This window comes from Homo sapiens, chromosome 19, assembly GCF_000001405.40.
Source record: "Homo sapiens chromosome 19, GRCh38.p14 Primary Assembly".
NCBI classification, from domain to species: Eukaryota; Metazoa; Chordata; class Mammalia; order Primates; family Hominidae; genus Homo; species Homo sapiens.
In genome coordinates, this window is record NC_000019.10 from 43,441,071 (window position 1) to 43,645,401 (window position 204,331).

Here is a 204,331-nt window from a genome sequence, read left to right on the forward strand (position 1 = left end):
GCACCACCATGCCCGGCTAATTTTTTGTATTTTTAGTAGAGACAGGGTTTTGCCATATTGCCCAGGCTGGTCTCGAACTCCTGAACGCAAGTACTCCACCCACCTCAGCCTCCCAAAGTGCTGAGATTACAGGCGTGAGCCACCGTGTCCAGCCATTTTTTTTTTTAAGGCAGGGTCTTGCTCTATCGCCCAGGCTGGAGTATAGTGGCACAATCATGGCTCACTGCAGCCTCAACCTCCTGGGCTCAAGCTATTCTCCTGTCTTAGCCTCCCACGTAGCTGAGACTACAGGCACAGGCCACTCCTAGCTTGGAGTGTGGATTTTATTGTGATTAAATTAGTTGTCAACCTAGATAACAAACAGCGAGAGGCTCTCTAAAAGAAACAAAAATTGGTTGGGCGAGGTGGCTCACGTCTGTAATCCTAGCACTTTGGGAGGCCGAGGCGGGTGGATCACTTGAGGTCAGGAGTTCGAGACGAACCTGACCAACATGGCAAAGCCTCATCTCTACTAAAAATACAAAAATTAGCCAGGCATCATGGCAGGTGCATGTAATCCCAGCTGCTAGGGAGGCCAAGGCAGGAGAATCAGTTGAACCCGGGGGGTGGAGGTTGCAGTGAGCCAAGTTCATGCCACTGCACTCCAGCATGGGCGAAAGAGTGAAACTACATCTCAAAAAAAAAAAAAAAGTTTATTCAAGAACAGAGAATTGCAATGGGAATAGGAGTGTTATACATATTCAAGGAGGTCAAAGAAGACAAAGGTTTTTAAAGAAAAAAAATGAGGAGAATTACATAATGGTTTTGAAATAATCATCTTTGGCTAGAAAAATGAATCACAAAGATGATGCCAGTCTGGGGTTGGACAGGCAGTTGCTGGGCAAACGTCCTTGCAGAAGTATTTTTCTGTGTAAGTTTGCAATGGTCTTTGTGTGAGATTGTGTTTTTTGCAGTTTTTTTGTGATAGTTTTTGTGATCAGTCATACAAGTATGAGAACCCTCTCTCCATGGCTTTCCTTCACTCTGTTGGTCGGAGCTTTTTTTTCTTTTTCTTTTTTTTAACATGAGTGACTCCATTTTGATTCTGATAACCTTCAAAAGTTCATATGTGCCTGGGTCATGGGGACTGCTTAGTAAATGCTAGCTTTCACTTTACTATTGGAATTTTTACCTCCAAAATGCAGCATCTCCCCATTCCAAGGTCCTAAGTAGAATGGAAGAGGAGATGCCAGGGAATCTTGACAAGGGAAACTTTCACGGTTGACTCTACATTTGAATTTCTATAGCAGGATTAAGTCTGTGTATTATTTACGTGATTTAAAAAGGCCGAGTGTGGTGGCTCACGCCTGTAATTCCAGGACTTTGGGAGGCTGAGGCAGGTGGATCACCTGAGGTCAGGAATTTGAGACCAGCCTGGTCAACATATAATGAAACCCCATCTCTACTACGAATATAAAAATTAGCCAGGCATGGTGGCATACACCTGTAATCCCAGCTACTCAGGAGGCTGAGGCAAGAGAATTGTTTGAACCTGGGAGGCAGAGGTTGCAGTGAGCCAAGATGGCACCACTGCACTCCAGCCTGGTGACAGAGCGAGACTCTGTCTCAAAAAAAAAAAAAAAAAATCTAAAAATTAGCTAGGCATGGTGGTGCACACTTGTGGTCCCAGCTACTTGGAAAACTAAGGCAGAAGGATCGCCTAAGCCTAGGAGGTCAAGGCTGCCATGAGCTGCGATCACACCACTGCACCCCAGGCTGGGTGACAGAGCAAGACCCCCTCTCACAAAAAAATTTTTAAAAAGATAATGTTAAATATATGTTAGTAGATAAATGTTCACAAAAATCATTAGTGTTGAAGGAAGTGAGGAAAAGATTAAAGGGTGTATTAGTCCATTCTCACACTGCTATAAAGATACTACCTGCTATAAAGATACTGGCCAGACAAGGTGGCTCATGCCTGTAATCCCTACTCTTTGGGAGGCTGAGGTGGGTAGATCACCCGATGTCAGGAGTTCAAGACCAGCCTGGCTAACATGATGAAAACCCGTCTCTACTAAAAATACAAAAAAAAAAAAAAAGTCAGGCATGGTGGCAGGCACCTGTAATCAGCTACTCAGGAGGCTGAGGCAGGAGAATCACTTGAATCCAGGAGACAGAGGTTGTGAGCCGAGATCGCACTACTGCACTCCAGCCTGGGCAACAAGAGGGAAACTCTGTCTCAAAAAAAAAGATACTACCTGAGACTGGGTAATTTATAAACAAAAGAGGTTTAATTGACCTGCAGTTCCACATTGCTGAGGAAGCCTCAGGAAACTTACACTCATGGCGGAAGGGGAAGGGGAAGCAAGCACCTTCTTCACAAGGTGGCAGGAGAGACAGTGCAGGGGAAACGGCCACTTATAAACCATCAGATCTCATGAGAACTGCATGGGGGAACCACCCCCAAGATCGAATCACCTCCCACCAGGTCCCTCCCTCCACATGTGGGGATTACAATTTGAGATGAGGTTTTGGGGGGACACAGAGCCAAACCATATCACCAGGGTTAAGATTTATAAATTGCTCTGTGAACCCCGAAAATCTGAGACAGGTCTCAGTTAATTCAGAAAGTTAATTAGGAGACCAAGGTTGAGAATGCACGCACATGACACAGCCTCAGGAGGTCCTGATGACACGTGCCCAAGGTGGTAGGGGCACAGCTTGGTTTTATACCTTTTAGGAAGACATGAGACATCAATCAGTAGGTGTAAGATGTACATTGGTTCAGTCCAGAAAGGTGGGACAACTCAAGGTGAAGGCAGGAAACTGGAAGAAAGGAGGGGGCTTCCAGATCATAGGTAGATAAGAGAGAAGTGGTTGCATTCATTTTTTTGAAATGGAGTCTCACTCTGTAACCCAGGCTGGAGTACAGTGGTGCTATCTCGGCTCACTGCAACCTCCACCTCCTGGGTTCAAGTGATTCTCCTGCCTCAGTCTCCCAAGTAGCTGGGATTCCAGGTGCCCACGACCACACCCAGCTAATTTTTGTATGTTTTAGTAGAGCAAGGGTTTCGCCATGTCGGCCAGGCTGGTCTTGAACTCCTGACCTCAGGTGATCCGCCAGTCTCGGCCTCCCAAAGTGCTGGGATAACAGGCATGAGCCACTGCGCCCAGCCAGTTGCATTCTTTTTGTTTTTTGTTTTTTGTTTTTTTTTTTTTTGAGACAGAGTCTTGCTCTGTTGCCCTAGGCTGGAGCGTAGTGGCGCAACCTTGTCTCACTGCAGCCTCTGCCTGCTGGGTTCAAGTGATTCTTCTGCCTCAGCCTCCAGAGTAACTGGGATTACAGGCATGTGCCACCATGCCCGGCTAATTTGTTGTTGTTGTTGCTGTTGCTGCTGCTGTTGTTGTTGTTGAGACGGAGTCTCACTCTGTCATCCAGGCTGGAGTGCAATCGTGAGATCTTGGCTCACTGCAACCTCCGCCTCCCGGGTTCAAGCTATTCTCATGTCTCAGCCTCCCGAGTAACTGGGATTACAGGCACCCACCACCACGCCTGGCTAATTTTTGCATTTTTAGTAGAGACGGGGGTGTCGCTATGTTGACCAGGCTGGTCTCGAACCCCTGACCTCAGGTGAACCATCCGCCTCGAACTCCCAAAGTGCTAGGATGACAAGCATAAGCCACCATGCTGGTAGTTGCATTCTTTTCAGTTTCTGATTAGCCTCTCCAAATGGGGCAATGAGATATGCATTTATCTCAGTGAGCAGAGCGGTGACTTTGAATAGAATGGGAGGCAGGTTCACCCTAAGCTGTTCCCAGCTTGACTTTTCCCTTTAGCTTTGGTGATTTTGGGGCCCCAATATTTATTTTCCTCTCACAGCTCAGAACTGTGCTTGGTGCCATGAGTGTTTGTCGCATAGCTGTTGGTAAATGCAGGATGGGCATTGCAGGCAGAAGGAACAGGAAGTGCAAAGGTTCTGAGAAGGGAATGGGTCTCTGTGGCTAAGGCTCATCCAGGAGACCTGCGTGGCTGCAGCGGAGCAGGCAGTGGTTAGTGCAAGAAGTTGCGGCCAGCACAGCGGTCAGGGCCAGACCCTGTGGGCATGCCAAGGGCACAGTGCTTCCGCTAAATGAGAAGAGAAGCCACTGGAGTGTTTCAAAAGTTAACCATTATTGGCCAGGCATGGTGACTCATGCCTGTAATCCCAATGCTTTGGAAGGCCAAGGTGGGAGAATTGCTTGAGCCCAGGAGTTCAAGACCAACCTGGGCAACAAAGTGAGACCCCATCTCTACAAGAAATTAGACAGGTGTGGTGGCACACACCTGTAATCCCAGCTACTCTCCAGGCTGAACTGGGAAGATGGCTTGAGCCTGGGAGGTCAAGACTGCAGTGAGCTATGATCACGCCACTGCACTCCAACCTGGGTGACAGAGTGAGGCCCTCTTTCAAGAAAGAAAAAAACTAATAATAATATTGTTCAATGAAATTTACCAGAGGCCACTAGTTTGGACCAAGCTTCTGTGCAAAGCCCAACAGACCAAACCAAAATGGAGTCACTCGTGCTAACTTCCACATCACCAAGCCAAAACTCAATTGTTTTACCTGACCTTCCAAAAAATCAGGAGAGTGAAAGATAACAGCCAAGTCCCCAAGCAGGCCAGTTTTAGCCTGCATGATAAGGAAACCCCTGTCCTTTAACCTTTACAAGGAAAGTAATTTTGAAATGGCCAATACACTTTTTCTTCTCTGTTTCTGCAGTCTCTGCCCTTTCTGTCTATAAAACCAACCTCTTTTGCTCGACTCATCAGAATACTCATTCTGTCTCTTATAATTCGATGTTGCCCAATTCTAAAATCACAAATAATAACCAGTTAAGATCTTTAAGCAGGCTGGGCACAGTGGCTCATGCCTGTAATCCCAGCACTTTGGGAGGCCAAGGCAGGTGGATCACTTGAGGTCAGTAGTTCGAGACCAGCCTGGCCAACATGTATCTTTTGTAAAGACATAAAAATTAGCCAGGCATGATGGTGCATACTTGTAATCCCAGCTATTTGGGAGGCTGAGGTGGGAGGGAATCTATAAGCAAATTTGTTGTGATTTTGTCTTTTGACAGTTCAAGGACTGAACACTTTCTCTTTTTTTTTTTTTTGAGACAGAGTCTTGCTCTGTCACCAGGCTGGAGTGCAGTGGGGCAATCTTGGCTTACTGCAACCTCCACCTCCCGGGTTCAAGCAATTATCTTGCCTCAGCCTCCCGAGGGGCTGGGATTACAGGCACCTGCCACCACGCCTGGCTAATTTTTGTATTTTTATTAGAGGTGGGGTTTCACCATGTTGGCCATGCTGGTCTCGAAATCCTGACCTCATGATCTGCCTGCCTCAGCCTCCCAAAGTGCTGGGATTACAGTCATGAGCCAACACGCCTGGCCGGACTAAGCACTTTCACCTTTATTCTTTTCTGTCTCCAAACTCATCCACAATCTCACCCAGCTTGGACTCACCCCTGGCAGTTCATCTCCACCCTGACCTTGCTTTAGCAATGATCTTTCATTTCATTCATCCCTTCTTTTGGGGCCTTTCCATGACTCTAGACTCTGAGGGTATACAATAGTGAGCAATGCAGACTCAGATCCTGCCCAGAACATTCCCTAACACACAGTAGGTGTTCATTAAAAGCTTTTAGAATGAATAAGAATAGTTGTTTTTTTAAGACCCTACTAACAAAATAAAAAGTTGACATCCTTAATGCTTGACCCTCCAATTTTGTCTTTGAAGCTTGATGGTTCACAATCTCCAAACTGGTTTACAGCACAAAGTCCCAATGCCAAGGTTCTTTCCCAAATGGGCCTGACCTAATTCCCCAGCCTCATCTCCCTGCTCTCTCCCAGGTTGCTGCACCCAGTTCCGGACACAAGGCATGTTCGCTCAGGCCTCTGCACGTGCTCCTTGTTATTTAAGATCCCGCTCCTGGTCTTATCCATCACGACCTCTGAGAAGATGTCCTGGAAACCCAGACAGAGCTTTGTCCCTGTGTCTGCTGCAGATTTAGGTGAATGTTGGTGCAAGTGCATTCGCCAAATAGCAGTAGTACTTTCCGAGAGTCCAGCCAGGGGCTGGATGCTGATGCTTAGCTGACATTGCTGCTCCAAGCCGCCAGAGGGCGCATGGAAAACACCAATCTGACTTGCAGGGTGAAAACCCTACAGGAGCTCCCAGTTTCTCGTATAATTAACAGTTAAGGTGCCACTGTTCTTGTTTTGTTTGTTTGTTTTGAGGCAGGGTCTTGCTCTGTCACCCAGGCTGGAGTGCGGTGGCGCAATCTCGGCTCTCTGCAGCCTCGTCATCCTGGGCTCAAGTGAACCTCCCACCTTTTGACACAGAAAAGTTGGCTTATCAGTGGTTCATTTTGTTAACCCATGTTCATGAGTTTCTTGTGATGTGCTAATTTACTGCTGATATTTAGGATAGTCCTGTTGATCCTAATAAATTCCTAATTGTTGTTCTTGTTTCATCGGTTCACCGTGAACCAGTGGATGTTGTCTCACTCTTATCCCTGATGCACACTGGCACTTTTATATGAAGTGCCCTTGATGACACTAGTGATGATGGTTGTCACTAGAGTGGTACTTGCATTCTGGATTATCTTACTGCACTTTAGCTTGCTAGGTGAGCACTCAAACTCCCTAGTAGCTGAGACCACAGGTGCGTACCACTCAGCTAATTTTTGTATTTTAGCAGAGATGGGGTCTCGCTATATTGCCCAAGCTGGGCAGACTCATGGGCTCAAGTGATCCTCCCATCTCAGCCTCGCATAGTGCTGGGATTACAGGCATGAGCCACCGCGCCCCACCAAGATGCCACTGTTTTTTGTTTGTTTTTCTGGGGCTTGGGGGGCTTTTTTGTTTTGTTTTTTTGTTGTGGGGGGAGTTCGAGACAGAGTATCACTCTGTTGCCCAGGCAGGAGTGCAGCGGCATGGTCTCGGCTCACTGCAACCTCCGCCTCCTGGGTTCAAGCGATTCTCCTGCCTCAGCCTCTTGAGTAGCTGGGATTAGTCAGGCCCGCCACCAGGCCTGACTAATTTTTTTTGTATTTTTAGTAGAGATGGGTTTTCACCATGTTGGCCAGGCTGGTCTCAAACTCCTGACTTCAAGAGATCTGCCTGCCTTGGCCTCCCAAAGTGCTGGGATTACAGGCGTGAGCCACCGCGCCTGGCCAATGCCACTGTTTTTGAGGTGGGAGGCTGGACTCACCTCCAGAGGTGGGACTTGGGTATGGGACCAAATTGAGGACTAGCTAAGCAGTTTCCCATAATACACGCCCACCAGTATGCCACGTCAGTTTACCGTTGCCATGGCAACACCTGGGAGTTACTGCCCCTTTCCATGCCAATAACCCCACAAGCCAAAAGTCATTACCCCTTCCCTAGAAATTTCTGCATAAACCGCGCCTTAATCTACATGTAATTAAAAGTAAGTATCGGGCTGAGCACACTGGCTCACGCCTGTAATCCCAGCATTTTGGGAGGCCAAAGCTGGCGGATCATCTGAGTGAAGAGTTTGAGACTAGCTTGGCCGACATTGTGAAACCCCATCTCTACTAACAATACAATAATTAGCCAGGCGTGGTGACGCCCGCCTGTAATCCCAGCTACTCAGGAGGCTGAAGTAGGAGAATTACTTGAACCCAGGAGGCGGAGGTTGCAGTGAGCCGAGATGGCGCCACTGACAGCACTCCAGCCTGGGTGATAGAGAGAGACTGTTGTCTAAAAAAAAAAAAAAAAAAAAAAAAAAAAAGGAGTCTATTTACAAGGGTGGAGGCAGTGGGTAGAAAGATACAGGCAGCCCAAGGCAACCGTACATCAAGAAGGGAGTTGGGGAAATAAATACCCACCCTCCAGTTTCTTGCCAGTGTCTCCCCATTGGGCAAACCGATGCAGAAAGCTAGAGGTTCAGAAAGCTCATTGTGGTTCATGCTGATCCCAAGGTATGGTCAGACTCCCAGGAGTATGGCGGGGAGAGGTGGAGAGTGGACCTGAAGAGGCAAACAAAAAATATCCAGCATAGTCCGGGCACAGCAGCTCACACCTGTAATTCCAGCACTTTGGGAAGCTGAGGTGTGAAGATCACTTGAGGCCAAGAGTTCGAGACCAGCCTGGACAACATAATGAGACTCATCTCTACAAAAAAAAAATTTTTTTTTAATTAGCCTGGCATGGTGGCATGCACCTGTAATTCCAGTTATTTCCAAGGCTGAGGAGGGAGGATGGCTTGAGCCTAGGAGTTTGAGGCTGCAGTGAGCTATGATTGTACCACTGCACTACAGCCTGGGCAACAGAGTGAGACCCTGTCTCAAAAAAAAAAGGGAAGAAAAGAAAAAAGAAAAACATCCAGCATAGTGTTCTATTTGTATTGTTATTGTATTTCTTATTGTGGCCTATGAGGCCCTTCAAGGTTTAGGCCTAACCTCTGCCTCCTCTTCCCACCCCACCCACTACATTCCTCTCTGAAACCCAGGGACTGACTGGGAAGGGATGGGAGACAACCTTCTGGAGTGATGGTGATGTTCTGATTCAAGATAAGGATTTTGGCGGCACGGGCCTGCACATTTGTCAGAATTCCTCTAACAATGTGCTTAAGTTTTGTGCATTTCAGCATATGTAAATTTTACCTGAAGAGGAGAAACTAAATAAATATGCTTTTCAACTTACTTTGAAATGCATTGAAAAGGCAAGAAGGAGTGATGGATAGATGGATGGAAAGGTGGGTAAATACTTGATAAAGCAAGTTGAGTAAGATGTTAATTAATTTAGAATCTAGGTGATGGGGCCAGGCACGGTGGCTCATGCCTGTAATCCCAGCACTTTGGGAGGCCAAGGCAGGCAGATGGCTTGAGTACAGGAGTTCGAGACCAGCCTGGGCAACAGGGCGAAATCCTATCTATCTCTACAAAAAAAAAATTAGCCAGGCGTGGTGGCACATGCCCCTAGTCCCAACTACTCAGGAGGCTGAGGTGGGAGGATCACCTGAGCCACAGAAGTCGAGGCTGAAGTGAGCCAAGATTGCACCACTACACTCCAGGCTGGGCTATGGGAGTGAGACCCTGTGTCCAAAGATAAAATAAAAATAGAGCTGGGCACGGTGGCTCACCCCTGTAATCCCAGCATTTTGGGAGGCCAAGGCGGATGAATCACTTGAGGCCAGGAGTTCAAGACCAGCCTGCCCAACATGGTGAAACCCCATCTCTACTAAAAATACAAAAATTAGCCAGGCGTGGTGGTGGGCACCTGTAATCCCAGCTACTCAGGAGGCTGAGGCAGGAGAATCGCTTGAACCTGGGAGGTGAAGGTTGCAGTGAGCCCAGATCACACCACTGCACTCCAGCCTGGGTGACAAAGTGAGACTCTGTCTCAAAAATAATAATAATAATCATACAAATAGAATCTAGGTGATGGGTATATATGAGTGTTCACTGTAAGATTATTTTAACTTCTCTATGTTTTAAATAATTCATTTTAAACATCTGTGCAAAAGTAAAAATAAAAATTTGGGAAAGTGTTGAGTCAGCAAAGGAATTTGGATTGGATTGATTGGTTGGAGGAACCAAGAAGAAATGAATTGCTCTGGGACTTTCCACAGAAACCACAACCGCTTCCCTGCAGCATAGAGCTGGCCTCCAGGAACAAACTGTGCCAGCTCTCAAGTCTCAGTTCTCCAGAAAGCCTGTCAGGAAAAAAGTGCAGAGAAGAGAAAGAGACAGCACCCTTGCTTCTCAGAAATCCTGTGATGAACAGATCTGCCTAACATCTGAAGTCATGCACTATTCATTCGACAAACTATAATTGAAACCCTCCTCTGTGCCCAGCCCTGAGATGTGTGTGTGGCACTGACAACATAGCCCCAGCCCTTCCCTCAGGAGACTCAAAGTCCAGGGGCAGAGACAGACACATCTTCCAGTGTTATGGTTTGGCTCCATGTCCCCACCCAAATCTCATCTCAAATTGTAATCCCCATGTGTGAGGGAATGACCTGGTGGGAGGTGATTGGATCATGGGGACGGTTTCTCACATGCTGTTTTTGTGCTGATGAGGGAGGTTTCACGAGATCTGTTGGTTTAAAAGTGGCAATTTCCGGCCGGGCGCGGTGGCTCACGCCTGTAATCCCAGCACTTTGGGAGGCCGAGGCGGGCGGATCACGAGGTCAGGAGATCGAGACCATCCCGGCTAAAACGGTGAAACCCCGTCTCTACTAAAAATACAAAAAATTAGCCGGGCGTAGTGGCGGGCGCCTGTAGTCCCAGCTACTTGGGAGGCTGAGGCAGGAGAATGGCGTGAATCCGGGAGGCGGAGCTTGCAGTGAGCCGAGATCCCGCCACTGCACTCCAGCCTGGGCGACAGAGCGAGACTCTGTCTCAAAAAAAAAAAAAAAAAAAAAAAAAAGTGGCAATTTCCTTTGCTCTCTCTCTCTCTCTCTCTGTCTCTCTCTCTCTTTCTCTGCTGCCGCCATGTAAGACATGCCTTACTTCCCATTGACCTTCTGCCATAATTGTAAGTTTCCTGAGTCCTCCTCAGCCATGCAGAATTGTGAGTCAATTAAACCTCTTTTCAGTCCAGGCGCAGTGGCTCAAACCTGTACTCCCAGCACTTTGGGAGGCCAAAGCAGGCAGATCATCTGAGGTCAGGAGTTCAAGACCATCCTGGCCAACATGGTGAAACCCCATCTCTCCTGAAAATGCAAAAATTAGCCAGGTATGGTGGCGGACACCTGTAACCTCAGCTACTTGGGAGGCTGAGGCAGGAGAATTGCTTGAACCCGGGAGGTGGAGGTTACACTGAGCCAACTTCTCTCTACTGCACTCTAGCCTGGACAACAGAGTAAGACCTTATATTAAAAAAAATAATAATAAATAAAGGCCAGGCATGATGGCTCATGTCTGTAATCCCAGCATTTTGGGAGGCCGAGCCAGGCAGATCATGAGGTCAGGAGTTCAAGATCAGCCTGACCAACATGGTGAAACCCTGTCTCTACTAAAAAATACAGAAATTAGCTGGGCATGGTGGCACACGCCTGTAATCCCAGCTACTCAGGAGGCTGAGGCAGGAGAATCACTTGAATCCGGGAGGCGGAGGTTTCAATGAGCCGAGATTGTGCCACTGCACTCCAGCCTGGGCAACAGAGCAAGACTGTGTCTCAAAAAAAATAATAAATTAAAAAAATAAAAACCTCTTTTCTTTATCAATTACCCAGCCTCAGGTAGAATCTTTATAGCAATGTGAGACCAGACCAATACATCCAGATAGCAACAATCCCAAGTGATCAAAACAATAATGGGGGAAGCCCCAAATGAGGCATGTGACCCAGACTGGTGGTCAGGAAAGATACCTGATGGAGAGGACATCCAAGCTAAGTCTTAAAGAAAGAGTAGGTGTCACCAGGTAGAGACGGAAGGACAATGGAAAAGCATTCCAGGCAGAAGGAACAGCAACTGCAAAGGTCTGGGAGTGAGCAGAAGAGTTTGATGCTCAAACTTTTCTGAACTGAACTTTTCTGAACTGAAAAGTTCAGTGTCATTGGAATGTGAAAGGAAGCAGAGGGTAGGGAGGGGTTAAAGGCAAGCATGCAGCAGTCACCAGTTCCTGTGTGGGCTTGTAAGCCATGGTAGGGCATTGGAATCTTACCCTGCGAGTGCTGGGGAGTCACAACAGGGTTATAGTCAGTAGGAGGACTTCACCAGTTTGTAAATGATTCCAATTGCAAAACAAGGGAAGGAGATGAGGGAATGTATCGGTCAGGATTGGCTAAGTTATGCTGCAGTGACAAACAGCTCCAGAATTCAGTGACTCAAAACAACAAAGGTTGGCTGGGTGCAGTGGCTTACGTCTGGAATCCCAGAACTTTCAGAGGCCAAGGAGGGAGAAGTGCTTGAGGCCAGGAGTTCAAGACCAGCCTGAGCAACATAGTGAGATTCCATCTCTTCAAAAAAAACTTTTAAAAATTACCTGGGCACGGTGTGCACACCTGTAGTCCCATCTACTCAGAAGCCTGAGACAGGAGGATCTCTTGAGCCCAGGAGTTCAAGGTTACCATGAGCCGTGATCGCACCACTGCACTCCAGCCTGGGTGACAAAGCAAGAACCCATCTCAAAAGAAAAATAAATAAATTTTAAAAATAAATTTTCTGGCCAGGCACGGTGGTGCATGATTGTAATCCCAGCACTTTGAAAGGCCGAGGTGGGAGAATCTTTTGAGCTCGGAAGCTCGAGACCAGCCTGGGTAACATGGCAAAACCCCATCTCTACAAAAAAAAATACAAAAATTAGCCAGGTATGGTGGAACATGCCTGTAGTCCCAGCTACTCAGGAGGCTGGGGTGGGAGGATTGCTTGAGCCCAGGAGGTGGAGGCTGCAGTGAGCTGTGATCGTACCAGTGTACTCCAGCCTGGGTGACAGAACGAGAACATGTCTCAAAAAAAAATTTTTTTTCTAGCAACCACATTTTTTAATTTAGTTATTTTTGAGACGGAGTCTCGCTCTTGTCACCCAGGCTGGAGTGCAATGGTGCAATCTTGACTCATTGCAATCTCTGCCTCCCAGGTTCAAGCAATTCTCCTGCCTCAGCCTTCCAAGTAGCTGGGATTACAGGTGCACACCACCGCGCCTGGCTAATTTTTGTATTTTAGTAGAGACCGGGTTTCACCATGTTGGGCAGGCTGGTCTCGAACTCCTGACCTCAAGTGATCCAACTGCCTCAGCCTCCCAAAGTGCTGGGATTACAGGTGTGAGCCACCACACCCAGCCATTGCCATTTTATAGATGAGAAAACTGAGGCACAGAAAGATGATGGGGCTTGTCCAAAGTCACGAGCTAGAGCAGGAGCAGGGATTTGAACCCCAGCCATCGGGCTCCTTGCAAGGAGAGCAGAGATGGGTTCCTACATGGTCATTCCTTGGGCTGGGTGAGTGTGAGCCCTTGGTGGTCCAATCCTACTCCCCCCAGAGGTCTCAGTAAAGAGAGAATGCTAGTGATTCTTGAGAATACTGAAGGGAAAACCCACAGTTGGTCCCAAGAACGACGGTGTGGGTGGAAGTGAAGAGATGTGGGAAAAGATTTTCCTCTTTCTTGCCCCAGATTGCCAGGGAGTTGGAAAAATCCCCTTGCACTATGGGCTATAGACTAGTGGCTGTCACTGCTACTGGATTCTTCATCACTGGAAAAGCAGAAAGTTGGGGTGAGTTCCCTGTGAAGTCCCAGACCAGGAGAATGGATGTAGGAGGAGGGCCTCTCTTTGTTCTTGTTTTTTGTTTGTTTGGTTTGGTTTGGTTTTTGTGGGGTTTTTTGTTTTGTTTTGTTTCTGAGACAAGGTCTTGCTCTGTCACCCAGGCTGGAGTGCAATGTCATGATCAGAGCTCACTGCAGCCTCAACCTCCCGGGGATCAAGCGATCCTCCCACCCCAGCCTCCTGAGTAGCTGGGATTACAGGCGCGTGCCACCACACGCCTGGCTAACTTTTGTACTTTTTTTAGAGACGAGGTTTCACCATGTTGTCCAGACTGGTCTAGAACTCCTGGGCTCAAGCTATCCTCCCACCTCGGCCTCCCAAAGTGCTAGAATTACAGGTGTGAGCCACCGTGCCCGGCCAGGAGAGCCTCTCTTCAACAAGCATCTCCAGTGTGCCAGGCTCTGGAAGGAGAACTCTAGTCTCTCATTTTATGACCCTCCCTTTCCAAATGGGGAAACTGAGGCTCAGAGGAGACATGTGACTCATCCAACATCACACAGAGGGGAAGGATGGAAAAGTTTCCTCCCACCCCCATCCCATGGCCACCCAATTCCCTTTCCAGAGGCAATGGTATTTATTGCCTTGTGGGTATTTCTTGACATGTTCTAGGCATATACAAGCATTTACACACAGATTTTTTTTTTTACACAATAGTGGTACACTGTTCTGTATCTTATCTTTCATTTTACTTAACATTATTTTCAAGATCTTTCCACATTAATACAAATAGATGTGCCTGGTTTTATTTATTTTATTTAATTAATTTATTTTTGAGACAGAGTCTCACTCTGTCACCTAGGCTAGAGTGCAGTGGCGTGATCTTGGCTCACTGCAACCTCCACCTCCTGGGTTCAAGCAATTCTCCTGCCTTGCCTCCCAAGTAGCTGGGATTACAGGCACCCACCACCACGCCCAGCTACTTTTTGTATTTTTAGTAGAGAGGGGGTTTCGCCATGTTGGCCAGGATGGTCTTGAACTCCTGACCTCAGGTGATCCACCCGCCTCGGCCTCCCAAAGTGCTGGGATTACAAGCGTGAACCACTGCACCTAGCTCATTTTATTTTTATAATGCCCATAAAGCATCAAACTGTGTGAGCACACCATCATAAGCATAACCAGTTCCCTCCTGATAAACATTTAGGTTATTCCTAATGTTTTGTTATTCCAAACACTACTGCAATTAACATCCTGGAGCAGACCTGACATCAGCCTCAGGCGTCCATGTCTACATGTGAGATAAATTCCTGAGAGAAAAACCTGCCAAGTCAGAAGCGATCTGCATTTGTCATTTAGAAAGACGTTTCCAAATTGCACCCCAATTTCCCTCCCCTGCAACTGATTGACCAACCATTTCTCAAAAGGGCTTTTTGAGCACTCTCTCTCTCTCTCTCTCTTGCTGTCTCTGTATTTTTTTAATGTTTGACAGCAAGAAGATAGTCATGTCTTGCTTATGTAATTAAAATTAAACAAGCCCTTCGTTAAAAACACACAAACCCAGGAAGAAGAGAAACCAGCAAGGCCAGTTCAGGCAGATCCACCCTGCCCCTTGTCACACCTGCCTTGTCCCCAGCAAGCCCTGAAAAAGAGGCTGAAATCAATTTCTCACACATGGACCTCAGACATCAAACCTTGGAAAAAATACAGGAAAGAGATTTTGTAACTTTCCCCCTCTGTGGCTTTTCGTACGGCTAAACCCTCTCACTCTCTCTTCCCTTTCTTTCTCCTCGTCCTTTTTCTTCTTTCTCTCACTTCTGTTTTGGTGAGCTGTCATTAAAAACACTTTAAAGCCGTGTCCAGTCTAATAAGTTATACAGAATCTGGCTGTGTGTGTGTGTGTGTGTGTGTGTGTGTGTGTGTGTGTCTGTGTGTGAGAGAGAGAGAAAGAGAGAGAGACAGAGTCTCACTCTGTCGCCCAGGCTGGAGTGCAGTGGTACAATCACAGCTCACTGCAGCCTCCGCCTTCCGGGTTCAAGTGATTCTCCTGCCTCAGCCTCCCAAGTAGCTGGGATTGTAGGCGCGCACCACCAAGCCTGGCTGATTTTTTTTTTTTTTTTTTGAGACAGAGTCTCACTCTGTCACCCAAGTTGGAGTGCAATGGCACAATCTTGGCTCACTGCAAGCTCCGCCTCCCAGGTTCAAACGATTCTTCTGCCTCAGCCTCCTGAGTAGCTGGGACTACAGGAGTCCGCCACCACGTCCAGCTAATTTTTGTATTTTTAGTAGAGACAGGGTTTTACCATATTGGCCAGACTGGTCTTGAACTCCTGACCTAAGGTGATCCGCCCGCCTCGACCTCCCAAAGTGCTGGGATTACAGGCGTGAGCCACCATGCCCAGCCGATTTTGTTGCATTTTTAGTAGAGATGGGGTTTCGCCATATTGGCCAGACTGGTCTCGAACTCCTCACCTAAGGTGATCCGCCCGCCTCGACTTCCCAAAGTGCTGTGATTACAGGCGTGAGCCACCATGCCCAGCCGATTTTGTTGCATTTTTAGTAGAGATGGGGTTTCGCCATATTGGCCAGACTGGTCTCAAACTCCTGACTTCAAGAGATCCACCCGCCTCGGCCTCACAAAATGTTGCGATTATGGGTATGAGCCACCACACCTGGCCAGAATCTGGTATTTTTAACAGAAAGCAGAGCTAGGAGCTTAAAAGTAGAAACTAGATGAGCAAAACAATTGATTATATTTGAAACACATTAAGCTCTTCTTTTCTCTTCTCCTCCTGAACACAAGCAAGTAACTGTCTGGAAGGAGGTTGGAGGGGTTGCGGTGGGGGAGCGGGAGTCTCAGGGCCCATAATGGGTTTCAGAGGCCAAGATGGATAAGGAGGTCATCCTCCCAAGAAGATGGGAAGGCTGGACAGTGACAGCTGCAAAAGATTGGTTACTTTCAGGGGGATGGATCCGCTAAGTAAATATATTGCCAGCCTGGCCAACATAGCGAATTCCCATCTCTACTAAAAATACAAAAATTAGCCGGGCGTGGTGGTGTGCACCTGTAGTCCCAGCTACTCGAGAGGCTGAGGCAGGAGAATTGCTTGAACCTGGGAGGCAGAAGTTGCAGTGAGCCAAGATCACGCCACTGCACTCCAGCCTGGGCAACAGAGTGAGACTCCATCTCAAACAACAACAAAAAAAAGCATTGGAAGCCAGATTTCTTTTTTTTGAGACAGTGTCTTGCTTTGTCACCCAGGCTGGAGTGCAGTGGCACCATCATGGTTCACTGCAACCTCGGCCTCCAGGGTTCAAGCGATCCTCCCACCTCAGCATCCCCAAGTAGCTGGGACTACAGGCACGTGCCACCACACCTGGCTAATTTTTAATGTATTTTTCTTAGAGACGAGGTTGCCCAGGATGGTCTTAAATTCCTGGACTCAAGGGATCCGCCTGCCTCAGCCTCCCAAAATGCTGGGATTACAAGCATGAGCCACCACGCCCAGCTGAGTGGTAGGGATTTTGAGCTGGGGTGAATGGCGATTGTAGGTCATTTGCATTTTTAATCGGCTTTACCCAGAAGAGAAGGCAACTTTCTTCTGTCTTCATGACAGGAGGTATTTTACAACTGAGAGCTGAGTCATGTACCAAAGTTAGGCTCTCACCTTCCTGGGGGGAGATAGGAGTGCTATTTCCTTTTATGTTTACAATTTCAAAAAGATAGTTTCCTGGGTCCTGGTCACTCATCCCTGTAATCCCAGCATTTTGAGAAGCCAAGGCAGGAAGATAGCTTGACCCCAGTTCAAGATCAGCCTGGGCAACATAGTGAGACTCCATTTCCTGGGCTATCAACTGGCAAGATACTTTTTTTTTCTTTTTTTTTTTGTGACAGAGTGTCATTTTGTCGCCCCCAGGCTGAAGTGCAATGGCGTGATCTTGGCTCGCTGCAACCTCCGCCTCCCAGGTTGAAGCGATTCTCATGCCTCAGCCTCCTGAGTAGCTGGGATTACAGGCACTTGCCACCACACCTGGCTAATTTCTGTATTTTTAGTAGAGACGGGGTTTCAACATGTTGGTCAGGCTGGTCTTGAACTCCTGACCTCGTGATCCACCCGCCTTGGCCTCCCAAAGTACTGGGATTACGGGCGTGAGCCACCGCGCCCGGCCAAGACTTTTAAAGAGGTTTATATCCATCTCAAATGGACAAAGAAATAATTTACAATGACAAGTTTTCTCAAGTAAATGCTCTAAGAAAAGGGAGGTAAGGGGCCTCTGTGGTTAGACCCTCTGGATTCTGAGGGCCTAGAGGCAGGAGGAAGCCTGTCTAAAGTTTAGTCAAGCTGAGGGAAACATTATGGCAGTGTTGGTACACTCTGTAAAGCTGACCTGCCCGTGTTCAAATCCGAGCTCCACTGCTTAATAGCTGAGTGACGTGGGGCAAGTTTCTTAACCTCTCTAGCCCTGATTTCCCCATCTTGTAAAATGCAGGTGATTAACACTTACTTCATAGGATGGTTTTGTAGATTAAATATATTAATCCAAGTACAGCACTTAATACAGTACCTGGCACATAATCAATGTATTATTTGCTGTGGGTAATTACTTCATCATTCTGAGCCTCAGTTTCCCCAATCATCCCATCTGAAAATATGTGGAAAAGTCAATGAGATGATGGCTGTAAACTGATAGCATAGACTTGGCATCTAGTAAGACTGTCTTTAATCACTAACACAGCTGGGCACGGTGCCTCACATCTGTAATCCCAGCACTTGAGAGACAGAGGCAGGAGGATCATCTGAGCCCAGGAGTTCGAGACCAGCCTGGGTAACATAGTGAGACGCCAATCTCTACAATACAAATAAAAGTTAAATTAAAATTTAAAAATCTCTGCCGGGCATGGTGACTCACGCCTGTAATCCCAGCACTTTGGGAGGCCAAGGTGGGTGGATCACCTGAGGTCAGGAGTTTGAGACCAGCCTGACCAACATGGAGAAACCCCATCTCTACTAAAAATATAAAATTAGCCAAGCATGGTGGCACATGCCTGTAATCCCAGCTACTCGGGAGGCTGAGGCAGGAGAATCGCTTGAACCTGGGAGGGGAGGTTGTGGCGAGCTGAGATTGTGCCATTGCACTCCAGCCTGGGTAACAAGAGCAAAACTCCATTTCAAAAAAAAAAAAAAAGAAAAATCATTAATACTCCCAACACTACATTTACCATCACTGATGTTTCCCTCTATACATGTATTGCAATATATGTGTTTCAGAATAAGAGCTCATACTCTTATTGATGTTCTATTTTGTTGCTATTCTCCTTATTTGCTATTGTTTTGTTGTTACCTCACACTACTCCCCATTATCAATAGTAATATTGGCTATCAATAGCAATATTGGCAATATACTGTTATGATCTCACTATTCCCCACATCTGATCCTCCTCCCATCAAGCAGTCGCAAAGCCTACCAGGAACTCTCTCATTCCCAAACCAGGCTTTTCCCCTCCAGTGCCTCTAGGGCCAGGCCTTCATCTGATTGGAAGGAGATGGAGGTGGGGCTCAAGCCCCAGGTCCCCAACATCAAGCAAAGACCAACAGCAGCACCCCCGGGTCCTACAGACAAGTGGGACACAGTAGGTAAGCCCAGTTAATGACTTTTTTTTTTGAGACGGAGTTTCACTCTTTGCCCACGCTGGAGTGCAGTGGCGTGATCTCGGCTCACCGCAACCTCCACCTCTTGGGTTCAAGCGATTCTCCCGCCTCAGCCTCCCGAGTAGCTGGGATTACAGGCATGTGCCACCATGCCCAGCTAATTTTGTATTTTTAGTAGAGACAGGGTTTCTCCATGTTGGTCAGGCTGGTCTCGGACTCCAGACCTCAGGTGATCCAGCTGCCTCTGCCTCCCAAAGTGCTGGCATTACAGGCATGAGCCACTGCACCCAGGCTTAATGACTCTTAGTAAACCAGATGAAGCCGGGTGCAGTGGCTCCTGCCTGTAATCCCAACACTTTGGGAGTCCAAGGCAGGAGGACTGGGCATCATAGCAAGACCTCATCTCTACAAAAAATAAAATTAGCCAAGTATGATGGGATAAGCCTGTAGTCCCAGCTACTTGGGAGCCTGAGGCAGGAGTTAGAGGTTGCAGTGAGCTATGATTGGGCCACTGCAGTCCAGTTTGGGTGAACAGAGACCCCGTCTCTAAAACAATGCAGACGGCTGGCTGGATGACAAGGCGGGTGGAGCCTAGGGAGGGTACATAAACTCATTAGACAAAGCTCTCTATTCCCTGGCATTGCTAAAAGCCCCATTCGCCCCTCCATGCTGCTTAATGGTTTCGCCCGGTCTCCCCCTCACCAGTGGGACCACCCACATGCAGGATAGACCCAGGAGATTAAAGTTCAACCGTGACTTCCCCCAGGACTGCGGCTCTAGGTCCCATATCTCTCCCGTTAAAGGCTTTATGATGCCCACCCTAGCTCAGCTAGAGCGGTTATTGCGAGAAACAAGGTGGAAGTGACTCCTTTAAAGCACTATACAAAGTAATTAAATCTTTATTGAGGCATTTATGTGCCAGAAACTGATCACACACAGACATAAGGCACGGTCCCTGCCCTCGAGGAGCTCACAGTCTAGTAAGGAAGACATATGGGGAACCGATTCCCCAAAGATGCGGGGAGTAGGGGAGGCAGTGCTTAGAGTGGGGAGCCATTGTCCCACCCACCCCACGCTCCAAAGTCCAGGCTGGCTAGGAGAAAGTGAGTAGGAAGCTTAGCATCCTCTCTCTCACCTTCCCCGTGACAGCTGACTTCTCTCACTCTGTCCTAACATCACAAGAGGACAAGCGGAGAGACAAGGATGAGAAGGATACAGGAGCTGTCCTCAAAAAGCTAGAACACCCCTGGCAGAATATATACAACGGTATTTTATTTCCCAAAGCCGCAAACCAGCGCAGCAGAAGCTGGGGATACTGGGGAATGTTGGAAAAACAGGGGCTGGGCCAGCCCAGTCCAGTGGTGGGAACAGGAAGTGATGAGAAGAGGGGTACCCAGGGCCAGAGAAGTAGGTGAGAGGGAAATTTCCAGGTGGAGAAGCTCACAGTAGGACACCAGCAGCCACGGCCAACAGAAGGGCTGCCAATCCAGCTGTGGGAGCCACACAGCCTTTATTATGGGGCTGCTGGGGCCCCCCTTTTGCAGGATACTGCCCTGAATTGCTGCGGTCCTGGTGGCCAGCGGCGCCTCCAGTCAACCTGGGCTCCTCATCCCGGGAGGCCTCGTGTTCTACTCCCTGTCTCGGAGTCTGACTGGTTGGCGCTGGCATGGGTTTGGTGGTGGATGTGGGTCTCACTGGGGCCGAGGTAGAAGTGGTGACAGATGTGGTTGAGGCCACAGTCGTGGGCTCTGGAGGGGGCAGCCGGACAAGGGGTGGGATTCGAGGGGAGAAGTAGGTCTTGTTGCGGAGGTCAGAGTTACAGCGGGACCCCTGGCAACAGGAGCCACTGAGCGTGAACCCTGGGCCTGTTACTCCATCCCGAGTGCAGAATTCATCCTGGACACAGCCCCGGACAGGCAAGGACACAGTCACATTAGCTGCAGGAAGGAGACACAGATAGGTCAGTGGCTGGAGGGAGAGAGGTTGACATGGCCAGAACAAAACTTAGAGGCATCAGACAAGAACAGAGAACCTGACCGGGCGTGGTGGCTCACGCCTGTAATCCCAGCACTTTGGGAAGCCGAGGCAGGTGGATCACTGGGCAACAGAGTGAGACTCTGTCTTGCAAAAAAAAAAAAGAACAGAGAACCCCCAAAATGAGACAGAAAGTCTCTGCATCCATTAATCCCAAAATCTCAACTCAGGTCCTACTATGAGAAACAGACAGACTCACTGTCTTTGGCACATGGTGGATTAACATTTTCCATTGTGCTTTGAATGGAAATGTGTGTAGGCTGAACCAAAAGTAGGGTTTAAAACAAAGGCTTAGACTGAGATACAAGACCTCTCACAAGACCACAGTGCAGAACAAACTTCCTCTACAACCCTCTCACCATTATCCCCTTAGCCTTCACCCTGGCTTTTACCTCCCCATCAGAATTTACTCTTAGAGTCAGAGTTACATCTCCACACCAGGCTCAGTGGTTCACGGCTGTAATCCCAGCACTCTGGGAGACCTAGGCAGGGGGATCTCTTAGCCCAAGAGTTCAATACCAGCCTGGGTAACATGGCAAGACCCCACTGTTACCAAAAATAAAAGGAACCAGTCGTGGCGGTGCACCCTGTAGTCCCAGCTACTTGGGAGGCTGAGGCGGGAGGACTGCTTGAGCCCAAGAGGTAGAGGCTGCAGTGAGCTATGATTGCGCCACTACACTCCAGGCTAGGCGATAGAGCAAGATGCTGTCTTTAAAAAAAAATAGTAATAATAAAATAAAAAAGAACTACATCTTCCATAGCATAACTGGCAGGGGATGGGATTTGAAGAACTTCATTTTCCATGGTTACATTTCTCAATAGTCTGGGACAGGCGGGGGACCCCTTGAGTTTTAAGGGCTAAGAACTAGAGATTCCCCGCAGTGCCTGGGCAGAAGCTTAGAGGCTTAAATACCTCTTAAGTACCTGGCAGCCCTCTATGGAAATGCATTTCCCTCCAAAACACTCTGGGACAAAGCATCACTATCCCCACACTATTAATATGTTGGGGGAAGGGACTGCATTTTCCATGATGCCCTACGATACAAGCACCTAGGCCCCACGATTCCCAGAATGCGTCGCAGGTTAAGGAAACGCTTTGGGTAAAGGGCTCCCTACCGCCCAGGGTGCTTCAGAAGGGCTACCACAACTCCCGTAGGTCCCGTGCTCCGGGGCTCCCTCACCTGCCGTCAAGGTGACGTTGCCGTCGAAGCAGCCCTTGTAGACATGATCGCTGGCGTTGTAGCAGCTCACGACCGGCGGCGATGTACCCTGGCACGCCTCCCGGCTCAGGCCCACACAGCTGTAGCACTCCACGCCGTTGGGCGGGTATGCACTCTCATTACCTGCGAGGGGAGCCGAGAGGAAGAAAAGGTGTCGAAAGGGTTCGGGAACCGCAGCTCGTCCTCTAGCCCCGCCCCTAAGGCCTGGCCCCGGCACTATCGATGACCCCGCCTACTAGTAGCCCCGCCCCAGCGCGCAACCTCGCGGCGCCTACAGCCAGAAAGTCCCTCCTGCTGCCTCTTGGCCCCGCCCCAGAGTGTGACCCCACCCCCAGCCCAGGTCGAGTACTCCCGCCTCTGCCACGGCTCCACCTCTATCTTGGCAGGCCCGAATGTGGCTCCGCCCCCGCAGCTACGGCCCGGCCCCCACGGACCTGCCGGGTCGAGCGCCCGCGAGGTGAGGTTGAGCTTGGCGTTGCAGCGATCCTGAGCGCATTGCTGCAGCTGGATGAACGCCAGAAGCCCGTGAAGATCCAGGCCGCGGTCATTCTTGCCGGGGAGTCCCGAACCGCAACCCCGCACTGCCAGCGAGAATTGTCCGTGGACTAGGGAGAGGGACAAGGGCGGGATTAGCTGTGGGCGTGGTCTCAGATGGGGCGTGGCCCAGAGTTGGGTAGGGTCTGGGAGGGGCGGGGCCTCAAATAGGCCAACACCACAGGACCGACAGGCAGGAATTGGCGGATGGACGCCCCCAAAGAGCCGCTCAGAGCGGAAAGAACGACCGAAGCAGGGAGGAGCGGGGTCACGGAACGGGGGCGGAACCTCAAAGAGCTGAGTCGGAGGAGACAGCCTGGTTGACAGGCAGGGATGGGGAGGTCTCATTGGTGGAGCAGAAAAAGTGCATAGGACGTGACCTCGTTCCAAACCCGAGCTCTCCCCGTCCGCCCCACCCAGTTCTCAACTCTCTGCTCCTCGCGCTTGTAATTGTTAATAGAGAAGGCCTGGCCTGCAAGGCTGTGTCGTAGGGTCCCGGCCAGGCTGAAAGGGAGGGGTGGGGCCGCGTTAAAGGGGCGTGGCCAGATCCAGAAAGGACTATAAGGAGGCGGGGCTGGGCCGGAGGAGCCTGCAGTGGTGTGCGTGGCCCGGGGGTCCCCACTCACTGGTCTCCACCGCCCCCACGGCCTCGGTGCAGACGTCCACGCCCGGCGCGCACTTCACTGTCTTCATCTTGTTCGGGGAGCATCCGTCATCTGCTTTCTGCACGCAGCTGTAGCACTCCAGGGCCTGCGCTCCTGGGGGAGCGGAGCCGAATAGACCTGAGCCCTCCTTGCTAAAGCGTCCACCCCCAAGGAGAAATAGTCCTTCCCATGCCCTCTGTCCCGGGATTAGACAGTCTTATTGCACACACTTTTCCAGGGCAGGAGTAGGGAAAAGCTTTCCACAAATCTGGAAGCACGGGAATCACTGGACCCTTTTCCTTCACACCCACTATGCCAACTGTGGGCACATCCTTCCGACAGCCCTGTATGCCCACTGTAGGCGATCCCCGCCATGAAGCCCCTCATCCCGGGGTAGGAAGGATACCTCCTCACGGTTTTCTGCTCAGAATGAGAGAACTTTTCCCACAGTGTGTGGGAGAACTTTTCCCACAGTAGACTGTGCTCAGTGAGGGATCCCTTCCCACAGCCCCCTTCTGCTCAAATGAGAGAACACTACCCACAGCTTCTCTGCCCAGGACAGGGAACACTTTTTTCTTTTTTTCTTTTTTTCTTTTTTTTTTTTTTGAGACGGAGTCTCGCTCTGTCGCCAGGCTGGAGTGCAGTGGCGCAATCTCGGCTCACTGCAACCTCCCCTCCTGGATTCAAACGATTCTCCTGCCTCAGCCTCCCGAGTAGCTGGGACTACAGGCTCGCGCTACCGCGCCCAGCTAATTTTTGTATTTTTAGTAGAGACAGGGTTTCACCATGTTGGCCAGGCTGGTCTCGATCGTTTGACCTCATGATCCGCCTGCCTCGGCCTCCCAAAGTGCTGAGATTACAGGCATGAACCACCGCGCCCGGCCTAGGAACAGGGGACTTCTTTCTGCAGCTTCAGGATAGGAAAATTTTGCCCACAGCTCCCCTTGTCCGTGGTGGGGAACCCTTCCTACGGCCCATGGTGGAGGACCCTTCCCTCTGCCTCCCTTGCTTAGGATGGGGGAACTTTGCCCACAGTGCCCTCTGCTTATGTGGGGATCCTTCCCACAGCCTTCTCTGTACGGGGCCAGAGGAGCCTCCTCCCTAAGAGCCCCCACTCTACCCCCTCCACCTCTCCGGGCAGCAGACCCACCTCCGCGAAGCAGCAGCAGCAGCAGCCAGCCTGCAGTCCAGATCATGGCCTGGGCACCTGCTTTCCTGGCGGGGTCCATGGCTCCGTCCTGCTCCCTTGGCGTCCCCCCTGGATGTGCCGCCTCCGAGCTCGGGCCCTCTTACCTGAGCCCAGGATGAGTAACCTCGCCCCAGGCAACCCCAGCCTTGCCCAACCGGGCCAACTCAGCGTCGGCTGTGGGGCGGGGCCCCGCCCCTAGGCGCGTCATCCAAGGGAGAGCGGTCCCTGCCCTGTGAAGTTGCCAAGGAGGGAAAGGGTGGGAGCTGAGGTTCCCTGACAGCTCGCGGGAGAAAGTCTGTGTGTGTTTGGAGTGGGAGAGTAGTGGGGCTTAAAGACAGGCTGGGGCTACTCGACATTCAGTGTTCGGTAACTGTTAAATGAGCATCTACAGTGTGCCCGGCTTTGGTCTAGGTAATGCTGGAGATGAAGACAGAACCAGTGCCTGTCCTGGCAGAGCTCACAGTCTGATGGGGGAGACAGATGCTAATCAAATAATCGTACAAATTGGTGTTTACCAAAGAGACTAAGACACTGAAGGAAAAAGTGTAGTGATACAAGGAGATGTGCAGTCTAGAAGTGGGGGCTGGTCGGTGAGGGCTTCCTTGAGGTTATCTGAGATGCAACCTCAAGGGCATGCAGGATGTAGCCAGCTAGAGCAGGTCAAGAGAGGGACACAGCCCTTTACAAGCAGAGGGAACAGCACGTGGGAGCACCTGGAGGTAGGAGGTAGGATGGACCATTCAAACATGGAAAGGAGAGCAGTGCTCCTGAGCTCAGAAGTCCATGAGAGAAGGGCAGGAACTGAGATGAAAGAGTCAGGCAGAGGCCGAGACACTCAGGGCATCAGAGGCCCCGACAAGAGATTTGGATTAATTTTGAGAATAGTAGAGAACCTTTAAGAGGGTCTAAATGAGCTGGAGGACATAATAGATTTGCTTCCTAATATGATCAACCTGAGAAATAGTGCAGCTAGCCATCAAGAAGTAAATGGAGGCCGGGCGCGGTGGCTCATGCCTGTAATCCCAGCAATTTGGGAGGCCGAGCTGGGTGGATCACTTGAGATCAGGAGTTTGAGACCAGCCTGGGCAACATGGCGAAACCTCATCTCTATTAAAAAAAAATAATAAATTTAAAAAAATTAGCCAGGTGCAGTGGCGTGCACCTGCTGTCCCAGCTACTCGGAAGGGTAGGGCAGGAGAATCACTTGAGCCCAGGAGGTGGAGGTTGCAGTGAGCTGAGATCACGCCACTGCACTCCAGCCTGGGCAACAGAGTGAGACCCTGTCTCAAAAAAAAAAATTTAAAAATTTAAAAATTAAAAAAAAGTAAATGGATCTGAGAGTAGGATATATGATTTTAAAAAAGGAAAAAGAAAAAGAAGTGAATGGCAAAAGAGAGTGGTTGGTTCGGCCAATGGAATACTACACAGCAATAGAAAAGATCCAACACCTGATATATGCAGCAACATATCTCAAAAACTTTGTGTTGGGGCCAGGCACAGTGGCTCACACCTGTAATCCCAGCACTTTGAGACACCAAGGTGGGAGGATCACTTGAACCCAGGGGTTTTGAGACCAGGCTGTGCAACATAGTGAGATCCCATCTCATTTTATTTTAAAAAAAGAAAAAACTTGGTGTTGAGTTTAGAAAGCCTTAAACAAACAAACAAAACATACTGTGTAACTGAATATATATGAAGTTTCAGAACAGACAAAACTAACCAGTGGTGATAGAAATCAGAACACATGTTACCTTTGGGAGGGCATGGCCCCAGAAGGAGCAACAGGGAGGAGCCCCCACGATCTTCATCTAGGTGACAGCTGCATGTGTGTACAGATACGTTGAGAATCACTGACTCAGGCCTGTCACTGGACGTATGTTATTCTTCAATAAAAACAAGGTAAAGAATGTCACTGTGGACTCTGTGTAAAAAAGGAAAATGACTCTAGAAGGGGTGAGAGAGAAGGCCAGGAAACCAACAGGGGGCCGTGTAGTTTTCCATGGAAGAAAGAGAAAAACAGCCCCTAACAGCTGGGAGTTGGCCTGACACACATAGTGAGGCCATGGAGTTCAACTGCGCCTAGATAATTTCACAGAGCACCAACCTGGACAAGGCCACACTGCGACAGTAAAGGATCAAGAAACAAATCAATAGCCTGGGCAACACAGCGAAACCTCGTCTCTACTGAAAATACAAAAAATTAGCTGGGCGTGGGGGTGTGCACCTATAATCCCAGCTACTTGAGAGGCTGAGCTGGGAGAATCACCCGAGCCTGGGAGGTTGAGGCTGCAGTGAGCTGAGATTGCGACACTGCACTCCAGCTTGGGCAACCAGAGTGAGACCCTGTCTCAAAAAAACAAAAAACAAAGAAAAACAAAATCAAGACCAATCCATAGCCATGTCTGAACACAGAAACAAACAAGGTCATTGTGCAAACCGCAGAATGACTAAGCATCCCCATATCCTGGCTAATATAAATGACTGCTTATATTATATTAAAGTTACAACTTTAACCTCACTTTATTTCTCCTGCCTCATAAATGAGATTTATGCAAATGCCCAACCACAGCATTACTCCTCCTCTGTTTAACAGTATCCAAACTAGAACGAGGTCCCACTTCCTTGCACCATTCCCAAGACCACCACACACAAGCCCAAATCTTAAAATCAATCCTTTCTGGCCAGGTGCTCACACCTGTAATCCCAGCACTTTGGGAGGCCAAGGGGGTGGATCACCTGAGCTCAAGAGTTCGAGACCAGACTGGCCAATGTGGTGAAACTCCGTCTCTACTAAAAATACAAAAAATTAGCTGGGTGTGGTGGCACACACCTGTAATCCCAGTTCCTGGGGAGTAGGGGCTGAGGCAGGAGAATCGCTGAACCTAGGAGGCAGAGGTTGCAGTGAGCCGAGATTTGCGCCACTGCCCTCCAACCTGGGTGACAGAGCAAGACTTTGACTCAAAAAAAAAAAAAATCAATCCTTTCTAACACCCTTTTACTTAGACACCTCACAGTTACCTCATGGTGTGTTTTCTCCCTCATTGCAAGAAGCAATAAACCCAACTTGTTCAACCACAGGTGTGTCCCTGGTGGAGAACATTGACACAGGCCAGAGCAGATGTACTTAGCCAAGGGTGTCCCAAAGGAAAGGTGAAGAGTGGAAAGATCTAAAATATTTTAGGAGGAAGAACAGGTAGGGATTACTGATGGATCCAATGTGAGGGAAGAGGAAGTGGGAGGTTTCCAAGCTAATTCCAGACAGTTCTTGCCATAAACCACATCATGACATTAATAACAATGGTAACAAAAGTCATAATAACAACAGTGACTGAGTATCAAGTGTTTGTTTCCCAGAAACTGTTTTGAACAGGGGGCATGCATTATCTCATTTAATCCTCACCTGTAAGTATGGTTATTAGCATTTATTAACCACTTACTCTGTGCTTAGCACTTTCTGTGAATCCTCTCTGAATGTCACGACAGCTCTGCAAAGAGAGAACTAAGTCTCATTTCACAGATGGGAAAACTGAGACTGGGAGAGGCTTGGAAGTGGCAGAACTGGGATTTGAATCCAGGGCTGTCTCCAAAGGCCCCCATGCCATTTGCCAAAGTCAGAGCCTGGCTTTAGGCCTGAGATTATATTTTGCAATGACCCTTAGTTTTACAGCCAGACAGGCATGCATTTGAATACCAACTCTGCCCCTAATCTGCTGTGTGACTTGATCAAGTGACTCCAATTCTTTGATGTTCAGAGGCTTCCTGTCTAAACAAAGACTATGACAAAAGCACATGCATTCAGTGCTTCCTCTGTGCCAGGCAACTTTCCACACCCTTTACACACAATCCTATGAGAGATTTCTATGATGGTCAATTTACAAATGGGGAAATCGAGGCAGGCATGGGGGGCTTAACAACTTGCTCAGGGTCACAAAGCTAGGAAGTCACAATGCTAGGAGACAGTATTTGAACTCAGGCAGTCTGGCTTAACTAACAGTACCTATAATTAGGTACATGGGTCCATTGGATATCAGCTGTGAAACTTTGACAATTACTTGGCCCCTGTGTGCCTCAGTGCCCTCATCCTCATCCATAAAATGAGGGTCTTAGTAGTACCCACATCATACTAGGTGCTATACTGCTAGGGCATCAATGTTATATATATGTGAAATACTATACTGCTAGGGCATCAATGTTAAATATATGTGAAATGATTAAAATAGGGTCAAATTCTAGGAGTTATGAAAGCATTAGTTTTTATTACTAATAATAGGTTAAGGGCCAAGCACAGTGGCTGGTGCCTGTAATCCCAGCATTTTGTGGGGGCTGAGGCGGGCAGATCACTTGAGCCCAGGAGTTTGAGACCAGCCTGGGCAACATAGTGAAACCCTATCTCTACAAAAAATACAAAAAGTAGCCAGGTGTGGTGGTGCACACCTGTAGATCCAACTACTCGGGAGGCCGAGGTGGAAGGATCGCATTGAGCCTGGGAGGTCAAGGCTGCAGTAAGTTGTGATCACGTCACTGTACTCCAGCCTGAGTCACAGAGTGAGACCCTGTCTCAATAATAATAATAATAAATAGATTGTTAGTATAACTATTATTATTAACAGCCCTCACTTCTTGAGCTCCAACCGTGTGCCACACAGGGTGGTCAGCTCTTATACAAGCAATCTTGCCTTGAATTCCTAACGAGGGGGTAGAGAGGAAGATCTCCTTCACAGAGGAAGACTCTGAGACCCAGAGAGAGGAAGGTATCTGTTCAAGTTCACACAGCAAGGGAAGCGGCAGAGTCAGATGTCAGACCCGGCTGCAGGGGGCTGGCTCACTGTCTGATGACGAGACAAGCAGCGGTCGTGTTTATAAAGATATTATCTGTTCTCCAGACCCTGTGAGGCACCCCCGTTCCCAACAATGACGAGCACTTCAGTCACCTGGGTGAGGTCACTTGGCATCATGCTGAAGCTGAGAGAGAGAAAGTGAATGACTTCTTGTGAAGTCATTCATTCAGCACTGTCCCCTTCCCCCTCCCTCCGCCCGCCTCCCAGCCTTGGAATCTCAGCCCTGATTCTTGCTTTGCTGTGTGATGCTGCATAAATGCTTTCATCTCTCTGAGCCTCCAAGGTGTCTTTTTTTTTTTTTTTTTTTTTGAGACGGAGTTTCACTCGTTTCCCAGGCTGGAGTGCAAATGGCGCAATCTCAGCTCACTGCAACCTCTGTCTCCCAGGTTCAAGCGATTCTTCTACCTCAGCCTCCCGAGTAGCTGGGATTACAGGCATCCACCACCACACTCAGCAAATTTTTTGTATTTTTAGTAGAGATGGAGTTTCGCCATGTTGGTCAGGCTGGTCTCAAACTCCCAACCTCAGGTGATCTGCCTGCCTCGGCCTCTCAAAGTGCTGGGATTACAGGCGTGAGCCACCATGCCGGGCCCAAAGTGTCTTTTTTATAATAAAAGAAGGACTATCTTTCATTGGTAGGGTAAGGCAGTGGGCAAAATATCAAGTCTGGAAGTGGACAGACACATTTTAATCCTATCTCTGCCACCCTCTTGCTGTGTAACCTCAAGCAACTCCATCTCCCTCTCTGAACTTCCCCTGAAAACCCCTACCTCCTGAAGGATAGAGCGGGGACCCAGTGAGTGACAGGCAGGGTGAGACTAGCATTATTATTGTGTGCTGCTCTGAAGCAGGAGGCCCTGCAGGTCCCAGCTGTGTGGGAGAGTTTCAGGGAGGAACCCCAACTGGCCAGACCAGAAGAACTAGCATCTCGGGAGGGAGTGGGACCCAGGGTGGAGAGGTACCTCTTGCTCAGGCCTGCCCAGATTCTAGGCGCTGACCCCCGCCTGGCCCATGACCAGAGAACAGAAGGAGGTTTGAATGCAGGGCACCACTTAAGCCTGCTGCGTGGTAGGTGGCTGGCTCTTCTGGGTCCTTTGCAGATTTTATGGCAGAGAATCTAGAATCTGGCTCAGGGGTCAGTGCGGAGGCAGCTGCCAGCAATACAGATCACTCCCAGGCCTCAGACAAGCCCAGGACCATATTCACTCTGGATTTCTCGTCTCCCTGTGGCAGACCAGGCTCTGACGCCAGTGAGGTTCCCAGCCTGACTCAGGCCCACTCCCTCTGGGACACACTGTTTGTGACAAGTTAGGGAAGGAGTGGAGTCAGGGATGGGGCTGACTGTATAATTTTCGGGCCCCAGTGCAAAATGAAATTTAGAGACCTGGTTCAAAACGCAGGAAAAGAGGCCGGGCACGGTGGCTCACGCCTGTAATCCCAGCACTTTGGGAGGCCGAGGTGGGAGGATCACCAGAAATTAGGAGTTCGAGACCAGACTGACCAACATGGTGAAACCCCATTTCTACTAAAAATACAAAAAATTAGCCAGGTGTGGTGGCGTGTGCCTGTAATCCTAGCTACTCCAGAGGCTGAGACAGGAGAATCGCTTGAACCCAGGAGGCGGAGGGTGCAGTGAGCTGAGATCGCACCATTGCACTCCAGCCTGGGCAACAAGAGCAAAACTCCATTCTCACCAAAAAAAAAAAAAAAAAAAAAAAAAAACAGGAAAGAGTGCTGTTAAAGGTACTAAAATAGAAACACTTTTTTTTCCTTTCTTCTGCCTCAATCTTTTTTTTTTTTTTTTTTTTGAGACAGTCTCACTCTGCCACCCAGGCTGGCATGCAGCTCACAGCTCACTGCAGCCTCTCTATCTCCCGGACTCAAGCAATCCTCCCACCTCAGCCTCCCAAGTAGCTGCCACTACAGGTGTGTGCCACCATGTCCAGCTAATTTTTAAATTTTTTTTTGTAGAAAAAGGGTCTTGTTATGTTGCCCAGGCTGGTCTCAAACTCCTGGGCTCAAGTGATCTTCCTGTCTCAGCCTCCCAAAATGCTAGGATTACGGGCATGAGGCACTGCACCTGGCCCTCAGCCTTTCTCTTGACCCCTCATGGTGTTTAATGTTATGTTCCCTTGGGCACAGAGATACTTGTGGGACCAGCACAGATCTTCAAAGGTGGCTAGGGACCCTGCCCCACAACGTGGGCAGCCTGGCTGGGTTCCCCATCCCACCAGATGCCCACCGCCATGTTCCACCCCAAGATACCATGAGGCACAGGTACCCAACCCTGATCTTCTTGTGGCGTGCCTGCAGCAGGAGTGGAGAGTGCCAGTGATCACGGGGCAGAGTTAAGAAGGGAACAGGCCAGGCACGGTGGCTCAAACCTGTATTCCCAGCATTTTGGGAGGCCCAGGCAGGCGGACCACTTGAGGTCAGGAGTTCCAGACCAGCCTGGCCAACATGGTGAAACCCTGTCTCTACTAAAAATTCAAAAATTAGCCGGGTGTGGTGGCCAGCGCCTAAAATCCCAGCTACTCAGGAGGCTGAGGCAGGAGAATCGCTTGAACCTGGGAGGCAGAGGTTGCAGTGAGCCGAGATCGCGCCACTGCACTCCAGCCTAGGTGACAGAGTAAGACTCCGTCTCAAGAAAAAAAAGAGGTGGGGACAGGAGTGGAAACTTGTCCCAGAGAGGTGAGGCTGCCTCATCATGCTTTCATTATCTCATTAGTCTTAGCTTACAAAACAGAAATTCAAAGATACATTTACGAATTTCTACACAGTGACCACAGAGCATTAAACCCAAGAGCAGGGCTCTTCTGAACACGGGGAGCTGTCGTCTACATTGGTCAGATGCCCATGAAGCGGGATTCAGTAAGGGACCCAGTTTGCAGAGGGGCTGGGGGATGAACTGATCCAAGAATCCAGATGTCACATACCTGAAGGTAGAGGCCAAGGGACACCTACAGTCCCAGAGGACCTAGGAATTTGGGTGTCTGCACTCCCGGGACTCAGAGCACTATATCTGGGTCCTCAAGGGAACTTTTTGAGGCAGGAAAGAGCTGTCTCCAGAATGACAGCCTAGAGTGCTCAAGTGGGGGACCCTGGAGGACTGTAGAGGCCCAGAACAGGCACCTGACCCAGCCTAGGGGTCAGGGAGAGCTTCTTGAAGGAACGGGCGCCGTAGATGAGACCTGAAGGATGAAGTCAGCCAAAGAGCTCTGCCTGCCTTGTTCATGACAGTCCCCAGCCCTTAGCATCACTTTCCCATCAGTTTATTCAACCACCAGATGTTCCCTCCGTACGCAGTATGCACCAGGCCCTCTGCTGTACCAAGGGTTCAGTGGTGACCAAGACAGCACTCACTCCCAGGCCAGAGCGGGAGACAGACTCAACAGCAGTGATGATCCCAGGTAGTGAAGGCCATGATGAGAGATGCACAGGATAGAATGATCAGGGCTGGGAATGGGGAGGCACAGGTGGAGCTGTCAGGGCTATAATGAAAAGCCCAGGGCCAGGAGCAGTGGCTCACGCCTGTAATTCCAACACTTTGGGAGGCCGAGACAGGCAGGTCGCTTGAGCCTGGGAGTTGGAGGCTAGCCTGGACTACATGGTGAAACCCCATCTCTACTAAAAATACAAAAAAAAGAAAGCCAGGCGTGGTGTGGTGGTGGGTGCCTGTAATCCCAGCTACTCGGGAGGCTGAGGCAGAAGAATCGTTTGAACCTGAGAGGTGGAGGTTGCAGTGAGCCGAGATTGCACCACTGCACTCCAGCCTGGGCGACAGACTGAGACTCAGTCTCAAAAAAAAAGAAAAGCCCAGAGGAAGCATCTGACCTGCCAGGACAATCAGGGAGGGCTTCCTGGAGAAAGAGACTTAATATAGGAACTAAAAGCTAAATGATGAGCAGGGCTTTTGTGGAATGGGGAGAGGTGCCTAAGCAAAGGGAACAGAACGTACAAAGGCCCAGAGGTGAAAGGGAAGCGAGTTTTATTTTTTGTTTTTTTCCACTTTCATGGAATGAGACATGCTCTATGGTGCTGGGAACAGCAGTGACCAGGACAATGCTGGCTCTGCCTCATGGAGCTCCCAGTGCATAAAGGACACAGATCCATCGCCCATGATGACCCAGGGTCCTCAGGGATGGGATGACAGAGCTCAAAAGGGGGTGCCTGACCCAGCCAGGAAAGTCAGTGAGGGCTTCCTGAAGGAGGTGCCAACTGAACTAAGGCTGGAAGAATGAGGTGCAGCTGATTAAGGGAAGGAGGGGGGCCAGGCGTGGTGGCTCACACCTGTAATCTCAGCACCTTGGGAGGCTAAGGTGAGTGGATCGCTTAAGTCCAGGAGTTGGAGACCAGCCTGGGCAACACAGTGAGACCCCATCTCTATAAAAATAAATAGATAAAAGAAAAAAAGGGAAGAAAAGGGCAGAGGGAACAACGTAGGCAAAGGCCTAAAGGGGGGAAGCCTAGGAGTTCCTAGAAATTTCCAGCAGCCGGTCAGGCCAGAAAGGGTGGAAACAGAAGGGCCTACAAACTAAAAAAGCAAAACTGCCAAACACTAAGGGGGACATGCCTCTCACCCTCTTCTCCCAGCTATGACCTTAAGAGTTGAAGGCCTCCATTCCTAGAGAGCCGGCTGTGGGACGCGTGGCTCCCAGAGGTACCGATAACTCAGATGTCCTGCCTAGGGGTCAAGGGGCCCCGGATGCCTGGGCTGGAAACCACAGCAGCAATTCCTGTTTTTCCTCCGTATTTAATTCGGTATCACAGGAGCACCAATAAATAGTTTCTTCCCGCCCCTGCAATCTTCCTCCTGCCCCGGGCAGGGCCTTAGGGGCCGGCGATCCCGTCGGGGGCAAGGCACCTGCAACCCAGAACGCAGCAGCTCAGGCCAGCTGAACTGCCGCGCCTGCGGAATTCCCGGGAGAGTTCCAAAGCGGTGCGTCCAAGTTTTCCGGCAGTGGGCGGGGCCTAGGAACGCCCCCGCGCCCCGCGCCGGCGGAGCCTCGAAGGGACTTCCCCCCAAGAGGGCGGGGCCACTCAGGGGGCGTGGTTTTCGTCAGCGGCGGTCACGATGACGTCCATCCAAATGCGCATGGCTTCGGGGCTCGGAGCCACCATGTAGAAAAGGCGTTCGTAGGTTTTGACGCAGAAGGTCAGGCGGGGGTTGGGGCTCTGGAATAAGCAGAAAGTGAGGGTAATTCAGACAAAAGACACCGGCCACAGTCTGGGTGCGAACCCAGCCTTGCTACTTATAGTCTGTGTGGCACTGGACAAGGTACTTAAGTATCTGAATGTCAGTTTCCCTGTCTTCCCAAATGATGCCACCTACCTCACTGGGTTATAAGGATTAAATGAATTAACACAAGGAAGTGCTTAAAATTATCATATGTAGAGCGCTATTGATAAATTAGGGGCAAGATAAATTTTTTTTCTTTTTTTTTTGAAACTGAGTCTGGCTCTGTCGCCAGGCTGGAGTGCAGTGGCGCAATCTTGGCTCACTGCAACCTCCACCTCTCGAGTTCAAGCGATTCTCCTGCCTCAGCCTCCCGAGTAGCTGGGACTACAGGCGTGTGCCACCACGCCCAGCTAATTTTTGTATTTTTAGTACAGACCAGGGTTTCACAGTGTTTGTCAGGATGGTCTCGATCTCTTGACCTCGTGATCCGCCTGCTTCGGCCTCCCAGAGTGCTGGGCTTACAGGCGTGAGCCACTGTGCCAGGCCGAGAAATTTAAAAGTAGGACTTATGACGCCTTCTCTCAGCCTAACTTCTCCTATATTAGAAATACAGGCATTCAAATTCCACCTCCCCAAAATCTAGGTCCCCTTGTACCTGGGAAAAGTTAGTGTCTAGAATCCGTTATTTGAGTACCCACTTGCCAATCCCAAATTGAGTAAATCCCTTATGTCCATAATCTGTTTTTAGCCCTCTCAATAACCCTGATGGAATGGGTTGATGCGTACCCATTCTACACGTGAGAAAACTCAGGCCGGCCGGGCTGGGTGGCTCACGCCTGCAATCCCAGCACTTTGGGAGGTTGAAGCGGATTGATTGCTTGAACTCAGGAGTTCAAGACCAGCCTGGGCAACAGAGGGAGACCCCATCTCTACAAAAAAATACCAGAAAAACAAAACAAAACAAATTAGCTGGGTGTGGTGGCACACACATATAGTCCTAGCTACTCAGGAGGCTGAGGCAGGAGGATTGCTTGAGCCCGAGAGATAGAGGCTGCAGTGAGCTATGATTGTACCACTGCACTCCAGCCTGGTCTATGGAGCAAGAAAAAAAAAAAGAAAAAGAAACAAAGAAAACTAAGGCTAAAGGCTAAAGAAAGGAAGTCACTTTCCTGATGTCACATAGCTGAGATTCCAACCTAATTGCTAAAAAGCCACAGTTTGGTTATTCTCCACAGAGCTTTCTAAATATTGTATCAGTTGCCAACATTTAAATTTTTGGCACTGTGCTTTATACAAGTTCCAATTCCTGAGTTCTCTGGGAAAAAATAAATATAAGACAACACCATGGGACCCACTCCCACTTGGCAACTGTTGGCAGGAGCCAACTAACAACCATCTCCTTTATTTATTTTTCATTTAAAAAATAAAAAAAAAAAAACAGAGATGGGATCTTGCTATGTTGACCATGCTGGTCTCAAACTCCTGGCCTCCTGCAGTCCTCCCATCTTGGTCTCCCAAAATGTTGGGATTATAGGCATGAGCCACGACGCCTGGCAGATCATCTCCTTTAGATGCTCCCAGGCTGCCCGACCCTTGCTGTGACCTCTCCATTCATTTATTCCCAGTTGGACATCAGAGTCTGCCATATTTTGGCTCTAAAACTTTTGCTCCAAGAAAATTAACAGTGACAGGCCAGGTGCGGTGGCTCACGCCTGTAATCCGAGCACTTTGGGGGGCCAAGGTGGGCAGATCATGAGGTCAGGAGTTCGAGACCAGCCTGGCCAACACAGTGACACCCCATCTCAACTAAAAATACAAAAGTTAGCCAGCTGTGGTGGCACGCCTGTAATCCCAACTACTTGGGAGGCTGAGGCAGGAGAATCGCTTGAACCCGGGAGGCAGAGGTTGCAGTGAGCCAAGATGGCGCCACCGCACTCCAGCCTGGGCAACAGAGCCAGACTCCATCTAAAAAAAAAAAAAGAGCCACGTGTGGTGCGGTGGTTCACGCCTGTAATCCCAGAACTTTGAGAGGCTGAGGTGGGCAGATCATGAGGTCAGGAGTTTGAGACCAACCTGGCCAACACAGTGAAACCCCGTCTCTACTAAAAATACAAAAATTAGCCGGGCACGGTGCCTGTAATCCCAGCTACTCAGGAGGCTGAGGCAGGAGAATTGCTTGAACCAGGGAGGCGGAGGTTGCAGTGAGCCGAGATGGCGCCACTGTACTCAGGCCTGGGCGACAGAATGAGACTCTGTCTTAAAAAAAAAAAAAAAGAAGAAAATTAACAGTGGCTGAAGGCCAGAGTCTGGGCTCTTAATTTTTAGTCCCTGCAGTCAGGTGACCTGTTTGTTTTCTCTGCGACAAACACGTACTCCTATGAGTACCCTGACAGGAGAAGCTGCGGGTGGCTTTCCCCAGGATGAGCCAGGGATGAGATAAGGCCTGACTCCAACTGAGTCTCCAACTGGGAGGTCAGGGTGACATTGAGGGGCTTCACCTTGAAGGCACAGCGTAAGTGGTCATAATAGACTTCCTCAATGGCCTGGAAGTAGATGACACCTTTGAGCTTGGTCTCTTCCTTGTCTGGTAGGGGAGGTAAGAGAAAAAGAGAGCCAGTGAGAAAGGTGTGTCTGTGTGTGTCGAGGTGAGGGTCATTGGCCCTAAGTCCTGAGACTGGATTTGGGTAAGAAACATGGTGACAAGAGTCTGAAGGTCTCTAAAGGTTGGGAGGTGAGTGAATGTTAACGCTGGATGGGAGACTGGGCACAGAAACTGGACATGATTGGGGAGTGGGGTCTGTGGAGCTGGAATCCTAGGCCCTGAATGCTCGGCCTCTGAGAAGGGAAGGAACTCAGGGAGTGCTCAAGTGCTTTCTAGGTATAATCTCTAACCCTCTCAAACTCTCCTGGAGGGGTAAGTACATTTATCTCCATCTGACAGATGTGGAAACCAAGACTCAGAGAAGTTAAGGCACCCAGCACAAGTCACACAGCCAGAGCTGACAGAGCCAGGACTCACCAAGTAGAGTCAAATGGTCATACAGGTTAGGGAAGAAGGATTTGAGACAATACAAGCGTCCAAGGAGGCTGGGTGCAGTGGCTCAAGCCTGTAATCCCAGCACTTTAGGAGGCTGAGGCAGGCAGATCACAAGGTCAGGAGATCGAGACCATCCTGGCTAACACAGTGAAACCCTGTCTCTACTAAAAATACAAAAAATTAGCCAGGTGTGGTGGCATGAGCCTGTAGTCCCGCCTATTCAGGAGGCTGAGGCAGGAGAATCGCTTGAGCCGGGGAGGTGGAGGTTGCAGTGGGCTGAGATCGCACCACTGCACTCCAGCCTGGGCGACAGAGCAAGACTCTGTCTCCAAAAAACAAAAACAAAAACAAAAACAAAAAAAAGTGTCCAAGGAGAGGTTTGGAATAATTGATTCTCCTAGAGAAGAAGGACAAGGGCCCCAGACTCCTGGCCATTGGGGGGCTGGGGGCAGCTGACAGTGCAGGTTCAGACTCATGGGTGTCTTAGGAACATGGGCCCTGGGAAGCTTGAATTGTACTAAACTGTTATCTATGTCCCTGAGGAGGACTGGGGGTTTGAATTCTGGGTGGCTTAAAGAGGGGCTGGGGATCTGGATTCCAGGGTCTGGAGGAGAGAGAGAGCTGGGAGCCTGGACTCCTGGGTTGTAGGGAAGTTAGGAGCTAGGGAACCAAACTTCTGGATCCTGGGGAACATGGAAAGTGGGGGCCAGGACTTCTGGTGCCTGTAGAGGAAAGGCCTCCGGAGTGGAATTCCAGCGTCCTGGGGCCCATGGTGGCCAGGCTGGGCTTACCCGCATAGTAGGCCAAGCGGCGGGCTTGGCGGTCAAAGCAGAACCATCGCTTCCTCCAGGTCTTGATGCGGCCGCCCATCTTCACCAGGGGTCCACGGCAGCAGCACCCAGACACCTGCACATGTGGGCAGTTTTCCGGGTTGTGGCCCCATCCCTCCAGATGCTGCCGGAGATCCAAGATTCGCGGGCCTGGAGGGTGGGGTGGGGTGGGTGGGGCCTGGGGAGCAAAGAGACGGGGCAGCTGATGTAAGGGGCGGGGGATTCTACAGCCTGGAGCCCCTCGAGGGGAGCAAGTCATAGCAGCTTGCATGTAAGGCCCGCTACAGCCTTTAGAGGGTAATATTAACTAGGACCATCTGACAAATGCAACGGCTACGTGGATTGACTGTGATGCTCTGCCCAGGACTTTATGGACATCAGCTCCTTGGCACTTCATGGCAACTGTGAGCCCCATTTTACAAATGAGCAAAATGAGGTACAGAGAGATGACATAATGCACCCGAGGTCACACAGAGCTTCTAGGCAGCAGAACTGGGACACGAACCCAGGTATTTCTGACCCTAGAGCTCACCCTGAAACATCAGAGGCCTATCAAAAGAAATAAAGATCGGGCCGGGTGTGGTGGCTTATGCCTGTAATCTCAGAACTTTGGGAGGCTGAGGTAGGAGGATCCCTTAGGCCTAAGAATTCAAGGGCAGCCTGGGCAACATAGTGAGATCCTGTCTCTGAAAAAAAAAAATTTTTTTTGGAAAAAAGAAATGAAGATTGGAGCCTGTGTGGTGGCTTAAGCCTGTAATTCCAGCTACTCAGGAGGCTGCGGTGGGAGGATCCCTTGATCCCAGAAGTTGGAAACCAGCCTGGGCAACACAGAAGACCCCTTCTCTATTTAAAAAAAAAAAAAAAAAAAAAAAAAAAAGGAGAGAGAGAAGAGAAGCTATGTGCAGTGGCTCATGCCTGTAATCTCAGCACTTTGGGAAGCTGAAGTGGGAGGATCACTTGAGGCTATGAGTTGGAGACCAGCCTGGGCAATATAGTGAGACCCCATCTCTACTAAAAATCCAAAAAATTAGCTGGGCCTAGTGCTGCACACCTGTAGTTCCAGCTACTAAGGAGGCTGAGCCCAGGAGGATCACTTGAGCCCAGGAGATCGAAATTGCATTGAGCTATGATTGCACCACTGCACTCCAGCCTGGGTGATTGAGTGAGACCCTGTCTCAAAAATAAAAAAGAAAGAGAGAGCTTGTTTACATTATTATTGTTGTGATGAAATTAATGAATATAATCCTCTGCTAAGTACTTTCTAGGTATAATCTCTGCCCCCTCAAACTCTCCTGAAGGGGTAAGTACATTTATCTCCGTTTCACAGATGTGGAAACCAAGACTCAGAGAGGTTAAGTCACTCGGCACAAGTCACACAGCCAGAGCTGACAGAGCCAGGACTCACCAGGTAGAGTGGTCACCTCAGATGGTCATACAGGTTGGGGAGGAGGATTTAAGGCAATACAAGTGTCCACTATTTATGAGAGCCTGACCATGAGCTGGTCTGATCCAACCTATTCTTCCCAAATAATCCCTGCAAACAGTGGTATGATTCCGGAGGTCAAACTGAGGTTCAGGGTAGTACATCTCAGATTTCTTCATGCAAGCAGATCCGCTGGGGATTTTGTTAAAATGTTAAAATGCAGACTCTGATTCAGTCATTTCAGGGTGGAGTCTGGAGTAGGGGGAGAGGTTCTGCATGTCTGACAAGCTCCCAGGTGGGCCCTGATGCTGCTGTTCCACCAGCCACACTTTGAGTGTCAAGGAGTTAGAAAACTGAAGCAGGATGGGTGCGGTGGCTCACACGTGTAATCCCAGCACTTTGGGAGGCCAAGAGGGGAGGATCACTTAAACCCAGGAGTTTGAGACCAGCCTGGGGCAACATGGCGAAACCCCGTCTCTACAAAAAATACAAAAATTAGGCTGGGCGTGGTGGCTCACGCCTACAATCCCAGCACTTTGGGAAGCCAAGGTGGGGGGATCACCTGAGGTTGGGAGTTTGAGACCAGCCTGACCAACATGGAGAAACCCTGTCTCTGCTGAAAATACAAAATTAGCCAGGCGTGGTGGCGCATGCCTGTAATCCCAGCTACTCAGGAGGCTGAGGCAGGAGAATCGCTTGAACTCGGGAGGTGGAGGTTGCGGTGAATCAAGATGGCACCATTGCACTCCAGCCTTGGCAACAAGAGCGAAACTCCATCTCAAAAAAAAAATACAAAAATACAAACATTAGCCAGGCATGGTGGTGTGTGCCTAGGATCCCGGCTAATTAGGAGGCTGAGGTGGGAGGATCGCTTGAGCCCAGGAGGTGGGGGTTGCAGTGAGCCGAGATCACACCACGGCACTCCAGGCTGGGTGACAAAGGGAGACCATGTCTCAAAAAAAAAAAAAGAAAGAAAAGAAAGAAAACTGAAGCAAGGCCAGAGCAAGAAGGGATGAGAAACAGAGATGAGATCTGCTGGTTGGAGACAGGAGAGTGAGGTGGGGAAATGAGAAGGATTAGGGAGGAGGGAAAGGAAGGGAGGGAAAGGCCAGGTTTAAAGAGTACCCGCTGGGCCTGCAATCTCCCCAAATCCACACAGAAAGACCAAGGATCACCACTGTGTGTGGAAGCTCCCGCTCTGTGTCAGGCACTATGCCAAGTGGTCACTGTGATTACCTCGTTTCTTCTCCAAAAGAACCCATTAATGTTCCTGCTAGACAGATCAAGAAACTGAGGCTTTAAGAAGAGGTGACTCTCCAAGGTCACCAAACTAGGATGTAGGGGAGCTGGGCCCCAATCTAGGAGGAGACCAGGGATGGGCTTGGGACTCCACCACTGCCCGGCTGTGTCACCTCCACAGAACTCCTGCCCCTCTGGGAGCCTCAGTTCCCTATGCTAAAACACCAGGGTTATCACAGCACTCTCCTCTGGGGCTGTTTCAAGGATGAGCTGGCTGCCCTCAGGGTCTCTCACCTAGAGGTTCCTCTTCTAGGTGTGAAGCCCAGGGACACACTTGCTCACGTGCACAAAAGATAGCAGGGGTGTACGGCAGGGGACAAAGCACACAGCAGGGGACTGTTTAATAAATGATGATGCTAGAAGCCAGGCAGAACACCAGAGCAGGAGCAATTCTGTTTGTTTGTTTGTTTGTTTGTTTTGAGACAGAGTCTCGCTCTGTCACCCAGGCTGGAGAGCAGTGGTGTGATCTTGGCTCATTGCAACCTCTGCTTCCCAGTTCAAGCGATTCTCCTGCCTCAGCCTCTCGGGTAGCTGTGACTATAGGCACATGCCACCACGCCCAGATGATTTTTGTATTTTCAGTAGAGACGGGGTTTCTCCATGTTGGTCAGGCTGGTCTCGAACTCCTGACCTCAGGTGATCTGCCCACCTCAGCCTCCCAAAATGCTGGGATTACAGGCGTGAGCCACCACGCCTGGCCTGTGCTTCGTTTTTAATGAGCACAAGCTTATGCCTAACAATGCAGAAGACCCCACTGCCGTTCCTGCCTTATTTTGCTCCCTGGCTCTTATCAGCCTCTGACATGCTATTTATTTTACATATTGATGTTGCTTTGTGTCCATCTTCCCCCTTAAAACATCAGCTTCCCCCAAAGGTGGGGATTGTTATCTTGGTCACTGCTATGACCCAGGGTCTAGCACACAGTAGGCACTCAATAAATATGGGCTGAAATGAATAAGGGAAGGACAAATGGTGGTAAAAACAAAAAGGTTGGGAAGGATGTGCTTATTTATGAGACAAATTCACAAAATATGGCTTGACTGGTGCATGTGGAAAAGTATAAACACAGATTTGAAGGCTTCTCAGCAGTAGAAGTGAGATCAGGAAGAAAGTGACCACTTTCTTAATACTTTATCTATCATTCTTTTTTTTTTTTGAGGCAGGGTCTCACTCTGTCACTGAAGCTGGAGTGCAGTGGGGCGATTATAGCTCACTGCAGCCTCCACCCACTGGGCTCAAGCAATCCTCCCACCTTAGCCTTTTCCCGAGTAGCTGGGACCAAAGGCATGCACCACCACACCTGCTAATTTTTTAAATTTCTGTAGAGATGAGGGTCTGACTATGTTGCCCAGGCTGTTCTCCAGCTCCGGGACTCAAGTGATCCTCCCACCTCGGCCTCTCAAAGTGCTGAGATTATAGGCGTGAGCTATGGTGCCTAGCTTTATCATTCTTTATAACAAAACGCATTGATTCTATGAATGTTATTAGTATAGGCAAAAATGTAATTTATGTAAGGGAGTTGTCAGCTAAATCAAGAATGTGAAAAAGTCAACAGGATAAATTATTTGATTATTTCCACAAATAAATAGCATTTTCTTTAATGGGGAGGCAGAACTGTTAGAGATTAAAAGATTTAAGAGACATTAAACCAAATGCATAGCGTGTGCTTTGCATATAGATTCAAATAAATCAACTGTGAAAAGATATTTTAGGTCAGGCATGATGGTTCAGGCCTATAATCTCAGCACTTTGGCCAGAAGGGAGGCTCGAGGCCAGGAATTCAATACCAGCCTGGCCAACATAGTGTCTCTACTGTTAAAAATGGAAAACAAGGCCAGGCACGGTAGCTCATGCCTGTAATGCCAGCACTTTGGGAGGCCAAAGCGGGTGGATCACCTGAGGTCAGGAGTTCAAAACCAGCCTGGCCAACATGGTGAAACCCCGTCTCTACTATAAATACAAAATTAGCCAGGCATGGTGGTGGGCGCCTGTAATCCTAGCTACTCCAGAGGCTGAGGCGGGAGAATCGCTTGAACCCTGGAGGCGGAGATTGCAGTGAGCCGAGATTGTAATACTGCACTCCAGCTTGGGCAACAAAGTGAGACTCCATCTTGGAAAAAAAAAAAAAAAAGGAAAAGAAAAATAATAAATAAATTTTTAAAAACATATTTTGGAGACAATGAGAGAAATGTGAATATGGACTATATATTACAATATAATGAAATTAATAATCTCATAAGATGTGACAATGGAATTTTTGTTATGTTAAAAAAAAAAAAAAACTTATTGGCCAGGCACAGTGGCTTACACTTTTAATCCCAGCACTTTTTGAGGCCAAGGCACACAGATCACCTGAGGTCAGGAGTTCAAGACCAGCCCGGACAGCATGGCAAAACCCCATCGCTACTAAAAACAAACAAAAAAAATAAATGGGTGTGGTGGTGGGCACCTGTACTCCCAGCTACTCGGGAGGCTGAGGTAGAAGAATCGCTTGAACCAGGGAGGCAGAGGTTCCAGTGAGCTGAGATCACATCACTGCACTCTAGCCTGGGCGACAAGAGTAAAACTCTGTCCCCCAAAAAACAAGCCTATCTATTGGAGATACACAGTGATGTTTGAGTGAAAGGATACAATATTTTGCTTTAAAATATTTCAGTGCAGAGTGGGATGTAGGTATGGGATTAGTAAAATAAAATTGGTGGCTGGGCACCAATGCCCTAGAATTATTCTTATAATTCTAGCAGCTTGGAGGCTGACATGGGAGGATTGTTTGAGGCCAGGAGTTTGAGATCAGCCTGGACAACATAGCAAGACTCTATCTCTACAAAAATAAAATACATTAAAAATATAGGAGTGCAGAAGACTTATGAGAAAAAAAGAAAAATATTAAAAATAAAAATAAAATATATATACCTAGTACATACACAAATTAAAATGTTAAATAAAATAAATAAAAAGTTGGCAAGTACAAGATTCAATATTGAAAATGATTAAAGCTGCGCAGTGGGCACCTGGGGGTCTATTAATCTACTCCTTCTCTCATGCATATGCTTGAATATTTCTATCGTAAAAAGGTTTTTTGTTTTTTTTTTTGAGACAGAATCTTGGTCTGTCACCAAGACTGGAGTGCAGTGGTGTGATCTTGGCTCACTGCAACCTGCACCTCCCAGGTTCAAGCAATTCTCTGCCTCAGCCTCCTGAGTAGCTGGGATTACAGGTGCCCGCCACCATGCCCGGCTAATTTTTTGTATTTTTAGTAGAGACGGGGTTTCACCATCTTGGCCAGGCTGGTCTTGAACTCCTGACCTCATGATCCACCCACCTCAGCCTCCCAAAGTGCTGGGATTACAGGCGTGAGCCACTGCGCCCGGCCTAAAAAGTTTTTTAAATAAATAAAAATAAAAACAGTTTTTTGGTTTTGATTTTTTTTTTTTTTTGAGACAGATTTTCGCTCTTATTGCCAAGGCTGGAGTGTAGTGGTACAATCTCGGCTCACTGCAACCTCCACCTGCGGGTTCAAGTGATTCTCATGCCTCAGTCTCCCGAGTAGCTGGGATTACAGGCATGTGCCACCATGCCCGGCTAATTTTTGTATTTTTAGTAGAGATGGGGTTTCACCATGCTGGCCAGGCTGGTCGCAAACTCAGGTGATCCACCCGCCTTGGCCTCCCAAAGTGCTGGGATTACAGGCATGAGCCACTGCACCCAGCCAAAAACAAAATTTTAAATGATTTTTAAAAGTTCCAGCATGGACTGGGCATGGTGGTTCACGCTATAATCCCAGTACTCTGGGAGGCTGAGGCAGGAGGATTGCTTGAGGCCAGGAATAAGTCCCAGCATGGACTTGTCCTCCTTCTGTACTGACTGCTGACATTGTCACCAATGTACAGAAGAGGAAAATGAGGCAGAGTAGAGCAAGTTACCCGAGGACCTGCCACACATGGAGATGACCATCATCCGGTCATGGGAACAGGAACTGGTCCTCTGCAGTTCCCTTTCCCTTGCCAAGCCCAGGACAATTTTCTGTTCAATTGGAGGAGAGGAAAGGGTCAGATGTAAGAAAGGGCATAGGTCAGGGGGAGAAACAGAGCAGGGAGAGGTGGGCGTGAGGGCGGGGGTGGGACTGACCGTGATGGCAGGAACAGCAGGGCCTGAGGAACCTTCCGTGCCCCTTCTTGTTCCTTCCTGTGGATTCAGGATGAAGCACTCAATGAGGATCCCAGCCCATAAGATGGTAGGGTGGCTGGAGAATGTCCTAGCTTCTCTGTTCTGAGGGTACAGGGACTGGGGGCCTGGACTCCTGGGTATGAGGGAGGATGGGCTGGGGGCCTGGACTCCTGGGTCTGAGGGTGGAGGGGCTGGGGGCCTGGACCCCTGGGTCTGAGGGAGGTGGAGTTGGGGGTCTCCCAGGTCTGAGGGAGGAGAGGCTGGGGCAGTCTTCTGTTCCGAAGAGGATGGCCTGGGCTCTCACCCGGGCCTTGAGCAGCCGCTCCCTCTCCGCCATGGCCTGCTGCAGGAGCCGCTCCATGTGGGCAATGTCTGGATGGATGGCCCCACAGCTAGGAGGAGGGAACACAGACGGGGTGGGTTACAGTGGCTGGGCCTCTTCTTCCATCTCCCCACCTTCTCTCTGATGTCTCACCTATTCCCACGGCCACAGTTCAGCAGCTGGTAGAGGGGGTATCTGCCGGAGTCCCCCACTGCTGGCGGGAGAGCTGAGGCCTCCAGGGATTCTAGGGTAGAGGGGACCAGGTTACAGGGCTGGATACACCCTGGCCTGAGCCTATCCACTTCTCCCCTGCAGGCATAGGTGCGGGTTTCCTCCATCCTCTGCTGCAGGATGAGTGCTGATGTGGGAAGGAAGTGGGGAACAGGGGGATCCTCACCAGTACAATGGAAGGACAGAGGTCGGGGGGATCCTCTCTGGCTCCCCCTCTCCCCCCTTTTCCGGGGCAGGCTCCCAGTCCTCTGGAGGCCAATGGAGCCCTGAAAACACAAAAGGCTCATGAGCATAGGAAAAAGGCTTGATCTCCAACCTAAGTCAGAGCACTGCCCAGTGAAGCCACCACCCAGTCAGCACAAATCAAAACACTACTGTCCATGTGCTGAGTGAAAGGACCTCACAGGGGTATGATCCCGTTTATAAGAAATATCAAGCTGAGCACAGTGGCTTATGCCTGTAATCCCAGCACTTTGGGAGTCCAAGGCAGGTGGATCACCTGAGGCCGGGAGCTCGACACCAGCCTGGCCAATATGGTGAAACCCCATCTCTACTAAAAATACAGAAATTAGCCGGGCATGGTGGCACGCGCCTGTAGTCCCAGCTACTCGGGAGGCTGAGGCAGAAGAATCGCTTGAACCCGGGAGGTGGAGATTGCAATGAGCTGAGATCGCGCCACTGTACTCCAGCCTGGGCGACAGAGCAAGACTCTGTCTCAAAAAAAAAAAAAAAAAACACAGAAAAGAAAAAAAGAAATGTCCGGAACAGGCAAATTAACATAGAAATGGGAAGTAGAATTGTGGTTGCCCGGACTGGGGTAGATCGGGGAACCGAGAGGCTAAGGGATGCAGGGTTTCTTTTGGGGGATAATGAAAATGTTCTAAAATTGATTGTGGTAATGTTTGCGCAACGTTGAATATACTAAAAGACACAGAACTGTACATTTTAAATGAATGAATTGTATAGGGACGTGAATTATGCCTCAATAAAACTCTTTCTAAAAATCCCACTGTGGGCCAGGTGTGGTGGCTCACACCTGTAATCCCAGCACTTTGGGAGGCCGAGGCGGGTGAATAACTTGAGGTCAGGCGTTTGAGACCAGCCAGGCCAACATGGTGAAACCCCGTCTCTACTAAAAATACAAAAATTAGCCAGGTGTGGTGGCACATGCCTGTAATCCCAGCTTTTCAGGAGGCTGAGGCAGGAGAATTGCTTGAACCTGGGAGGCAAAGGTTCCAGTGAGCCGAGATCTCGCCACTGAAATCCAGGCTGGACGACAGAGCGAGACTCTGTCGCAAAAAAAAAAAAGTCCCACTGCAGCCAGGCGCAGTGGCTCACACCTATAATGCCAGCACTTTGAGGCTGAGGCAGGCAAATTGCTTGAGCCCAGGAGTTGGAGATGAGCCTGGGCAACATGGTGAAACTCTGTCTCTACAAAAAAATAGAAAAATTAGCTGGGCATAGTGGCACGTGCCTGCAGTCCCAGCTACTGTGGAGGCTGACGTGGAAGGATCGCTTGAACCCCGGAGGTCAAGGTTGCAGGGAGCTGAGATTGTGCCACTGCGCTCCAGTCTGGGCGACAGAGTGACAGCCTGTCTCAAAAAAAATAAGTAAAACAAAAAAACAAAAAACCCACCGTGCTGGTGGCTATGTAGGAAACCCAGATGCCCTCACATGATACTGGGGGTGTTCTACTGGAACAAGCTTTATGGAGGGCAACTTGGCTTTTTTAAAAAAAATCTGAATGACAAATGCATAAACCATGGAGCCCCAATTCCAATTCTAGAAATTCAGCGGATGGATACACTCATACACATGCAAAGTGATCTGAGTTCAAGGTGATTCCCTGCAGTGCCATCTGTGCTAGCAAAAGCCTGGAGACCACCTAAATGCCCATCAGAAGGGGACAAGGTAAATGAACCATGGCTTATGCACTCCATAGACCATTTTTTTTTTTTTTGAGTTGGAGTCTCACTCTGTTGCCCAGGCTGGAGTGCAGTAGCACAATCTCGGCTCATTGCAACCTCCGCCTCCTGGGTTCAAGCGATTCTTCTGCCTCAGCCTCACGAGTAGCTGGGATTACAGGCATGTGCCACCACGCCAGGCTAATTTTTGTATTTTTAGTAGAGATGGGGTTTCACCATATTGGCCAGGCTGGTCTCGAACTCCTGACTTCAAGTGATCCACCTGCCTCGGCCTCCCAAAGTGCTGGGATTACAGGCGTGAGCCACCGCACCCAAGTGACTCTAAGGACAATTCTGCAGTGTAGAACAAGAGGAAGATGCATCCTACATCCAGGTAGAACATAATATCCAAAAAAGAAAAGAAAAAAAACAGAACATAATATCCAAGAGAAAACCAAGGCCAGGTGTGGTAGCGTGCACCTGTAGTCCCAGCTACTCAGGAGGCTGAGGTGGGAGGATCACTTGAGCCCAGGAGGTTGACCCTGCAGTGAGCCATGATCATGCCACTGCACTCCAGCCTGGGCGACAGTGAGATCTATCTCTTAAAGTTTTTTTTTTTTTTTTTTTAAGCGAGTACAGAACAGCATAGAATAAACTAGGTATGCATAAAAGAGGGAGAAAGTACATACATGACTAGCTGTGTCAACACAGAATATCTCTGGGGAACACATGGGAAATTGGTAACCCTGGTGGCCCTCAGGAAGTGAACAGCGTAGGAGGGGGAACAAGAGCCGCAGAGTCTTCTCTGAATATCCTCCCACACCATGTGAATTTTGAACGAGGAGAATGTTAACTTTTTAAAAGCAAATAAACATGACAACTAAATGCAACCTGTGTTCCTGAGCCAAGAAAAAAAAAGTTTGTTTTTTTTTGTGAATTTTTTGCTAGAAAAAACACTGGTGGGGCCAGGAACAGTGGCTCATGCCTGTAATCCCAGCACTCTGGAAGGCCGAGGCAGGCAGATCACCTGAGGTCAGGAGTTCGAGACCAGCCTGGCCAACATGGTGAAACCCCGTCTCTACTAAAAATACAAAAATAAGCTGGGCGTGGTGGTGGGCACCTGTAATTCCAGCTACTCGGGAGTCTGAGGCAGGAGAATCACTTGAACCAGGGAGGCAGTGGTTGCAGTGAGCCGAGATCACACCACTGCACTCCAGCCTGAGCGGCAGAGCAAGACTCTGCCAAAAAGGAAAAAAAAAAAGAAAGAGCAAGAGAGAGAAAAAGGAAGGAAGGAAGGAAGGAAGGGAAGGAGGAAGGGAGGGAGGGAGGGAAAAACATTGGTGGAACAACTGACAAAATACAAATAAGGTCTGTGGATTCTAATAGTGTTGTCTCAGTGGTAGTTTCCTGAAATCGATCATTGAACTGTGGTTGTGTAAGAGAATGGGCTTGACATTAGGTAGTAAATTTAGGAATATTTAGGGGTTAAGGGGAATCATGGGTAAGAAAATAATGGGCCAGGCATGAAGGCTCACACCTGTAATCCTAGCACTTTGGGAGGTCCAGGGAAGGCAGATCACTTTAGCTCAGGAATTTGAGACCAGACTGGGGCAATATAGTGAGACCCCATGTCTACAAAGAATACAAAAATTAGCCTGGCGCATGTCTGTAATCCCAGCTACTTGGGGGGCTGAGGCAGGAGAATCGCTTGAGTCTGGGAGGTAGAGGCTGCAGTGAGCCAAGATCGCACCATTACACTCCACTCCAGCCTGGGCGACAGAGCGAGACTGTCTCAAAAATTGAAAACTAAAAAAAATAAAAACTCTGGGAGTTGAGAAATGTTAGCTCCACTTCACAGAGAAGAAACTGAGGCTCAAATCCCCGTGCTTTACTTGACTTTTTCCTTCCTTCCAGCCACATTCCCAGCACTTCCTAGCTGGGAGATATTAGATACTTGGCACTGAGGAACCAAGTGGGCAGGTCAGACCCCAGCTTTGTCTGCAGGGCACTTATGTTGTAGGAACTGCATAAGCCATCAGCAGGCCATAGAAACAGGCCGGTTCGGGTTCAAATCCCAGCTCTGCCACTTCCTGGGTGCATGACGTAGGCAAGTCATTTCTCTTCTCAAGCGAGGTGTCCTCTCTGTAAAGTGGGTAACATCTCACTGCCCTTCCTGGGTTGTTGCAAGGATTAAATGAGTGACCTCCTGCAATGCATGTAGAAGCATGCATGGCCCCCAGGTGAGATCCAGGAGCTAAGCAATGATCCACATTGGTGGGTACAGGGTGCACCTGGGCTTAGAGGCCTTCTGTGCACAGGGGCCAACAAGTCAGGTGACAACTCCATAGGACTGGACATGGCGTCCCACCAAATATTTTCATATATGCAATTTACTAATAAGGGTAATTGCTATCCTAAGTCACGTTGCCTGGCAACACAGCTGACACCTACCTTCATCAGGTTTCCAGGGGAAGCAGCCAGAAAGTTAATTTCCCATACAGAAGAACATCTGCTAACCCTTCACCCAAATAATAACGGAACCTGCTTGTGAGGGTTCTTCCCAAGAAAAAATGAAATTTTATATATTAGGTTGAGCCAGGGGAATTGCCAGTATACGACTGTTTCTTGCCTCCAAATATTAGCAATTCCATAAGATTCAAAGTGATAAAATGGTTTAGAACAGACCCTGACCTATATTAAGTGCTTTAAAATTAGTGTTATTAATATTGATTAATAAATAACAAGATTTTTTTTTTTTAAGATGGAGTCTCGCTCTGTTGCCCAGGCTGTCATGCAGTGGTGCGACCTTAGCTCACCGAAACCTCCATCTCCTGGGTTCAAACTATTCTCCTGCCTCAGCCTCCCGAGTAACTGGGATTATAGGCACGCACCAGCACACCCAGCTAATTTTTTTTTTTTTTTTGAGACAAGGTCTCGCTCTGTTGCCCAGGCTGGAGTGCAGTGGCATGATCTCAGCTCACTGCAACCTCCGCCTCCCAGGTTCAAGCAATTCTCCTGCCAAAGCCTCCTGAGTAGCTGGGACTAGGCTAATTTGTTGTATTTTTAGTAGAGACAGGGTTTCACCATGTTAGCCAGGCTGGTCTCGATCTCCTGACCTTATGACCTGCCTGCCTCTGCCTCCCAAAGTGCTAGGATTACCAGCGTGAGCCACTGCACCTGGCCGTTTTTTTTTTTTTGTTTTTTTTTTTTTTGAGACAGAGTCTCGCTCTGTCACCCAGGCTGGAGAGCAGTGGCATGATCTCGGCTCACTGCAACCTCCGCCTTCCGGGTTCAAGCGATTCTTCTGTCTCAGCCTCCCAAGTAGCTGTGACTACAGGCATGCACCACACCCGGCTAATTTTTGTATTTTTAGTAGAGACGGGGTTTCACCATGTTGGCCAGGCTGGTCTCGAACTCCTGACCTCGTGCTCCGCCTGTCTCCGCCTCCCAAAGTGCTGGGATTACAGGTGTGAGCCACCGCGCCCAGCCAATTTTTTGTATTTTTAGTAGAGATGGGGTTTCACCAAGTTGGCCAGGCTGGTCTTGAACTCCTGTCCTCAAGGGATCCACCCACCTCGGCCTCTCAAAGTGCTGGATTACAGGCATGAGCTGACGCACACTGTTATTATTTATTTATTTTTAAGACAAAGTCTCACTCTGTCGCCCAGGTCTGGAACTCCTGACCTCAGGTGATCCATCTGCCTCAGCCTCCCAAAATGCTGGGGTTACAGGCATGAGCCACCAAGCCCAGCCCACACACTGGTATTCTTAACAGTATTGCTTAAACTGCAGGATGGCTTGAGCCTGGGAGGCAGATCGTGTCACTGCACTCTGGCCTGGGTGACAGAGCCAGACCCTATCTCAAAAAAAAAAAAAAAAAAAGGAAAAAAGAACCTAAGTTCTGAAAACAGAGTACCTGGGTTCAAATCCCAGCTCTGCCACATACTAGCTGGTTAAACAACTTAACCTCTCTTGGTGTTTTTGCCTATAACATGGAAACAAGAACCTAGCTCACAGATTTGTTGCAAAGACAAATCAGTAAGCCAATCAGCATGAAGCATTTGTAACCATGCCTTGCACACTATAATGACTCAATAAAACCATTGTTATTATTATTGCTATTGTTAATGTTATTATTATTATTATTGTAAAGTCATTAAAAATGAGGCAACTGTAAATGTATCAATGTAAAACAATCTCCAAGATAGAGTTAAGTTAAAAAATAAAAACCAGTGGGCCAGGCACAGTGGCTCACACCTGTAATCCCAGCACTTTGGGAGGCCAAGGTGGGCAGATCACCTGAGGTCAGGAGTTCGAGACCAGCCTGGCCAACATGGCAAAACCCCATCTCTACTAAAAATACAAAAATTAGCCAGGCTTGGTGGCGCATGCCTGTAATCCCAGCTACTCAGGAGGCTGAGGCTGGAGAATCGCTTGAACCCAGGAGGCGGAGGTTGCAGTGAGTTGAGATCGCACCATTGCACTCCAGCCTGGCAATAAGAGTGAAACTCTGTCTCAGAATAAATAAATAAATAAATAAATAAATAAATAAATAAAATAAAAGCCAGTGAGACCCTATCTCTACAAATTGGACCCATGCGCGGTGGCTCATGCCTGTAATCCCAGCAATTTGGGAGGCTAAAACAAGAGGACCATTTGAGCCTAAGGGTTCAAGACCAGCTTGGGCAAAAGGAAGACCCCAACTCTACAAAAATAACTTCAAAAATCAGCTGTGTATGGTGGTGTGTGGTGCATGCCTGTGGTCCCAGCTACTCAAGGAGGATCACCTGAGCCTGGGAGGTTGAGGCTGCAGTGAGCTGTGATCCCACCATTGCACTCTAGCCTGGGCAACAGAGTGAGACTCTGTCAAAAAAAAAAAGCTAGAAGAGGACTTGAAATGTTCTCAACACACAGAAATGATAAATACTTGAGGTGATAGATACCCCAATACCCTGACTTATTACACATTCTATGCATGTAATAGCATATGTACCCCATAAATATGTCCCAAATATATCATTTTTAAAAAGAAAAGCCAACTAGTAGCTAATATACACATTTTTCAGAAGGACAGGTTGAATATCCCTTCTCCAAAATACTTGGGACCAGAAGGGTTTCAGATTTGGGATTTTTTTTCAGATTTTGGAATATTTGGGTTGAGCATCCCTAACCTAAAACTCTGAAACCCAAACTGCTCCAATGTGCATTTCCTTGGAGTATCATGTAGGCACTCAAAGAGTTTCAGATTTTTGAGCATTTTGGATTAGGGATTTTTTTTGTTTGTTTTTTGAGACAAAGTCTCACTCTGTCGCCTAGGCTGGAGTACAGTGGCATAATCTCGGCTCACTGCAACCTCTGCCTTCTCAGGTTCAAGTAATTCTCGTGCCTCAGCCCTGCATCACCATGCCTGGCTAATTTTTGTATTTTTAGTAGAGATGGGGTTTCACCATATTGGCCAGGCTGGTCTCGAACTCCTGACCTCAGGTCATCCGCTTGCCTTGGCCTCCCAAAGTGCTGGGATTACAGGCATGAGCCACCATGCTGGGCGCCTGTTTTAACTATAAATGAGCTGCCCCCCCACCACCCCCGCAGTTTTAAGGAAGTCTAGAAGGATTCTCAAAACACAAGTAGCTGCGTTACTTCTGAGAAGGGGAGACCTTATTAAAATATGCTGTTTGGTTGCTTTTAAAATCTACTCCTGGGTGCACATGTTCCCATTTCGCCAGGGCAGGGGTGGGTGTTACACAGAAAAAAAATAACAATAATAAAGCTGGAGTCATAGGAATAACCCTTGGCCAACCTTCCCTATCCCCCACCGGCCCCATACAGAAAATCAGAGTGGAAGTTCTGGAGACCCCAGTTCGGGGACTCTGCTGTTAGCCCCTCCCTCCTCACTGACCAATAAGATATATGGGGAAACAGAGGCCGTGGGGGAGGCACCTGCAGGGAGCTGTGGACAGAAAAGAGGCAGGAAGAAGTAGGGGTGGCAGCGGAGTGGGCCACGGCATCCTGGAGCACCAGCAGCTGGCGGTCTGTCTTCTGGGTGAACAGCAGCTGCAAGAGATGGGGTGAAGTTTCGTGGGAGCAGGAGAGACCCCAGAGCAACTGCCAGTTTCCACGTGCTCTGGCCCATGCCTCTAGTGCCACCCATTTCTCAGAAAGAAAAACTAAGGAGAGATGGAATGTGGTCCTTCGTGTCCAGTCTCCCAATGTAGGGCTGTGGGCAGAGACTCCTGGCTCCCTGAGGAGGGGCTGGGGGCTGGACTCCTGGGTCTGAGGGAGGTGGGGCTGGGGCCTGGACTCCTGGGTCTGAGAGAGGAGGGGCTGGGGCCTGGACTCCTGAGTCTGAGGGAGGAGGGGCTGGGGCCTGGACTCCTGGGTCTGAGGGAGGAGGGGCTAGGGCCTGGACTCCTGCGTCTGAGGGAGGAGGGGCTGGGGACTGGACTTTCAAGTCTGAGGGAGGAGGGACTGAGAGGCATACAAAATCCCCATACCTTAGTGAGGGCCGGGTTGGGCTCAGAGAAGTCCCCGCCAGGTGTTCCCTGAAGGCAATTGAGCTCGAGCAGCCGGCTCCGTTCCTACCAGAAGATATGGACAGCTACGTGTCAAAGTCAGAATGGGCTGTCCCAGCTGCTTTCCCTAATGTCAGGAGACATCTGGGGTGCAGGGAGGTGGTGGGATGCCCCAGGGGGAAGTGAGGACGGTAGGGTAGGGCAGGTGACAGGTAGCTCACCTGTGACAGGGCCTGAAGGGCCTCCTCCTTCTTCCGGCTCAACCCCCGGCTCTCGGCTGCCATCTGCTCCCCCAGTGACTTGAGCTGCTCTTCCAGGACCCGGATCCGGTGCTGCAGAGCACCCCTCTGTCCCGGTTACTCATCTGTCACGGCCCCAGCCAGCTCTCCAGGCCACCCTCCCACAGAACCACATCTGCCTGGAGGGCTGGGGTTTACTCCAGCCACTCCCAGAGACCATGGGATCGGAGTGTCCAGGGCTGGGGACCCAGCGTTCAGCTCCCTGGACCCTCTTCCCTTTTGAGGGTCCAGAAGAGATCTGGGGAAGATGAAGAGAAAGGGATGGACAGAGAGAACAGTAACCAAGACAGGCCCCAAAAGACAGAGATGTAGACAAAGATTCAGGCAAAAGAAAAGATAGAAATAGAACAGAGACAAGTAGAGACAACCCGAGACGAAGGAAAAGCCAGCGGGAGAGGAAAAAGATCCAGAAGCAGGTGGGGAAAGGAGACCCAAGAAAAGCTCTTTTTTTTTTTTTTTTTGAGATGGAGTTTTGCTGTTGTTGCCCAGGCTGGAGTGCAATGGCTCAATCTCGGCTCACCGCCACCTCCGCCTCCCGGATTCAAGCAATTCTCTGCCTCAGCCTCCCGAGTAGCTGGGATTACAGGCATGCGTCACCACCCTCAGCTAATTTTGTATTTTTAGTAGAGATGGGCTTTCTCCATGTTGGTCAGGCTGGTCTCAAACTCCCAAACTCAGGTCATCTGCCTGCCTCGGCCTCCCAAAGTGCTGGGATTACAGGAGTGAGCCACCGAGCCCGGCCGAGCTTTCTAATCCAAAACTTTGGGAAACTCTGTGTTAAATATGGTCAAACATGCCCATTTTTTCCCAAGGGTCTCACAAGTCAGACCCTTGAATGTGAGGCTCCCAGGAAGGATCTGATGAAGCATCTTTTTGGAATAGAGGCAAAGAATGTGGTGGTGAATACCAAGTTTGTTCAAATCCTGGCTGTGGCGAGGCACGGTGGCTCATGTCTGTAATCCCAGCATCTTGAAAGGCCAAGGTGGGAGGATCGCTTGAATCCAAGAGTTTAAGACCAGGTGAAACCCTGTCTCTACTAAAAATACAAAAATTATCCAGGTGTAGGGGCTCGCACCTGTGGTCCCAGCTACTCGAGAGGCTGAGGTGGGAGGATCGCTTAAGCACAGGACGTGGAGGCTGCAGTGAGCTGTGAACGTGTCACTGCACTCCAGCCTGGGTGACAGAGTGAGACGCTATCTCAAAAAATAAAAATAAAAAAATCCTGGCTCTGTCCCTTACTAAGGAAACTTGGAAAAGATTACTTAAGCACCTTGACCTTCAGCTTCTTTATTTATAACGTGAAAAAAAAAAAACGTAATAGAACTTGCCTCATAAGTTTGTTGTAAGGATTCAGTGAGGAAATGCTCATGAAATATTCAGGACCATATCTGGCACATAGTAAATGTTTCATTAGTATCAGCTCTTGTTGTTACTATTCAGAAGAACATGACAGGCAGGAAACAAGGACAGAGAAAAAGGCAGGCACAGAGCAGGGGAGACAGAGAGGAGCAGCAAGGGGGGCAGCGCTGGTCAGGCATGACTCACTCTGTGCTGCGCCATGCTGGCCTGGAGTTCCTGGACCTTGGGGTCTGGCACCTGGGGCCCAGGGCTGTCCCGATCCTCCTCCTCCTGCCGGCTCTCCCGCTCCAGTTGCTGGAACTCCAGGTCCTCATAGGCACGTTGGGCCACATCCAGTTGTTCCCTCATCTATAGGTCGGAACACAAAAAGGGTGGAGGCCTGAATCCCTAAGACCCCAGGGAGTAGTGGGCTGGGGCTGGGACTCCTGGTCAGAGGAAGAAGGTGACTGAGGACTTGGATTCCTGGGTCCTGGGGAGGAGGGGGCTAAGAATCAGAGGGCCAGCTGGGCACAGTGGCTCACGCCTGTAATCCCAGCACTTTGGGAGGCCGAGGCAGGTGGATCACCTGTCAGGAGTTCGAAACCAGCCTAGCCAAAATAGTGAAACCCCGTCTCTACTAAAATGCCAAAAATTAGCTGGGTGTGGTGGTGCGCACCTGTAGTCCCAGCTACACGGGAGGCTGAGATGGGAGAATCGCTTGAACCTGGGAGGCGGAGGTTGCAGTGAGCCGAGATCGCACCACTGCACTCCAGCCTGGGCAACGAGGCGAGACTCTGTCTCAAAAAAAACAAAAAAGAAAGAACCAGATGCCATTACCTCCTGCACACCCTGCAGAAGCCGCTCGCGTTGGTCCTCTGGCTGTGAGTCGAGCTGTCCCTGGGCCTTGCGGAGTCTCTGGCGAAGACCCTCTAGGCGATCCCGTTCCTGGCTCAGCCGCCTCTGTTCCTGAAAGAACAACAAGGTTCTCACCCTCAGCTTAAGCATAGCGGGAGAAGCAGCAGCCAGCCATATCTCAGAGCCTGCCTGGGGTGTCGGCTGTACAAAGGCAGGGACTTCATCTATGTGATTCACTCCTGTGCAGGCCTGCCTCACAGTCAGCACCAAGATTTTAAAGAAATGAATGAGGCCAGGTGTGGTGGCCCACACCTGTAATCCTAGCACTGTGGGAGGCCAAAGTGGGAAGATCTCTTGAGCCCAGGTGTTTGAGACTAGCCTGGGCAACATAGGGGGAGCCCATCTCTACAAAAAAACAAAAAAATTAGTGGAGTGTGTTAGTGCACGCCTGTAGTTCCAGCTACTCGGGAGGCTGAGGTGGGAGGATTGCTTGAGCCAGGGAGATTGAGGCTGCACTGAGCTGTGTTTGCATCACTGTTCCAGTCTGGGTGACAGAGGGAGACACTGTCTCGAAAGGGAAGGAAAGGAGAAAAGACAGAAAAGAAAGAAAGAGAGAAAGAGGGAAGGAACGAAGGAAGGAGAGAGAGAAAGAAAAGAGGGAGGGAGGGAAGAGAAAGAAAAAGAAAGAAAAGGAAAGGAGGAGAAAGAGAAACAAAAAGGAAGGAAGGAAGGAATGATGGAAGGAAGGAAAGAAGAAAGAAAATTAATGAATGCAAAACATATTCATGTTATGTGATACGGTGGATGCAGAAGTGGATTGTGTCTGGGCCCTGTCCTCCAAGTGGGAACACAGCCAGTTGGAAAGATCAGGGCAGTAAAATCCAGAGACTGTGGGAACCCAGAATGAAGAACAATGTCAGCCAGAGGTTGAGGCTGCAGTGATTGCACTACTGCACTCCAGCCTGGGCGACAGTGAGACCCTGTCTCAAAATCAAAACAAAACAAAACAATCAGGGAGCATTTGGATCTGGGAAAATAAAAGGAGCTAGAAGAGCATTTTGGGCAGAGGAAGCGGCTTGGCACAAATGCATGAAAGTTGAAAAGTACAAGAAGTCTGGGGGACAAACTCCAGCCAGGGTGGAAGAGGATGTGGTGGTGGGAAGAACGTGGTGGGAGAGGACAGTGGGAAGGCCAGCTCGTCCAGCTCACGGGGGGTTTGGTCAACCTGGGGATATGGGGAGCCTCAGAAGGACTGAAAGGATGGGGTAGGAGCTAGGAATCATCCCTCTGGGAGATGGGTTACAGGGGTGGAGAGCAGCTGCCTCGGGAGTCCTCCAAGCAATGAGGGTGAGACCTAAGCTGGGGCCTGGGCGGTGGGGCTGAAAAATAGATGGACTAGACAGAGAGGATCAGGAAGCAGAAAGGATAGGACATGGTGGTTGACGGGCTTGGAGGTGAGAGACAGGGAAGTGTACAGGGCAAAGTCCAGGACTCTGGCCTGGTGACCAAAGGGACAGCAAGACAAACAGTGTGGAGAAGGGAGTTGCTGAGGTCAGCCAGACTCCTGGGTCAGAGGGAGGAGGGGCTGGGGCCTGGATTCCTGGATCTAAGGAAGGAGGATCTGGGGGTCTGGACTTCTGGGTTTGAGGGAGGAGGAGCTGGGGGTCTGGACTCCTGGGACAGAGGGAGAAGGGGCTGCGACCGAGATTTCTGGATCTGGGTGAGAAGGGAGTATGAAGTAGCCAGTACCCTAGGAAGAAGAGCACATTTCTGTCTCAGGAGAGAGGGCCTGGGAGAAATATGTGATCTTTGAGGATAAATGAGGGCCTAGGACCCAGCCTCATAAAATTCCAACATACACGACACTTGCAAAGAAAAAAACTGACAAAATCACAAGTCACCATTTTCCAACCTATAATGGTAACTGACCCAAGCAATGACCACTGATGGATGTTACAATCTTCAGATAAAAGATTCTTTTTTTTGAGATGGAGTTCTGCTCCCGTTGCCCAGGCTGGAGTGCAGTGGTGTGATCTTGGCTCCTGGGAGCTGCAACCTCCACCTCCCGGATTCAAGCAATTCTCCTGCCTCAGCCTCCCGAATAGCTGGGATTACTGGTGCCTGCCACCACGCCCAGCTAATTTTTTGTATTTTTAGTAGAGATGGGGTTTCATCATGTTGGCCAGGCTGGCCTCGAACTGCGGTGGCTCATACCTGTAATCCCAGCACTTTGGGAGGCCAAGGCGGGCAGATCACCTGAGGTCAGGAGTTCGAGACCAGCCTGACCAGCATGGAGAAACCCCATCTCTACTGAAAATACAAAATTACCCGGGCATGGTGGTGCATGCCTGTAATCCCAGCTACTGGGGAGGCTAAGACAGGAGAATCGCTTGAACCTGGGAGGCAGAGGTTACGGTGAGCCAAGATCACGCCATTGCACTCCAGCCTGGGCAACAAGAGCGAAACTGTGTCTCGCAAAAAAAAAGAGACTAGGGTGATCTTATTAGGTCGGGACAACCAGAGATGAGGTTCCCAACACTGGCTCAGGAAGCACTAAAGCACTTCTGAATACGATCAAACCTCTCCCTCTAACCAACACCCACTTGCAGAAACAGAGGCATGTTCAAGGGCACCACAGGCATGCGATCAGCCATGCTCTGCCTATAGGACAGAAGACTGGATTTTTCCAATAAACAGTATGGGGAAGACACAGCGGGTAGGAACCACCAGAGATAAAACAATGGGCAAGACGTATCAGCCAATCACACTGAACTTTGGGGACTTCATTCAAACAAGCCACCTGTTAACTGGCATTTTGAGACTGTCTGGGAAACACAAAAACTAACCAGAAATAAGACAATACTAAGAACTTATTAATTTTTTATTTTTGAGACAGGGTCTTGCTCTATCGCCCAGGTTGGAGTGCAATGTTATAATCACAGCTCACTGCAGCCTCTACCTTCTGGGCTCAATTGATCCTCCCACCTCACTCTTCTGAGTCTGAGGCCACAGGCACATGCCACCATGCCTGGTTAATTTTTGTATTTTTATTTTTCACAGAAACGGTGTCTTATTATAATATTGCCAGGCTGGTCTCATAGTCTTGGCCTCAAGCGATCCTCCCACTTTGCCCCGCCCCCCGTACCCCCCCCCCACCCCGCAAGTACTGGGATTACAGGTGTGAGCCACTTGGCCCAGCCTAAAAGGATTTCTTATCTGTCAATGATACACTCTAAACATATGTACAGACCATATGATGTCTGGGATTGGCTTTTAAAACTGGGGACGAGAACAAATTGGAGATAATGAAACAAGAATGTAAGAATATTAATCATTGATGAAGCTGGTGGGCACAGGACATGGGAGCTGCCTGACTATTGTGGGGTGGGTTTGGAAGTTTTCTTTTTCTCTTTTTTTTTTTTTTTTTTTTTTGAGACGGAGTCTCCTTCTTGTCACGCAGGCTGCTGGAGTGCAATGGTGCGATCTTGGCTCACTGCAACCTCCATCTCCCGGATTCAAGCGATTCTCCTGCCTCAGCCTCCCAAGTAGCTGGGACTACAGGCGCCCGCCACCACGCCCTGCTAATTTTTGTATTTTTAAGCAGAGACGGGGTTTCGCCATGTTGCCCAGGCTGGTCTCAAACTCCTGAGCTCAGGCAATCCGCCCGCCTCGGCCTCCCAAAGTGCTATGATTACAGGCGTGAGCCACTGCTTCCGGCCAGTTTGGAAGTTTTTACACACCCACATTTAAATAGCAAACGGACAGGGGACAAAGGAAGAGCCCCAAAAATCTCGCCCAGGGAGGGAGAAGGAAAACCAGGAGGGGCATCTGCCCCTCACTCTCTCAGGAGCCCAAATGTCTTCCTTTGGGGAATGGGGACAACCCCGGGGCGCAGGTGGCTAGGAGCACACCAACATCCATGGACCAGGAAGGACACTGCTGATGAAGACCCGGTGAGCCAAACAGACCTGTTCCCGCTGCTGGCGGCCGCGCTGCTCCGAGGCCGCCTGCTGCTCCAGCAGCTCCCGCAGCTGCTCCTCCTCCCGGCGAGCGGCCACTCGCTCCCCAGCCAGCTCACCCCGCAGCAAGGCCACCTCCACCTCCATCTGCGGAGAGAATGCCAGGGCTGGGGGCTCGGACGCCTAGGTCCAAGGAAGAGGCCCAGGGCCTGAACTACCGGATTCGAAGGGAGGATGGACTCCAGGGACCTGAATTTGGAGGGAGGAAGAGCGGAGGGCCTAAAATCTGATCCCACCCGAGGAAAAAGCTGGGAGTCCGGCTTTGCGGGTTCCGCTTGAGTTGGGGCCAGGCTTCCCAAGGGGTCCGCAGCCTCACCTCGATCCTCAGCTCCTTCCTCTGGCGCTGTAGCTCCTTCACTCGCTGCTCCATCAGGGCCACACGAGTCAATGCCTCCAGCTGCTGTCCTTGCAGGCGCCGCGCCGCCCCTCGCACCCCTTCCCGCGAAGAGGTGGATGCGGGAGGTGTGGCCGCCATAGCTATCGGAGGCGTAGCCTCGGGCTGAAGTTGAGGGGGGCGTGGTTAAGTGGAGATGCCTCGCCCCCTGCAATCACTAAGTAGGTCTGGTCCCCACCCAACATCACCCTCTGCGGGTCTCAGTCCATCAGTCCACTTACCTAACACAACCACCACTCCCATAATCTGTCGCAGGCTCTTTTCTTTTTCTTTCTTATCTTTTTTTTTTTTTTGTCCTGAGATAGGGTCTCACTGGCTGGAGTGCAGTGGCGCGATTACGGCTCACTGCAGCATCGACCTCCCTCGCTCAAGCGATTCTTCTGCCTCATCCTCCTAGGTAGCTGTGACTACAGGCGCGCACCGCCACGCCAAGCTCTTTTTTTTTTTTTTTTTTTTTGGCAGAGAGGGGGCGATGCTATGTTGCCCAGGCTGGTCTCAAACTCCTAGGCTCAAGGGATTCTCCCACCTCGGCCTCCCAAAGTGCTACGATTACAGGCATAAGCCACCGCGCCCGGCCTCAGACCCCTGTATTTAAGGTCGGAGTGGGGGAGGGTGCAAGTCCCGTGACCACCCAACCACACGGACCACAGAGGCTTGCAGTACCGTATGGAGGGTGAGCAGGTGTAAAGCCGACTTATGAAAGGTGTTTCTTTTTCTCTATCAGGTCCTATTCTCTTGGCGTCACTTTCTTGTAGTGCCTGGATCTGTCTCTGTCTCTCCACCTGACCCCAGTCTCTCAGATTCGGTATCTGTCCACTAGATCTGTCCACTAGAATCACTAGATCTTTCTTCCTCGGAGTATGTCCCTCTCTCGAGGTTTTTGTCTATTTGTTTCTCTGAGCATCTCTGCCATTTATTTCTGGGTTTCCCTCTGTCTCGATTCCCCTCTCTCTGACTCTAGTCTCACTGTGTCTCTGTCTTTTTGGGGTCTTTGTCTCTCAGTCTCCATGTCTCTGGGTCTCTGTCTGGCTTCTTGATCTCTCTGCATCTCTTACTCGTTTGGTTCTCTCTGTTCTGTAGTCTCTCCTGTCTGTCTATCTGGTCTCTCTCTCTCTCTCTCTCTCTCTCTCTCTCTCTCATTTTTAGAGATAGGTTCTGCTTTGTCCCAGGCTGGGGTGCAGTGGCGCAGTCATAGTTCACCGCAGCCTACAACTCCTGGGCTCAAGCGATCCTCCTGCCTCAGCCTCCCGAGTAGCTGGGATTACAGGCACGCGGCACTGCGCTTGGACAATTTTTGTATTTTTTTTTTCTCTAGAGACAGGGATTTGCTATGTTGCCCAGACTTGTCTCGAACTCCTGGGCTTAAGCAATCCTCCCCTCGGCCTCCCCAAGTGCTGGGATTACAGGCGTGAGCCACCTATCTGGTTCCTCTATACTAGTCTCTCTGTCTCTGTCGCCCGTTTGGGTCTATCTCCGTTCTTGGGGCCTCCCCGTGGCTCTATCTGGTTTCTGTCTCTGTATCTGGTTTCTGTCTGTCTGTGCCTCTGCCTCTCTGGCTCCGTGTCCTGGTGTATCTCTCTCTCAGTAGTCTCTGCTATCACTCGGTCTCTCTCCCTGTCTCCGGGTCTCTGTCTTTCTGGTTTCCCTCTACCTGTCTACCTGTCTGGCCACCTGTTTGGGTCCCCGTCGGTCCAAGCCCCCCGCGCTGTCGCCCTCGGGCCCCTCACCGCGTCGCGGCTGCTCTCAGTGCTGCTGCCTTCTCCCACTTCTTCTTCCTCTGCCTGCTGCTCAGCTCCCCCGCGGCTCGAAGGTTCCGCCAGGACTTCGGATGCCTCCTGTTCCCGGGACTCCTCGGGATGGCCCTGGGGCTGGACCTCCACGTCGCATTCCGGGACCAGCGGCGGCGGGGTCCCCTCCTCGGGGCTGCTTCGCGTCCCCATGGCCGCTGGGACTCCTGCGGGGTGGGCGGGACCAGAAGCTCCGGGGGCGGGGCCTAGGACGGCTGAGCGCCGCTCGCGTCTGCTCCGGGGCGCGGAGACCCCCCCCCAAGGAGGCGGGGCCTAAGAGTTCAAAGGATGGAACTGAGCGTTACGGAGGCGTGTCCTGAAGTTTCCAGAGGCGGGGCTTGATGGCTCCAAGGCGACACGCCACCGGAGACGGGACCGGAATTTGAGTCCGGGTCGTAGCACGCCCCCTACTGACCTCTTCGACCCCGCCTCCCCTCCCTCATCTCTAGGTGTCAGGCCTTGTACCCTCCCAGCAGCCCCCTACAATCTCTTGGATTCGCTTAGAGCGACCCATCTTCTCCCTCCGAGACTCAGCAGTTCGGCTCCCGCCCCATCCTTCCCGGAGCCCCGTAGTCTTAGTCCCGACCCCACTGTGCAGGGCAACCGTGCCCACGCCGCCTCACCCAGGGATCCAGGAGTCGGGGCTCTCCTTCTCTGAACAAGCCAGGAGTCGGAGTCCTTGAGATTCCGAAGTCCAACTGCCACCTCCCCACAGCCTCGGCCCCCTCACGAGCTCAGGCTTCGGCGCGCTCCGCTCTGCGCGCTGGGCACGGCCGCTTCTGCCTATGAGACAGGTGGCAGGGGAAGAGGGAGGAGAGAGGCCGCCCGGTCCCCCTCCCCAGCAGCCCGGAAGTGGAGGGGGGACAACAGGTCCAACAGCTCCCGAGGGAGGAGGGAGCCACGGGCTTGCCCCACCCGTGGCCTCGGCATCCGGCCATCCCGGCCCCACCGGCCCCGGCCCGGCCCCACCCTCGTGGAACTCAGCATCGCGACCTCCCAGTCTCCCTCGAGCCCCTCATTCCTGCCCCCCTGGAGGAGTCTTGGCCACCTCTGTATGGGAGCCTCTCTAATGTCCAGACCTTGGGAGTTCAGAAAGGAAGGCAGGAATGGAGATGGGGACGTCTCCCCTCTAATGAGCCCTTCAGAAGGGCCCTGACCGGTTTGGGGAGCTGGACAAGGGGAAGGGGTGCCCTGAACTGAGTCAGACACCTGCCCAGAGACTGAGGGAAGTGTACCGCCACCCCCCCACAACTTTGCTATGGGGTGGAGGGCAGAGGTTAAAGGTCTCAGCCAGACCCTTTCCTCTCTGGGCGAAAACAGGAAAATGAAAACAGGAAAATAACTGGTATATGAAAAGGGATGATTAGAAGTCAAGAGCTGTGTGAAACACTTTATACCCAGTCATTTAATTTCACCCTCAAAGCTGTCCAGCGAGAAAGTGATTACTACCTCCATTTCTTTTTTTTTAGTAGAGACTGGGTTTCTCCAGGTTGCCCAGGCTGATCTTGAACTCCTGGGCTCAAACAACCTGCCTGCCTCAGCCTCCCAAAGTGTTGAGATTACAGGCGTGAGCCACCGCTCCTGGCCTACTATCTCCATTTTACACTTGGGGATACAAGCTGAGGAGGACAAATGCACCCAAGGTTGGCTGGGCACAGAGGCTCAGGCCTGTAATCCCAGCACTTTGGGAAGCCGAGGCAGGTGGATTGCTTGAGATCAGGAGTTCAAGGCCAGCCTGGGCAACATGGAGAAACCCCATCTCTACTAAAAATACAAAAATTATGCCAGGCGTGGTGGCACACACCTGTCATCTCAGCTACTCCAGAGGCTGAGGCAGGAGGATATCTCGAGCCCAGGAGGTCGAGGCTGCAGTGAGTCTTGAATGTGCCACTGCACTCCAGCCTGGGCGACAGAGTAAGACCCCATCTCAGAAAAAAAAAAAAAAATGTAGCCAACATCTACACATGTTGTAAGTGGTAAAATGCAGGCTTCATTCTCTCAAAAGTCCATGTTCTTAACCATTGCGTATACTGTCACTACAAGCCAGGAAGTACCCAAAAGATCATTCTAAATGATAGTAACTTTAATGGTGAACACTGATAGGCCATGTGCCAGGCACTCACACACATTGACTCATCAGAGCATCACAACACCCCATTATTATTCCTTCCATTTTAGAGATAAGAAAACTGAGGCCTAGAGAAGTGAAGTAACTTACCCCAGGGCTAAGTGGGAAGTGGCTCAAAAGCAAGCCGGTGTTCTAATCCAAGGTGATGAGAAGACCTGCCCCAGATAGCTGTGTTTGTTTTTGATCTTGTGAGTTAGAAATCTTGTGGGCTCCCGGGCTGGGCGCGGTGGCTCACACCTGTAATCCCAGCACTTTGGGAGGCCGAGGCTGGTGGATCACGAGGTCAGGAGATCAAGATCATATTGGCTAACATGGTCAAACCCTGTCTCTACTAAAAATATGAAAAAATTAGCCGGGCATGGTGGCACGCGCCTGTAGTCCCAGCTACTTGGGAAGCTGATGCAGGAGAATCGCTTGAACCCGGGAGGCAGAGGTTGCAGTGAGCCGAGATCGTGCCACTGCACTCCAGCCTGGGCAATGGAGGGAGACTCCATCTCAAAAAAAAAAAGAAAAGAAAAAGAAAACAAATCTTGCAGGCTCCCTGGCCTCTCCATAGGACCAGAACCCCACCCCTTTCGGCCCAGAAACCCAATTGGTTCCCCCAGAAAATAGGTAGAAGTCAGACTCACGTTAAAAAAAGTTTTATTTAGGGAGCTCCAGGGAATGCGGTGGGAAAGGAGAGGTGCAGTGTCATTGCCGCCCTCTCCTCCCACCTAGTGCATTAATAGTGGATGGGAGCATCTGACAGAAGTGAGATCAGGCAGTGGGTGTCTGCACCCCACAGCGCATGTTGGCTGGAACAGCAAAGTCTGAAAGGAAGAAATCAAGGTTAAAACTAAGGGGCCTAGGTAGAGTTCCAGGCCCCACTGGAGACCCAGAAATCCTAGGAACCTTTCCTCTTCAGGAAACTAGAGTTTTGGTCCTGAGCCCACTCCTTCCCTCAGACCCAGGAGTCCAGTACCCCAGCCCCTCCTCCCTCAGACCCAGGAGTCCAGACCCCCAGCCCCTCTTCCCTCAGACCCAGGAGCCCAGACCCCCAGCCCCTCCTCCCTCAGACCCAGGAGTCCAGTCCCCCAGCCCTTCCTTCCTCAGACCCAGGAGTCCAGTCCCCCAGCCCCTCCTCCCTCAGACCCAGGAGTCCAGTCCCCCAGCCCCTCCTCCCTCAGACTCAGGAGTTCAGACCCCCAGCCCCTCCTCCCTCAGACCCAGGAGTCCAGGCCCCCAGCCCCTCCTCCCTCAGACCCAGGAGCCCAGGTCCCCAGTCCCTCCTCCCTCAGACCCAGGAGTCCAGGCCCCCAGCTCCTCCTCCCCCAGTCCCTCCTCCCTCAGACCCAGGAGCCCAGGTCCCCAGTCCCTCCTCCCTCAGATCCAGGAGTCCAGGCCCCCAGTTCCTCCTCCCTCAGACCCAGGAGTCCAGGCCCCCAGTTCTTCCTCCCTCAGACCCAGGAGCCCAGGCCCCCAGCCCAGCCCCTCCTCCTTCAGACCCAGGAGTCCAGGCCCCCAGCTCCTCCTCCCTCAGACCCAGGACCCCAGGCCCCCAGCCCCTCCTCCCTCAGACTCAGGAGCCCAGGCCCCCAGCCCAGCCCCTACTCCCTCAGAGCCAGGAGTCCAGGCCCCCAGCCCCTACTGCCTCAGACCCAGGAGTCCAGTCCCCCAGCCCCTCCTCCCTTAGACCCAGGAGTCCAGGCCCCCAGCCTCTCCTCCCTCAGACCCAGGAGTCCAGGCCCCCAGCCCCTCCTCCCTCAGACCCAGGAGTCCAGGCCCCCAGCCCCTCCTCTCTCAGACCCAGGAGTCCAAGACCCCAGCCCCTCCTCTCTCAGACCCAGAAGTCCAGGTCCCCAGCTGCTCACCTATCTGCTGAGGTTTAGGCAAGTTCAGGTTGCCCATGATTTTGACAAACTCCTCACAGCTGAGGGTGAGCCGAGGGTTCAGAGTCCTCTCCTCCTCCACGGTGGACACTGTGAACCCTAGGGGCCAAGGGAGGGGAAGGAAAGTCAAGGAGTCTAGTGCCTCAGGCCTCTCAGAACTACATTCCCCAGGAGGCCTTGGGTGCCTCTCTGGCAGGGGCTCTTCCCAGAATATTCCTAAAATTGCTTTCCCTCCTCCATGGACACTATGGGAAATTTAGTTTTCCCCCAGTTCCCTAAGCTCCACAAGTAAGGCCCAGGAAAACCCATGCCCTGCAGAATTCTAGGCATCTGGCAGTCACATAGTTTCTACATCCACACACAGCAGGCTCAAGCACTTTATCTCTTTTTTTTTTTTTTTTTTTGAGACAGGGGCTTGCTGTGTCACCCAGGCTGGAATATAGTGGTACAATCATAGCTCACTGCAGCCTCAACCTCCCAGGCTCAAGCAATCCTTCTACCACAGCCTCCCAAGTAGCTGGCAGCATGCCACCATGCCTGGCTAATTTCTTGTATTTTGTAGAGGCAGGGTTTTGCCATGTTACTCCAGCTGGTCTCGAACTCACTCCTGGGCTCAAATGAGCCTCCTGCCTTGGCCTCCCAAAGTGCTAGGATTACAAGTGTGAGCCCCCTTGCCCAGCCTCAAACACTTAATTTTTTTTGGCCAGAGAAATTTCTGAGACTGGTCGTCTTCATGCCCTACAAGGATTACAGAGATTTACACTCCACTTTCAAAGTTATGTACGCCCCACACCTCTTCCAGGAAGCCCTCACCATGGTAATCGTGAGCAGGGTAGATCAGACAGTCTCCTGGAAGTGTGAAGATCTTTTCATGGACCGAGTGGTACAAGGTCTTGGCACAGCCTGGGGAAGGAAAGATCAGAGGTCAGTGGATCAACAGGACAGAAGACTCTAACCCCTTCCTTCAAGAAAAGGGTAGGAGGATAAAATCACTATAGCTAAACCCTCTCCTTCGTGTCCTGCCAATATCCCTTTGTCTAAGTAGAGAACAGGGAAAGGCATTCTAGGCAGATGGAACAGCATATACAAAGAATTGAGGAATGTCAAGAAATTCAGCATGGCTGTAAATAGGGTTGGAATGACACCGTGAAGCACCAAAGAGTGTCATTTGTGACCTTGGCTGTCACCCAGGGGATGTCAAGTAAGGGTTCTGAACAAGGAAGGTGGACTAGAAGGTAAGAAACTGAAGACAAAGCCAGGTGCAGTGGCTCATGCCTGTAATCCTAGCACTTTGGGAGGCTGAGGTGGGTGGACTACCTGAGGTCAGGAGTTCGAGACCAGCCTGGCCAACATGACAAAACCCTGTCTCTACTAAAAATACAAAAATTAGCCAGGCATGGTGACCCATGCCTGTAATCCCAGCTATTTGGGAGGCTGAGGCAGGAGAATTGCTTGAACCCAGGAGGCGGAGGTTGCAGTGAGCCAAGATCACACCACTGCCCTCCAGCCTGGGAGATAGAGCGCGGCTCTGTCTCAAGAAAAAAAAAAAAAAGGCTGGGCGCGGTGGCTCACGCCTGTAATCCCAGCACTTTGGGAGGCCGAGGTGGGTGAATCACAAAGTCAGGAGATCGAGACCATCCTGGCTAACATGGTAAAACCCTGTCTCTACTAAAAATACAAAAAAATTAGCCTGGCGTGATGGCGGGCGCCTGTAGTCCCAGCTACTCGGGAGGCTGAGGCAGGAGAATGGCGTGAACCCAGGAGGCAGAGCTTGCAGTGAGCCAAGATTGCACCACTGCACTCCAGCCTGGGCGACAGAGCGAGACTCCGTCTCAAAAAAAAGAAGAAGAAGAAGAAAGAAACTGCAGACATGAGGACATGAGGCCCAGGAGGAGAGTGTGAAGCCATGGTCCCCACAAGCAGCTCTGAGTCCTAAGTAGGGGGCAAACCTCTATTCCACCTTGCATTTCGGCCTAAATCCTTCAGCTTCCTGACTGTACTGTGAATGGATAAATGGGAGATTGGGAGCCTTGGAGAGAAAAAGACAGAGACTGAGATGCAGAGATAAGGAGAGAGGGAAGAGGGAGGAAGAGGCCTGGGGATGTGGCTTCCACGGCCATCTCATCATGGCTTCTGTCTTTCCCTCTCATCCAGCCTCACCTCTCCCCACAAGACAGCTAAATTCCAGGCCTAGTGTTAACCCCACATTCACACACATGCTCAAAGGATGGCCCAACCCTGAGATTCTGAAACTATACTCGCTTTCTACAGGGAAGCTCCTAAATCTAACTGCCCCTAGCAGCTAGACTCCAAATGGATCATTCATTGCTCCCTGGCAATTAAACCGCTGGCTTTAACAACTTCTTTTTTTATCTTTTTTTTTTTTTTTTTTGAGATGAAGTCTCACTCTGTCACCCAGGCTGGAGTGCAGTGGCGCAATCTTGGCTCACTGCAACCTCCGCCTCCTGGGTTCAAGTAAATCTCTGCCTCAGCCTCCCGAGTAGCTGGGACTACAGGCACCCACCACCATGGCCAGCTAATTTTTGTATTTTTAGTAGAGACGGGGTTTCACCATCTTGGCCAGGCTGGTCTTGAACTCCTGACCTCATGATCCACCTGCCTCGGCCTCCCAAAGTGCTGGGATTATAGGCGTGAGCCACCATGCCCAGCCCTTTGTTTTTTTTTTTTTTTTAGCTATATTTGTTTCTTAGAGAGGGAGTCTCACTATGTTGCCCAAGCTGGGCTCAAATAGGTAACTAACACACCCCTGAATCTAACTGTCCCCCAACAGCTAAGCCCCTGAATCTAACTCTTCCCATACTCTAGCATGGGGGTCCTTAACCCTGGGTACCGGTCCGTGGTCTGTTAGGAACTGGGCTGTGCAGAAGGTGGTGAGCGGTGGGTGAGTGAGCAAAGCTTCATCTGTAGTTACAGCCACTCCCCATCACTCCCGTTACCACCTGAGCTCTGCCTCCTGTCAGATCCGCAGCAGCATTAGATTCTCATAGGAGCACAAACTCTATTGCGAACTGCACATGCGAGGGATCTAGGTTGCGTTCTCCTTATGAGAATCTAATGCCTGATGATCTGTCACTATCTTCCGTCTCTCCCAGATGTGACCATCTAGTTGCAGGAAAACAAGTTCAGGGCTCCCACTGATTCTACATGATGGTGAGTTACATAATTATTTCATTATCTATTGCAATGTAATAATAAAGTGCACAATAAATGTAATGCATTTGAATCCCCGAAACTATGCCCTGCCATGGTCCATGGAAAAATTGTCTTCCACGAAACCGGTCCCTGGTGCCAAAAAGGTTGGGGACCACTGTTCTAGCAGGTAAACTCCTTGAATTTAATACTGAAGCCCCCTAAAAGTCTAATGTCCATCCATTCATTCTTGTAACAGATACTTCAACACTTGACACACACGTAACTATATGAAGATCTTGGGCTGGATAAAGGAGCTGGTCACCTTGCTGGAAGTCTGTCCGCCCACACCCACGGATCAACAGGGCATCTCCAGTGAAGGCCATGCTGTGGTCATTCAGGACGAAGGTGACACAGCCTGGGGTGTGGCCAGGGCTGGCCCTGGTCTCCAACGCCTGGCAGGGGTGGAAGAGTACAGAGATAGTCACCAAGAAGCCTTCTAGATGAAACTGGCCCCCAAAGCCCCACCCTACCCCAGGGTCTTATCTAGATAAACATTTTGGTAAAAAATGTAGATTCCCAGGCTGTAATCTTATATTATCAGAGTAAACTCCAAGTGGATTAAAGATTTAAATGCATGAAAAATAAAACCGCAAAGCTGTGACACACAACAACAAAAATACAAATAATATCTGACCTCTGGTTAGGAAGGTGATATGGTTTGGCTGTGTCCCCACCCAAATCTCATCTTGAATTGTAGCTCCCATAATCCTCATATGTCATGGGAGGGACCAGGCAGGAGGTAATTGAATAATGGGGGCAGGTTTTTCCCATGCTGTCTCGTGATGATGAATAAGTCTCACGAGATCTGATGGTTTTATAAAGGGCAGTTCCCCTGCACACTCTCTCTTGCCTGCTGCCATGTAAGACAGGTCTTTGCTCCTCCTTCGCCTTCCACCATGATTGTGAGGCCTCCCCAGCCATGTGGAACTATGAGTCCATTAAACCTCTTTTTCTTTATAAATGACCCAGTCTTAGGGATGTCTTTATTAGCAGCATGAGAAAAGACTAATACAGTAAATTGGTACCAGTAAAGTGGGGTGCTGCTATAAGGAGATGTGAAAATGTGACTTTGGAACTGGGTAACAAGCAGAGGTTTGAACAGTTTGGAAGGCTCAGAAGAAGACAGAAAAATGTGGGAAAGTTTGGAACTTCCTAGAGACTTGTTGAGTGGCTTTGACCAATATGCCGAGAGTGATATGAACAATGAAGTCCAGGCTGACATGGTCTTACATGGAGATGAGGAACTTTTTGGGAACTGGGGTAAAGGTCACTTTTGTTATGTGTTAGCAAAGAGACTGGCAGCATTTTGCCCCTGCCCTAGAGATCTGTGGAACTTTGAACTTGAGAGAGATGACTTAGGGTACCTAGTAGAAGAAATTTCTCAGCAGGAAAGCATTCAAGAGGTGACTTGAGTGCTGTTAAAAGCATTCAAGAGGTGACTTGAGTGCTGTTAAAAGCATTCACTTCAGTTTTATGTATTCACAATGATATGGTTTGGAATTGGAACCTATGTTTAAAAGGGAAATAGAGCATAAATGTTTGGAAAATTTGCAGCCTGACAATGTGATAGAAAAAAAAACCCATTTTCTGAGGAAAAATTCAAGCCTGCTGCAGAAATTTGTATAAGTAACGAGGAGCCAAATGTTAATCACCAAGACAATGGGAAAAATGTCTCCAGGGCATGTCAGAGGTTTTCACAGCAGCCTCTCCCAACACAGGTCCAAAGGACTAGGAGAAAAAATGGTTTCATGGGCAGGGCCCATGGCCTTGCTGTTTTGTGCAGTCTCAGGACTTGGTGCCCTGCATCCCAGTCGGGGCTAAAAGGGGCCAAGTACAGCTCAGGCCATTGCTTCAGAGGGTGCAAGCCCCAAGCCTTGGTGGCTTACACGTGGTGCTGGGCCTGCTGGTGAACAGAAGTCAAGAACAGAGGTTTGGGAGCCTCCAGCTAGATTTGAGAGGCTGTATGGAAATGCCTGGATGTCCAGGCAGAGGTGTGCTGCAGGGGTGAAGCCTTCATAGGGAACCTCTGCTAGGACAGTGCAGAAGGGAAATGTGGAGTGGGAGCCCCCACAGAGAGTTCCCACTGGGGCACTGCCCCTAGTGGAGCTGTGAGAAGAGGGCCATCGCCCTCCAGAACCCAGAGTGTTAGATCCACCGAGAGCTTGCACCATGTGCCTGGAAAAGCCACAGATACTCCACACCAGCCCGTGAAAGCAGCCAGGAGTGGGGCTGTACCCTGCAAAGCCAGAGGGGCAGAGCTGCCCAAGACCATGGGAACCCACCTCTTGCATCAGCATGACCTGGATTTGAGACATGGAGTAAAAGATCTTTTTGGAGCTTTAAGATTTGACTGCCCCACTGGATTTAGGACTTGCACGGAGCCTGCAGCCCCTTCATTTTGGCCAATTTCTTCCATTTAGAATGGATGTATTTACCCAATCCCTGGATCCCACTGTATCTATGAAATAACTAAACTTGCTTTTGATTTTACAGGCCCATAGGTGGGAGGGACTTGCCTTGTCTCAGATGAGACTTTATTTTGTTGTTGATTTTTTTTTTTTTTTGGAGACAGAATCTCACTCTGTCACCCAGGCTGGGATGGAGTGGTGCAATCTTGGCTCACTGCAACCTCTGCTTCCCAGGTTCAACCAATTCTTGTGCCTCAGCCTCCCGAGTAGTTGAGACTACAGGCATGTGCCACCATGCCTGCCTAATTTTTGTATTTTTAGTATAGACAGGGTTTTATTATTTTGGGAAAGCTGGTCTTGAACTCCTGACCTCAGCTGATCTGCCTGCCTTGGCCTCCCAAAGTGCTGAGATAACAGGTGTGAGCCACCATGCCCGGCCTCAGATGAGACTTTGGACTGTGGACTTTTGAGTTAATAGTGAAATGAGTTGAGACTTTGGGGGACTGTTGGGAAGGTATGATTGGTTTTGAAATGTGAGGACATGAGATTTGGGAGCGACCAAAGTGGAATGATATGGTTTGGCTGTGTCCCCACCCAAATCTCATCTTGAATTATAGCTCCCATAATCCCCATGGGTTGTGGGAGGGAGCCGGTGGGAGGTAATTGAATCATGGGGGTGGGTTTTTCCCATGCTATTCTCATGATAGTGAATAAGTCTCACAAGATCTGATGATCTTACAAACGGCAGTTCCCCTGCACACACTTTCTTGCCTGTCGCCATGTAAGCCATGCCTTCACTCCTGTTTTGCCTTCCACCATGATTGGGAGGCCTCCCAAGCCAGGTGGAACTGTGAGCCCACTAAACCCCTTTTTCTTTATAAATGACCCAGTCTTGGGTATGTCTTTTTTTTTTTTTTTTTTTTGAGACAGTCTTGCTCTGTCACCCAGGCTGCAGTGCAGTGGTGCAATCTTGGCTCACTGCAACCTCTGCCTCCCCAGTTCAAGCAATTCTCCTGCCTCAGCCTCCTGAGTAGCTGGGATTACAGGCATGTACCACCACACCTGGCTAATTTTTATATTTTTAGTAGAGATGGGGATTCACCATGTTGGTCAGGCTGGTCTCAAACTCCTGACCACGTGATCCACCTGCCTTGGCCTCCCAAAGTGCTGGGATTACAGGCGTGAGCCACCACACCCAGCCTTCAGGTATGTCTTTATTAGCAGCATGAGAACAGACTAATACAGAAGGGATATTCAAATGTGATACCTAAAGTGATAAATCATTAAGGAAAAGATCAGTCAGAAGGTTCTGAATGGCAGCAACACCATAAACAAAATCTAAAGAGAACCAATATGCTGGGAAAATATATTTGTAACATATACATACCACACAGTGGTCAATATACTTAATATACAAACAGATCTTGCAAACCAATTTTAAAAAGGTAAGCACACTAATATAAAAATGGAATACCCAACAGTCATTAAAAGCAATACCGTTGAAATAAAATTCAATGTTTTACACTTTTAAAAATAAAAAATAGGCAGTGGTGGCTGGGCGCTGTGGCTCATACCTGTAATCCCAGCACTTTGGGAGGCCGAGGCGGGCAAATCACCTGAGGTCAGGAGTTCGAGACCACCCCGGCCAATGTGGTGAAACCCCATCTCTACTAAAAATACAAAAATTAGCCAGGCATGGTGGCACATGCTTGTAATCCCAGCTACTTGGGAGGATGAGGCAGGAGAATTGCTTTAACCCGGGAGGCGGAGGTTGCAGTGAGCCAAGATTGCACCATCACACTCCAGCCTGGATGACAAGAGCAAAACTCCGCCTTAAAAAAAAAAAAAAAAAAAGACAGTGAAAAGGTAGCCCTCAGAGTGGAAAATGATATTTACAAACATAAACAGTAGTCCTTCCTTATCCGCAGGGGATACCTCCAAGAACCCAGTGGATATCTGAAACCTCAGATAGTACAAACCCTATAAATACTGTTTTGTTTTGTTTTGTTTTGGACGGAGTCTGGCTCTGTCACCCAGACTGGAGTGCAATGGCATGATCCTGGCTCACTGCAACCTCCCCCTCCTGGGTTCAAGTGATTCTCCTGCCTCAGCCTCTCAAGTAGCTAGGGTTACAGGTGCCCACCACCATGCCCAGATAATTTTTGTATTTTTTAGTAGAGACAGGGTTTCACCATGTTGGTCAGGCTGGTCTCAAGCTCCTGACCTCAGGTGATTCACCCGCCTCAGGCTCCCAAAGTGCTGGGATTACAGGCGTGAGCCACCGTGACCGGCCAATCTATGTTTTTTTTTCATCTGATAATCAAGAAGGCTACTAAGTGATTAACGAATGGGTAACATACTCCTATACAGCACAGATACACTGGACGTAGGGATAATTCATGTCCTGAGTGGGATGGTGTGAGATTTTATCATGCTACTCAGAACGATGTACAATTTAAAACTTACTAATTGTTTATCTCTGGAATTTTCCATTGAATATCTTCACGCTATGGTTGACCACAGATAACTAAAACCACAGAAAGTGAAACCACAGGTAAAGGAGTTGTACTGGATCCAACAAAGTTCTTGGATCCGGAATATATAAAGATCATCTACAAATCAAAATTACTGGGCAGTTTCTACTAAAGCTAAATCTACACATACCCTGTGGCTCAACCCTTGGTATACATGTGGTCCTTGACTTAAGATGGTCTGACTTATGATTTTTTTTTTTTTAACCAGAGTCTCACTCTGTCACCCAGGCTGGAGTGCAGTGGTGCGATCTCGGCTCACTGCAACCTCCGCCTCCCGGGTTCAAGCGATTCTCCTGCCTCAGCCTCCTGAGTAGCTGGGATTACAGGCACTCACCATCACACCTGGCTAATTTTTGTCTTTTTAGTAGAGATGGGGTTTCACCACATTGGCCAGGCTGGTCTCAAACTCCTGACCTCAAATGATCCGCCTGCCTCATCCTCCCAAAATGCTGGGATTACAGGTGTGAGTCAGCCACCATGCCTGGCTTTTTTTTCTTTCTTTTTTTCTTTTTTTTTTTTTTTTTTGAGATAGAGTCTCTCTCTGTCGCCCAGGCTGCGGAGTGCAGTGGCATGATCTCGGCTCACTGCAACCTCGGCCTCCTGGGTTGAAGTGATTCTTGTGTCTCAGCCTTCTGAGTAGCTGGGATAACAGGCACGCATCACTGTGTCTAGCTAATTTTTGTACTGTTATTTAGTAGAGACGAGGTTTCATCATGTTGACCAGGCTGGTCTTGAACTCCTGGCATCAAGCAATCTGCCCACACTAGCCTCCCAAAGTGTTGGGATTACAGGTGTGATGTGCCCGATGACTAACAATTTATTGACTTTACAATAATGTGAAAGTGATACATTTTATTTCTTTTTTTCATTTGTCTTTTTTTTTCTTCAGTAAAGATGGGCTCTCACTATGTTGACCAGCCTGGTCTTGAACTCCTGGCCTCAAGCAATCCTCCCATCTCAGCCTCTCAATGTGCTGGGATTACAGGCATGAGCCACTGCACCAAGCCAAAAGTGATACACTTTCAATAGAAATCATATTCCATGCACCCATACAGCCATTCTGTTTTTCACTTTCAATTCAGTATTCAATAAATTACATGAGATATTCAACACTCTTGTATAAAATACAAGGCTTTGTGTTAGATGAGTTTGCCCAACTGTAGGCTAATGTAAATGTTCTGACCACTTTAAGGTAAAGTAGGCTAACCTATAATGTTCAGTAGGTTAAATGTATTAAATGCGGCCAGGCACGGTGGCTCACGCCTGTAATCCCAGCACTTTGGGAGGCCGAGGCAGGTAGATTACTTGAGGTCAGGAATTTGAGACCAGACTGGTGAACATGGTGAAACCCCATCCATACTAAAAATACAAAAATTAGCCGAAGCCAGGCACGGTGGCTCGCCTAATCGCGACACTTTGGGAGGCCAAGGCAGGTGGATGACCTGAGGTCAGGAGTTCAAGATCAGCCTCGCCAACATGGTGAAACCCCATCTCCACAAAACATACAAATATTAGTCAGGCGTGGTGGTGATGTCTGTAATCCCAGCTACTCGGGAGGCTGAGGCAGGAGAATTGCTTGAACCCAGGAAGCGGAGGCTGCAGTGAGCTGAGATCACGCCACTGCACTCCACCCTGGGTGACAGAGTGAGACTCCGCCTCAAAAAAAAAAAAAAAATTAGCCAAGCATGCCAAGCGTGGTGGCACATGCCTATAGTCCCAGCTACTGGGGAGGCTGAGGCAGTAGAATTGCTTGAACTTGGGAGGCAGAGGTTACAGTGAGCAGAGATCATGCCACTGCATTCCAGCCTGAGTGACAGAGCAACACTCCGTCTCAAAAAAAAAAAACAAAAAACAAAAGTCAATATCCTCAGCTTGGGTGACAGAGCGAGACTGTCTCAAAAAAAAAAGTCAATATCCTGGGGCAAAAGGATATGAAACTGTTCTAGATCCAAAAAGATTTTTGATAAATAAAAAATAATAAATAAATAATAAAAAAGAAAACAAAACAAAAAGAAAAGAAGGAAAAAGAAAACACAAACACACACACAAAAGAGACTAAATAGACATAATGGCCAAACACTAAGCTCAATTGTATCCTGGTTCCTAAAAACAGCCGTAGGCTGGGCACCGTGGCTCACACCTATAATTACAGCACTTTGAGTCACCGAGAGGGGAAGATCATTTGAGCCCAGGAGATTGAGACCAGCCTGGGCAACATGGTGAGATCCTATCTCTACCAAAAAAAGAAAGAAAAAAGAAAAAAAAAGCTGTAAAAATTATTCCTCGGGTAATTGGAGACATCTGAACACAGCTGAATATTTAATAATGATATAAAGTTACTGCATATTGGCCGGGCGTGGTGTCTCACGCCTGTAATCCCAGTACTTTGGGAGGCCGAGACGGGCGGATCACGAGGTCAGGAGATCGAGACCATCCTGGCTAACATGGTGAAACCCCGTCTCTACTAAAAATACAAAAAAAAAAATTAGCTGGGCGTGGTGGTGGGCGTCTGTAGTCCCAGCTACTCGGGAGGCTGAGGCAGGAGAATGGCATGAACCCGGGAGGCGGAGCTTGCAGTGAGCCGAGATCGCACCACTGCACTCCAGCCTGGGCGACAGAGCGAGACTCTTGTCTCAAAAAAAAAAAAAAAAAAAAAAAGTTACTGCATATTTTGTTAGACGTGACAAAGGTTTTGTAAAAGAGGAAGTCTCAAAGTATAGCCTAGAGAACCCTGACATTCTGCAAAATCAAAACGATTTTTGGACTTTTTGCCCATTTTCACTCGCATTCCCCAAAAACATTTGGGGGAGAGGGGCGCGGTTCTAAAAGTTTCATGACCTATAGTGACATAATTGCTCTGATGGCTGATGAAATTTGTGCTTGTTTTTTTTTTTTTTTTTTTTTTTTTTTTTTGAGACAGTCTTGCTCTGTGGCCCAGGCTGGAGTGCAGTGGTGCGATCTCGTCTCACTGCAACCTCTACCTCCTGGGTGTTCAAGTGATTCTCATGCTTCAGCCTCCTGAGTAGCTGGGATTACAGGAGCGTGCCACCATGCCCGGTTAATTTTTGTATTTTTAGTAGGGACGGGGTTTCATCATGTTGGCCAGGCTGATCTCAAACTCCTGACCTCGGGTGATCCGCACACCTCGGCTTCCCAAAGTGCCAGGATTACAGGCGTGAGCCACCGCGCCCGGCCTGTGCTTGTGTATTGTTATATTTTGTACTATTATTTCAATGTAGATTTTAAAAAATTCAAAATAAGAAATTGTGGGTGGGGAACATATAACATCTTGACCTAAAGCAGCCTTCATTGTCCCTGAAACTTGTCGAGTGATTTCCGCAACAGCCCAGCCTGCCTAACCCCAAATTCTTTCAACAAATTCATTCTTCCCTTCCATGATGCATCATGTCTGTGACACATCCCCAGAGCTTTTCTTTCATCTGTTGCCTGCAGCAGCTAAACCTGAAACTACCCCCATCAAAGAAACATAACCCAGAAGGAATCCTGTAAAGCATTCAGCTTGCTGGCCTTGGAGTTCCCACGGCCTACACTGCCCCCTGGTGGCAAGTAAGCTCTCAGCTTCTTTTCCATTTGGTTCCCAAGTTCTTTCCCTTCATTACTCAAAACTATAGTAAACACCTCTTATCTGCCTGGGATACATTTCAAGACCCGGAGTGGATGCCTAAAACCGCAGATAGTACAGAACCCTACACACTATGCTTTTTCCTATACATACGCACCTATGATAGAGTTTAATTTATAAATTAGGCACATTAATAAATCAATAATAACTAATAATAAAATAGAACAATTACAGCAAGGCATGATGGTGCACGTCTGTAGGCCCAGCTACTTGGGAGGCTGAGGCGGGAGGATCACCTTAGCCAGGGTTCAATACCAGCCTGGACAACATAGCGAGACCCCCACCCAAAAAAAAAAAAAAAAGAATAGGTCGGACACAGCAGCTCAAACCTGTAATCTTAGCACTTTGGGAGGTCAAGGCAGGTGGATCACTTGAGGTCAGGAGTTCGAGACCAGCCTGGCCAACATGGTGAAACCCCATCGCTACTAAAAATCTTTTAAAAATCAATTAGCTGGGTGTGGTGGCACTCGCCTGTAAATCCAGCTACTGCTACTCGGGAGGCTGAGGCAAGAGAATCGCTTGAACCCAGGAGGCAGAGGTTGCAGTAAACCAAGATTGTGCCACTGTACGCCAGCCTGGGCAACAGAGTGAGACTCCATCTCAAAAGAAAAAAAGATGAAGTGATGGATGGTTAGAGATGTACACTGTAAAAAAAAATTTTAAGCCTGGTGCAGTGGCTCACTCTAATCCCAGCACTTTGGGAGGCCAAGGAGGGAGGATTGCCTGAGCCCAGGAGGTCGAGGCCAGCCTGGGCAATGTGGCAAAACTCTGTCTTTACAAAAAACACAAAAACTAGCCAGGAGTGGTGGTGCACACCTGTAGTTCCAGCTATTTGGAAGCCTGAGGCAGGAGGATCGCTTGAGCCAGGAGGTTGAGGCTGCAGTGAGCTATGATTGCACCACTGCACTCCAGCCTGGATGACAAAGTGAGACCCTGTCTCAAAAAAAAAAAAAAATTTTTTTTCAGCTTTTCTCTATGCTTGAAATTTTTCATAATAAAATGTTGGAAGAAAAATTACTCGTTTCACAATGTTAAAAGGAGGAAGTATTGAAACCCACACTTGAGCCACATAAGAATCAATGGTGGAGCTTTTAAAACATGCCAATTCCTTGTGTCCACCCAGAACAATTAAATCAGACTCTCTGATTCTAAGGGACCTGGGGGATCAGTGTTTTCAGCAGTACTTCTCTAAGCCAGCATATTTAACAGCAAACCTAACTTTCTGATTCGGCCACCCTGTGGCAGCTAAGATGTTCACTTCTCAATCAGTTTATTAAAAAAAGAAAACTTGGGCCAGGTGCGGTGGCTCACTCCTGTAATCCCTGCATTTTGGGAGGCTGAGGCACGCAGATCACTTGAGGCCAGGTGCTCACGACCAGCCTGGCAGTATGGCGAAACCCCATCTCTAATAAAAACATAAAATTTAGCCAGATGTGGTGGTGCGCACCTGTAATCCCAGCTACTGGAGAGGCTGAGGCAGAAGGATCACCGAAAGGCGGAGGTTGCAGTGAGCCGAGACTGCGCCACTGCACTCTAGCCTGGGTGACAGAGTGAGGCTCTGTCTCAGAAAAAAAAGAATTACTCCTGTTTTGGCGATCCACTGCCTTGTAGCGTCATCATGTATTAAACAGTCCCCTGCTGTGTACTTTGTCCCCTGCCCTACACCCCTGCTGTCTTTTGTGCACATGAGCAAGGGTGTCTCTGGGCTTCACACCTAGAAGGGGAACCTCTGGGTTGGAGATCCTGAAGGCAGCCAGCTAATCCTTGAAACAGCCTCAAGAGGAAGGTGCTGTGATAAACCCTGTGTTTTAGCGCAGGGAACTGAGGCTCCCAGAGGGAGGCAGAGATTGCAGTGAGCCAAGATTGTGCCACTGCACTCCAACCTGGGGGACAGAGTGAGACTCTGTCTCTAAAAAAAAAAAAAAGAAAGAAAGAAAACTCATTCTACAATGAAACCACTTAAATTTGTCCCATCTTTTATGTAAGATGAACAACCAGTTCAAGAAACTGGGAGTTTCTATGAAAATTAAACATTTGTCGACTCAGTGACCCAGAAAATCCAGTCCTTAGAATTCATGACAATGTTCCCTAAGATATTAGCAGAAGAATCTTCATAGCAGCATTATTCGTGGTAGCCAAAAACTGAATAATCAGAAGGAAAATAGGGTGTAGTGGCTCATGCCTGTAATTCACTTTGTACTTTGGGAGGCTGAGGCAAGGAGGATCGCTTGAGCCTAGGAGCCACCACAACCTGCCCATTTTGTAGGGCAAAAATTATGGCCAGTGGACCAAATTTGGCCTGCCATCAGTTTTTGTAAGGCCTGTAAGCTAAGAATCATTTTAACTTTTTTTCACATTGAAAACTATCAAAGTAACATGTAAAAACTAGATGGGGCTCACACCTGTAATCCCAACACTTTGGGAGGCCGAGGCAGGAGGGTTGCTTGAGGCCTGGAGTTTGAGACCAATCTGAGCAACACAGCAAGACTCAGTCTCTACAAAAAATTGTTTAAAAATTAGCTGGGCATGGTGGCACATGCCCATAGTCCCAGCTACTCAGGAGGCTGCGGTAGGAGGATCACTTGAGCCCAGGAGTTGGAGGCTGCAATGAGCTATGCTCACGCCAGTGCATACCAGCTTGGGCAATAGAACAAGAGCCTGTCTCAAACAAATTTAAAAAAAAACCTATATGAAATCCAAATTTTATTTTTTATTTTATTTATTTATTTTTTTTGAAATGGAGTTTTGCTCTTGTCACTCATGCTGGAGTGCAATGGCACCATCTGGGCTCACTGCAACCTCCACCTCCCGGGGGAGGTTCAAGCGATTCCCCTGCCTCAGCCTCCTGAGTAGCTGGGAATACAGGCACACCCCACCACGCCCAGCTTATTTTGTATTTTTAGTAGAGATGGGGTTTCACCATGTTGGTCAGGCTGGTCTCGAACTCCTGACCTCAGGTGATCTACCCACCTCAGCTTCCCAAAGTGCTGGGATTACAGGCATGAGCCTGACCTAAAATCCAAATGTAGAGGCCACAAATAAAGTCTTATTAGAACACAGCCATGCCTATTCATTTATGCAGTGTCTGTGGCTGCTTTCATGCCACAATAAGAGAGCTGAGTAGCTGTCACAGAGACCCTACTACCTGTAAAAACTGAAAATATTTACTATCTGGTCCTTCACAGAAAAAGGTGGCCAACTGCTGCTCTATAGCAATAAGAAGGAAAGAACTCCAAGTATAAACCAACATCATGTAGAGTGGAAAAAAGGCCAGACACAAAAGAGTACACTGTATAAGTCCTGTTTATAATGTCAGAACAGGCAAAACCGGCCTGTGGTTAAATGCATCAGAAGAATGGTGCCTTAGGAGGGCGGTCATTGGCCAGAAAGGGAGGCAAGGAAGACTTCTGGGGTGATGGGCAAGTTCTGTATCGGGATCTGGGTAAGTACTCATACACATGTATAATATGTGGACTCCTTTCATTCCATGAATGTTAACAACTCGGTTTTGTTTGTTTGTTTGTTTGTTGAGATGGAATCTCGCTTTGTCACCCAGGCTGGAGTGCAGTGGTGCGATCTTGGCTCACTGCAACCTCTGCCTCCCGGATTCAAGCAATTCTCCTCCTGCCTCCTCAGCCTCCTGAGTAGCTGGGATTACAGGTGCCTCACCACCATACCGCTTAATTTTTGTATTTTTAGTAGAGACAGGGTTTCACCATGTTGGCCAGGCTGATCTCGAACTTCTGACCTCAAGTGATCCGCCCACCTCAGCCTCTCAACGTACTGGAATTACAGGCATGAGCCACCACACCCAGGCTAACAATTCATTTTTTTAAAGTAGAAGGAAAAATAAAGGAGAGAAAAATGGACCCCCATCTCCAAAATCTCAGACAAGCCAGCCATGGTGGCTCACGCCTATAATCCCAGCACTTTGGGGAGGTCAAGGTGTGCAGATCACCTGAGGTCAGGAGTTTGAGACCAGCCTGGCCAACATGGTGAAACCCTATCTCTACTAAAAATACAAAAATTAGCCAGACATGGTGGCACATGCCTGGAATCCCAGCTATTTGGGAGGCTGAGACAGCAGAATCGCTTGCGCTCAGGAGGCAGAGGCTGCAGTGAACTGAGAGCTTGCCATTGCACTCCAGCCTGGGTGACAGAGCAAGACTGTCTCAAAAAAATAAATAAAAATGTGCCTGGGCGCAGTGGCTCATGCCTGTAATCCCAACACTTTGGGAGGCCAGGGCGCGCGGATCACCTGAGATAGGGAGTTGGAGACCAGCCTGACCAATACGGAGAAACCCCGTCTCTACTAAAAATACAAAATTAGCTAGGCATGGTGGCGCATGCCTGTAATCCCAGCTACTCGGGAGGCTGAGGTTGCGCTAAGCTGAGATAGCGCCATTGCACTCCAGCCTGCGCAACAAGAGCAAAACTCCATCTCAAATAAATAAATAAATAAATAAAACAAAAAAATTTGCTGGGCTTGGTGGCGCACGCCTGTAATCCCTGCTATTTGGGAGGCTGAAACAAGAGAATCACTTGAACCCGGGAGGTGGAGGTTGCAGTAAACCAAGATCGCACCACTGCACTCTAGCTTGGGCAACAAAGTGAGACCCTGTCTCAAATTAAAAAAAAAAAAAAAAAAAAGTTGCCTAAGGCTGAGGGGGGAAAAGGGAAGGATAGGGGTGATGGCTAAGGGGTGTGGGGTCTTTTTGGAGTAATGGAAACATTTTCCAATTAATGGTAGTAATGGATGTACAACTCTGAATATACTAAAAGTCATTGAATTGTGCACTCGAAATAGATAAATTATATGGTATGTGGGTTATATCAATAAAGCTATTAAGCCTGGGCAACATAGTGAGATTACAGCTCAACAAAAAATTAAAAAATTAGCCAGGTATGGTGGCAGGTGCTTGTAGTCCCAGCTACTTAGGAGGCTGAGGCATGAGGATCACCTGAGCCCAGAAGGTCAAGGCTGCAGTAAGCTATGATCCCACCATTGCACTCCAGCCTGGGTGACAGAGCAAGACCTTTTCTCAAAAACAAACAAACAAACAACAACAACAAAAAAGGGTGGGTGCAGTGGCTCATGCCTGTAATCCCAGCACTTTCAGAAGCCCTGTAATCCTAGCACTTTAGGAGGCCAAGGTAGGAGGATCACTTGTGCCCAGTAGTTCAAGACCAGCCTGGGCAACATAACAAAACCCTGTCTCTACAAGAACATACACAAATCAGCCAGGCGTGCTGGTGCATGCCTGTGGTCCCAGCTACCAGGGAGGCTAAGGTGGGAGGATCACCTGAGCCTGGGAGGTCAAGGCTGACTGCACTCCAGCCTAGGTGACAGAGACCCAGTCTCAAATAAAAAAAAAAAAGAAAGAAAGAAAGAAAGAAAAAAAAAAAACACTGAAGCTAAATCTACCATAGCTAAACCCTTCGTTCATTTCAAGACATGTTTGTTAGCACCTATTATGTACAATGTACATACATGTACAATGCATTTTTGCCTGCTTCCAGAGAAAGGCTTGAAATAAAGCTTCTGTAACCATTGTAGCTGAACTCTCTTCCCACACACAGCCCTCATTTCCTCTAAACACTCTGACTCAAATGAACTGTCCCTATTTGGCAAAACTCTCTAACCTGGAGGCTGTCTTCTGTCACCTGACATTCTGTCCCCAAAGTCAGCCAAACTTTATTATACATCTTTAGCAATTGATCAGAAGAATGCCCTGCCAGCTGTTTCCCTCTCTCTGAGGGCAACTCCCCTGGCCCTCCCTCCTTCGGCCTGGTTGCAATTCTGGCCGGAAACCCGCTGGTGCCTGTGGCAAATAAAGTGAGGAAGGCAGGAACCTTTAGACTTCCCAGTGTGAGGCAACGGCAGGGCTAGGACTAGGGTGAGGCTGTTGGTGCAAGATTTAAGGAGGCGCTCACTCACAGGTGCGGACCCTGCACTTACAGGACCCTGAGAGCGAGTGCCTCCTTAAATGTTGCACTCCAGGGTCCTCACCGTCCTTTTCCTAGTCCTGGGCTCCGGGTTCTAAGCACCCAGATGCTCCTTCCTCAAACGGAGGTTTCCGCAAGACAGGACTGGGTCTCTTTCCTTCTCAGCCCTGCCCTCAGAATTCCAGCCCCTAATCAACTTTTATGGAGATGCATGCCAGGCCAAAGGGCTGCCCCTAAGCTTTAGGAAGGAAACTCCTTAAATGCTGTTGACTTAGGAGTTCCGCCAGTGCCCCACCTGCCCAGAGCCTCTTGCCCCAGTGCCCCACCTGGGTTTATGGTGCCCCCCTCCCAGAAATATGAGCTCAGGGGTCAGAAACCCAGGTCCTGAGGTCCCTCCTCCCCAAGGACTCAGGATCCCAGGCCCCCAGTCCCCTCTTCCCTTAAGTTTAAGAAGTCCAGGCCACCACCCTCTTGGGGACCCAGCACCCAACTCACGAAGCGCCCGAAGCGGATGGAGTCTCCATCCTCAATGTGTAAGTCAGCCTGGGCCCCACTAAGGCGGGAGATGACAGACTGGCAGCCAGGGAGGAGGGAACGGAGCAGCCCCGAGCCTGTAATGTGGTCCGCGTGGCAGTGGGTATTCACTGGGAGAGAGAGGAGGGACAGGTCCGGAGGGTACAGAAAGGACCTGGGAGTCCCAGCCCAGATCCTTCTCCCTCAGACTCAGGAGTTCTGGGCCCCAGCTTCCCATTCCACTGACGCTGCAGCCCAGCCCCGCTGGGATCCATGAGTTTGGTCCCCGGACTGACCAGCATAGAGCAGCCGCAGCCCCAGCTCCTTGATCAGCTGGGCATCCCGAGGCGCTGTTTCCAGGACTGGGTCGATCAGAACGGCCTCCCGGGACTCTCTGTCACCCAGCAGGTACGTGAAGGTGCAGCTCACAGGCTCGAACATCTGGGAACGGGGGACCCAGGTGAGGGCGCAGAACCGGACTTCCACCCACTGGAGGCCAAGTAGTCCAGACTGACCCTATCCTCTTCCTAAGATCCAGAAGCAGAAACCCCAGCCCACTCTTTCCCCGGGAGTCGGGAGTCCGGAGCCCCACTACCTTCCCCTATCAGAACAAAAGAGTTCCAACTTCCTAACATCCCAAAATCAGGGTCCCCAGCACGTTCTTTCATAGAGGACCCAGGGGTCTGGCCCCAAGCCCAGAGGCCCCCAGACCACTCACCTTTAAAGGACCCAAGAGTCCAGCCCTAAACCTCCACCCCGCTTTCCGCAAGATGCAGGCGTGGGTCCCCCCGGATCTCTCCCTATTAAGAGACCCCGGAGTTCCGTCCTTGCTGCCGCCTAGTGCCCAGCAGTCCCCTCCTAGGTCCAGCCACCCGCACCTGCCGCAGGAGGATGGGGGCTCCAGACCCGCCGCGCTGGCTCAGCTGCCGCCGGGCGACCCTCAGTACAGCCTCCGCCATCGCGCCCACTGCGGGGTCAGGAATGAGCGGAGGCCGAGCGCCTGCAGGAGCCGGGCGCTACGGCACTGACCCCGGGAAGGGCGGGGCGGGGGCGGAGCACGCCTTAAAGGGGCCACGGACGCCTGGGGCAGAGGGCGGGGGACCGCCGAGCGGGACTGGGGCGAGGGCGAGACCGAGGAAAGCCAGAGTGCAATGCCTGGACGCTTTGAGACCCAGAAAAAACAGAGAACAGGGAGACACTCAAAGTGCGAGGGACAGACGCTCAGAGACACACAGACATACTCATGTAGGAACAGAGATAGGGAGAGAAGTAGAAACCCAGGGAGAGGCCCCAGTACACTCATAGCCTCGGGGCCGTTTTTTTTCCTTTTTCTTTTGTTTTATTTTGAGACAGAGTCTCGCTCTGTCACGCAGGCTTGAGTGCAGTGACTCGATCTCAGCTTACTACAGCCTTAAACTCCCGGGTTCAAGCGATCCTCCAACCTCAGCCTCCCGAGTAGCTGGGACTATGGCACGTTGCCACCACACCCGACATTTTATATATATATATTTATATCTATATATATATTTATATACATATATATATATACACACACACACACACATACATGTATATAAAATTTGTTTTTTGCAGAGACGGAGTTCTCACTATGTTGCCCAGGCTGATCTCGAACTCCTGAGCTCAAGCGTTCCTCCCACCTTGTCCTCCCAAAGTGCTGGGATTACAGACGTGAGCCACCGCGTCCCGTGGGGCCGTTTTCTAGCAGGTGGTAGGATAGTCATGGTTAGAAAAAGATGTTCGGTTCCGGGAGGCAGAGGTTGCAGTGAGTAGAGATGACGCCACTGCACTCCAGCCTGGGCGACAGAGGGAGACTCTGTCTCAAAAAAAAAAGATATTCGTTCGGTTCCAGGTCATTAATATCTTGAGGGACTTTTGAGTGGGTGCCTGGTTACCAGAACAACACTTGATCCCATTAAAGTTCATCCAGAAATTGCATAAGCATTTTATCAGGAATGTTTCTCTCTTTCCAGGAAGAAATCTTAAAAAAAAAAAAAAAGATAATTTTGCATTATCTCTTGAATAATCAGATTGGGGATTATTCATCTTCTGTTGGGGTGTGAACCTCTGAAAAGAGCTTGTGTTCATTTACACCAAGGACCTGGGGCTGAAAAACTGTAGTCTCAAGTCATGAGCTGTCAGAAAGTCTGCTCTTTGTAATCGTAGCAGTAGTGAGAATAGGACATCCCACTCTCATCTGGAGGATCTATGTCACTTTGTGACATCAGAGCAGCCTTGATTTCCAGCCTAGGGGCAGAGCTTTTTTTTTTTTTTTTAATTGTTAGAATTTTTTTTGTAGAAACAGGGGTCTTGCTATGTTGCCTAGGCTGGTCTCCAGCTCCTGGCCTCAAATGGTCCTCCCACCTGGGCCTCCCAAAATGCTGGGATTACAGGTATGAACCACTGAGTTATCCTGTCCCACAGCTTCTGAGGAGGGGTTTCCTGCAACAACATTTATCTTAATTCTGGAGTTTCCAGGGAATGGTCCCTGGAGCTATTTTCAGAGCAGCCCCTGTGTGAATGCCTTTACACAGAGAAGGCCTGCTTTTCCTTAAGCCTATCAAATTGCTTCATTAAAATTTTATGTGGCCGGCTGGGCGCGGTGGCTCATGCCTGTAATCCCAGCACTTTGGGAGGCTGAGGCGGGCGGATCACGAGGTCAGGAGTTCAAGACCAGCCTGACCAACATGGTGAAACACCATCTCTACTAAAAATATAAAAATTAGCTGGGTGTGGTGGTGCACACCTGTTATCCCAGCTACTCAGGAGGCTGAGGCAGGAGAATTGCCTGAACTCGGGAGGTGGAGGTTGCAGTGAGCTGAGATCGTGCCACTGCATTCCAGCCTGGGTGATGGAGACTCCATCTCAAAAAAAAAAAAAAAAAAAAAAAAAAAGCATATGGCTGAGCTCATGCACAGGCACTTTGAGCACTTTGGGAGGCCTAGGTGGGCAGATCACTTGAGGTCAAGAGTTTGAGACAGCCTGGCCAACATGGTAAAACCCCATCTCTACTGAAAAAAATAAAATAAAATACAAAAAAATTATCTGGGCGTGGTGGGGCACGCCTGTAGACCCAGCTACTTGGGAAGCTGAGGCATGAGAATCATTTGAACCCAAGAGGCAGAGGTTGCAGAGTTTGCAGTGATCCAAGATTGCACCTCTGCAACATAGCAAAACCCTGTCTGGGCAACAGAGCGAGAGTGTCTAAAAAAAAAAGGCCAGGTGCGGTGGCTCACGCCTGTAATCCCAGCACTTTGGGAGGCCAAGGCGGGTGGATCACGAGGTCAGGAGATTGAGACCATCCTGGCTAACACGGTGAAACCCCGTCTCTACTCAAAAAAAATACAAAAAATTAGCCGGGCATGGTGGCGGATGCCTGTAGTCCCAGCTACTCTCGAGGCTGAGGCAGAAGAATGGCGTGAACCCGGGAGGCGGAGCTTGCAGTGAGCCGGGATCGTGCCACTGCACTCCAGCCTGGACGACAGAGCGAGACTCCGTCTCAAAAAAAAAAAAAATTCCAGGCATGAGGTCTCATGCATGCCTGACTCAAGCTAGACAAAGCTGAGGACCCAGAGGTGACTCAGTCTGGCTGGTAGGCGAGAGAGGTAGGGAAAGCAGGTCTGAGACACAGGGAGGTGTAGGGATTTGGGGAACTCAGGGGAGGGAGGAGCCAGGGAAAGGAAGACCCTCAGGCACTCCTTACTGAGAGGGTCCCCCAAATAAGAACTTCTCGCCCCTGGCACCCTTTCCCGTTGTTTTTGCAGAATTTCTAGACCATTTATGTGTCCTTTGAAGACACACCCTAGGCAGGGTTTATAGGCTCAGCTGTGAGATGTTCTAAGAGTTAGACTTGGCTTCACCCTTCTCAGGTGTAGGACCTTGGGCTGAAAACTTATCTTCTTCTGGGTTCCAGTTTTCTTATCTACAAAATGAGGTTGAAAATAGTTCAATAGCCTGACATAGCACAGGCTCTCAATGGGAACTGCCCATCATTATTTTGTCACTATCCTTGACTCCTTCCTACCCTTGCCACCTCCACCCACTTCCAGGCCCTGCTGAGTTAAACTCTCTCTCTTTTTTTTTTTTTTTTTTTTTGAGATGGAGTCTTGCTCTGTTGCCCAGGCTAGAGTGCGGTGGTGCAATCTCAGCTCACTGCAACCTCCGCCTCCTGGGTTCCAGAGATTCTTCTGCCCCAGCCTCCCAAGTAGCTGGGATTACAGGTGCACACCACCACACCCAGCTAATTTTTGTAGTTTTAGTAAAGATGGGGTTTCACCATGTTGGCCAGGCTGGTCTGGAACTCCTGACCCCAAGTAATCCACCTGCCTCAGCCTCCCAAAGTGCTGGGATTACAGGGCCGAGCCACCGTGCCCAGCCAGATTTAACCTATCTTAACCAGGCCACTTTTCTGTTATCACACCCTCTGCCCCATTCAAGGGGCAGCAAAGCATAAATGCAAATTGCCTGGACTGCAGGGCCAGGCTGAGGGATTCAAATCCTGGCTCTGATACTTCCTGGCTGGGATGACCTTCCCCTCCACACTTCATTTTCCTCCTCTGTACAAGGATGATAGTAGCACCTCCTCTTAAAACATTGCTATGGGGATTAAATAAATTAATGCACATAAGGACAGTTTCCAGTGTATAATAAGTGCTAGCAATTAATACTGTAATTAATATATAACAATACCCTCACTGGTCTTCTGGCTTCTACTCTGCCTTCTTAAAATCATGGTTCTTGAAAATAGCTGTGGCCCTAGAGGTTGGGCGCGGTGGCTCACACCTGAAATCCCAGCACCATGGGAGGCCGAAGTGGGCGGATCACCTGAGGTCAGGAGTTTGAGACCAGCCTGGCCAACATGGTGAAACTCCATCTTTACCAAAAATACAAAAAAAAAAAAAAAAATTAGCCAGGCGTGGTGACGGGCACCTGTAATCCCAGCTACTCAGGACGTTGAAGCAGGAGAATCACTTGAACCTGGGAGGTGGAGGTTACAGTGGGCTGATATCTCGCCACTGCACACCAGCTTGGGTGACAGAGCAAGACTCCGTGCAAAAAAAGAAAGAGGTGGGCACAGTGGCTCACCCCTGTAATCCCAGCACTTTGGGAGGCCAAGACGGGTGGATCACGAGGTCAGGAGATCGAGACCAGCCTGGCCAACATGGTGAAACCCTGTCTCTACTAAAAATACAAAAATTAGCTGGGTGTTGTGGTGAACACCTGTAATCCCAGCTACTTGGGAGGCTGAAGCAGGAGAATCGCTTGAACTCGGGAGGCAGAGGTTGCAGTGAGCCAAGATTGCGCCACTGCACTCCAGCCTGGGGGACACAGCGAGATTCCATCTCAAAAAAAAGAGAGAGAGAGAGACCGAAGTGTCACTTCAAACTAATACAATGTGTGGAGCTCATTTAGATCTTAAGTCAAGCAAATCAAGTGTAATAAAAAGATATTTATGAGATATGATGTTTGACATTTAGCTTCAGAATCATTTGGGAAGAGTGGATGGGGGGTAAATCAAACAATACTGGTCATGAGTGAATAATTATTTTAAAAACTTTTTTTTTAAAGATACGGGGTATCACTCTGTTGCGCAGGCTGGAATGCAGTAACACAATCATAGCTCATTGCAGACATGAACTCCTGGGTGAGTCCCCACTCCCTACCCCCGTGAAATAGCTGGGACTACAGGCTGCCATTAAGCCAGACTTTTTTTTTTTTTTTTTTTTTTTTTTTAAGATGGGGAGGTGTCTCACTATGTTGCCTAGGCTGGGATTTTTGTTTGTTTGGGTTTTTGGTTTTTTTGTTTTTTTGAGACGGAGTCTCACTCTGTTGCCCAGGCTGGAGTGCAGTGGCTTGATCTTGGCTCACTGCAACCTCTGCCTCCCAGGTTCAAGCCATCCTCCCACCTCAGCCTCCGGAGTAGCTGAGATTACAAGCGTGTGCCACCATGCCTGACTAATTTTTGTATTTTTAGTAGAGACGGGTTTTCACCATGTTGGCCAGGCTGGTCTCGAACTCCTGACGTCAGGTGATCCGTCCACCTCCGCCTCCCAAAGTGCTGGGATTACAGGCGTGAGCCACCGTGCCTAGCCCCCGTCTAGTTTGGAAATCCTGGGCTCAAGTGATTCGCCCGCCTCTGCCTCCCAGAGTGCTGGGATTACAGGCATGAGACAGGGAGCCCGGCCTAGGCACTTTCTAGTCTAAACACTTTCCATTGATTATCATATTTAATCCTAAAAACGCTCCATTTTATAGATGAGGAAACAGGCCTAGAAAGAGAGCTAGAAAGGGTCACACGGCTAGAAAGTGGCACAGCCGTATTCCAAACCAGTTACCCAGGCAATCTGGCTCCAGAGTCCAAATAACCCCGCCAAACTCCCAGGGATCGCCAGACCTTGCGGGTTATCGGACTGAGACCCACCCATGCAGAGGACTTTTATGGGCATTTCCTGGTCCTTTCTGCACCAGGCAGGAAGGTGCACCGCCACTGCTCGGGAAGAATGCTAAGCTGCATGCCACCCCAGGCCTGGCACCAAGAGCATGGGCCAGGGCACCTCGGGACCACCCAGGCTTCCGAGGGGGAAGGTAGATGGGTGCGTGGCTGAGAATCTTGAATCACCCAATAGCGAGGTGTGCCAAGGCGCTGTGCAAATAACGTGCCTTTTATTGGGCACTGGCTCTCTTTGAGCCCGGAGTCCCGCCCCCGCCCTCTCTCGAAGAACTGGCCAGACTTTTTGCAAACGCCTTGAAGGGTAGAATTAGCAGCGAGCTCTTGAAACTGCCTCTGGAGATGGAACTCAGCGGAATTCTCGAAAAGAAGAGGGACATTAAAAAGACGGGTGCATGCACTGATTTCCAAGCGCAGTTTGTCCATGTTAGTCTTGTACATGCTTGACTCCAGTCAGCCACCGTAGGCCCCGCCACCGGCGGTGCACTTTCTGTCGATACGGTAGCTTCGCGCTTGCTCACGAACTTGCCTGCCTGGCTGGCGCACCCAGCCCCTCCTTCCATTCCTTCTTCCCCCTCTCTGCAGCCTCTGCCAGCCCGCACTGCGCATGCTTTCTGACGCCCCCTTTGGTCCAGCGTGGGAGGAGGGGATGGAAATGAGGTTGGGCTAAGCAGCTTGCGCGCGCTCCCTTGCCTGCCCTCCCCCGACGCCGGACGCGCGCCGGGCGGGGCAGCTCCGCTGGTCCGAGGGCAGTGCAGCAGCGGCGACAGCGGCTGCGGCCGTGGCCGTGGCGGGAGGAGCCGGAAGCCCCGCCCCCGGGGAGGGGCCGTCCTGCAGGTGAGGGCGCAGGGGTTCGGGCGCGGATATTGGCTTGCAGGCTGAATGCCAGAATCACCCCGAGGGAGATCGGTTGTGGTCCGGACGCCTAGATTCTGGAGATGCTGGAGGGACTGTGCATTGGTGCCAGAGCCTCGGGAGGGTGCATCGGTGCCTGAATGTCTGATTCCGAGGGGTGCATTGAATCCTTTACGCTTGGGACTCTGAGGGAAAAGTCCATTAGGGGTCTCTGGACCGCGACGCATGCCAGGTTCCTTCCGTATCTTCCTCCAGGTCCCCCCTCTATCCTCCACGGCCCCATCCAAGCCAGGGATGAAATTTAACGGCAAGAAGGGCGCAGTTGACGCGGCGTCAATGAACTGAGACTAAGTCAAAAGCCGGGTAAAGCTAGGTCTTCGACGTGAAGCCCCGCCCACTGTGCCCATAGGCCCCTCCCCTGGGACGGTGATGAAAGACCTGCCCACTCCGCTCGAAGGCCCCCGCCCCCTGGGTCTAGTTTCAGAACAAGACTTTTTTTGTACAGCCCCGCCCATTCCAGGACTGCAGGGTCTGGTGGGGAAGGTCCCGCCCACTCTGCGCATAGGCCCCGCCGGCTCCGCGCTTAAGACGGCCGCTGAGTTAGTTGTGGAGACTCCGCCCACTCTGCTGAAAGACTCCAACCCTGGGTTTAGATAGCGAAGGGACTGCCTCTGGCTTGAATTTGCATAGCCCCGCTCACTGTGCTCTTAGGCTCCGCCTCCCCGCTAAGCCTGCCCCCGCCTTAGCATCCCATACTTGCAGACCTTGCTCCTAAACAGTGTGATCCCTCATTTTAGGCCCTCCAACCCTATCCCCATCAGCCTGGTCATCACCGGCGTCACCCCCGCCCCGCGCCCTGCCCCTAGGTTCCTGTGCCAGCAAGATGCTGGAGCGAGGCGCGGAGTCCGCGGCCGGGGCTACCGATCCTAGTCCCACTGGCAAGGAACCAGTGACCAAAGAAGGTGAGAGTGCCCCGCCTGTGAGTAGGGAGCATTCTCCAGGAACGGGGGCCAAAATAATCACATTCTGGGGGAATCTCAGGGTGAAAATTTGAGGGCCCTAGGGTGATGACTATTTGGGATCCCCAAAACTGCCACATTCTGGGAAATCCTCCCATTTGGCTCAGAGAGAGCCTCAGTGACCATTTGCTAAGGCTCAGGAAATGAGCCTTACAGAAGGGACGGGTCAGGGATGACATGCGGGATGTCAGGGTGATCACTGGGAAGATACTAGAAACGGATACCTTGGTAGCTTTGAGGAAGCCTTAGTAGCTTTGGGGATCCAGGAAAGTAACCCTTTGGAGTCCCTCAGAATGACGCCTGGGGGGAGGGGGGAGCAGAAACATGCAATTTGGGGAGTCTCAATGTGATGCTTGAGGTGCCCAGGTACACTTGGAGGAGCCCCACGAATATCAAAGTCGTGGCGGAGCCTGGCCTAGGCCCAGGGCGTTGGCTGCTTCCTGGAGCCCACCAGCCCTCCTGTCCCCCAGCTCCCCACCAGGGCCCACCGCAGAAGCCCAGCCAGTCAGCTCCAGGGCCCACCGCGTCCGCGGGCTCGCCTCCCCGGCCTCGCCGGCGGCCCCCGCCCCAGCGCCCGCACCGCTGCCCCGACTGTGACAAGGCCTTCTCGTACCCGTCCAAGCTGGCCACGCACCGCTTAGCACACGGAGGCGCCCGACCCCACCCATGCCCAGACTGCCCCAAGGCCTTCTCCTACCCCTCCAAGCTGGCAGCCCACCGCCTCACGCACAGCGGCGCCCGCCCGCACCCGTGCCCACACTGCCCGAAGTCCTTTGGCCACCGCTCCAAGCTGGCGGCTCACCTCTGGACCCACGCACCCACCCGCCCCTACCCGTGCCCCGACTGCCCCAAGTCCTTCTGCTACCCTTCCAAGCTGGCGGCCCACCGCCACACGCACCACGCCACCGACGCCCGCCCCTATCCTTGCCCGCATTGCCCCAAGGCTTTCTCATTTCCCTCCAAGCTGGCCGCCCATCGCCTATGTCACGACCCCCCAACCGCGCCCGGCAGCCAGGCGACTGCCTGGCACCGATGCTCCAGCTGCGGCCAGGCCTTTGGCCAGAGACGCTTACTGCTCCTTCATCAACGCAGCCACCACCAGGTGGAGCACAAGGGGGAGAGAGACTGAGCCCTCCCTTGGCTCACTGTCCCCTTCTGCCGCCAGCCCTAGCCAGTAAGAGGTGGGATTTCTAAGACCGACTGTATGAGCTCGCCTCTTCCAGATAGCTGGCAGAGGGCAGGGCAAGGGATTGGCCATTTATACTGGGCTCGAGCTCAGAAGCCCGAGGAACTCTTTGCTCCCCTGCTTTGGGGAGATCTCAAACCATGGACGTGGAGCTGTGGTTTGACAGCGCTGGCTCTGCTTCTCCCCACACACTTACATGGCAAAGGTAAAAAGTCTGCTACTATCGTGGGTTGATGAGGATTGTGGGCAAACAGGCTCTCTTGTTAAAAGTTTAAACTGGTGTCTCCACTTTGGCCATATGACGGTATCTAAGAAATTGAAAATACATACATGCTTGTCTCAACTCTTCCACTTGTAGGAATTTATTCTATAAACTCATGAATGTGAAAAAAAAGCATAGTGTTAAGGGTGTTCACTGCAGTGCGACTGTTGTGGCCAAAGACTGGAAGCAACTCAAGTGCCCAAGAACAGGGGACCGACTATTGAATTACAGCCATGGAATGGAATAGGTAGCCATAGGAAAAAAGGAAGCGCTATATGTACTGATGTGGAAAAATCTCCGATACACTAGGTGATAAGAGCAAGAACAAAGGGTATATACCACTGACCATTTAAAGACATTCAAAAGCCCAAGCTTCAGGCTGGGTGTGGTGGTTCACGCCTATAATGCCAGCACTTTGGTTAGCTTGAGGCCAGTTCAAGAGCAGTCTGGGCAACATAGCGAGACACCATCTCTACCAAAAAAAAAAAAAAAGCTGGCTGTGGTGGCATGTACCTTAGTCCCAGCTACTTGGGAGACTGAGGAAGGTGGATCACTTGAGCTGGCAGGTCAAGGCTGCCATGAGCTGTGATGGTGCCACTGCCTTCCAGTCTGGGTGACAGAGCGAGACCCCATCTCAAAAAGAAAAACAAAAAAAGCCCAAGATTCAGACCCATCCCTGACCCACTTCTTACAAGTTGCCAGGCCTTGGACAAGCTTTGTCACTCCTCTGGATTCAGATGCCTTTGTTGTAAAATGGGTGGGTTATAAGGCATTTGTAAGGGGCAAGCAACACCTCAGGCAAAGTCAGTTCCCCTTATGGAGCCTGTTTCTCTCATTATAAAATAAGGATGAACAAGCTAACATTGGAATGTTCTTCATTCCACAAATACTAAGCACCTCCTGTGTGCTGGTCCCTGCATGGGGTGTTGGGGACACAGCATTGAAGACAGACCTTGTCTAGTGAGGAAAGTGAACACTAATTTTAAAAAGCAGCAGCAGACCAGGCAGAGTGGCTCAGGCCTGTAATCCCAGCACTTTGGGAGGCTGAGGCAGGCGGATAACTTGAGGTCAGGAGTTCAAAACCAGCCTGGTCAGCATGGCGAAACTCCATCTCTACTAAAAATACAAAAACTAGCTGGACATGGTGGCATGCACCTGTAATCCCAGCTACTTGGGAGGCTGAGGTATGAGAATCGCTTGGACGCGGGAGACGAGGTTGCAGTGAGCCAAGGTTGCACCACTGCACTCCAGCCTGGGCGACAGAGAGCCTGCCTCAAAAAAAAAAAAAAAAGCAGCAGCAGCCAAGTCATTCATTCATCCATGTGTGTATGTATGTAGAGACAGGGTCTATGTTGCCCAGGCTAGTCTGAACTTCTGGACTCCCACTTTGGCCTCCCAAAGTGCTAGGATTACAGGCATGAGCCACCATGCCCGGCCCCAAGTCCATTTAGAAGAACAAGTAGGAGAGCCTTGGCTCCCCACCCCCTCAACCCAGATACAAGATTACAAAGCTGTGCAGTAATGAAATTGGTGGTGGTGGCTTGAAAACGGGCCAGTGGAAGACAATTGAGAGCTCAGAAACAGACCTGTGCTTATGCTGACATATGACAAACTGGACCTGTAGACCTGGGAGTGGCAACCTTTTTCTATAAAGGGCCAAAGAGTACAGATGTCCCCTGACTTAACAATGGTTTGATTTCAGGATTCTCCAACTTTATGATGGGTTCATCCGGATGTAGCATCATTGTAAGTCAAAGGGCATTGGGTTTTTTTTGTTTTGTTTTGTTTTGTTTTGTTTTTTAGACAGGGTCTTGCTCTGTTGTCCAGGCTGGAGTGCAGTGGCACAATCGCAGCTCATTGCCCTGAATTCCTGGGCGCAAGCGATCCTCCTACCTCAGCCTCCCAAGTAGCTGGGACTACAGGCAAGCACCACCACACCCGGCTTATTTATTTTTGAGATGGAGTCTTGCTTTGTTGTCCAGGCTGGAATGCAGTGGCATGATCGCCGCTCACTGCAACCTACCTCTGCCTCCTGGGCTCAAGCTTCTCCTACCTCAGCCTCCTGAGTAGCTGGGATTTCAGGTGTGCACCACCATGCCCAGCTAATTTTTGTATTTTTAGTAGAGATGGGGTTTCACCATGTTGACCAGGCTGGTCTAACTCCTGACCTCAAGTGGTCCACCTGCCTTGGCCTCCCAAAGTGCTGGAATTACAGACGTGAGTCACTGCGCCCAGCCCCCAGCTAAATTTTTTTTGTAAATTTTTTTGTAGAGATGGGGTCTCACTATGTTGCCCAGGCTGGTCTCAATCTCCTAGCCTCAAGTGATCTTCCTGTCTTGGCCTCCCAATGTCCTGGGATTCCAGGCGTGGGCCGCCAAGCCCAGCTGCATCTGTTATATGTTTAAGTTTTGCAGGCCATACAGTGTCTTCCACAACTATTCCACTCTGCCACTGTAGCAGGAAAGCAGCCACACACATTACAATACATAAATGAATGAGCATGGCTGTGTTCCAATAAACATTTACCAAAACACTAGGTAGGCTGGATTTTGCCTATGGGCTATAGTTTGTTGAGCCTTGACATGGATGAGTGGAGGATGGACAGACTAATCATAAATAAGGCTAAGAGACATGGGGAAAAATTAAGTTGAATCCCCTGGTATGTAGAAGAATGATCCCCCAAAGATATCCACATTTGAATCCCCAGAACCTGTATGTTAGCTTGCATGTAGCAAAAGGGACATTGCAGATGTGATTGAGATGGGTAAGTTATCCTGATTATTCAGATAGGCCCAATATAATCACAAAGGTCCTTATATGGGAAAGAAGGACGCAGAAGACAGAGAGAGGTGATCATGAAAGCAAACATTCGAGTGATGAAAGGCCCCAAGTCAAGGAATTTTGCCTACAAAGGGCAAGGAAATAAATTCCTCCTTAGAGCCTCCAGAAGGATTGCAGCCCTGCTGACACTTGATTTTAGCCCAATAAGGCTGATTTTGGACTACTGACCTCCAGAACTATAATAAAATTAACTTGTGTAGTTTAAAACCACTAAGCTTATGGCAATTTGTTACAGCAACAATGGGAAACTACTGCAGATCCCTACCTCACACCATATGCAAAAACAAGTTTCTGGGAGTTTAAGATCTAAATCTGAAGAGAAGAACTCAAAAATATTTACATGGAAATAAGAAGAATTATCTTAGTAACTCCAGAAGTAGAGACAGTATCCTTAAGAGACAAAAGAATGTAAATCATAGATGAAAACATGGGTAAATGTGACCATAAATGAATGTAAAGTTATGACTAGGATGGATGAGATATAGTATTTTAAGAGTGTGTACCTGGCATATCCTATTATACAGTGGAGGTTAGGAAAGGCCTTGTTGAGGATGTAATGTCTGAACTGAGATCTGAAAGTTGTGGTGGAAGGAGTGAGAGAGTAGAAAGTGTCCATAGATTGGATAAAGAAAATTTGGTACATATACACCACGGAATACTATGCAGCCATAAAATGGAATGAGATCACATCTTTTGCAGGGACATGGATGGAGCTGGAAGCCATTATCCTCAGCAAACTAACGCAGGAACAGAAAATCAAACACTGCATGTTCTCACTTATAAGTTGGAGCTGAATGATGAGAACACATGGACATGGCCGGGCATGGTGCCTCACGCCTGTAATCCCAGCACTTTGGGAGGTGGAGGCGGGCATATCACCTGAGGTCAGTTCAAAACCAGCCTGGCCAACGTGGCAAAACCCCCCTCTACTAAAAAACAAAAATTAGCTGGGCGTGGTGGCAAACGCCTGTAATCCCAGCTACTCGGGAGGCTGAGGCACAAGAATCCCTTGAACCCAGGAGGCAGAGGTTGCAGTGAGCCAAGATCATGCCACTGCACTCCAGCCTGGGCGACAGAGTGAGACTCTGCCTCAGAAAAAAAAAAAAGAACACATCAGGGGAACAACACACACTGGGGCCTGTCAGGGGGTGGGGGTGGGGGGCTAGGAAGAGCATCAGGAAGTATACCTAATGCACGCTGGGGTTAATACTCAGGTGATGGGATGATCTGTGCAGCAAACCACCATGGCATGTATTTACCTATGAAACAAAACTGCACATCCTGCACATGTACCCCCGAACTTAAAATAAAAGTAGGAGAAAAGAAAGTGTCCAGCCTAAGGGCTAGGACTGAGCAGGCTGCTGAACTGCACTCTACTCAGTAAGGCATTTCGGGGAAGGTTTTGGGAGGGGTAAGGGTTCTACTCTGTCCTCCCAACCCAGCAGTGCTGCTTGTATCCACGTTTATGCAGAGAACTGTCCGGAAGAATTTCTCCAAAGCAACCACACCAGCAGCAAAATTTCAAAGACACATACTCATGTGAGAGGGCGTTGATCTGGTCCAACCTTACTTTTACAGATTGGGGAAATGAGGCCAGGAAAGATGAGATTTATTGGCAACCAAACCACAGGGCAGTACCTGAGTCTAGGTGGATCCTAGGTCTCTTGATAGCCTGACACCCACCCAGCTGTTCCTTGAACACATAATGCTCGCTCCTGCCTCGGGGCCTTTGCACTTGCTTTTCCTCTACCTGGAAGGGCTCTCTCAGATACTCCTTACTTCTCCCAGGTCCCTGCAGAGGGGTAAGTCCTCCAAGAGGCCATCCCCAATCATCCTATCTATAAACTACCAGGACCCTGCCATTGCTCTGTCACTCACAATGCTCTATTTTCCTTGCTCTCACAGCATTTCCCACTGTCCAAGGTTGCATTGCACGTGCACCATCTCTCTCCCCCTGTACAATGTCAGGCCAATGAGATCGGGGACTACTGTTTTTTTCATACTGTCTTCCCAGTGTCCCCCACATGGTGGCTTTGGTAGGCAGAGTAATGGCCTCCCAAAGATGTTCACATCCCAGCTGGGCACAGTGGCTCACGCCTGTAATCCAGCACTTTGAATGGCTGAGGCGAGTGGGTCACCTGAAGTCAGGAGTTCGAGACCTGCCTGGCCAACATGGCGAAACCCCGTCTCTACTAAAAATACAAAAATTAGCTGGGCATGATGGCAGGCGCCTGGAATCCCAGGTACTCGGGTGGCTAAGGCAGAGAATTGCTTGAACCTGGGAGGCAGAGGTTGCAGTGAGCCAAGAACACACCACTGCACTCCAGCCTGCGTGATAGAGCAAGACTCCGTCTCAAAAACAAAAAAACAGGGAGATTATCCCAAATGATCTAGGTAGGCTTAATGTAATCACAAAGATCTCTTGTTGCCCAGGCTGAAGTGCAATGGCATGATCTCAGCTCACTGCAACCTCCGCCGCCCGGGTTCAAGCGATTCTCCTGCCTCAGCCTCCCACGTAGCTGGGATTACAGGCATATGCCACCACATCCGGCTCATTTTGTATTTTTAGTAGAGATGGAGTTTCTCCATGTTGGTCAGGCTGGTCTCAAACTCCCAACCTCAGGTGATCCACCCCCCTCGGCCTCCCAAAGTGCTGGGATTACAGGCGTGAGCCCCTGCGCCTGGCCTACAATAACAAAGATCTTTACATGTGGAAGTATGGAACAGAAGAGTCAAGGTCAGGGTGATGGGATGTGAGAAGGACTCAACAGGCCATTGCAGGCCTGGAATATAGAAGGTGAATGGAATGTGGGTGGCTTCTAGAAGCTGGAAAAGACAAGAAAACAGATTCTCCCCTCAAGCCTCCAGAAGGAACGCAGCCCTGCCTACCTTGATTTTTAGCCCAAGGATACCCATTTTGGACTTCAGACCTCCAAACCTGTAAGATCATAAATTTCTATTATTTTAAGCCACTGAGCTTGTGATAATTTGTTATAGCAGTAGTACAAAACTAACATGGTGAGTTATCGGTGGGAGTGTGAATGAGCAAACGAATGAGTGAACATGAAGTCTAAAGCCACCCTTAGCTGGGCAGTGTGGCTCAACACCTGTAATCCCAGCACTTTAGGAGGCCAAGGCGGGAAGACTGCTTGAGGCCAGAAGTTCGAGGCCAGCCTGGGCAACATAGTGAGAGCCCATCTCTACAAAAAATAGAAAATTTATCAGGTGTGGTGGTACATGCCTATAGTCCCAGCTGCTCAGGAGGCTGAAGCAGGAGGATCGCTTGGGCCCAGGAGTTCGAGGCTGGAGTGAACAATGATTGCACCACTGCACTTCAGCCTGGGCAACAGAGCAAGACCCTGTCTCTAATAATAATAATAATAATAATAATAATAATAATAATAATAAACCACCCTCATCTTAAAGATGCAAAAACAAAGGTCCAGAAAGAGACAGGAGTGAGACTGGTAGCCCTTGGTTGATGAGGCAAAAGTTGGGAAAGGGCTTGGAATGTCCAATAAAAGGTTACCCAAAGGTCAGATCTCAAACCTACCTCTGACCCTGGCCTCTGTCCTGCTCAAACCCCCTCCCAACCTTCCCACCCTCAGATTAAAGTCCAGGCTTCTCAGCCTGGAGTTCGCAGACCTTCAGGCCAGCCCTGTCCAAAAGACCTTTCTAGACTGATGCAAATGTTCTCTGTACTGCCTAATACAATAGCCACTGAGCAATTGAAATGCATGGCCAGTGTGACTATGGAAGTGAAGTTTACATTTCATTTCATTTCATTTTAATTAATTTAAATAGCCACCTGTACCCAGTGGTGATCACACTGGACAGCAGAGCTGCAAGGACTGTGCCTGGCTTTCTAAATCTGCCCCCAAAGCCTCTTTGCCAAAGGCAGCAATGCTCTTCTGCCTGCCTCAGGCTGCTTCCCACCTCCTGGCCCATGCTATGGCCTCTGCCTAGAGCACCATCCCATCCTCTGCCCTGATTCCCTCACAATCACCTCAATTCCCACTTAAATGTGGTGGAGCCTTGAAGGGGGTGCAGGGTTTGGGTAGGTTGCTTAAAATGTCCCTTCCTCCCATTCTACCTCCTAAATTAGGTGATGTAAAACCACAGTGGTGACATTCATTATACAGCTACTTCTGAAAACCCTGGAGGAAAGGCACTATCCCTGGCCTGGGGACGCTGAGGCTTCAGGAGAGAGACAAGCCTCATGGGTACCCAGGCCTCCAGCCACAAAGGGACAGCCAAGATACAGGTGTGGCTCAGAGGGCCAGAAAAAGTTGAGGGGCAGTGCTGAGGGTCAGATTCCCAGTTCCCTGCCTCTTGCCAACACAGGGATAAGGGGCCAAGCAGAAGAGACAAAGAGTTCCTTCTCTACCAGATCTCTGACGGAGGTGCCCAGCATTCTTCCCCAGGTCCCAGGGAGCCTCTTAGAGTTTTGGGAGACTCTTGGATGAGAACCAACTCATCTTTATTAAATGCATCGTGTGTGTGTGTGTGTGTGTGTGTGTGTGTGTGTGTGTATAGCACATACTTCAGGCTTGCGGCACCACCCCATAGAGCTGGTGAGGAAGTAACTTCTGCTTCTCATTGCAACTGTAGATCCATCGGGGACGAACGAATGCCAGGGAGGGGTTGTCCATCAGGGCCTGCAGGGTGGGGTGGAGTCCATACGGGAATGTGTCATCGAGGGGAGGACGGAGGAGATGCAAAGGTGTGCCCGGGTCTCCCATTCTCTGCCTCTTTGGTACTCACCTCCTCAAAGCTGGGATCCCATTCCTGTGCTGTGATCACAAACTGAACCCGGTCACTCATATAGTCCTCGAGCTCCCTGGCGGGAGAGAAGAAAAGAGGTAGAAGGCACATCAGGGAATCAGCACTGACGTCCTACTCCCCAGCCACTCTCAATGGCTGTCCCCACACTGTCCCCACCTATGCGCCTCTAGGTTGCCTCTAGGCTCCATTCTTTCATGTATCCATCTTGCCACAGCCACAATGACCAGAGCTCCCACAGTGGCTAATCCTCAGGCTGTCCCTTTCAGAAGCAGGGGTAGGGGTAGGGATCCTCGCCATACAGAAGAGGAAACTGAGGCAAGCAATGCACCCTGGGCTGCCGGTGGTGGGCAAGCTAGCATTCGGATTCCATGACCTGTGCCCACCTGCTGGGCATGGCCCTTCTCCATCCTCCTGATGGTCTTCTTTCCCACACCCCCACCCCTCCCAGCAGGTCCCTGAGCGTTCCCTTGGATCCATCACCCCTTCCCCACCCCAGTCCCTGGAGACTCACCCATTGAAGGCTGTGACGTATCGGATGAGTTTCCGCCGCTCGTCCCCAGGGAACTCCCCGTAAAGAAAGAAGTGCTTGCCCTGGAAGAAATCTGCAGGAGAGAAGGGGGCTAAGGTAAGCATGAGGCCCCAGGAGTTCCCAGGCACCAAACAGGAGTGACGAGGCTGACCCAGCAGCTGAGGAGAGGGCTGTCCACATGTGGGCAGGGATTGATGGCAGGCAGTGGACCCTGCCCAGCGGCCCATCAGAGCCTCCTGGGGAGGTAGGTTGGTTGGTTGGTTGGTTTGCTTTAATGGTAGAAGATACAATGCCTATTATTGTGATTTGTTTCTGACCGACAGGCTGGAGCCACTTACCTCTCTCTCTCTCTTTTTTTTTTTTAAGACAAGGACTCACTCTGTCGCCCAGGCTGGAGTGCAGTGGCGTGATCTTGCCTCACTGCAACCTCTGCCTCCTGGGCTCAAGTGATTCTCCCATCTCAGCCTCCCCAGTAGCTGGGACTACAGGTGCATGCCACCAAGCCAGACTAATTTTTAAACTTTTTGTAGAGAGACGGGGTATTGACATGTTGCTCAGGCTGGTCTCAAACTCTTGGGCTCAAGCAATCCTCCCACCTCAGCCTCCTGAGTAGCCAGGACTACTGAGTAGCACACCACCACGCTCGGCTAATTTTTAAAATGTTTTGTAAAGGCGGGGGTCGGGGGGGGTCTCACTATGTTGCCCAGGCTGGTCTTGAACTCTTGGACTCAAGCAGTCCTCCCACCTCGGCCTCTCAAAGTACGGGGTGAGCCACCACGCCTGGCCTGCCTGGAGCCACTTAATGAGCTTAGTCCAGGCTGAAAACGTCAGTATCTGCCACTTCTTCACCTTTGCTCTCCTTTCCAACCAGTGCCTTTCTTGTTCTGACCTTTGGGGTGGCTCCTTCTTTCCATTTTAAGGTGACTCTCTAGGCCATCAATTTGCTGATGCCACTTTAGGGGCTTGGGAGAATCAAAGCATCTTCCTGCCCATCACCCACGAGGAACTGGGTGGAAACGGCTCTTCTGGAAGCCCCAGAACCACACCTCTGCACAGCCCGTGACTGTCTTTCCTCTGCTCCCTTCATTCTCGAAGAAGCTCTGCCTCCCTGCCCCTCATCCCACAACTCCCTGCAGAGTTTCCCCATTTCCTTTTGTTCTTATTCTTTTACACTGGAAATGCAAACACACAATGTGTGCAGACAGCATCCACGTCCAGAGTGATGGCTGATGTTAAAGCAGACACTGGTGTGCACCCACCCAGGGCCTGACAGAGAGCAGTGCCCCTGTCACCTGGTGTGCCCGGCTTCACCCCAGACCAACAGAACGGCACCTGAGCAAGTGAAGCACTAGCATGAGGGTGGGGCCCTCACCCCTGACGTGAAAAAAAGGAGGTCACACCTGGCACATGGCTGCGAGGGGAGTGGTCAGAACAAGAAATCTGGAGGGGAGAAAAAGGCAAGTCACAGAGAGGATGCTGAAAGGAAAGGAACAAGCCTGGCAGAACCTGAAGGTGCTGAGGCAGGGAGTGGGTTGAGGAAGGAGAGGGGAGGCAAGACACGGGGGCAGCAGTGACCCCAGGGCTGGCCAGGGCAAGTCCCAGCTGAGAACTGAGAAGAGAAAATGCCACTTCAGGAGGGATGGGGGGATTTCCCACCTGGGAGCTCAGGGACTGGCAGATCAGGAGGCTCCTGGTGTTCCTCACTGTCCGTGTTCTCATCCGTGGAGCCTGCATACGGGTCTTCCCCATTCTCCTCCTGGCCAGGGGGCAGTCTGTGTTCCTTCTGCTCTGCCACCCTGGGGGTGCCAAGAGGAGTAGAGAGTGAGCATGCAGAGCAGCCTCCCCTACACCCAAGGCCAGGGACACCCCAACCCCCAGCCCCAGCCCTACCTCCTCAGCTCATCCTCTGTGTCCCCAGAATCTTCCGCCCCATTGTCCTGTCCTTCTGCAAGTAGAAGCTCAGTCAATGCAAGGCTGCCTTGTCTCCTGGGAAGACTGGCAGCTCTCCCAGTATGGCACAGACCCAGGCATCTCATGCCCCCAGCCTCAACTGCCCTCCAGATCCAGTCGTCTGGGCCCCCAGCCCCTCCTCCCTCTGATCCAGGAGTCCAGGCCCCAGCCCCTCCTCCCTCAGACCCAGGAGTCCAGGACTCAGCCCTTCCTCCCTCAGACACAGGAGTCCAGCCCCCAGCCCCTCCTCCCTCAGACCCAGAAGCCCAGGCCCCCAGCCCCTCCTCCCTCAGACCCAGGAGTCCAGGCCCCCAGCCCCTCATCCCTCAGACCCAGGAGTCCAGGTCCCCAGGCTCTCTTCCCTCAGACTCAGGAGTCCAGGCCCCAGCCCCTCCTCCCTCAGACTCAGGAGCCCAGGCCGCAGGCCCTCCTCCCTCAGACTCAGGAGCCCAGGCCCCAGCCCCTCCTCCCTCAGAGTCTGACCTGACTGTACCCCCTCAATGTCTATATCTTCCTGGAGCACTGGTGAGGCTGCTTTGGTCTCTTCAGGGGTTGGGGGCTTCTGGGGTGAGCTGGGTCCAGCTGCCTGAGTGGGCTTGGTTTTGGTCTGGGGTTGCTAAGGAGGGAGAGTGGGTGGGTGAGGAGGGCAGGAACAGTGTGGGTGTGTTGGGGGGGTACCTGCAAGAGGCAAGAGTGGGAAGTTTGGGGTGCCACAGCGGACTCATGTCATCCTCCCACTACACCCTCCCCCACTGGACAGGGGGCATCAGACCTTCTGAGGAAGCTTGGGGGCTTCATCTCCGCTGCCACCGCTGTGAGAGGCCTCATCCTCCTCACTGCTGGAACCTGGCCCTGCCATGAGGTACCTAGGGGACAAATCGGGCCTCAGACAAACAGGCCCAAGGGAAGTGGGGAGGGCGTTCAGGAGGCAACAGCCATTGGCATTTACTAAAATACTCACTCTAGTGGGCCTCATGGTCTTGTTCCCAGCCCATTCTCTCCCAGCTCAGGAAGGCCCCAGTGAACCCAGTCAGTCTGGCCACCTGCCCTGCAGACCTGGGTACCCCCTTTCTTCCCCTCCCTCTTTTTTTTTTTGAGACAGAGTCCATTCCATCGCCAGGCTGGAGTGCAGTGGCCTCATCTCGGCTCACTGCAATCTCTGCCTCCAGGTTCGAGCGACTCCCCTGCCTCAGCCTCCCTAGTAGCTGGGATTACAGGTGCACACCACCATGCCCCGCCAACTTTTTGTATTTTAGTAGAGACACGGTTTCACCATGTTGGCCAGGATGGTCTCGATCTCCTGACCTCATGCTCTGCCCCCGTCAGCCTCTGAAAGTGCTGGAATTACAGGCGTTAGCCACCACTCCTGGCCGCTTTTTTTTTTTTTTAGACAAGATCTCACTCTGTCACCCAGGATAGAGTGCAGTGGCGTGATCTTGGCTCACTGCAACCTCCACCTCCCAGGGTTCGAGCGAGTCTCCTGCCTCAGCCTCCCCAGTAACTGCGATTACAGGCATGTGCCACCACGCCTGGCTAATTTTGTGTTTTTTGTGTTGTTTTGTTTTTTAAGTACATACGAGGTTTCATCACGTTGGCCAGGATGGTCTCGAACTCCTGACCTCGAGTGATCCACCCACCTCAGCCTCCCAAAGTGCTGGGATTACAGGCATGAACCACAGTACCCAGAATTCCCCTCCCTCTTGGGGAAGAAATGTCTCAATTCAGAAAGGAATGAAAAATCAGAACTTTCTCCTTTAAGAATCAAAGGCAGTTTCTCATTAGGAAAATACCCACCATTTAAGGGGAAAATCTCAAAGCAAACACATTTTAAAGACTACAACACTATAATCATGGTTCCTTAAGCCACTAACATTCCAGGAAAAGGATTTTCCTAGCTCTAACAACAGTAGCAGGTTCCCGTCCGGGAGGGAGGTGGGGGGCCAGCCGCCCCGTCGGGGGGGAGGTGGGGGGCCAGCCGCCCCATCCGGGAGGGAGGTGGGGGGGTCAGCCCCCGCCCGGCCAGCCGCCCCTCCAGGAGGGAGGTGGGGGGCGCCTCCGCCCGGCCGCCGCCCCGTCCGGGAGGTGGGGGGCGCCTCTGCCCGGCCGCCCCTTCTGGGAAGTGAGGAGCCCCTCTGCCTGGCCACCACCCCGTCTGGGAGGTGTACCCAACAGCTCATTGAGAACGGGCCATGATGACGATGGCGGTTTTGTGGAATAGAAAAGGGGGAAAGGTGGGGAAAAGATAGAGAAATCAGATTGTTGCTGTGTCTGTGTAGAAAGAAGTAGACATGGGAGACTTCATTTTGTTCTGTACTAAGAAAAATTCTTCTGCCTTGGGATGCTGTTAATCTATGACCTTACCCTCAACCCTGTGCTCTCTGAAACATGTGTTGTGTCCACTCAGGGTTAAATGGATTAAGGGCGGTGCAAGATGTGCTTTGTTAAACAGATGCTTGAAGGCAGCATGCTCATTAAGAGTCATCACCACTCCCTAATCTCAAGTACCCAGGGACACAAACACTGCGGAAGGCCGCAGGGTCCTCTGCCTAGGAAAGCCAGAGACCTTTGTTCACTTGTTTATCTGCTGACCTTCCCTTCACTATTGTCCTATGACCCTGCCAAATCCCCCTCTGTGAGAAACACCCAAGAATGATCAAAAAAAAAAAAAAAAAAAACACAACAGTAGCAGGTTGACACTTACATGGGACTTCCTACATGCCAGGTAGCACGTGACAAATACTGAGTCACTGAATCCTGGGGTAGGTCCTATTTTTGGCCCCATTTTACAGGTGAGGAGACTAAGGCACAGAGAGATTATTTAATCTGCCCTAAGCCACAGGGAAGGTATGCAGACACAAATGAATGTATTAGCTCCATTTTTCTGAGACATACATGTTAAGACCCTTCTGCATTTAATTTGGTTGTTTTCAAGCTGGTGAAATGCTGTTTAGGTAAGTCACACTCATAAAACGGTGCCTACAGGAGATTCAGAGGATTTAAAATGTAGTAGTTCATTAACAGTCAATAGCAGGTTTACTTAACTTTTTCTTCAAAGTGCTCTATTCAAAGATTAAAAAAAAAACTAAATTTGTGCTTATTAGGTATGGAGAGTCATCCTCTTGGGGTCTTCCTTCTATAGTTGAATTTTTATTTTATTTTTATTTTTTGAGACAGAGTCTCGCTCTGTCCCCAGGCTGGAGTGCAGTGGCATGATCTCGACTCACTTCAACCCCTTCCTCCCAGGTTCAAGGGATTCTCCTGCCTCAGCCTCTAGAGTAGCTGGGGCTACAGGTGTGCGCCACCATGCCCAGCTAATTTTTGTATTTTTTGGTACAGATGGGGTTTTACCATGTTGGCCAGGCTGGTCTCAAACTCCTGATGTCACGTGATCTGCCCACCTTGGCCTCCCAAAGTGCTGGGATTACAGGCGTGAGCCACTGCACTCAGCCAAATTTTTATTTTTGAGATAAGGTCTTGATTTGCCACCTAGACTGGAGTGCAGCGGTGCAATCATGGCTCATTGCAGCCTGAACCTCCTGGGCTCAAGTGATCCTACCACCTCAGCCTCCCAAGTATCTACGACTACAGGTATGTGCCACCACACCTGGATAATTTTTTTCATGTTTTGTAGGGATGGGGTCTCACCACGTTGCCTGCATCATATAGTTATTTTTTTTTAGTTTATAAATGAGTACAAGCCAGAATTTTTAAAAATATAAAATGCTTTGTGAATTCTTTTTGTTAAGACCAGTTGCAAATCCAACACTGTTTGTCTTTTTCCCTTTCTTTCATGCCCTCCTTAAGCTCTCCCAGGCAGATAATAACCCAAATCTGGTTCCTTCTGCCCCAGATATAGCACCAGCCCATCCCCTCTTCTGTTCCTGAGGCCCCAGCCTACTCAGGAGTCCCCACCTGCAGCCTCCCCTTGACACTTCATCCCTCCCAACAGAGCCTGCCCCTGCCCCCATCAAACCTTCTGTGACTCCCCTCTGCTCACAAGAGGAGGCCTCTGGAGCTGGATGGGCTTCAGAATTTTGAATCTTTCAGGTTTTAGAGAGGCAAATGGCTGGCATACAGATTGTTACATAAACTCCCAGGAGGGCCTGGGGGAGCACCCCATGATCAAACCCACTAATATTTCTGCAGTTAAGACCATGACACACTTAAGGGGATAAAAAAAAAAAAGTCCGCAAATAGCCTCACATTAGTTCAGGATGACTGCAGCGAAATGAGTTTGTGCTGAACCTAGAAAAGAACTTTCAGCTTCTAGAGATGTTTGGATTCCTGAATAACAGATGAGGGTTCTGTGAAGCTGCATGGAGCCCAGTGTGTAGCCTGGGCTCCGGAAGCCCCTTCTGACCTGAGCCCACCCACCTCACAGCCTCGCTATCCCCCAAGGCAAATAATTTCTCAAATACACCAGGTACAACTAACTTCTGAACACACTCAGGCCATGGAGTACAATCCAGTCTCCCCTCCAATTCATGGACCTCAGATATGAGCTAGCCTTTGCTCAGTCCAAAGCCTTCTGTGGTTCCTAATGCCCCAGTCCCATTTTTCCTGCCACTTCTTGCCCCTGTGTAAGCTCAGCCTCACCTACAACTCCAGGCAGACAACAGGCTGACCTGACCTTGTCTCCTCTGCCCAGCATGTTCTCTGCCTCTGTTCAGCCTGAAAAACCTCTCTTGGACCTTGAAGACCCCTCGCTCTCTGCGGGCCACCCTGTGGGGCTTCCACTGCACTGTTACAACAATTCTGATCCCTCATCAAAGTGAGAAGCCTTCAAGGGCAGGGCTCAATGACTGGATCCTCAGCCTTGCACATTCCAGCCTGGCACCAAGCAGGGGCTTCTGGGACTCATTTTGGTTTTTGGGTTTTTTTTTTCTTGTTGAGATGGGAGTCTCGCTCTGTCACCCAGGCCAGAGTGCAGTGGCACGATTTTGGCTTCCAGGTTCAAGCGATTCTCCTGCCTCAGCCTTCCGAGTAACTGGGATTACAGGCGTGCGCCACCAAGCCCAGCTAATTTTTGTGTTTTTAGTAGAGATGGGGTTTCACCATGTTGGCCAGGCTGGTCTCGAACTTCTGACCTCAAGTGATCCACCTGCCTCAGCCTCCCAGAGTGCTGGGATTACAGGCGTGAGCCACTGCACCGGGACTCACTTTGAATGAATGAATATGGACCCTAACACTTGTTCTCCCACCCCTGAGTTTTTGCACAAACTGCTCCTCCAGCCTTTTCTGATAAGCAGGCTTCACAGAGCCCTCTGTGACCTCCCAGGCAGGTCCTCCTTCCCTCATCTGGAGTACCCCAGCCCCTGCCCCGCTCCTCTCAGTAGTCTGCTGGCTCTGGGCTGGGACCACCTGTGTTCTCCGCTGGCAGGCCCCAGTCTGACTCCCCTCCAGATTCCTGGCATTGCCCAGCACAGGATAAGGAGCAGGGTTGGCGTGTGAGGCCTTACCTCTGGGAGGGCAGCCGCCGACGCATGCGGTGACAGTCCAGCACCCACTCCTTACGCACGATGCGGCCTCCCAGGCCTAGGACCTGGCTGTACTTGGGGGTGTTGGCAAAGGCACAGCTGGTGGGGGGCAGAAGTGAAGATGCCAGTTAGGTGTGATCTGAGGGGCAAAGGGGAACGAGACAGGGGAGACAGACAGAGAGAGAGAGAGACAGACAGACAGACAGATCATGAGATTGAGGTGGGAGAAACAAAAAGAGGTTGGAGACCAAGGGAGAGATGCAAAAATCAGAGAGAAGACAAAGGCTACAGAATGCAGTGAGAAAGAAAGCAAGTGAGAGAGAGAGAAAGCATGCAGCATAGTGGACACAGAGAAAGCACAAGGTGGAGGAGACACAGGGAGCTGGGGGAGAAACTGCAGCGGCGCAGGGAGGGGGGCGCAAGCCTACATGAGGTGCGTGCTGTCCCGGGTCCAGTCTGGCCGATACTTGGCCCCAAGCTCTAGGGCCTTATCTCGCAGCTCGGAGCGGAAGGGGTTCTGGAAGCCACTCAGCACCACTACCACACCCTGAAGGATCTTCCCCAGCTCCTCTGGGCCAGCTCGGGGTCGTCTGGGCTCGGTGCCTTCTCCTCGGGGTTTGCCTGTCACTGCCCCCTGTGCTCGGGCAGGGACTGGGGCTGTGGCTGGGGTACGAGTTGGAGCTGGCACTGGAGAAGACAAAGAGTAGATTAGGTTAGCACCACTGGGGGTCAACCCCCAGCCCCTCCTCCCTCAGACCCAGCAGTCCAGGCCCCAGACCCTCCTCCCTCAGACCCAGCAATCCAGGCCCCAGCCCCTCCCCCCTCAGACCCAGGGGTCCAGGCCCCCAGCCCCTCCTCCCTCAGACCCAGGAGTCCAGGCCCCCAGCCCCTCCTCCCTCAGGCCCAGGAGTCCAGGCCCCCAGCCCCTCCTCCCTCAGACCCAGGGATCCAGGCCCCCAACCCCTCCTCTCTCAGACCCAGGGGTCCAGGCTCCCAGCCCCTCCTCCCTCAGACCCAGGGGTTTAGGCCCTCAGCCCCTCCTCCCTCGGATTCAGGAATCCAGGCCCCCAGCCCCTCCTCCCTCAGACCCAGGGGTCCAGGCCCCCAGCCCTTCCTCCCTCAGATTCAGGACAGCAGGCTCCAGCCCCGCTTCCCCTAGGACACAGGAGCACAGGCCCCTGTGGAAACAAGGGATCTAGTTAGCTCACATTTAGGTCTCTTGGGAACAGATGGCGACAGCTGGGCTGGTGGTTTGCTGGGGGTCTTCTTTTCTTCTTGGTTCAAATCCAACTTCCTCTTCCCTTTGGGAGACTCCTGGGGCTGAGGGGATGGGGATGGATTGAGGCCTCCAGCTTCTCTCCTCCTCCACCCCACCAAAGTCTGATGATTTCACCTTGGAGGTGCTGCCTATGGCCCTGGAGACTGGAGAGGCTGAGGAGGCAGCACTAGAAGCCTGGAGGGTAGCAGCTGCATAGCTAGGTCCTGCTGGGTCGCTGGCTGTGACTATGAAGGGAGAAAGTGGATCCAGGATGAGAGGGCTGAGCCCCAAGACCCTTTCACTCCTATCTATGGGACACAGAATATTGTTGCCAAAACCCACCAGTGATCCAGGAGTCCCAGCCTCCAGACCTCTCAACCCTCAGGACACAAGAGGCCAGGCCCACCTTCCTCCACCCTGAGACCCAGGAGTCCAGGACTCCACTACCCTCCTCCCTCAGACCCAGGAATCTGAGCCCCAGCCCCCTCTACCCTCAGACCCACGAGTCTAGGTCTCAACCCTACTCACTCAGGACCCACGTTGTCCGAGCTCACCTGGGGATGTCTTGTTGATCCGGCTGAAGAAGAGAGCCCCCGGCCTCAGAGAGTTGGCGCTCTCATCCTCCTCCTTCACACGGAACTGGCCAAGCTTGGTCACTGTCACCTTCTAAGGTCCCGCAAGGTCAGTATTATAGGTGGGCTGCTGGCAGGTGGGGGTGGAGAGGCAGGGAGAAGGCCATGGGGAGTGACAGGTACAGCTTACCTGGGACGGGGCCTCTGCCTCATCTTTGTCTGGGGGGCTATGAAACCGTACAAAACTCAAGCCAAAGGGGGAGTCCTGGGAAAGGAGGGGTGGGAGTCAGGGAGTCTGGCCCAAGGACAGAGGCCAGGGCCCAAGACCCTTTTCACTCAGGGAAACCTCTTCCTGGCTCCTTCCCTCTCATGAACACCCATGTTGAAGGAGGGGCCCTGGCGATGGTGATGACAATTATAGGATTAAGCTGTTATGACTGAGCCCTAACTCTGAGTCTGGCTCCAAGCCCTTTTCACGCATTAGCTCTTTGGGCAATTGGCAGAGTCTACTAGGTGTCCCAGCGAATTCACTGCCCTATGCACAAACTCCTGCCTGTGGAATGGGAGGGAGTGCTGCGTGCCACTTCCAGAACACAGAAGTGTTCCAGGCTCTCTCCTCTGCCAGCTGGATGCAGAGCCAGAAAATAGGAGAAGTCTGGGTCCCTGCACGACCTCATAAGGAGAAGCCAGCTGACAGGCTAAACACTCCCCAGGACAGTTACCTGGGCAAGAAGCACACCTTTAGTGTGTGGCATCATCACATACTCCAGTCTCACTGTTACCACAGCTTTTAGCATCCCTTAACCTACAGCAACCCTGTAAGGATCAGGCAATGGAGGCCCAGAGAGCGTAAGTCACTTGCCCAAGATCACACAGCTAAAAAGTGGTATAGCCAGGACGTGAACTCAGTAATCAGACGCCAGATCTCCTGATGTTAACTACTAGGCCCACTCTACTAGGCCACCTCTCTAACAAGTCAGTTCCCCTCCTCCGATTCCCCTCTGAGATGCTGCAGTTCACCCTTCCTAGATTCCTCCGGGAGATGAAACTTCTCATTACAGGAAAGATCCCAAACCCATTTCAGGGAACGCAGGGACCCAGCCTCCCCATAATCCCATGGGACACCAGCTGTCTACTCCTCCCAGCCCTATGGGACTCAATATTGGCCCTTATTTCCCTCCTTGCCCAGGACCAAGGACTCTGCACCCTGGCTCCCACCCTAGGTACCTTGCTGTAGGGCTGGCTGCAAACAATTTTGACCCGGTCCCAGCGCTTCTCGGCGGCTGCCCGGACCAGCTTGTCAGGCCCAAACATGCGAACGCGGTTGGGGTTTGAGCCACTGCGGCTCTCGGAAGGGGACATGAAAGATGAGGTGACCAGAAGGACCTGGGTGGGAGAAGCCACAGTGCATGAGAACCAGGGCAGGTTGGCTTAGATGAGAGCTTCTAGGGGCTGGGGAAGAGGGCACAGGGCCCACACAGGGGACTGGGAGTCACTAGAATGTAGCTTGGGCCTAGATGTCTCCAGACCCTTTGTTTCTAGGCCTTGAGTCAGTCCTGCCCTGACACAGGCCCCAGAGGGATCTCTTTATCCTCCAGATGTGAGCGACCCTTATCTAAATTCTCCCATGGAGTCTTCCATATCTGGCAATACAGCGGGCTACATGTCCTAAGGAACTTTCCCGGCAGAGAATATTCAGTAAACTGGCACAATATTCAAACACCTTTTGGAAATGCACAGGTGAGTCAGCGGAAAGGCAAGGGGAATTACTAGAGGCTGGAAATGAGAAAACAGAATCCAGAGAGTCAGGCGAGCTGCACTAAGTATTAAGTGATTGTTTCTCAGCTCAAACCTACCCTCTACAACTCATCTCTGTGATCTGGGCCCGCACTTGGCAAACCACCTTTCTGCTTCCCTAGCTGATCGTGACCAGGCTCTGCCAATAGGGGGGGCAAGAGAGAGAGTTTGCAAGGCTGCAGGAGGGAGGAAGGACCAGCTTCTCGTGCATTGCAGATCCTGTGAGCATCACCCCCAGTTAAGCTTCTGCTGCTGCAGTGGTTCCTGCCTGCAGCAGCAGATGAATCCAGTTTGCAGTGTCCCAATACCTCCAGAAACAGCCTCATTCAGCCCCTCTCAGCAGCCGGTGGGGGAGGAAGCCCTCCTCAAACGATCTGAATTTCAGCTCCTGGAGCCCCACCTCCCAGTTTCCAAACATCTACGTTTCAATAATTCCTGCTCCTTTCTTTTGTTCCCCCAACCCTGGGAGTGGTAGCTACTCCCTGCGGTTGCTTCTCCCTCATATCTTAGTCTTCTAGTAACACCTAGTTACTGGTTCTTTCTATCAAATTATCTGTTAAAATAACTGGTGTGGTTTTAATCTCCGGGCAAGGACCCTGACTGACCCGGCAGCACTCATGTTGGTAGTTTGTCATGGTGCTGATCCCAGATAGCAAATAACTTGATTTTATTTATTATTATTATTTTTTTAAGAGACAGGGTCTTTCTCTGTCACCCAGGCTGGAGCACAGTGGTGCGATCATAGCTCACTGCAGCCTCGACCTCTGGGTCTCAAGTGATTCTCCCACCTTGGCCTCTGAGTAGCTGGGTCTAGAGATGCACGACACCACACCTGGCTAATTTTTTATTTTTTGTAGAGGCATGGTCTTGCTATGTTGCCCAGGCTGGTCCTGAACTCCTGGCCTCAAATGATCCTCTCACCTCAGCCTCCCAAAGCTATAGAAGTACAAGTGTAAGCCACCACACCCAGCTAGAACTTGATCTTTAAGGGTTATGCACGTGGTGGTGAAAGAGAACAAGAGAGAAAACCTAGGCTCCAAGCAAGGGAGAGTGGCATCTCAGAGATCCTCACCACACTGCATAGAACTGAGGACTCCCCAAAGGCAACGCCCACACTAGTTACATGAAGGGGAAATAAGCCTGTGGAAAGAGTCCCTGGGAGGCCTGTCTGTCTTGGCCTTAGCTTGGGGGGACACCAAAGAAGAGGTGAAAATTCTTCTCGGGAGAACTCCTCACAAGTCTGTTCTCTCAAGGAATTGAGAGTAGCAATTCATGTTAGCAATCTGCATTGAAAAACCCAAGCTGAGGCCAGGCGCGGTGGCTCACGCCTGTAATCCCAGCACTTTGGGAGGCCAAGGCAGGCGGATCATTTGAGGTTAGGAGTTCAATACCAGCCTGGCCAACATGGTAAAACCCCATCTCTACTAAAAATACAAAATTTAAGCCAGGCATGGTGGCAGACGCCTGTTGTCCCAGCTACTCGGGAGGCTGAGGCACGAGAATTGCTTGAACCCAGGAGGCGGAGGTTGCAGTGAGCTGAGATCGCACCATTGCACTTAAGCCTGGTGGACAAGAGGCCAGGAGTTCAAGACCAGCCTAGCCAACATGGTGAAACACCGTCTTTACTAAAAATACAAAAATTAGCTGGACATGGTGGTAGGCACCTATAATCCCAGCTACTCGAGAGGCTGAGGCACAAGAATCGCTTGAACCCAGGAGTTGGAGGTGATGGTGAGCCGAGATTGTGCCACTGCATTCCAGCCTGGGTGACGGAGCAAGACTCTGCCAAAAAACAAAAAACGAAACAAAAAGACTGGGCACAGTGGCTCACACCTGTAATCCCAGCACTTTGGGAGGCCAAAGCAGGCAAATCACGAGGTCAGGAGATCGAGACCATCCTGGCCAACATAGTGAAACCCCATCTCTACTAAAAATACAAAAAAATTAGCTGGGCATGGTGGCGCGTGCCTGTAGTCCCAGCTACTCGGGAGGCTGAGGCAGGAGAATCACTTGAACCCAGGAGGCGGAGGTTGCAGTGAGCCAAGATTGCGCCACTGCACTCCAGCCTGGCAATAGAGCGAGACTCCGTCTCAAAAAAAAAAAAAAAAAAAAAAAAGATGAATGCAGCCACTTTTGGTTGGGTATATTTTGTTACTGACTTAGTCTCTTTTCTAACTGACATGCTGTGAAATTATAAAATTGGACAATAAAGCCTTTTGCTGAGAAAAACAGAACATAACTATAGCTCTCTTTGTGCACAGCTGATTATGCAAAGGAAACAAGAAAGACAATTATACAGAAGGGAAGTTTTCTTCCTGACCTTGACTATACTTGTTTATAAAAGGCCTGATTTGGAGCTGACAGGGAAGCTGCATTTATCATCTGGTGACTAACATGGGAAAACCCTGTCCTACTAAATACAAAAAAAATAGCCATGCATGGTGGCACAGGCCTGTAATCCGAGCTACTTGGGAGGCTAAGATGGAGAATCGTTTGTACCTGGGAGGCGGAGGTTGCAGTGAACCGAGATTGCACCACTGCACTCCAGCCTGGGCAACAGGAGCAAAATTCCATCTCAAAAAAAAAAAAAAAAAAAAAAAAAAAGGAAGGAGGGAGGGAAGGAGGGGAGGGAGAATGGAAGGAAGGAAGGCTCCTGTGACTTTGGGTTTGTGCCTTTGATGTTTTTGAAGAGTAGAGGTCAGTGATTTTTGTCAGATATCACTTATTGTACAAAGTATCTGATGTTTCCTTGTGATTAATTTAGGTTGCACACTTTGGCCAGAATACCACAGAAGTGATGTGTAATATACAGTTTATTTTGTATATTGACTTCTCATCTTGTGACCTTCACTTACTAAACCTTGTAGTTTGTCTAGATCTCTTGGGATTTTCTGCATAGACAATCATGCCATCTGTGAAAAAAGATAGTTTTCTTTTTTCTTTTTCTCACCTTGTCACACTGACTAGTGCAAAGTTGGGCATGGTGGTGCAAGCCTGTAGTCCCAGCTACTTGAGGGGCTGTGGAAGGAGGATCACTTGAACCCGGGAGGACAAGGCTGCAGTGAGCTGAGATCGTGCCACTGCACTCCAGCCTGGGTGACAAAGTGAGACCTCGTTTCAAAAAAAAAAGAGTAGGCCAGGTACACACAGCAGCTCACATGTGTAATCCTAGCACTTTGGGAGGCCGCAGCAGGTGGATCACCTGACCTCAGGAGTTCAAGACCAGCCTGGGCAACACAGTGAAACCCTATTTCTACAAAAAATATTTAAAAATTAGCCGGGCATGATGGCTCCCACTAGCTACTTGGGGGGCTGAGGCGGGAGGATCACTTGAGCCCAGGAGGCAGAGGTTGCAGTGAGCTGAGATCATGCCACTGTACTCCAACCTGAGCAACAGAGTGAGACCCCCATCTCAAATAAATAAATAAATAAATAAATAAATACATATATACATAAATAAATAATATGGTTAAAAAAAGAGACAGTTTGGTATTGGCATAAAGAAAACTATACATATCAATGGAACAGAGAAGAGAGTACAGAAATAAACCCATACATATGGTTAATTAATTCTCAACAAGGAGTCAAAATGATTCAATGAGAAAAGGCAAGTCTTTTTTTTTTTTTCAAAGTATTTTCAGCCAGGTGCAGTGGCTCAGGTCTGTAATCCCAATACTTTGGGAGGCCAAGGTGGGAGGATCACTTTAAGCTCAGGAGTTCAAGACCAGCCAGGCAATGTAGTGAAACCCCATTTCTACAAAAAATTTTTTAAAAAATTAGCCGGGTATGGCGGCTCACACCTATAGTCCCAGCTACTCAGGAGGCTGAGGCTGGAGAATCCCTTGAGTCTGGGAAGCGGAGGTTGCAGTGAGCCAAGATCATGCCACTGCACTCCAGCCTGGCCAACAGAGTGAGACTCTGTCTTAAAATAAATAAAATAAATAAATAAGCATTGTCAACAAACATATAAAAAAGATACAGAAAAGGGCCGGGTGCGGTGGCTCACACCTGTAATCCCAGCACTTTGGGAGGCTAAGGTGGGCAGATCACAAGGTCAGGAGATCGAGACCATCCTGGCTAACACAGTGAAACCCTGTCTCTACTAAAAATACAAAAAATTAGCCGGGCATGGTGGCACGTGCCTGTAGTCCCAGCTACTCCGGAGGCTGAGGCAGAATGGCGTGAACCCGGGAGGTGGAGCTTGCAGTGAGCCGAGATCGCGCCACTGCACTCCAGCCTGGGCAACAGAGTGAGACTCCATCTCAAAAAAAAAAAAAAAAAAAAAAAAGATACAGAAAAAATAAACCTTATCCCCTGCTTCACACAATACACAAAAATTCACTTGAGATGAAACAGAGATCTAAATGTAAAATCTAAAAATAGAAAGCTTCTAGAAGAAAACATAGGAGACAGGCAGAATAACAGCTCCTCAAAGATGTTTACATCCTAATCCCTGAACCTGGAAATGTGGCAGAAGGCACTTTGCAGATGTGATGAACTTGAAGATGTTGAAATGGGGGAGATGCCCCTGGATTATCCGGGTAGGCCAAGTGTCATCATAAGGGTCTTTATAAGAAAGGAGGGCTGGGTGTGGTGGCTCATGCCTGTAATCCTAGCACTTTGGGAGGCTGGGGTGGGTGGATCACTTGAGCCCAGGAGTTTGAGACCAGCCTGGGCAACACAGTGAAACCCTCTCTCTATAAAAAATAACAAAAGCTAGCCAGGAGTGGTGGTGTGCACCTGTAGCCCTGGCTACTTGGGAGGCTGAGGTGGGAGAATCACTTGAACCTCAGAGGCAGAAGTTGCAGTGAGCTGAGAACACGCCACTGTACTCCAGCCTGGGCAACGGAAATGAAACCCTGTCTCAAAAAAAAATGAACAAAAGAAAAAGAAGGCCAGGCGCAGTGGCTCACGCCTGTAATCCCAGCACTTTGGGAGGCTGAGGCGGGCAGATGACGAGGTCAGGAGTTCGAGACCAGCCTGGCCAATATGGTGAAACCCCGTCTCTACTAAAAATACAAAAAAAAAAAGTTAGCCGGGCGTGGTGGTGGGCACCTGTAGTCCCAGCAACTCGGGAGGCTGAGGCAGAAGAATAGCTTGAACCCGGGAGGCAGAGGTTGCAAGGAGCTGAGATCGCGCCAGTGCACTCACTCCAGCCTGGGCGACAGAGCGAGACTCCGTCTCAAAAAAAAAAAAAGAAAAAGAAAAAAAGAAGGCAAGAGAGTCAGAGTTGGAGAAGTAACAATGGAAGTGGAAGCAGGCGTTAGAGTGACAGGAGTGCTGGCTTTGATGAAGGAAGGGTCACAAGCTGAGGAGGGCAGATGGACTCTAGAAGCTGAAATAGGCAAGGAAATGGATTCTCCCCTAGAGCCTCCAGAAGGAACAGGGCTCTGCCTACACCTAGATTTTAGCCCAGTGAGAGTGATTTCAGACTTCTGACCTCCAGAACAGTCGAATAATACATTTGTGTCATTTTAAGCCATGATCCAAACTTGCTCTCTTCCCTGATGTGCAGTTTACCGCCCTGTGTCTGCCTTCTGTCTCCTCCGTACACTGGGTGATCCTCCAGAGGGCAGCAATCAGGTGTGACTCACATCTGCCCCATGTCTTCCCAGCCCCAGCCCCTGGGGGAGACGGTGATGCGAGCATGAGGGGCAGAGGTCAGTATGGGATCCATCTCATAGCCCTGCTTACCTCATAGTCTTGCTCCCCAGCGCCTCCAGCTGAACTGCCCACCAGCACCTCCACGAAAGCTGAGCCATCATTCCCAATGTCCACACTGTGTATCTGCTCCTCCTTCTCCAACTGTGGGCAGAGAGAGAGGCCACTGTCAGTGCCTGCTCTGCCTCTGGGCTCACTGTGGGACCTCAGGATGAATCTCCTTTGGATCACCATGTCCCTGTAATGTCAATTCTGTGAGGGGGCACACCAGGGTTGAATGGTGCCATGTGTCCCCTCCATGCAGCACAGGGTATGGCATGGAGCAGAAACTCACAAAATAGTCACTGAATGAATGCATACGCGCCCACCTCACACATACCTGCTTCCCTGACCTCTCCAGACTCCACCAGGTCAGCTTATCACACACTGCCATAGAGCTCTCCTTGATAAGCACTTGCCAGAGTTATAACTTTATTCAAATCATCATGCAGACAAACAGCACATGTCACCCCTCACCCACAATCGCAGAGGACTCCAGGAAACCTCCCTGAGGGCAGGGGCTTTGTCCGATCTTGCTCACCGCTGGTTCCTGGGTTTGAATCCCAGCTGTGCTGCACACTAGCTGTATGACCATACCAGTTAACCTTTTGGAGCCTCAGTTTTCTCATCTGTAAAATGGGAATGACCACCATATCTAGGATCATGCACATAAATAATGGCCACAGGGCATGGCGAAGAGTAGGCAATTATCTGCTGTCAGTCAGGAGGTATTATTAGTCAGTGCTAGACAACTATTTGTTGAAAGAAGAAAAGAGCTACCTATAGGAGGGCTCATCTCAAAGGATCTGCCATTCCTGTCTGACAGATGAAGATGCAGAAAGCCGTGCGGGCCATGCGGGCACGGGAGGCAGTTAGGTTGAGGCAAGTGTCCTGCCTTCCAGTTTGGGGCTCTTTTATTAGGATCCTAGAATGACGCATTATTACAACTCTCAAAGGTACCTGGGCCAGGTGCAGTGGCTCAAGCCTGTAAATCCAGCACTCTGCGAGGCCAAGGCAGTGGACCACTTGAGGCCAGCCTGGCCAACATGGCAAAACCCCTTCTCTACTAAAAATATAAAATATAGCCGGGCATGGTGACACATGCCTGTAGTCCCAGCTCTTCAAGAGGCTGAGGCACAAGAATCTCTTGAACCTAGGAGGCAGAGGTTTCAGTAAGCAGAGATCATGCCACTGCACTCCAGCCTGGGTGACAGAGCGAGACTCTGTCACAAAAAAAAAAAAAAAAAAAACCAAGGTACCTAGTCCACCCTACACTGCCCTCTCCCACCCCTGGTGATGACAGATGCTCCAATCTGCTCTGTTGCCTCCCTGTCAGATCATCTAGACATCACCTGCACACTGCTATCAACAGGAACACCACTGTATGGAAGGAGGGAGCCTGGACTTGGGGTGAGGTAGGCCTGGGCTCAAATACAGCAATGCCATTTCCAACCTGCACAACCTTGGGTGACGTATTCAACGTCTCTGTGAGGCAGTTTCCTCACATGCAAAAAGGGAAGATGGTCATTAACAACCCTCCCTCCTTGGCCAGGCGCAGTGGCTCACGTCTCTATAACCAGCACTTTGGGAGGCTGGGGTGGGAGGATCACTTGAGGCTGGGAGTTCAAGACCAGCCTGGGCAACATAGCCAGACCTTGTCTCTACAAAAATTACAAAAATTAGCAAGGCATGGTGGCACATACCTGTGGTCCCAGCTACTCAGGAGGCTGAGGAAGGAGGATCGCGTGAGCCTGGGGAGGTCAAGGCTGCAGTGAGTCATGTTCGCATCACTGTACTCTGGGCGACAGAGTGATGAGACCTTGTCTTCAAAAAAAAACTTACCCTCCCTCTGAAGGAAGTTGAGATGACACAGAATTAACAACTATAACCACAACTGCGGCCAACATCCGAGTGCACTGAGCGCTCCTGGTGTGCCAGACTCCTGCTAATAATACATGTATCTACTCTCCTGCAATGGCTCTGCCAGGCAGTTGCTATAATTATCTCCATCTTACACATGAGCAAACGGAGGCAGGAAGTGGTTATGTAACTTCACAGCTGGTGGGTGGCAAAGCCGGACCGGAACCCAGGCAGGCTGGCAACAGTCCACGCGTGCTCCTCCATCACACCACTGACGTGCTAGAGGAGGAAGATGGTGCTGGAGGAAGGGCCTGCCTAAGGCTGAGGCCGGCAGACCTCCTGCTGACTCCCCTGCCTCCACCGCCATTCCCAGCCCTGGGCCCTGGGCAGTGTACAGTGCTGCCTGGGCTCATGAGATGTCCCAGTCTGGGCCAGGTGTGGTGGCTCACACCCGTAATACCAGCACTTTGGGAGGCTGAGACAGGTGAATCGCTTGAGGTCAGGAGTTTGAGACTAGCCTGGCCAACATGGTGAAACCCTGTCTCTACTAAAAATATGAAAATTAAAATTAGCCGGGCATGGTGGTGAGCGCCTGTAATCCCAGATACTGGGGAGGCTGAGGCAGGAGAATCACTTGAACCCGGGAGGCAGAGGTTGCAGTGAGCCGAGATTGTGCCACTGCACTCCAGCTTGGGCGATGGAGTGAGACTCTGTCTCAAAAACAACAACAACAACAAAAACAACAATAACAAGAAGTCCCAGTCTGACTGCTCCCCAGGCCAGGCTTGGTGACTTTCCACCAGCCACAACGGCCTCCCTTCTGTGCCAAGAACAGTCTGGCTCCTTCCCACCTCAGGGCCTCTGCACCTGCCAATCCCCCTGCCTAGACCACTCTTCCCTCAAACATATCCATAGCTGGGTAAAAGTTTGCCTTCTGTGCTTCAGGTGCCCACTCAGATGTCACTTCAGACCATAAGTAACCTACCTCGCCCCCTACCTGGTGCCACTCTCTATCTCCCTACCCGACTTTACTTTTCTTCATGATTACTGCCTGGTGTTACACAGTTACATCTTTTTTGTTTGTATTTGTCTAGCATCTGTCTCTCCCGCCAGACTTTTAAGCTCCACAAGAGCAAGGACAGTATCGTCTGAGTTGTTCCCTACTGTGTCCCCAAGGCCAAGAACAGTGTCTGGTCCTTCCCAGCTCTGCTGATTTCCTGCTGTGTGATCCTGGAGCAAATGGTTTCATTTCACCCCTTGTGCCTCAGTTTTCGAACCTATGAAATGGGGACAATAACAACGTCTATCTCATAAAGTTGTTGAGAACATTCAAATCCATACCAAGAATGAGAAATAACATACCAAGTGCCTGGAATACTGCCTGGCACCGAGCAAACACTACATAAATGTCAGCTGCGAATATCATTAACACAGCAGGCCTCTACTGCATTCCCAATGGATGTACAGACAGACGCAGAACAGGCGCCCAGCAACCGTTTGCAGAAGTTACTACTCAAGAGTTATTAAGCAGTAACTCTGGCTCTGTCCTCCCTTACCAAGTGGCCCTGTTGAGCCCCTTCTCTGCTGCTTGCCTGGGTGTCCCATCTGTCACAAGAGGATCATCATGGCTAACATTTTCGGATTCTCACCATGTGCCAGGTGCTTGGTGTATGAGTTTCCTGTTACTGTTGTACAAATTAGCACAAACTTTGTGGCTAAAAACACAAATTTGGCCAGGCGCAGTGGCTCACGCCTGTAATCCCAGAACTTTGGGAGACTGAGGCAGGCGGATCACCTGAGGTAGGGAGTTCGAGACCAGCCTGACCAAAATGCAGAAACTCCGTCTCTACTAAAAATACAAAATTAGCCAGGCGTGGTGGCGCATGCCTGTAATCCCAGCTACTCAGGAGGCTGAGGCAGGAGAATTGCTTAAACCGGGGGGGCGGAGGTTGCAGTGAGCCGAGATCACACCACTGCACTCCAGCCTGGGCAAGAAGAGCGAAACTCCGTCTCAAAAAAACAAAAAAAAAACACACAAATTTAATATCTTACAGATCTGGAGGTCAAAAGTCTGAAACTCGGCCTTACAGGGCTAAAATCTAGATGCGGCAGGGCTGCATTCCTTCCTTCCGGGAGCACTAGAGGAGAACGTGTCTCCTTGCATCTTCGGCTTCTCGAGGCCACCTGCCTTCCTTGGCTCACAGTCCCTTCCTCGTCTTCAAAGCTGCTGAAAGCGCTGGCATCACTCCAGGCTCTGCTTGCATCTTCACAGCTCTGGTTCCAGCTCTCTTGCCTCCCTCTTTCCCTTATAAGGCCTCTGGGGGTTACGTGAGGCCCACCAGATAATCCAGGGCACTCTCCCCATCTCAAGATCCTTAATTTAATCAAACCCACAGAGCTCCTTTGGCCATTAAAATATTTCCAGGTTCTGGGGATGAGGACATGAACATCTTTTGAGCACCACTGTTCTGTCCACCACACTTGGCTAAGCATGGGCCGGGCATCACTGAAGCCTCAAAACCACTTTAAATAGAAGGGTCTGTTACGACTCCAGTTTCACAGATGGGGAAACTGAGGCTCAGACAGGTTTAATCAATAGCTTACATGGCACACAAGCTAATAACTAGCAGAGTACTTCGGACGCAACTGCCTGACTGCAAAGCACTGTCCAATACCACCACTGTTCTCAACTCCTTTCTTTCCATCCCTGAGTCAAACTCAACATCTTTACCTCTCCCACAATATTCAGCATAGCTCCTAAATGTGGTAGGATGGAGATGCTTGTATTTTAAATGAACAATTCCTACTGCATATATAACTATTTCTACTTTAAACAGGCACTCCCTGACATTTCTTCTTTGTATATAAAAAAAGTCCTGGCTAGGAGCACTGGCTCACGCCTGTAATCCCAGCACCGTGGGAGGTGGAGGCGGGAGAATCACTTGAGGCCAGGAGTTCGAGACCAGCCTGGCCAACATAGCAAAACCCTGTCTCTACCAAAAATAAAAAAAGTTAGCTGGGTGTGGTGACACGCACCTCAATAATCCCAGCTACTCAGGAGGCTAAGGCACAAGAATTACTTGAACCTGGGAGGTGGAGGTTGCAGTGAGTTGAGACGAGCCACTACACCCCAGCCTGGGTGATAAAGTGAGACTCTGTCTCAAGAGAGAAAACAACAGGCTGGGCACAGTGGCTCACACCTGTAATCTCAGCACTTTGGGAGGCCAAGGCAGGCAGATCACTTGAGGCCAGGAGTTCAAGACCAGCATGACCAATATGGTGAAACCCTGTCTCTACTAAAAATATAAAAATTAGCCAGACTTGGTGGCGTGCACCTGTAATCCCAGCTACACAGGAGGCTGAGGCCAGAGAATCACTTGAACCTGGGAGGCAGAAGTTGCAGCGAACCGAAATCATGCCACTGCACTCCAGCCTGGGTGACAGAGTGAGACTCCATCTAAAAAAAAAAAAAAGTGGCCAGGCACGGTGGCTCAGGCCTGTAATCCTAGCACTTCGGGAGGCAGAGGTTGGCAGATCACAAGGTCAGGAGAGTTCAAGACCAGGCTGGCCAAGAGGGTGAAACCCCGTCTCTAGTAAAAATACAAAAATTAACCAGGCATGGTGGCAGGCGCCTGTAATCCCAGCTACTCGGGAGGCTGAGGCAGAGAATTGCTTGAACCCAGGAGGCGGAGGTTGCAGTGAGCCAAGATCATGCCACTGCATTCCAGCCTGGGTGGCAGAGCAAGACTCTGTCTCAAAAAAAAAAAAAAAAAAAGTAAATAAATACTTTTTAAGAATCTGATAAAAATGTTTATACATGGAGGCTGGGGTGGTGGCTCACGCCTGTAATCCCAACACTTTGGGAGGCCAAGGCAGGTGGATTTCTTGAGCCCAGGAGTTCAAGACCAACCTGGGCAACACGGCGAAACCCCGTCTCTACTAAAAACAGAAAAATTAGTTGGGCATGGTGGCATGCGCCTGTAGTCCCAGCTACTCAGGAGACTGAGGCACGAGAATCACTTGAACCTGGGAAGCAGAGGTTGCAGTGAGCCGAGATTGCACCACTGCATTCCAGCCTGGGCAACAGAGCAAGACTCAATCTCAAAAAAAAAAAAAAAAAAAGGTTTATATATACATGGTAACAACCCAATAAATGTCCATCAGTTGATGAATAGATAAACATTGTACAGTATATTTATGGAATATCATCCAGTTATTTAAAAAACTGAAGTTGTGATATATGCTACAACATGGATGAACCTCAGAAACATTATGCAAAGTGTAACAAGGTTAAGTGTAAAAGACCACGTATACATTTATAAGTCCAGAATACGCAAATCCAGAGAAGCAGAAAGTAGATCAGTGGTTGCCAAGGGCAACATTGGGGAGAGAATAAGAAGTGACTGTTTAATGGTTATGTGGTTTCTTTTTGGAGTGATGAAAATATTCTGAATTAGAGAATGGAGATGGTTGAAGAACATTGTCAATATGCTAAAAAAAAAAAAAAAACCCTGAAATGTGCACTTTATTTATTTATTTATTTATGTTTTTTGTTGAGACGGAGTCTCACTCTGTTGCCCAGGCTGGAGTGCAGTGGTGCAATCTCAGCTCACTGCAAACTCTGCCTTCCAGTTCAAGTGATTCTCTTGCCTCAGCCTCCCGAATAGCTGGGACTACAGGCACGCACCACCACCCCCGGCTAATTTTTGTATTTTCAGTAGAGATGGGGTTTCACCATGTTGGCCAGCCTAGTCTCGAATCCCTGACCTCAAGCAATCCACCCGCCTTGGCCTCCCAAAGTGCTGGGATTACAGGTGTGAGCTACCGCATCTGGCTGAAATGTGCACTTTAAATGGTTAAAACAGTAAATTTTATGTGAATTTTTCTCAAAATAAGAGATGAGTGCTCAGTATGTATCAGCTGTGAGGATAAGAGCACAAGATGACTATCACCGATGGCCTGGGTTCGTGTGCATGCAGCTTTCTCAGGGAGACACAGTTCTGATATGAACTGTTCCTGAAACAAACATGGCACAGGAAGGCAAAGTTCCTGAGATATATTGCTAAAAAACTGTTTCACATCCATGAAATGCAATCTTTTCTTTTTTTTTTTTTTTTGAGACAGAGTCTTGCTCTGTCACCCAGGCTAGAGTACAGTGGCACGATCTCGGCTCTCTGCAACCTCCGCCTCCCGGGTTCAAACAATTCTCCTGCCTCAGCCTCCCAGGTAGCTGGGATTACAGGTGCCCACCACTGCACCTGGCTAATTTTTATATTTTTAGTAGAGACAGGGTTCCACCATCTTGGCCAGGCTGGTCTTGAACACCTGACCTCGTGATCCACCTGCCTCAGCCTCCCAAAGTGCTGGGATTACAGGCGTGAGCCACCGCGCCCGGCCATGAAATGCAATTGTATGCATCATTTAAAAGAATAAGGTAGGCTGCGCACGGCGTGGCTGACGCCTGTAATCCCAACACTTTGGGAGGCCAAGGCAGGAGGATCACTTGAGGTCAGGAATTCAAGACCAGCCTGGCTAACATGGGGAAACCCCATCTCTACCAAAAATACAAAAATTAGCCAAGCCTGGTGGCATGTGCCCGTAATCCCAGCTACTAGGGAGATTGAGGCAGGAGAATCACTTGAAGCTGGGAGGGGGAGGTTGCAGTGAGCCACGATCGCACTACTACACTCCAGCCTGAGTGACAGAGCGAGATTCTGTCTCAAAGTAAGTAAGTAAGTAAGTAAGTAAATAAATAAATAAATAAATAAGGTAGAACTTCATGCAGTGTGCATCTCCAAAATACACTGTTACTTGAAAAAAAACACACAAGGGAACAGTGTATATACTATGAATTTTTTAAAAAGGGATGGAGGCGGTAGGTATATATGCTTGTATGTGTACAGAATGACCCAGGAAGACCACCCAAAAAAACTGCTAATGGTGGTTGCATCAGGAGAGAAGAATGAGGGAGCAGGAGTTGGGGAGGGAGCAGGAGTTGGGGAGGGAGCAGGGAGGGATGGAAAGGGTGAGGGGAGATTTTCTTTTTAGTGTATACCCTTTTGCACCTTTTGAATTTTGCACTATATGCATATAATACCCATTCAGAAAGCAAATATAATAAAACCCCAATGGCCAGGTCTTTGTGGCTCTGTCTGTAATCCCTGTAATCCCAGCTACTCAGGAAGCTGCCTCCAAAAAGCTTAAAAAAAAAAAAAAAAATTAGTTGGGTGTGGTGGTGTGCACCTATAGTCCTAGCTACTCAGGAGGCCAAGTTGGGGGATCACCTGAGATCAACAGTTCAAGACCAGCCTTGGCAACATAGTGAGACTCCGTTTAAAAAAGAAAATCAAATATAAATAAATAAAACCATAATAGTTATCTCAATACAACAGAATACTATACAGAAATGACAATAGGCCAGGTGCAGTGGCTCATGTCTGTAATCCCAAGGATTTAAGAAGCTGAGGCAGGAGGAATGCTTGAGTCCAGGAGTTCAAGACCAGCCTAGACAACACAGTGAGACCCCCATCTCTGCAAAAAAAATACAAAAATTAGACTGGTGAACTGGCACATGCCTGTAGTCCCAACTACTGAGGAGGCTGAGGTGGGAGGATCGCTTGAGCCCGGGAGGTCGAGCCTGTAGTGAGCTGAGATGGTGCCACTGCACTCCAGCCTGGGCAACATAGTGAGACCCTGTCTCAAAAAAAAAAAAAAAAGACAATAGGAGTCGAGCACAGTGGCTCATGCCTGTAATCCCAGCACTTTGGGAGGCCAAGGCAGGTGGATCACTAGAGGTCAGGAGTTCGAGACCAGCCTGACCAACATGGTGAAAACCTGTCTCTACTAAATACAAAAAATTAGCCAGGCGTGGTGGTGCATGCCTGTAATCCCAGCTACTTGGGAGGCTGAGGCAAGAGAACCACTTGAACCTGGGAGGCGGAGGTTGCAGTGAGCTGAGATTGTGCCATTGCACTCCAGCCAGAACAACAAGACGAAACTCCGTCTCAGAAAAAAAAAAAATCACAATAAATCATCTACAGCTACACTGAACGACATAGATGAAATGAACAAACATAACAAGGGAAGCCAGATAAGAAAAGTTTATACCACACGATTCCATTTTATATGCAATTCAAAATCAGGCAAAATGAATCTATGCTGTTAACAATCAGGACAGTGGTTACCCTTGCAGGGGTACTGACAGAAAGAACCTGAGGGAACTGCTGGGGGCTAGGCATGTTCTGTGCTGCATCTGGGTGTGGAGTACACAGGGCTGCAGTTTGCAAAGAGTCACTGAGCTGTACTCTTACTTACACCTTCACTTCACTCTATGTATGTTACACATCAAAAAACAGTAAAAACAAATTTAAGACACCACAGTGGCGAACTGAGTGATTAGAAAACCAATAACAATCAAAAATGACCATAGGCCCTATTGCTGATGAACATTTCTTCTAAAAATGACACACCTCCAGTGACACACCAGAGTTATATCTGGGTCTTGTCCAAGCCACCCCTCCAGCCCAGGAGTAGTTAGCAAAGAGGTTGGCATTTCCCTCTGGGAGCAGGTGATGAACAGACAACAGAGCCTGCTGTGGCTACTGCAAACAACCAGGTGTGTGGGGCTGTCATAAGCAGATGGCTAAGCCCCATGTGGTAAGATCGAGATTTTGCATAACAATAATTAGAGGAGAAAATGCAGGGTAGTAGAAGAACCCACAGATGTGGCCAGGTGCAGTGGCTCATGCCTGTAATGCCAGCACTTTGGGAGGCCAAGACAGGAGGACTGCTTGAGCTCAGGAGTCCGAGACCAGGCTGGGCAACATAGTGAGACCCCATCTCTACGAAAAATTTTTAAAATTAGCTGGGCCTGGCGGCACACGCCTGTAGTCCCAGCTATCTGGGAGGCTGAGGTGGGAGGATTGCCTGAGCCCAGGAGGTTGAGGCTACAGTGAGCCATGACTTTGCAACTGCACTCCAACCTGGGCAAGAGAGTGAGACCCTGTCTCAAAACATAACATAACAACCCAGAGATAAGCCTACTGCCTTGGTGGCCAGAAATGTCTGCCTTTATCAGTTACGTCAAAAGAATCAAAATTAGCATTTGATGAATCCAGAGTAACCCCACAAATTAGTCATTGCCAGATGCAATCAGTCATTCCAAAGGGTCTCTGACGTGGAGTAAGTTAACAAAACAACTGCTGCAATGCTGATCTCCCACTCCTGTGTGTGGCCCCTGCAGTTGATTGTCAACATGGAGCCAGCAGGATCCTGTGAAGGCCTAAGGCAGATCCTGTCCCTCCTCTGCTCGGAGCCCTCCGGTGGCTCCTATCTCACACCTGGAGTAAAAGCTCAAGTCCTTTCAATGGCTTTCCAGGCCTTAAGTGGTTTTTTAGGGGTTCCCAGTCCCACCCTGTTACCTCATCTCCTACCTCTCTCCCCCTGGCTGACTCCACCCCAGCCATACTGGCCTCCTTGCTGTCACAAGCCAGCTTCAGAGTCTTTTCCCTAGATACATACATAGCTCATGTTGCTCAAATGTCCCCTTTTCAGGGAGGCCTTCCCGGACCCTACTATTTAAATAAAAATCCTTGCCACTGCTCCAGCTCCAGCTGGGGCACTCTCATTCCCCTTCATTAAGTTCCTCCATAGCACTCATCATCCAACATATGTTTCACTGACTCATTTGTCAGTCTTTCCCTACTAACGTGAAAGCTCCACAAGACTGAATTTCTTTTGTTTTTAAGAGACAGCATCTCATTCTGTTGCCCAGGCTGGAGCGCAATGGTGCGATCATAGCTCACTACAGCCTTGATCTTCCAGGCTCAAGTGATCCTCCCGCCTCAGCCTCTGGAGTAGCTGGGACCACAGGCATAGGCCACCACGCTTGGCAGATTTTTGTATTTTTAGTAGAGATGAAGTTTCCCTGTGTTGCCCAAGCTGGTCTCGAACTGCCAGGCCTTGGCCTCCCAAAGTGCTGGGATTATAGGCGTGAGCTTACTGCACCCCACTGAGAGTGAATATTTTTTGTCTTCTGCTGTGTACTGCTGTATTAAAACAGTGCTTGGCCTACAGAAGGCACTTAATAAATACTTGACTAAATAAATGAGTGAATGAACAAATAAATCCATCATCTACTCCCGAGTCTATAGGTTCTTTCTCTGCACTGACAACTTCCCCACATTCTGTCTTCAGCTCCACATGTGATCCCCAACTGCCTCCTGGATGCCACCCCTAGAATGTCCCAAAGTCACATCAAACCTGGACATCCCAACTGAAACACATCACCTCCCCAAGCTGCTCCCTCTGGGGTTTACCATGTTGGTGACCGCTGCAATACTCCCTCAGTCTCTCCCAGGCCAGAGACAGGTTCTGTCTCTTCTGCCTCCAGTCACTCTGTTTCCACAGCAACTGGGGTAACAGAATGAAATGTGATTTCCCTGGAGTCACTTGATCATAAGAGAGCCCAGTGGAATCATCACCCACTAAGTAATAAAAACACAAATCCCTCCCTCTACACAAACACCTACATGTTGACAGAGCACTTGTGCAGACATTATGTCACCGAATTTTCACAACTCCGGGCTTGGATGTCATTATTCCCAATGGACACATGAGAAAACAGGTTAGAGAAATGAAACAATTTTCTTGAGGTCACCGATTAAGAGGAAGAGCTGGGGGCTTGAATCTAGATCTCAAGACTAAAACTGTCAGCAATCTGTATCTATCACAGTTTAAAAGACTGAGGTCAGGTGCAGTGGCTCATGCCTGTAATCCCAACATTTTGGGAGGCCAAGGTGGGTGGATCACTTAAATTAGCATTTGGTGCTCATTTGCCTTGAACTCCTGAGGTCAGGAGTTCAAGACCAGCCTAGCCAACATGGCAAAACTCGGTCTCTATTATAAATACAAAAATTAGCCAGGCATGTAAATTCCAACTACTCAGAAGGCTGAGGCATGAGAATCATTTGAACCTGGGAAGTGGAGGCCATTAGTTGACAGGCACTAAACACTGACATCAATTGGGGTGGACCAGATGATGTTACAGTAACAAAGGAGTCCCTAATCTCAGTGGTTTAAAACAACCAAGTTGTATTAACTTACACTGTAATAATGCTGTGTAACAAATCATCCTAAAACTGAGATCTTTTCTTTTTTTTTTTTTTTTTTTTTTTGAGATACAGTCTCACTCTGTCTCACAGGCCGGAGTGCAGTGAAACCATCACAGTTCACTGCAGCTTCAACCTTATGGGCTCAATCAATCCTCCCCGCTCAGCCTCCCTGGTAGCTGGGACTACAGGCATACGCCACCAAGCCCAGCTATTTTTTATAATTTTTCGTAGAGATAGGGTTTCCCCATGTTACCCAGGCTGGTCTCAAACTCCTGGGTTCAAGCGATTCACCCACCTCGACCTCCCAACATGAAAACTGAGACTTATACCAACAAGCATTCTTATAAGAATTTGTGGGATGGCTGCTTTGGCTGCAGTTTGGGAGGATTCAGGTCTCTTCCATGAGATTCCACAGTTTTCTGGGATTAGCAGTAACCTGGCAAATGTTCTCATGGCATATTATGGGAGCACAAAAGCCAAGTGCATTTAAGGCCCTTGCTGAAGTTAGATGTGCTGAAATTCCATTAAGTAAATCATATGGTCAAACTCATCAATGGAGCAGGGAAATATACTCCCCCTCCAGTGGGAGGGAGAGGAGTGGATATTTGCTGAATGACTGCCCATTCACAAAAGGTTAATTTTTCCGTCACCCTAGCACTATCCACAGAGTGTTCTGCTCCTTATAGTCATAAAGCAGCCCCCAGGCCAGGAACAATGGTTCATGCCTGTCATCCGAGCACTTTGGGAGGCTGAAGCAGGAGGAACGCTTGAGCCCAGGAGTTTGAGACCAGCCTGGCAACATGGTGGAAACCCCATCTCTAAAAAAATACAAAAAAAACTAGCCAGGCATGGTGGTGCACACCTGCAGTCCCAGCTACTCAGGAGGCTGAGGTGGGAGGATCGCTTGAGCCCAGGAGGTAGAGGCTGCAGTGAGCCAAGCCAAGATCATGCCACTGCACTACAGCCTGGGAACAGAGTGAGACTCTGTCTCAACAGATAAATAAAAGATTGACTGTCAGGCAAATTGTATAACTTCTTTGGGCCTCAGTTTCCTCATCTGTAAAAGTGGGGATAACAGAGCCTGCCTCTTGGGGTTTTTTATGAGGACTCAATGAGCTAATCCATGTGAGTGAGGTGTGTAGAGCAGCGACTGACAGGTAACGTTGAATAATGCCAGCTCTCATTATTATTATTTTATTTTTTATATTTTGGGGGTCTCACTCTGGTGCCCAGGCTGGAGTGCAGTGGCACAATCTCAGCTCACTGCAGCCTCCATCTCCTGGGCTCAAGCAATTCTCTCACCTCAGACTCGCCAGTAGCTGGGATTGCAGGTGCACACCACCATACTCAGCTAATCTATAAAATTTTGGTAGAGATGACATCTTACTGTATTGCCCAGGCTGGTCTCAAACTCCTGGGCTCATGCAATACTCCAGCTTCGGCCTCCCAAAGTGATGGGATTACAGGTGTGAACCACCATACCTGGCTATTATTCTTTAAAAAAAATTATTTATTTTAATAAAAATAGAGACAGGGTCTTGATATGTTGCCCAGGCTGGTCTGGAACTCCTGAGCTCAAGCAATCCTCCCATCTCAGGCTCTGAAAGTGCTGGGTTTACAGGCATGAGCCACGGCATCCGGCCAGTTTCCCCTTCTTTAAAGTGGAGTTGATTGGCTTAGACGACCTTCCTGGACACCTTCCAGCCCTGAGCCCACTGGCTGCAGGAGGCAGAGTACGTGGCAATGATTCATTTTGTTCCAGCTGAGGAAACTGGAACCCAGAAAGTAGATGCCACCTGCCCAGGACCACACACTGATTCCTGTGGTCATCCTGGACTTAATCCTTGGGTCTCCTTTCCTCTCTGCTGAGGGGCACAGGGATTATGCTGCCCATTTTCCGAGTAAGGAAGCTGAGGCCCAGCAAAGAAAGTGACTAAACCCACTGCCAGTTGGCTCAGGAGCAGAATCTGGAACCCCGGACTCCAGACTCCTAGTGAGGAGGAGGTGGGGTGGCAGGATCACCTGTAGGACCACAGAGATGGTCTTCTCGCCTGCCTTGGCTGCCCGCCATTTTCGGTAAGTGTCTGCCTTGAGAAGATTTTCTGCACAGTGAGTCTGGAAACAACAGTGGGAGAGGAGAATTAGGGCACAGAGATGACAGCTAGGCCTCCAGCTCTCAGATGATTCCTTTGAGTCCTCCCAAGGCCTCTACGACCCCCAGATTTAAGCTCTCCCGTTAATCCCCCGACACTCTGCCTGGAGTTTCCCCTACAACACTTTCCCGTGGAAGTTCACCTATGGGCTCTCCAAGAAAGCTTCCCTATTCCTCCTTTTCTCTCCGGAAGTTCCCTAGACGCCGGAACGTCCCTAATTCAACATCTCTCCACAATTCACTTTTAGCCTCCTGGAAATCCCCCCATGACTCTCCTTAGACTTCCAAGAGAACCCCAAAAGCTCTTTTAAGAGCTATCCTCATTAATTCCCTCACGTCTTCCAACCTCCCCCATGCAGGTCCCTCACCGAGTCCTGGCTGCTGCAGGACACGACATGGCGGAGGCGGATCTCCGGCATGTCAACGTCGTGGGCTTCGCCTGGCCAGAAGGATGAGGTAGAGTATGGGGTCCGAGGGGCAGGGAGAGTGGGAGGGGGCGGGGTGCGCCCTGCGCTGGCTAAAGTGCGCAAGCGCGCGAGGCTCGGGCCTTTCAAACCCCGGCGCGCCGGCGCCGGCGTCGACACTGCGCAAGCCCAGTCGCGCCTCTCCAGAGCGGGAAGAGCGCTGCGTTCCTTAGCAACGAGCGTTTCCTCCAGCCCCGCCTCCCTCCGCCACACACAACCCCGCTCTAGCCTCGCCTCCCAATGACGTCCGAACCCTGCTTTCTGGGAGCCTAGCAACAGAAGCGACCTCCGGGATTGGTGTCTGGAAGAAATTCGCCTTTCTCATTGCACGATGGAGTTACCGCCCACACTGAAGCCGAGAAAGCAAATCTTTTTGCTGTATTATTATTTATTTTATTTTTTAAAAATTTTTTGTTGAGACAGGGTCTTGCTCTCTCACCCAGGATGGAGTGCAGTGGCACGATCTCGGCTTTCTGCAACCCCTGTCTCCTGGGGCCAAGGGATCCTCCCACTTCAGCCTCCTAAGTAGCTGGGATTACACGCACGCGCCACCACATTCGGCTAATTTTTGTATTTTTTGTGGAGACATGGGGTGAGAGGGCGGCGGGTCTTGCCATGTTGCCCAGACTGGTCTCGAACTCCTCAGCTCAAGCGATCCACCTGCCTCGGCCTCTCAAAGTGCTGGAACTACAGGCGTGAGCGACTGCGCTGGGCTAGGACAGCAAATCTGAGTGAATTTTCGTAGTTTCGTAGGGAACCTGGATTCTACGCAACAGGATCTCTTCAAATGGCTCAGGCGGCTGCACTCTTCTCTCTGTCCCCTTGCCACACACACACACACGCACATATACATACATACGCGCGCGCGCACGCGCGAAAAAAATTAGCAGATCTCTTTCAGCCTTATGCCTGAGGCCAAAAGAGAAGGGTTCTGCGTCCTAAATATAACACAAAGCATGTGCCCAACCCCCACCACACACACACACACACACCCCTATCCTGGAGTTCTTCCACAAAAGCCTCAGTTTCCCAATATGTGGACTGTGGGCATCTGTCTTTTACTACGCCCGCCTATGACTGCCGACAGACATCCCTCTGTTCATTCGGTGCCTTGGAGACCCAAGGGTGCAGCCCTGGGTGGGGTCGCAGCTGGAGACAGCCCAAACACACAAGGAGTGTGAGCCGAGCACATGAAGAGAGGGGAAGGGAGACAAGGCACCCCGCACCCGCAGGACCAGCCTGGACATGCTGGGTGCTCCAAGGTGGGGCCCTACCCACACTGGGTGCTTCCTTGGGAGGAGAGGGGAAGAGAGAGAAGGAGAGGGAATCCCAGTTCTTGCAGCCACTGGGAATCAAGAGGCCCAACTCCGTCTTGGTCTTCAAGCAAACAAACAAACAACAATGGGCCGTGGGAAGGTGAGAAAACAGGGTGGTGACTTTCTGGGTTCTAATAGAAGAGGGGGATGGAAGCCCAGACTCCTGGGGTCTCCATGGAGGTGGGGGGCTGGGCACAAGATGCCCAGGTCACTTTTGGATTCTGGTTCTGCCTTCCCAACCCGGAGGCCACAGAGGACTGCCCTGGGTTCTGACCTCAGCTATTTCTCCCCGTAGGGTGAATGTGGGTCCAGACCCACCCCTCCTCAGCTTCCTATAAAAGCTGGGGACCAGGTACTGCTGATACACACACCATGAGGCTCTCCAGGAGACCAGAGACCTTTCTGCTGGCCTTTGTGTTGCTCTGCACCCTCCTGGGTCTTGGTAAGTGACAAGGGACCTGAACTGTCTCTGGGACCTCAGGAAGAGAGAGGTCCCAGATTGAGAGAGAGAGAGATATAGAGAGAGAAAGAGCCTTCAGCAAGTCCTCAAGGTGAACGGGGAGGCATTCTGGAAATTCAGATTCATGGAAGAGGCCAAGGGTAAAGGAAGAGAAAGCCTGGGGGTCCCAGAGAAGAAAAGCTCCTGTGATTGGATCCCTGAGAGAGGGGCTTGGTGGGCTCTGAATCCTCCATCCTCCAGGAAGGATCCCAAACACATCTCAATTCTAGGAAATCAGATGAGAGCATGGCTGGAAAGGGAAATCTTTAAAAATATAATTAAAAAAAAAAAAAGAGGGAGAAGGCCAGGTGCGGTGGCTCATGCCTGTAACCCCAGCACTTTAAGAGGCCGAGGCAGGTGGATCACTTGAGGTCAGGAGTTCAAGACCAGCCTGGCCAACATGGTGAAACCCCGTCTTTACTAAAAATACAAAAAAAGTTAGCTGAGCTTGGTGGTGGGCGCCTGTAATCCTAGCTACTTGGGAGGCTGAGGTGAGAGGATTGCTTGAAACTGGGAGGCAAAGGTTGCAGTGAGCCAAGATCGTGCCACTGCACTCCCCAGCCTGGGTGACAGAGCAAAACTCCATCTCAAAAAAAATACATTAATATCATATGATATATTTTTTTAAAAGAGGTAGAGAGATTTCCTTTCTCCTTAGACTAAGAAGTTCAGGCCCCAGCCCCCTCCTCCCCTGCACACAGGAGTCCAAGTAAGCCTCACTTTCCCCAGGACCCAGGTTTCTGGGCCCCTAGCTGTCCCCTCTCTCAGAACCAAGAAGTTCAAGTCCTCTGCCCTCCTGGTCCTCACTCTCCCTCCTTGACCTGGGATGCAGACCCTAGCCTCAGGGCCCCCTGCCTGAGCTCCTGCTGTCTACAAGACCTACATGGCACCTTCAAGGAGGAGAATCCCACATTCAAGAACCAGCTGGACCTGAAGTTTCACAAAAGTCCATGGAAACCTCCATCACGACCCCTCCCTGCCCCTGAGCTTTCTCAGCGGACCCTGGCATCCAAAATCCCCAGCCATGTAATTAGGCAAACAGGCTTCATGGTGGAGTCGCTTCCCGCCCCTGGAAGCAGCTTTGCTGGCATCACCACTGCTTCTTCGTCCAACTCTGGACAGTTCCTTGGGCAGTGGTCAACATCCCGCCCATGAAAAACCAGGGAGCTGCTGGTCCCTCCTCTCTCAGGACACAAAAGTCCTAAGTCAAAGTCGTGGTCCGAAGACCACACCACCCATGACTACAGCCTCGCCCTCTGTCTACACTGCAGGGTGCCCACTACACTGCGAAATATGTACGGCGGCGGGGAGCAGGTGCCATGGCCAAATGAAGACCTGCAGCAGTGACAAGGACACATGTGTGCTCCTGGTCGGGAAGGCTACTTCAAGTAAGAGGATGTGGCCTGGGACCTGGTGGGGAGGTGGGGTGTACCTTCAGGGTGGAAGAGACTACCATGCTGAGGGGGGATCATCATGGTTCTCAAGACGGGAGCGTGGGAAGAAATCAGTGGAGAGCAGGAAAGAGGGAAAGACCATCATGAGATGGAGGGAACAGAAATAAGTGGTGTGATAGAAATCATTATTGTCACAGAATTCTGAAAATGACACTGTCCTAAAGAGAAGGAAAATGTGGGAGGGGTGAGAGTTAATAGACTTTCTTAGGCAGAAGAGGGGTAAGGAAAGACACTGTGGGGGGCAGAGAAATAGTGAGAGGGGAAGAATCTAACTGGCAGGAGGTGGAAATGGTGGGGAGTGGATAGAGAAGGAAGAGGCTGGGCTGGGGTGGGAAAGTGTAAGTGTAATCAGGGAAGAGGTCATTCCTGACCGAGGGAGGAGAGATGATGGTGGAGTGTTGGAGTGGTGGAAGAGACAGAAAAGGGATCACCCCAAACAGGAGATGGATGATAACCTTGAAGTATGGAGCAAATCATTTTTTTTCTTTTTTGAGACAGAGTCTCGCTCTGTCACCCAGGATGGAGTGCAATGGCGCGATCTCTGCTCACTGCAACCTCCACTTCCCAGGTTCAAGCGATTCTCCTGCCTCAGCCTCCCGAGTAGCTGGAATTACAGGTGCGTGCCACCACACCTGGCTAATTTTTGTATTTTTTAGTAGAGACGGGGTTTCGCCATGTTGGCCAGGCTGGTCTCTAACTCCTGACCTCAAGTGATTCTCCCGCCTCGACCTCCCAAAGTGCTGGGATTACAGGCATGAGCTACCGTGCCTGGCTGAGCAAATCATCGTAAAGAGGAGAAGCAGAGACAGGGAGGGGGAGATGTGGATGAGTAAAATGAAAGGGAGGCCGGGCACGGTGGTTCACGCCTGTAATCCCAGCACTTTGGGAGGTTGAGGTGGGAGGATCGTTTGAGCCCAGGAGTTTGAGACCAGCCTGGACAACAAAAAGAGATCCATCTCTACAGAAAAAAAAAAAAAAAAATAGTTGCGCATGGTGGCACATGCCTGTAGTCCCAGCCACTTGGGAGGCTGAGGCAGGAGGATCACTTGAGCTTAGGAGATCGAGGCTGCAGCGAGCTAAGTGCACACCGCTGCACTCCAGCCTGGGCAACAGAGGGAAACCTGTCTCAGAAAATAAAATGGAAGAGAGAAGATGGGCATGAGTTAAATGAAAGAGACCACCCCAGACCTGAAAAATGATGGAGGAGAAAGGGAGCAATGGAAGAGACCAGTGGGGGACAGAGATGTTTATACAAAGCTGAAAGAGACTTTCAATCACAGGAGGAGAGATGATGAGGCCTGGTGAGGGAATAAAGGCGACTTTGGGTGCAGGGAGAAAACACTGGTCGGGAGAGGCTGTGAAAGGAAAGTGAGATCGAAAATCACCCAGCCAGCGTTGGTGGGTTAAGGAAGGACCTGAAAGGCTTGAAGAGAACCCCCATCCCGGCATAGAAGAGGAAACGCACCCTCGGGAAGGGAGGAGAGAGAGCTGGGGGACCCCTCGATGGAGTGAAGGGGGAACCTGTGAATTGGGTAGGAAGAGACCACCACATGGTGGGGAGGGGGAAGGCCGGGGAGACTGGAAGAACCCACCTTAAACAAGACCTGAAAATAGCCAAGAGGGGCAGCAAGAGACCCTCGTTGGGAGGTCTGAGGAGTGACCATGGCAGGATCTGAGAGAGGAGGATGCCTGTTGCTGGGACCGGGGTTCATTGGAAGAGACTACGGGGTGGGCGGGGGTTGGCGGGGAGTTGAGGAGGCTGGAAGAGACCATTTCACGAAGGCATGGGGGTGGCCATAGGCGGCCTGAAATAGAGTAATCCCGGAAGGACAGGGAGAGAGGGGTGGCCGTGGGTGGGGTGGGGTGGGGTGGAAGGGACCACATCCAGCAGGCTGAGGTTGGCAATGGGGAGCTGGAAGAGACCACCAAAGGCCGACTAGGGGCTATGGCAGCGGGAGGGAGGGCTACCTAAGAAAGCACTCCAGGCCATGCACCAGACAGATTTGGCCGCATGGCTCTAGGGGGCTTGAAAGAGACCGCCCCGGCCGGGCTGGCGCAGTGGCTCCCGCCTGTAATCCCAGCACTTTGGGAGGCCGAGGCGGGCGGATCACCTGAGGTCAGGAGTTGGAGACCAGCCTGGCCAACATGGTGAAACCCCGTCTCTATTAAAAATACAAAAAAATAGCCGGGCATGGTGGCGGTCGCCTGTGATCGCAGCTACTCGGGAGGTGGAGGTTGCAGTGAGCCAAGATCGCGCCATTGCACTCCAGCCTGGGCAACTCCGTCTAAAAAAAATAAGAAAAGAAAGAAAAAAAAGAAAGAGACCATCCCAGGAAGTTGTGGGGTTGGGGAGGCCTAGGGTTAGGCAAGACCTTGAGGCAGGGGTTGAAGCCAGGGAGTGGTCAGCCAGCACTGTCCCTGCCTGTCCCCATCCCACAGAGGGCAAGGAGTTGGTGCACACCTACAAGGGCTGCATCAGGTCCCAGGACTGCTACTCCGGCGTTATATCCACCACCATGGGCCCCAAGGACCACATGGTAACCAGCTCCTTCTGCTGCCAGAGCGACGGCTGCAACAGTGCCTTTTTGTCTGGTAAGAAGCCCGTGGTGTGTGGTGTGTGCTCTGGCTCTCCACTGACCCTTGCTGTAGCCACTTGCTGGCTCTGAGCCTGTTTCCTTACCTGTAAAATGCAGTGTCTATTAGCAACCCTGGTGTTTCCCGGGGTTGTTGGGAGGTTGGGGGAACGGCTTAAACATCCCTATTCACCTTACACTTCATCCTCATCCTCAGTTCCCTTGACCAATCTTACTGAGAATGGCCTGATGTGCCCCGCCTGCACTGCGAGCTTCAGGGACAAATGCATGGGGCCCATGACCCACTGTACTGGAAAGGAAAACCACTGCGTCTCCTTATCTGGACACGTGCAGGCTGGTGAGTGGTGCCTGAATCTCTGGAAAAGGAAACAGAACTAGAGGTCCAAACTTCTAGGTTCGATGGGAGGAGAGGGTTCCAGAGAAGTGGGTGAGGATGTGTTCTGGGATTATGAGGAAGAAGGGGCTGAGGTCCCTGATTCCAGTCTGAAATCTCCCTTTCAGGTATTTTCAAACCCAGATTTGCTATGCGGGGCTGTGCTACAGAGAGTATGTGCTTTACCAAGCCTGGTGCTGAAGTACCCACAGGCACCAATGTCCTCTTCCTCCATCATATAGAGTGCACTCACTCCCCCTGAAAAGCTATCTGAACAGAGGAAGATAATGTAGTGTGAAGTCCCCATTTGTCCTCAGCCTGTAACTCCCCGTGTGCCTATAAAGAAGTTAATAGAGCAAGCCTGAGTCCTTGTGGTGTGATGTATCTTGATGAGATAGAATGCAGGAAATAGGGGGTCTCAATCCTCATTTCAAATCCCCTCCTTTTGAGGAAGAGAGGGAAGGCCCTGCCTTCTTTCTTTCTTTCTTTTTCAGACAGGGTCTCACTCTGCCACCCAGGCTGAAGTGCAGTGGTGCATTCAAGGCTCACTGCAGCCTCGACCTCCCGGGCTCAGGTGATTCTCTCACGTCAGCCTCCCTAGTAGCTGGCACTACAGGCATGCACCACCATGCTCGGTGATTCTCCCACCTCGGCCTCCCTAGTAGCTGGGACTACAAGCGTGCACCACCATGACTGGCTAATTTTTTAATTTTTTTGTAGCAACAGGGTTTCACCACATTGCCCAGGCTGGTCTTGAACTCCTGGGCTCAAGCGATCCTTGGCCTCCCAAAGTGCTGGGATGACAGGTGTGAGCTACCATGCCTGGTGGCCCTGCCTTTTATGAAGGGATTAGTCTTTGCCAGGTCCCTGTGCTGTGTTTTCCATGCTATACCTCATTTCATGATCATAACAACTGTGAGGTTGATATTATTATCCCCACTCTACAGATGAACAAACTGAGGCATAGATTGTGGGTGTCAAAATTTGCCTTGGGTCAAACAACCAGGGAGGGTCAGAACCTTGATTTGAACCCGAGTCTGGTATACTTCAGAGTCCATGATCATCTCTCTCAATTAACTGCTTCCTCTTTTTGCCTCAGTGTTCATGTCTGCAAAATGTAGATATTAATAGTTATAACCTCATAAGGTTGTTGTAAGAGTCAAATGAAAGACAACTTAAAAAGCGCTTAGTGCAATGCCTAGCACCACATGTGGATTCTAAAGACAATGTATGCCTGAGTAAACAGTAATCATCATAATAGCTGCCACTTACTGAGTGGCCATTAGTTGACAGGTGCTAAACACTGACATCAATTGGGACAGACTAGATGTTACAGTAACAAAACAAGTCCCTGATCTCAGTGGTTTAAAACAACAAAGTTGTATTAACTAACACTGTAATAATGCTATGTAACAAATCATCCTAAAACTGAGACTTCTTTTTTTTTTTTTTTTTTTTGAGACAGAGTCTTACTCTGTCTCCCAGGCTGGAGTGCAGTGAAACCATCACAGTTCACTGCAGCCTCAACCTCATGGGCTGAATCGATCCTCCCCGCTCAGCCTCCCTGGTAGCTGGGACTACAGGCATGCGCCACCATGCCCAGCTATTTCCTGTAATTTTTTTGTAGAGACAGGGTTTCCCCATGTTACCCAGGCTGGTCTCAAACTCCTGGGTTCAAGTGATCCACCCACCTCGGCCTCCCAACATGAAAACTGAGACTTATACCAACAAGCATTCTTCTAAGGGTTTGTGGGATGGCTGCTTTGGCTCCAGTTCGGGAGGATTCAGGTCTCTTCCATGAGATTCCACAATTTTCTGGGATCAGCAGCTCCCTCGCAAATGTTCTCATGGCACATCACGGGAGCACAAAAGCCAAGTGCACTTAAGGGCCTTGCTAAGGTTAGGTCTGCTAAAATTCCATTAAGTAAATCATATGGTGAAACCCATCAGTGGAGCAGGGAAATATACTCCCCCTCCAGTAGAAGGGAGAGGAGTGGATATTTGCTGAATGACTGCCCATTCACAAAAGGTAAACTTTTCCTTCACCCTAGCACTATCCAGAGGGTGTTTTCCTCGTCATAGTCATAAATCAGCCACCGGCAGGGCACGATGGCTCACGCCTGTCATTCCAGCACTTTGGGAAGCCGAGGCAGGAGGACCACTTGAGCCCAGGAATTTGAGACCAGTCTGGGCAACATGGCAAAACCCTGTCTCTACAAAAATACAAAAAAAAAAAAAAAAAAAAAAATTAGCCAGGCGTGGTGGTGCACGCCTGTAGTCCCAGCCACCTGGGAGGCTGAGGCGGGAGGATTGCTTGAGTCCGGGAGGCGGAGGCCACAGTGAGCCGAGATCTTGCCACTGCACTCCAGCCTGGGTGACAGAGTGAGACCCTGTCTTAAATAAATAAATAAATAAAGCATCCACCAACTTGAATGTGGCCAATTTCTGTGTCACAGGAAGTCTACCATGGGTAATCACATGCTGTGACATAATACAAGTCACTGGATGGAGCTAGTCACATGGCCCACCCAGCCACATGGGCACCAGGAAGTGAGATCCTGCCCCAAGGTCAGAAGGCAGAGAACTGGACATGTTTCATTAATAGCACAAATGACCACCATGACCCCTTAAGAAGCTGTTTTTCATTTTATTTTCACAACTCTATGTCATAGGCACTATTATTCACATCTCTGTTTTCAGGAGACATCAGAGGCTCAGAAGGCTGTCACATTGGCAGTCACACAGCTAAAAAGTGGCAGAATTTAAGATTTTAATCATTGGGTCATGTTGTTGGGGAGAAAGAGACCACATCACACACAGAGAGAACAAGTCTGTATTAGTTGCTTTTGCTACATAACAAACCACTCCAAAATTTAGTGGTTTAGAACAATCACCTATTTAGTTAATGATTCTCTGGGTTGCAACTTGGTCTGGGATCAGCTGGGCAGTTCTTTTGCTGGTCTCAGCTGGGTTCAGCTGCCTATCAGCTAGGGAGCTCTGTTTCAGAGGTTGGTTGGCTATGGGTGGCAGGGATCAAGGATGACGGAGCCATGTGTCTCTTTTCCCTTTATTACCCAGCAGGTTAGCCCAGATCTTTTCCTTTTCTTTCCTTCTTTTTATTTTTTTAGACATTGTCTTGCTCTGTCACCCAGGCTGGAGTGCAGTGGAGCCATCATAGCTCACTTCAGCCTCGACTTCCTGGGCTCAAACAATCCACTTGCCTCAGCCTCCCCCATGTAGTTGGGACCACAGGTGCACACCACCACATCTGGCTAATTCTGTTGTTGTTGCTTTTTTGTAGAGATGGGGGTCTTGCCATGTTGCTCAGGCTAGTCTCGATCTCCTGGGCTCATGAAATTCTTCCACCTTTGCCTCCCTAAGTGCTGGGATTATGGGTTTATACCCATATGCCACCATGCTCAGCCAGCCCGGGGTTTGGATGTGGCAGTGGTGGTAGGGGTCCCAAGGGGAGCAAGAGAGGAAGTCCCAGTGCATAAGCACTTTGGTTTTTTTTTTTTGAGAGAAGTCTCGCTCTGTTGCCCAGGCTGGAGTGCAGCGGCGCAGTCTCAGCTCACTACAACCTCCGCCTCCCAGGTTCAAGCTATTCTCCTGCCTCAGCCTCCCGAGTAGCTGGGACTACAGGTGTGCACCACCACACCCAGCTAATTTTTTGTATTTTTAGTAGAGAGACGGGGTTTCACTGTGTTAGCCAGGATGGTCTCGATCTCCTGACCTTGTGATCTGCCCGCCCTGGCCTCCCAAAGTGCTGGGATTATAGGTGTGAGCCACCACACCCGGCCGCATAAGCACTTTCCAAGCCTCTGCTTGTATCATGTTTGCTATTGTTCTAGTGGCTGAAGCAAACCACATAGTCAAACCTAGAAGGAGAGCAACAATCCAAGGGCATGGCTACAGAAAGGCTGGCCCAGTTGGGGTCATTAATGGGTATACCTGGCTCCAGAACTAAGGCGCTTTACCATCATAAGCTCCCAATGTTTAAACAGTAAGTCTGCCCGCACTCCTTCCAGGGTGGAAAAACTCAGATACTGATAAATTCTCTTGATCACAGCCCAGTTTTTCCCAGCGGATTCCCCACCATCCCTCCTATCCCCAGACGCTGGAGTCTAGGTTTCCAGCCCAGTCAAAATCTCAAGGATCTTTCTTTTCCCTCAAACTCCAAAAGAACAGACACGCAATAGGATTTCTATTCATTTTTATTCATTCCTCCAAAGAGCACCACAGGCCAACCACACCCTTGATGTGTCCTTCATGGTTCCCCACTGCAGTGGACACAAATCCCTCCATCATTATCCAGGCATGGATGGAACTCTGCTGTGGTGAGGAGGTTGTCTCGCCCACTCACCCAAGTTTTCCATGCCTGTTCTGCTTTTGATGGCAATGCCAAAATTCATCATACATTTCCTTGAATTCCTGCCTTCAAGGGTCTTCCAGCCCTGTGGTGCCATGCAGACACACTTCAGTGGCGGCCAGTGATCTGTCTACAAGGGAGTCTTAGTCTTTTCTGCTTGGATGCTCCCAGGGACAGATGCCTGCCAACAACCTTATGTCTTCACAAAGACTAAAATGGAATCCCATTAAAAGTTATGATTTAAAAGGCGACCACCCCCAAAAGAAGTCATAACACTCAAGGGTGTCAATATATACAACTGTGTAAACACAACCAATCTACAACTATATCAACACAACCAGCACTCCTCTATGGGCACAGACACACACACAAAATTGTCTTGCTTTCTCAGATATGATCTCTGGCATGACTCCTGCTGGCATGAGGGCAGAGGAAATTGAGAGGAGCAAAGCATATAGCAGTGATGTCAGACAGGACCAAATCAGAGACAGGGTCAAAGTGGCAGAAAAATGAGGAGCACACTCCGAGCAAAGGCATGGGGGTGAGACAAAGGCACCCAGACTAGAGCCATCTTGGTGCTGCCCAGGGGTGGGTGGCACTCATGTTTGAGCTCCATGTGTCAGGCTTTTCAGGAAAGGGTGTACTATGTTATGTGTCTGTGTGCATATTGTGTGCCTGCATGTACATACATACGCTGAATTCTCACCATAACCATGTGAGGTAGATGCCATTTGTAGAGTGACTTGCCCAAGTCAGTGGAAGGACTATCTGCCCCTAGAGCTAGACTGATAGAATTTTCTATGTTGATGGAAGTATTCTGTACCTTCCCTGTCCAATACCATAGCCACTAATCACATGTGGCTACTCAGTATTAATGTTGCACTACTGCCAATGAAACATAGAATTTTAAGTTGTATTTACTTTTAATTGAACAGCTGAGGCCAGGTGTGGTGGCCCATGCCTGTAATACCAGCACTTTGGGAGGCCGAGGTGGGCGGATCACCTGAGGTCAGCAGTTCAAGACCAGCATGCCCAACATGGTGAAACCCCGTCTCTGAGAAAAATACCAAAATTAGCCAGGCATGGTGGCATACACCTGTAGTCCCAGCTACTCAGGAGGATGATGCAAGAGAATCAGTTGAACCTGGGAGGCAGAGGTTGCAGTGAGCTGAGGTCATGCCACTGCACTCCAGCCTGGGTGACAAAGTGAGACTCTGTCTCAAAACAAAACAAAACAACCCAGCAACTTGGTCAACATAACCAGACCTGCATCTTTACTTAAAAAAAAAATGGACACCCATCTCAGTTTTTGGAAAACTATTATATAATTGGAACAACTTGGATATGTGAATCTACTTCTCCAACTATGAATTTTATGAAATCAAAATAAAGGTCAAGCATTTCAGATAAAAATGTACCATGGTAATTGAGATTTGGTGTAAGTGTAAAATATATAACAGATTTTGAAGACAGCACAAAAGAACGTAACATAATTCATTTAAATAATACCGATGACGCCAGGCACGGTGCCTCACGCCTGTAATCCTAGCACTTTGGGAGGCCGAGGTGGGTGGATCACCTGAGGTCAGGAGTTTGAGACTAGCCTGGCCAACATGGCGAAACCCCATCTCTAACCAAAAATACAAAAATTAGTGGGCATGGTGGCGGGTGCCTGTAATCCCAGCTACTCGGGAGGCTGAGGCAGGAGAATCACTTGAACCTGGAAGGTGGAGGTTGCAGTGAGCCGAGATTGTGCCACTGCACTCCAGCCTGGGCAACAAAGCGAAGCACTATCTCAAAAAAAAAAAAAACTAAAAAACCGATGACATGTTGAAATGCTATTTTGGATACATTGGGTTAAGTAAAACATGTTAAAATGAATTTAACCTGTTTCCTTTTACTTGTCTAATGTGGCTATTAGAAAACTTGGCTTACTCAGCACTTTGGGAGGCTGAGGTGGGCAGATAACTTGAGGCCATGAGTTCCAGACCAGCTTAGCCAACATGGTGAAACCCCATCTCTACTAAAAATACAAAAATTAGGACGGGTGCAGTGGCTCACGCCTATAATCCCAGCACTTTGGGAGGCTGAGGCCGGTGGATCACCTGAGGTCAGGAGTTCAAGACCAGCCTGGCCAACACAGTGAAACCCCATCTCTACTAAAAATACAAAAATTAGCTGGGCATGATGGTGCATGCCTGTAATCCCAGCTACTTGGGAGGCTGAGGTTGCAGTGAGCCAAGATCGCACAACTGCACTCCAGCCTGGGTGACAGAGCAAGACTCCGTCTCCCAAAAAATAAATAAATAAATAAAATAAAAATACAAAAATTAGCTGGGCGCGGTGGCTCATGCCTGTAATCCCAGCACTTTGGGAGGCCAAGGCGGGTGGCCTGAGGTCAGTAGTTCCAGACCAGCCTGATCAACATGGTGAAACCCCATCTCTACTAAAAATACAAAAATTAGCCAGGCATGGTGGCATATGCCTGTAATCCCAGCTACTCAGGAGGCTGAGGCAGGAGAATCACATGAACCTGGGAGGCGGAGGTTGCAGTGAGGCGAGATCGTGCCACTGCACTCCAGCCTGGGTGATGGAGTGAAACTCCATCTCAAAAAAAGAAAACTTAAAATGACATATGTGGCTTGCATTTCGTTTCTACTGGACAGTGCTGCCCTGCAGCCCTCCCATTCCATCACGTGGCTGACATGCCTGATTGCAGGGCTTAGACACTAATATGATGGGGTAAAGATATGGATGAATATTCTTCCCCAAAGCTGAAAGAGCTTTCATGAAAATGCCTGGAGCCATTCAGTATAGAACTAAGTGCTCTTCCCCATGGTAGCTATCTCAACTTTGAAGGGACAAATTTTGTCAGCAGTGGGAGTCCAAGCTGGAGATGATGGTACCATCCCTTGTCTGCCCTTGGATCAGTTACCTTTGTCTTCAGCTTTTAAGGGAGACAGGATCTCAAAACTAAGGTTCTTATCCAGCTCTTTTATTTCACAGATGGGAAAATAAGGCACTGTCCAAGTAACACACAGTGACAGTGGCAAAGTCGTGCTTGCTTCCCAGGTCCCTGACCTCAGACAAGGGTGTTCTCTCCCATTAAATGCTTTTTTCTCCTCATCTTGCTCCATTTTCCTATCTTGTGGCAAGAGATTAACAATCTAAATTCCAATCCTAGTTCTGACACTGACCAATGAAATAAACATTTAGGCTGGGTGTGGTGGCTCACACCTGTAATCCCATCAAGGCAGGAGGATCACTTGAGGCCAGGAGTTCAACACTAGTGTGGGCTACAAAGCAAGACCCCCGTCTCTACAGAAAATTTGGTGCTGTGTACCTATAGTCCCAGCTACTCTGTAGGCGGAGGTGGGAGGATCGTTTGAGCCCAGGAGTTGGAGATGGCAGTGAGCCATGATCATCCCACTGTATTCCAGCCGGGGCAACAGAGCAAGACCCTGTCTCTAAAATAATAATAATAATAATAAATATTTACGAAGCACCTATTGTGTCAGGCACCTATTGTTCTAGATGCTGGGGAAACAACAGAGAACAGGACAGGCAACGGGTCAAAAGCCAATAAACAGGTAAATAAATAAGATCATTTTTGACAGTAATAATTGCTACAAGGAAACTCAACTGGCCGAAATGAATAGTGGGGGAATGTGAGCTACTTCAGATAGGGTGGTCAGGGAGGGGAAGTCCTCTCTGAGGGGATACGTGAGCTGAGATCTGACTGAGCCCGTCACAGGAAGGTTTGAGAGTAGAACAGGAAGTTGTGAGTAGAGCCTTGAAGGAAAGAGAACAGCAGGTGCATGGGTCCCCAGGCAGGACTCAAGGTAGCCACTCAGGCATCAGAAAGAGTCAGGCGGCCATGATGGCTCACACCTGTAATCCCAGCACTTTGGGAGTCTGAGTCGGGTGGATCACCTGAGGTCAGGAGTTCGAGACCAGCCTGACCAACAGGGTGAAATCCCTTCTCTACTAAACTACAAAAATTAGCCAGGTGTGGTGGCACATGCCTGTCATCTCAGCTACAGTCATCACATCCCTGTACTCCAGACTGGGTGACAAGGTGAGACTCCATTTCAAAAAAAAAAAGAAGGAAAGTCTATCAGGCTGGACAGGAGTGGGAAGGGGCAGTGAATGAGAATAGGCAAGGGCCAGACCCACAGGGCCTTACTGTGTGCTGTTGGGCCTCAAGCCTGCCCTCTCTGGACTTTGCTCTTTCTGTCTACGACAAAAGGGATTCTATCGCTTGGATTCTCAGATCCTCCTTTTCTGTTTTTGACACTGAAGAATTCTGTAACCTGCAACTTTTCCCCCACATGTGGCTAGCAGCCTAGAACATTCCAGGCACTGTGGTTTCTGCCTTTGCTTCATTCACTCCTGGCATATTCCCATGGTCTCAAGTGCCTGACCACCCATTTGGTGGGCCCCTGGCTCAATGCAGCACCCTCTATGTACATCAGAAAGCAGAGCCTCTTGGGGATACCCGAGGTGTCCATACAGAAGTGTTTGGACCAGTGCAGCAGTACAGCTGCTCTTCTGAAAAGGAAGGTGCACAAAACACCAAGGCCATAAAGGGTTATGGTTAAATACCAGGAGAAAAAGGCCAAAAAAAGATAGAAACTCCTAAAGAAAAGAGACAGAGAAACAGACTCCCCAGAGATCACCTGAATTGCTCAGCACCTAGAAGATGAAGGCAGTCATATCCCTTCCCAGTCACACTCACAGAGGCAGTTGCCGGGATCCCAATACAAGGTTTGGAGGAGCTGTCTCTGAGGTATGCTTTACTGCCCTTCCACACCCAAAAGACCTCATTCCTGGTCCCTGGCTACTCCCAGAGCCCACCATGCCCAGACCTCTTACCCACCTCACCTCATTTTTGTGGGACCACCCTCCCTACATGCTTTTGGAGGGCAATTATAGAAACCCATCCACTCCCCAGGAGAGATCAAGAAGTCTCCAGCTTTCTCGCACAAGCCCCCGATCCCTCCTCCAGATGCAGACCTCCCCTTACCCAATATTTAGGAACCAAGGTCCACAGCCATCTTAGAACCCCGGAAGTCTCAGACCCCAGGGGCCTCCGCCACCCCATCAAGATTCAAAGCCCACTGCTCCTTGGGGACCTGTGTGCAGGCTTTTTCTCCCAGAGAAATGTAGACCCTGTTTCCCTCTGAGGCTCTGAAGCCCAAGAGTTCCAGCTCCCTGGGGCGCTCAGGTCTCCCTCCCCTATACTGGAGTTCAGGTCCCAGTCATGGACACCTCCCCACCAATTAGGAAACAGGACTTCTACCAGCCTCCCTGGAGGACTAAACATCCAGTAACTCCAGTTTCTACTCCCTAGGAGACAAAGACATAGTCCCTGCTAGAGTCTGGGCCACCAACTCCCTTCAGGACAGAAGGGTCTAGATGTCATTCACCATGGTTCCCAAAGGTATCAGGATTCCTGGCCAGGGGCGGTGGCTCACGCCTGTAATCCTAGCACTTTGGGAGGCCGGAGCGGGTCGATCGCCTGAGGTCAGGAGTTCGAGGCCAGCCTGGCCAACATGGTGAAACCCCGTCTCTACTAAAAATACAAAAATTAGCCAGGTGTGGTGGCAGGCACCTGTAATCCCAGCTACTCCGGACGCTGAGGCAGGAGAATCGCTTGAACCCGGGAGGCGGAGGTTGCAGTGAGCCGAGGTCGCGCCATTGCACTCCAGCCTGGGCAACAAGAGACTTCGTCTCACAAAAAAAAGAAAAAAAAAAAAAAAAATCAGGATTCCTGTCCCCCAGACTCTCTGAATCCAGGTGATAAGAAGTCACACATCCCAGCTGGAAGTCAAGAGTCCACATCCCCTTCAAGCACCCAGGATTAAGCCCAGGCATCCCCTGTCAGAGTCTGGACTCCCAAGCCCCCTCCCACTCCTCACTGGGCAGGCTCAGGGGGTGCCAGCACAGCCTCAGCATCAGCCCGCATCTCATCGAGAGCCTGCAGCAGGACGCCGTGAGCCGCTCGGTAGCCCAGGCCACCTGTCGCCGCTGCACCACCCGCAGGCCACAGGAAGGAGAGAGCCCCCAGTGCTGCGCCCCCAGCAGTGCCCTCGCCCGCCCAGGCGCCCAGTCTTGCTTCCACCTCGGCGCGCGTCACCGGGCCTGGGAAATGAGCGCGCGCTGCCAGCTCTCCAGAAGCCAGGCCCAGGGCACGCTCACGTCGAGCCAGTGCCGTGGGTTCCAGCCCCAGGCCCCGTCGCCACTCCGCCAGCTGACCCCGCAGAAGTGCCACGTCGCATGCCCAGCCCAGCCCTGGGAGTGGTGCCGCCGCCGCCGCCAGACTAGCCAGCAGAGCTGGCCTCCACGCCCCGGCTCGCAACGCCGCAGCCTTGGTTCGGGCAGCGCTGGGAGATGCTGGTGGCAACGCCAGCAGCAGTGCCCCTGCCTGGGCTGGGGGGAGCGCTCGCCGCAGCCATTCGCATAGCCCTGGGAGTCCGCCAGGCCGTAGGGGGAACACTGGCGGCGGCGCCTCCTCCAGCACCTCCCACGTCTCGTCCTCCGGGCTTAACGCAGCGGCCCGCTCTGAGTCGCCACCACCTGATTTCTTCATGCCGACAACCTGCTGCAAACCCTCGCTGCCAGCTTTCCCAGGACCTTCCCCGCTGCCTGCTTTCTGCGATCCAGCGCTACATTTCTCCCTTCCCTTACTGAGTGCATTCTCCAATCCCCCTCCACCTGCGTTCTTTAAGCTCTCGCCCTTGGGATTCTCCATCTTGCCTTCTCCCAGACACTCCGGATCCTCGCCCTCGCCGTCTGTGCGCACGCAGACAAGAGGCGCATCTGGTAGCAGCAAGGCCTGGACCTGGGCCCAGTCCTTCTCAGTGGGGGCCCCAGGGGTGACGAGGATGAGGGCGTCGTAGTGCGTTGGGTGAGAGGCGGCGGCCGCGGTGGTGGCAGTGCCCGTGTGGCCCAGAGGCACGGTCCAGAGCACCACATTCGGGCGCTCTGGGGCTGGGAAGGGAGTGGGTGCTGTGGGGACCGAAGCAGGCGCAGCGCCTGGGTCGCCAGGATCCAATCCAAGCAGCATGTCCACCACAAGGCCCACGTCAGCCTTGCCAGCCACGGCCAGGTCTAGCCGTGCGCTGCCCAGGCGCTCCAGGCCTGAGCGCACCCACGACAGCGCAGCCTCAAGGCCGCCGGTCTCAAAGGCCTCACGCACAGCCTCTAGCTCTGCTGCACCCAACACCTCGAAGCCATCCTGCGCCGGTGGCAGGAGCCTGTGGGGACAAGAAGGGACAGGGTCAAAGGTAGAAGAGGGGCTGGGTGACATGGACTGGGCTATGATGACAAGGGCAGAGCTTTCCTAATGATCCCAGAATGGGGCAGGGGTAGGAAAGGGAAGGGCCAGACTGATGGCACAGCAAATAGAAACCAGATAGGGAGAGGCAGTGATGATATGGGTGGGGCTTCAAGCAATAATGGAGTCTTGATTATTGGACGGGTGGACATAAGGTCAGGTTTCCCACCCCAGCCTAAAATGGGGATTGGGCTAAAACTTCCATGGAATACAGTATTTGGGGGCGGGGTTTTTCCAAGGGTCGGCTGTGCTGGGTGGGACAAAGCTCACAGAGGGTGGGGCCTAGAACAAAGAATCGCAACTGTATTGTGGCCTAAACACAAGTCCAGCACTATTTGAGACAAGGTCCCCAAGGGCACTCTTTTCAGGGGCTGGGCCTAAGGAGGGTCAGTGAGGGGAGAAATCTCATCTACCAGTTCTTACCAAGGGGGAGTGGCTAAGGTGACTCCCGGGCAGGTGAGGCTAAGGAAAAAAGATGACAGTGTACTGGGACAAGGGACTGTCCCTCTCTGAGCCTCGTTTTAAAGTCTTTAAAATGAGGAGGCTGGCAGGTGGTAGAGCAAATCCAGGAGGTAGCCAGCAAGTGGGCACAGAAACAAGAGGGAGCTGGAGAAAGGAGGTAGATGAGGATGCCCCAAAATAATAAAGCTCATTGCGGGTGTGGCTTTAGGTGCTTGAAAACAAAACTGATGGTGGGGAGGGCTCAAAGATTAGAGTTTTCAGGTAAAATCTTCCAGGGGGCTGGGCAGAGAGTCTCACGACTGTAATCCCAGCACTTTGGGAGGCCAAGGAGGGTGGATCACCTTGGTGGGGGCAGGGCCTGGAAAAAGGAGCCTCAGGGCCCCAGCAGATAAAGTGTTAAGCCTTTCCCTTTTAATTCTAGGGCTTTGGGAAGCCTGGGTGGGGGCATGGCTTGAGGCCAAGAGTTCAAGACCAGCCTGGGGAAACAGTGAGATGCTGTTTTGCAGCCTGTAGTATTAGCTACTCTGGAGGCTGAGGCAGGAGGATCATTTGAGCCCAGGAGGTGGAGGCCGTCAGTGAGCTAGGATCGCGGCACTGCACTCCAGCCTGGGCGACAGAGTGAGAACCTGTCTCAAAAAAAAAGGCCGGGTGTGGTGGTTCACGCCTGTAATCCTAGCACTTTGGGAGGCTGAGGCGGGAGTATTGCTTAAGGCCAGGAGTTCAAATTCAACCTAGCCAACATAGCGAGACCCTGTCTCTCAGGAAAAAAAAAAAAATAATAATAATAGAGCTAAGCCTTGCCCCAAACTCACTGGGGGAGGGATCTCATGGACCTCCATGGTCGCACCTAGGTGCCTAGGGTCTCGACTAACGGACCCAGCCAGAAAGCCGGCACTCACCTCCGCAGCGCTTCTGCCTGGCTCTGCAGCGCCGCCCGGAGGCGCTCTAGCTCCTCGCAGCCGTCGCTGCTGCCGCAGTTCGCCGGTAGCACAAACAGATCCGCAGCTCCTAACCCCGCGCTGTTCAGCAGAGCTGCTGTCTGATCACGGGCCTGGGCGGCAGTCTGTGAATCCCCAGGACGGAGGTTCCGCACAGCCAGTAGCGGGGTCCCTCGGGCCAGGGCGGCCAGCGCTGCCTCTCCCAGGGCTGGAGCCAACGGTTCCCCGTTCCCCTCGGGTCCGGGCAGCACCAGTACCAGCACGTTGGCTTCCGCCGCCCAGGGCCCCGGCGCTGCGGGTGGGCAGCTCAGCTCGCCCAGAAAAAGGCCTGGGCCCGCAGCTCTTAGGCTGGGAACCCCGGAGTCCGGCCGTCCCTCGGGGGCCTCGAGCGTCTCCACATCCTTGTCGCACAGCGCTGCGATCAGCGCGGACTTCCCCAAGCCCGGAGGCCCCAGGAACAAGGCGGTCACGTCACCCTGCGGCGGAGGCATGGCTGGAAAGCAACGGGTAGAGAAGACCTGGGTCAGGGAGCACCTAGCCTTTTCCTTTCCTAGCCGCCCCACTCGGAACCCAGGCCTCAGTCCTTCACCCTGTCCCCTTCGGTTCTTGAGTGTCACTCTCCAGGACCTAAAAAATCCAGAGCCCAGACCCTATTCCCCCAGAATCCCAGGCGTCCTGTCTGTCCGCCCTCCCTCTAGATGGAAACGTTTCCCTTTCTGCTTCAAAAACTCTGAAATCAGGCGCGGTGGCTCATGCCTGTAATCCCAGTGCTTTGGGAGGCCGAGGCCGGAGGATCGCTTGAGGCCAGGAATTCGAGACCAGCCTGGCCAACATGTGGGGGGACTCTCTGGTAGAGTCTCCGTCTCGATAAAAAATAAAATTTAGCCGGGCATGGTGGTGTGCGCCTGTAGCCCCAGCTACTCGGAAGGCTGCGGCGGGAGGATCGCTTGAGCCCAGGACTTGGAGGCTGCAGTGGGCCGTGATCACACCACCGCACTCCAGCCCAGGCGACAGAGCAAGACCCTCTCTGAAAAATAAATAAAAATAAAACCTCAGAAATCTGGCTTCCAGTCCCTCCTCCCTCGGACACATTGTTATTTTCATCTTTCCCCTTCCCCCTTCCAAATCACCAACCGAGCAAAAAGCCGACCCACGGGAGAGAGCGCAGTCGGTGGCAGTAGGTCAGCAGCTGAGAAGCCCGGCCCCTGGGCCGCGGCGGACGGAGGCCGAAGAGGCCAGGGAGCGGTGATTTAGAGATGCCGGGACCCGTCCCGGTAGCTTTAACCTGACGTCACTCCCTCTCCCAAGGGGGTGTGTCTTGGAAGGCCGACAGCAGAGACCCAGCCCTTCGCCGCGCCTGCGCAGAACGGCCGAAGTGTGCACGCCCCTCTTTGGCGGCCTCAGGGCCTAGAACAATGAATGAGTCAACGCGCCTGCGCGCCACGAGAGCCTACCCACGCATGCGCAAAAGGCTTAGCTAGCTAAGCCGCGGGAGGCTGAACGTCATCAAACGCGCCATAGGGCAGAGAAGGACCCCTCCCGTTATTTTGAGGACCGGGCTGGTGCGACTATACTACTGCCGGATGGCAAATCCGGGATCTCGGCTCCGAGAGGCTCATCTGGCAAAAGGGCGCGGAAACCACGGGGGCCCTGAGACTGAGTGGTCCCTATCCCACTTCTCTCTGGGGCGGCGCTGTAGCCAGCGGCTGACAGGCGCAGCGAAAGGCAGCCCTCTGCTGTAAGGAGGAAAACTGAGGCCTGGGAGCAGGAACCTGTAGGCAGCGCTTGAGGGTAGCGGGATAGCAGCTGCAAGCGCGCGTGGGAGGCGGGGGCTCTGGGCGGAACAAAAATCACAGGATGTCAGAGGATGTTTCCCGGGAAGAACTGGGATAAAGGGTGGGTATCACTACCTGCCCCAAGACACTTGAGATTGGGATGACGCTGGTGTCAAAGATCAAGGCTTCCACGCTGAGTTCAGGGAGTTAGTTTGATGCAGCAGGTCATAGGTCACACCAGTGAGAAGACTCTAGGGGAGTCCCAAACCCAGGAAATCCAGTCCTTTGGGAGGTTTGAAGCTTCTTTTAGCAAGAACTCCATCAATTAGAGTTCAAGGAGATAGTATGTCGTAGGGGTCAAAGGCAGGCAAGGAGAGCCTCTGGCGATGTCAAAGGTCATAGACTTAGGGTGCCCTCTAAGACTGGTAACAGATGAACAGCTTCACTTATGCACGCTCCTCTCCTGACTAGAAGGGTCCCAGCACCATGGAGGACCCGAACCCTGAAGAGAACATGAAGCAGCAGGATTCACCCAAGGAGAGAAGTCCCCAGAGCCCAGGAGGCAACATCTGTGAGTACACATGGCTGGCGGGCTAGAGGAGGGTGGGGTGCAGGAGCTGATGCTAAGATCTCTGTGGCACTTCGGTGTCCAAGGCGCCACAGAGTTTTGCCTGTTGAGAAGGGGCTGTAATGGTCCCTGAGCTGCTCTAGCAGGAAGTGCATCTCCTCACACCAGCTTATGTGGCCAGAGTACTCACCCTCCTCTGGCCACATAAGCAGGATTGCAATGCTTATGCATTCAGAGGGATAGGGTGGCTTCCAGGAGAGGCTTGGGTTGGAGATGTGGCTGGGAATGGTTCTATTGGGAGAGAAACCCCAAGATTCTGGTCCCAACTCTGCCCTAGACTTTCAGTGTAACTTGGGCCTTGGTTTCCTTGACTGTCAAAAGAGGGTGGTACTTCCCACCTCACAGGGTGGGTATGGGATTAACTGCAGCAAAGGGGAAAGCTAGGGGTTAATGATGGTAGCCAGTTTGACATGTAATAGCAACACCTCCTGCTCAGTGTTTTATTATGAGCTAGGTGTATTTATTCTCATATTATGAACCATTTTAACATTCATTATCTCATTGAGTCCTTCTAATAATAGGCCCTTTAAACTGGGAACTGAGGCAGAGAGAGGTATTTGTAACAAGAGCTGTAGTCTCAATGCCCTTGAGCCAGAGACTACCAGGAACACACCTGCAGTTGAACACGTTGGGTTTCTCACTGCAATGAACACAGACCATGGGGGGACTGTGGGGTGTCTCACTAAGAATGGTAAAAACGACACAGGATTTGGGCTTGTGGGTGGTGATTTTGGGGAAGGTTCAAGCAAAATTGTTTTGCTCTGGATTGGATGCTACCAGGAAGCAGGGGCAATTCTATGATTGGCTATCGTAATAAATCTTACCCAGAAGGAGGAAGGAAGGAGGCGAGGCTCAAGCTCTGACTGATAAAGCAGCAGCAGACATTCACATTAGCCAGGATAGGAGGATGTTTGGTCATTTTTCTGCTTGGACAGTATTCATATTTTGTCTGTGCTCAGACATTATGATGATGTAGTCTTGTCTTGATTCATTTTAGTCACAGCGTGGCCTTGTCTGTCCTTGATATTCTGTGAAAATTTATGTTCAACAGAACACCAAGGTCTAGCTGTGAGTACCAGGCCAGATCCTGGATGTCGGGCTGGATTTCTCTGTATCATTAGTCATAATTGCAAATGACTGTACAGCAATTCATTTATTCCTTCCAACGGTCCTATGGAGTAGATACTGTTATTAGCCCATTTTCCAGATAAGGAAACTGGTGTAATTGCCTAGGAAGTGGTGGAGGTGAGATTCAATCCCAAGCAGTCTGGCTCCAAAGGCTGTGCTGTAATCACCATACCCCTCTGTTGGGCAGGCTGACTCTCTGGGTTCCAACCCTGGCTCCACCATTTCCTTTCCTAGCCTCATGACTATGGGCAACTTGCCTAACCTCTTTGAATCTCAGTTTGCTCATCCATAAAATAGGTGCAAGAACAGTTCTCCTGTTTGGTTGTCCAGCATTAGCATAGAACCTAGCACATAACACATTCAATGTTAATTGTTGGTGTGATTCTGGGGTTCAGGAAGAGGTCTTGGAGACTCCTGCTGGCCTCCCCTGACCTCTCCCCCACATTCCTCAGGCCACCTGGGGGCCCCGAAGTGCACCCGCTGCCTCATCACCTTCGCAGATTCCAAGTTCCAGGAGCGTCACATGAAGCGGGAGCACCCAGCGGACTTCGTGGCCCAGAAGCTGCAGGGGGTCCTCTTCATCTGCTTCACCTGCGCCCGCTCCTTCCCCTCCTCCAAAGCCCTAATCACCCACCAGCGCAGCCACGGTCCAGCCGCCAAGCCCACCCTGCCGGTTGCAACCACTACTGCCCAGCCCACCTTCCCTTGTCCTGACTGTGGCAAGACCTTTGGGCAGGCTGTTTCTCTGAGGCGGCACCGCCAGATGCATGAGGTCCGTGCCCCTCCTGGCACCTTCGCCTGCACAGAGTGCGGTCAGGACTTTGCTCAGGAAGCAGGGCTGCATCAACACTACATTCGGCATGCCCGGGGGGAGCTCTGAGTGCAGCTTAAGCCTCTCCACGGTGACGGGTGGCTCTGTGGCTGGTAGGACTCACCCATGATATGGGGTGCAGGAACTCTGGGGGCCCTGAAGGATTTGCTTCCCTCCCCTGGGAAGGCAGAGGGCTCTTAATAAAGAGGACCCAGAAGATTCTTATTTAGAGCTTCAGTCTTTGGAGCACACAGGGCCTTCGTGAGACAGTGAAATCAGATAATAATGAGATCTTTTGTTAAAAAAAAAAAATGGGAAGGGAGTGCGGGAGAGAAATGGTTTGTGTCTCCCTTATTCCCAGTTAAATACCTAGCTGCAGATTGTGCCATCACCCTTCATTCTTCCCAGATGGATGCCATGGGCTATGGGAGCAAATTGCCCTGGACCTTTGCCTGAATGGGGGCAGGAAAGGTGAGGTGTTGCTGGCCTGTAATGCCACCAGGTGAGTTCCAGATGTGGAGCAACTTGGGCTTTTGGGGATGGGGCAGCAAAGTTGGGAGCTGGACCCCAATTGAGTGGGGGTAGCAATTGGAGTCCTTGTGTCTCTTTTCCACCCCCTGCCATCCTCACTTAGAGGGGCCATGGCACTAGATGGCACTAGTCCCCCGATAATTTATGTCTCGTTGAAATAATTTTGTATATCATTCTAGTCCTGAAATATTTTTTTCATATGTGTAGGTGAAATGGTATGAATAAGCTAACAGGAATAGTATCTAAAAACAGAAAACATCCATATTAAAATGTCTAAACAGGGAGCTCTGGCTTTTGAGTGGGAATTTCCAGAGAACATAAGGGTGTGGGCAGGTGGGGGAACTCAGGCCAGAGTTGGCCTCGCTTTGTGGGGAAACTGGTTTGGAATCAAACAGAGATACCTTCTGTTTCGGGTTTTATTTGGCCAACACTGGGAGATTTCCCATTAAGATCCTATTTTCAGCTCTCTTGAAAGGCCCAACCTAGGCTGACATTGTCAGCAGGGGCAGGACAGAAGTTACAACAGGCTGGAGGGAGCAGTGGGTGTCACCCTCAACTGGAGATGAGTCCCACCAGGCCAGTTTTACCCCCTTAGTTACCTGCCCTGCACCTGCAGACAATGGTCGATGCCTTGCATATAATACTTATAGACTCTGTTTATGTTGAGGGATGTTTTTAAAGCCCACAGGTGAGGTGGATGTGGTAGACTGATCACTGTCTCTGTTTTTAGCTAGGCACACAGTAGCTGAAAAGACTGCATTTCCCAGATTCCTTTGCAGCTAGATGTGGCCTTGTGACTGATTTCTGGCTAAATTCCTGGGTAGAACAGTCAAGCTTAAGAAAGGGACGGCTGGGCACAGTGGCTCACGCCTGTAATCCCAGCACTTTGTGAGGCTGAGGCCGGTGGATCACCTGAGGTCAGGAGTTTGAGACCAGCCTGGCCAACATGGTGAAACCCTGTCTCTACCAAAAATACAAAAATTAGCCGGGTGTGGTGGCATATGCCTGTAATCCCAGCTACTTGGGAGGCTGAGGCAGGAGAATTGCTTGAACCTGGGAGACAGGTTGCAGTGAGCCAAGATCGTGCCATTGCACTTCAGCCTGGGTGACAGAGTGAGACTGTTTAAAAAAAAAGAAAAGAAAGGGACATACCTTTTTTCCACCTTCCTAACTGTAATACGGAAATGGTATCCAGCCATCTCAGACCATAAGGATAAGAGCAACACGTGGGAAGACAGAGCAACAAGATAGGAGCCTGGGTCTCTCGTCAATTTCAAGGAGCACAGCCACCATACCAGCCCACTTCCATATTGCTATCTAAGAAAGAAACTTCTATCTTATTTAAGCCACCATTATTTTGGGTCTCTGTCACATGCAACAGAATTTACAGCCTAAGACAGGGGTCTGCAAACTATGGCCAACTCTAGCCTGCTGCCTGGTTTTGCAAATAAAATTTTATTTGAACAGTTTTATACTCATTCACTTATGTATCGTTGATGGCTGCTTTTGCCTAGAACAGCAGATCTGCATAGTTGCAACAGAGATTTTAAGGCCTACAGAACTTAAAATAGTTACCATCTAGCCCTTTACAGGAGAAGTTTGCCAACCCCTGGTCTAATAAGACATTCAACCTACTCTGAGTCTGGAAGCAGAAATTTCCATCCTGGGAACCACCATCTTTACCAGGTAGGTAGGTAGGTAGGGTATGTGTGTGTGTGTGTGTTTTGGGGCAGGGCTACCCTGGATCTCTTTGCTGGGGTGACTTATGGGGAGACTGGTTGGAGTTAGTAGACCATCAGTTTTTTTCAAGATACCAACTTCATGAAGAGCCAGATATTTCCTCTGGCTCCTGGTGAATGCTCCGAAGTTTCCAACCCAGATATTGTCACACTACCCCCACAGTGGCTCCCCTAAACCAAACCTAAGTATCTAATCCCACATGCTCTCCCAAGATAGCAGCCTGCCCAAGTACACCCTGGGCTTCCTGTTCTCTCCAGACATCACAGATTCTCTAAATAGCATCACTGATGACATCCACATCTTTATCTGCAGCCCAAACCCCAGACATAAGATATAACCACTTGAATAAACAAATGGAGATCTCAAACTTAAAATGGGTCAACAGGACTCCTGCGGCCCAACCTGCACCACCATTGCCATCATGTTAGTAAACTGTGCACTCTTAAATTCTTTTTTCTTTTTTGAGTCTCACTTTGTCTCCCAGGCTGGAGTGCAGTGGTGTGATCTCAGCTCACTGAAGCCTCCGCCTCCTGGATTCAGGCAATTTTCCAGCCCCAGCCTCCCGAGTAGCTGGGATTACAGGTGTGCACCACTATAACTGGCTAATTTTTTGTATTTTTAGTAGAGACGGGGTTTCATTATGTTGCTCAGGCTGATCTCAAAACTCCTGGCCTTCAGTGATCTGCCCGCCTGGGCCTCCCAAAGTGCTGGGATTATAGGTGTGAGCCACTGCACCTGGCCTTCATTTTTTTTTTTTTTTTTTTTTTCCCCTTCAGACAGGGTCTCGCTGTGTAGCCCAGGATAGAGTGCAGTGGTAAGATCTTGGCTCACTGCAGCCTTGATCTCCTCAGGCTCAGATGATCCTCCCACCTCCACCTCCCTCCCTGTAGCTGGGACTACAGGTGTGCACTACTATGAACAGCTAATTTTTTGTAGAGATGGAGTTTCACCATGTTGTTCAGGCTGGTCTTGAACTCCTCGGCTCAAACAATCCGCCCACCTCGATCTCCCAAAGTGCTAGGATTACAGGCGTGAGCCACCGTGCCTGGCTGACTTTCAGCCTTCTAACACCTGTGTAACTATTCCCTGTATTAAATCCTCTTTGGGGAATGCCTGGCCTGACTCCATATCCTGAATGGGTGCTGGCTGAATGACCCAACTCCTGATTGATAGTGCCTCTTGTGATCCTTAGGAATATTTGCCAATGGATGGAAATTCTCTATATTTGTCCTTAGAAGTCCTGTCTTATGGCAGAAGACAGGATGGGGTGCTGCTCCAGGAAACAAAACCTATGATCACACTTATCCATGTGCTATAGTTGAATGTATGTGTCCCCCTAATATTCATATGTTGGGAACCTAAGACCCCATGTGATAGTATTCAGACATGGGGCCTTTAGGAGATGGTTAAGTCACAGGGGCTCTGCCCTCATGAACAAGATAAGTGCCCTTAGAAAAGGACCCAAGGGAAGTAGCTAGGCCTTCTCCCCTTCCATCTCTCCTACCATCTGAGGACACAGCATTCATCCCTTTCTGCCACCTTCCACTGTGTAAGGATGCAGCAAGAAGGCACCAACTTGGAAGCAGAGAGCAACCCTTAATTAGACACCAAATCTGCTGGTTCCCTGACCTGGGACTTAACCACTCTCCAGAACTATGAGGAATTAACCTTTGCTCTTTATGAATTACCCAGTCTCAGGTATTTTGTTACAGCCGCACAAACGGACTAAGACTCTGTTGTTTTAATGAGCCTGGAATTTCTGCTGATGATTCTGAGGTTCCATGATGCTAAGCTATAGTGGCTAGGAAAGTCTCAGTTCAGAGTGTATCAATGTCAGGTTTGGAGATTCTGGGATGAGAAACGTGGGTTTTGAAAAATGCTTTGGTCTGAAATCCTGTAATAGGTGTCAAAAATGTAAATGCTGGCCAGGCACGGTGGCTCACGCCTGTAATCCCAGCACTCTGGGAGGCCAAGGCGGGCGGATCATTTGAGGTCAGGAGTTCGAGACCAGCCTGGCCAACATGGTGAAACTGCATCTCTACTAAAAATACAAAAATTAGCCGGGGGTGGTAGTACCGCGCCTGTGGTCCCAGCTACTCAGAAGGCTGAGGCATGAGAATCGCTTGAACCCAGAATGCAGAGGCTGCAGTGAGCTGAGATCATGTCCACTACACTCCAGCCTGGGCGACAGAGCGAGACTCCGTCTCAAAAAAAAAAAAAAAAAAAAAAAAAGCAGATGCTCTTCAGGGCCAAGCAGGCAGGGTAGGGGTGTCCAGATGTGAGGCATTGGTGACTGGGCACATAAGAGTGAATGCCTCCCCTACAGAAAGTGACTCCTTCTCAGCACCAACAAACCACTATCCCCATGGGAACTGGGGGTTCAGCAATATAGATCTCACAATTTTCGAGACAGTCCAGAAACTTCAATTTTTTTAAATGTGAAATTACCCATTTTTCAACATTGGTAACCAACGTAACTTAAAAAAATTCAATAGCTCTGTGGAGACCAGATACACTCCTCTAAGTCAGATGGTGGCTGTGGGCACTAGACTGCCATTTCTGGTGTGTGGCTTAGTGGTTAAGAGTGGATGCACCTGCATCCAGTTGTCTGGGTACAAACCAGGGCTCTGCTGCTTACTGGCTTTGTGACCTCTGGCAGGTAACTCAACCTCCCTGTGCCTCTGTTGTAGCAGATTTTTTTTTTTTTTTGGAGACGGAGTCTTGCTCTATTGCCCAGGCTGGAGTGCAGTGGTGCAATCTGGGCTCACTGCAACCTCCGCCTCCCAGGTACGAGCGATTCTCCTGCCTCAGCCTCCCAAGTAGCTGGGACAACAGGCACGCACCACCACACTCAGCTAAGTTTTTGTATTTTTAGTAGAGATGGGGTTTCACCATGTTGGCCAGGCTGGTCTCAAACTCCCGACCTCAGGCAATCCACCTGCCTTGGCCTCCCAAGCTGCTGAGATTACAGGCATGAGCAACCATGCCTGGCCTGTTGTAGCAGTTATAAAATAGTCATAAAGGTAGCCTCTAAGGATTATTATGAGCACTCAGATTACTGTGAGGACTCAGACTTGGAGACAATGCCAAAGTCAGTATATGGCTCTTACGGCCTGGTTCTCCGCTACTTTCTGACCTCACCTCTTACCTGTCTTCCTCAGTTCCAGCCTCGTGGCCCTGTGTTCTCTTCCCAAGCACCCCAAGTGGGCTCCCACCTCGGGCCATTGCATTTACTGTCCCCACAGACAGCCACAAGGCTCACTCCTGCCCCTTCTCTAGGTCTCTGCTCTGATGTCATCTCAGTGAAGCCTTCCTTGACCACCCTACTTAAAACTGCAACCTTCACACACACAAGCTTCCCACCCTGTTCCTTTTTCTCCATAGCACTTATGACTAACATTCCATAAAATTTGTATTTTTTTTTTTTTTTTTTTTGAGACAGTCTCGCTCTGTCGCCCAGGCTGGAGTGCAGTGGCGCGATCTCAGCTCACTGCAAGCTCTGCCTCCCGGGTTCATGCCATTCTCTTGCCTCAGCCTCTCCGAGTAGCTGGGACTACAGGTGCCCGCCACCATGCCCAGCTAATTTTTTATATTTTTAGCAGAGACGGGGTTTCACCGTGGTCTCAATCTCCTGACCTCTTGATCCGCCCGCCTCGGCCTCCCAAAGTGCTGGGATTACAAGCATGAGCCACCGCGCCCAGCCACAATTTGTATATTTTACTTAAATACTTGATTACTGTCTTCCCCATTATAACCTCCACAAAGGGAGGGGGTTTTTGTTCATTGTGTTGACTGCTATATTTCCAACTCCCAGAGCAGTGCCTGCCATCTCATAGGTGCTCAATAAATCATTGTTGGGTGAATGAGTAAACAAGTAACAGTCCCTAACTTGTAAGGATCTGATGTGACTGTCCACATAAAGCACTGAGCCCAGGGCCTGGTCCACCGTGAGCGCTGACTTAATGATGGCCATTACAGTAATTCAGGTTCTATTCTTGAAGGTTCTTAGTCTCCAACCTTCTATGAGTTAACACATGTAAAGCGCCTTAGAACAGGGCTGGTTGCCCAGTAAATTCTCAGTAAATGATAGCTATTATTATAATTAGGCTTCTATTTTCAAAGTAGCTTCGGCGCCAAGCTTCTGTGAATTACGAATTAGTACTTCCCATCTCTGAGCCCAAGTTTTGGCAAGGCTGTAAAGAGCTGGTCCTTTGCTACCCTTTGACCTCATCCCTACAGCTCTCGCCTCCTTGGCACACCAGGCAGGCTCCTGCCTCCTCCAGCCTGAAGTGCTCTTCCCCATTGATGTACATGGCTCCCCCCGGCTTCAGATCTGTCACCTTCTCAGGGAGGACTATACTCTTTAAAATTGCAACCTCCTTCCAGAACAGTTCTCCCTTCAGTCCTTTTTTAAATTTTTTTCTTGCAACAAATTCCTGCCATCATCCAGGCTAGAGTGCAGTGAGCACAGTGGCACAATTACAGGCCACTCCAGCCTCAACCTCCAAGCCTCAAGTGATCCTGAATAGCTGGGACCATAGGCATGCACCACCAAGCCCAGCTAATTTAATTTTTTGTAGATGGGGTCTCACTGTGTTGCCCAGGCTGGCCTTCAACTCCTGGGCTCAAGAAATCTTCCCACCTCGGCCTCCCAAAGTGCTGGAATTATAGGTGTGAGCCACTGCACCTGGCCTTCCTTCAGTTTTTTTTTTGTGTGTGTGTGTGTGTGTGTGGTTTTTTTTTGAGACAGGGTCTCACTGTTGCCCAGGCTGGAGTGCAGCGACACTTCTTAGGCTCCAGCAATCCTCCCACCTAAGCCTCCCTAGTACTAGGACTATAGCCGTGTACCATCGTTAGCCCAGCTAATTTTTTGTATTTTGTAGAGATGGGGTTTTGGCATGCTGCCCAGGCTGGTCTCAAACTCCTGGGCTCAAGCGATCCACCCACCTCAGTGCTGGGATTTCAGGAGTGAGCCACCATGCCGGGCCTCCTTTCAGTGCTTTATTGTTCTCACAGCATTTATCAGCACCCGGCATATGCTGTATCTTACTTGTTTATGTCTGTCTTCACCAGCAGCCTCTACCCACTCCCATGTAAGCTCCATGAGGACAACGATTTTATTTTATTCACTGCTGTGTTCCCAATGCTTAGCACACAGCAGGTACTCAAAAATATTTGTTAAATGAATTAATGGATCACAATCCCTGTCTCACAGGGTTATTCTAAGAAGCTGATAATCTCATGCAAATTAAGTACAGCACTCTGTAAGTGCTGGGAAAATGGCAGCTGCAATTATCATTAAGGTTCTATTTTTGTAAGTTCCTAGATGCACCATTTCTATGAGTCAATATATATAAAGCCCTTGGACTGGCACCAGATACCCAGGAAGCGCTGAGAAAGCGTAGCTGTGATTATAATTAAAGTCCTCTTTGTGGAAGTTCCTAGGCTATGTGGCAGAAAGCCCTAGCTGTCCTCCATGAACTGTTTTCTGCTTTCTGGGCGCTTGGCTAGACTGCTTCTCCCAGGTTGTTTTTGCAGTTAGCTGCGGCCACATATCTAATTTCTCAGCAAAGGCGTGTCAATGGAAGCAGTGTGTGCCCCTGGCAGGCCAGGGCTTGTAAGACAACACGTGCACCTCACCAGGCATCCTGTCCTCTTCTGCCAGCAGGACCCAGGCTATGGCCACCCAGTCTGGACCATGGGGGAGACAACAGGCTTAAGGGATGGCCTGGGTCCCCAAATGACTCACCCAGCACCATTTTGTGAGTGAGAAACAAAATTCTATTATTAGAGCCTTTACATTATGGGGTCTGTAAGTAAATACATGGAAACCTCATCGAATACAAGCACGCAGTAAATGTTATCTTTCCCAAAAGACCCCAAGGTTCCCCAAGAAGGAGCCCAGGGGGAATACACACACACACACACACACACAAACACACACACGGGCGGGAATACACACACACACACACACACTCTGAACCAACACACACAGATACAGATTTTGGCTTTTATTCTGGCCATCACACATCTACTTCTAAGACAACACAGACCGGCAGTACCCCATCCCCCATGACCACTGTCACAACCCCAATTTCCTCAGCCCCCTCCTCCCACCCCACCCCTTCTGCCAAGCTCCCCGTATGGGGGCTCTGCCTACACCTCACCCCGGGCATGCAGCATGAAGTGCCCGTGCAGCTCCCCCAGGTTGTCGAAGGAATCCTCACATTCCGTACAGTGGTAGGTTCCCTCCTCCTCCTCTTCCTCCTCCTCCTCCCGCCCAGCTGGTCGGCCCTCCCCAGCCCGAGGTGGTTCCTCCTCTTCCTCCCCGAGGGCCCTGCCTTCAGGGGCTGGTGCTTCCTGGGGGGCTGTAGCAGGGCAGCAGAGCCGGCAGGGTGGGGTTCCCGGTGGGGCCTCCCCAAGGGGTGAGCGGCCACAGAGCTGGCAAGGCTGGGCCGGGGGCTGGGCTGCACGGGGGGCCCGGCGGGATGGGCCACCACGGCCCCCGCCAAGGCGCTGCTTCACCTTGTAGCCAGGATCATATTCAGGATCGTCAGTGGTCTCCTCTTCCTCCTCCTCCTCATCTTCTTCCTCTTCGGAGTCCGGCTCTGAGAGAGTGTATTCTGAATCAGAGGAATGCTCGGGGCCTGGAGGGGGACAGACAGGGGAAGACAGTGGTATCAGAGGAAAGAGGGCTAGGCCAAGCTGTCCCCTCCCTGAATCCCCACATTCAGACTTGCCATAGTATGACAAGGATAGCCTAGACACTACCCTTCCCTTCCCCACAGATGAGTCCCCATGGCACAGAACAAGACTGGCACCCAGTAGATTCCCTGTATCTTTGTGTCAAGCAAATGAATGTCTTCCAAGAACTGCATGGGACAGGACTGGGCACAGTGGCTTATGCCTGTAATCCCAGCACTTTTGGGTGGCCAAGGTGGGAAGATCACTTGAGCCCAGAAGTTTGAGACCAGCCTGGGCAATATAGCAAGACTCCGTCTCTACAAAAAATTAAAAAATTAGCCAGGCCTGGTGATGCATTACCTGTAGTACCAGCTTCTCGGGAGGCTGAGGCGGGAGGATCACTTGAGCCGAGGAGTTCCAGGCTGCATTTGAGCCATGATTGCGCCACTCCCTTCCAGCCTGGGTGACAGAGTGAGACCTCACCACTTAAAAAGAATTTTTTTGGCCGGGCGCGGTAGATTACTCCTGTAATCCTAGCACTTTGGGAGGCCAAGGTGGGCAGATCATGAGGTCAGGAGTTCAAGACAAGCCTGGCCAACATGGTGAAACCTCGTCTCTACTAAAAATACAAAAATTAGCTGGGTGTGGTGGCGGGCGCCTGTAATCCCAGCTACTCGGGAGGCTGAGGCAGGAGAACTGCTTCAACCCAGGAGGCGGAGGTTGCAGTGAGCCGAGATCACACAACTGCACTCCAGCCTGGGTGACAGAGCAAGACTCTGCTGTCTTAGAAAAAAGCAAAAAAAAAAAAAAAAAATTATTTGATTCTTTCGATTGATTGCAAAAGAAAACAAAAACTCCATGGGGAGGTGGGGTGGGAGGCATTTAGGAAGGACAAAGCCGGAGTAGTAAAAACCCACCAGTAACAACAGCATCCTTGCTATTGTAGGAGCCCTGTTCTTATACATTAACTCACTAAATCCTCAACAACCCTTTGAGGGTGGTACTATTACTATCCCCAGTTGATGGATGTGGAAACTGAGGCACAGGGAGGCTAGACGACTCACTCCCCTGTGGTTACACAGCTCTGGCAGGAAAAGCTGAACCTGGGCCATGGCTGACACTGGATCATTTTAGGGAGACAACCATTTGAAAAGGTATTTGTGCAAATTAAAACACATGCATACACACAGATGTACTTTTATATCTGTGGCCATGGAGAGAGAGAGAGAGAGAGTTAGGTGAATTAAAACATTTATTTATAGGTAAGATATATTACTGTGATTTCACAGTTATCAAGGACAGGCCTAGGACAAGTTTAGGTTTAAAGAAAAAGGCCTGTAATCTAGCACTTTGGGAGGCTGAGGTGGGCGGATTGCCTGAACTCAGGAGTTCATGACCCACTCTGGGCAACATGGTGAAACCCCGTCTCTACTAAAAATACAAAATTTAGCCAAGTGTGGGGTGGTGGGTGCCTATAGTCCCAGCTACTCAGGACTCTGAGGCAGGAGAATTGCTCGAACCCGGGAGGCGGAGGTTGCGATGAGCCAATATTGAACCACTGCACTCCAGCCTGGGTGACAGAGCAAGACTCCGTTCCCAAAAAAAAAAAAGAAAAGGGGAAAAATTTATAGTTGATATACGGAAAAGGGCGACATCAGCTGCCATTATGGGGGCGCACACACAGAGTAATGGTTGGGGATGGGGTCCCTGTGACCACGGTGTGGGAAGTACCAGCTTCTTCGGCCTTGGTGGTAGGAGCCTGCCAAAAGCCTCACCTTGTATCCATCCCAGCCCCATTCCTCAGTTTCTCCCAGAACCCAGAGGATCCTGCTACTGCACCCTGTGCTCCGCCCTTGCTCCTGTCATCACAGTGGCCACAGGCTCTTCATACCAGGCTCCTCACCTTCCAACACCCCAGGCCCATACCTGCCTCAGGGTCTTTGCCACCCTTTCTGCCGATGTCACTCTCCATTCCATGTCTCTTCTCAAGTGTCACCTTCTCAGTGACGCCCTGGCCACTCCCCAGCACTCCCTACGCCCCTTACTCTGCTTGATTTTTCTCCATCTTCTTTTGAGATAGAGTCTCGCTCTGTCATCCAGGCTGGAGTGCAGTGGCGTGATCTCAGCTCACTGGAAACTCCGCCTCCTGGGTTCAGGCAATTCTTCTGCCTCAGCCTCTCAAGTAACTGGGATTACAGGGGCGCACCAGCATGCCCAGGTAATTTTTGTATTTTTAGTAGAGACGGGGTTTCACCTTGTTGGCCAGGCTGGTCTCAAACTCCTGACCTCAAGTGATCCACTCATCTCAGCCTCCCAAAGTGCTGGGATTATAGGTATGAGCCACCGCAGCCGGCTCATTTTTCTCCATCTTCTGACTCACTGCATTCAACATTTACTTGTGTGTTTGTTTACTGCCTGTCCCCGAGAGCTGGGACTTTGTCTGGTTCACTGCTGTGGCCCCAGCATCTAAAACACTTCCTTTGTGCAAAGAAAGTACTTATGACATATTTATGGCATGGATATCTCTGCATGGAATTTGACAAACCTTTTCTGAGGCTTCACACACACTGTTCCTCCCTCTGGTGGGAATGTCCTGCCCTAGTTTTTCCCACCATCCTTTAGGACCCAGTGGGAGGCCTTCCTCTTTGGTGAGGCCGTCCCAGACCTCCTCATCCCAGGCAGCCAGTCACTTTTTTTACCACCCTCCTGCTGGGTCCCCAGCATCACCAGCCCAGAACAGGTTATAACTCTTTCCTTCTGAACATCCGTCCCTGCAGCTCTCTCCTACTAGTTCCTGCCATTTAACAATCGTTTCCTGAGGCCTTGGTATGGGCTGTTCCCCACTCTATCCACCTGGTGACCCCCTACTCATCCTTCAAGACCCAGCACAAACTCTGTCCTCTGTGAAGCCACCACCCTGAAGCCCCAGGCTCCCAGCCAGGTCTCTCTCCAGCTTCCCCTGCCCCAGCACCTCCTCCTGTTACTGCCCTAGAAGCTGACTGCAGTCAGCTGCCCCCCAGGGTATCTCCCTTATCTGACTGGGAACTCCTCAAGGGCAGGTATGATCTTGGGGTCCGCAGCAGAGGACGTGTGGGTGAGTGGATGATAGTGGCCCCAAGACCCTGATCTCCCTCCCCAAAGCCTTGGCCTCTGCTCCTCGCCCACCTGGTTGACCCGTTCATTTTTTTTTTTTTCGAGAGAGAGTCTCGCTGTCACCCAGGCTGGCGTGCAATGGCGTGATCTTGGCTCACTGCAACCTCCGCCTCCAAGGTTCAAGCGATCCTCCCACCTCAGCCTCCCAAGTAGCTGGGATTACAAGCGTGTGCTATCACACCTGGCTAATTTTTATATTTTTGGTAGAGATGGGGTTTCACCTTGTTGGTTAGGCTGGTCTTGAACTCCTGACCTCAGGTGATCTGCCTGCCTCAGCCTCCCAAAGTGCTGGGATTACAGGTGTGAGCCACCGCGCCCAGCCTGACCCTTTCTTTCTCTACTGGCAAAACTCCTGCTCCTTTTTAAAGCCAAGCTCATGTCACCTCCTCTGTGAAGTCCTCGCTGACTCCCCAAGCGGTCAGTGTCTCTCTCGTATGGGCTCCCCGGCCCCTGCACTGCTCTCCATCACACCCTGACCACTCTGGGCAGTGGCCCCCCTCCCCACCCACTGACTATGGGCTCCTTGAAGGCAGGGCCTGGGTCTGCCCCATCTCTGTGTCCCCAGCAATGCTGGGCATGAGTCAGCCTCAGAAGACATCTGCTGAATGGCTGCAAACCAGAGGAAATATCTCCAGCCTCAGGCTGGGACCCCTCCCCTCTCTCCTCCCACCTCTGACTTCATACCACTCACCCTCCAGAGTCTTCAATGCCCACTATTACTTCACACAGTTGGCCTGTGACAGGCAATCAGGTCATCGTCCACGGCTACCAGGTGTTTCATGTCTACTGTGACTTCCAGGACCACAAGCCCTTTTGCGCCCACCATGTCTTCACCTAAGAGATCTTCAAAGCCCAGTATGTCTCTGGCACCCAGTGGATCCTCCATGCCCACTGCGGATCCCAAGCCTCCTGCCTCCTTGAAGTCCACCAAATCAGCAACACCCAACAGATCCTTAGTGCCCACCAAACCAGCGACATCCCGTAACTCAGTCATGAGCCCAAGCAGTTCCAAGTCCACCAAATCGACCAGTACAAAAAGAGCCCCTTCTAACCGGCCCAGCAGCAGGTCCCGAGTCCGCAGCAAAGCAAGAACACCCAGCAGGGTGAGCACCGACACCAGGACCAGCAAAGCCAGCAAGGCCAGCGACGTGAGATGCCACCAGCGGAGGGGCACACACAGCCGGGGTAGGACACCTGGCAGAAGGGGAAGCCGCAGCTCCAAGAGGTCACCCAGCAGGGCCAGCACTCCTGGCAGGATAAGAACTCATGGTGCCAGACCAGGCATGGCCAGCAGGGTGAGAACTCCCACTTCACAGCAAAAAGGGAGCCGGGGAAAGAGTTACGGCCGGCCTAGAACCAGCAACAGGGAAAGGAGTGACAGCCAGCCTAGAAATCTGAGCAAGAAGAGTTACCGCCCACCAGGAGGCTCAGGTATAGGGAGGAGTTCCGAGCTGGCTGTAACTCCCAGTACAGCCAAGTGTCAAACCCCGACTGGAATTCCCTCCAAGGAGAAGAGTGACAACCCATCTCCATCCTCATCAAGGAAGGTGAAGAGCTACGGTCAGATGATCATCCCCAGTAGGGAAAAGAGTTACAGCCCCACTGAAATGTCCAGCAGGGTCAAGAGTTATAACCAGGCCAGCACCCGCAGCAGGCCGCAAAGTCACAGCCAATCTAGAAGCCCCAGAAGGTCAAGAAGTGGCAGTCAGAAGAGGACGCACAGCAGAGTGAGAAGTCACAGTTGGAAGAGAAACCATAGCAGGGCAAGAAGTCGCACCCGGAAGGGAATTCTGAGCCAGATGGGAAGACACAGCCAGTCTAGAAGCCACAGCAAGGGGAAAAGTCAAAACCAATCTAGAACCCCCAGAAGAGGAAGAAGTCACAACTGGTCTAGAAACCCCAGCAAGGAAAGAAGTCATAGCCATTCCAGAAGCTCCAGCAAAGAGAGAGATCACAGGGGATCTAGCAGCCCCAGGAAGGAGAGTGGTCGCAGTCAATCAGGAAGCCCCAACAAGCAGAGAGATCACAGCCGATCTAGAAGTCCCAACAAGGCGAGAGATCGCAGCCGATCTAGAAGTCCCTACAAGGCGAGAGATCGCAGCCGATCTAGAAGTCCCAACAAGGCGAGAGATTGCAGCCGATCTAGAAGTCCCTACAAGGCGAGAGATCGCAGCCGATCTAGAAGTCCCAACAAGGCAAGAGATCATAGCCGATCTAGAAGTCCCAACAAGGCGAGAGATCGCAGCCGATCTAGAAGCCCCAGCAAGGAAAGAGATCACAGCCAACTTGGAAGCCCCAGCAAAGAGAGAGATCACAGACGATCTAGAAGCCCCAGCAAGGAGAGACAGTGCAGACAATCTAGAAGCTCCAGCAAAGAGAGAGATCACAGACGATCTAGAAGCCCCAGCAAGGAGAGACAGCGCAGACAATCTAGAAGCCCCAACAAGGAGAGAGATCGCAGCCAATCTAGAAGCCCCAGCGAGGAGAGAGAGCACAGACAATCCAGAAGCCCCAGCAAAGAGAGAGATCGCAGACGATGGAGAAGCCCCAGCAAGGAGAGAGAGCGCAGACAATCTAGAAGCTCCAGCGAGGAGAGAGATCACAGCCGATCTAGAAGCCCCAATAAGCAGAGTGGTTACAGTCGACCTAGAGCCTCCAGCAAGGAGAAAGCTCATAGCCGATCTAGAACCCCCAGCAAAGAAGGAAATCATAGCCAATCTAGAACCTCTAGCAAGGAGAGCGACCCCAGTCAATCTACAGTCCCCAGAAGTCCCGACTGGAAGAGATCCCCTACTAGGACAAGCAGTCTCAGTCAGAATAGAACCCCTAGCAAGACAAGCAGCCACTCCCCATCAACATTTCCCAGTGGGGGCCAAACCCTAAGCCAGGATGACAGTCAAGCCGACGCCACCACCTCTAAGGCCACCTTACCTGGGGAAAGGTCTTCATCATCTTCTTCCAAGCTGGCGTAGCCCCCAGTCTCAGCTGGCTCACGGGTCTCTGTCATGACCGGGGGAGGGGACAGGAGACAGGAGCAGAGCAGCAGCTGAGCAGCGTCCCTCCCCGGCCAGCTCTCCACAGCCACACCTCCGGCCACAAGTTCTCTAATACAGGATGTTGGCAGGTAGAGAGGGATGCTGGATAGGGGGAAAGGAAAGACCTGTGATGATTCAATAAATTTTTACATAGCACCCATCCCCACCAAGCCCAACTGTGTGCTCACTGCTGGCATGGGGCACAGAGGACCCCAGCTCTGTCCCTGACTGTCTACAGGGTCTTGACTGCAAGCCCTGCCCCTCTCTAGGTCTTTTTTTTTTTTGAGACAGAGTCTCTCTCTGTTGCCCAGGCTGGAGTGCAGTGGTGTGATCTCAGCTCACTGCAACCTCCACCTCCCAGGCTCAAGCAATTCTCCTACCTCAGCTTCCCGAGTAGCTGGAACTACAAGTGTGCGTCCTCACGCCCGGCTAATTTTGTATTTTTAGTAGAGATGGGGCTTCACCATGTTGGCCAGGCTGGGCTCGAACTCCTGACCTCAGGTGATCCACATGCCTCAACCTCGCAAAGTGCTGGGATTATAGGCATGAGCCACCGCACCCGTCCCCCTCTCTAGGTCTTAATTTCCGCATGTGGGCAACAAGGCTGCCTTCTGGTTCTTATTCAGTGGGGTAGGGAGAGGTGACACTCCAAATATTCAACAGTGGGGACTGGTGTGGGCACCAATCAGAACTGAGAGTGGAGCGGGACGGATACCAGGCCTTAACCCTTTAGTTGCTGGACCATGGGGAGGTCTGGGGTTGGGGAAGTGTTATGGGGAAAAAAAACCCTCAAACTGTGTTTTTCCTCTACTCTCACACTATCACAACAATCATCAACACAGAATTCTGTGACCAAATGTGTGGGGCTTTTTCCCCACACACTACACAGCAGACAACAGCTAGGTGTCCCCTCCGATTCCATTCCAACGCTGTCCCCACACCCAGCTAATTTTTGTATTTTTGGAAGAGACAGGGTTTCACCATGTTGCCCAGAGCTCAAGCAATCTGCCCACTTCAGCCCTCCAAAGTGCTGGGATTACAGGCGTGAGCCACCACACCCGACTTTTTTAAAAAAATAAAAATAAGGCCGGGCGCAGTGACCCATGCCTGTAATCCCAGCACTTTGGGAGGCCGAGGTGGGCAGATCACCTGAGCTCAGGAGTTTGACACCAGCCTAGGCAACATGGCAAACTTGTCTCTAAAAAAAAAAAAAAAATTACAAAAGTTAGCCGGTGTGGTGGCATGTGCTTATAGTCCCAGCTACCTGAGAGGCTGAGGCAGGAGGATAAATTGAGCCTGGAAGGTCAAGGCTGCAGTGAGCCGTGACCTTGCCACTGCACTCAAGCCTGGATGACCCATCTTACAAAAAAAAAATTTTTGCTGGAGCTGCTCACAGAACTCAAGGAAATGCTTACTTAGATTTACTGGTTTATTATAGAGGATATTGCAAAGAACAAAGATGAAGAGATGTGTAGGGCAAGGTATAAGGGAAGGGGCAGGGAGCTTCACGCCCTCCCTGGGGTGCTACCCTACAGGAACCCTCAGGTGGTTAGCTATGCGGAAGCTCTCCAAACCCAGTCCTCTTGGGTTTTTACGGAGGCTTTAAGACAGCAGCATTGGGCATGGACTTCTCTGAAAAGTGTCTTAAGACCAACAATCAAGAAGGTGGGGAAGATTAGAGTCTTGCCCTGGGGCAGGAAATGGAGGGCAGGAGGAGGTCAGAGAGATTCTGTTTCTTCAGACCTGCCCCAGGCCTAAGGTACACAACATTATAACAAGAGACTGTAACAAAGGCTGTAGGAGTTACCAGCCAGGAACTGTGGATGAAAACCAATATATTTATATATATAATACCACAAGGGGGGTCCAAAGTGGCAGTTAGGGACAGGGAGTACTTGTGTAGCAGTGACACACCAACCCATCTGGAAGTATTTTAATATTTAAACAATTGGTATGGCTATACTAGTTTGTGATTATCAGCCTTAGTTCTGTATCAATTGGCAAGATAGTGTCTAGGTTTGCCACACTCTAGCTGTGTAGCACCAAGCAAAGAACTTAACTTCTCTAGCCTGTTTCCTTCTCTGGAAGAAAGGGGCTTCCAGGCCTTAACTCACGTACTCCCCATAACTAGACTGGGAATTATCTCCTTTGTACAGATGAGGAAACAGACACAGAGGTGATAAGTGAGTAGCCCAAGGTCACCATCTGGTAAGTGGATGAACTAGGATTGGAAGCCAGACCTTTCATAAAATGATTTCTCAGCTCAAAAGGTTTTTCTGAAGATTCAGTAGGCTCACTGATAGAAATTGCTGGTGTGTGGCTGGTATTCCATCAAGAGTGGCCATTACTACTCCCACCCCTGCCCCTCTATAAACTCCAGATGTTCCAGACCTCTCATCTCTCCCTGTGCACACAAGGCCTTTTCACATCTGTGGGTCTTAGTACACCCACTGTTGCTGTCAAGAATGTCCTCCTCCTCCTTTTTTTTTTTTTTTTTGAGATGGAGTCTCACTTTGTTGCCCAGGCTGGAGTACAGTAGCGCGATCTCAGCTCACTGCAACCTCTACCCTGCATCAGCCTCCCTAGTAGCTGGGATTACAGGCAGCCACCACCACCATGCCCGGCTAATTTTTTGGTATTTTTAGTAGAGACAGGGTTTCATTATGTCAGCCAGGCTGGTCTCAAACTCCTGACCTCAGGTGATCCATTTACCTTGGCCTCCCAGAGTGCTGGGATTACAGGCAAGAGCCACCACGCCCAGCCCTCCTTCCCCCTTTTTGGCCTGGAGAACTCCTTTTCACCCTTCAAAGCCCACCACAAACATAAGAACCTCTATACTTCTTGCCCGCTGAAATACTGCCTCTGCCAGGAAGCCTTCTGTGACTTCTCTCTCTCCCTCTTCACCAACGGACCGCCCCCGCCCCCCACCAACCCCACCACACACACACACCACTACTGTCTTCCACTGTACTCCCTGACAGTAGAGAACCAAGCAGGGCCAGTTGATGCAGCCTCAGCTATATCTCTTACATGCCAAGGCCCATGCACTGGGGATACAATGGTGGAAAATACATGGTCCCTTCAAAGTCTGGATGTCAAGTTTAATGCTGGGGACTAAAGAGAAAAGCTTCAGATTGAAACCTGGAGGTGGCTGGGGCAAAGGACCATTGGCATCATTGGCAGGGCAACTTCCTAAAGAAAGCACCTAAATCTTGGCTTTTAAAGACAGATTTCATAATTGGCAGAGGAGAATTCTAATGATACCCTATTGCCTACAGGGCCCCATCTAATTTGGGAATTCTACTTTATACCAAGATAAGATTGCCAGATTTAGCAAATAAAAACAGAAGACATCCAATTAATTTTTTTGTTTGTTTTTGGGTTTTTGTTGCGGAGATGGTGTCTCACTATGTTGCGAAGGCTGCTGTCAAATTCCTGGCTCAAACAATCCTCCTGCCTTGGCCTCCCACTTCCCAAAGTGCTGGGATTACAGGCATGAGCTACCACACCTGGCCCTTATTTATTTATTTATTTAATTTTCTTTTTTGGGACGGAGTGTCACTCTGTCGCCCAGGTTGGAGCGCAGTAGCGCGATCTCGGCTCACTGCAACCTCTGCCTCCTGGGTTCAAGCGATTATCCTGCCCCAGCCTCCCAAGTAGCTGGGACTACAGGCGCGTGCCACCATGCCCGGCTTTTTTTTTTTTTTTTTTTTTTTTTTTGAGACGGAGTCTTGCTCTGTCGCCCAGGCTGGAGTGCAGTGGCACGATCTCGGCTCACTGCAAGCTCCGCCTCCTGGGTTCACGCCATTCTCCTGCCTCAGCCTTCCGAGTAGCTGGGACTACAGGCGCCTGCCACCACGCCCGACTATTTTTTGTATTTTTAGTAGAGATGGGGTTTCACCGTGTTAGCCAGGATGATCTCGATCTCCTGACCTCGTGATCCACCCGCCTCGGCCTCCCAAAGTGCTGGGATTACAGGCGTGAGCCACCGCGCCCAGCCTACTTATTTATATTTTTTAAGAGACAGGGTCTCGCTCAGTTGCCCAGGCTGGAGTGCAGTAGGGTGATCTGTAGGAAAGGGGCTTCCAGGCCTTAACTCATGTACTCCCCCATAACCAGGTTGGGAGGTTAGCTCACTGTAACCTCAAACTCCTGTGCTCAAGGTACCCTACTAGCCCCTAGGAGAGCAGCTGGGACTACAGGTATGCGCCACCATGCCAGGCTTAATTTTTACTTTTTTTTTTTTTTTTTTTTTTTGTAGAGACGGGGGTCTCACTATATTGCCCAGGCTGGTCTTGAACTCCTGGTCTCAAGCGATCCTCCTGCCTTAGCCTCCCAAAGTATTGGTATCACTGCAACTAGCCCAAAGAATTAATATAGCTATGTTCCATGTGATATTTGGGACATACTTTTCTAAAAGGTTGTATCTTTTGGATATAATTGTTTATCTGAAATTCAAATTTAACTAGACATTGTATATTTTATACGGCAACCACACACCTGGGACAATCAAGACATTCCCTGAAGTTACCAGGAGACAATGCCCATCAGCCTACACTTTTCCAAGCCCACGTCACACAAGGCCCCTTCCAGAGTATTCCAGACGTCAGGTAGGGCCATCCCTTGGTTCACAAGTCCCACTCCTACCACGCCTATGGCAGCCAAACTGAAAGGCAAACACAGTGCTGGAGACCCCACAATGCCCTGGGCCTATAGCAGTCAATTCCCAAGATGCCCCGCGTGAACACAATAGGCACCCGTTCCAATGCTCGAGCAAAGAGACCAGGGCAAAACCTTCCACTACGGGACAATAACGGCCAGTTCCCACAATTCGTTGTGGCAGTTCTTCCCAGGATGCCTTAGGCCTATAGCGACCACCTTCCCAGACTCCCCGTGTGGAAGCGCTCCAAGCCTCCAGGACGGTCAGCGGCAGGTGTGGGATAAAAGGAACCGGTCTCGACAAGGATCTGGGACACTCTTTCCCAGGATGCACCAGGCCTACGACTAGCGGACCGACTCCCACAGCGCTTCAAGGCGGAGCGCTCGGTTCTCCCAGGATGCCCCAGGGCGGCACAAACGCGTAGGGGGAGAAAAAGAAGCCCTCGGGTCACCACGGCCCCAGACCGCCGGCTCCCCGGTGACGGGAGTCGTCGCTCCCATCATGCAGCGGGGCCGTAGCGCCCGCTTCCCGGCATGCCTCGCGCACCCCTGCCCGGGACACTCACCGGCGCCGGCGGCCCCCGCTCCGGCTCTGCGGCGGCGGCTGCACGCCCAGCCTCTGCGCCTGCGTCGCAAGTAGGGTAGGACAGCGCGCAGGGGGCGTGAAGAGCCTAGGGCGCTTGCGCGGCGAGACGGACTAGTCCTGTAGCGCTGTGGGAAGAGGGGCTATGCGCGTCGGGCCGTCGACGAGACCCGCGCGGGGGGCGCCGTGCTTTGCCCCTCGCTGCCTGGGTTTACTTGGTACAGCCCGCGGCCCAAAGGAACAAGAAGCTGAAGGGTTCGCGCGTGCGTGTGCGGGGCAGGAACGCGCCTTACAAAACTGGGATGCGCTGGGGGTGGAGGGCGCTAGTTCGGACTGGATCCTGGGCCCGAGGCCTGCTTATTTGCATAATCCTAGCGCGGGACAATGAAAGGCCTCCCGCACTGGAAGGAGTGATTTGCATATTCCCCGGAGGGGCCTTACTCCAGAGCGCAGTGATTAGCATATGGCGGGGGCAACCTGAGCAAAGCGCATGCGCGCAGGGACTGCAGACTGACGCGAAGTGGGTAGCCTTGTCTTCGTAGGGGATCAGTTTGCATCCTGAGAGAGGGCACGAGGGCCAGGACCCCTCCCAACCAGGATAAAGGTTTATTGATCTCCTAGGTGTCAGGCCCCATGCTGGCGGATTCTGTGGTTTCTGCAGTGAACCATACTCCTGTACTCACGGCACCCCAGTCGAAGGAGATACGCACCTAATTAGACAACTACTACCCAGAAGGTCAGACCTGGAGTGAGGAACACAGGGGGCTGTGGGAGCCTAAGAGGCGCTTGCCCCGGCCTCTGGTTCTAGAAAGACTTCCAGGAGGTGGTGATCCTTAAGCCAAGTACGAATAGGAGCCAACTAGAATGGGAATGGGTCTGGCAGAATGAACTGCAAGCGCCAAGGCCCAGAGGCCAAAAAAAAAAAAAAAAAAATAGAAGCGCATGTTTTGATTGAGGAAGCAAGAGCAGCTTAGTATGCCTAGAACCTAACTGGAGACGGGAAATGGTTCTATAGACGATGTTAGAGTTCAACTATGGCTACATTCCAGTCTTCCTGTAAGTGACTTTGTCACATTCTGGCTTAAAACTCCCCCAAAGGGATCCCATTAGGAAAAAAAAAAAATCCAAAAATCTTTATCATGGCCTCAGGGCTATACACCTGGTCTGGCCGTGCTTATCTTTCTGACCCCACCTACTTCCTCCTCCCTCCATTTCTGTCCAGCTCCACCTTACCCCAAACTCTTTACCAGCTCGGGCCTCTGCTCTTGCCGTTCCCTCCGCCTGAAAATGCTTTTCCCTCTGACCTTTGAATACCTACTCTTGTGCTCACCATTCATATCTTGGTACAGATGTCAATCTGAGAGGCTTTTCCTGATCTCTCCATAATAGCACTTACACATTTGACTGGAGTTATGGATAAATCGGGATTGGCCATGAGTTGGTGGTGGTTGTAACTGGCATGAAGAGTACATGGGGCTGGGCGCGGTGGCTCACGCCCGTAATCCCAGCACTTTGGGAGGCCGAGGCTGGTGTATCACCTGAGGTCAGGAGCTTGAGACCAGCCTGGGCAACATGGTGAAACCCTGCCTCTATTAAAACTACAAAAATTAGCCAGGGGTTATGGGGGGTGCCTGTAATCCTTGCTACTTGGGAGGCTGAGGCACGAAGATCACTTGAACCCTGGAGGCAGAGGTTGCATTGAGTCGAGATTGAGCCACTGCACTCCAGCCTGGGCCACCCAGCGAGACTCTGGGTCTCGCCTGTAATCCCAGCACTTTGGGAGGCCGAGGCGGGCGGATCACGTCAGAAGATCGAGACCATCCTGGCCATCCTAGACCATTTCTACTAAAAATACAAAAAAAAAAAAAAAAAAATTAGCCGGGCGTGGTGGCAGGCGCCTGTAGTCCCAGCTACTCGGGAGGCTGAGGCAGGAGAATGGCGTGAACACGGGAGGCGGAGCTTGCAGTGATCCGAGATGGCGCTACTGCACTCCAGCCTGGGCGACAGAGCGAGACTTGGTCTCAAAAAAAAGAGTACATGGGACGTTATTGTCCTGTCTACTCCTGTGGGTTTGAAGTTTTCCATAATGACAATGGCATACCACATCACCATACTCTGCATTTATATTAATAGTTCTTATCACAATCTGAACTTTCTTTGCTTCCTTGTTTTGAGTGTTTTCCTCATGAAAGCTTCATGAGGGTAAGAATGGAGTCGCCCTTTTTCACTTTGGGTTCTCAATGCTTAGAGCAGGATCAGATTTCAGATTAGTGTAGCGCTGTCTTTAACACTTAACATTTGCCTGTTTTATTCACCATGGACTCTAGAACTTTGAGCAGCACCTGGCACATCGTAAGAGGTTATTTTTTAAAGTTAGAATAATACATCTAAAATGTACATGAATGAATGAGAGGCCTGGGATGCCAGACTAAAGAGCTTTGACTTGGTCTAAAGGTGATGGGGAGCTAGGCAAAGGTTTTGAGAGTTTAACTTTAATTCAAAGTTCCCTTGGAGACTAATGTCTGGGGTAGGGGGAAGCCAGGGTAAGGGTCCGGGCCATGGAATGGGGTAGCTCAGTCGCTATCAAAAAGACAAGACTGTGACTATTTGGCTGAAGAAATGGCCAAACCCAGGTTTCTGGGGAGGTCGAGGTACCCTCAGTGAGGTCAGGACCTTCTCCTGGCCTATACTGTCCACCAGCAACCATCACACTCCTCCCTCCCCTCTCCCTTAGTTCCCCTCCCAATGGTACAGCCCTTGACAGCAGGACAGACACACAGCCACCCCAAACACTTGTTCTCTCCTCAGTTTAATGGTGGTTAGTGAGATTGCCAAACCCCCTCCCCATTCCCCTCCCCACCCCGTACAAAATGTGTGTGTGGTTTTTTGTTTTTTGTTTTTTGTTTTTTAACAAGAAAAAGGGGGCAAAAGCCAGGAATGGGGAGAGGGGGGTGCAATCTGATATTTTCATACAGACTTTTGATTTTTTAATATATTATATATAAAACCATGAAGACCACGAATCCTCCCCAAACTCCTTTCCCCCTCCCCGGGGGGCCTGGAGGAGAGATGGGGAAGGCCCCCCCAGGAGTGGGTGGACAGAGAGACAAATATGGATGGGACAGACGTTGGGGGAGAAGGTAGAGAGAAGGGGAGCCCAGGAACCTGGGGAAGGGGGATTGGAGAAAAGGGTTGGGGCTGTCTCCCTCACTGCCCCCATCAAAGTTATGACACAAAGACACAGAATCCCTATTTCCACGCCCTCCCCCCACCCATCCCCCCACCGTGCAAACATGGCTTTGCAAAGAAGTGCCCAGAGCTCTGTGGAACTCTTACAATGGCTGGCATGGGGTCTAGGACCCCCAAAGAAATCTGTGTTCCCCTTCCCTGCCCCCCCCACCCTTCCCAGAAACTGACCCCCTCCCCACAAGACCTGGTTTTGTAGCCTAGGGGCCCTGGCCTTCCCCCAGTTATCTTCCCCCAACCCAATCCCTACTGCCCTCACTGGACTTGGGGGGTCTGGACCTTTGGCCCCTGCCCCCTGGGGGACCCAGACCTCTGGGCCCTCACTTCTGGCCCTTACAGAGATCCAGGCATCCAACACCCCCATCCCTGCCCAAGCGTCTGAGGTGTTAGTGGTGGGGGGAGAAGCCCACCATCCCAGACTCTGGTAAATGTCTTTGCTGGTTCCTTGCAGCTGGCAGTGGGGGGGACCCCAGCCCAGGCCCAGGCCTAGGCCTGGGGTGGGGATAGGGTCAGATGAAGAATTCCTCTTTCCTCTTGTGTCCGTCGCTGCCATTGAGGAAGGCTTCTCTTGCTTCTCCCTGTTCATCCAAGCCACTGGCTTCGTGGGTCAGATAGGAACCTGAGGGGGTGACAGACCCCCGGGGCAGGGGGGACATATTTGTGGATCCAGGAGTTGGACAGAAGTATAAGGGAAGAGGGAGACAGACAAGACACATGCCAGGCGAAGGAAGAGGGAGAAACGGAACACACAGGGAGAGGCAGAGAAAGAGGTAAACAGTGGCAGAGAAAGAGGTAAAAGCAGAATTAGGAAGACTCCAAAAGCTCACCGAAAGTGCCACCCTTATCCTTTCTCTTGGAGGTATTTCCTTGCCCTGCTCCCAGCGAATTCAGCAATTAGGAAAATAAATTGTTTTATTCAAATCCATGCTCTTTTTTTCCCCTAATTTTTTGTATTTTTAGTAGAAAAGGGGCTGCGCCATGGTGCCCAGGCTGGTCTCGACCTCCTAGCTTCTCAAGTGCTTTATCCGCCTTGGCCTCCCAACGTGCTGGGATTACAGGCGTGAGCCACCGCGCCCAACCGCAAATCTATGCTTTTAATTCAGCTTCTAAATTCTACCCCTTTTCGAGTATTGTGCCGAAAGCCCCGCCCCCTTTGTCATCTCCGCCCCCGGTGCGGCGGGATTTGGAATCCAGAGCCTAGGCTCCGCCCTCTCGTTACCCTGGCTCTAGGCCCCGCCTCTTTCCGAGCCCTACAACCAACCAACCGTAGAGTCCAGGCCCCGTCCCACTCACCCTTCTGCCGTACCGAGCACCAGACCATGCCCACTAGCACACATATGATCAGAAACACCAGCAGCGCCAGGATGCCGCCCACAATGGCATAGGGAACCGACGTCTGAGCCTCTACCACCGCACCAGGGTCTGCCAGAGGGACACGGCACAGGACCAGGTCATCAGAGGACGATCCCAGTCTGGCCCCATCGCTGCCAAGCTTTTAAGCCATTCTGCACACGTCTAACCGTGCCCTTTTATGTGCCACACCCCTCAAAAATTACTGCCACCTTGTAGTCTCTTCTCTTTCCAGATGCTTGTTGGTTTGTACACTGCCCGACCCCTCCCCTGAGTCATGTTACATTTTCCTTTTCTTTTTCTTGTTTTCTTTTGCAGAGACGGGGGTCTCACTATGTGGCCCAGGCTGATCTTAAACTCCTGGGCTCAAGCGATCCTCCGGCCTAGGCCTCCCAAAGTACTGGGATTAGAGGCGTGAGCGACCGCACCCAGCCATCCCTTTTCTTTTGACTCAAGTTTCTTCCTCCACTAAGAAACAGAGTCCAAGAAACAGGTCCAAGTCCCTTCCCACCTTGTCTAAAACGCTCCAAGTATTTAAAGTGCTGGGCCCAACTACCAAAATTTCTGCCCCACCGTCATAGAGCTAAACACAGAACAGCTGTGTGCTAGAGCCCATTCCAACCACCTTACATATTTAGTTCACATAATCTTCACAACAGCCTTGTTATATAGGTGCTATTGTTTATTTCCACTTTACTGATGGGTAAACTGAGGCGCAGACAGGTTCGGTTACCTGCAATAGAATGCAGCCAACCCGAATTTGAGCCCCGCGGGCCAGTCTGGTCCCAAAACAAAAAGAACTCTGTTGGCTGCCGAACCCCTGAGTTATGTGGCCTCTTTGCTCAAGCCCCGCCCCCGCCACCTGGCGCCCCGCCCCCGCCCTCAGTCGGCCGCAGCCTGCTCTCACCGTAGACCACAAGTACGTAGAGCGCCCTCGCATGGCCGTGCTTATTGGACGCCTCGCAAGTGTAGGTGCCGTTATCCGCGGATACCAGACCCGGCAGCGTGAGCGTCTCTCCCACGGCCTCCGCCCTCTCCGGCAAAGACTCATTCCCGCGGTTCCAGCGGATCTGGTTTGGCCTGGGTGGGGATAAAGTATAGTGAGAGTTAGGAACCGAGGTGCCAGCACCCAATTCTGACTTGTCAAGAATCTAGACATGCAACTCTCATCCCGCAGGGACCTCCAAATAAGAGGCTTCCTGCTATCTCTTTCCTTTCTGGAAAACCAACAGTCCTGGGCCTACTTCCACCCATCACCAAGGTCTCAGGAATTCTAGCCCAGGCTGAACATGGTGGCTTATGCCTGCAATCCCAGCACTTTAGGAGGCTGAGACGGGAGGACTGCTTAAGGCCAGCAGTTCCAGACCAGCCTGGGCAACACAGGGAGACCCCGTCACTACAATTAAAAAATAATAATAATAATAATAATAATTCTAGCCCTCCCACGCCATTCCATCCTCAGCAACCAGGAGTCTGAGGCTGCACAGCTTCAGTATTGGGGAGTCTGAGCCTCCAGATTCCTCCTCCCTCAGGATCCAGGAGTCCAGGTCCCAGATCCCTATTCGTCCAGGTCCCCAGCTCTCTCCTCCTCAGGACCCAGGAATCCAGGTCCTAGCTCCCTGTTTGTCCAGGTCCTCAGCTCTCTCCTCCTTAGGACCCAGGAGTCCAAGTCCCTGGTCCCTGTTCTTCCAGGTCCCCAGCTTTCTCCTCCTGAGGACGCAGGAGGCCCCCAGAGCTCACCTGGGGTTCCCCGTGACAGCACACGTCAACACCAGCGTGTCTCCCTCCCTCACCACAGCTTGGGAGGCATGAATCCGGGCCGTGGGGGAGTCTGTTAGGCAAAAGTAAGAGGAGAGAGTAGTTTCCAAGCCATCACGCAGGACAAGGGGGACCCTCGCGGGTGCGGGTGGCTGGCGTTGGGATCCCTTGGGTCCTGGCCCGCCGGTCACTTACACTGCACATCCAGCACGTACTGCGTCTGCTTGCTGTGTCCGGAGGGCAGCGCCTGGTTCTGCGCCTCACAGATGATGATACCACCGTCGTCCTTACGGTCCACACGAAACCGTACTGTGCTTGCCACGCTCCAGACCTTGCCATTTTCCTGGCTGCTGCTCACTCCTGCCACACCCCGGTCAGACACTGTCAGGCCACAATTCCGGCTCCATCCACCCACCCACCCGAGCCAACGCCAAAGCAGGCTATTTGCCAAGCTCCACCCCTTACCCACAGGCCCCGCCTCTTGTCCTCCAAGCTACGCCCCTCCCCTAACCAAGCCCACGTGCCTCCTCCCAAAGCTCTTCCCTCTTTCACGCTCATGCTTTCTCGTCTATCAATCCATTTAATTGCTATATATATAAAAACATAAATTTATATATATACTTAGAGACAGGGTCTCACAATGTTGGGCAGGTTGAACTCCTGACCTCAAGCAATCCTCCCATCTCAGCCTCCCAAAGTGCTAGGACTACAGGCGTGAGCCACCGCGCTCGACATCAACCACTACATATTGAATGTCCAGTGTCTGTGAAAACCTGTGGCTCCTCTCCACATATAAACAACCTCTCCTAAGTCCCACCTCCTCCCCATCCCTTGTCAGCACTCGGCCCAGGGTACCTTTCAGCTCCTTGCGGTCCCGGTACCAGCGCAGGGTGGCAGCCGGACGGGACCGCGGAACGAGGCAGCTGAGCTCCACCTCGCCGCCCTCTACCGCCTGCTCCCGGACCTCCACCACAGGATTCTCTGGGGCCACTGCCGCAGGGAGAAGGGAAGTAAGGGGTTAAAGAAGGCACGAACGTGGGCTCAAAGCGATCGAGCTGCCTGTTCCCAGCGACCATAGGGAACCAGGGTCCCAGGTGGCAGGGGTCAAAGGGGAGAGGTCAGGAGCCAGATGCCCATCCAGGATGTTAAAAATAGCCATGGTCTGAAAGTCTCAGGAGAAGAGAGAAGCAGAGAAGAAAGGAGGAGAGGATGCGTCTGACAAGGGGGAGGGCGTTACCTAGTACCGTGAGCGTGGCAATCTGGTGGTGGGTGTCTTCTGTGTAGAGCTGGCAGAAATAGCCCCCCTCGTCCTCCAGGCGGGCATCTGAGAGCCGGATCCGCACCCGGCGTGGGGAGAACTCCTCAAGCTGGAAACGCTCATCCTTCAAGGCTAGAGAGAGTGAGGGGGAAGGTGTGAATTTCGGGAGTCCTGGCCTCACAAGTCCCACCCTTCCGACAGGAGCTTAGAGTCCAGCCCTCTGCCTCTTTTCTCCAGCCATATCTATGAGTCTGAGGTGTCCAACTATTTACTCCCTTGAGGACCCAGCATTATTCAAGTCCTCCTGCCTGCAGGACCAGCAGTCCGGGACCCCAGCCCTTTCTTCTCCGAGACCCAGGAGACCAAACTCTCAGGTGTGTCCTCTTTCAGGACATGGGAGCCTGGGCCCCAGCCCTCTCTTCCTTTAAGACTCCTGAGTCTGGTCCCCAGCACTCACCACGGGTGCCATTGAAGAAGAGGGTCTGCCGGGCTGGGTTCTGGATGACAACTATGGACCCATCATACTGGTGCAGACGGCAGGTGATCTCAGCCACCCCACCCTCAGCCACTGTCACGTTCTCTGTCTGTACTTCCTGTCCTGCCCCTGGACGATTAGACAAAGAGACAGGATAGAAGACTTACTGAGAGCTGCAATTCAATTTTTTCTTTCTCCCTCTTCCCCATCCAAACCTCCAATCCCTCTCTTTCCCCTCATTCATTCCATTGCACTGAACATTTCCTGCAGGCTAGAGTCCAGGACAGGGAGGAAATCTGCTCCCTACTCTAAAAGAGCTGCAGTCAAGATTTAGTAGAATATGCTCTAATGAGGGCAGCACAGGGCACACTAGGAGCCCAGAGCAAGGGAGGACTATTATAGAATTGCCTAGAGAGATGGGTAGCCAGAGAGGGCTCTGCAAGAAAGCTCCATTGGATCTGGATCTTAAAGAGTAAGCAGGAGGCTGAGCGCGGTGGCTCATGCCTGTAATCCCAGCACTTTGAGAGGCCGAGGTGGGCGGATCGCAAGGTCAAGAGATAGAGACCATCCTGGCCAACATGGTGAAACCCTGTCACTACTAAAAATACAAAAAAAAAAAAAAAATTAGCTGGGTGTGGTGGTGCGCACCTGTAGTCCCAGCTACTCGGGAGGCTGAGGCAGGGGAATCGCTTGAACCCGGGAGTTGGAAGTTGCAGTGAGCCGAGATGGAGCCACTGCACTCCAGGCTGGGCGACAGAGCGAGACTCTGTCTCAAAAAAAAAAAGAAAGAAAAAAAAGAGTAAGCAGGAGTTCACAAGGTGTGGGAGACTGCTGTGTGTTCACCAAGCCTCATCTTTCACACCTGGGCACATGTTGTAGCCCGTTTGCAAAGATAGCCGTAATATTCTCCTGTCCCTGGACATGCCCTTTGCAAGTTGATTTTGCCATTCCTCCCATTGAGAAGGCACTTTGTCCCCTACTAGTCTGGGTAAGCCTTGAGAGTTGCTTTGACCAATAGAATTTGCTAGAAGTGATATTGAGCCTAGGCCTGAAGAGGCCTTGTAGCTTCCACTCCTGCCCTAAGACTGTTGCATGAAGATACCCAGACTAGTGTCTTTGCAGATGAACAATCATGGTGAAAGAGAAGCCCAGCCGGCAGCCAGCACCAATCGCCAGCTGTGTGAGTGTGGCCATCCTGGATCATCCAGCCCCAGCTGCCCCACCAGCTGACAGCAGCCACACAAGTGACCCCAGTTGAGACCAATAAAAGATCTGCCCATCTGATACAGCCCAAACTGCTGAACCCCAGAATCATGAACAAATAAGGTGGTGGTTGTTTTAAGCTCCTAAGTTGTGGGTGATCTGTTCTACTGCTAAAGTTAACTGATACAATACATAATTAGGCTATACTTCCCAGCATCCTTTATAGTTAGGTGGGGCCATGTGACCAATTCTGGCCAATGGGATGTAGGTGGAAGAGAAACACCTCTTGCAGCCTGACCCATCTCCCTCATAATCCTTCACACTGGCTGAACAGAGAGGACTCCAAGGAGCCTAGAGGAGGGCAGAATCACAAGCCAGAAGGAACCTGGGTCTCTAACTGACTGTCCCCCATGACCCGCCTGTATAGGACTGTGATATGAGCAAGAAATATACCTTTTTGTTAAGCCATTGAGATTTCAGGGGTGTCTGTTACAGCCTTTAACCTACCCTGATTAATCCATCAGAAAAACAAGGTGGGGAATCTAGAACCATCAGAGAAAAGCATTTAGGAAAGCTGAAAGCCAAGACTAATCATCAGCATTAATATCATCATCTGTTGTCTTCAAAATAACAATAACCCCCATAGCTACCAATTATTAGGTACTTGCAGTGTTAGTCCCTGTGCTAAGGGCATTACCCATATAACTTACCTTTAATCCTCACAATCCCTGTGTAAGGTAGACATGATTATTATCATTATTATTATTATTTTGGGACAGAGTATTGCTCTGTTGCCCAGGCTGGAGTGCAGTGGTGTGATCTCAGCTCATTGAAACCTCCACCTCCCAAGTTCAAGCGATTCTTCAGCCTCAGCCTCCCAAGTAGCTGGAATTACAGGCATGCACCACCATGCCGGGCTAATTTTTATTTTTAGTAGAGACAGAGTTTAGCCATATTGGCCTGGCTGGTCTCGAACTCCTGGCCTCAAGTGATCCGCCTGCCTCAGCCTCCCAAAGTCCAGGGATTACAGGTGCGACCCACCGCGCCTGGCCAATTATTATTATTATTTTTAATTTGAGACAAGGTCAGGCTGGAGTGCAGTGGCACGATCTCAGCTCACTGCAATGTCTGCCTCCCAGGCTCGAGTGATCCCACCTCAGCCTCCCCAGTAGCTGGAACTACAGGTGCACAACATCACACCTGGCTAACTTTTGTATTTTTTTAGAGACGGAGTTTCACCGTGTTGCCCAGGCTGGTCTTGAACTTGCGAGCTCAAGTGAACTGCCTGCTTCGGCCTCCCAAAGTGCTGGGATTACAGGCATGAGCCACTGTGCCCGGCCTGCGCTATTATTATCCCCATTTTGCCCGGCCTGCGCTACTATTATCCCCATTTTCCCCCATTTCCATTTTTCTTTTCTTTTTTTTTTTTTTTTTTTTTTGAGACATTGTCTTGCTCTGTCGCCCAGGCTAGAGTGCAGTGGTACGATCTCGGCTCACTGCAACCTCCACTTCCCGGGTTCAAGCAATTCTCCTGCCTCAGCCTCCCAAGTAGCTGGGATTATAGGCACCTGCCACTGCACTTGGCTAATCTTTGTGTTTTTAGTAAAGACGGGGTCTCACCATCTTGGCCAGGCTGGTCTGGAACTCCTGACCTCGTGATCCACCCGCCTCGGCCTCCCAAAGTGCTGGGATTACAGGCTTGAGCTATCGTGTCCTGCTCCCATTCCCATTTTATAGGTGAGAAAATTGGCCCACAGAGATGAAATGACTTGCCCAAGTTCACAGCCAAGAGTGGCAGTGCCAAAATCTTCGTCCAAATCTCTGATTCTGTATCCTGAATCTGTATATCCACTCCTGGCTGTCTGGATTAAGTGTCCATCATTGGCAGGGGGTTGTGAGAGCCGCTTGTGATGGGCCTCGAATGCCAACCTAGGAGATTTGCTTTCATCCTAAGGGCCAGTGAAGGTTTTGAAGCAGGAATATGCCATGATTAGATCTGGCTATTTGTCTTTAAGTGCTGGATAACTATCCATGTCTTTTACATTCAGGTGCTGGGTTGCATTCATTCAGGAGTATTTCCTGAGCATCACGTAGGTTTTCAGGGGCTGAGTAGTCAGAGATGAGTTAGATGAGGTCCCTGCCCTTTAAGATTTATGGGAAGGTAGGAACCAATCACGGTAATCAAAAGTGTTATGTGGCTGGGCACGGTGGCTCACACCTGTAATCCCAGCACTTTGGGAGGCCGAGGTGGGCGGATCACAAGGTCAGGAGTTCGAGACCAGCCTGACCAACATGGTGAAACCCCGTCTGTACTAAAAATACAAAAATTAGCCAGGTGTGGTGGTGGGTGCTTGTAATTCCAGCTACTCAGGAGGCTGAGGCATAAGAATCGCTTGAACCTGGGAGGCAGAGGTTGCAGTGAGCCAAGATCGCGCCACTGCAGTCCAGCCTGGGTGACAGAGCAAGACTCCGTTTCAAAAAAGAAAAAAAAAAAAGAAATAAATAAAAGAAAGTGTTATGTTTTCTGTAAGAGGGTAGGTAACCTAATTTGGAAGTTGAGGGGTAGAAAAGATTATTTCTGGGGGATGGAGACAGAGACTTCTGGCTTCCTATTCTGACATCCATTTTTCCCTTTCTCCTCAGTAAAAGAAAAGAACACTGGTTGTATTTTATGGTTGCACTATGTCCAGCAGAAAAAGGCATTCCTCAGTCTCCTTGCAGCAAGGTAAAGCCATCTGATAAAATTTTGTCCAGTTGGATATAAGCCAAAATGTTGCGTGACAATTTTGGGAGGACTTCCTGAAACAGGTGGACAAACCCTTTTTCTACTGAGTCACCTTTGTGCCACCTGGAACTAACAGTGTGACGCGTGGAATTTAGGCAGCCATATTGAACCATGAGGACAAGAGCAGTGGGGATGGCGGAACCAAGAGCTGGAAGGTGCCTGAGTCTCTGGTGAAGATGTGGAGCTGCTGTAACAGCCCTCAACTCCTAGTTCTGGACTTCTTTTATGTTTTAGTGTAACGCTTTGGGTATTTTTATTTTTTTAATTTATTTTAGAGATGAGGTCTCACTATGTTGCCTAGGCTGGACTCAAACTCTTATGCTCAAGCAGTCCTCCTGCCTCAGCTTCATGAGTAGCTGAAACTATAGCACTTTGGGTATTTCAGCCACTGTTTGAGGTTTTTCTAGCACCTCCTGGAATATCAAGCTTAACATGTCCAATCCTTGCCCCAGATATTTTCCTCCCCAAATTTTCTCAATCTCAATAAATGTCACCACCATCCACCTGGTTGCTCAGGTCAAAAACCTAGAAATCATTCAAGTTCTCTCCCTTTCCCTCATCCCCAATATCCATTCCATCAGCAACATCTGTCCATTCTACCTCCAAGACATATCCCAGATCTCATCACCTTTGTCTGCCTCTCCTACCCTCACTCTCATCCAGCATCATCCCTCACCTGGACTCTGCAAAAGCCTACTCGTGGGTCTGTCTGCATCCCTGTCTGCCTCCTCCAGGGCCATTCTCCACCCAGTGGCCGGATCGATTTTTCAAAGAGGTAAATCAGATCAATTCACCTTTCTGCTTAAAACCCTCCGAGGGCTGCCCGTAACATGTAGAATAAAATAGAGACCCCTTCCCGGGGACTTCAAGGTGCTATATGGCCTGGCCCCTTGCTGACCTTACTTCACTCTGGGCTCGCTAGCCTTGCTGTCCCTCAAACATGCTGAGCTCGCTCCCACCACAGGGCCTTTTCCCTTTTCTTCCTTCTGCCTGGAATGTTCTTCTCCCCACCTCCCAAGCCCCATCTTCCCAGGGCTGACTCCTGTTCCCATTTGGGTCTCAAATCATATCAGTACCTTCTCAGAGAGGCCTTCCCTCACTGCTCATCCCTTCACCTTTAGAACACTTTCTTTTCTTTTAAGAGACAAAGTCAGCCCAGTGCGGTGGCTCACGCCTGTAATACCAGCACTTTTGAGAGGCCAAGGCGGGCAGATCACCTCAGGTCAGGAGTTCAAGACCAGCCTGGCCAACGTGGCGAAACCCCGTCTCTACTAAAAAAATACAAAAATTAGCTAGGCAGTGGTAGCCCGGGCTACTCAGGAGGCTGAGGCAGAATTGCTTGAACCCAGGAGGCAGAGGTTGCAGTGAGCCGAGATTGAGCCACTGCACCCCAACCTGGGTGACAGAGAGAGACTCTGTCTCAAAAAAAAAAAAAAAAAAAAGAGACAGGGTATTGCTCTGTCACCCAGGCTGGAGTGCAGTGGTGCAATCATGGCTCACTGCAGCCTCGAACTCCTGGGCTCAAGCCATCCTCCCACCTCAGCCTCCTAAGTAGCTGAGATTATAGGCTCCTCCCACCACACCTGGCTAATTTTTGTGCTTTTTGTGGAGACACAGATTCTCCATGTTGCCCAGGCTGGTCTCCAACTCCTGGGGTCAAAGGATCCTCCTGCCTCGGCTTCCCAAAGTGCTGGGATTACAGGCGTGAGCCACTGCGCCTGGCCCAGAACACTTGCTATTTCCTCACCATTGCTTTATTTCTTCTATGAAGATTTCACTGGAATTATCAGATTAATTTGCTTATTTGTTTACTGTCTGTTTGTCACCCATGACTGGAATGTATACTCTAGGAAGGCAGGGATATAATCCAATGGGTTTACTGCTGCACCCCTAGTACCCAGAAGAGTGCTTGGCACCTGATAAGTGTCTGGGGAACTTGCTACATGAATTACATGTGTCAGATGGGATATCTGTTCGTCTTTCTTCTCTCTTTTTTCTTTCTCTCTTTCTCTCTCTCTTTCTTTCTCTTTCTTTCTTTTTTCTTTTTTTGAGATAAGGTCTCGCTCTGTCACCCAGGCTAGAGTGCAGTGGTGCAATCATGGCTCACTGCAACCTTGAACATGTGGGCTCAAGCGATCCTCCCACCTCAGGCTACCAAATAGCTAAGACTACAGAGGTGCGTAGCTATGCCCAGCTAATTAAAAAAAAAAAAATTTTTTTTTTTTTTTAGAGATGGGGGTCTCAATATCTTGCCCAGGTTGGTCTTGAACTCCTAGGCTCAAGCAATCCCCCTGCCTTGGCCTCCCAAAGTGCTGGGATTATAGGCATGAGCCATTGCAGCTGGCCCAGACAGAATCTCATTTCAGCCCGACAACTTTGTGACATCATTATTTTCATCTTAAACACCTAGGTTGATCCCAGCTCAACCACTTGCCATCTGTGTGACCTGTGGGCAAGTGACCTTACCTTTCGGAGCCTCAGTTGCCCCATCTATAAAATGGGAATGATGCCAGTGCCTGCCTCATAAGGATGAGCCCCGCTCCTGAAGCTCAGGGAGCCCTCTCTGCAAGGCTGTTTTAGTGCAACCTCCGGAAACATGCCCATGCATGTGAAAACTGGCATGCACATTCTGGTGCTTTTAAAAACATCTCGAAGCCTATCCACAGATCCTGGACCTCAAGACTGGTTCAGTGCTAGCCCCCCATTTTACAGATGTGGAGAATGAGGCTTAGCGGGTCCCAGGCAAGTCAGTGGCAAAACTCACCATCTCCTGGGAGCCATCAGGTTCCTCTGGATCTGCCCCCACCAAATTTATCCCCTGCTCTCTGCTTGAGGGTGCACATGGGGTGAGGGTGGGGGTCTTTTGTTTTACTCCCTCCCCCTCCTGAGGAGTCAGTAACCAACAGTGTCTGTGCCTGGAATATTAATGTCTCAGCAGCTTTTGTTTGGGGGGTTGGGGGTGGTGGGGGCGGGACTTTCTGGTCAGAGAGGGGCTGAGCTTTGGGGACTGAGGCACTGGCCCTTTAAACTGTGTTGACAGCCAGGAGTCGTCATGGGGATGGTGCTTGGAAAAGGGGACAGGGAGGGTTTGGGAAAGAGTGGCGGAGCAGGTAATGCGTAAGACCCAGGAATCCAGCCCCCAACTACCTCCTCTCCCAGGACCCAGGAGTCTAGGCTCCCAGCCCCTCCTCCATCAGGTTCCAGGAGTCTGGAACCCCGGCTTCTTTCCGCCTTAGACCCAGGAATTCAGCCCCCAACCACCTCCTCTCTCAGGTTCCCGAAATCCAGACCCCTAGCCCCCTTCTCGATCAGGACCCAGGAGTCTGGGCTGTCAGCAGCCCCTTCCTTCAAACCTAGGAGTCAGAGCCCCCAGCCCTCTCCTAGCTTAGACACAGGAGTCTGGGCCTCCAGCCCCCTCCTCCTTCAGGACCCAGGAGCCAGGGGTCCAGAGTACACAGCTGGTGGATGTTTCCACGGAGACTAAGCAGGGTGGGGGGAGCGCTTCCTGGGTCCTGAGTCAGCGAATACCCAAGGGAGTCTCAAGGTCATAGTTCCGGGAAGGTCACCACCACCCCCTCTGTATCCGCTCCCCAGGGGGCTCCTGGCATCCTGCCTCCTTCCCCCTTCCTCCCTTAGGGAGGTGGTACATCCCTGCGTCCTGACTGAACCCCCCTCAGCCCCCCATCAATGGCGGAGTCCGAACATCCTCGCACAAAGCGTCAATTCTTCCCCAGCTCAGCCTTGTGAAGGCGCCTGTATTCGCAGGACCTAGGCGTCAGGGTCTCAGCCCCTCCTCCCTCAGAAACCTGCAGTGGAATCCCCCGCCTCCAGCCCCTTCCTCCCTCAGGACCCAGGAGTCTGTATCCTCATCCCTTCCTCCCTCAAGACCTAGGAGTGTGGACTCCCAGCCCCCTTTTCCTTCCGGACACAGGAGTTCCAGCCCTCGGCCCTCTCCTCTCTTAAACCCAGGGGTCTAAGACCCCAGCCTCCTCCTCCCTCAAACTCAGGAGTCTAAGATCCCAGGCCCCTCCTCCCTCAGACTCAGGAGTCTAAGATCCCAGGCCCCTCCTCCCTCAGACTCAGGAGTCTAAGACCCCAGGCCCCTCCTCCCTCAGACTCAGGAGTCTAAGATCCCAGGCCCCTCCTCCCTCAGACCCAGGAGTCTAAGACCCCAGCCCCTCCTCCCTCAGACTCAGGAGTCTAAGACCCCAGCCCCTCCTCCCTCAGACTCAGGAGTCTAAGACCCCAGCCCCCTCCTCCCTGGACCCAGGAGCCTAAGACCTCAGCCCCCTCCTCCTTGAGACCCAGGAGTCTAAGACCCTAGCTCCCTCCTCCTTTAGACCCATTAGTCCAGGCCCCCAGACCCTCCTCCATCAGACCCAGGAGTCCAGGCCCCCAGCCCCTCCTCCATCAGATCCAGCCCCTCCTCTCCTGAAAACTTTTGACTCTAACTCCCCAGTCCTCAACCCCTAGAAGCACAGTCCTGCCTTTCCTCAATCCTCTGTCCCCTCCCATCTGGGGACCTAGGCATCAGGTGGGGGCGTAGGGGTGAGTCAGCAACCTCACACACAAAGTCCCCGCTGTGGCCCCCACATTCCTGGGATATTCGGGACTCCCTGGATTCCAGGCCTCAGGCCCAGCCAGGGAGTGGGGAGTCCCCCAGAGGTCCTCCCTGGGTGTGGGGTACGAGAGGAATTCCTGCTCCGGGAAGGGTGCAGGCCTGCACTGAGCTCCCTCTGTCCGAACCTCCACGCCCAGTGCCCTCTATTCACCCCCTCTTCCCAGAAGAGCCCAGGCTCAGCACCTGCCCCTTGCCCCACTGGGTGCCCACGGAGGAGCCTGCGTGCCTGCTCCCTATGGGCCTGGGGTCTGCACAGGCGGAAATCAGTGGGTGCTTCCGTTCTGATGCCACAGGCCATTGGATGCTGGCGGGTCTGACTGTCTCCAGGCCACCCCCCACCCCTCCCAGAGAGAGAAAGCTGCCTTTGTGTTCTCCAAGATGGGGACAGGCCAGGCTCGCACGACATTAACCCAGCCTTAGGCCCCAGCCCTGCTGTGTCTAAGGTCTTGGAATCCACTGCAGAACCTGACCCCCACCCCCAGGCTCTGGGGACACAGGCGCCTGGCTCATGGGTGGGTGGGTGGGGGGGTCAGTGATAGAAACCTCCAAAACCTGTTCCTTGGGGTGACTCACAATGGAGGGAGGGTCCCCCTATTCTCAAGAGTGGCTGGTCAGAATTTTAGCAGGAAAAAGTGAGTCACCCTGGGAAGGAAACATTATTTAGGGACCAACAACTGCCCCCTCCACAAGACCCCTCAACTCCTAATAGCCTCTCTATTCTTTCTTTGTATTGGATATCTGTTTCCTCTCCTCCTTTCTGTTCTACCCAGTTTCTGGCTGCGGGTCCCATTTCTGCCTGGGTGCATCCCTGGGCAGGCAACCCATCCCTCCCTCTTGCTTTCTCTCCTCTGCCCACCCTGGATCCTTCTTTGGGCATAAATCTCATCTTCTTCTGCTATGCTCAGAAGATGAATGAACCAGGAGAGAGAGAACATGTTTTTAAAATGGCGCAAATGCACCCCATCTCCCCCGATTCCTGCTGGCTGGGCAAGGTGAGAGAGGAAGAAGTGACTAAGAGAGAAATGTGGGAACAACAGATACCCCCTAAAATGTGGTAGCCAAGGCCACTGAGAAATATCCAATGGAAAGGAGAGCAGGAAGGGCCCTCCAAGACCACATGCTACAGCCTCCTACCCCATGCTTTACAGAACGGGAAAGTAAGGCCCAGAGAGGGACAAGGACTGATGCAAAATTATACTAAAGGGTCCTGGGTAAGGCTTGGACCCAAGTTCCTTAGCTCCCAGCTGAGAGCTCTTCCCATGACACCAAGCTCAGTTTCTACTGGTAAAAGCCACATACTATTTACTTTAGAGAAAGTTTACAGAGAGGGTTAGGGTGCCAGGAAGCAGTGACTTGGAAATCAAACGAGGGACAGGGCTGTAGACCTAACTCCCAGAAGCACCAGAGAAAGGCTTTTGCACGGGGCGGGTGGTCACCTTAAGCTATATTCTGATCCTGAGAATTCAAAGTCTGATGATTCTAAGCTGTCAGGATTCTAAATGTCATAGATGTCAAGATCCAGGAACTCCAAGACATCAAGATTTCACGATTTTTAAGACGTCAAGATGCTAGCATGCTAACACCATCACGGTTCTAGAACTTTAAAGGTGTCAAGATTCTAAAGCCTTCTGGATTCTAGAATCCTGTAGATGTCAGCATTCTAAAGTACCATCAGGTTCTTTATTTACTGGATTCATTAGTTCCAGGATTCTATGAGCCTGGTGTTTAGCCTAAAAAATAAAGATAAATTAAAATTGATGGAAATGTCACTGAGGTACCAAAGTTCTCATCTGGGAAATTGTGGCATGTCTGTTGTAAAGAAAGGAGGTAATGATGCAAGTTCTAAAGCAGTCACAGAAGACTAGAGAAGAAAGAAAGACAGTGAGAGGACAGCTTTGCCCCTCATCCTGGCCGAGGTGAGGATGGCTCTGCCTCAAACCCTGGAGTGGGGAACATGTAACCGCACTCAACTTGCCAGAAACCCCTTCACGGTCTGAGCTGGCGTTCCCTTTCATGTCACTGAGTTCAACATCCTCACTTTACAGAAAGAGAAACAGAAGCCTGGAGAGAGGAAGGTGTTTACCATTGGCTGCGATGGCAAATGGCAAGAGCCAAGATTTAAGCCCAGGCCGCCAGCCCCATGCCACCTGGTTATAACTCCTCTCACCAATCTCTGCCGAACACCCAGCCCTCCTGCTTCTGCCTAGCCACCTTCCAATCCTCTGTTCCTTCCAAAAGTGGCCTTATCCACCAGGGAGGGGTGACCCGTGGCAGGTTCAAGACTTACACAGTGTGAGAGTGTGTGTGGGTGACATTTCCTGACCTTGTCCCCATTCTCAGGGTCACCCAACCTCGGGGGTCTCCAGCTTCTCACAGTGTGTGATGAGGGTATGTGGATGGCTCCCTGGATGTCCTGGACAGGGGCTTCTCTGTGAGTCAAGCCTGGGTGTGTGAATGGGTGAGCAGGGTTTGGAGAGGCATTCGCTGAATCCACGTGTGTGCCTACACGCCAAGGTCCCCCATTCTCACTTCCCCACACACATGCACACAGATGTTCCCCTCCAGGGCTCTTTAGAATGCCCTGCCTGACTGAATTCCTCTTCAGGGGCACAGAGGGATAGAGAGAGGGAGGAAGGTAGGATGGGAATGGGAGATCCCGGGATGGAGGCTGTAAGCGTAGAGAGAGGAGGCACAGCAGAAAGACAGGGATGGAGATAGTGGGACAGAGAAGGGGGAAAGAGACAGGTGACAGAAAGGGTTAGAGAAACGAGTGACAGAAAGACAGGGGACAGAGACAAGGGGATGGGGCAGATAGGGGACAGAGAAAAAGGGACAGAAAAACAAGGGTGACAGCGAGACAGAGACAGGGACCAAGAATAGGGGCAGAGAGGGAGGGCAGAAATCCGGGGGAAAGAGAATAGACAGGATGATGGAGGGGACAGAGTGACCCAGGAAAAGGGGACAGAGACCAGGGGACAGAGGTAGGGGACAAAGACAGAATAGATGAGGAACACCGAGGCAAGAAGAGAGGGAGACAGACAGAAGGAGGGACAGGACTTCGAGACTGAGGGATAGAGGACAAGGGTAGGGGGACGAGGAGCCAGACGGGGGGGTTCAGAGACGGGCGGACAGAGGGACGCAGAGACTGGACAGAAGGACAGCGGGACCGGCCTGGGGAGGGCGGACTTGTGTGTGTAGGGGGGTCTCGGGCCCTTTGTCCCCGCCGGGATCCAGCCTGCGCGGGTGGGGGGGCTGCGGCACGGCGGCCGGGCCCCGCGCCCCCTCCCCCGCTCGTCGCTCCCGGCTCCCGGCCCGCGCTGCGCTTTGTCCCGGGGAGGGGGCCCGGCCCGGCCCCGCGCGCATTGTTCGGCCTCTGCGGCCCCGAGGCTGCCGGGCTGTCACCACAGCGCGCCCCCCGCCCCAGCCCGGCCGGCCGACCCCGGCCCCCGACCCTACCTGGCCCCGCCGCGGCCGCCCACAGCAGCAGCAGCGGCCACTGGAAGCGCCGGGCCCGGCCCATGGTGCCGCCGCCGCCGCCGCCGCCGCTCGCTCCCGGCCCGGCACCTGCACCGCCCGCGCCGCCCGCCCCGCCCCCCGCGCCCCGCCCCCTGCCCGCCCGGGGGCGGGGCGCCGAGGCCGGGGCGGGGCCGGGGAGGGGAGGGGGAGACGGAGGAGAGGCCCGGAGACAATCGGGGGGACGGCACGGTGGGGGAACGGTGCGGGGTGCGAAAGCTGGAGAGGAGAGGGGTGAGGAGGGCGGGAAGGGGTGCGCGGGAGGGCGACAGCGGCGTGGGAGCAGGTGGGGGATCTCGGTGAGCGCGGGAAATGGAGGGTGTTGGGTGAGGGTGCTGCGTGCGGGCCCAGGTGCTGCGCGCGAGGGTGCGGAGTTGCTGGCATGCAGGGTGCTTGCGCTGCGCGGAGGGGAGGGTGGCAGGGTGTTGCTGGAGGCTGTGCGAGGGTGGGGGCGCGGGCGTCGTGGGGTGCGGTGTGTGCGAAGGGAGAGCGTGGCCAGCGTGACGGGGGAGCGTAAGGGAGGGAGTGCGACGTGGGAAAGGTGAGTGTGAGAGGCGTGCTGCGGGCAGGTGGGTGTCTGGAGTCTAGCGAGAGGCTGTGAGCTGAGCCACCGGGACAGGGGAGGCTGCAGCTGGAGGTCCGGAGGGTCCGGAGGTCGAGGCAGGTCAAGGATCTCCCAGGGCAGGGCGAGGCTGGGGCTCAGGAGTGGGGTGGGGTCAGTTCCCTCCCTCCCTCTCTCCTGTCCTGACCTGAAAACCCCGTGTTTCCGCGTCATTCTCCGGGAGGGGCCCCCTGAAAGTGAACTAACTGGAAGGAAGCCTGAATCCTGGGTCCCAGGAGGGAGAGGCTCCTGTGAACACCTTCCAAGCCCTGGCGTCCCCTCTCCTCCCTGCTGTCTCCCTGCCCCAGCCTCTCTCCCTCTCTCTGCATGTATTTGCCTCTGCCCTTCCTCTCTCCCCATCTTTGAGGGTGACTCACCCCTCCAGACTTAGGTCCCTTCTCCCTCCTGGGAGTGGGTTTCCCTGAGCCCACTTCTGTGACACCCTGTAGACCTGATGCGGGATCATTACCTATGGGACCCAGAAAGAGTGAGAAACCATGGAAAGAAGGCCTCGACCTCTCTCATGCCCATTTGTCAGGCAAACTGAGGTCCAGAAGTGCCAATTATGAACATCTTTCCTTCCCCCCTCCCCCCTCCCCGCCCAGACGGAGTCTCGCTCTGTTGCCCAGGCTGGAGTGCAGTGGCACGATCTCGACTCACTGCAACCTCTGCCTCCCAGGTTCCAGTGATTCTCCTGCCTCAGCCTCCCGAGTAGCTGAGATTACAGGCGCCCGCCACCATGCCTAGCTAATTTTTATATTTTTAGTAGAGACGGAGTTTTGCCATGCTGGCCAGGCTGGTCTTGAACTCCTTACCTCAGGTGATCCATCTGTCTGGCCTCCCAAAGTGCTGGATTACAGGCGTGAGCCACCATGCCTGGCTGAAAATCCTTACTTTTTATTCCGACTAAAAAATTTTACATCCAGTCCCACAAGGGACTTCAGCTTCACACACCCTTTCTGTCCTCAGTACCCAGCTCCCAGTATCCTTTCTGACCTCAAAACCATAGCTACCATCAACCCTTGTGTCCCAGGACCATGGCTCCCAGTGTCTTCTCTGTCCTCAGGGTCCAAGCTCCCATCAACTCCTGTGTCCTCAGGACCACGGCTCCCAGCATCCTCTCTGTCCTTCAGGTCCAAGCTCCCATCAACCCCTGTGAAGCAGGACCATGGCTCCCAGCATCCTCTCTGTCCTCAGGGTCCAAGCTCCTATCAACTCCTGTGTCCCCAGGACGATGGCTCCAGCAATCCTCTCTGTCCTGAGAGCCCAAGCTTCTAACTGCCCCTGTGTCCCCAGATCCATAGCCCTGAGCAACTTCCTTCTTTTTCAGTCCTCAGCTTCCCAGCTTCTGTAGACTTGGGAAGAGATAGTCTCTAATCCTCTTTCCAGGGCTCACATTCTGTGACTTTTGCTAGATGGGAGAGGAATGTTTGATCTGCCTTTGGAATACTGGTCCAAGGGGTAACTAGTAGTTGCCTTTTCCCGCAGGAGCCAATAGGCCCGCTCACTCTGTGCTCTGACAGATGTCTCCTGCTCCAGCTGAAGGGGAACCTTGGGAGATGTTGGTTTGGTTCTCACCTGTCATCCTTAAGTCCCACCATTCCATGTGAAGACATCACAAGAGTAGTGGTCCTGACGGGCGCGTTGGCTCACACCTGTAATCCCAGCACTTTGGGAGGCCAAGGTGGGCCGATCACTTGAGGTCAGGAGTTTGAGACCAGCCTGACCAACCGGCCAACATGGTGAAACACCATCTTTACCAAAAAAAAAAAAAAAAATTAGCAAGGCGTGGTGGCACGTGCCTGTAATCCCAGCTGGTCGGAAGGCTGAGGCATGAGAATCCCCTGAACTTGGGAGGCAGAGGTTGCAGTGAGCTAAGATCATGCCACTGCACTCCAGCCTGGGTGACAGAATGAGACTCAGTCTAAATAATAATAATAATAATAATAATAATAATAATAATAATAATAAATAGAATAGTGGTCCTGTCCCCATCCTACTTCAGGGTACCCTGTCCATTAGGGATTTAGTGCAAGTGACAGCAAGTGCAACCCAACTGGTTTGAGAGAAAGAGAACTGGTTCACACATAACAAAAAGTCCTTCTATGGCTGGCTTTGGCGAGGTCTGTCAATCTCTGTCCTAAGGATGCATGGCTCCCCTCCTGTAGCAAGATGGCTGGCAGATACCCCTGGGGCCAGATTCATATTTGGGGTGATTAAGATTCTGCAAGAGAGAGACAACCTTTATTTCACACAGCTTTTCAATTGTTGCCTGTCCCTGGTGAGACTCGGAGACCTAGCTCTTGCCTGGTTTCTAAACTTTCAATAACACCGTTTTTGCTTAAGTCAGCACAAACAGATTTTATTTCTTGCAAGCAAAGATTCCTGAACAACAACTTCAGAGCCGTTAACAATGAGGTCCTGATCACAAGCTATGGTATAGGACGTGAGAAATTTGTCCCTAGCCTCAATATCTGCTGGAGGGCATCATGGAATAAGTATTTCTATCCTCTGATCCCCACTGTAGGGCATCATGGGATATATAATCCTAACCTTCAATCTCTGCCATAGAGTTTCATAGGCAATGCAGTCCTAGCCTCAATATGTTGTAGGGAATTATGGGAAAGGTGAAATTATCCTCAATTATAATACAGAGCATCTCAGAAAATGTCGTTTTAGCCTCATCTCTGCTGTAGGGCATCATGGGAGATATACTTCTGGCCCAATTTTTGTTGTAAGTTGCCATAGAAGATGCAGTCTTTCCTTCCTTCCCTTTTTTCTTTTCTTTCTTTCTTTCTTTTTTTTTTTTTTTATTATGTAGAGACAGGGTCTCTCGCTATGTTGCCCAGGCTGGTCCTGAACTCCTGGGCTCAAGCAGTTCTCCTGCCTTGGCCTCCCAAAGTGCTGGGATTACAGGCAAGAGCCATTGCACCCAGTCCCTTCTCTCCTTTCTTTCTTCATCACCTGCCATATTCCAGGCACTAGGAATAAATCATCAAGTAAATAAACGGCCTTACCCTCCCTGGCAATTATAATGGGGAAAGTTAGCTAAAAACAAACAAAAATTACTGTTCCATTTAACCATCGCTGAATAACAAAATACCCCAGAACGTAGTGGTGTGAAACAACAACCTTTTAATTTTATGATTCTGTGAGTCAGGAATTGGAGCAGGATTGGTGTGTATCTGCTTCATGATGAACTGGAGCCAAAAATGAACTAGCTGGAACAGCTGGAGATGGAGGGGAGGGGCATCAAGGGCCATATATCTAAGGCTGGTGGTTGGTGTTGTGGGTTTTGAATAGTGTCCTCCAAGTAAAATATATGTTGAAGTTCTAGCCCCTGGTATCTGTACATGTGACCTTATTTGGAAATAAAATCTTTGCAAATGTAATTCACTTTTTTGTTTGTTTGTTTGTTTGCTCGAGACTGAGTCTCGCTCTGTCACCCAGGCTGGAGTGCAGTGGCATGATCTCGGCTCACTGTAACCTTCACCTCCTGGGTTCAAGCGATTCTCCTGCCTCAGCCTCCCAAGTAGCTGGGATTATAGGCACGTGTCACCATGCCCAGCTAATTTTTGTATTTTCAGTAGGGACGGGGTTTCACCATGTTGGCCAGGCTGGTCTCGAACTCCTGACCTCAAATGATCTGCCACCTCAGCCTCCCAAAGTGCTGGGATTATAGGCATGGGGCACTGCATCCTGCCCAGATGTGATTAACTTCTAACCCCTGGTATCTTTGCATGTGACTTTATTTGGAAATAAGGTGGGTTTTTTTCTTGTTTTTTTTTTTTTTTTTGAGACAGTTTCACTTTGTCGCTCAGGCTGGAGTTCAGTTGCATAATCTCAGCTCACTGAAACCTCTGCCTCCGAGGCTCAAGCGATCCTCCCGCCTCAGTCTCCCGAGTCACTGGGACTACGGGCAAGCGCCACCACACCCGGCTAATTGTTGCAGTTTTTGTAGAGATGGGGTTTTGCCATGTTGCCCAGGCGGTCTCCAATTGCCACCCTCAAGCAATTCATCCGCCTCGGCCTCCCAGAGTGCTGGAATTATAGGTGTGAGCCATGGCGCCCGGCCAGAAAGTCTTTGCAGATTTAGTTGAATTAATGACTAAATGTTTCCATGCTGAGTTAGAGTGGGCTCTAAATCCAATGATTGATATGGGGTTATAAGGAGAGATATTTGGAGACATAGCCACAGTCCCAGGGAAGGTGGACATTGGAAGACAGAGGTAGGGATTAGAGTGATGCAGCTACAAGCCAAGGAATGGCAAAGATTGCTGGCAGTCCCTCAGAAGCAAAGGAGAGGCAAGGAAGGGTTCTTCCCCTGAGACTTTTTTTTTTTTTTTTGAGACGGAGTCTCACTGCTGTCAGCCTCAGCTGGAGTGCAATGGCGCGATCTCGGCTCACTGCAACCTCTGCCTCCCAGGTTCCAGCAATTCTCCTGCCTCAGCCTCCCGAGTAACTGAGATTACAGGCACCCGCCACCATGCCTGGCTAGTTTTTGCATTTTTAGTAGAGATGGGATTTCACCCTGTTGGCCAGGCTGGTCTCGAACTCCTGACCTCAGGTGATCCACCCGCCTCGGCCTCCCAAAGTGCTGGGATTACAGGTGTCAGCCCCGGAGACTTTAAAAGCATGGCTCTTCCCCTGACGCTTTAAAAGCGTGGCTCTTCCCGTGAGACTTCAACACCTTGGTTTTGGACATTTAGCATTCAGAACTGTGAGAGAACAAGTTTCTAGTGTGTGTGTGTGTGTGTGTGTGTGTGTGTGTGTGTGTGTGTGTGTGTATGTGTTTTAGACAGAGGCTCATTCTGTTGCCCAGGCTGGAGTGCAGTGGTTCAATCTCGGCTCACTGCAAACTCCGCTTCTCAGATTCAAGTGATTCTTATGCCTCAGCCTCCCAAGTAGCTGGAATTACAGAGGAGCGCCATCACAGCCGGCTATTTTTTTTTTTTTTTTTTGTACTTTTAGTAGAGACAGGGTTTCACTGTGTTGGCCAGGCTGGTCTCAAATTCCT

General features: G+C 50.7%; 11 protein-coding genes and 1 long non-coding RNA gene across 38 annotated transcripts, besides 32 other annotated features; 5 read left to right on the forward strand and 7 right to left on the reverse strand.

The window, feature by feature from the left end:
- Window positions 1–19,716: 19,716 nt before the first annotated feature.
- Window positions 19,717–24,538, reverse strand: LYPD3 (LY6/PLAUR domain containing 3). Its single transcript, NM_014400.3, has 5 exons — window positions 24,423–24,538; window positions 23,255–23,386; window positions 22,529–22,699; window positions 22,056–22,217; window positions 19,717–20,777 (listed from the first exon to the last, which is right to left on the reverse strand). The coding sequence occupies exons 1-5, from the start codon at window positions 24,499–24,501 to the stop codon at window positions 20,281–20,283; spliced, it is 1,041 nt and encodes a 346-aa protein (NP_055215.2). The 5' UTR covers window positions 24,502–24,538; the 3' UTR covers window positions 19,717–20,280.
- Window positions 22,067–22,126: an enhancer, noted in NCBI's record as "active region_14723". NCBI's record gives its function as "activates an Ori minimal core promoter by ATAC-STARR-seq in GM12878 lymphoblastoid cells {active_cell/tissue: GM12878}" and the evidence as "EXISTENCE:reporter gene assay evidence [ECO:0000049][PMID:35858748]".
- Window positions 22,157–22,206: an enhancer, noted in NCBI's record as "active region_14724". NCBI's record gives its function as "activates an Ori minimal core promoter by ATAC-STARR-seq in GM12878 lymphoblastoid cells {active_cell/tissue: GM12878}" and the evidence as "EXISTENCE:reporter gene assay evidence [ECO:0000049][PMID:35858748]".
- Window positions 22,357–22,516: a silencer, noted in NCBI's record as "silent region_10717". NCBI's record gives its function as "represses an Ori minimal core promoter by ATAC-STARR-seq in GM12878 lymphoblastoid cells {active_cell/tissue: GM12878}" and the evidence as "EXISTENCE:reporter gene assay evidence [ECO:0000049][PMID:35858748]".
- Window positions 22,759–23,290: an enhancer, noted in NCBI's record as "H3K4me1 hESC enhancer chr19:43967981-43968512 (GRCh37/hg19 assembly coordinates)". NCBI's record gives its function as "activates a minimal SCP1, AML or CMV promoter by ChIP-STARR-seq in naive H9 embryonic stem cells {active_cell/tissue: H9 hESC(naive)}" and the evidence as "EXISTENCE:reporter gene assay evidence [ECO:0000049][PMID:30033119]".
- A 9,494-nt stretch (window positions 24,539–34,032) lies between the features above and the next one.
- PHLDB3 (pleckstrin homology like domain family B member 3) lies at window positions 34,033–63,676 on the reverse strand. Of its 7 annotated transcripts, none has more exons than XM_005259170.5 (16): window positions 63,519–63,676; window positions 62,836–63,062; window positions 61,031–61,213; window positions 60,664–60,801; window positions 56,678–56,806; window positions 56,048–56,209; window positions 54,425–54,535; window positions 54,186–54,269; window positions 53,632–53,745; window positions 45,954–46,053; window positions 45,710–45,800; window positions 45,539–45,626; window positions 45,196–45,252; window positions 38,307–38,421; window positions 36,977–37,062; window positions 34,033–34,474 (listed from the first exon to the last, which is right to left on the reverse strand). In XM_005259170.5, exons 2-16 carry the CDS (start codon window positions 63,046–63,048, stop codon window positions 34,340–34,342), a joined length of 1,806 nt encoding a protein of 601 aa, XP_005259227.1. In that variant the 5' UTR covers window positions 63,049–63,062; window positions 63,519–63,676; the 3' UTR covers window positions 34,033–34,339. The 7 variants fall into 7 exon arrangements, with proteins under 7 accessions (XP_005259227.1, XP_005259226.1, NP_942147.3 ...); XM_005259169.5 differs by having other exon boundaries at window positions 38,307–38,523; NM_198850.4 differs by having other exon boundaries at window positions 38,307–38,523; window positions 54,425–54,550.
- Window positions 58,027–58,321: an enhancer, noted in NCBI's record as "tiled region #2471; HepG2 Activating DNase matched - State 5:Enh". NCBI's record gives its function as "activates a minimal TATA promoter and a strong SV40 promoter by Sharpr-MPRA in HepG2 cells {active_cell/tissue: HepG2}" and the evidence as "EXISTENCE:reporter gene assay evidence [ECO:0000049][PMID:27701403]".
- Window positions 62,812–63,334: an enhancer, noted in NCBI's record as "H3K4me1 hESC enhancer chr19:44008034-44008556 (GRCh37/hg19 assembly coordinates)". NCBI's record gives its function as "activates a minimal SCP1, AML or CMV promoter by ChIP-STARR-seq in primed H9 embryonic stem cells {active_cell/tissue: H9 hESC(primed)}" and the evidence as "EXISTENCE:reporter gene assay evidence [ECO:0000049][PMID:30033119]".
- Window positions 62,963–63,212: a silencer, noted in NCBI's record as "silent region_10718". NCBI's record gives its function as "represses an Ori minimal core promoter by ATAC-STARR-seq in GM12878 lymphoblastoid cells {active_cell/tissue: GM12878}" and the evidence as "EXISTENCE:reporter gene assay evidence [ECO:0000049][PMID:35858748]".
- Window positions 63,813–63,872: a silencer, noted in NCBI's record as "silent region_10719". NCBI's record gives its function as "represses an Ori minimal core promoter by ATAC-STARR-seq in GM12878 lymphoblastoid cells {active_cell/tissue: GM12878}" and the evidence as "EXISTENCE:reporter gene assay evidence [ECO:0000049][PMID:35858748]".
- ETHE1 (ETHE1 persulfide dioxygenase) lies at window positions 65,649–86,131 on the reverse strand. 5 transcript variants are annotated; one of them, NM_001320867.2, is made up of 7 exons: window positions 86,027–86,131; window positions 85,445–85,589; window positions 85,131–85,246; window positions 70,367–70,496; window positions 67,705–67,794; window positions 66,874–66,990; window positions 65,649–65,832 (listed from the first exon to the last, which is right to left on the reverse strand). In NM_001320867.2, exons 1-7 carry the CDS (start codon window positions 86,105–86,107, stop codon window positions 65,780–65,782), a joined length of 732 nt encoding a protein of 243 aa, NP_001307796.1. In that variant the 5' UTR covers window positions 86,108–86,131; the 3' UTR covers window positions 65,649–65,779. The 5 variants fall into 5 exon arrangements, with proteins under 5 accessions (NP_001307796.1, NP_055112.2, XP_005258744.1 ...); NM_014297.5 differs by having other exon boundaries at window positions 85,131–85,279; XM_005258687.5 differs by having other exon boundaries at window positions 85,131–85,279; window positions 85,867–86,131.
- Window positions 72,083–72,583: an enhancer, noted in NCBI's record as "H3K4me1 hESC enhancer chr19:44017305-44017805 (GRCh37/hg19 assembly coordinates)". NCBI's record gives its function as "activates a minimal SCP1, AML or CMV promoter by ChIP-STARR-seq in naive H9 embryonic stem cells {active_cell/tissue: H9 hESC(naive)}" and the evidence as "EXISTENCE:reporter gene assay evidence [ECO:0000049][PMID:30033119]".
- Window positions 84,583–84,742: a silencer, noted in NCBI's record as "silent region_10720". NCBI's record gives its function as "represses an Ori minimal core promoter by ATAC-STARR-seq in GM12878 lymphoblastoid cells {active_cell/tissue: GM12878}" and the evidence as "EXISTENCE:reporter gene assay evidence [ECO:0000049][PMID:35858748]".
- Window positions 84,777–85,282: an enhancer, noted in NCBI's record as "H3K4me1 hESC enhancer chr19:44029999-44030504 (GRCh37/hg19 assembly coordinates)". NCBI's record gives its function as "activates a minimal SCP1, AML or CMV promoter by ChIP-STARR-seq in primed H9 embryonic stem cells {active_cell/tissue: H9 hESC(primed)}" and the evidence as "EXISTENCE:reporter gene assay evidence [ECO:0000049][PMID:30033119]".
- Window positions 85,283–85,787: an enhancer, noted in NCBI's record as "H3K4me1 hESC enhancer chr19:44030505-44031009 (GRCh37/hg19 assembly coordinates)". NCBI's record gives its function as "activates a minimal SCP1, AML or CMV promoter by ChIP-STARR-seq in primed H9 embryonic stem cells {active_cell/tissue: H9 hESC(primed)}" and the evidence as "EXISTENCE:reporter gene assay evidence [ECO:0000049][PMID:30033119]".
- Window positions 85,303–85,482: an enhancer, noted in NCBI's record as "active region_14725". NCBI's record gives its function as "activates an Ori minimal core promoter by ATAC-STARR-seq in GM12878 lymphoblastoid cells {active_cell/tissue: GM12878}" and the evidence as "EXISTENCE:reporter gene assay evidence [ECO:0000049][PMID:35858748]".
- Window positions 86,093–86,282: a silencer, noted in NCBI's record as "silent region_10721". NCBI's record gives its function as "represses an Ori minimal core promoter by ATAC-STARR-seq in GM12878 lymphoblastoid cells {active_cell/tissue: GM12878}" and the evidence as "EXISTENCE:reporter gene assay evidence [ECO:0000049][PMID:35858748]".
- Window positions 89,765–95,017, forward strand: ZNF575 (zinc finger protein 575). 4 transcript variants are annotated; one of them, XM_011526793.4, is made up of 4 exons: window positions 89,765–90,810; window positions 92,725–92,832; window positions 93,267–93,431; window positions 93,959–95,017. In XM_011526793.4, exons 3-4 carry the CDS (start codon window positions 93,353–93,355, stop codon window positions 94,615–94,617), a joined length of 738 nt encoding a protein of 245 aa, XP_011525095.1. In that variant the 5' UTR covers window positions 89,765–90,810; window positions 92,725–92,832; window positions 93,267–93,352; the 3' UTR covers window positions 94,618–95,017. The 4 variants fall into 4 exon arrangements, with proteins under 4 accessions (XP_011525095.1, NP_777605.1, NP_001381166.1 ...); NM_174945.3 differs by lacking the exon at window positions 89,765–90,810 and adding an exon at window positions 92,118–92,451; NM_001394237.1 differs by lacking the exon at window positions 89,765–90,810 and adding an exon at window positions 92,118–92,451 and having other exon boundaries at window positions 93,336–93,431.
- Window positions 90,085–90,256: a silencer, noted in NCBI's record as "fragment chr19:44035307-44035478 (GRCh37/hg19 assembly coordinates)". NCBI's record gives its function as "represses an EF-1alpha promoter that drives an FKBP-Casp9 reporter gene in an ReSE screen in K562 erythroleukemia cells {active_cell/tissue: K562}" and the evidence as "EXISTENCE:reporter gene assay evidence [ECO:0000049][PMID:32094911]".
- Window positions 92,224–92,533: a silencer, noted in NCBI's record as "silent region_10722". NCBI's record gives its function as "represses an Ori minimal core promoter by ATAC-STARR-seq in GM12878 lymphoblastoid cells {active_cell/tissue: GM12878}" and the evidence as "EXISTENCE:reporter gene assay evidence [ECO:0000049][PMID:35858748]".
- On the reverse strand, window positions 102,241–134,457 carry XRCC1 (X-ray repair cross complementing 1). Its single transcript, NM_006297.3, has 17 exons — window positions 134,338–134,457; window positions 133,840–133,932; window positions 119,840–119,950; window positions 113,576–113,734; window positions 112,539–112,613; window positions 112,331–112,442; window positions 111,912–112,021; window positions 111,727–111,838; window positions 110,947–111,205; window positions 110,501–110,617; window positions 105,814–105,907; window positions 105,525–105,657; window positions 104,982–105,036; window positions 104,748–104,887; window positions 103,074–103,164; window positions 102,542–102,617; window positions 102,241–102,435 (listed from the first exon to the last, which is right to left on the reverse strand). Exons 1-17 carry the CDS (start codon window positions 134,386–134,388, stop codon window positions 102,322–102,324), a joined length of 1,902 nt encoding a protein of 633 aa, NP_006288.2. The 5' UTR covers window positions 134,389–134,457; the 3' UTR covers window positions 102,241–102,321.
- Window positions 122,015–122,515: an enhancer, noted in NCBI's record as "H3K4me1 hESC enhancer chr19:44067237-44067737 (GRCh37/hg19 assembly coordinates)". NCBI's record gives its function as "activates a minimal SCP1, AML or CMV promoter by ChIP-STARR-seq in naive H9 embryonic stem cells {active_cell/tissue: H9 hESC(naive)}" and the evidence as "EXISTENCE:reporter gene assay evidence [ECO:0000049][PMID:30033119]".
- Window positions 134,411–134,570: a silencer, noted in NCBI's record as "silent region_10723". NCBI's record gives its function as "represses an Ori minimal core promoter by ATAC-STARR-seq in GM12878 lymphoblastoid cells {active_cell/tissue: GM12878}" and the evidence as "EXISTENCE:reporter gene assay evidence [ECO:0000049][PMID:35858748]".
- On the forward strand, window positions 134,439–141,028 carry PINLYP (phospholipase A2 inhibitor and LY6/PLAUR domain containing). 5 transcript variants are annotated; one of them, NM_001193621.3, is made up of 6 exons: window positions 134,731–135,849; window positions 136,045–136,191; window positions 137,520–137,636; window positions 140,142–140,294; window positions 140,493–140,633; window positions 140,798–141,028. In NM_001193621.3, exons 2-6 carry the CDS (start codon window positions 136,122–136,124, stop codon window positions 140,929–140,931), a joined length of 615 nt encoding a protein of 204 aa, NP_001180550.2. In that variant the 5' UTR covers window positions 134,731–135,849; window positions 136,045–136,121; the 3' UTR covers window positions 140,932–141,028. The 5 variants fall into 5 exon arrangements, with proteins under 5 accessions (XP_047294786.1, NP_001180550.2, XP_011525273.1 ...); XM_047438830.1 differs by having other exon boundaries at window positions 134,439–136,191; XM_011526971.3 differs by lacking the exons at window positions 134,731–135,849; window positions 136,045–136,191; window positions 137,520–137,636 and adding an exon at window positions 138,937–139,234.
- Window positions 134,671–134,830: an enhancer, noted in NCBI's record as "active region_14726". NCBI's record gives its function as "activates an Ori minimal core promoter by ATAC-STARR-seq in GM12878 lymphoblastoid cells {active_cell/tissue: GM12878}" and the evidence as "EXISTENCE:reporter gene assay evidence [ECO:0000049][PMID:35858748]".
- Window positions 134,831–135,357: an enhancer, noted in NCBI's record as "H3K27ac-H3K4me1 hESC enhancer chr19:44080053-44080579 (GRCh37/hg19 assembly coordinates)". NCBI's record gives its function as "activates a minimal SCP1, AML or CMV promoter by ChIP-STARR-seq in primed H9 embryonic stem cells {active_cell/tissue: H9 hESC(primed)}" and the evidence as "EXISTENCE:reporter gene assay evidence [ECO:0000049][PMID:30033119]".
- Window positions 135,358–135,883: an enhancer, noted in NCBI's record as "H3K27ac-H3K4me1 hESC enhancer chr19:44080580-44081105 (GRCh37/hg19 assembly coordinates)". NCBI's record gives its function as "activates a minimal SCP1, AML or CMV promoter by ChIP-STARR-seq in primed H9 embryonic stem cells {active_cell/tissue: H9 hESC(primed)}" and the evidence as "EXISTENCE:reporter gene assay evidence [ECO:0000049][PMID:30033119]".
- Window positions 139,145–139,204: an enhancer, noted in NCBI's record as "active region_14727". NCBI's record gives its function as "activates an Ori minimal core promoter by ATAC-STARR-seq in GM12878 lymphoblastoid cells {active_cell/tissue: GM12878}" and the evidence as "EXISTENCE:reporter gene assay evidence [ECO:0000049][PMID:35858748]".
- Window positions 143,297–155,064, reverse strand: IRGQ (immunity related GTPase Q). Of its 2 annotated transcripts, none has more exons than NM_001388309.1 (3): window positions 154,932–155,064; window positions 153,739–154,270; window positions 143,297–152,297 (listed from the first exon to the last, which is right to left on the reverse strand). In NM_001388309.1, exons 2-3 carry the CDS (start codon window positions 154,266–154,268, stop codon window positions 150,956–150,958), a joined length of 1,872 nt encoding a protein of 623 aa, NP_001375238.1. In that variant the 5' UTR covers window positions 154,269–154,270; window positions 154,932–155,064; the 3' UTR covers window positions 143,297–150,955. The 2 variants fall into 2 exon arrangements, with proteins under 2 accessions (NP_001375238.1, NP_001007562.1); NM_001007561.3 differs by having other exon boundaries at window positions 154,912–155,064.
- Window positions 148,664–148,753: an enhancer, noted in NCBI's record as "active region_14728". NCBI's record gives its function as "activates an Ori minimal core promoter by ATAC-STARR-seq in GM12878 lymphoblastoid cells {active_cell/tissue: GM12878}" and the evidence as "EXISTENCE:reporter gene assay evidence [ECO:0000049][PMID:35858748]".
- Window positions 153,688–154,484: an enhancer, noted in NCBI's record as "H3K27ac-H3K4me1 hESC enhancer chr19:44098910-44099706 (GRCh37/hg19 assembly coordinates)". NCBI's record gives its function as "activates a minimal SCP1, AML or CMV promoter by ChIP-STARR-seq in naive H9 embryonic stem cells {active_cell/tissue: H9 hESC(naive)}" and the evidence as "EXISTENCE:reporter gene assay evidence [ECO:0000049][PMID:30033119]".
- Window positions 154,670–154,739: an enhancer, noted in NCBI's record as "active region_14729". NCBI's record gives its function as "activates an Ori minimal core promoter by ATAC-STARR-seq in GM12878 lymphoblastoid cells {active_cell/tissue: GM12878}" and the evidence as "EXISTENCE:reporter gene assay evidence [ECO:0000049][PMID:35858748]".
- Window positions 155,140–155,559: an enhancer, noted in NCBI's record as "active region_14730". NCBI's record gives its function as "activates an Ori minimal core promoter by ATAC-STARR-seq in GM12878 lymphoblastoid cells {active_cell/tissue: GM12878}" and the evidence as "EXISTENCE:reporter gene assay evidence [ECO:0000049][PMID:35858748]".
- ZNF576 (zinc finger protein 576) lies at window positions 155,322–160,087 on the forward strand. Of its 2 annotated transcripts, none has more exons than NM_024327.2 (3): window positions 155,322–155,515; window positions 156,024–156,123; window positions 157,761–159,365. In NM_024327.2, the coding sequence occupies exons 2-3, from the start codon at window positions 156,039–156,041 to the stop codon at window positions 158,186–158,188; spliced, it is 513 nt and encodes a 170-aa protein (NP_077303.1). In that variant the 5' UTR covers window positions 155,322–155,515; window positions 156,024–156,038; the 3' UTR covers window positions 158,189–159,365. The 2 variants fall into 2 exon arrangements, with proteins under 2 accessions (NP_077303.1, NP_001138819.1); NM_001145347.2 differs by lacking the exon at window positions 155,322–155,515 and adding an exon at window positions 155,525–155,673 and having other exon boundaries at window positions 157,761–160,087.
- ZNF428 (zinc finger protein 428) lies at window positions 166,154–178,559 on the reverse strand. 2 transcript variants are annotated; one of them, XM_047438168.1, is made up of 4 exons: window positions 178,488–178,559; window positions 177,763–177,928; window positions 173,159–173,364; window positions 166,154–167,037 (listed from the first exon to the last, which is right to left on the reverse strand). In XM_047438168.1, the coding sequence occupies exons 3-4, from the start codon at window positions 173,232–173,234 to the stop codon at window positions 166,547–166,549; spliced, it is 567 nt and encodes a 188-aa protein (XP_047294124.1). In that variant the 5' UTR covers window positions 173,235–173,364; window positions 177,763–177,928; window positions 178,488–178,559; the 3' UTR covers window positions 166,154–166,546. The 2 variants fall into 2 exon arrangements, with proteins under 2 accessions (XP_047294124.1, NP_872304.2); NM_182498.4 differs by lacking the exon at window positions 177,763–177,928.
- SRRM5 (serine/arginine repetitive matrix 5) lies at window positions 171,018–173,428 on the forward strand. The gene has a single exon (NM_001145641.2). It carries the CDS (start codon window positions 171,052–171,054, stop codon window positions 173,197–173,199), a length of 2,148 nt encoding a protein of 715 aa, NP_001139113.1. The 5' UTR covers window positions 171,018–171,051; the 3' UTR covers window positions 173,200–173,428.
- Window positions 177,918–178,568: an enhancer, noted in NCBI's record as "H3K27ac hESC enhancer chr19:44123140-44123790 (GRCh37/hg19 assembly coordinates)". NCBI's record gives its function as "activates a minimal SCP1, AML or CMV promoter by ChIP-STARR-seq in naive H9 embryonic stem cells {active_cell/tissue: H9 hESC(naive)}" and the evidence as "EXISTENCE:reporter gene assay evidence [ECO:0000049][PMID:30033119]".
- Window positions 177,918–178,612: a biological region, named in NCBI's record as "H3K27ac hESC enhancer GRCh37_chr19:44123140-44123790".
- LOC105372411 (uncharacterized) lies at window positions 177,991–193,948 on the forward strand. 4 transcript variants are annotated; one of them, XR_001753942.2, is made up of 4 exons: window positions 177,991–178,562; window positions 187,714–187,917; window positions 190,438–191,354; window positions 192,990–193,948. It is a non-coding gene; the product is annotated as an uncharacterized LOC105372411 (long non-coding RNA). The 4 variants fall into 4 exon arrangements; XR_001753943.2 differs by lacking the exon at window positions 177,991–178,562 and adding an exon at window positions 186,243–186,490; XR_007067263.1 differs by lacking the exon at window positions 177,991–178,562 and having other exon boundaries at window positions 187,332–187,917; window positions 190,438–190,519; window positions 191,243–191,354.
- Window positions 178,373–178,612: a silencer, noted in NCBI's record as "silent region_10724". NCBI's record gives its function as "represses an Ori minimal core promoter by ATAC-STARR-seq in GM12878 lymphoblastoid cells {active_cell/tissue: GM12878}" and the evidence as "EXISTENCE:reporter gene assay evidence [ECO:0000049][PMID:35858748]".
- CADM4 (cell adhesion molecule 4) lies at window positions 181,298–200,914 on the reverse strand. Of its 4 annotated transcripts, none has more exons than XM_017026452.1 (9): window positions 200,893–200,914; window positions 186,574–186,720; window positions 186,096–186,248; window positions 185,714–185,848; window positions 185,054–185,218; window positions 184,841–184,931; window positions 184,008–184,180; window positions 183,044–183,172; window positions 181,298–182,369 (listed from the first exon to the last, which is right to left on the reverse strand). In XM_017026452.1, exons 1-9 carry the CDS (start codon window positions 200,897–200,899, stop codon window positions 182,260–182,262), a joined length of 1,110 nt encoding a protein of 369 aa, XP_016881941.1. In that variant the 5' UTR covers window positions 200,900–200,914; the 3' UTR covers window positions 181,298–182,259. The 4 variants fall into 4 exon arrangements, with proteins under 4 accessions (XP_016881941.1, NP_660339.1, XP_005258677.1 ...); NM_145296.2 differs by lacking the exon at window positions 200,893–200,914 and adding an exon at window positions 198,657–198,780; XM_005258620.3 differs by lacking the exons at window positions 183,044–183,172; window positions 200,893–200,914 and adding an exon at window positions 198,657–198,780.
- Window positions 182,494–182,994: an enhancer, noted in NCBI's record as "H3K4me1 hESC enhancer chr19:44127716-44128216 (GRCh37/hg19 assembly coordinates)". NCBI's record gives its function as "activates a minimal SCP1, AML or CMV promoter by ChIP-STARR-seq in primed H9 embryonic stem cells {active_cell/tissue: H9 hESC(primed)}" and the evidence as "EXISTENCE:reporter gene assay evidence [ECO:0000049][PMID:30033119]".
- Window positions 182,995–183,495: an enhancer, noted in NCBI's record as "H3K4me1 hESC enhancer chr19:44128217-44128717 (GRCh37/hg19 assembly coordinates)". NCBI's record gives its function as "activates a minimal SCP1, AML or CMV promoter by ChIP-STARR-seq in primed H9 embryonic stem cells {active_cell/tissue: H9 hESC(primed)}" and the evidence as "EXISTENCE:reporter gene assay evidence [ECO:0000049][PMID:30033119]".
- Window positions 198,664–198,803: a silencer, noted in NCBI's record as "silent region_10725". NCBI's record gives its function as "represses an Ori minimal core promoter by ATAC-STARR-seq in GM12878 lymphoblastoid cells {active_cell/tissue: GM12878}" and the evidence as "EXISTENCE:reporter gene assay evidence [ECO:0000049][PMID:35858748]".

Excerpts from the sequence above, each read along its gene's own strand:
- ZNF576 (NM_024327.2), top strand. The coding sequence starts at position 156,039 with ATGGAGGACCCGAACCCTGAAGAGAACATGAAGCAGCAGGATTCACCC. Across the intron at positions 156,124-157,760 it reads GAGCCCAGGAGGCAACATCT|GCCACCTGGGGGCCCCGAAG; the intron begins GTGAGTACACAT and ends CACATTCCTCAG.
- XRCC1 (NM_006297.3), bottom strand. The coding sequence starts at position 134,388 with ATGCCGGAGATCCGCCTCCGCCATGTCGTGTCCTGCAGCAGCCAGGAC. Across the intron at positions 113,735-119,839 it reads CTGGGGAGCAAGACTATGAG|GTCCTTCTGGTCACCTCATC; the intron begins GTAAGCAGGGCT and ends TCTCCCACCCAG. Across the intron at positions 112,443-112,538 it reads AGGCAGAGGCCCCGTCCCAG|AAGGTGACAGTGACCAAGCT; the intron begins GTAAGCTGTACC and ends GCGGGACCTTAG.
- ETHE1 (NM_014297.5), bottom strand. The coding sequence starts at position 86,107 with ATGGCGGAGGCTGTACTGAGGGTCGCCCGGCGGCAGCTGAGCCAGCGC. Across the intron at positions 70,497-85,130 it reads CCATCCGCTTCGGGCGCTTC|GCGTTGGAGACCAGGGCCAG; the intron begins GTGAGTTGGGTG and ends CACCCCTGCCAG. Across the intron at positions 66,991-67,704 it reads CCCTGCTCACGATTACCATG|GGTTCACAGTGTCCACCGTG; the intron begins GTGAGGGCTTCC and ends CTTGGCCCCTAG.
- PINLYP (XM_047438830.1), top strand. The coding sequence starts at position 136,050 with ATGTGGGTCCAGACCCACCCCTCCTCAGCTTCCTATAAAAGCTGGGGA. Across the intron at positions 137,637-140,141 it reads GGTCGGGAAGGCTACTTCAA|AGGGCAAGGAGTTGGTGCAC; the intron begins GTAAGAGGATGT and ends CCCATCCCACAG. Across the intron at positions 140,634-140,797 it reads ATCTGGACACGTGCAGGCTG|GTATTTTCAAACCCAGATTT; the intron begins GTGAGTGGTGCC and ends TCTCCCTTTCAG.
- ZNF575 (XM_011526793.4), top strand. The coding sequence starts at position 93,353 with ATGCTGGAGCGAGGCGCGGAGTCCGCGGCCGGGGCTACCGATCCTAGT. Across the intron at positions 93,432-93,958 it reads GGAACCAGTGACCAAAGAAG|CTCCCCACCAGGGCCCACCG; the intron begins GTGAGAGTGCCC and ends CCTGTCCCCCAG.
- IRGQ (NM_001388309.1), bottom strand. The coding sequence starts at position 154,268 with ATGCCTCCGCCGCAGGGTGACGTGACCGCCTTGTTCCTGGGGCCTCCG. Across the intron at positions 152,298-153,738 it reads CAGGCAGAAGCGCTGCGGAG|GCTCCTGCCACCGGCGCAGG; the intron begins GTGAGTGCCGGC and ends TTGTCCCCACAG.
- LYPD3 (NM_014400.3), bottom strand. The coding sequence starts at position 24,501 with ATGGACCCCGCCAGGAAAGCAGGTGCCCAGGCCATGATCTGGACTGCA. Across the intron at positions 22,700-23,254 it reads CGTGGGGGCGGTGGAGACCA|TCCACGGACAATTCTCGCTG; the intron begins GTGAGTGGGGAC and ends CCCTCTCCCTAG. Across the intron at positions 22,218-22,528 it reads GCGGGCGCTCGACCCGGCAG|GTAATGAGAGTGCATACCCG; the intron begins GTCCGTGGGGGC and ends CTCCCCTCGCAG.
- CADM4 (NM_145296.2), bottom strand. The coding sequence starts at position 198,720 with ATGGGCCGGGCCCGGCGCTTCCAGTGGCCGCTGCTGCTGCTGTGGGCG. Across the intron at positions 185,849-186,095 it reads TGCCACGCTCACGGTACTAG|TGGCCCCAGAGAATCCTGTG; the intron begins GTAACGCCCTCC and ends TCCCTGCGGCAG. Across the intron at positions 184,932-185,053 it reads GTACGTGCTGGATGTGCAGT|ACTCCCCCACGGCCCGGATT; the intron begins GTAAGTGACCGG and ends TTTGCCTAACAG.
- PHLDB3 (NM_198850.4), bottom strand. The coding sequence starts at position 63,048 with ATGGGGACGCGAAGCAGCCCCGAGGAGGGGACCCCGCCGCCGCTGGTC. Across the intron at positions 56,210-56,677 it reads TTCTGCAGGGTGTGCAGGAG|ATGAGGGAACAACTGGATGT; the intron begins GTAATGGCATCT and ends TCCGACCTATAG. Across the intron at positions 46,054-53,631 it reads CTGTCCACAGCTCCCTGCAG|GGCTCCATTGGCCTCCAGAG; the intron begins GTGCCTCCCCCA and ends TTGTGTTTTCAG.
- SRRM5 (NM_001145641.2), top strand. The coding sequence starts at position 171,052 with ATGTCTTCACCTAAGAGATCTTCAAAGCCCAGTATGTCTCTGGCACCC.
- ZNF428 (NM_182498.4), bottom strand. The coding sequence starts at position 173,234 with ATGACAGAGACCCGTGAGCCAGCTGAGACTGGGGGCTACGCCAGCTTG. Across the intron at positions 167,038-173,158 it reads TGATGAAGACCTTTCCCCAG|GCCCCGAGCATTCCTCTGAT; the intron begins GTAAGGTGGCCT and ends GTCCCCCTCCAG.